We start from the raw sequence: 227,983 nt of genomic DNA, 5'->3' as shown, positions 1-227,983 counted from the left end.
GTAGTTCGCAATCAACTCGCCAGACATTCGGTGATCGGACTTCCGGTCGTGAGTTTAAGGATTGCCATTTGAGTCCCTGAGAAGGCTCCTGGTATCGCTTGAAGCAAGTCATTTGTAATTAATTATAATAATTTGCACCACCCGTCCATTTGAAAACAGAAATTCAGAGGGTCCGTGGCAGGATGTATCATCACCACTAACTCATCCAGTGTAAACAGAAACTATCTTTCCCACGGACGGAAAGGGACCGATGGTCGCCATGGCAACCTGGTACTCGTTGCATAGCAATACATCAACATCGGTGGCCGTCTGGTGGTTCCAATTAAATCTTATCTTTGGTCTACTAGCGGCTGGCATCACAGCATCAACACTAAGCCCATCATTTTGCCCGATTCACCCACCATGGCCAAGACACGTGAGGCGCGTGTCGAGCGCGCGCGATGAAGATGAGTAATTATTTTGACACGTCACGTGGCCCGGCAGGAAACGGAAGGATCGGTGCCCGCGTGCCAAGGTGAATCTTCTCTGCGTGCCTTCAATTATGATGGAGAAAGAGCAAACAGCAAAAAGAAATTGAACGTAAAATAATGGAAATGCTTTTCCCGGTTTTGACCAAGGTTGGTTTGGTTACTCCGACTCCGACCTGATTTGTTCCAGAAGAAGTAACCATAGCAACCCCTTCGGTTATAATTCGCGGTTGGATTTGATCTTTTGGCAGCCTTTTCTGTCGCGTCCCCTGCATTTGGTGGACGTTCGTGAATCCTGGGGTTAGTTTTTGAAGGGGTGTCGATCAAAGGGACAATAATTATTCGCTGCAATTTATGGCTGTCGTTTCGAAGTTGCATCAACCCGTTTCTCAAAAGCTTTTAATTAACAAAAAACATAAATGTCACAATAAAGCACAATTTCCGCGGATCGCTCAATCTTTCCGATCGTTTCCGATCCGATCATTTCTCAAAATTGCAGTAGACAGTCGCATTTTTGCTACTATTTTCCGTAGTATATTCTATTCGTTAAATTGATTACACAGAAGTGACAAAAGAAAATACTTTCACGCCGAGGGCCGAGGACAGTCGCCGTAACTTGGGTTACGAAATCCGCTGTAACATTTTAAACTAATAAAATCGTGTTTTGAATAATTGCCGTTTTGTTTCTGCTAATACGCGATCCTTTTCCTCGCTCCTTCTCTCGCTCTCGCTCTCGTTTGTGCCAATGCCCGCAGCTGGGTGTTTTCTTCTCCGAGTGGACAGGAAGATCACTTAAAATCATAAATGCTGATAGTCGCCAATGTCGTAGAGCGGCATCGAGCCCATCACGTTGTGGAAGTGGGAGTAAGCGGCCGCGGCCGACAGCTGGCCGATGGCGGCCACCGACTTGTTGCCGCCCGACGGCGCAATGTTCATCAGATTGCCGTTCCGCGTCCCGAGCGGCTGCGGATGGTGGGAGTGGGGGTGGGATTGCGGGTGCTGCGCCTGGTGCTGCGGATGGTGCGGATGGTGATGCTGATGGTGGTGCTGTTGTGCGTGCGAATGCTGTTGACCTCCTCCAGCCGACCCTCCTCCGCCGCCGCCACTTCCGGGACCACTCTGCGCCGTCGTTTGGCCGGAATTTTGATGCGCATGGTGTTGCGCATGATGCTGCGCGTTGTGTGCGTTGTGAGGATCCAGTGATCCGCCCGCTCCACCCGTCGGTCCCGGCCCGAGTCCTGTGATACCCCCGCCGAGACTGTGGCCGAGCGGTGCCGTCTGAGATCCGGCTCCGGTTGAGGTTAGGGTTCCGCCGCTACTCCCCAAGTGCAGCACGCCGCCACCGGACGTGCCGTGAAGGGAGCCACCCGAACCGACCACCCCATTTCCGGCGGCCAGCGATGCCAAACTGGGCCCGTCCATGTCCGAGTCGCTCGACGAGTCCAGGTGCTGCTTATCCGATTCGCCGGTGCTGCAACGAGATGGGGAAAAATGGCAGGCGAATTAATTCGAATGCAATTTACAAATCGCTTCCTAATTCCGCTATGTTCCGACGACGGGGAGAGGAACGTGAAAAATGTTTTTCACTTTGCGCTGGCGCAATCGATCGCAAATCGCGTAAACATTTCAACCACTTGCCACAATGATCGATCGCTTTCTTTGAGCTGATCGAAGCCGACTGATTGATGTATCGAATTTCGAGTGTGCGAAGGAGGAAAATTGATGGAAAAAGACCGTATGCGTATCCATCGTGCTGGTCGTGGCCACTAAATGAATGTTCTGGTTGGCGAAGGAGCTGCTCCCAAAACACCACAAATTGACGGTTGATTTCCCAACAGAAGACATCGAATTATAAATTAAATTGTAACGGATCTTTAACGGATAACTAAACGAACGCAAATTTGTTGCCACTGGCTGGCCGGCTGGCTCGATGGCCGATAAATAATGGTTGATTTGTAAACTCCGCGTCACAAACAGTAAACAACCTGCGATGCGCGCCGGGTTGGGGGTTACGACACCGCAAACTTATGTTTTATGTTATCGGGACTGCTCGCGAGCTAATGAGCGATATGATAAAAAAAAACATCCAACGTGCCCGCCAGGACAGATCCTGGGAAGATCGGCCAGGGCGGCTAGTGTAAATAAATAGTGCACCGTCGGCCACAACATGAGCGGTTAGTTGTAATTAATTGGCCCCACACAACACGCCGGCACGCTAGCAATTTAAAGTTCACGCTTGCCGAATTAATTATGTCCACATTCCGGCCGTCGGCGTGCATTTCAGACGGACTACCGCACCATTGTGCACTGTGCGGGGAAACAATTGGAGTTCTCGGCCTTGCGTGGCGCCAACTGTTGTTGCTAAACACAGACACACGCAGGAAAAAGCAAACGATCCCGACGCTGAGGATACTTGGCCCTTGGCTTCGCTTGACTCATTAGTGGACTAATAAATTGTCTACCAGTCGGCGGACGCAGTTCCTAGAAAGTACCACCATCATAATAAAGAATCTAAAGCGTGACAGAACCACCATAAACAATAGCCGAAAATAATTGCCCGTTCGGGTGGTGAGAACAAGGAAGTGCAAGGTTCTAGAACTGATGACAGTATTTTATCTGAAGAATGTGCTTATTTTCAGTTTTTGATATTTTACTGAAACATTAAATAAAAGATCATGATCATGAGTGAACCAAAAGTGCCGTCGACAAAAGATCTCATTTGCGACCTTCACCAATAAATTCTTGTTGGAAAGACGGAGGGCTTAAATTGCTTACTAAAATAGTTTGATAGTTCAACAACAGCGTTAACCGTTTTAAAATTTAAAAACTAAGCAAAAGTATTTAAAAAATTGTGTGTAGCTATCCTTAATATTAGAAAGCTAACACGCCGCCTATCGTTAAAGGTTTAAAGGGATATGGCGAATGTTTGGCAACATTATCATTAGCTGTACTAAATATTAAAATGCTAAATCAACTACCTAACCTGTGGATTAGCTTAATTTCCCAACTCAAATATGCTTCCGATGTGATCCGACGAAAGAGCGTGATTATCCTCGCTCGAAGGAGCTTCACTGTAAACAAATTAATCACTCCCGAGCGCGGGCCTTCCACCAACTCATTACAGTTTAGCCGTTTTGTCCATTTAATTCTCACCCATTATGCAAATAAAATCGTCCCGCCCGAAACGGATCGGGGCGCCCATAACTCCAGGCCAAACTCTCCACCGTCGCCATCGTGTGTCAAGGCCATCATAATGTCAACGTTGATTATCATCCTTCAACAAGCGCGTCACCCACCGCCCCACGATGCACATGCACATGCAACGCCACGCACGCACACGCACTCACAATGGAGGGCGGTTTCCGTTTTATTTGTCGTCCTGCGGGGCTTCCTTACCGCCCCTTTCCGACCCCTTCAACACCGGCCCAATCGGCGACCCGTGCGACTGTACCTCCGGCATGTTATCCGATACGCCATTAATTTCCGAGACCCGAGCGAGTGTACCCGCGGGCCGCCGTCGGACGGCGTCGTCGGCAGCGGCGGCGGCGACGGAGAGTTACTATGGCAACTCACCGCGGAACCACTGACGTAAACCTCGGCTGGGTTGTTCAATAAGTTTTGCGCTGCAAATACCATACTTTACGTTGGAAAAATCAAGTATCGTGGAGTGATTGAATTTTTAGAAAAAAGTCCTTTTCCATCAAGAGCATTTTGACAAAGGTAAAAGTCCATGAATTGTTGGAGGATCCACCGTCTATTTCCGAACTTTAAAATCATGCGTGGAAAGCGGTTTTGATGACGTCATAACAGCTGCAGAAGCGTATTTTGCAGCATCTTTCAGATTCTCACTTAGGAACAAGGATCACGTTGGAACAAGGGATTTGATGTTCAGGGAGATCATACTGAATAGTAAAGTGCATTTCAAACCGTGAAATTGCCTTTCTCTTATCGGAAAGCAAAGCTTATTGAACAGCCTGGTATGCTGTTCTTTTCGCCGCTCCAAATCCTTAGAGAGAGAGAGAGAGATTGTGGCCACAACCTTTGGCGTTGGTGTTGGTGTGTGGCCTGCCGGACGGACACGAATATAAAACACAATTAAACCACCCCATTAACGGATATGGTGGTCCGAGCGGAAGAAAACGAAGCAAACATGGGGCCTCCAACATGGAAAAATGGGAAAAAGGCGTCCCGAACGTCGCGCCGAGGGTTGGCCCGGGGGCCAGGCGGCGGCCAGAAACCATCATCCATCCCGGCCGGCCGGCCATGTCGAGGATCAGGTTTCGCGCCACACAGCTCTCGAACCTTTTTGTTTGCGCCAACGCCGCCGCGTGTGCTGTTATGCTCTTTTCGCTGTCCTTCCCGGCGAGCGAGGGGAACCTTCATGGGCGGTGTGTGGGTGGTTTAGGTGGGTGGTAGCGAAAGGTTGGTTCGTTGGTGTACCTAATATGGTGGTTGGCTTTTCGGCCTCCCGAGCCCCAAAGGACTCGTGGGCCCAAAATTTCGCGTTCGCACCGGAATCCCGCCCAAATCTGAAGCACTAATGAGCGTGATCCTTCAAGGAGGGGCGCATAAACCGCACATTATGCTCCCGATCAGCATCATTAGAGCGGGTGGATAGGCAAAACATAGGCACATTCCAAACATTCCAACCCGCCACGCCGAAGGAGGCCAAGGGGTTCGCGTTACATTCACCGGAACCAGTGCCTCCCACCGAGCGTGTGTATTTGTCAATAAGCATCAATTTCCCAGAATCCTCGGCCAGAGTTCCTAATGCCCAGCGGGCGTGGAAAACCCACAACAAACGATGGACCGGGTGGCCCGGACTTTCTCTGGAAATCGTTGGCTTATGTTTCCGCCATGTTATGAGGCTCTGCAGCCTTTTTATGTTCCGCGAACGTGGAGCACGTGCGCCAACACGACACCGGACGGCGACACCTTCACGGTGAAAGCATAAAACAGATTTTCCATTGCGCAAGTGCTAGACATTTAATAACAAACGCTAGTTGCCGTGGTATTGTTTTAAGGAGAATCTGAGTCGTTTCGGTGATTAACAATGAAGTACGCGTAAGTATAAATATGTTTTCTCCTTGGCACGATTCACGCCTCAACAATTCCCTAACGGCTGTCGATTGGAGAACGTATAAATAAATAATAACGCTGTTTATGTAGCAGGTTTCTAGTGAAGCATAAATAAATATCGAAACGATACCGTTTCAATGTGAACCGACCACACAAGCGGGTTAATAAATTACCAACACTTTCCGGTTCCGACGTTTAGTTTTGCTGCTATGTTTAATGCCAAGTTGTTTATAGAGAAACAAATCGAAACATTTTGTCCAGGCTATCCACAAGTTTGTCAGTGCCTTTGATTTACTTTCAGTCTACACCGTTGCAGTGTTTAGTATTGTTTGGGATTTTAAAAGTCAAGCTTTAACAGAAGCCATTCGAGGACTGAACCCGCCAACCATCGATCATCTCGGTGTTCGAAACGTTGCCCGGAAAACGTCACCAGCGATCCCCTCATCAATGTCGTGAATTAATGGAGAAAAACAGAAGCGAATGATGAATGTTTAAGAAGAACTCTCTCTCTTCGAAAGAAACGGAGAGAGAGAGAGAACGATCGATTCTTTTGATCGGAAAAACGTTGTGTCGAAGAGTGACGACAACGCCGGACGATGACGAACAGGCGATGACGATGATGATGATGATGGCGTCCGGGCGAGGGCGACGGAAAATCCATATTGTGGCTGAAATTGGATACTTTTATTTACATTTTATTTATCTTCCCGTGCCTGCGCCCGGAGTAGTGCCCCGGAGAGGGTGGCATCCAGCTGTCAGGAGCTGGCCCGAGAAGGTGTTCCCGGGTCGGTTTGATGCCCGACGGCCACCACCGAGAGGGCTCCCCTAGTTTTGTGTAGCCCTCAAACATTTCGTAGGCGAAAAGGTACCTGGGTGGGTGGGCATCTTGAGTTTCAGCGCCCCCACCCCGAAGGACGAACTCTGGCTGACTCCGTGCGTGGCCGCCATTCCCATTTTGACAACAATGTAGCGGCAGTTATTACATTGTATTCCAATTAGATAAAAAGCCAAAGTGACAGTTTGCGCCAACTTCTTCTCGATCCCTTGAAATGTCAATCGGAATCGGTTAGTTAAGAATTGATTCCAAATTAAATTTACGATCGGCATGAATTAGCTGTCGATTACACTGATTCGTGGCTTGTGTCCTGTATAAATTATGTTACAATCCCCTGTAAAAGACAGACTCTCAGGCGGACTCGTCGAAAGTGTCCATCAAACGGCGCCCGAAGGGCCTGGCGTTGCTTGACGTTTCCTTTTCTGCGCACCACAGATCAACGCCGTCGATCCTTTTTTTGAATGAGAAACAATCTCGATCCACATTTCTTTTCCACTGGAACCGAAACGAGCAACGGCATTAATGAAGTCCCTGCTTCCGCTGCAAAATGGACTCCCTTCTTCGGAAGCAGAAGGGCATGGAAAAAAGGACAGCCAGAAAAGGAATCGCTCGTTATATCCTCGTCATAAGTTTGCTGCAAACTTCCAAAGACCCACGGGGAACAATACGAGAAATGGGAAACACTTTCCTGGAAGCGTGTTTGGCTAAGGGTGAAAGACGGACTACTTACTCCTTGTGCTCAGCTGCCCGGTCCCGCTGCCGTCGGTTCTTGAACCAATTCGAAACCTGCAAATGGGACGGAACAATAGCGAATCAATAGGAAATAAATATAAAATGTGTGACGAAGGATCATAAATCGCCTCCAAAATGAAGACGTCGGTGTGAATTGTGAACTAATTGTTTCAATGTACGTGGTGATCGTGGTGCTAACGAGGGTTAATTTGGGCATGGATGGTCCGAACATGGTTGATTGTCTTCAGAGATTCGTTTTGTTCGCATTGTACCGCAAAACAATCACACCTCTTGTTAGTTCATGGGAATCAAGTGATTTCTCTTCGTACACTCCTTTAGGTCTTCTTTCTACAGTACTTGAGGTTATTATAAGGGAGACATAAACAGAGTTCTTGAGTTAAGGCAACGATCACCAAAAACATCGACCAACTGGCGTTCCCAAAAGTCCACCCTGAAAAGGAAAGCCCAAGGGCTTAGATTGGTGTCCCACCTTGTGCTGCCACCGGAGGGAATTACGTTACATTGCTGGAACTCCAGCAAACCCCCAGGACTCAACACACAGGCCTATCCTAGCCATCGATCGTGCCCACCGGGATGACCCACCTCGGGGCAGGATCCGATCGGGGTCCTTATTGCATTACCACGATAACCATCGTCCGCCGCCGGACAGCCGGAAGATGGTTGAGCCAGCATAATTCCTTCATCCTGACGCCAGTTAATCCTCCCCGGGGCCACCGATTCCTTCTGTCATCCCGCAAAAAAAACAACAGACAAAGTGAGCCATCGGCGCGGTGTAAGCGATACCTTTGTTGCGGACCAGGGATTGAGTATGCCTCAGGAAGAAAAAAAACACACACAACATAGAAGTGTGGCTCTGGTCCGTTTCGTTCGGTAGAATATTATTAATGGTAATAATAATAATAATCCGATCCAATTTCTCCCACAACGCCACGGTCCGTCGGCAGACGGGACGAAAGGAATGACTGGCCCTCGAGTTTCGGAATCAAATTCAGGCATTCGGGCACACACAGGTGGCGGAAAATGCAGACAACAACAGTCTTATCAGCGAACCGTAACTATCGAATTTCCTATCAACCCACCGTAGACAGAGGTTCTGGGCGTCGGGACTTTGGAATGGCTTCCGAACGGGCCGAAAATTGCTAGACCAAGAACTAGAACCAACAACCGTCGGGTCGGTTCGGTTCGGGAGAAAGCAAAAGGGAATCACAGCCGGAGAACCGGGAAAGGGATACGGAAAGGTGAAAGAAAGTGATCCTGCGATCGATTTGAGTGGGGTCCTGACGGACCTGCCAACTTACCTGCGTCGTCGTTAATCCGGTCGCTTCGGCCAGCTCCCGTTTTTCCCTCGGCGACGGATACGGATTATGGGTGTACCAATCGCGCAGGACCGATCTTGATTTTTCCTACGTTTGTTTTTTGTGACGTTTAAAAACGAAATGAAATGGAGAAAAAAGTATTCAAATCAATACGACGCCGCTGATCATGAAGAGGCAGCCCGAAAGCCTTTCGGTTGCAGGTCCTCGGTGGGATTAAGTTACGGATCCCTTTTGGAGTTTCGAACAGGTTCGTAAGCTTTTAGCCTTTATCTATTTTAAATTATTTTCCAAACATTTAACGTACCTTAAAACAGTAGCTTGTTTCCTCTCCGTCCCAGATGGTTCGCGGCAGAGGGAATTTACGCCTCACCCGGTACTTCCCGACCGCTCCCAGTGGCCGACCACGGAGCTTTTCCGCCTCCACGTAGTGTGCTGTAATTGAGTAATGTTTAATCAGATATTTTGCAGGATAAATGGGTAGTAATTGGGCGCCATTTTGAAATGGAGATTTAATTAATTAAATGTTAATTGAAACATCTCTTCAAAAGGTATCCTGCATCTTAGAGATTTGTGCCCTTAGCGTTGTACCAATCTATAGTATCTAACACGCAACATAGTAATATTAATTTTCTCCACTTTATTTTTCGGTTCATACTTCGTTAGTTTTCAACTGATCAAATGTTAATAAAGCATAATCAACTTAAACGAAAGTTAGATTAGTTGTGGTGGAATTTATTTATTAAATCTATTTTCATCTATCTTCCTGGAACACCCTGTATTCCGGTTCAGTTGAAACTTAATTAATTAAATCTAATGATCATCGCATTCGATGTTGAAATTAACATTTATATGGTACCCACAGAGCCAAGTCAAACATGTCTTAAATCTCAATTATTCAAAACTAAACATGAGTTTTGCATATTATCCACGGTGTTTTCTAATTCTTTTTCGATTCTTCGCCCGGTAGGGGAAAAGAAAGCACCATAAATTAGCGTAACGCGATCAAGACGAACGCACACAGCCACGATAAGGAGAACTAACTTTCTGGTCCACGCTGGTAGCCATCGTAAAATTTAACAATATTTCAAACATCCAAACACCACCCTCGGAGGTGGGTTCGCCAAAAAAAGATATGAAGCCCGTAAAAAGCCTGGTCGCGCCCCGGCGCATCCTCGCCACGTCCTGGTCTCTCTCTCCCTCTGTCTCCGAAGACGTGTGAAGTGTGATTAAGCCCCGACGAAGGACCCCTTCCGTCCCGGCCCGTCCCGTGGGAGGATGTGTCCGGGGCCCGCGTGAGGGCGAAGCGAAAATTGGTTGATTTATTGGTGAGAACAAATCGATCGACCGCGAGCCCGAACGACAAATACGCGAAGGGGCTCAAATTTGAATAACAAATTGGGGAGTATCGTTTGGCCGGCCGGCCGTGTTGTGGTTGTGGTCTTCCGCGACACCCGGTGTCTTCGTTCGGTGGCGAAAGGCGTGCGTCTCGAAGTCCTCCGGTCCGACAGTCACGTCGAGCAATCGGAATGCAGGCAGAAGCCTGGGCCCGAAGGAGCCAGGAAGACATAAAGGTGCCATCAGAAACACATATAAGTAATTAACGATTGGATTTCATCGGTTGGTTTGTTTTCCAGAACTCAGTCTGGCCGATCACACGAGATCACTTGTTGATAAGAGCTGTTTGGGAGTCACTTATCGCTTCTCATCCGAACCAGTTTTGATCGAAAATTCTTACGGAGTTGATGGGTTTCTAACAACTTTTTCAGTCCTCAAACAGCAGAGAGTTAAAGGATGGCAATTATCAATCCGTTCAGCTTTCTCCACATTGCAACAATTCTTCTACTTAACGGACTTTAACTTAATCGGAGTGCGTATCGTTGAGGATCGACAAGAAGAAGACGACCAAACAAACGACAACACGAAAAAGCTAGCCAAGAAGTTATAGCTCTGCAGGCTTCTGGGGCCGTGTCACGTTTTACGATTGCCTCAGCGTCTTGGGAGCAATAAAAAAGTGGAACCTGATATCCGGCCCAGCGATGCGTCAGGTCTTCTCCTTCGCTCGCGGGGCCACCTCGAAGGATTTCACAGACCACTCTCTCTCTCTCCCGCTCGCCATCACTTTAGGAACCGTATCGAAGATCTGATAGCCCTTCGGGGCCTCAGGATGGGCGCGCACGAGAGCGGCCGGGGATCAGTTACTGGCGCGCGCGTTCCGGGCGTTCCGGGCGTTCCGGGCGTTATCAGTGCGCTCCGATCGCACGATCACCCTTTGCGACGCACACGCTACGCTACGGGGTGACATGTTGGCCCACCCGAGAGGACAAACGTCGCGGACCAAGGCGTGTCCGTCCAAGGCTCATCAGCTGGGCCGGGCCGGGTCCACCCGAAACCGGCCGACCTTCCGCAATACGAGCACCTCCAACCGAGCAGGAGCGGGGGGCCGGAAAGGATCTCCCACGGTGGAATCGGTCGCGCAACCCACCCAGCGCGCGAAGGTGTCAAGTTATTCCTGGCGTGGCGTGCCCCAGGCCGCTGCCGGTCCGCGCCCGATCGAAATGAAATAAAATGCTTAAAGGTCCATAATTTTTATAGACAAATAAATATAATTGCTTCTCACTCCGTGCGGTCAACGTCGTCGTCCAGCGTCCACTCGGATAGCTCGGAGTGCTGGACGACGATCATCTTTCGATCTCTCTCTCTCTCGGGTTCCTCGACGCTTCTGGTTGGCTTTAATGTCCCGAGGAGCTCTCCACCGCCAGCATCCGAACTGTGTGTTCTTTCTTTATGTTGTGTTATGTTGAAAATTTTCTTTATTTGTTTTCTATCGCCCAAAGGAGACCAAGTGACCGACCTCGGGTCTCCGGCGCGGAAACAGGTTTCCTGGGGCTTCAAAACGCCAACCAAACCAGAAACCCCAGCAAAAACGGGCGCTGCCTTGTTACCGCCGGCCACGCTGGGACGAATAAAATATTTGAATATTTCTCTCGCACGCAGGGATTGGACCTCGGCTCTCGGGACCGATCAACCACTGACCACAAAACCACGCCACGCGGGAAGTCAGCGGGAAACCACTGGCGGTCCGACGACGTCCCCGGGCGGATCTCCTATTTCTGCTCTTCTTGGAACAGTGTGTAGAAACAGACGATTTCTGAAACGTCTATCGGTCCCGAAAACCTCCCTAACGAGAGGAGGCCGAACCGTCGGAACCGTCCTCGTTGTCGCCGTCGTTGAGAGCTGATCGATCAGAATATATTAAGTGTCAATCAAAGTTTTATACTCGGACCTTGCGTTGATTGACTGCGCTAAATGGGGCGGACCGACGAACGCGATGGACGTTGATTGTCTGCGTGTGATCTCCCGTCAGTTCCGGTTTCCAGTGACTTTCACTACTGCGGTCACAAGTGGTCCGATTCGGTACGGTAGCCCCTGGGGCTATCATGTCCATTAAGATTGCACTGGGAGGCGACTTGGACCAGACATCGTGGGCAACCCCCTTTGCCAACTGGAGCGCACCTTCGCATAACAGGACTTCCAGAGAGTCAGACATCGCATTGCAAGGGCTTCCCTGTGCAATGTGTGGGACCACGGAAGGGCTTCAACACCCAAGGGAGAGCGAGAGAGCGACCGATAAAGTTATGAATATATCGAAATTTTGCACCCTAATCCATATGTCTGTTGGGAGTCGCTCAGTAACTGAGTTCACTGTTTGGCTTTAAAGTCCGCTTCTAAGCAGGCGATGCGTGGAACATGTGTTCCACCTCCAAGAGGCGCCCTTTCACTGATCGAACCATCCTGCCCATTGGGTTGCCATGGTTGCCGAGCAGAAGCCGCCTTCGGTGTGCAAACATCAAAGTAGCTACCGCGTTGCCGTCGAAGACGACGCCTTCGCCCTCGCCCTCGGGTCCCCCCACCGGTAATTGGATCTTCCGTGGGTGTGCGTCCGTTAACCCGGGTCGGTGGCCACCCTGCGGTCTCGCGGTGGCATATGTTTTCACTTAAACTCCTTGGCAGCTCCGCACCGCACCAAGCAAGTCAACCCGGAGGCCGGAGTCATAGGTGGCCCCGAGCCGTTGGGCGGACACTCTATCTTTAGATTCCTAGAGGCCGCTTCAAAGAACCGAACCTGTTCGCTACGTACTAGAGTCAACTAATGGGATACTAACGATCGGCAGTGAAACGGGGACAGTTGTGGACGATTAGTTATGATTTTACTGCCATTGAGCCTACCTTTGAGCCACAGGTTCTGTAGCTTGGCGTGGTTGTGTGGCGAGTACTGGTGGTGCTCCAGCAGCCGGTACAGCTCCTTAAAGTTCCCGCGATGGAACGCGACCACGGCCTTCGCCTTCAGTACGGACTCGTGCAGCTGTAGCTTATCACACTGCGGCAAGGACCAGAGAAAGCGCCCTAACCGCTCCACGTTGCCAGCCTGCTGCAGGACCTACAGTGGGACGAAATAGGTAAACTATAATTAGCGAAAGTCACACTAGTAACCCAGGTGGACGCAAGAAATGCCCTAGCCAAGATACGAATTCCGAAAAGCCATTGAAACCGTAAACTGCGCCACGCGAAAAGTGGTCGGAAGTGAGCTCATATTCCCGACGACGAGCGGCCGTTTATATACCTCACGATCCAGATCTTCAGCCACCGAGCCGCGGGGACATATAAAATGGAAATAAATCAGATACACATGTTTCCCCGAGGACTGAGGGGTAGACTTAGGGCCCTTCTTCCCGGCGGACGAACGCACGCCGCCGGCGTCGTAATCCAACTGACGGTAATATGTTAACGGTTATGACAAGTTTATTAGTTGCAACGCGCGATGACGAGCCCGGAGTTCGGCGCTACCGAACGAGGACGACGACGAGTTATGTTGGCGCATACTTTTCATACGCTGCCGTGATGGCGCAGAGGTAGCTGGGCAAATTGTTGGCCGTGAAGCAAATTGCTACATCAATACGTTTATTGCGTGTCTGTCGTCAGCTAGGCGTCTGCGGAAAGTCTGCGGAATGCAACGTGTTCTCTGTCGGACCGTTTCCGATAAACACAGAATTGTGGTCTCGATGGCATCCAATCACTGCACCCAAAAACCGACACCCAATTGCCACTAAAAATTCCCACTCGACACGCATTCCGGAACTTGCCGTTTCAGGAAGTCCATAAATTGATCCACAAACGAGTCGTACGACACAAGTTCCCAAGAGACCAAAACCCTCCGTAGGCTGGAATACCCACGGGTCCAATAGCAAATAAAATTCACCCACCAGCAGCATCTCCCGAGGGAACGGCCGGAGAATTGTTTTCCGAACTCAAAAATAAGTCGGCCGGCCGGTCGGTGACACGCCGGAAGTGAGCGGCCCGGTATTCGGTGACACCAGGAGAGGCAGCAGCGATCAGCAGCAATTTTCGTCAATTACGCCGATGACTGATTCGGGCCGACAGGACCGGGAGAGGCCGCTTACAATGTTGTAAAGTGCGGCCAGTGGCTCTGGCTGGTGGCTAATAATAGGAGGCAAGTATCGTCGTCGTAGTCGTCGTCGTCGTCGTCGGGCGGAATGCGTGTGCCGTGGCGAAAAAAGAGTGATAAAACATGCTTTTGACATTTAACATGCCATTTGCGGGAATAGACGCGAATGATGCTCCTAATTAATACGATTACGACGCGGGACGTCGAAAGAGACACGTGCTGTTTCTACTTTGTGTGAAGGATGGTTCGCGTTTGATTTAATCGCGGCGGTACTATTCGAAATAGATGACCTTCTTTATGAGTTTGAATGGCTTTATGGCTTCGGTTTTCGTTTCCTCCGTTGTAGTACTGTGAAAGATAATTTAATTTTGTGCCCCCTATAGTCCCTTATGTTTGTCCCTTATTTGATTATTTTTATTAAATTCATTTCAATCCGTTGTTATTGTTTATCTGTTTATGCATTTATTTCCAATGTAAAGTGTATTCCTTTCATTTTTATATTTTTATTACCCATTTTCTCTTTTCTAAGATATCAAAAATGCCCTTCCAATAATTTGAATTTTCATAATCAACACATTACAAGTACAAGTATTAATAAAAGAATGCTTTTCTCACTATTCTTTCTGAAGATACTTTTTCTTACAACATTTTAAGGACGAATTACTCCCATTAGACATTGTTCTGCCCAATTTAAAGACTTAAAATCTCTCTATTTTGGCCTATCACATCGGCTGGAGGTCTGTACCACACAACGTACCGCAAAAAGGCTTCCAACTAAAACCCCACATAGAGGAAAAAACCCTCAAAACTGGGATTGCGTACGGGCCAGACTACAGCTACTAAGAAGTCGCGCCATGGGGCGCCACGAAGTCACCCCGAACTACTTGTGTCCCCACCGCATACGCATTTGCGAGTCTGACGACATCGGCCAATCGGCCAACATAACCGTTCCGGTGGCCCAAAAGGGGGTCGGAACGGGACACTCGTCGCCCACCCTCAGTCGGGGTCGGATATCGCACCGGCAATCACTTCCAATTCGGTGGGAAAATATTTTTCCAACGGCACTGCACTTTTCGAAACTGTGCCGAGTGCTGGTTCAACGTTTTTGTTCTTTTTTCGCTTTTTTCCCGTATGTTTTCAAATGTTCATGTTTGAGTTTTGTTTTTCATGTTTTGTTTGTCTCTTTGGTTTGATGGTATCCTTTTTCTTCTTCTCTGCGAGCATTTTCTATTAGATATTATTTATTTCACTTTTGTAGATGCTTGTAGCGGAATGTGTTACACAATTTTATACTATTCGCAGCTTAGTATCGCACAACCCCCCACACTGGCCCCGTCCAAATTAGTATTCGAAACCGAATGTCACTGATGCTGAAATTCAACACTCGGTGACATCGTCCGAGTTATTAAATGATGGTTGACGAGCGCACAAAATTCCATCGCTCCTGACGCGAAAGTGGCCTCTCATAAATTTATCCTCGTCATCCCGCGTCTAATGTGTGAAATGATCATAATGCTCCTGCCGCCCGCCGAACCGTCGTCTCGCGTCGAGCAAATTTGAAACGACCGACGGCCGGACCGACAGGTGAGCAACATATCGCAACATAGCGAACCCGGGAGCGGGACGGCGCCCCGGGTGCCCAGCGGCCGGCAGCCCTCCCCAAACCGGGAAGGGAGGACGAAAACTGACATGCATTAAATTGTATGATCTATTTTCGGATGCCACTCCGTCGTCGTCGTCGTGGTCACCGCGGACGACGGACGCGATATGAGATCATAAATCAGTGGTGGCCACTGCCGGCAACTGTGACTGTGCCGGGGGTCCCCGTGTGTTCCGTTTCGGGTTTTCTGTCTTGTGGTGAGACAAAAATTGCTACAACGTAGCAAAAATGCACACCCGACCGATGATCCTCGCGCGTGCGATCGGCAGACGACGACGGATTGACGTGGCGTGCATTGGATTGGACAATTTTTGACCGATTTAACCTACAACCACCCACCGGGGGGGAAGCGGAAGGGGGATCAGTAGAAGCGGAAGTTGAGTTGAGTGGAGATTTGATGGCCATCGCCAGATCCTCCTCCTGGTCACCTGTGTCGCCGCAGGTCAAGGAGAAGGAAATTAAGAGGGACAAGCGCAAATCTCCCACGCTTGAGATCTTTTTTCGATTACTGTTTCGTAATGTTGGAGATGAGACATTTAATGGTCAATTAAAAATAGTAACATGCGTGGTGGTGTGTTTTTGGAAAGGCCACCGTGGGTTCAAACAACACATGTTGTAGCTTTCTTTAGCGATTATGGAAAGATTTAAGGCCCAAGCCATTACATAATCATCTGTAATGGAATTGGAAACCGTAAAACATGTCTGCCTCACAGATGAAAAATCCTCCTCATATTTCCGTTCAATAAGTTGAGCAAACCCAATCCTCGGGAGTGAACCAACCCGACTTTTGCCGGAAGGATCTGCTTGAGGACCCCAGAAAAGGCCAATTTCGCCTGCAAGTCGCCTACTTAACTCCTCTCTCGAGTGCACTCGGCCGAAGCCGCACTTATGTGGCTCGTTCCTTTCGCTGCTGCGGGTCTCTCGTCTTATTTGCTCTGGAGTTCCACTTCATTTCTTTCCACTTCGAAGGTCCGTGGACCATATATTTCGGGCCGCATCTGTGGTTGGCTCGCCTTGCCCTTTCGGCGACATTTGATCATAAAATAGCACTGCCAAATGCACTCCGCACACACAGCAAAATGGAGCGGTTTTGAGAACAAAACCTACGGGCGAATGACGAAACCCGGCCAGAGGGAAGAGAGAGCGGGCGGTAAAGGGAAACGGAAGTGAGGGAGGCCAAAGTGTTAAAGTGTTTATAAAGCACTTCTAAATGCAGCGTAAACATCGAACGGGCCCGAAAAAAAGGAAGTCCACATGCCTGGGACCAAAAGGGTAAACAATCACGTGTTTAACACATTGCGCGCCCACACTGCTGCTGCTGCACTGCTGCGGGTCTCTTAAAAGGCCGCGGATGCCGCTTTTTCTACTTCTTCGAATTTTTGCTAGAATTTTGACTTCACACTGACATTTCGTCCCGTTTTGGCCACTTGCTGGCGGACCATTTGCAGCCACTCTGTTGACGAAGAGAAATATGGGAAAACTCTAATTTGGATCAGTTTGTCTTTGCATCGTTATTGAGGGCTACCCACGAAGAAAAGATCACCGTTGAACCTTGGGAATTAACATTGTGGACTTCCAATTGCTCAGCACAATTTAGCATTCGGAGAGAAAAATATTGTTTCTTTTTGAAGCTCATTTTGAAGCTCATTTGCCCTCTAGTGGGCCTTGATTATAAAAGGGCTCGTGGACTGTTTTTGGTTAAAAATGGAGTTGACCTGATCCTCTGGGGGTTCTATGAAAGAAGTAATAGAAAATGCCAAAAGCAGAACCCGGTTTTCCATAAAACGGGGCCAGGCCATATTATAAATACAGGGTGTTCCATTAAGACTTAGAGATTGAAATGTTAAATAACTCCGCCAGTTTTTAGTCAATTTTAACAAATCAGTCAAATTGTGAAACGTCAATGTATGCCATTTTAGTCATGCATCAAATTACGGTAAAAAACGGACTGAAATTTTAGCGATGTACATTGAAAATAATCATTCTATTTGGACCACTGTGAAAACTGTGCTTGCTTATTGTTGCGCAATTTCTTCCAACTTCTTTCTGTGGGGCTATTTGAAGAATAAAGTGTATGCCATTAAATCGAAGACTATTGAAGAACTGAAAGCCAACATCACAGCAAAAATTGCTGCTAATACGCCCGAAATGTATTCAAAAACAATGAAAAATGCCCAAAACAGGACCGCTTTTTGTGTATCTAATGGAGGCGGTCATTTGATCGATATCGTATTTTTAATGAATTGATAATAAAAGGCATTCTATACCCTTAAAAAATCTTGTTCATTTGTCAAAATCGACCAAGAAATGGCAGAGTTATTTGACATTTCTATCTCTAAGTCCTAATGGAACACCTTGTATATATACTTTTAAACAAATTACTATATCCAAAGCCTACTCATTATTGCCAACGTTATTCACAAGTTCCAGTTGGACCTTTCTCATCATACATCACTACATCACTCGAAGAAAACCAATGATGTATTATGATCAGTCGTGATCGCTGGTTCGCTAGATCGCTCCACGTGATCATCAGTGTTTAATTACCTCACGATAAATATAATCAAGTGTTTAATGAGCGATATCAATTTAAGCATAGCGTTACCAATCCGGAAGCCACTGTTATCAACAAACCCTCCATAAATGCCTCCATCTCAAAACTGCTGCACTCTGGTTCTCCGTTAGCAGCAAGCACACATCCATAAAATCTCCTCAAACTCCTTTAAACTCCTTCAAAACAGAGGCTCATCCGAAGCGGCAGAACAAAGATCACTCCTGACAGGCAAACCGACGACGAGTCGAGCCGGTGAATGAAAACCTACAAAACCCGTTCGTTCGGCTGAGTGCGTTTAATGTGCCTCGTTTGAATGTTGGTTTTGCGTGGTGGAAAGAAAAAATAAACAGACATACGGAAGGGCGGGAGACCGCGGCAAGATTCACCCGGGGCACCGGGAAGCCATTCTGGCGACCTAGGCCCCATGTGTTTTAGGGAAACTCTTTGGAGGTTTGCGCTGTCCTTCGGCCAGGCCAGCTCGGTATGATTTCCGCATACCAGCCAGCAATCCTTTTGCTGCCACTCTAACACACGCGCTTCTAACCGTTAACCTCAGTCCTGTGACACATCGCCCTGTGTATGCGTGTTTGTACGATCACGTTTCGAAACCACCACAGAACCACCGTGGTATAGGTTGATAGCGACGGGAGAGGGCTCAAATGTCGTCGGTCCTACTTGGCTGCCGGGGCCCCGGGATCCGGGATGGCCAACTGGCAAATGATATCGAATTACCGTTTTCCCGGCCACCACCCGTGTCGCAGGTAATGTGTCCCCCGGTCGCTGTGGGTTTGCGTGTATGTTGGTTTCGTTCCGCCATCATTGTTGTGTCGATTTTTTTCCTTACCATTAAGACACTAAACGGAGCAGCTAAAAAGCACTGGCACTCCGATGAAGGAAGAGGCTTAGGCCGACGGTAAGACTTTTGATGGATATGGGAGGATAAAATTAAACCGATTAAAATGAGACCGAAGGATGTGTTGGGCACAAACTGAGCCACGAATCTTGGCTTTTGAACAGACTTCTATGTAAGTTGGTGGCCCGAACTTTTCCCAATAAAATCGACAGTCACGCTCTTGTTTGCCCACGCGAAGGAGTGACTAGATTATGTCCAAAAAGCAACTGAAGATCCAGGACCATCCCACGACACACATCAGACAAACGATAATTATGCCACCTTTCCAGACCCCACTCGGTGGGGTTACTTTCTTCTCCAACTCTCAGGGTTCAAGAAGACCCGGAACGCAGGGTCCGCGATCGAAACAATAACGTAAACGGTGACAGAAAACAAATGCCCAGAGAACCCTTCTTGGCCGGCCAATAACGGGCGGTGGAAAGATAAACATTCCCCGGGGAGCGCGTAAATTTATCGATAGTACCCGCTGGGAGCCGGGAACTCCGACAACTCCCCGCCCGGAGCTGGTGGTGGCAGGCAGGTGAGAAGATGCGAGCCGATAATGTTTCGATGCCGTGTGCTGGTCAGTGAAGTCACACCAATTTACTGGCCGGCTGGCCGGCTGGCTGGTGGGTGGGAGAGGGCGGCGGAGAAACAGGTCTTCGCCGGTCGGTCGATCGGTCAGCCACAGGAAGCTCCCTGCCGAAGGAGTCGCTGCGAGATCTTTCGCCGCAGATAGTGGCGGCCCAGCGGCCGATACAAGAAGTACATTCGACGGTAGTACGGGACGCCGTTTGGGTCGTTCGTTCGTTCCGTAACATATGATCGTAATTCGGTGATAAATGGTGATGACGAGTAGCCAAACAGGAGAAGCACAAGAAATGCACGATCGCTTCGGCCCCACGGTGGTGGTGATAAACGATCCTACTGCATCGCATTGAACGATGATGTGAGCTGCGGCGTTGTAATTGACTGTTCTGTGGTCGATCGAAGAAAATGGGGGAGCAGACAAATGATTGTGACTAACTTTGTTGGGGATATCGCCGTGGGGACATGGTCAGTGATCGGAGAAGAAGTGCGAGCGGAAACTGTCACCACCTTCGGGCAGGGATTTTGTAGCCCAGCTCCAGACCCAGATGGCAATTGCACAATCGAGAGAATGATGATTGATTCGTTCAACATGCGTCTACTGAACGAGCGACTGAACGATTAAAAAGCCACCACCAAACAGAGTAGTTCTTTGAAACCGAGAGTCCCTGATCGGGACACCTTCATTGCCCTATTGTGACTTTCAAAAAACCTTCTTCTTTCTAGACTTATCGATGAATTGAACAATGTCAGCTTCTAGACTACGATGGCCAAGACTTGCACAAAACCGTTGGACACAGCTCTTCCGCCTTTTCGCCGCTTCCCGTCCGACCGATCGACCGATCGCGATAAGCCGCACATGTTTGGAGCAAAATAGAGCCATTGTTGACTCCGTCGTGTTGGCGACGAGCATAAAGAGCGAAATCTTGTTCCAATAAATGGCAGTCCTTACAGGTCGTAAGCTCCATTATTCCTTAATCCGGACATAAGGACCTAGGACAGAACCTAGGAAGGCGAAGAACAAGAAACCGGCGGCGTATGTGAGCCCTTTCTTCCGTTCTTCCTCACCAAGGACCCATTCAGGAGTTTTACGGTTAATAGTGTGATCATCTCCATTATGTGGCGATTTCAAGTGTATTGGGGCCCAGTTCCATAAAGGCGATTTACGAAACGAAATGATCCTTTCGGTCCTGGTTTCCGTGGGCTCACCTCACACACACAGGCCACCTGCTCCTGGGTGAAGCCGAAGCTGGGCAGCGATTCGCGATCCGCGGCACTGATGTTCCCGGCGCTGCCGGCGATCAGGTCCAGATCGGCGTCCGCGGCCCCGGCGATCGCGTTGTTGTTATTTACACTGTTGCTGTTGTTGTTGTTGTTGTTGTTGTTGCTGGTGCTGTTGCCACTGTTGATCACCAGCGATCCTCCGGTGCCCCCTCCACCGCCCCCCACTATCAGACTGCCTCCCTGCGGGCTGAACGTTGGGGGCGTCTGTTTGGCGCTGGCCGATAGCTCGTAGTAATCACTAGACGGATGCTGTAACATTTTTTTCTTCTTTCTGACTCGACTGCTGCGACTATGGAGATCACTACGGGGGCCGGCGGCGGCGATGATTTCAATTAATTTGTTGTTTGCTAATCCCTAATTTCGCTTGTGCCACGCATTAACTACGGAGTAGATGTGGAACATTACACTTGTTTATCACTTTCTTCCGGTTTGAACAGCGAAACACGCACACACGTTACGATTCGCTTGCTTCTAGGAAACGCGAACACTCGACGCGAACGCGGGATGAGTCACGATCGCGAATATGCAAATCAACGAGCAATTTCACATGGCAGCGCATCGACGTTTGCGTGATCTTTGTGCGCATTTCGGGACGCAACACTTTATGCCCCCCACATCCGGGCAGTAACACTCTAAGATATTATTTTAATGGACTAACACTGCAGCCGCGAATTGCACACGGAAGGAACCACGTGGACACCGACGAACCGAGATCTCTTTTCACTAGAATTTTGATCTCTTGACCAGCTTCCCGATTTCTGGTTCCGATCACCAAAACACCCGAACCTGGCGGATGCTGTGAAAATTTTCACATTACGCATGTTCTTCGTTCAACGTCTAAAAAATGTTTTGAATATTTCGTTTGAATATTTGAAATGAATTTCTGCGTTCCCGGTCTCTGTTTCTCTGCGTTCCCGTCTCTGCGTTCCCGGTCTCTGCTTTTGTGCGCTCTCTCAATTTCTCATTCTCTCTCTCTCTCTCTCTCTCTCTTTTTTGCTTTTTTTTGTTATCCGCCACGCCCACATTTTCCGCCACGCCTACTTTTTTCGAATTCGAATTCAAAAAATGGCGGAAAGTGGAGTTTGATAGGGTGACCAGAGAAAAATTTAAATTTAAATTAATTTAAATTAATTATATAATAATATATAATAATAATAATAATAATAATAATATAATATATAATAATCATAGGTTACTATGATTATAATAATAATAATAATATAATAATCATAATTATAAATTAAATTTAAAAATAAATTTAAAATTAAATAAATTAAACGTAAATTTACTTGCAAAAGTAAAATTTTAGTTGGTGGAAAACGAAACTCTGAATAAGGGAAAACACTCGGGCGGCTCGGTTTGTAATTTCAAAATATGTGTTTATATATTTGAGCTTTCATTTATAAACCTATACACATCAATTTTAATATCTATTCTGCATACCTTTCACCATCGGCGTGTAGTTTTGCTCGTCCCGTTTTGGTTTAAATGTCTTACAATAGCCCTAATAGCCTCTCTTGAGAATAAATTCCGATGTCCCATGCCCTACAGTATCAAATTAGATTCGATTTGCCCCTTTGTTTTAAACCATTGCGTTCGCGGGTCCTTACAACATTCCTAATCCCATTGCACAGTGCTTCGCTTCACAGTTCGCATTATTGTTTCACAGTTCGTTCGGTTCACAGAGGAAGTATATAAACTTACGAAAAACCTACACATTACACATGGTTTTGTGCCAGCTTTATGGCGATCTCAAACTCAACTCGGGGGTCGGTCCACATATCACGTTCATAATTTTGGGCTTTTAGTATTTTCCCCTTTAGCACTCTGACTCTGTCCGGGTAATCAAGAACACCAAATATGCGGACGCAAATCAAGCGACAAAAAAGGAACTAACGGTTAGAGACACGTGAACGGGCACCGTATTTAGAGTAGGGTCACATCAAACGAATATTTCTATTGCGTAGCTGTACAGAATAGACTTTCCTTGTGTTTTCCACTCTTTCCACTTAGCGACCCTGGCAGGTTTGGTTTGCTCCGAAACGATTCGGCATTAACTAAAGTTCCTTCCTACAGTTAGTTCAAGCACCATTCGAATGCGTGTTTTGTTGCGTTTGTTTCCTGATTTTTGCCTTTTTGTTAGCAAACTAATTTTGCCCACAGCTTTCGTTTAAAAAATACGTCTCACAACACGTAACGCTTCAACATCAACAGCTTACCTAGCGCTTGTAGTTCGGTTCGGTTCCGGACCATCAGACGGTTCCGGTTTCTTCGGTTTTGTGGTTTTGATTCCTGTACTCCTGATTTACTGCCTGCGTGTCTGTGATTGAACGAAACTATGTGTCGGCCAATGGTCTCCGCTAGCACAACCCATGCTTAACCCATGCTTGCCTTTCGATAGACGTTACGTTCTAGTTAGCTTGTTAGATCCTTTCGTTTATATCTTTTCATCGCCTTGCCCGCCGTCTGTGTATTTTACTGCATATTAATCGATTAAGTTACGTGTTTAGTATGCTGCCTCTTCGCGTGTGCGCATTCCTTCCTCAGTTGCTCACCTCTTCCTCGATAAAGTTAAAGGAGAACATTACATTTGTGGCATGTTGGAATGGTTTGTATTTGATTTACTTTAGACTCCTCGTTATGAGGTTTACTGCTTCACCGTTTCGCCATATTATTTATACCAATATTAATATTCGTTAGCTGGTTTGCTGGTTTTAATTGTGAATTAGATTCAATCTTGGGAAGATAGATCACCGATACCGCCACCACTGGGACCGCCGCAGATCGCATTGCATACCTCGCCCTCTTAGTGGGCACCGCCGACTTCCGGCACGATATTTGTCGATTAATGTTAATGGTTGTGTAAAATCATTACTTGCTAGACAGCAAATGCCTGTCTCCTGTCCTCTGCACTCCAAACCTCCTCACTCTGGATTTTCGTTTGCCTGTAACTGTGCGTGCTCTGTGAGCCTACAGGTTGTTCCCGGATGTGCCGCTCCCTTCTCTTCTTCTCAACCACAACCACCTCCAGAACGGCAACGATCGATCACTCATGTCCTCAAGTTTATTACATACTCCCAGCCTGTCCGGTCGGTAACCACGATTTTCATCACTTTTACATTACATTTTCAATAAGCAATTTGGTAACGCGCTCTGCCGCCCACTACAACGCTAATGGAACACCGTTAAAGATCTGTTTTAGAGTTACATAAAAATTACTACAAAAAGAAAGTCATCCGTCTGTCGGGCAATACCGAAGGACCGTAACGGACGGACGGGCGAGTGAACTTATGCTTTAATCAGTGGGGGTGACGGGCAGGGGTGGTGGCCGCCGATGACCAGCGCCATCTCACGGTCGATCTCGTTGGCAACGCTCCGGTTGGAGTACTGGCGCGACAATCCGTCCGGCCCGTTCCGCTGATGGCGCCCGCCGACCCCCCGGTGCTACTTCTTCGACGACGACGACAGCTTGTGTCAACGCTTCTCGCAGCTCGCCGAGTCCATCTTGTCAAAGTCCGAGTCGGGCAGGTTGGTCAGGTGGGTCCGGTCGCTGCGGGCCGTGTTGCGGTCGTTCGAGCCCGTCTTCGTCGACACCTCCGACGGCGGTCCGGAGTCCGTAGTGACATGCTTCTGCAGGGCAGATACAAAGTTCTGCAATGGGAAGGTCGGAGGAAGTGGGTTCAAAATAGTGACGCTAAAGATGCTACGGAACGTACGGGAAGAGCAGTGTGTGAGTATTTGAGCGGAAGGAACGGGGCCCTCGCAAGACCAGCGAACTGACCTGGGATATGATATCACCTCGAGCCGTGCGGACCTGGTACAGGTAACGGTACTTTCGCTGGCGTGCCTCTTCCCGGGTTTCGCGGGACCGGGAACCGGACCGCGTCTTGTAGTGTCGCCTCCGGCGGTGATGCAGCTGGCGCCGATGGTCAATCTTCCAGGCAGTGACGAAGCTTTGCACCAGCACACCGAGCACGGACGAAATGGGCCAGCAGCACAGGATCACTCCACCCCAGCACGGTGGCGGTGTCGGGTCTGGCTTCATGTTGAAGATCTGAGGGAACGGGGACCAGAGTTGTCACGGCCAGCCCAATGGGGGAACCATGCTCATCCTTACCCAATCCATCGTGTTCAGTCCGTGCATGAAGAAATCGATTGAGCATAGTATCATGGCCGAGCCAATGATGCTGGAGGCAATGATGGACATAAACTTTGGGCAGAATAGTGTCACGATGGCGCAGATGATGGCACCACCGACTACGGACACGAACAGCTCATTTTCCTGGATGGGGAACCGTAATCGGGGAGTTATGGTTTGGACCGATCCAAACTGCGTCCACTCGAGTACTTACTCCAAAAATGTAATGAGGTAGCGTAGCTATGCAGGCGGCGATCGTGGCACCGGCTACCAGCGCACCGGCCGAGGCTCCTATCAGCGTAGCCGAGATGGGATGGGTGGAACCGAGCACGGCACCAAACAGCCCAGCGACGACAGCCAACGCTACGAAATGACGGCAAATGGTGGCGTTAAAAGCATATTTTATCACGGGAACACCTCAAACAACTCACCAGGGGCGGCCAAGTTACCGAATCCGGTGATGTTTTTGTTCTGCAGCAACACTATACACCCAGCACCGGCCGCCAGCCCTGTGAGGAATCCGATTGCTCGAAGACATCGATATCCTGGAGAGAGTGAAAATATTGGCATTCGTACACGTAAAATTAAATAATCAAAAAAATGCTGGGAAAACGGAGCCAGAGTTCTTAATGCCCTCGAGCAACGAGAAGAAAGGCAAATCTCGCGCACCAACCGCATGCACCGATCCGTATCATCTGCAACCTTCTCAAGGACGAGTCACGAGCCCGCGAAACTGGGGCAAGCGAATGCGACCACACGGCAGGACGGCATCGGGAGGCGCGAAGGACGTTCACTCGGTGGATGTCATAATTACCTAGCAGCGTGTAAACGATGCCAAACACTGCAATCGTCGTCCAGAGCAGCACGGAAACGGTCGAGTTGGTCGGCGTGGTCGACGTGCACAAAGGATTTTCCATCGCATTCTGGAAGTGGGGACAGGCCAACCATTATTTGCTCCTAGCAACTGAGCGTTCAACGGGCGCTCTGATGCGCAGCAATCCTTGAACACACTAACCTGAATGAGAAAGGGCCAAACAACGGATGTCTGCTCGAACTTGGCGTCGTTGACCGCCGCGAGCGTTTCATTTTTCGCATGATGCAGCACCGAAATCTCCTCGTGGCGGTAATGCATGTTCTGGCCGGCGACGGGCTCTCCCCGCGGGGGCACTGGTTTCGTCCTTCCGGAGGGATTCCGGATTTGCGATTGATTTTCAGCGGTGCACTACGCGCTACACTGCTGCACGGTGCACAACGGAGGCATTTAATGTACACTTGGCACAGTTTCGTGTCGAGGACGTCCTAGTTTGTTTGAGCAATAGTGTCCCCTTTTAAAGCGGCTCCTAACGAGCTACCAGGCTGTGCTACTTTCGCCAGCGGGAGGATTTACATACTGAGCGTGACGTCGACGAATGCAAACAAAAGACTTCCTTTTCCACACAAACGCACACACGGCACAAAGTCAACACCAGGGCTATGCCCTTGGGGCTTGATGGGGACGGGATGATGCTTTCTGTGAAGCGGACAACAGCTTCCGAGCAGCCGATGCGACGGGATGTCCTGGGATGTCAAAAAAACTCTAGGCCCGCTTTAGCCTACTGCGTGTTTATACTTCGCATCTCCTCAGTCATCTTTGCACACAGCCTCCTGTGCTTTTTAGCTGGTAACGAATAGTTTTTGCAGCTTCCGTTCGCACTACGCACGCACACACGTCTGCGAAACAACACGAACCACAGAAAATAATCAGGGAACGACCTGGCGCCAGGACACGCGATGGTGTTTATTTTGACGGCGAAACTCGCTATCCTTCTTCGGTAATCGGCAGCGCGCCTTTTTCCTTCCTTTCAACGGCGCCTGCGAGAGGGTGTGCGTGTGGACCGTGTGTCCTGCTTCGAACGGGTTGACAGCGGAACGGCGAAAACTAGTTTGCTCGACACCCGACGCTAGTTAATCGATGAAAGGGTGCCTAATCTCACTCACTGGGGCCTCGCAAGCTCTCTCATCTCACCTGCAGCAGCTTACTGTTGACGAAATGTCAATTTTCCGCTAACGCACACCGCCGCAATCTTGCCACGCACACACAGCCCGCCCTAGCAGTAAACGCTTATTACGCAGGAAAGGATGCGTCCACAATAAAAGATGCGTACTTTCCGATGACCCCTTTGCAAAATGGCTATCGGTTCGATTATCGCACGCTTTTTACAGTTTGTTCACCATGGAAGGGCCCAGGAGGACCGTGTTGTTTTTTCACGCCTCGCGCCAGGGACAACGCCTTTGCCATCAGTGACGCCACGATTCATTCTTTCACTGCACCGACTACATTCCACCTGCATCCGTAAACTTAGTGCCTAGACTCGAAAGGACGGCGTGGTTGAACGAGCGTAGGAAAACGAGAAGGAACTAATTTGATAGCCACTTACAGCTATCCTTAACAACTAACGATAACCGAACCGATGAAAAAGGGGCCTCGTCTGCTACGCATCCTCGGGACACGAGAGGGGATATCAACGAACTTCGCGACACTCTCGAAAAGGCTCGTCCTTTCTTGTTCATCGACTCACTGGAACTGTTTGATCGATTGTATGTTTCGTCGATTTAATGGGGACGCATGGTGAGAGTTTGAGTTTGAACGTTCTACGGTTTCTCAAAATATTCTAATTATTATTGCATTTCTGTACAAACAATCGCTCAAAAACTGTTTTATTTTCTTTGTTTGGGTCAAACCCAATGCCAGATACTGTGCTTTGAATGTATGATTTTTGAAATCAACTGAACTCATTAGATGGTAAAATAGAATATTAGCAAAAGCCAGCCACGTCACTCCAGTTGCTTATCTACGGAAGTAAAGCTTTTTGCTCAGTGTGCTTTGCACGATCGGCACCATGCACTCGTTGCCGTACCCTCGTTTGCTGGACACATCGTCTATGACGGCTGTTAAAATGTCTGCAAAATGTTCGCTGAAACCGATGCAAGACATTAATCTTTATTGGCAGAGTAATGTTTACGGTTTGGTCATACCTTTGGTGTAGTTGATGCAACTTTGTGCAGAGTTCCTGAATGAACCACGATCCCTTCTCGATGTGGCGCACCGAAGCGAATCCTGGCACAGTGGACCAAGCAACCAGAAAGTCCATAAAGACCGACGCCGTCCGAGCGTCACTTTCTGCGCCATCATGCTCGAGCCGGGCTATTGGCACAGCTGACTGCAACTCGACACCTTGGCACGCTTGCACGATCAACAGCTTGGGTTTGCCGGTAAGGCGCTCGCTAGCCATTATCCCCTGAATGGCCTTTACCTCCACCGGAATGCTGTTGGATCCAAAAACCTTTCCTTCCTGGCCGTGCGACAGAAGACAGACGACTAGCGAGCAATGCGCAGGATCAATCTTTTGAACCGTTTGTTGAACGCAGTTTAAAATTTGCTGGTGGGTCATGTTCTCCTCCACCACCATTTCGTAGCCAAAGTGAGTAAACAGCTTAACAAGAGCTTTCTTATCCACTTCAGTTCCTTTGCGGTTTTTGAGCGGTTTCGCCGGGAGCAACTCACTGAGTTCAGGATTTTTCTCCCGATAAAAACTGAACTGATTGATCAACAGTACAATTCCGGCCCGCTCCGGCACGAAGTGGTAGCATTCCAACGCGCCAGCGGCACGAACCGATCGCTCAGGAGACGCCACCGATGAGACGGCACTCGAGTGAGGCGGCAAAGGTTTAGAAGTATCTTTCGAACTAGCATCGGATTGTTCCTGCAATCGTTTCGGTACGAAACGATTAAAATGCTCCGAAATGCCCTTCAAAAAGTCACCGTCGTCGTACAATTCGGCCGCTTTACAGGCAGCGATCAGTGTCAGCAGATCGCACTCGATGGAATCGCTTTTGGAACCCAACCGAATCGCTCCATTGGCAAGTAGTCGAAGAAGAACTGTCTCGAGGTACATCTCGTCGATGGAAGTTTCTTCCAATGCCGGACGCAGGTGTTTGATCAGTCTGCGTGCACATTCGTCGTCCAATCGTTCACAAAAATAGTACAAGCCTTTCAGCAGCGGATGAACGTTTACCGACACTTCGGACGTACGGGGGAAATATTGCGTCCGAAGCAGATCGTCATCAAATCCGGCGCGAAGCAGCAACATATTTTGTTCCAGAATGGACAGCGCCTCGAGCAGTTCCTCTTCCCATCCCACGGCCGTAACGCTCACGCTGGTCATCCAGTCCACCAGAAAGCTCGTCTCTCCGGGCGCTCGAGATGCTACGGTCCAGAGTTGCAGGGCATAGTTGGGATTTCGGTGGCCGTACAGAAGAAACAATAACGAAACCTGTGCCGATGGAGCGATTAGGAAAAGCACTTGTTCGAAAAACACGTGTCCTTACCTTATCCTCGAAAGGAAGCTCATTTTCCAGAAAACAAAGATCCTCTTGCGTTAGCTGGCAACTCATCACAGATTTTCTTTCAGTTTATTTTTATGTTTTTCGTTTGTTTTGAATGGTAATGACAAACAGGCGTTACGGCGTTACCAACGTTACGTAAATTATTCTCGCTCTTTGCTTTGTTTTTTCTTCGTTTGAAGAATGGAATATTTTGATTTTCTTACTTCCCATTTGATTTTGGTTTCGCTACGAATTTATCAGTAATAAGTAAAGCAATAATAATGATTCACGATCGGTGAATATTTTCGGCATTTCATTTATTATTTTTGCTAAACTCTCGTTGCCACTGCCGGTTTCGCCCGCTTTTTTGTATCGTTTTCGCCGGCATCTCGCCATTTCGCAGCGGCACTCGTGTCATTCGGCCAGTGTGAACCACGGTGTTTCGATTGATTTTTTTGGTATTTTTTTATTTCCTCAACATCCATCAATAAGCGTGGCTAGCCAGGGTATAAAAAGGTAATTTTGCTTCCCCGAATTTGCGGTGACCTACGAAAAAGATCGCAAACGACCGACCGTCGGACAGAATCGCTACGCGGCACTTGCGGCCGTAGCCAATGGAAGTGGAAGTTTTGATTGCCCAACCGGGTGGCACACCGGGCCATTGAGGACAACTCCGACCATCCGACCACCACCAGTGCGGCAGGCGGCGGCTTTGCTCGCGATCCGCGATCCTTGCAGCAAACTGAAGCGGAAACTGTGGCCCGAAAGTTAATCGCAAGTGTGAATACCGCCAACCAACGCCTTTTCCTCGTCGGTTCAATGCCATCATTTTTTCTCTCATTCCTTGGGACCATCACCGCCACCACCACTACCACGCCTTGCTTCTTTTCGACTTGCCCACCGGAGTGGTGCGGTTTCGTCTTCGCTTAAAGTAGGCTATGTGCGATTATTTCGGTGTGTCATCAGAGCAGCCAAATTTTGACCATCGCAGCGTTTTCGTGAGAAAAGAAATCCTCGTGTAGCCTGCGGAGAAGACGAATTCGTGGGTACCGACGGCGGCAGTTGGTGCGTGCGCTAGTGTGTGCCATTACAACTGTAAACGTGTGCGTGTGTGTGTGTGTCCACCTGCTGAAAAAATATTCGGTTACTTTCTTTCAAAATTGAAATCGCTCGCTCGGTAGGGGTCAAGGAAGAGCGATCCGTTCGCGGTTCTGGTTCCGAGTGTGCCGCCGGCAACGGCAACTTATCCGCCGCGCGTCTCTGTGCTTCCGGTTTCTAACGCCTTCCCCGTTCTGTGTTTGTTTTCCCTTGTTCCGCACCCAGGAAAATGAGTAGCTCCGAGGAGGTATCATGGATTTCCTGGTTCTGCGGACTTCGCGGTAACGAATTCTTCTGTGAGGTAAGCAAAAACTGCATATTTTCGGTTGCTCTCCGCCATGCCAAGGCTTTCGTATGTCTGGTCGTAATCAGTCGTTTTGACGCTTTCCCCTGTTCTGTTTTAGGTGGATGAGGATTACATACAGGATAAATTCAACTTGACAGGATTGAACGAGCAAGTACCGAACTACCGTCAGGCGTTGGACATGATCTTGGATCTTGAACCCGGTGCGTAGGTTTACATTTTGCAGCATCTCTCAGTTTTCTGTGAACCACAAACATAGCCCAGCTATTAGTGGCCACGCGGAGGGCAGTGAAATGATTCATGTGATGTGATGTGCGCGATAAGTTGTGCCCTGAAAGATGCTTACTCACAGCGAAGTGGCAATTTGCGTGATGGCGGCCTCGCACAGTGCTAAGTTTGGTGGTTTGTTCGATTCCGCGTCAGAAAAAACCAGTTAGGTTCGACGAAGTTATGCAAGTGCTAGTGTGGCCTACCCGAATAGCGCCCGTCCGTGGCGTTGCTAAATTCTAATCTAATTAAAGCAATTGAGCTTCAAGTTCATTATCATGATGTACCTTTTGATGGCCCTTAAAGTGGCCTAGATTAGAGAGACTGTTGATGCCAGTCCGAGAACGTTTGTACGATGGTGAAATGCCGCGAAAGGGGAGTATTAATATTTTACTCTTCGCTTTTCTCACTTCTTGACGCACGACAGAGGATGAAATCGACGATAATCCTAACCAGTCGGATCTGATCGAACAGGCGGCCGAGATGCTGTACGGGCTGATACACGCGAGATACATTCTCACAAATCGGGGAATAGCTCAAATGATAGAAAAATACCAGAGCGGTGATTTCGGCCACTGCCCGCGGGTCTACTGCGAAAGCCAACCGATGCTTCCACTAGGTAAGGGAACACCATTGCGGAAACAACTTCGCACGAATTTACACTATCGCTGCTTTTGCAGGTCTTTCCGACGTACCCGGGGAGGCAATGGTGAAGTCCTACTGTCCGAAATGTATCGACGTGTATACACCAAAGTCCTCAAGACATCATCACACCGATGGTGCATACTTCGGAACCGGGTTCCCGCACATGCTATTTATGGTACATCCGGAGTACCGTCCCAAACGTCCCGCAAATCAATTCGTACCACGGTATGTGGCCACAACTTCATATAGCATTCCATGAACCACGCGCAACCCTAATCCTTTGTTTGTTCTCTTCCCTTGTATCGTTGACAGTTTGTACGGTTTTAAGATCCACTCCTTAGCGTATCAAATCCAACTGCAGGCAGCAGCAAACTTCAAGGCGCCGCTACGAGGGGTAAATGGCAATCGTGGCTTATTGCAAAATGTATAACCAGATTCAAATGCAAATATCGTCCGGCCAATGCTAAATAAGAGAAGCACATTCAGTACACTGACCGACCCACCACTAGTACTTTTCCGACTTTTCCTGCCTTTTTGGAACATATTATTCGTCGCTGTGAATGGAAGACTCTAAACGCGGGTGCATCTACGAAGCCTTCCTCTTCTTCTACCTCGCATGCACCTCTAACGCTTTCACTGTCACCCTTTGTTTGCCTTTCAAAATAGCTACACTTTCGACGATGTCCTATCTCCACTTCTCCGCTAGAGTCCGCTATCCGCTTAGATCGACTGTTTTCGAAGCAAAAGGTTGACAACGAGCGCTCAATTGTAAAATAACTTTCTTAATCCACCTATTATTACGTTCAAAACAATCCCCCTTACGGACGGTGTGCTTATGTGGCACTGTTTTTGTCAACAATTAGATTAGCCGCCAGAGAAAACGACGAAATATCCAATAAACCTGCAGGCATCCGTGTGCTACCCGCGCGCATTGTCTGGTTTTCATTGGTTTCCAAATCTGAATCTCTTTCTTTGGGACGTCCGCGGAGTCCGACGTACAAAACCTACGAAAACGTTAGAGTAACCCGTGTACAATTTTGGGACACACAATTTCTGTGCACATTAACAACCATTTGGTGTTACACTTTGGGTTGGCTGAGAGTAGGTGATAATTACATTTGACTGCTCATTCGAAGCCGAGAGATAACCACCGAAAAGCCTTCACCAATCATTATCAACCCCCCTCCTAAATGTGACATTACTAAACTGGATTTTTCTACTTTTTCCCCTCTTTTTTATTCTTTTTGGCAAATCGATTCAAAATCAATATCATCGTGTGTCTCTGTCTATCCGTGTATGTCATTCCGTGAACATGATCGCACTCATGCTCGGTTTTCCTCCGGTTCCACCGCTACACATCATTTTCCTCCAGTGAAGAGCTCGGCGAAGGGCATCGATAACTGAACCGCAGGCCGCCGGGACTTTATCGAGAAGATAGTTTGAGGTTCGTTAGTGGCGCATCAACCAATCCACACACGGCGACGGACACGGCAGAGGGCCGGTTGGCACGCTACGATCGAACGCTTAAGTGATCCCCAGAGGACATGAAACGAGAATAATAATTGAAGGCATCAGACCTACACCTTAGGAAAATGTGGACCCCGCGAGTCGGAAGCGGAGCTGCAAAACAAAAAGTCCAACCCAACAATAACCTACTACGTCGGTATTCATCTTACATTTTCTGCATCCCCATCGACGGCGCGTCACATCATTTCTATCCATCGCTGTTGCTGTTGGGAGATAGCGACTGTGAGATAAAAAGAGAGAGCAAGAGATAGATACAGCATAACGATGCATTGGAAAGTGTGAAACAAACCAGGTACCAGGTCGACATTCACAGGCAGAAAGCAGAGCACAGCGAGATAGAGAGAGAGAGAGAGAGAAAGAGTCCTTTCGGTAGCAACATAAAATTTCATAACTATTCAGCATAAGAGCATTTTGGCGCGACGCACGAGTGATAAACACATGCATGAAGAATTCATTCATCATGAAGCGCATCCTGGTGTGGCGTCAGGCGTCAACCAAGTGGTACGGCGCACGGGGAGCGATCGTGAAAGGAGAGCCAACACCACCCGTGCGATCAACGCGTAGATCAATTGTAAATTCTCGTTTCTTTTCAATCTGGTCAAACATCGGCAGATAAAAGATCATAGTCAGATATCATATCAAGCGTCTATTATGTTTATCAGAGAGTAGGGTCTATTTGTTTCAGCAATAGCATTAATAGTGCGTGTGCATGCCGCGTGGTGTTGTGCTGCTATATCTGTTAACAATTTTCAATTGATTTTTTTTTTTTCATATAAGTAACCCGTTTCTTTTGCCCCCGCAATCGCCCGTGGCGTGTGGTGAGTGTTCGAACGAACTATGGGTTTTGTTACTTGCAGTCATGCGGCGCTGTTACTATTTGAAGCAATCGGACCATGAAACCCGATCGACGGAAAGCCATCGCGTGAAACCGACGTACAATGCACAGTGTTAAAATGCAGCGCCACACATTTGAATTTATCATTGTTGCTGTACCGATCAATATGGTGTCTCATGGTTGATTTGTGTAGCCCGCTCTTTATTTGGGAAGCTTACAACACGGGTTCGCGTTGTCTGCGCACGCGATCGTGAGTGACTCTGAAATTCTCCGAATTCCTCTGAGCCCCTCGAGAGGGGCTAGCAACTAAACCACTTCCGTTCGTGGTAATGACCATGGGGTTACAATGCGCGTACGAGAGCTGCTGTGAGAGGCGGCTTCCTGTGTGTAGTAGCTTGATGATCTGTAGAATAAACGAATATTAATACACTTCAATTTCAATTCCCTTCTTGATAAATCGGTGGTCCCGGTTGGTCGGTCGGACAGTTAGGGATCGAAAGGTGTAGGAAAGTTTCCTGCGTCTGCACTTGCGCAACAGTGGCGCTGTGAAGTGTATCGAATAGAGAGAGAGAGAGAACCGAAAGCAGCAACAAATGTGAACAATGAACGTAAAAGAACCGAATGTGAACAATAACACTAGTTGAATAGAAGGGACAAGTAAATTAAAACAAATGAACATCATCTCACACACCCGTTCGCTAATTCTATACCAAGGACTGTAGGGAATACGTAAGACCAGGAATACGTGATAAGTTTACATTTTTGTTATACATTTTCTATAACAAGGCAACCGCGCAGTCCGAAGTTTGTCGGAGCTGTTTTAAAATATTAATTTTCCCCGATTCCCTGCTCAAACACAAAAGTCGAACTTCAGCCACTTTGCTTTTGTGTTTTACTTTATTTCAGTTCCGCCAAACGGAAGCACTAACTTGTTGTTTTTCTAGTTTATATGTTTTTTATCGCCCAAACAAACCCAAATGTTGAACGAGCCACTTTTGCTACCACCATGTACTTCGTCTATCTATTTACTTTAATATCTAATGAGTTACAATGTATTGTGCATTTGTATTTCTGTTTGTCAGAGAGAGATAGAGAGAGAGTGAGAGAGAGAGAGAGAGAGAAAAAGAAAGAAAGAAAGAAAGAAAGAAAGAAAGAAAGAAATAATTGTGAGGAGTAAACGAAAACGGAGAAACAGAAATGCTCCCACGACCATTTTAGCCGGAAGAGGAAGAGCGTACGAAGCTTGAATCTATACTACAACTAGTGAGCAAAAGGCATTGAATTAAGTAATAAAAAGAAAAGAGAATAGACGAACACTAACAAACAACAACAGAAACAACAAGAACAACAACAATAAAACCTCTAAATTTCTTTCCCTTCGCCCTCCACGTGCACGCATGAAACAACACGCCAGCCAGTGGTGCGTGTGCGTGACTGCGGGTGTGTCTGCTAGACAAGTGACCGCGAGACCGTTGTTCCCGGGGAACGGAACGGAGCGGGACAGATGTAAAAGAAGAAGCAAACATGGAAAACAATCGGCGCAGTGAAGAAGAGGATACAATCGCGCTGCAAATGCATACACACTAATACAATTTCTATATATATAGTCTATATATATATATACATACATGAATCTATTGATTAATAATAATTATTAATTGACAGATTGCGTACAGTAAAACAAATAAAAAGGGTAGGAAAAGAAGCTAGAAACGAAACGGTAATCGTGAACCACAACCCTGCTGCCGAGCGCGCGCATCCAACGAGGGCGAAAGTAAGCGCGCGCGTGTTGTGATTGTGTGTGGAGGTAAAACAATTGAATAAAGTGAGAAACAAAACACTCTTAAGGACAAAATCATTGCTCTTGTGGCTCGGCACAACTCCAACTTGGATCACACTTGATCGGCTTAAAACCTAATGAATGCATTACGGTAGTAATGATCCGAGTTTCACGGACTTTAAAAGCTGAAAAAAATCCCCATCCCATGGTTTGTCCAATTCTTTCCATTACACAATTCAACAATGGCTGGTGCCTTCGGTTCAGTAAGCGACGTGCAACTGCATAACAAAATAGTTTATTCTCTCTCATTGGAAAACAATCACAACAATAGTAACCGGCTTGCGTATTTGAAGCTAGCGAGGACCATGAATTGGAAAGAAACAACGCAAAGCACATATCCTTCCCGTGCGGCGGTGCTGTAAATTGGCCTTCCATATGCATGGTAAAAAGAAATCCTATCGTACAAAAGCTCTCAACGGAATGTGGAGGTACGTGATAAAGTGTCCCGTTAACAAATTGTCCATTAAAAGCAGAGAGCGGAGCCACCACGCTCTAGCTGGCGGTGGCTTCGTCGTCCGTTTCTATCTCCTTCGGTATCTGGCCAATCTCGACGATTGGGTTCACCTTTGCCCGGTGCTTCCGGCTGCGGCGACCACTCTTGAACAGGATCGAATCGTCGTACTTCAGCTCGTTCAGCGTGTCGAACAGTTCGAGCTTCTTCATGTGCACGTTAATAAGCCGAGCCTCTCCATCCGGTTGATCTGCCACCGAGGAGCCACTGACAACGGCGATCGCTACCGGTGGCGCCCGTTCTTCAGCGTCCTGTGGGCCGGTCGATTGACTTCCGGCACGGGTGCATTCGGTGGTCTCTTCGCGGCACTCGTCCGCCACCACCACCTGTGATTCGGCGCTGGCGAAGAGTTCCAAATTCTTAAACACTACCGTCGTGTGACTGGTGTCAGGAAGCGTCGCAACGCGAACCAGAGAGCGGGAACTTTCGAGAATGAGAATTTCATTCCGATCGACGGCCACGTCCACGATTTGGCGCAACCGCGTCAGCGTACCAACGATGGCCACTCGCTCGAGGTCGAGCAGAAACAGGGCACCGTTAGCAACCGTTACCATTTGGTGCGCCTCGAACGGGTACAGTTTACCGAAGGTCGTCGGTATCCGAATCGGATTGCGGCTCGGATTGAGCAACGATATCTCGGAGTTTGTGTCCCTCATCTGCTCCTTGAAGATGAGGGTTTGCGCGACGTTTCCCTCGAAATCGGCCAACCACAGCCGGAAGCCGGAACGCGTCGCCACGATCTGTTGTTTGGGGGCAAAGATTGCCCCGAACGGGGCCAGCATTTTTCGATCCTTCTTCCCCACTTGTGCCACCCGCCACCGTTGCGTTCCGCCGTCCTCCGGCTGGCAAATGACCGTGCGAAAGGAACTCGACACGAGGAGCTGCCCTGGGCGGAGGTCCATCTGCACGATTTCGTAGCGCTCGTTGATGATCTCACGCGATTGGCACGTTTTCGAGCTGTACTCCATTTCGGTCAGAACCACGGCACCGAGGGCATCGCCCGAGAACAGCTTCATGCCGTTCTTCGACCACAGCAGTTCGGTGATCGGCGCCCTGTGCAATCCTCCGACCGTGTACCGCTCGATCGGTTTCGCTTTCAGCAGCAACTCGGCGCACACGTCCGGTGGTGGCGCTTTGGGGATCTGAAAAATGTTCACCATCCCAGCCCGGCACCCAACGGCCACCATGTACTCCACGGACGAGATGATACGTACGCACCGTAGTTCCGGCGAACCGCCCTCGGTGGCCAGCCGCTCGATGGCCCCCGTTCTGCGATTGTACCAGAACACGAGGCCCACATTGGTTCCGAGGGCGATAAAATGCTCCACCGCCGCTACGCACGTCAGTGACACATCGTGGAACAGTAGGCCGCGTGAAACGGATGCCGGGATTTTGTTGGCAAGCTCCACCAGCGGTGCCCATTCACGCAACGGAGCGGTGTTCGTCATCTGTGGCTTCAACCTTGCCGCGGACTCGGCAACCGTTCCGGACTTACACTACTGCCGTTGCTGCCGATGATTCATCACACCCTCTGCCGTGGAAGACTGGTAAATGCGGAACCAGACCAGAGTTTTTCCTATCCTGCGCGAAGGACACCGAAGGAAACGGTCATTTCCTTATGGGAGTTTTCCTCTGACGTTTCTTCGCCAGACTCACCCGGCCTGCTTTGTGACATTTCGCCTTAGCGTTGTTTACCTTCCTTCCGATTGACAGCTAGCGCACATGGGTTTCGCTGCTGGACAATCGTAAATCGAAAACATCGGAGAGGGCATGGACGCCGACGAAGTTCCGCCGGGTGGCGTTAAACTGGGAGTGCAGCATTATAAAAATCGTGCCAAGAAACGTAAACGTAATCGGTTTTTGGAGAATGCCAAAAGCTTTGGACGAAAGGGTAACTTCGGACGCGGAGCCGAGCTGGATAAGCAGCAGTACACGTATCTGGTGAGCATTCTTGAGGCGATGGCCAAACAGGAGGATGCCGACGAGCGCCAGCTAATGGCGAACAATGTGCTGGCGCAGCTCGAGGGCAAGGAGATCCGGACCGCTTCCAATCAGCTTGGCAGCCGTGTGCTCGAGAATCTGCTCACGTACACCGACGAGGAAATGTTTGCCCGCCAGATGACGGTGTTTGGGGACAATTTTCGTGTCGTGTGCTGCGATTCGTTCGCTTCGCATGTCCTCCAGCGGATGCTTTACGTGGCACTGTTGCGCGCGGTGGCACCACTGCAGCAGGAGCCGCAGGACGGTGAACCGGTGGAGGCGAAGAAGCAGAAAGTTTCGAACGAACGACGAGAGCAAATGATGTGGCCAAGCTACGAGTACAATTTGAAGGAGAGTTACGGGGACGAACACCGGCGCCAGTGTCGCGAATTCGTCGAACGGTTGGCCAAATTTGCGCTCAACAATCTGGAAGAGTTTGTGTGGTCCTTCACTGCAAACTACGTCGTGAGGCAGTGCATATTGAACCTGAGCGGTGTGGCGGAAATGAAGGTGGCCAAAGTAGGAGGCTCTGCTGACGATTCCGGTGCGTCAAAACATCTCGTCGTTCCGGAACAGTGGAGCAAGCTGGTGCATGACTTTAACCTTCGTCTGATATCCTGGCCACAGTTCGCCAACCTTCCGTACAGTGAGCTGTCCTCGGTAGTCCTGCAAGTCTTGCTCCAAGCGCTCGCTAGACAGGGCAATGAGTTTCAACTACAGCAGCTATGCGACAAACTTCACCGCGAAGCATTCACTAACAAGAACGAAGGGGTTGCAGTAAAAAAGGAAGAGCCGGAGAGTGACAGTGAAAGCGAACCAGCAACAGCTGATCCCGAGAAGATACCCTCCAGTTTGCCGAACATTTTCCATCAAGACGTGGCCATTCGACTGCTGGAAGTGTGCATCTCGGTAGCTCCAGCAAGGTTTCTAAAGGAACAACTCTTCCCCGAGCTGTTCTCCGGACACCTTCCGGAACTAGCGCTGTCGAGGTCGTGCAACTTTGCGGTGCAGAAACTACTCGACCACGCCACGGACAAAGAAACGGTTGAGCCAATGTTCAGCGAACTGGAGGGCAGCTTTGGCGAAATTCTGCGCTGCGGACACTCGGGAGTGTTGCTGGCGTTGGCCAAAGCTTGTGCACGCCTCTCCTGCCAGCAGGGAAAGTTTGTGAAGCAGCTTCTCGACGCACTGCACTGTACCGAGGTGGGACCGGACAAGATGCTCACCGCCGTTCTGCACCTTATCCCCACGGATGTTACCCCCAAGGAGGCACCGAAAATTCATCTTCACGGCTCCCTGATCCTGCAAACGGTGTTGGAGTTTAACAAACCTATTAAATTCGTGACAGCACTACTCGAGCTGGCCAACGATCGGTTGGCGGCCATCTTGAGCGATCCACGTGGCTCCTTTATCGCGAATGCATACCTTGGCTCGCGCTTTGTCGGGGAAAAGTCCCGCGAAAAGATGGTGCGTCACCTGGAGGGACAGTACAATCAGTTGGTCCTCACGTCGCACGGTTCTCGCGTGGTTGAACTCATGTTCGAGGCAGGAAATCCGGCACAGCGAGAAAACATCGTACGAGAACTGGCGGAGCAATGCGCCCAGCTGAACGGCAAACCTTGGGGTGTGGGCATCAACAAGCGGCTGCTGGTCGACACGTACAAGCGGGATCCGGCCCGCTGGAAGGTGGCAATCAAAAGCGACGCGAAGGTAGAGCGAATGTTTGATAAGCTCGTCGGTGCGGGAAAACGGAGAGCAAATTAGAAGCTGAATAAAATAACCCACAGTGATTTGCCTTCAATGCACTTCAGTTTAGTTCTTTTGAACATAAGTATCTTCTCGATGACGTATCCGATCGGCCTCCCGTTGGACATTGAAGCAGCTTCGCGTTTCTGGCGTTTTCAGCTCGCCCCGCCCGTCTCTATAGATTCCACCGGTACCCAGGGGTTTGTTAGGAAACGGTCAACAACGGTTGAAGGATCAACAAGTGGTAGCACGGTTTTTACCCGAAATGGTGCCGGATCAATGAACTTCCATAATAAACATCGGATTCCGTGCTCCGAACGGGGTTAAGGTCAGCGTGTCTGGCAATCAGCAACGTCAAGCTTTCTGCACACATCGCTATAGTAACTGATCGGTATGAATAACGCACCTCAATGGTTGCTATGGTGCTGAATCACAGTAATCCTTTCGACGCAACCGAACGTTGTGTGACGCAGGTTGTTTAATTTTCGTCAACAAACAGGCGTCGGTTGTCCGGTAAAAACGAGTTCTTCAGGCTCATTTTTCCGCCAGCACCAGCCAGGAGAACTACGGCCTAGTGAAACGTCTGTCCGTTGTAGAGTGTATGAAAATTCCCCAAATTAACTATCAGCATGAGCAAACGGCTTGCGAAGCTGCACAAACCGTGTGATAAGTTGGACAAGTACGACAACGAACCGTACATGCAGAATCCGTTGCTGAAACTCTTCCTGTCCGAAGTGAAAGAGCGGCGCCATTACAGTTTCATCCGCCGGAAGGCGGCAGTGGTAAGTTTGGGCCTGAGATACACGAAGTGGGTGCTCTATGATCGCCGGGTTTAATTTGCAGGAGAAAATAAAAATTTGTCGCAGTAAAACGGTGGACTTTGAGGATGTGATCCCGCGGCCCCAGTCGTACTATGCCGAGCAGTTGCGAGAGCACGCTCGGAGGGCACCGGTTCCGAAGATGTTGGCCAGCACGGAGGACAAAATTCTCTCGTACGTTCCAAAGCGGCTCCGCACGCAGTACCCGGGAGTGCTGGCGGCCTATATGGCCGACGTGCACGCCGAGTTCGACAAGGTGATGAAGGCGTACAGCTGCCAGAAGATCCTGAAGCCCGGCCCGAACGATTTCGTGCCAGAGCGGCAAAAGTTTGAGTTCAAGCGCGTCGGACGAACGGAAAACTATCGTCAGTACCTGCGCAGTAGGGCGTACATTCAGAAGAACCTGCTCCTGCCGTACCCGTTCGTGCGCTGTATCGTCCATTACGCGTTCACCGATCTGCCGGTGTATCTGAACGATTATGCTCGCTATCGGACCGGCGAGGAGATCACACTGAACGAGCTGCGCGATCTGATCAAGAAGGATCTACAGGCGGTCGGAGGGCTAATCGGGCAGCAGTGGTACCCGAAGATTGTGGCTATCCTCAAGAAGCACTACGAACGTCGCACGGTTCCGAAATCAATGTGGACGAAGGTGCTAAACTGTGTCGGGGTGCTGATCAACCGCGAGCTCAACGAAGCCAAGCTGCGAACGATCGGATACCTGCAACGAACGTTGCTTAACGTGCGCCAGATTCCGCAGATGAAGATACTGGCTATCTGCGACGATGGGATCGATCTGTTTCCGAGCTTGAGCGATATCTACAGCGTGTACCAGAACGCGATCGACGACATAATGGCCGTCGGGAATCGTCTCGACTGTCTCGAGTCGTTGATCGATGCAGCCAGCTTCGAACCGAAGAATCCGCCGTACCTCCGGGTCGGTATCGCCGAACGGTGCATCGCGGAAGCCCACGAACAGGTGCAGGCGGTGCTTACGAGTGCGTTCCTACCGTTGGCGCAGTATTTGGCCGATTTCCAAGCACAATTTGCGGGACTGCTGAGCTTGGACACGAAGCACGAACTGGATGAGTTTCTGTCCGAACCGCGCACGTTCGACGAGTACATTGCCAAGATCGAAGAGTTTCAGTGGTACAAGGAAAAGATCCGTGCCATGGTGCAGAAGGAGTACTTCCCGATGGCGATCGTCAACCAGTCGGACGCGATCGGCAGTTTGCGGAAGATTGTCGAGCGCTACATTGACCGGGTGGCCGACCATATTGCGATCGAGCATCGGCGCGAGATTCAGCGAATCTGTCGCGAGTTTGAGGAAATCAAGGAGAAGGCGCTGGAGATTCCGACCTCCACCGAGCAGCTGATGGCGAACGGCGAGTACATGACGCGCGTGAAGTCAGAAATCATTGACGAGCTGCAGGAGAAGATACAGATCACGATGAAGGTGAGTGGGACACCCAGGCAAGACGGGTGATGTTTTTCCCTTACCGATCGTTTTTCTTTGCCAGATAAACGCCTACCTGGTAGAGTTGATGGAGCTGCCCGCCGAGCAGATGGATTTGCAGGTGGAAAGCGTCAACTGGTATTTCCGCATCCAGTCGGTGTTCGAGGTTAACTCCACCAATTTCGAGCAGTACAAGTTTTCGTTCGAAGAAAAGCTCCAGGAAGTGACGAAGCAGTTAAACGAGAAGATGGAGGAAATGATACCGCACATCGCGATCATCAACGACATGACGGAGACGGAAAAGTTTCGCGACTACATCGTTGTCCTTCACGGGTATATCGATCAGATCTTCGTGTTCGAGGACTACGTCAAGTGGATCAACAAGGAAGAGGTGTTGTTTAAGTTCCCCAAATCGCAGTACCAAGTGCTGGAGGCGATCAAATCGTTCGTCGTTCCGTTCTACAAGCTGATTCGGTAACAACTCGAGTACTCACCATCTAACGATCACCATCGTCGATCATAATATTTCCTACACCTTCTGCAACCTTTCAAGTCTATGCATGCGCTGGTTGCGTTACTATAACGTTTGGATGGACGGACCATTCGAGTATCTGGAGCCCGAGATTGTCCGCTCGAAGACGGAGGAATTTTTGAAGGAGTTCCAAAAGACACAGAAGTACTACCGGAACCGGATCAAGGCGGATATGCTCGAAAACACGCTGTGCAAGTTTAAGGTGCCCATGATACGTCTGACTACGGGTAAAGGCTCAACACTGCTAATGTGCTCTCAAATTCCCAGGGACAAACGGAGGACCCGGACCCGGAGAAGCATCCGTGCCCGCTGAAGCTTTGTGCGCGGATGAGCCAATCGATCAAGGACTTCGATCTGGGCGTGTATGTGGTGAAGATCATGTGCAATCCGGCGCTGAAGGATCGCCACTGGGACGAGATGTCCGAGATAGCCGGGTTCGACCTGACGCCTGATGCCGGCACGACACTGCGCAAGATTATCAACTACAAGCTGGACAAGGATCTGGAAAAGTTCGACATCATCAGCATCGGTGCCAACAAGGAGCTCGCGTTGCAGCAGAGCCTCCAGGCGATGATCGCCGAGTGGGAAGGCATTCAGTTTAAGCTCGGCGCATTCAAGAACACCGGCATCAGCATCCTGACGGCGTTGGACGAAATCCAAGCCGTGCTCGACGATCACATCATGAAGACGCTGGCGATGCGCGGTTCGGCGTTCGTGAAGCCGTGCGAAAAGGAGGTCAAGGAGTGGTACCAAACGTTGACGCGCGTGAACCGTACGATCGAGCAGTGGGGCAAGGTGCAGGGCAGCTGGCTGTATCTGTTGCCGATCTTCTCCTCCAAGGACATCGTGGCGCAGATGCCGAACGAGGGACGCATGTTTCAGCAGGTGGACGGCACGTACCGGGCGTACATGCGCACGGTCGAGGCGAACCGGGCGGTGATCGTGGTGGCCGCCGCTAAAGGCGCCCAGGAAGCAATGGAACAGGCGAACGGGTTACTCGAGCAGATCACGGACGGCGTGAACGAGTACCTCGAGCGCAAGCGGCTGTTTTTCCCGCGGTTCTTTTTTCTCTCCAACGACGAAATGCTGGAGATCCTGTCCGAAACGAAGGACCCGTTGCGTGTGCAGCCACACCTCGGCAAGTGCTTCGAGGGCATCGATCGGCTGGAGTTTGACGAGCGACTGGACATTCGGTCGATGCGGAGCATCGAGCTTGAGCGGGTGCAGTTCGTGGAGCCAGTGTCGACGGCTGAGGCGCGGGGCAGTGTCGAGAAGTGGCTGTCGTGGGTTGAAGCGGCCATGCTAGGGGCGGTGCGGAACGAGCTGGCGGGTGCGTACCGGGCCTACCCGGAGAAGGCGCGCTCTCGATGGGTGCGGGACTGGCCCGGGATGGTGGTGCTGTGTGTGTCGCAGATTTACTGGGCTGCCAGCATTCACCAGTGCTTCCGGAAGCGCAACAACACGCTCATCCTGGACCTGTTCGAGCGGCTACAGGTGGAGCTGCTGAACGTGGTGGCACTGATGCGCTCGAAGGACCTCTCGAACCTGGAGCGCATCACCGTGAAGGCGCTCATCGTGGTGGATGTGCACGCGAAGGACGTCGTGCAGGAGTTGATCAGAAACCGCGTCTCGGCGGAGGATGATTTTCAGTGGTTGGCCCAGCTGCGGTACTACTGGGACGCGCCGGACGCGTCCGCCGCGGCCAGCGTAACGGTGAAGATCATCAACGCGGCGGTTCCGTTCGCCTGCGAGTACCTGGGCAATTCTGACCGGCTTGTTATCACTCCGCTGACCGATCGCTGCTACCGCACCCTGATGGGCGCCTACCAGCTGCACCTGAACGGGGCCCCCGAGGGCCCGGCCGGCACGGGCAAAACGGAAACTACGAAGGACCTCGCGAAAGCGCTCGCCGTCCAGTGTAAGGTTTTTAACTGCTCCGACGGGCTAGACTACCGGGCGATGGGCAAGTTTTTCAAGGGTCTCGCCTCGTCCGGGGCGTGGGCCTGCTTCGATGAGTTCAATCGCATCGAGCTGGAGGTTCTGTCGGTGGTGGCGCAGCAAATCCTGTGCATCGTCCAGGCGGTCCGGGCCGGCCTGAAGCGCTTCCACTTTGAGGGCACCGAGCTACCGCTCAACCCGGCCTGTTATGTGTGTATCACGATGAACCCGGGGTATGCCGGGCGCTCGGAGTTGCCGGACAACCTGAAGGTCCTTTTCCGAACGGTAGCCATGATGGTGCCGGACTACGCGATGATCGGCGAGATCTCACTCTACTCGTTCGGGTTCACCAATGCGCGCACGCTCGCGGTTAAGATCGTCACCACGTACCGGCTCTGCTCCGAGCAGCTGTCGTCGCAGAACCACTACGATTATGGGATGCGCGCGGTCAAAACGGTGCTGCAGGCGTGTGGCAACCTCAAGAAGGTGCACCCGGACGAGGACGAGGAGATCCTGTTGCTGCGCTCGCTGTTGGACGTCAATTTGCCCAAGTTTCTCGCCAACGATGTGCCACTGTTCGAGGGCATCATCTCCGATCTGTTCCCGGGCGTCGAGCAGCCGCGCGCGGACTACGCCCTCCTCGAGCGGGCATTCCGGGAAGTGTGCACCGAACTGAACCTCCAGCCGACCGACCGCTTCCGTACGAAGGTGATCCAAACGTACGAGATGATGATCGTGCGGCACGGCTTCATGATGGTGGGCCGGCCGTTCTCGGGCAAATCGATGACGCTGCGCGTGCTGGCCGCCTGCTTGGGCCGGCTGGGGAACGGCCGGGCAGGCGGGAACTCGGCGCACTTTCAGCGAACCCAGCTCGAGGTAGTGAACCCGAAAGCCGTCACCATGGGCCAGCTGTACGGGGCGTTCGATCCGATCTCGTACGAGTGGACCGACGGGATTGCGGCAGCCATCTTCCGGCGGTACGCGACGGACACGTCGCCGGACCGGAAGTGGCTCGTGTTCGACGGGCCGGTCGATGCGGTGTGGATCGAAAACATGAACACGGTGCTGGATGACAACCGGAAGCTGTGCCTGACGTCGGGCGAAGTGATCAGCATGACCGGTGGCATGTCGATGATTTTCGAGGTGATGGACCTGGAGCAGGCCTCACCGGCCACCGTGTCCCGGTGTGGCATGATCTTCACCGAGCCGTCCGTGATCGGGTGGGAAGCGTTCGTGGAGTCGTGGATCGGGCGGTGCAACAACGCCTGGACGCACGATTGGCACGATCTGCTGATGGAGCTGTTCCGCTGGCTCGTACCGGACTGTCTGGCGTTCGTGCAGAACCACGGCCACCAGTACCTGCACCCGGGCGACACGAGCCTGCTGCTGGCGACGCTCCGCATCTTCGAGATGGTCATCGACGAGGCGTGCCACGAGAACCCGGACGAGTATGGGAAGTACCTGTTCACGTGGTTCCAGGCCGCGATGCTGTACGCCGTCGTTTGGGGTCTCGGCGGTGTGCTGGACATGGAATCGAAGGCCAAGTTTGATGAGTTCTATCGGGAGGTAGGTAGAGGGTGGTATGGGCATCGTGCGATCGCCCCTTAATTGTCTGTCGATTGAGCTCAGATTTGGAAAGGAACGGACGAGCTACACCCGGTGCCGGAAGCGGTGGGCAAGATTGACGTGTCGATGCCGGGCGAGGGCATGATCTTGGATTACGTGTACCACTTCAAGCAGAAGGGCTCCTGGCGCTACTACCCCGACATGGTGCGCCAGATGAAGAACGAAGCTGGCTTCACACTGCTCGTCCCGACGTTGGACTCGGTCCGCTACATGCACATCCTTGACATCCACGTGAAGGTAGGTTAACTGCACCGGATCCGGATCAGCTAAATCTTATTCCAAGTGATCTTCCTCCATCGTAGAACAAGAAGCCGCTGCTGCTCGTGGGTCCCACCGGGACAGGCAAAACGTACTACATCCAGAACTACATGATGAGCAAGATGGAGCAGGAGAAGTGCCAGCCAACGTTCATCACGTTCACCACGCAGATCACGGCCAACCAAACGCAGGACCTGATCGTGTCGAAGCTGATCAAGAAGAAGCGGGGAGTGTTCGGGCCGCCGAACGGGAAAACGTGCGTCCTGTTCATCGACGATATGAACATGCCGGTCAAGGAAGCGTACGGTGCGCAGCCGGCGATCGAGCTGATGCGCCAGTACTTCGACCAGGGCCACTGGTACGATCTGCGCGATACGACGAAGGTGTACCTCCGGAACATTCTCGTGATGGCGGCGTGCGGTCTGGTCGGTGGCAGCCGGCAGGACGTGTACCCGCGCTTCCTGTGCCACTTCAGCATCTTTGCGTTCAGCAACTTTAACGACGAGACGATGTTCAAAATCTTCTCCGCCATCCTGCTCGACGGCTACCGGAAGGGAGGGCACGCATCGGACGTGATAAACATGGTGAACATGATCGTGAGCGCGACCCTCGATACGTTCCAGTTTGCGTGCGCCAAGCTCCTGCCGACGCCGGCCAAATCACACTACATCTTCAATCTGCGCGACGTGCTCCGGGTCGTAAGCGGGTGCGCCATGCTGAAGCGCGAGTCGGTCGAGAGCAAGAAGCTCTTCCCGAAGCTGTGGCTCCACGAGGCGATGCGCATCTTCTACGATCGGCTGGTGGACGGTGCCGATCGGGCGTTCGTGTTTGACAAGCTGCAGGGCAATCTGAAGACGTTTTTTAAGGAAAAACCGGAAGCCCTACTGCCGGAACTGTTCGACGAGGCGACCGGTGCCGTGCGGATGGCCAGTCTAAGCAACCTCATGTTCGGAAGCTACTTTGACGCGGATGCCGAAACGGAGGATCGCAAATACGAGGAAACGGCGCACGTCGAGCAACTGCGGGACCTCGCGGCCAAGGTGCTGGCCGAGTACAACAGCAGCTCGCAGAAGGCGAAACTGGACATTGTGCTGTTCCAGTACGCGCTGCAGCACCTGAACAAGGTGTGCCGCGTGATCTCGATGGCCGGCGGTAGCTCGCTGCTGATCGGTATGGGTGGTTCCGGCCGTCAATCCCTCACCAAGCTGGCGGCCCAGATCTGCGGCCAGTCGCTGTTTCAGCCGGAGATCACCAAGTTTTACGGGCTGAACGAGTGGCGCGAAGATCTGAAGAAGGTCCTGAAGGAGGCCGGCGGTCTCGGACACGACACGGTGTTTCTGCTGACGGAGGCGCAACTGCAGCAGGAAGCGTTCCTGCAGGACATCGACTGTCTGCTCAATCTGGGCGAGGTGCCGAACATTTTCGCGATCGACGAACGGCAGGAGATCCTGGAGCTGGTACGTCTGGCGGCCCAGGGCGGCAACCGTAACCTCGACATTAGCCCGCTGGAGGTGTTCCAGTTCTTCGTGAATCGCTGCAAACAGAAGCTACACATCGTGATCTGCTTCAGTCCGATCGGTGGCGCCCTGAGGGCCCGCATTCGCCTGTACCCGTCGCTGGTGAACTGCTGCACGATCGATTGGTTCGATGCGTGGCCCGAGGACGCACTTCAGAAGGTGGCCGAGAAGTACATGAAGGAGCTGAACGTGGCGGCCGAGGTGAAACGCTCCATCGTGGTGCTGTGCCAACGGTTTCACGTCATTGCCCGGGATGTGGCGGCCGAGTTTACGGCCGAAACGGGTCGCATCACGTACGTGACTTCGGCATCCTACCTGGAGCTGATCAAATCGTTCCGCAACCTCACGCAACACCACCAGACGGAGATCACGAACAACAAGCTGCGCTACCTCGGTGGTCTCGATAAGCTGAGTGCGGCCGCGGACGCCGTGTCGAAGATGCAAATCGAACTGAACGCCCTCCAACCAACGCTGATCGTGATGGCGGAGAACTCGCGCAAAATGACGGAGGAGATCGAGAAGGAGTCGCTCGAGGCGACGGCCGCCACGGAACAGGTGAAGAAGGACGAGGTGGTGGCGAACGTGCAGGCGGCCGAAGCGCAGGTGTTGAAGGCCGACTGCGAGAAGGATCTGGCCGGTGCGATCCCGATCCTGGAGGAGGCGATCCAAGCGCTGAACACGCTCAAGCCGACCGACATCACGCTGGTGAAGTCGATGAAGAACCCGCCGGAGGTGGTGAAACTCGTAATGGCGGCCGTCTGCGTGATGAAGGGCATCGCGCCGGACAAGGTGGCCGATCAGGCCACCGGGAAGAAGATGCTCGATTACTGGGGCCCCAGCAAGCGGCTGCTGGGCGATCTGGCGTTTCTGCAAACGCTGAAGGACTTCGACAAGGACAGCATCAACCCGGACGTGATGCGCAAAATACGGAAGGACTTCATTCCGCACAAGGACTTCCAGCCGCACATCGTGGCGAAAGCGTCGAGCGCGGCCGAGGGCCTGTGCAAGTGGATCATCGCGATGGACCTGTACGACGCGGTGGCCAAGATTGTGGCCCCGAAGAAGGAGAAGCTGAAGCAGGCCGAGAAGGAGTACGCCGAGACGATGGCGATCCTGAACGAGAAGCGCCTGATGGCGGCCGCACTCGAGCGGCGAGTGGCCGAGCTGAACGACAACCTAGAGATTGCCAACCGGAAGAAGCAGGAAGTGGAGGACGAGGTGCAGCTGTGCAAGGACAAGTTGCAGCGCGCGGAAACGCTCATCGGTGGCCTCGGGGGCGAGAAGACCCGGTGGATCGCTTCGGCCGAACACCTGCAGCGCCTGTACGACAGTTTGGCCGGCGACATCCTGGTGTCGGGCGGTGTGATCGCCTACTTGGCGCCCCTGTCGGCACCGTTCCGGAATCGGTGCGTCACCGAGTGGCACTCGCTGTGCGTGGCGCGCGGTGTGCCCTGCTCGCCCGAGTACAGCCTGGTGGAGGTGCTGGGCACGAGAATCAAGATACAGAACTGGAACATTGCCGGGCTGCCGACCGACGCCTTCTCGACGGAGAACGCCATCGTGATGGACTGCTCGTCGCGCTACGCTCTGTTCGTCGATCCGCAGCTGCAGGCAAACAAGTGGATTCGCAACATGGAGCGCAACAACCACTTGGTGGTGGTCAAATTCTCCCAGCCGGACTACATAAAGAAGATCGAGACGTGCGTCGAGAACGGCCACCCGGTGCTAATCGAGAACGTGTTCGAGGAACTGGAAGCGCCCCTGGATCCGCTACTAAACCGCAACACGTACGTGCAGGGCGGTGTGGAGTACATCGCGATCGGTGAGAATGTGATCCCGCTGTCGCCCAAGTTTCGCCTCTACCTGACGTCGTGCCTGCGCAATCCGCATTACCTGCCGGAGGTGTACAACAAGGTGACGGTCATCAACTTTGCGCTCACGATCCAGGGCCTCGAGGATCAGCTGCTGGGGATCGTGGTGGCCAAGGAGCGCCCCGATCTGCAGGAGCTGCGCCAAAGTCTCATTCTGCAGGGTGCGAAAAACGTGGCGATGCTGAAGGACGTAGAGGATCGGATCCTGAAGACGCTGTCCGAGAGCAAGGGCGACATTCTGGAGGACGAGAGTGCGATCAAGATACTGGACGACTCGAAGCGCATCTCGGGCGAGATCGTCCAGAAGCAGGAGGATTCGCGCGAGATCGAACAGAAGATCGAGGCGTTCCGGCAGAGCTACCGGCCGGTGGCGGCCCACTCCTCGACGCTGTACTACTGCATCACGGAGCTCCCGAACGTGGACCCGATGTACCAGTTCTCGTTGGCCTGGTTCGTGAACCTCTACGTGTACTCAATCGAGAACGCGAACCGCACGAAGGAACTATACCGCCGATTGAAGTACCTGATGGACGCGGTCACCCTCAACCTCTACACCAACGTGTGCCGATCGCTGTTCGAGCGGGACAAACTGCTGTTTTCGTTCATCCTGACGACGAAGATCATGATCTCTTGCAGCCAGATCGATCCGCGGGAGTTTAAGTTTCTGCTCACCGGGAGAGACGAGCAGTCAACGGCAGCGTCCGTCCCCAATCCCGATCCGAGCTGGATTACCGGGAAGCTCTGGGAGGACGTGTGTCGGTTGGAGCAGTTGACTGACTTTGGCGGGTTCGTGGCCAGTTTCGCCGATAATCTGGCGGAATGGCGGGCGTACTACGATGCCGAGGAGCCCCAGGCGCTCCGTTTGCCTACGCCGTGGGACGAGAAGACAAACCGCTTTGAGAAGCTGATCGTACTGAAGACGGTGCGGCCGGACAAGTTCGTGTCGGCGATTGGGGAGTTTGTGGCGTCGGAGATGGGTCCGCCGTACGTGGCGCCACCACCGTTTGATATTGCGCGCTCGTACGAGGACTCCAACTGTCTGACGCCGCTGATCTTCATTCTGTCGCCCGGAGCCGACCCGATGAACGCGCTCCTACTGTACGCCGAGAAGATGGGTTTCGAGGAAACGTTCCAATCGATCTCGCTCGGCCAAGGCCAGGGCCCGATTGCGGAGCGTATCATCGAGCGGGCCCAGCAGGAGGGTAGCTGGGTGTGCCTACAGAACTGCCACCTGGCCGGCCGGTGGATGCCAACGCTCGAGTACCTGTGGGAGAGCATGGACCACTACAACACGACGACCTCGTTCCGGCTGTGGCTGACCAGCTACCCGTCGGACCAGTTTCCGGCCAGTATTCTGCAGAACGGCATCAAGATGACGAACGAGCCGCCGACGGGGCTACAGCAGAATCTGCTCCGTTCGTACCGGTCCGAGCCGATGAACGACGATGCGTTCTATACCGGGTGCCCCGGTAAGGATCGGGCATTTTCGAAGCTCCTCTTCGGGGTGTGCTTCTTCCACGCCGTCGTCCAGGAGCGGCGCAAGTTTGGGCCGCTCGGCTGGAACATTGCGTACGGGTTCAACGAGTCCGACTTTCAGATCTCGGTCCTGCAGCTGCAGGTGTTCCTCAACCAGTACGATGAGATCCCGTACGAAGCGATCAACTATCTGGCGGGCGAGTGTAACTACGGTGGCCGCGTGACGGATACCTGGGATCGGCGAACGATCGTTACACTGCTGGAGGACTACGTCAACGAGCGGGTCGTTCACGATCCGAACTATCGACTGTCGGAGCTGTCGGAGTGCTATGAGCTCCCGCTGCGAAACGAACACCGCGAGTATCTGTCCCACATTGCCAACAGCATACCGAACTTCCCGAGCCCCCTGGTGTACGGGTTGCATCCGAATGCGGGCATTACGCGCGATCTGACGGCATCACGGACGCTGATCGATGCGATGATCACCACGCAGGGTGGCACCAGCGGCGGAACGGATGCCGAGCTCGAGAAGCAAGTGTTGGCGATGGTCGACGAGATTTCGGCGTTGCTCCCGCAGGAAGACTTTCACCTGGACGAGGTGAAGGTGCGCTACCCGGTGGATTACGGCGAGTCGATGAACACGGTGCTGGTGCAGGAGATGGAACGGTTCAATGTGCTCCTCGGTGAGATCCGGACCGCTTGCCGGGACCTGCGGAAGGCTATTGCCGGACTGATCGCACTGACACCACAGCTGGAAGCGGTCTTTGCGGCGATCCAACTTCGCCGCATCCCGGATAGCTGGATGAAGAAATCGTACCCCAGCCTGAAGCCGATCGGTTCGTATGTGGCCGACTTCCGGGAGCGGCTCGATTTTCTGCAACGCTGGAGCGAACAGGGCAAACCGACCGTGTTCTGGCTGTCCGGGTTCTTCTTTACGCAAGCCTTCCTGACCGCAGCGATGCAGAACTACGCCCGGCAGCATCGCATCCCGATCGATCTGCTAACGTACGATTTTGTCGTACTCCAGGAGCTGTCGACGTGAGTGCAGAATGGGGGAGCATTCCGGTGCGATAGTAATGCCTTTCGGTTCTACCTTTCCAGCGTAACGAATCCACCCGAGTGCGGAGTGTACGTGAATGGCATCTTTCTCGAGGGAGCTCGTTGGGACCTCCCGAAGGGCTGTCTGGAGGAGCAGCTACCGAAGCAGTTGATCGACACGATGCCCATCCTACACTTGGTGGTGAGTCCCCTGAGCCCTGGATTGCCTTTCCGTCTATTAACTCCCTTCTGTTTCTGTAGCCCACGAAGCTTCCGGAGCTGGTGGAAGGCACGCGGTACAAGTGCCCGGTCTACAAGACGGCCGAAAGGAAGGGAACCCTCTCGACGACGGGCCACTCGACGAACTACGTGCTGCCGGTGCTGCTCGCCACCCGTCTGCCTGCCAACCACTGGGTTAAGCGAAGTGTGGCCCTGCTCTGCCAAACTTCGGACTAATCCTACAACCAGAAAAGCACCACGATTCAATTTCCACAAAATACTTTCGTTTTCTGTAAATTTCGGTTCGACCGTACCTAGGCCGTAGCGAGTTTCCAGCATAGTGCTGGTCGTAGGGAAAAACTGTTTAAATTAGAAAGGGAGGTTTATGCAAAATCCGATGAGATGCTGGCAGACGCGGAAGGTACCGGGTGAGCAGAATTGTTGCGCTGATAACCGCCATCAGCTTCGGTGAGTTTCGGGCGCACTACGAATTGTAGAATTGCCTCGCGATGCGATAGCCTCTAGTGATACATTACAAGTAGCGGCTCGTTACAGTTGCAGCGTTACCCGTTTGTGGTTACTGCGAGGTGTTTTAAAGAGGCGTTCCGATGGGGACGTGCTCGTTAGTCTCCTGCTGGCACTGGCGGGAGTTTCACTTTCGGTTTCCTGACACCCTCGACGACGTGCGTCATCCGCAGCAATGAAGTGGCACCTGAAGCTGGCAGCGTTGATGGTAACGGCCGTAGCGATCGTGGCGGCAGGTAAGTGCGCCAGCAGCAGGCCCGCTGTGCGTTGGTCCAATTAATTATCAACCACCATTTTTGGGCGTTTAAGCAATGGAAAGTGTTTGTGAAATCGGTACCGACGTGCCGCTGGATGCTGGGAGTGGTGTCGGTGAATCACTAGCATGTGTCGTGGTCAGTGGCGGACAATCCCAAGAATCTATGGAATATTGCTAGTGCCCCAAAATCGCTTCTTTCGGTGCTTCAGCCCGTCACGTGGTCGCTCATCGTACGAATCGACAAAGCCCAGCAGTCAGTCAATGAGCAAGAGTTGGCCACACGTTTTACCGATCGGACCAATGGACCTGTTTGCGTGCTTTGCGTTGACAGATTATCGTTATCTCGAACCACTTGTGTATTTCCTCAGTGGGTTTAGTACTTTATAGCGGGGCTTGTAGAGTCGCGGGGTGTGTGGCCGCATATATCTGCCAATACACTGCCTTAATCACCTTCAAACCAGTCAAACGGTAGCTTCTTTCCGTGCGATAGTGCAATAAAGATAACCAACGGCTGTTTGCTATCTACCCCCGTCAATAATAATAACTTTTCAATCAAAACACAAAGTCATTTTCAACAATACAGATAGCGATTCGGTGGTGCAGTGGTGGGGTTGCATAATTGGTGGATACCCGATGTTCGGCCATCAATCAAGCCCAAGCCGGACATGTGTGCCCAAGACCAACTTTGATGCCTCTCCTCTCCAACAGTTCCCCGTGAAGGTTTCGGACCCGGCATGCAGGACTGGGGATTCGCCGAGGTGCGCCCGGGAGCGCACATGTTCTGGTGGCTGTACTACACGAGCGCCGACGTTCCGAGCCACGCCGACCGGCCGCTGGTGATCTGGCTGCAGGGAGGCCCCGGAGCGTCCTCGATGTACGGCAACTTCGAGGAGCTCGGCCCACTGACGCTCGAGCTGGAACTGCGGAACCACACGTGGGTGCGCGACTACAATGTCCTGTTCATCGACAATCCGGTCGGGACGGGGTTCAGCTACGTGGAGGACATGTCGCTGCTGACCAAAACGAACGGTGAGATCGCGGACGATCTGGTGGAGCTGATGAAACAGTTCTACCAGCTGCAGCCCGAGTTCCGCTCCACGCCGCTCCACATCTACGCCGAAAGCTACGGGGGCAAGATGGCGCCCGAGTTTGCGTACGTCCTGCACAAGGCGATCGAGAACGGAGAGATCGACTGTAACCTGCAGTCGGTGGGCATCGTGGCACCGTGGGTTTCGCCCATCGACTCGGTGCTGTCGTGGGCCGAGTTCCTCCTCAACATGGGCTTCGTCGATACGAAGGGCTACCGGACGATCCAGGCGTCGGCGATCGAGACGCAGCACGTGCTCAACCTGGGCCAGTGGGAGGATGCCACCAACCTGTGGGGCTACACCGAGAACGTGATCCTGCGCGAGACCCATGGTATCGATTTCTACAACGTGCTGTTCAAACAGGACGCCGCCAGCACCCGGGCACAGCTGGAGCGGTTTTCACGCGACATGAGAAGTGCGCCACCTGCGTATGCACCGGATGCTCGATTCGATCCGCTAACGATCCTCTTTCACCGTAGGTGCCATCGCGTACCGAGCGACACGCCTGGCGTCGGAAGATCGCGATCAGATGCTCGAGGATCTGATGCGGTTGGAGGTGGCCCCGGCCTTGGAGCTACCGGCCGAATCCGTGTACGGTGCGCAGGGTGGCAGAGTGTTCAACGTGCTGAGCGGTGACTTCATGAAGCCGGCCATCGACGTGGTGGAGTTGCTGCTCAACAATACCAGTCTGGATGTGGTCATCATTACGGGGCAGCTTGACCTGATCGTTGCCACGCCCGGTAACGTGAAGTGGATCGAGAAGATTCAGTGGGACGGGCGGAACGACTACCTGCAGGCCCCTCGGAACGCGGTTGGCCAGCACGGTGTGCTGGAGGGCTACGAGAAGAGCCACGGTAAACTGGCCGTCTACTGGGCGCTCCGGGCTGGCCACATGGTACCGGCCGACAACCCGATTCTGATGGACTACATACTGCAGAAGCACGTGCCGGTTTGAGAGGAGACAGGGGTTGCCAAGTGCGAATTAACTTCAGACCAAACGGCTATCGAAATCGAAACAGAGAAACTTACTTTGTACCCAAATTTGACGCCTCCCCTCGTGTGTGGGAACCGAAAGAAACACGTGACCGACAGCGGGCGCTGGGCTGGCAGAAGCACGTGGCAGCGAAGCATCGCGCGATGTTTCGGCTCGCGTGTGCCGCGGTAGGTAGGTAACCTTTGCATCGGAAGTGCACCGATATAATTAATCGATGCGCTGCTACTGGATCGAAGCGTTGGAAAGATCAACACCCATGCAATTGACATCATCCGATCAACACCGTCTGACTCGATGAGACTGGCTGGCACCTGCGACGGAGACGGACCATTTTGCTAATATAAAAGCCCTCCCTGCCACGAGCTGCGCTACAGAGTGTTTCGGTTCTTTCGGGAGACCGCTAAGACCGATCACAACCCGTGTGTTGTCCTTTTGCAGTAAGCAATGGTGAAATGGTGTAGTGTTTTGTGCATTGCACTGCTGCTGCTTTCTGCTGTTGGTTTGTATGGGCGAAAATGGGGATCTCTTCGGAGTCGGAGTCAAAGCATCTTTTCCACACTCGTTAGCCGCCCGTCATGGATTTGGTCCTGGCCGCCAGGATTGGGGCTACAGCGAGGTACGTCCCGGGGCGTTCATGTTCTGGTGGTTGCACTACGCCGGTGCTGGAAATCAAGTCGACAAACCACTGCTCATCTGGCTTCAAGGTGGACCCGGTGGTTCTTCGACCGGGTACGGTAACTTCGAAGAGATTGGACCCCTCGATCGGTCGCTCAACCACCGACCGCACGCATGGGTAAGGGCAAGAAAACGGACATGGAACTCGTGTCGGCGTGTTCATCGTGCTGTTTTACTCTTCGATCACTCAGGTGAACGACTACAACGTCCTATTCATCGATAGCCCCGTAGGAAGTGGGTTCAGCTACGTCGAGGATCGCTCGCAGCTGGCGACCAACAGTACGACCGTGGTGCAGGATTTGATGCGAATGCTGAAAGATTTTTACGCCCAATCGGTCACCTACGCCGACTGGGAACGGCACGTTCCGCTCTATATCGCCTCGCAGAGTTACGGTGGGCGGATTGCGGTCGAGTTGGCCGATGGGCTGGTGCAAGCGGTACGCAGTGGCGATATGCACTGCCAGCTGCACGCACTGTTCCTAGGCAACGCATGGCTGTCGCCGATCGATAGCATTAGCGCGTGGCCCGACTATCTTCACCGGATGGGATACGTTGGTGCTGAGGGTGCGGCCCGCATCGAGCAGCGGGTGGCCGCGGTCAGGGAGCAGCAGCAGCACCAGTCGGTGCCAACGGAACACCAGCAGCAGTCAGTGAAAGCGATAGACAGCTGGCACTCACTGCAGCAGGCCATCATCCGCGAGACACACGGCATCAACTGCTACAACGTTCTGCAGCCGACCGGGCGTCAATCGCTTCCGGCGACGGACGAGGGAAGTGACGAGTGTAAGTATAATATTTTATTCCAATATTATATCGATAGATTGATTGCTTGATTAGAGGCCCTTTGCCTTTGGGGTTTAAATTCATCCTTTTTTCTATATGGTCGAAATGAGGACCGATTAGAATTGAACAAATCTACATTTTTTCATCGAATAAGAAATCAAAATTAAATGATACAAATGCGATTTCTAGCACAGAAGATTCAAGCATCAAAGTAAGCATTGATGGAAAGCACGCTGATAAGTTAATTCCCTAAACTGAGAAACCGTATTTCACTATGCAAAATTATGATTCCAATCGAATTGGCTTATTGCATGCGGTTGTTTAATTTGCAAGTGTTGGCCAGCCAAAGGTCAGTTCGGTCACGTCGGTACCTGTGCGCCACCCATTTTGGGCGCAAATTCCATTAGCAACGCAATCTCATCGTCAATGCAGGATTGAATTATTAATACCGAGCGTTTCGATTTTCTGACACCGATTGTTCGCTCGTTTGCCAGTGCTGGAGTACGGAGAGACCGTCTGGTGGTGGAACGTCGAGGAATCGGCGTCAACGCCCCGCCAGCGGCTGGAACAGTTGATGCGAGGACCCGTGGCGCACGCTCTCGGTATCGCCGACAAACCACAGCCGTGGGGTGCCCAACGGAATGCGGTGTTTGAAGCCCTGGCCACTGATTTCCTGCGCCCAACGGCAACCGCCGTCCTTGGTCGGTTGATGAACGAAACGCAGCTCGAGCTGGTGGTGTACAACGGGCATCTGGATTTGATTACGTGCCTTCCGGGAACGCTCCGCTGGGTTCGACGGCTGCTGGGTGAACCACTGCTTCGGGAACCGTTTCCCCGTGATTCCCGCGACATCCAGGGCTACCGCACGGTCTACGGCAACCCACGGTTCACGCTCTACACGGTGCTTCGCGCCGGTCACATGGTTCCGGTGGACAATCCAACCGCCATGGCGTACATCCTGCGGGCGCACACATAGCTTCGCGTTCGCTATTGGGCCACCAAATTATTGCAAACTGTTTTAAAATTTTATTTTAGAAGTTCATTACATTAGAAAAAAAACCCTAACAGTTTTAGAAACCTTCCACGGAACAGAAAAGGAAACACTCGCTCTCGCTCTCGCTCTCTCTACCCTAGCATTATCTTACGCAGCTGACCGCCAATCTGGTCGAGGGTGGCCTTATCGATCCGCTTCAGTGCGAGTGTGATGACAATCTCGGCCGAGTGCTGATCGATAAAGTTCATCAGATAGCGGATGGCCGCTTCCGCCTCGTCCGAGCTCGCCCCGAACGTGTGCTTGATGCTGTAGATCCGGGAACCGGTGGCCGTCGACGCCGGCCCGCTACCGTCCTCCGGGAACTCGCTGTGCGCGTGGCTCCGGACCGTGTACACGTTGGCCATCTTCTGGTACTGGGTGATGATCAGGAACAGCTTGTCGGCGAACCGGTGGAACACGATGTCGGTCGGTTGGCCGCCGATGTCGATCGTTTCGATGTGATCGAACGCCTGCTCGCTGGTGGTCATTTCGAGGCACTTTGAGGGTTCGGTTTCGGCACAACACAGGAAGGAGCCGACCCGCTGGGGTGTGTACCACAGCGCAACTAATGATGTTTGCCAAACACCAACGAGCGGCCGTGTCACACCGGAAGAAGGGTGAAAATAAAACAAATGAGCAAACACCACCCTCGGCGCCTAATCGATACCGCGGGAACTGGAACTGGTGCCGCTTGTCAGCTGTTGGAAATTTGAAACCTTCTCCGGTTTCCCGCTTGCTTGGGTTGTTTTTTATCGAGCGCACTACACTTTTGGGAACAAACACTCACAGCACAGCACAGTGCCCCTGGGGCAATCCTCGGGAGTTTATCTGTTCCTTTTTATGCACAGCCCTATTCGTCACACTTTGCCGAAGGACCTAGCACGATGAACCGGCCGTTTCCTCGCTCCGCTTATAATTCCCGGTGGCGATACAAAACAAAACGCACCATCGATTTTTGACGTTTCGCGGCGCGCGCCTCAGGCCTCGTGTACTAAAAAGAGCTTGCCAAAACATACTAATCTTGGGCTTGCAAACAACGGTGTCTCCAAAAAGTCCAGATAAGGCAACGAAGCAATCATGAGTTACAACAAAGTAACCATTGCGCTTAAATTATCACGGCTTATTCACACGCTAAGAAGAACAAATGTATTATTGTCGTTAGTTGCCCATCTCCAGTGTAGCCACCGTGTTTAGTACTAAATAAACGAACTGTCATTGCGGCTTGGTGAAGTGTCAAATCAGAAATCCGTAAACTCATTCCGTGTTCACCGTTGTTGTGCGATTGAAATAATTTAAGGTATCGCTTTGCTCACGAATTCCTCATCCGTTGCACCATGTACCCGGCCGGAAACAATCTGCTGGCTGGACCGTTCTGGAACAACGGTCCTGCTCCGGGTGCCTTCTACAACTTCCCCGGCAGTGCAGCCAATGTAGGGGCCATGCAAGCCCCTGCGAAGGAGACCCCGGGAGAGTTTGGCACACAGCGCGTGTAGTAAGTCTCTTTGTCCTCGTTTTGTCTGCTTTCGATTAACCTCATACGCTTTGCTCATTGCCACAGCTCCCCGGTGACCACCGGATCGTCCGTGGTGGGCCTCATGTTTAAGGATGGTGTGGTGATTGCGGCTGACAAGCTGATTTCGTACGGTTCGCTCGCTCGCTACCACGATGTCGATCGAGTGTATCGCATCAACGACAAAACGATTCTCGGCATCGGTGGGGATTTTGCCGACTTCCAGTACATCAAGCGATACATCGACCAGAAGGTGTAAGTGTTCAGGCAGCGGCCGCCAGAGCACGGTGGAAAACGGCCTCTCATTCCATCGCTCTCGATTGCAGAATTGATGATCAGTGTCTGGACGACAAGAACGAAATGAAGCCCCTTTCGTTCTACAACTGGCTGACGCGCGTCATGTACAACCGCCGGTCGAACTTTGAGCCCCTCTACCTCGACCTGGTGATCGGCGGCATGCAGGACGGTGAACCATTCCTGGGCCACGTTAATCTGCGGGGCCGCTCGTACACGAGCAACGTCGTCGCCACCGGGTACGGCACCCATCTAGCGTTGCCACTGCTGCGCGAGTATTCGGAAAATCCGACCGCGTTCCAAACCCTGGACCAACCGCAGGCATCCGATCTGGTGAAACGCGTTATGGAGGTGCTCTGGTACCGCGACTGCCGTAGCGATCCCAAGTACTCGCAGGCCATCTGCACCACCGGCGGCGTACATCTCGATGCCGATTGCTTCGTGGCACAGAACTGGAACCTAGCGCATACGATCTAGGTATTTTGAGGAGGAAGCTAAACATCGGCTACGCTTTGGTGCGTGTGTTTTGCTTGAAATATACACGAAAATCTTCTTTAAATAAATCGGAACTTTCCCGGTATCGGTATCGTAACATATTGAAAGCGAGAGCATTTTTGTTGAAACTAGCGCACCATTTCGAATGTTTATTGATAAGTAGTCGTGCACCAGAGAGGTTCGGGAAACATCCCTTTATTTCTGCTAATACACTGTTTATTCACACATCATTTCATCACTCTTTTTACACCACTTTTCTGACTTCATTGAGGCACAGCATCAACAGTGGAAACTTGTACAAAAAGGGCACACTTGTAGACACCGTAGACAAAACACCGAATTTGGCATCACGAACAATTCTGGAGGTCAATAAACGAAAATACTTACCCAAGCTGTATAACCTGTGCGGAAAGCGAAACCATTCCATTAACCCTTCATAACCCAATTTAGAACCATATTGAATGCTGTTTGTTGGCTAGCGGGAGCGACCGTACGATCATTACCTTTCGGCTTACGTTGCAGCAGGCTTTGCACCGGAACACGGCAAAACCAAAGGATAACCACGACCTTCATACAACGGCGCCATTGGGCTTCCAAGTCTACACATAACAACACAATAATAATCGTAAGCTAGTCAGGAAATATATAATTGAAATGCAATCCCACATATTCTGTCTCCGTGGCTGCAGTGGATATATCATAGCAAGCAATGGAATAGAGAGCGTTATAAATAATTTGTATGGTACGCGCTGTTAGAGATGTCCTAAGAAGTAGGCCAAAAATGAGGACAACTTTCAGTAGTGCTACATAAAAACTGTTAATTTCCATTCAGTTTTCAAACGTATTGTACTCTTGATGTTAAAGATAAGACTGGTGCGGTCACGGTCTGCTCCACTCTCGGTCAAGTCCTTAATAAAGGTACAGGATTCGCAGGCAAATATTTACAGCAAATCTAAGGGTATGTATGAAGCAATTGGGTACGCCTTCCCTGGCTCGATTGTCCCCCTTCGAGTCAGTTTCTTCCGCATACTTTTCTACTTCCTGCCGGTGGTGCGCGCTGTGTTTGGTCCGCAGGATCGGAAGCGATTTAACAACAGGTCCTTTTTTCAGTCCTTCAGCTTATACGAAAAGTAGTACTCAAGAGACACAGATACAACAGGCCCTGGGGTTTGTCTGCCTGCACCGCTGGCGGAAGGTAATCCTGGTTGCTGCGCTGCTGGTGTGCTACGACGATGATGGCGCACTGTACCACCTCCTCCACGTGGACGGAGTTGGTCGAGATGTGATAAAAGAAACGACGTGTCCCACCTCCCACCTTACTACTTCTTCTTTTTTGCTTCTTGCTTCTGTTGCAGAGTTTTGTTGATTTATTTGTTTGAATGAGTTTGCTCTTTTTGCATTATCCAGTAAGTATATAATAATTGCTACTAAACGCTACTAAATGTGTTACCGTGTCGATGGACAGGCGGTAAACGCTTACAGAACTATTATTGAAATGGATGTGTGTGTGTGTGGGTGTGTTGTGTGTGGATTAATCATTATTTGCTTCAAACTTCGATCTATTCTGCTGGTTGTTGCGGGTCTCGGTAGTTGCTTTTGTGTTCTGCATTTTCACTGTTCCACGTGTCTCTGCTCTGCTTGTCTCATCCATGCGTCTCACACAACACCGGTGCGTACATTGGGGTAGGTAGTAGTGCTAGGTTATAAGAGCTGCAATAAAATGGTTAGAGAAGAGAAAGAAAAAGGGAAATATTCATATTACGGCGACCGAGAGTGTGTATGAAGGAAGCACAAGGACATGTGAGACATGTGTAAGATGAGACACCGGCGAAAAACCAAACAAGGACTGATTCGGCTCAAAAATAACATAAATACAGCACAATGTTTCCGATAAGATTGTGTACAGAATAAGTATAAACACAAAAATATTGAAAAAACCAACTTATACGAACACGACGACGATCGCCTCGAAAGCTCCAATCCATGCAGAACAATGGGAAAATGGAAAAACAGAATAATTTTCATCCGATCCCTCATTTTTGAATGGCGGCATCCCAACATCCCACATACATATGTTGTTACAAACGTACAGAGTTTCGATGTTGAAAATATAATTTAATAAACAAAGTAACTATTAAATAATGAACATAACACGCGTCGTTGAATATACGTATAATATAAGAAGAATATGCGGTTATTGAAAAGTGCTATCATCAAGTGAAGGATAAATATCGGCAAGATATTGGCAGAAATCACAATCATCATCATCAATCATTATATGATAAAGGGGAAAACAATATGGATATGCATATAATTTTATCTACTAATGCACCAAAAATGCTCTCCCATGGCAAGGGCGCACTTTTCACATTGCTCCTCTGATCCCCTCTAATCCTATATTTCAAAATTTGGCGCGTAAAATGACAAAACTAGAAATGAAGAATATATGGGAAGAATATTTGTTCGATTCATCAGAGTATATTGCAACATAAATTGACCATAAATATAGAAAATGTAAATTGCTATTTTCTACCGGTGCAATTAATATACTTCATGTAATGGATAATCGTTAAACAGTCGCGGCACGCACAACACGCTGCTAAAATAATAAAATTTTGCTAGTAACATGTAGTGATAGTAGCATATACTTTTTCATGTTTCATAATCAGGCATATAAAAATATGTTTATCAATGTAATAATATATGGGTGTCAAAGATAATTTAGGTTTACATATATAAAAAAACACATTCTATTCCGATTGCCGCTAGCCAGTGCCGCCCATATGGCAACCGGTAAATGTTAGAAAGTAGAATAAATTGAAATTCATTGCACAATATAGTGGTTAAGTAGTGATACATATGTAAATATTATATAGTATCATTAATAAATCATTTAAATCATTCGTGTATCGGTAACAAGGTCCTAACGATTATCATAGTATATAGCATCCACAGGAGAAATGATTAAAGATCAAATTATTTACGGAATATTAATTACTATATTTTGGCGTAAAATATATGTATGCATGTATATATATATACTCATATCTATATATATTGATAATATACATTATATTGTATAATAAACGGTGAAAAAATATTATTTGGTTTTGCAATTTAAATTCTCATATAGTGGTGTGGACAAACAAATGCACGAATCTTCTATTTCCATTTACCGTTTCGACTACCTTGAGGCGATACAGGCAATGCTTGTGTAACACAACTCAACGGAACCGAAGTGGGACTCTGTTCATCTCAATTCTGCAATGAGCAACATTAAATCGTTAAACATACACACACGCCACAACAGTAAAAGTATAAAAACAATACAGATAAGACCTACACGGGCTAAGATGACTGACCCCGACCCAGCAGTACCAGAAGGCTGGTGCTTATAAATTTCAAGTATCCTCATCACTTTCTTGTTACTTCCCTTTGATCCCTCCTCTCTCCGGAATCCCCCAAAAGGACATTCAATCACGAGATCCTAACGATCAAACCCTTTGAGAAGTAGACTATTAGTGATTACTGAGCCAGATTTAGTTGAACAAATGGAGACTCAGAAGACTGTACTGAATTCAAATTTATGTTCCCCTTTCGTGGCACACCATCGACCGAAGAGTAACTGAATTATCGCACATTTTTCGAAAAGTTGTATTTAATAAATATTAAAAAAAAAAGACAAAATCAAGAGAAATACTATCATTACGGTATACCAAACAATCGGCACCGTACCGGATCGGAGAAACTAAAGACGATTGCTTCAATCTTTTCGAGATGTGATTTTATGGCACGAAAGCAACACTTCAACGGGAAAAGTAAAGTCAAATGAAACAAGAAAAAATAGCAAAGAGAGCACAATGAGAAACGACAAGAAAAACAAATAGCACAATGGCGGAGCAGAAAGAGGAAAGGACAAACTAAGCCACGCACAACAACTCGACCAACCGCCGGACCGTGCGCGGCGGCGGCAGCAATGCTGCCTCTTCCTTACTGCGGGGACGCAATAATGCACTTACCTGCTGTACAAAAACAGGAGAAAACTGCTGCGGCCGCTGCTCCCATGCAGGTTGCAGCTTTTGGTGGTGGGTGATCGATCTTGTGGTGGTGGACACGCGGCATGGCATTGATGCACCGCCTTCCACACATTCCGGTCATCTTCTCTCTATCGCTCTTCTCCATTATCCACGCTTAACTAACGAGCACAATAGAACTCGCTTCGTGTCGTCGTAGGTCGTGGTCGCTAGGCTGTCGTCCTTGTGTGGGTGGTGGTGTGTATAATCTATGCGGGAGGAGTGTGTCTGTTGCGCGCGAAAGAGTGTCGTCGTGTCTCGCACGCACAGTGGAAGAGAATTTGTCCCTAGTTCTTATCCTGATTGGGAGCATTCGGCTGGTTTTGGGAACCTCCCGGTCCGGGATAGCCGCCACCATAAGGGTAGCCCGCAAAACCGGGCTGACCGCCGCCGCCTCCTCCGCCTCCTCCACCACCACCACCGCCGCCATAGTACTGCTGGTACTGTTGACCACCGTAGCCACCACCGCCGGGTGGTCCCTGCTGCGGACCGCCGCCACCACCGCCGCCGCCGCCACCATACGGGCCACCGGCCGCTCCTGGACCAGCTTGGTTCGCCGAACCGGCTGCCAAAGCTGCCGCCACGGCTTGCGCTTGCATTGCCTTTCGGTTCGAAGGACCGGATGGATGGATGGATGGATGGAAGGAGGATGGTTCAAGAGGATTTTCACGGGATTTGTGTTGGGGAAGCGATGGCATCGGTACAGGCATCAGCAGCAACGTCAAGCGCGCGCGCAATGTTGGTGGATGTTGTTGTACGCAAAAGGAAGTGTGTGGTCACCAGAAATAAAAAGGAAAAAAGGGAAAACCAAAATTAACAAACGAACAACGAAACAAGCGGAACTCAAGATAGGCATGAGTAGAATGACAAGCACCGCTCAAAGACTCCTCTCCCAGTGCGCTACCCTACTGAATTGGTCCAAACGGTGTGTTGGGCTATTCGCAAGGGTAGCGCGCTCAGGACGGATAGTGATGCCACAGAGTTGCGGCACTCACCCCTCGTCTGGCGATCAGCAGATCGGACGAACGATCGAGTGGCGAATGGGAACATGAGGTAGGCAGACGCCGTAGAGAGTAATTGTTTACCTTGGTGGACGCTATCTGCTTTTCGATAGCTTCGGCTTCCTCAATTTTACCGATCCGTCGGTAGTACTCGGCCCATTCCGCACTGTAGTCCGCCTGCTGGCCTTGCTGCTGTTGCTGCTGCTGCTGTTGCTGGGCTCCGGCTCCTCCCGCTGCCATCACTGTTTGACCTTGCACATTTTGATTAGCTAATAATGCGATTTTTTTTCGTTTCGGAGCGTACATTAACAAAATAAAAGAGGAAGTGTGGAACCGTACGCATGGATCGACAATGGAACGAATGAGGATAACACGGCATGATGGTGATTGGGACACAAATGGCAATACAAAAGACAACATAAACGGTAAAGGCAACCAAATAATGTGAGAAAAGACAGTAGTTGATTAGCAAAAAGAGTACATAAATGTTTCTAGTTTTCGTCCTTTGGGAGCATATGGCACCGGACTCGTTATTCAAAAAGCGATCACTCATTTAGGATCGTTGCAATATTGAATGGGCTATAGTTTCACCTGATGAACGAGCGGATATAGGATGGGAAAGGATGAAGTTATACGACACTTCAGTTCAGAAATTACCTGGTAGCGCTCCTTGTGCAGCTTGGCGCACTTTAACCTGCGCTTCAATCATCTCAGCCTCCCGGGGCATTCCCATATGCCTGGATGGGAAACAAAAAAGCAAAGTGAAGTGTGAACGGGACACGGTAACTAAACAATATGCCACGCGATGCTTACTTGTAATACTCGATCCATTGCTGCGAATAGTCCGGTTGGGGTTGCTGCTGCTGGGCTTGCTGCTGTTGCTGTTGGGCCGCCGCAACGGCGGCAGCGTTGGCTGCGTTCGCCTGCGCAGACTGCTGCTGATCCCAGCCCTGCGACTGATAGCCTCCCCATCCGCCCTGCTGTTGCTGGTAAGCATTATGGCCACCGCCACCGCCACCACCGCCGCCTCCCCCAGAACCATTGTTCTGGTACTGATTGGCCGGAACCGACGTCGACCCGACGTACACCATGTTAATCTCCATGTTGATCTTGTCCTGGATCAAGCGCTTCGCCTCGTCCACCTGGTGCTGCTCGCCCTTGCAGATGAATGTTTTCTCTGTCGTCTGGTTTTGCGACGCCTTCCGGTCCATCTCCGTGTGCGCTCCGGACTGCTGGTTGATCTGCTTGATCGTGTCGCCGCCACGTCCGATGATGATCTGAAGGGAAGCCAAACGTGATGTGATCACAAGTGACACCGACGAAGTAGCGGCGGATAGTACCACCCACCGGAGACCACAATACTTACGCCACACTTTGAGACCGGTACGGCGAAAGTGTACTCCAATCGCGTCACCTGCGGGCCGCTGTAGTTGTTGTAGTTGTTATCCTGATTGGGGTTTCCAACACCACCGCCGAGACCGCCGCGTCCGTGGCCACCACCACCTCCGTCACCACCGCGACCGCCGCCACCACCGCCGCCGCCACCGCCGCCTCCACCCTGCTCCCGGCGTTGCACACTGTCGATCAGTTCCTCGATCATGCGCTTGCCATCCTCGACCTGGGCCTTCGACCCGAGCACGATACAGCGCCGATCGCCCGGCCCATCGCCGCGCCCCTGTATGAACTGCAGCTTGCAGCCCGACTCGCCCTGGATCTTTTTGATCATCTCGCCACCCTTCCCGATCACGACACCGACGGCCGCCTTGGGCACAAACACCTCCGCCTGTTCGGCCCCGTTCATGTTCTGGCGCTGCGAGTAGGAATCTTTCTCCTGTATCAGCTCGTACACGAGCTGCTTCGCGTGCTCCACCTTCTGTGGGTCGCCGGAAATGCGCAGCGGTTTCTCCATCTCCTGGCCCGGCCCATCCTGGATGATCACCATCTTGGCGCCCGTCTTCTCCTGCAGCTGCTTGATCGTCTCGCCACCCTTGCCAATGATGAGCCCCACCTTCGAGCCCGGGATCATCATCTCCTGGAACGACCCGAACGCGCCTCCCCCAGCGCCGCCACCGCCACCACCTCCGCCACGGCCACCGCCGCCGCCACCACCGCCCTGGTGGTTGCCGTTGTCCATCGGACCGTGGTTTACCATCTTGCTGATCAGTTCGCGCACCCGCTGGCTCGGGTCCTGTGCTCCAACGCCGGGAGCGTTCGACGAGTTAAGGTTGCTGTGGTTGTTGTTGCTGTTCTGCGACAAACGTGCGGCGACGGCTGCAGCTTGAGCAGCGGCTTGCATCGCAGCCTGACTCATGCCAGTCGGCGAGCTTGCATTATTGTAATCAGACTGTCCGCCGAACTTCTTCAATTCTGGGCCCGAGTCGTGGTCGTCGTGCGGTCTCTTCACTGGTTGGTGTGGCTGCTGCTGCTGGGGACCACCCGGGTGTATCTTAGCGGCAATCTAGAGCGGCACAGGGCGAAACACGGAACAGGAAGAAAAGCAGCTGAGTGAATTGATCGAAAAATAGGTATCGACATCGCGTGGTTTCCTTTTTCTTCCTGGCAAGATTCCCCTTCCCCCTGCCGTACCGGACACTTTTAATATAAACGGCAAATTAGCACCTGAAGTGAAACTGGCACAAAACCTTCGCGCCACCGTGTGTGCGTACGGACGACGACGGACGCGTGCTCGCCCCTTTTGTCGTGGTGCGCTAATTGAAACGAAAATCGAAAACCTGCCAAAGGGCTACTATGTTTCCCCAGCCAACTATGGTGATAGGGTGATATTAACCATCGATCAACCAACAGCCTGCCGCATGCTCCCCCCGAGACATGGCCTGCTAGTGTGGTGCACCCGAATAAAACGCCCTGTTTTCGGACATGTTAACTAACATTCGACCATAACCTCTGCCACGGACTGCGGAGGGCTCCATCTTGTGGCTGCTGCTTGCTGCTTACAACAGGCCGGCCACGAGGACAAAGGGGTAACGAAACGGGTTTTCCTCGATTTTGTTTGCTTTCGCGAACCACAAAACGTGCTTTTCCGTACCCTTGCTCATATTATTTCACGCCACTCGGGAGGGGGGGAGGTGATCGGCCACTGTTGGATCGCGCGCGCGCTTGGAAACAATGCGATGACGACCGATAGGTAGTGTGATGAAAAACGTCCGTCACCTGGGAGTGCGAAAACCCCGGAAAAAGAAAACAACGTTCCCGGGTCCGTCGTGCGAACCGTGTGCTGTGCACACCGCCAAGGACTGCGTGTGCCGCTGGAAACAACGCGATCTGTGTGTCTGTGCGCGCGATTGCTTCTGCTGTGGGCAGGTGTGCGTGCGTGATTTTTTGGCAAACACTCTCCCCGGCGGCGCACACCAGCGCAGCGATGAGAACGCTTTTTATCGATTTTCCCTGCACAGTTCTCCCCAACACAACGCGCGCGTCTAGCTCGTCCGGTCTCACGAGGCAGCACACGTTGCGGCCACTGTGCGAACACAAACACACCCAAGCGACGACGCACAGTCGCAAAGCGGCGACCACCTATTTCAGCCGCCGCCGCCGTAGCGGCCTACAGTCAGGGCAGCCATTTTCCCCGGTAGCAAAGAGAGAAAAACGCACCGGACAACGCGCGCAATGTTCTCGGGAGCATGAAGCATCGCTTGCTACGTTTTGCATTCCCGAGGCCTACATTGACCCTTTGAATTGATAAGCGCTAAAAAAATGGATGACACATGTCTGTGCGTCCGATTGGTGGCAGAATTTTGCACAGCAAACCAAACCATACACATGCTCTTTTGCACCTGCGACGGTGTGCGCGCATCGTTGTTTGGCCTCCCAGTTTTAGCACACGAGATAGGCGTAGCACCACCCGCCCACGAAGGGCCATTCAAGCGTATTACTTTTGCTACACTTGCTTCGCACTCGTAAAGGGGAACCACAATGCCAACAATGCACCCGGAGGAGCGCATACCATCCTGGCGAGGAAGGGTAAAATACGGGGCGGCCCTGCTTCGTCGCCCTGGGGGGAAATGGATTTTCAGGCTTGGCGATGCTACTCACTTGTTTGGCTCTCTGTAAAGCGGCTGCAAATGCTGACGATTGACTAAAATTTTGCGAGTTCTGGTTGGAATAATCACTCATTATTAAAAAAAATGAACCGATAAAGTAAAAACGCGTTCCCGCTGACGGAAAAGTCAACACCCGAGTGTTGGGCTAGCGCTCCGCTGGCCAGGCTACACTACCACCACTAACGGACAGCGGACTCGTCGGCGACAACGGCAGCTGGCGAGCGAGCGAGTGAGCGAGACTGCGCGTTCTCGCCACCTTTGGGATGGTCCGTCTCGCGTCTGGCTTCTTCTCAACGCCGTTGTGTGCTTCCCTGTACGCCTGCCCAGCGCGCGGAAGACGAGATGAGATGCTTGCTTTTTGGGGGATAGGAATCGCCGGATTCGCCTCGTCGACTTCACGGTTTGCCGGATTTTCCCGTCGAAACTAATTATTCTCGCTTAACCGCGCACACACTTTCACAGCCTACTGCTGCTGCCGGGGGGACGGGGATTCGAGCGAACTCCTCTCTTTTTTCTCTTTCGCCGCGACGATTTCGCTCTCGCTTTTTCGCTCGCTCCGATGGCGAATATTCCGGCGCTGTTGCTCGTCTCTGCCGCGCGCACTCTTTCTCCCTCTCGCTTTCACCCTTTTTTACTGCGCGACCTAACGCTTCGACCTGGCCCGCCCGGGACGAGATAGAATTTCCTGCCGATTGCGATAGCTGCCGGATACGGGAATCCTGGATTCACATCCCGATTCCCCGGGTGACGCTGTGGCCGGAAGTGGCCACGGATATGCTACTGGTGAATGGCGGCCAAAAACGGTACAACACCACACGGATCATCGAAGCACGCGCTGGCCCCACGGATAAAACGTTGTCGGCAAATTATAAAACTAATAAAGAAAAAGAATCTATGATGCTACGGGGCACGGGGGGAACGCTTTTTCCGCACATCACTCGCAAAAATCCATTCACGTCCACACCGAAAGAAAACTGAGACGATTTTAACTCTTCATATTATCATTGCTGCGGGGCCAGATGAAGCGCAAATCGGACCGCAAAAACGTCACTTCGTTTGCGCTTCGTGGCAGCAAAAGTGTAAAACCGAAATAACATATTGTATTTGCATTCGTGTTTTTGGTCCGAGAAAACGGAAATGGAAAAGAAATAAGTTGATGTCTGACTACTTTTTCTGTTTCTTTTTAGATTTTGTTGCTGTACCAGCAAATAAGAACATATATTATCCTCTGTTTGTAAACAAAGCATTTGCTAACGAGTTTTGCGGTCGGCCGACCCGTAAACGTTTTGACAGAAGCGCAGCAGTTTGGCATTAATCTGAAATGCCGAAAACGTTACGTTGCGCTTCGTCGGGCGCCGCAGTTATGATTTTTGTGAGATGAAATGAGATAAGTTTTGCCTTTTCTCTCTATATTTCCCCATTCTCTCGCGTTTCTCTGCGCCCTCTCTGTTTTTCTACTTCCCTCTGAACGAACTAGAAAGAGATAGCGATTCTCTCAAATTGCCGACTCTCTGTTTTTCAGCGTTCCCGGTCTCTACAATTCACGGTGAATCAACTGTGGCACTAGCAAATACAGGGTGGTCTATGGGATTTGTTTTTGAATTTTTGATCACATTTTCGATCGTTTGTGCTTCTATCGCGATGATAGCATATTCAATTTGGATCTTCACTTCGTCAACGATTCTTGGATTGTTCCGCTCCCCAAATAGTCATCAAATCACAGCTTCTTGGAGGCCAATCCACATCACAAGTTATCGGTAGTTAAAAAAAAACAGACGTTATATGGACCACCCTTTAAAACCGTTATGGGGAATTGAAAGTATCCGTTTGAAATTGAAGCCGATTTCGTTCATTTATTAACACATACCGCGTGCACATTGATTTCATTTACCGAGAACATCTAGAAGTTTTATTAGAACATCCTTCTCCAACCGTATTCGCCTTCCTGCACACATTCTGGTCATATTCATTTAACAAGCCGCAAAGGTCCCGTGTTTGTTCCAACGTACTCTGATTAGTTTTGTTAACACCTCACACACAACTTCCGAGCCGTTTATATACGATCCTCTGTTGAATATAAAAAACTATTCTCTTTCCTCGGCCGGGTGCGACAATTGCTCTCTGCCGCCGTACTACTAATCCGTTTTCTTCCTAGAGGCCGAAAGTGGTGTAATGTGTTCTGGGGGTTGTCTGATGCTGTGGAGGGCGGCGGCTGTGCGAACTTGTGCAGTTCCAAAACGGGACTCATCCGGCGGTGAAATCACGCGTGCACAGCTTGCGTTTCAGAGACGAGAAACGAGAAGACCGTGGAACTAAGGTATTGTATTTGTTTGATCCATCCGTAGCACATTCCGTTTACTTGTTGTACGTTCACGTCACTTCTTAGCATTACTACATTTATTACATTTATATATCTCGCCCGTCGCATCGGGCCGGATGCGTACTGTCCTCTGTCGCTGCTTTCATCAAACCTAACAGGGAAAGTGTTTGTGATGGGTTCAACGAAAGGCAAACCGATTCGATTCTTAAAAATGTGATCTCCTGCTCTGGATCCCCGATCTATGCAACTCGCGCGCCATGTCTGTATGTGAGTTTTACAAGTGTATCCAAAACCATTCATTATCTATCAGAAACTAAAATGAACAAAAAACAACCCTTTTGATTTCCTTCGTCCGATTTTGGAAACATCCGCTCGCTGTGCTCCGCAATGTACTCGCCACCAAGTACTGTGTCTCTCTATTTAAAGCGCAAATGCACGTTATGGTTCCCTTTTGTGAATTACTGCTTTCTTCTGTTCTCCTTGTTTTCATTTGCTTCGCTACATTCTGCATGCGTGTTTTGTACGTCCTCCGTAGAGAAGCGACACTCTACGACCAAAGCTCCATTTCACTATATCAATTTAAATCAAATAACTTTCGCCCCGTAACCGTCCCTTTGAGCAGGGATGATTTGACGCTTTGACGCAAACACGTAATTTTATTTCCCTCCATATGTGCATCATTGAAACCACACGCTTATGATACCTGTCCTTCCTGTGTCCACTGTCTGAGCACATTGCTGAAAAAGAGCGTGCCCAGCGTGTGTGCCTTCGTCATCCCACGTTTATGCGTCTCTTCTTTATCAGAAAAAAATATGTTGTTGCACTGTAAAGCGATCTTCTTGAGGGTTCACCTAACGCTTTTGTCCATGAATCCGACGCTCCTTTTCTGTTTGATATTCTATGTACGCTGTTCTGCTTTTGTGGTTGATTGATGCACTTTTGTGTGTATCGTTTAGCATATTCATCATGATCAGATAACGGGTAGTTGAAAAAGAAATAAAAGTTCAATGAAACACTCGCCGTTCGATCGGCTGGATGAACGAAGTTCTTCCTTGCGCACCTCCGTTCATTTTTACGTAGATATTAGCTTAAAAGAGAAAGCAAAAAAATGCCGTTAGTTACATGAAGTTAGGCAAAATCTTAGTTCCCGCGTACAGATTTAACTGTTGCCTTGATGAAATCCTTTTTATGCGACAGATCGTGGTCCGGGTATTTGGCGTACACCTTCTTGCACACCGTTTTCATCGTGATCTCCTCCAGGTTCGCTTCGTCCAGGATCTCCTTGAGGAAATCTTTGATATCCTCTTCCTATGAGCAAAGGTGGACCATAATTTGCTTGAGGCTTACACCGTACCCACTTGTACCGGACGACTTACACTTGGTGGTGGTGCCTTCTCGGGTTCCTTTTCCTGTTTGGCCTTCTTGACTAAAGGTTTCTCGTCTTCCGACTCGTCCAACTCTGGTGCGTCTTCGGCCTCGTCGTCCTCTTCTTCGTCTTCCTCGCCGGTTGAGCTACTGCCTCTTTTCGGTTTCTTTGCACTGGCCGCCCGTTTCGGTCGTCCTCGGCCTGCAGAAAAATAGAGAAATCATTAAAGACCGTTTCCGACCGGCTCGTACTGTTCCGCCGATTAGCACTCACCACCCTTGGCTGGGGTAGATGGTGTTGAATTTTTTGCTCTACTGTTTGCCACGCGGCTCGGAGTAGCTCCCCTGCCGGTAGTGGCCACCGACTTTCGCTTCGGCTTTTCGCTATCCTCACTATCGGCTTCCTCTTCATCCTCTTCCTCCGACTCTTCTTCGCTTTCCGTTTCCGCCTTTCGCTTGCGTCCTCTGGCCCGCAACGAAGGACGACCAACGGGGGCACTTGGGCGTCCACGACCTCGAGCCGGTGCTGGCTTCTTCTTTTTGCGGTCATCCTGAGAAACCCCGAAGAACACCGTTCCAATATCATCTGTCAGCTAAACAAAAACGCAGCAACGCCGTAATTACCTCGCTGAAATCGTCATCACTGGCGCTCTCTTCCGATTCTTCATCGCTGTTGTAGCGTTTCCGGACATTCCGCGCCGAAGTCCGGCTGCCTCGGGCCGGTGCTCTGGACGATCTTCGCTTGCCGGCGTCGGAGTCAGACCCAGCGGAAGGATTGTACTGGAAAACATTAATCCATTCGAGGCTCATCCCAAACAAGCTATGAAACTATTGTGGGAACACTTACGTCGGAACCGCTGTCAGAACCGTGGCGAGCTCGCCGTCCTCGGCCCACTTTCACTGCCGGCTCTTCTTCTTCCTCCGAGCTGGAGTAATCTACGTATAGGGAATCATCTAAAACGAAATAAATTGAAGCGGACAGCCGGAAAGCGAATGACACAATGTTCGCTGGAACCGTAACACGCACCTTGGTAACCTCGGCCCGCGGTTGATCGCTTCGGGCGGCCACTGGACGACTTGGACGATCCCGTGTCACCCCTGCCACGGCCTCCGGTGGCCTGGCCACGCTTCGCCGGGGTCTTCTTCTTCTTTGGTGCCTCCTCTTCGCTCATCTCCTCGTCCTCTTCTTCGGCGGCATCCTCTTCTTCGTCTTCCTCCTCTTCCCCGCCGGCTTCATCGTCTTCCGGGAGCTCTTCGTCCCCGTCCGGCTTCAGCAGGAAGCTACAAATCCGTTCGGCCAGTTCCTCCTTACTCCCCTTCTTCTCCAGCGCCAGTACCTCGGCCGTGAGAGCGAGCTTCTTGGCGTCCAGTTTCTCGGTGGCTGCCAGCCGCTTGCGGTACTGTTGCGAACCGGCCTCGAACTTGAAACCGTCAAACTTGCGCAGATTCTTCTTCAACATCGTCGGCTTGGCAGGCGCATGATAGAGGATCGTGTGCAGGGTCTGCAGCACCTCGATCTTCGTCTTCGTGATATTCGCATCAATCAGCGCGATCGCGCCGAGACTTTTGCCGGCCTCACCGGCATCATCCTCCTTTTCGTCGTCATCATTCTCCCCCACTTCCTCCTCGTCCTCGGGGGCCTGCTTCTTGGCCCCGTTACGGCTCTTCGCTTTCCCGTCAACCGTGGCCTTTGGTTTGTCTGCGTTGCCATTATCCCGGCCGCCCTCTACGTTTGCCGCTGCGCCAGCATCGTTCGCACCCTTCCGCTTGCCATCTGTCGCCTCGTTTGCATCGGATTTCGACTCCCCTACGAAGAACCCTAGTTAAACCACGCATCCGTCCGTCCGCAAGCCATCATTCTCACCATCTTTTTCATCAACCTTCGGGCCTTTCTTGGATTCACTTTCGTCACTGTCTCTGGCAGCCGCGGACTTCTTATCAGCGGTTCCGCTATCGGCTTTGCTGTTGGCACCGTCCGATGACGAATTAGCCGCAGCACCTGCGGCCGGCGTTACATTGTTCTTTTCGTTGTCACGTTCTTCAGCCTTCATGGTTCCGTCGTGAAAAACGTGTTCAGTTGAGAAACCAGAAAACGAGAGAAATCGTAATTAGCTTACAACACTATTGTAAAATTCACACAATCCCCCGATGGGAACTCCCCCCATCTGTTGGTTTTGAGGTTTGCCACGGAGCGCGGAATCCGCGTAAATGTCATTCGATTACTTAATCGCGCACGGTTTGCCACGATTGCTCGTGGCTGGAATCGATGATGGACAATACGAACGCAATCCAGGAGAAAACGTGCAACACAAATCGCTTCCCCGCACAATAGTGTCCACGCGCCAGGAACGACCGATGTCCGGTACGCGGCATAAAAATATGCGGGGCCATTTGGCGGTACCCTCCGTTGGTCGCTGGGTTTCGGCGCAATTTGTTGAAATCACCATTAAAACGTCGCCTTCTTCAATCGGGTTCCACCACACACTTTTGGTTGCGAAAGTTTAGAAACATCGCGGCGGAAGAAAAAGGAGGCATGAAATCTTGCGGGACGCGCACCCCGCGAAACGACAGCAATAAAGTAGGGAAGCGAAAAAAGCATACGAGCGACGGCGGCAGCAACATATCTCGGCCTCTAGGGTTTTGCTGTGTGATGCGATGCGCTTTCTCTCCTCGGGGGACGCTTGTCGCCGCACGCTGCGTGCGATTGGGGAAAATGTTCGACGACGAACGTTTCCCCGAAAGCGACACCGTGGCACCCGACCGGAAGCCACCTTTGGAGCGGTTCCGCACGCGATAATACGTACCATTTTGGATAGTTTCTTCTCCTCATCGGCGTTCGCCGACATGTTTGAAGAATTCAAAACTGTATTGCCCGATGCGAGATAAACATCTAAACCGCGCACACACACAGCCTACTGCGTATTCGAGCGAACTTCTCTCTTTTTTCTCTTTCGCCGCGACGATTTCGCTCGCTCGCTCCGACGGCGAATATTCTGTTGCTAGTCTTTGCCACTGCCAGGGGTGTTGCGGGGTAGTGGTGCCGCGCACTTTCTCCCTCTTGCTTTCACCCTTTTTTACCGTTTACTCCGGGGCAAGATATAGAATTTCCTACAGGAATCCTGGATTCACATCCCGATTCCCCGGGTGACGCTGTGGCCGGAAGTGGCCACGGATATGCTACTGGTGAATGGCGGCCAAAAACGGTACAACACCACACGGATCATCGAAACACGCGCTGGCCCCGCGGATATAACGTTGTCGGCGAATTATAAAACTAACAAAGAAAAAGAATCTATGATGCTATCACGCGCAAAAATCCATTCACTTTCAAAGAAAACTAAGATGCTTGTTTTTTGGATAGTAATCGCCGGAAACACGTAAATTTGACGGAAAATTATTACATTTCTTTCTAAAATTTTGTCTCTGAACTTTCTGACTAACCTGACTCTGTTTGCGTTTTTGGCGTTCCCGGGATCTGTTTTCCTCTATTCTCTTTCTCGTTTCTCTACGCTCTCTCTGGTTTTGCTGGGCTGTCATATTGGGCATTTTGGGCATTGCGATTGTCAAAAAAGGCGCACAAATTGTTTATGCTCAGCTTGTGACGCGATCTTCGTTTTGTTGTTTTATGTATTCTCGTTGATTCTGCGACTTTTTGCGGGAACCATGGGAATAAAAGGACTCTCTCAGCTGATCGCCGATGTGGCCCCGTTTGCGGTGAAAGAGGGGGACATAAAAACGTTTTTCGGTGCGACAATCGATCACCGGAATAGAAAAGTAAAGTTTATGTTTCATCTCGAAATTTTATGCCCACATTTTGCAGGTCGAAAGGTGGCGATCGACGCGTCGATGTGCCTGTACCAGTTCCTGATTGCGGTGCGGGCCGAGGGCGCCCAGTTAACGTCGGTGGACGGCGAAACGACCTCGCATCTGATGGGCACTTTCTATCGTACGATCCGGCTGCTCGAGAACGGCATCAAGCCGGTGTACGTGTTCGACGGGAAACCACCGGAACTGAAATCCGGTGAACTGAACAAGCGAGCCGAGAGGCGCGAAGAAGCACAGAAAGCCCTGGACAAGGCCACTGAAGCCGGGGACGTTGAAGATATCGAAAAGTTTAACCGGCGACTGGTGAAGGTCACCAAACAGCACGCTAACGAAGCGAAGGAACTGCTGCGCCTGATGGGTGTCCCGTACGTGGAAGCACCATGTGAAGCGGAAGCTCAGTGTGCGGCCCTAGTGAAGGCTGGGAAAGTGTATGCCACCGCGACCGAGGATATGGATGCCCTCACGTTCGGTTCAACCATCCTATTGCGCCATTTAACGTTTAGCGAGGCCCGCAAAATGCCCGTCCAGGAGTTTTACTACGAAAAGGTCCTGAAGGGGTTCGAGTTGTCGCAGGATGAGTTCATCGATATGTGCATCCTGCTGGGGTGCGATTATTGCGACACGATTCGCGGGATCGGGCCGAAAAAGGCGATCGAGCTGATCAACAAATATCGGTCCATCGATAAAATCCTCGAGCACCTGGATCGCACCAAGTACGTGGTGCCAGACGGTTGGAACTTTGAGCAAGCGAGGCGGCTGTTCAAGGAGCCTGAAGTGGCGGAAGCCGCCAATATTGACCTGAAGTGGAGCGAACCGGATGAGGAGGGCCTAGTGAAGTTCCTGTGCGGTGATCGACAGTTCAACGAGGATCGCATACGGGCGGGCGCTAAAAAGATTCTTAAAACCAAAACCAGTGCTACGCAGGGACGGCTGGATTCGTTCTTCAAAGTGCTGCCATCAACCGGGGCCGGCACACCGGCGAAGCGGAAGCAGGAAGACAAGAAACCGCTCGTAGGGTCGGCTTCGAAGAAGGCAAAAACCGGTGGCGGTGCCACTAGAGGGCGCAAACCTAAATAGGGGCACGATTGTTCGGAGAGCGAAAGACGACAGGTTAATAAAACGTAATAATCCATGAAAATCACGCATTCTTCTTTGTCTCGAACGTCTTAACACATGTACTGCTTGGCGAGGGACCGCAGGAAACGGTTCTTTCGTACGGCGGCAGCCTCCCGTTTGATTTCTTCGTTGTTATTGGCATTCAGCTCCAGCTGTCCGAGGAATGCAATCTGCGGAGAGAAGGAAAGATTTGAAAATTGAACACGGAACATACGATTCGTACGACGATCGTTACCGTTTGCAGGCGCCGCTTGTGCTCGCCCTTCTTGTAGTGCCAGTTGACGATGAACTCGAGCAGCGTGGGGTCCCAGATGCAGCTATAGTACGAGTCCATCGCGTCCGCGTAGCTGGACGACTTCTCGCTGATACTTTTGAACGCCAGGCCGTAGTCGGGTTCGTCGAAAAACTGGCACAGGACGGCCGCCTGTACGAAGCAACCGAGACTCGAGCTACACTTGATCATGCGTCGGATGAGGAAATCGTCAAACAGTGGCCGCTGCAGATGCACCGTACAGTACTCCGTGCCGGAGATGAGGGCCGTCACGTAGAAGCGCATCGCGGCCTCGTAGTTGTTGCTCACATACTCCACGTCCCCTTTTAGCTTGATCCAGGGAATGTTGTTCGGGTAATACTTGAGGGCCTGGTTGAGCAGCAAATTGAGTGCTTCGGCCACCAGCTTCAGATTGTAGACCGATGTGCTGGAGAGAGAGAGGGAACCGTTTGTTATGGTTGCCAGTTTCAAAAATTGCACACCAAAACCTACTTGTTAACGTTCGCTGGCCACAGGAACATGTACTCCGCGTTCATGTCAAAGTTCGTTTCATCCTTCACGACGTTGTGCAGCTTGGCCAGCAGCGAGAGCATAATCGAGATGACGAGCGGATCGCGCAGTTTCGCGATCAACAGCACGAGCGGACTGTCCGGTGCTAGCTGCCGTTGGCGTGAGCCGGGTGCATTCAAAAACATCGGCAGCACCAGTTCCCACGCTTCGCGGTTTGTCTTTTTGGTGCCCTTGAACTTTTCGATATCGAGGAACGCTTGCGTGAGGGCAGAACACAGTTCAATACCGGGGAACCGCTTGTCGGGCTGCAGGAGCAGTGCGTTCCATTCGTTGAAGTTCAACAGCAGTGCCGCGCAATGTTCGAGCACCTTGGCATGCGGAATCAGATCGGTGCTTGCGTTGCTACCGATGATCGTGTTCAGGCACTGCTTGCAGCTGCGTATCAGTTGCTGCTGGTCCGCCGGTTTGCGCGGCCACTCGGCCAGTACTTGCTGGATCTGAATGTACAGTCCCTCCCAGGACACCATCTTTCCCAGCTTAGTCACCAACGGATTGCCTGCCAGTTCGGGACGCTGGGTTTCGTTCTTCAACACCGTCAGCAACGTAAGCGCGGTGGCGTAGTCTTTCCGTGCGGCCAGTTCGTGTGCTTTTCCGATCAGAATGTACGCAAAGTCCTGCAGGAAACCGCGTTGCAGAGGAATCAGGATCTGCTCCAGGGCGTACGGGATAGACCAGCTCGGGTTGATGGTGAACAGTGGCTTCGAGGGATTGGTGCCGGCCAGTTTCACCAGGAGCTTGCGGACGGCGTTGGCCGAGGTGCACGATATCAGTTGCCGTTCTAGCTGTCCCACTTCAAGTCGAACATCTAAAAAGAAATGAATTTAGAGACCACCGCCCATCGGTTGGTTGTTTTTAAACTTACTCTTCGTTTCCGGAATGGTCCAATCGTTCTGAACAGCAATTCCGGACAGCTGCGTGTCGGGTTCGGAGCGCTGCTGGCGATAGTCCTGTAGTTCCTGTTCCGACACCACCCTCGGGTAGGTTCGAACGAACCCCTCGATTGCACTTCCCAGTTCCGCCCCGTACAGTGTTACGATGTCGAAAAAGTATCGCCGCAACAGTGTACGATCCTCCTCGGCGAACTGATCGTACTGTTCGTCCGCGTACTGGAACAACGATTCGATCAGTTTCGGTTGCTCGTGTTTGTACTTTTGCAGCGCCACGTTGCAGCTCAGGATGTTCTCGCCGTCCATCACATACCGGATGATGTTAAGTGCCACCACCGCCAACTCGAGCTCCTTCTGTTCGACCGGGTTACCGTCGGTGCTGCCTATTGCATTGTACCCTTCGATGTTTAGCTCGAGCAGCTTGCGCTGGGTCATCGGTATCTCGCGCCGGATGTTGTCCTCCTTCAGAATGACCACGATGTCGGAGTAGTGGTTGAGGATGGATTCGTGCAAACGCTGTAACAACCCGTCCGGTTCTCCCGTTACGCCACACGCGAGCAGGTAACCTTGCAGAGCGTCCCCATCGACCGTACAGTACAGCGGTGGTCCACCCCGGCCAGCACCTTTTTCCCGCTGCCATTGGGTGTAGTTTTCCTTACACAGCAGCACATGCTGGCGGGCAAGCTCGTACCGCTGCACGAACAGATAGTACATGCAAAGATCGTAGTGAATCTGGGCACGCAGTTCACACGCCCGTATGGCCAGGGCTGCCTCGAAGCGCTGCTGTGTGTTGTCGATGTTCGAATCGAGCGGTACAAAGGAATCGTACGTTAGCACACGAAACGTGTGCGGTTCTTGCAGAAGTTGGTTCAGAAAGTCGATGCTAAGCTGCGTAAACGGTTCGAGTGCCGAAATGGACGATTCATCGCGCAGCGTAAAGCTGACCGATTCCGTTACCGTTTGACTGTAAGTAGAGGGCAGAGTACCGTGGTGAATTTGAATGCAAACGAACCACCACGAAGACACTTACGTGTGGTTGTTGAAGGGTTTTGTGTTCTTTATGACCGCCGCACGGAGCACCTGGGCCCGCAGAACCCAGCGGTGGTACAGGGTAAGCGCGAACGTTAGGGCATGCTTGGGTCCGTCCACAGCGACCGTGGGGGACTCGTGCACGAGTGACAGTGGCAACGTGACCATCTTGCCCGCCATAATGCTGCACAAATCGCCCAGTAGCTGTACCTGGCGGGCCACCGTAAGGCTTCGCTCGAGCTGATCCAAGTCCCATCGGATGAAGGCGGCCACCTTGAGGGCGAGCACCTTCAGTGCCAGCTGTTTCTTCGTGTACCGCAGACCGTCCGATTTTTGTGGGCCGCTCGTTTCGGGATCGGGTGGGGTGGTGCTAACGTCGTGCGGGTTTTGACCCTCCGGAGTAATCGATAGGAACTGGATTATCAGATCGGTCGGTGACGGGTCTGAAAAAGGTGGAAATTAGGGACGATACTAAAAGAAGTTCAGCCGCTAGTGCCGTGCCGCACCGGGATTAGGTTTGTTTAGATGCTTCGTCAGGAGAGCCGGTTTCAGGAGAAACTCGAACCACAGTATGGTTTCCTCCGAGAGGGGCACGGTTCGGGGTTTCAGCAGATCCATTTTATCAGCAATCGAAAACTAGCACCGGTCAAACACGGGGATCAAGATTCTTTAAGCCGGTAAACAAATCGGAAGAAAAACGAAAACAAACCAGTTTGACAGCCGCCGTATCTGTGGTAGTTCCGTAAGCGGCCACCAGAGGCGCAATGTGAACAATATTACGTATAATACCCCGGGTTCAGCACTACTAGCATTCAAATTGACTATTAAAGTCAATTGAGTAGCTGATAAATTGTTCTCATGATCAATCAATTCATTGGACGAATCCTTTCGAATGGACAAAATGTGGCTCGCCTTGTCGTTGGTTATTTTCTTTATTAACATATTACTTCGTTCGTACATTTATTAACATATTATTTCGCTCATTATTCATTCGTACATTTGTTTGCATCTTAAATAGTATCGTTTAGAACTAAATTTACGTGAACGTTAAATTTACGTTTACTGTACACAGCGGCACTAGATTCGCCAGTGCCGTTACATCCGCGCCGTGGTTTCCTCCGCAACCTGATCTTGGATTCTAATCTGGCCATAAAATATGCGTTTATGATGAATTGGACCCGTTGGGAACATACCATGGCCCGGTTCGGAGCACGCTGGATGCGTTTCGTTTCTGTTCTAGTGCCCACGGAACTTGCCACCTAAAGGTACACGAAGAGTACAACTTAAACCTAAACCTATTCTTCGTCCGTTAGGTCAAAACACCTATCGAGGGGAGCCGAAGGATCCCTGAACTGAACGACGACGACGATTAAACTTTGGCTTTTTCATCCTGCTGCACCATTTGGTCGTCACCGGTTGATTTCCGGGTGGTCCAACCATGACTACTGTGACGAACTCCGGTGAATACAACTCAAGAAGTTACTCTTTCCTCAGCAAATTATTGGTTCGAGAAGCAGAGAGTCTGGAAACGCAACAACTAAAACGAATCCTGTGTCACACAATCCCTACCGCGAAGCGAGATCAATAAATATTACCAGTAAATTTTAGCGCTAAGCCGACCCGGGCCGTTTTCAATGTATCGTGAAGAAGCGAAGCGAACGCGGTTTACGGAAACTTCCGAATAATTCATCCACATGAAAAGACCTCATCACGACGATGACGATAGGCGATCCGTAATGGTAAGCGTTCCGACGCGAGAATCCTGACAGCGAAAAGCCGAAATCGAAAAAGCCCGTTTTTTGCCCGAGACCAGAGTAGATTGGTCCTGATAGATCCTGACAACCGACAGCGTTTGTGTGGCTCGTAGATTGAGTAAAAGTGATATCCGTTAAGGTAAAAGATATAGAACCCGCCGTGGAACAATGGGCTTTGAGGCGAATAAATTAGTGAATGCAGAATCCCCATCGCCGAGAGCCTTATTAAATAACTTAGAAGATAAACGGGGCCGGAAGGATAAGACGGCGGTTGCATAATTTATCCCCCGGGAGAGGCGATGCGCAGAACCACCGCGAGGACCAGCGGGAGTCGGCAATAAATAAAGGTATGAAACACACACGACCATAAGAGTTTCTCTGATTCGGAGGATTCCTCCGGACCATCCGGTTCCACCGCACTAGTGGTTCGCCGAGGTCAACTGTCGGTGCAGGATGACGAGCAGCGCCAGAATCAGTAGTTTCGTGCTGGACATCGTCGTTGTCCGGCGAGCTGCCGTCGAGGTATGGTGGTTCGATAGTTCCATGAACAGATGGTACGGACACTGGCTGGGCGCCTTCACAAACGTATCGAAAACGGGATATTTGAAAATTTCCGATGCCTACAAAAGAAGAACCAAAGGTTAACGAGCTGGAACTTGTGAAACATACTGCATCGTTGTCTTCGGATACGAACCACCGAAATAGAGTCACTAGACACGCGGCAGAAAGTCATGTGCTTCCCGGTGAGTATGCTCTGCTCGACACGCCGCGTGAACAGCGGCTCCCCCCACGGGAGCTGATTCAGGTGGGACAGAAACGTGCGGTCGTGAAACTCGACCGGATCGGAGATGATCAGCTTGTTCAGGATCGACTCCCGGTACAGGAGGTCCTCCTCTTCCTCGACGATACTGTACTCCTTCGCGTTCTGGAGTGCCCGGATCGCAAGCTGGTTCTGCTCGTCGTCCACGTCCCCGCCGGGGGCAAAGTTGGGAAACACGGTCGTTGGCAGCAGGTCCAGAATGTTACCGTTGTACAGGAACAGGTTCTCTACGTCCGTCATGTTCATCGCGTAGAACTGGAACACACCGAACGTTTCGAAGAACTCCTTCACCGGGGTCATGCTGTAGCATCCGGCCAGCTCGATCTTCGGGTAGTAGGTAATGAACGACAGGCACATCTCCTGTTTCGTCGCGTACCCACCCAACGTAGGTCTCCGACGGCCGACGGTCTACAAGAAGAAGGATAGTCAGCCCTGGTCAGTCACATCGCTACCACAGGGAGGGTTGAAAGGACCCCCACCGTACCTCGTATGCACAGTCCGTTATCAGGTAGTCGCCCCGCAGCACATTGGTTTCGTTCTCCAGCTGCCGGACCTGCTGGAAGTTGTGGTTGTAGTTTTCGTCCTCGACGATGCGCGGCAGTTCCTTGCCGTCACGCACGTGCCGTAGGCTCATCTTCCGCCCGGCCACGTGCGAGTGGAGTGCCGCGGACACAATGTTGATACCGCCGGCCACGGGAAACACAGCACCGGTGCAGGATGGGCCACAGATCCCCACGTTGCGGTAAAGCTTCTGGCCGGGCGGTATCATCTGCGTGTCGGAGACGGAAACGCCCGAGATCATCATGCCGGCGTCGTGTTGACGCACGTGGCGTGTGTAGTGGATACGGAAGCCGGAATGGTCCAGGACGCGCTTGGCACGCGGATTGTCGTAGTGCACCTCGAGCATGTAGTACTTCGGGGCGCCCTTATCGCCACCGATCGGGATGCCTATGTGTTCGGGCAGGAACTGGCCCGACGCTCCGACGCCCCACGTCGCTACCGGGGTGATGCACGAGTCCCAGTCACGGGGCGTCAGCAGGTTGCTGTTGCAGACTGCCCCACTGCTCTTCACCCAGACGTCCCAGGAGTTCGGGTCCGAGCCCGGGTACGAGTTGGTCGAGCACTCGAAGAGCGTCATGTGGTGCACGAGCGGTTGTTTGGTGGAGCTGCAACGGAAATTTGAGGCCCGCGGTTAATTGAAGACAAGTTACATAACAGAAATCTGCCAAAAACAATTGAGATGGCTAACTGACGCACTTCTGACAGCACCGCTCGCGAAAGGCCTACATTTATGCTGGCCACAAATCAGCAACGATTAATCGCTTTCATTACCCAGACGCATGGCCTGCAACCCTTCCGCTTCAGTGAGCCTGGATGGAGTCCATCAATCAAGAAGCTTAAAATATGACGTCCATAAATGAGTTTCCGGTGGCGCTTTTGAAGGAACGGCTCCAACATACGACTACTAATTAAACTACACCATAAACTCGGCACACGAAGCCACATTTAATTCAAATCATGTTCCCGGAGTACGGTTGGACTGGAAGTGATACCATGTAACGGATTATACCGATACATCCTGACGATATATGCTGCGGCTAAGCGAGGCCAGCGATGCACTCATTTCAGCCATTCGAAAGTTGTTGAACGAAAAACTGCATCGATCAATTAATTGAAATTTGAAACCGGGATCGAGTTTTTTGTCCTGTTCAGTGGCGATATGAATTCAGTAACTTGTTAATTACTATGCTGAATTTCGATTAAAATCTATCATCAATCATCGCGTGCTGATACGGTTCGCATTATTAGTCATTATTGAAATATGATTACGGGATTTAAGCGGTGCTCTATCAAATCGGTGCCCTGAGAGGTTCACGTAAAGAGAGCAAGAGAGAACCTACAGGTCTGTCCCCATCCCGTTGAGGCCAACTCATTTGAATTCTTGCATCGAGATAGCATCTCTCTTTAAAACTTGATTTGGCGACTTCCTGTTCTATTTTTGGTAACCGCTTCACGTTTGTGCCAGCAACGCTATCCCGCCGAGGGTTTGCCTCTCTCCTGCGCTGGGTTATGATTTATCACTTAATTTGCGAAAAAAACTGTTATGCCAATTAATAGGATGTGTCCCGTGTGATAAGAATCTCTTCCTGTTGGCCGATCGCTTGCCGCTTCTTATTGACATGTGTTTAATTAGAGGATGATTTAAAGCAAATCGAACCGGGAAACAACGGTGATGCGGTGTTGGGTTACCTGCTCATTAAAACCGTTCATTTTGGGCTCTTCTATTTTAAAAAGAACTTTCTAATTTGATTTATTGTTGAAGCTCTGTCACTAGGCAGGGGGAGGGGGGTTTGATGCTGGTGACCGACTCTTACCTTTCCTTAGTCAGTAGTGCCTCGTAGCCGATGATGTGATGCTTTTCGCGCAAGGTGGGCGCTTTCAGGATCTTGCACCAGTACAGCGTGTCCATGCTGGCGTCGATGGACACGTTTTTTACCGTGACGTCCCACTGGCGCAGATCGTCCCGCAGATCCGCGGGCCGACGGAACATCGGGCCGAGAAAGTGGATCGAGCGGGCACCTCGGTTCTTGCTGTGACCTTTCATACTGCCGGCCACCGGGTCCCGGTCACCGTACGACCAGAGCACCTTCATCGTATCGGCCTGGAGAACGAGAAGGAAGATTGGTTGGAATGTTAGTCAAACAGTTGTTTAAAGTGTTTCGGCCAACGCCCGGAGCTTTCGTTCCTTTAAGATTCTGCGAGACGGAGAAGTGTCTTAAATTTGTGTCGTGGCACAATCCAATTGACACGCCCAGGCAGTACACGCGTAAGGACGAACGAAGGCCAAACGCCAGATTCGCAAGCCAACGACACGCGGACATTTCGGAGGGTTCAGAGGTCGAGTTCAACGCACGACCGGTTCGCGAATCCTTTTAGGATGCCAGGTGGGTACAGCAGCCATCCTTGCTTTGAATCATTTTCAATCGGCAGCGGACTCTGTCATCTGCGCGTTCGTCCTTTCCCGACGGGAAGGTTGCAAAATCGCGCTTCCCGAATGCCTGCTGTTTAAGGTACTTTCAAGTTTCAGATCTGTTTAAAGCGACACAGCAGCGTTTACTATCCTCAGCTGCTCCGTTGTCACATAAACATTAGACGATCTTATTACGATACGGACTCCACCGTGAACCGCTATGAATTACGGAGCTGCTGCTGGGACTAAGTTTTGAAAAGCTCATAGTTGTTGGTAAACTCATGCGGTTTTGTTTTTATATCTTCGTTCGAGCTTCGTCGTGCTCTCGGCTATGTTCAAAAGAAGATTGGAATAAGGAAGGCGCGTACGATGGTAGTTTGAAATTGCATCTCCGTTCTCGGGGACCACGAATCCCTCCGACAGCCTTCCACCACTGCACACTACAGTTATTTTATCGCATCGTTTGGCTTTGGTTTTACTCTCCTCGGTAACCGCGGAACACCAGCAGCGAAAAGATGTCCTCTCTATCGGACGCCCTCATTACAGGGGTGTAAGATTTCTTAATCATCTTATGAGTAGCATCGTCTTCAACTCTCCGTGGGTTGTTGCTTTCGAGCACGTTTCGGCTGTACACACTGCAATGTAAACAGGCAATAGGAACTTGGGAGCACTGCAGCCAGTGTAATTGAATTGTTTCCTTAAAATGTTTATTAAATTAATTCGTTGCAGACAGCTTTCGCTGGCTAGCCGGAAAAGTGTGTGAATTTAAAGAAAACAAGATCAAGGCTCCGGAATGGTCACAAATTATGAATCCTTCGCCAACTTTTCCATCCTTTGGCCGATGGGTAAGAACAATGGGCTGAGGCCAATGCTAAGGGAACTCCATTAAACCCACTGCACAATGGCCATAATTGTGGGAAAAACTTTTAATTTTCTCAACTTCGAGTCTGTATCCGCGATTCGTTGGTTGCGATTTGCTGTGCTCCGCTCCAACGAGAAAGTTTTCCGACTTTGCCGAGGATGGTTATTTTTGTTCCGGTGTTTGTCCTTTGGCGGAAAGACAGGGCGCGAGAATGAGTTTAGGCAACAAGTGTCGCGGGTGTTTCAAATGATATTCCAAAGAATATAAAACCGAAGACACTGGGAGACACTTTTCTTCGATTTTCTTTTACGCTCAGCAGCGAGGATCAATGTCATAATGAACCAACTGAAATATGTTCACCAACTGCCGTGTAGTTGCCATGTAAGGTTCTTATCTATGATGGTACATATATATTTATAAAATATTACCATCGGACATTGTTCAAATCCTTCCTAAAAGCACGTCTGAAACATCGTATTTTTATGCTTGAGATGTAATTCCGAATTCCATGTGCACGTTCCGAAACGTTGTTTTAAAAGCCTCTTCTTCAGCGAATATAGCACCGAGGATCCGATTGCACTAAACTGCATCGTTCACCGAGAGTGTTCCGGCGAATGGTTCGTTCAAGGATTAGCACGGTAATGGATTCGTTTATTGTGTGTACATTGCATCTAACGGCAATGCAAATCACCCACCATTAAGGGCCGTGCTCGTTGGCGAGCGTTCTCGAGGATATGTGTAGAAAAAACCTTGGCTACGGCTGGTTGCTTCACAACATTATTCAGTGAATATCTTTTTTTTATTTTATTCCCAACTGCGGCTGGAGTCTTGAAAGGAAAGCTAGAATTAGTTGCGTCCTTGGGAAAACACGAAGTGTCATCCGTGGACATTAAGCTCACAATCTCCACTGAAAGTAGGGTTGCTCTGATCCAGCATCAACTTATGAAAAAAGGTGAATGCACTGGCACTTAGACACTACGAACGAATTAGAGTAGTCAGAAAACCAACCAACCAACCCACTCAACGACCAGACATAGGAAGCCATGAGCATGAGTCTCGCTTTTTGTCGGACTTTATCCACATTTTCTCCAGAGCAGCGCAATGACACCTTTTTAGACGAGCGAAGAAAATGCACGCCCCAATGTGTGGTCCGGCTCGAATAAATAGAGGCAGCGACTTGCACAGAAAAGCAAGAAACGAATAGAATTGAGATGGTTAGTGCGGTGCGGTAGAAAGGAACGAAACAAATAAACTCGCCATGCAATGGACCGAATCTGCGCCAAGCCTAGTGGCTACGAGGAATATGTGCCGTCACAGCATGAAGCAAAGCACTTCTGGAGTTCTTTAGTCCGTAGACACACTAAACGCTGCCCATTACGGTGCATTGCAGCTCGGTCCTTATTTGTGTTCGTGCCTTATCATGTTCGGCGAGTCGGTTCCGTCTGGTAGAATCCTGCTGGTTGGTTTTCCTTAGAGCCAGGTGATAAGCAGAATAGTTTTCCCGTTACCCCGCTCACAGCCACAGAATTCAGTCACAACGTTCATCGCATTGTTCGAGTGTACTAAGGCCGAGATGTCAACGTTTGACTACGGAAACTGACATTGGAAGACCGGCGACCGGCGTGCCGCCAATTAACGAGATTTTCACAACAGGATTCCACTAATTACGGTACACGCTCAGTGGGCCACTGGGTTTGGCTAATTGCAACATCTCTTACGCCGAAGACGCTTACTTACACCAATGATAATGTCGTGCGGATCGCAAGTCTCCAGTGCCCGCCGGAAGGTGACACTGGTGTGGGTCAGGTTCTGGAATCCGCTCTCGATGTGGTAGTTCTGCGTGTCGTCCTGTACCGGCATATGATGGTTGTCCTTTGATCCGTGACAGTCCTAGGAGCAAAAAAAAAGGAAGAAAATGTAGGTAAAATTCAGTGAAATTTAATATTAAACCATGAAGACACTTTAAAAAATCCAACCAAATGAAAATATTTAAATACTCAGTAACGGTTTTACAACTGGCGCTCTAATTGTCGGCACTTTAACTCTACACATGTTTACCATTCTCCGAAGGGTGTTTCGTTTGCCAACATCCAATTGGAACGTGGAATTGTTTTCCCCATTCGGCCTTTCTGTGGCCGTCTTCCAATCGATGATGGTGGTCAAAGTTTTCCAATAATTGTCCAGCACCGCAAGTAGGTTTTCGACAAGAATGGGGTATTTGCGGGAAGGGACAAAACAGAAGAAGCTGTGGCCAACTGTTACGTGGCGATTCTGCGGAACCTTGCCTATATTTGGGCGGCAAGGCTCTTCACGGTGGAGTGCCTTTCGTGCCTTGTTGAGTGAACTTCCTGCTAGCATAATGACAAAGTTCTCACCCTGGAGGTTGTCGTGAACTTAGTGAATTCTGAGTGCATTCAACGTGTCGTGGTAACAATGGCAAATCAACTAAATCTTCTTCGTGTGCACTCGATCCGTCCCACCAACGAGCGGCGAATGGAGCATAAATTGGAGCTTTATGTCACTTGTTAACGGGCCAATCGTAGCGGTAGCGTCGTTTATTTATTAGATTCGATCTGCCTAAATCCACAGCATTACCATACCATTCGCGGCGAAGACGAGAAAACTTTCTACATTAGGTTCGGCCGTCCCCAGGCCAGTGTAACTGTGTTTGGCAATATATTCTCCCCTTGGTGTGTAACTTTCGGACCCCAGCTTCAAACACCAAACTTTTGTGGCTTGGTGGGAAGAATTTTTCTTCCACCACTGGGATGTGGTTTTCTGAATCCCCGTTTATCCCGGAAGATGATCGTCGGCGAATGGCGCGCCCTATCGATAAATTTGTCGACCATAAAATATCACCAACCAAATGGCCTGCCGCGTGGAAAAAACGGGAGAATATCGGGAAGAAAAACCAGGACGAAACTTCCAGCTCGGCGGCTTACGACTTTTCAATTCCATGCCACACTTTACGGGGATGTGTTATTTTCGTGTATGTTTAGTGTTCTACTGCCCTTCATGTACCGGCCCGGTCGGCTAGTGTCTGCCAAAGTATGCCACAAAGCATATATTTTATTACTCTTCTCCAGTGTGAAGTTTGCCTTGGCCATTCCAATAGAGCGAATGGAAATCAGTGCAAAAAAGCCAGCAGCAGACGACGTGGGTGGATTGAAATAAGAAAAAATAAGCTGATTATTGAAATTTCAGCCGAAGTGCTGTATCAGACGATATTTTTTGTGGACAGCCGTCTCTAGAGTAAATTATAGATTTTATTCCTACAGAGTCATCAGAGGTCCTCCCGGTTGTTGGGGAAGTTAAGGATCTGCTAGCGTTGATGAAGGACATTCGAACATCAGTTATTTGATTAGCGTTAAAAAATTGTTGCTTTCTGTTTTTTATTTTAATTTTTGTAACGAAAGTTTTTTCCAAAAATAACACATCAAACACGGGTGCCTGTTAACGGATCAAACGACTAAAGTAAAATTGATAACATCGCCCCCCAGAGGAGGGAGCAGAACAGTAAAGGAAAACGTACAAATATTTCCAGCTCCGAAAAAAAAGGAACCAATCAAATGTACAGCGGACGCAGAACTAGCGCGTTCCAATCAAAGTTGCGGACTGGAAACCAAATTCAATCATATTTCCTTTGCTACCTTTGCGTTCGCGGAACTGATGTGAGTCTCGCTTGGGATGTCCCCGTCCCAAGCTCCGACAGCTACCAATCCTATATTTATCCTTATCATCCCCAACGGCTTCGAGCGAGAGAGTGTAATTCGGGAAAAGTTGGATTAGCATCAATCGGTGAATCGTGTTTTGGGTGAGATTTTGCTACGGAATTGACTAACATCATTTGTGTCAAATTTACACTGATGCACTCAGTGGTATGACATGGATAAGGAATTGAGAACGGAAACATCTAACCGAGTGTGATAAATAACTCGAATGTTTTCTTCATTTCAACATCCTTTTCCGGGAGTAGTTGTTACGCTTTAAGCTAAAACTTCAATTTCTTGAGCGTCGGGCTCCGGCTTTCCCTTGTATAGTAATGGCATCGGCTAGGTTCGTTCTAGTCTGTTCGAAACGGAAACGGTTCTATTATCATCCACCGTTTCGACACGGCATCGGACATCGAAGCTCTCGAAGCCCGGTGCCGATTACTGCCGGAAACAAGTGGATATCACATCGTGTCCTTGCGACCCCTTCCTGGGATAGCAAAAAAACTTACAAACGAACGTTCCAAAACAAATATAAGAGAGAAGCGATATCCACGGCGAGCCGGCCACAGCGGATTGATACCCTGAATATCCAAAGTTGCAGAATCGCAGAACGCAGTGCCAACGAGAATCGGGACGAGGGTTTTGGGTTACTGGGTTTGATAGAGTCTACCGAAAATCGGAAGCCCGGAAAATAGAAAGTGCCACTAATGGATTCGTATTGTCATTCGGATGGGCGGCGATGGGTCTTGATCGCTTTTCGCACTTCCCGAACGAGGTTGGATTCGGAGGTTTTAACAAGATGTGCTGCTGTACCCATGGGAGTGGTTCGCAAATAAATTTAATGTGCCTTTTGATGCGCTTGATAAATGATCAGCTGAAGCAGAAATCACTAAACATATTAAACTATTGCATGAAATTATTCTGTAACGAAAGCATGAAAGGCCTTTTGGACGCCCCGTATCGAGCATAATACCTCACCGGCGAAGTTGTGTAAAATATCGATCAATTTCGATGCTGGAGCTCAAAATGATGTTTTAATTACTGAAAAAGATGATAAAATAGAGTGCACGTTGTGTTACGACCCACACAAAAACTGGAACACCCAGGCATACGGTGGATTAAAACTGAAAATTAAAAATGCACTTATTATGTGTGCCTCAGCGTGAGAGAGGGCCGCAGCATAATCGGCAAAAACGCGGCAGGATGCGGATTAAAATCGGCGGATACATTTTTCCATCTGCGCCACAGCACAGCCGGTTGGCGCTGAAGTCGGAGCGACCCAAGCGGAACACCACGAAACGCCTCCCATGTAGCCTCCTCTTCAACAGCTTAAGGACGGCTTGAAATAATACAAAATAGCGATTCCGTTTTGTAAACGCGAACGGTGGTCACTTTGGATAGGGTGCGCCCGTCTGACGAGCGGTTAGCTTAAACTGATTGCGGGCATTCCAGGGGTTCAGGTGTTGTTTCGTTGCATCGCGAAGCCGGTGAGAAGCTGGACCGAAAATTTACAACCGGTAACAAAGATTGGGTCCATTCACGGAAAACTAAACCAATTTCTCTGCTGCAGCATCATTCATGAGGCGCCCGAAGACGCGAACTCAAACCGGTTGGGAAAATTATGGCCAAGAACGGTTCGAGAAGAACGAATTTGCGGCCGTCTTTCCTCAAACAGGATCCCGAAGTTGCCACGCTTTGGGTAAGCCACTGTTGGGAGAAGAGCGCGGCCAACACTGTGAATCGGTGAAGAAGTCTTCTCATGGCTTTTATTTTAATAATTTTTTTATGCTCCGTTTGTATTGTACTCTTTAGTTTTCTATTATTGTTAAATGAGCCTGTTGTTTATTATTTTCGCTTAAAAATGTATCAAGAACTTTTGACCAGCTTTGTGCGGGCCACTAAATACGAATTATGGCTAGGGCCAAAGATTGTAGGTCGTAGGTATTGGAAGGTTATCCGGGGCTGCACACGGTGAACAAGTTTCAGTTTAATAATCCAGCATCGTGATAATACAGAAAAAAACGATAACTTTATCTGAATCAGCCGAGCTCTAGTGGGCCAGCAGACCTGAAGAAGTTTCGCTGTGTCCGTGTCTTCGAGCAAGCTAAAAAGCTGCCAAAATTGCTGCCTGCTGCTGGTGGCCAGTTTGATTGCGTGATTGTCATCGTGGCCGTTTGCAGTTGGTGCCCCGAGGGCACCAAACGGACGCGCCACCTTGGAATAGGGGTAATCATCAGTAGCACGAAGGGCGTATGCAGCTTGCACCGTAAATGCATAAGGTCTGCTTCTTCTTCTGCTTCGAGGGGCCATGCTGGCAATGCTGTTAGGTGCTGTCGCGAAGATATAGCCAAAGGCGATCTGGCGAGGGGCCAGATCTTATCGCAGCGCCTGTGTAATAGAGTTTTGGGGTCTTCTCTTCAGTTTTGCAGCGAATGGCATGATGGCAGCAATTTTCTTGCACCTTCAAATTTGCGACTAAAATTCGAGAACTGGTTCTCCGGAGCGGGCTCCACGTTGGGCTTCAAACGAGTCAATGGATCGAACTGGGGAAGGTTCGAGATGTTTTGAGCATTTCTGGCTATGCTTTAACTGAATTTCGAATTCATATTCAACGGTTGCAGATTGTACGGGAACCGGGTTGTCGAAAGGTGTGACGGATTTGAGTAATGAATATTTGGACGTAATATTTCAATATTCATAATCTCCACCGAAGCCTGAAAAGCGAAGAAAACACTACATAGGCCCTCCGGTAACAAATGAGTTAAAGTTTGCTCCAGGTTTTCCAAACAAGTCCCAGCTGCTCGCCACAAGATACCCGTCGGTTACGCAGTTCCTGGGGTGTTGTGCGAAGTTTTTCTCATCCATCTTCACGGGCCGAACGAATGCTGGGCGCGTGTTGTGTTTTTACTGTGCGTTTCGTAGTTTTATGCTCCATTTCGAAAGCATTTTCGGGTGAATAATAATGTGGAACTGTTTTATGATGAACCTTTCGGCGCTGGCTCGTACCAGGCTAGGTGTGTAGAGGGTCCTTGTCCTTCTCCTGTCGATCGATCACTGGAGGGATCCCCTCCTTCTATGCCGAAGGCCATTTGTGTAATCAAACCAACCTGTGGGAGGGCAGACCGGCATAGCAATACACATATACAGCGTATCTCCAGAGACGACCCTTTTTCTACGCTGGAGTCCCTTTTCCAAAGGCCGATGGATGCTGGCAGTTGTTCAGCCTTTTCTCGTTCCGACAGTCCTACACTCTTACTATCTTAAAGCAGATAACAAGACGCTGCGGAAACTACAGCACCAGCCAGCGGCACCAGCAGTGATTAATGCAACGTCGTTTAAACAACGTCCTTCTGCTGGATTCCCAGATTCGCTCGTCTGAAGTGCCGTCTCTTCGCTACTGTGCGCTTTCTCCAGTGAAACGATAAAACACAATCTGGCACAAATTAAATCACGCTTCCGGTTTCCGGTTTAGCGATCGCACTGAAGAAAAGAGGATGATCCCGAGGGAATACTTTCTTGAGTTGCCGGCACTAGGAGATTGCGCGTTTCAACGGAAGTAAAAAGCAATATTTGCATTATCATCAGCATCGTTCACGGGCTTGGGAATCGGAGGTCGTGGCCATCCTTGCCATCGTGCCATCCCGTTGAGTCGTTTCAACTATCCACAGAAGCGCTGATAGCGTGTAATCGGAAAGCGTCCAATAGGGCCGCTGCCGGAGGCAAAGGCTAATCACCACAGCGTGTCCTGCTCAACGGTAGTTTTTAATATTGCCCGGTGATTTATTGCTATTGTGTTTGGCAATTAATCGGCCCGGAGCAAAACACTTTCAAGATCAGGATCACTTCAAACTGTTTACTTTAAAATTTTCTTTACAATAAACCGTTTAACGGTCAACTGTCAAAAGTATCTCAAATTGCGTGACTTCCCGTGAATTGCGTGCTCCAGCTCTAGAAAGGAATGCAATGGGTTCAAATATGTGGAACGAGTGTGGAAAAATTTAATATAATTTTGAAATTTTAATATTCATTCCATTTTGTTCACTGCACCGTTACCGACCAGTAACAGTAATTAAGACGAGAGAGTCAAAAGGGGGAAAAAACTCATCAGGATCCGGACAATGGGATGTTAAGCAGGACGTGCGCTAATTTCGAAACTCTCTTCCACCGGCAATCAAATTATTTTCCCGGCCCCGGTGCAATCTTCTAATGAAGTGACCCCGTGAAGTGTGTGCTGCGAGTCCGAAAAACGGATACAGTAATTACAACGCGATCCTCGCTGGCGTGATGAATTTCATTCCAAACTCATCACCATCTTGCGCCGAAATCATTTTCGTTAGCTTTGTGCCCGGATCCACGTGTTCGACTCTCGTAACCGAATTTTTTGCGTACTTTTGGTCGATTTGCTTTTTTTTATCGGGGCCACAGAGGGTGCGTAGCCCCGGAAAAAATGCGATCAAGATGAAACACAACTGGTTGTAGAGCCATCGCACCGCAGCAGTACGCCTCTTGCCCTCCTGGGTGTCCTGCCTGGGTTTTATTTATATGCACTCCCGTTTTTTTTCTGCTCATCTCGGTTCCCTTTTCGTTCTTTAATGCCGCGGACCGCGCTACTGCAGCTAAAGATAATGGTTATGAATTTTTTTGTTTTCCAATTTCGCACAAAATACGATGCGCCGTATAAAGTTAAGTCGAGAGCACTTTCCAGCAGGCTCCGGTGGCTCCTGAAACTGGCAGGTTATTATTTTGCGCTCTCCCTCCCTTTTTCGCTGCTCTGTCAGCTTCCGGGCGCGGCTCCGCGGACCGCGATAGGAGCTGGAACCTGGATCTTGTTTTTCTGCTGGGTGGAGATCAATCAAAGGAGCCAATAATGATACCCAGCAGTGCTCCACCGAAAACGCGCCTTCATTGCTCAACATGCTGCGGGTAGGGATACACTGCCTGTCAAAAATGACACACCAAAACCAAGCTCTCTGTAACCGGTTAGGCAACCGGTTGTAGGTTATGTTTATTCTTTCGAACCATTTCCGTACGTCAACTAGGGCATCCTTCTTGTTGATGATTGAGTACAAAGAGTAATTTATTTTCCACAATCCATTTTCTCGTCCGAGTATGCTGTGCACGAGCCATCAGTGCGGCGGACGGTCAAATGTAGTTAGATAGTAACCCGTAGTAGCCCGCATGTTGCGCGGTGCAAGTGTGCGATCAAAGCGAAAGTTTGCGCAGGGTACGATGCAGGGTTTTCCCAGTTTCAGTTTTTCGGAAAAACTCATTTCGAGCCAGTGGACCAACTGCGGTGATCTGTGACTTAATTGACTTCCGCGGGTGTGCCCAGCGACAAATTTGTGCGGCCTCATCCGGGTTATTTAGAAAAGCACAAACTCGTCGACGTCATCGTCGCAGGACGTTCGCCTTTTTATGGATACTTTCCCCCCGGAAGCGTCAAGTGTTCCCGGCCACGGTACGCCGACCGCAGCCAGTTTACCATACGTTCAGCACTCGAACAGGCCGCTGCTCCTTCCACTTTTCGAAACCCCTCGCTGCAGAGCCTGGCTTCTGGGTAAGAAAAAACGACGAACCTGTCAATTTACGAGCCCACCACAATCGATCAAACCGCTCCCAGTCGATAACGGTTCTTTCGCGATGCCACCAATCATCGGAAGGCAGCGCGCAGAGAGCGGTCCTCCTGGTTTGTGGAGGTCCATTTTATTCGACAGGATTTTAATTCCAGCCCTCTACTTCATCTTCATCCAGGACACTAGGGGGCGCATAGTGAAAGGTAACAACTTTCCGAGAGCCTTCCGAAGCGCCGAAGAAACAAGGATCGGGAGCAGTCGAAACGGGAACTACCAAACACCCGGCAGCAGCCTGTCATTAAGGGACCATTTATTTCACCGTTACCCCAGCCCGAATGGACCTGCCTGGTCAGACCGACAGGGAGGGAGAGAGCGAGCGCGAGCGCGAGCGCTTAAGGATGCGGTCGTTAAAATTACACCAATCGGTTTAATATATTAATTAAAACAATTCAAGCGCGGATGGAACAAGAAGCGCTGACTCGCTTTCCGGTGGCCGGTTTTTCTTCTACTCGTCGCCGATGGTCAACCAACCAACCGGTTGACCCAGAGGCGGGTCCCCAAAAAGGGCGGCCGAAACGACGGCCGATAGGGACACTGGGTGCACCGGTCCGGTCACCAAGACCGGCAGCCTGCCGTAGCCCGGGTGCGCTCGCTCGAAGGAAGTGCCATTTTATGCCATCAAAAACATGAAACTGGACGTAATTAGGGGCACGATACGGGAGCATGGTGCGCTCCTTTACCTTTCGGCTTGCATGGGCGAGTTTTTGGAATGTCGTGCAATTTGTGTCAAAAGACACACGGAGAGGACCTCTCGAGGACGGGCTCTGAAAAGTTGGGTGCCGAGGTAAAAGCGCATCCATTGGGCGACCACGACGATGGCGATTGTTGGATGCGATCGCTCATTAAAAATTTGCATTGGAAATTGCAAAACGAACAAGTGAAATAAGGACGCCGCGGATACTCGAGCAGTTGATGGTGGACACCGACCTTGGAAGGAGGTATTGAAACGGCTGTCAAGTTTGAGCTTTTGGTGCAAGTTTTGAAGTGAGTTTTACGAGCCGTTCAGATTCAGAGGCTTAGAACTTTGCGAATATTAAATTTAATTTACTTACTCTTAACAGAACAGAAGCGCAAAAGGCACGAAGAACAATATGAAATTACGAAACTCACAGATAAGCGCACCCAAATCCGTGCAGTGCGCTGATAACGGCGGTTTAAAAAGAGGGTAACCTTAGCCGAAAATCCAGCCAAACAAGCTGAAGCTGACAGAGCTGATCGTTTAAGGACCTTTTCCCCGAATTTGTCGCTCATTTGTAAGCCGTGCCAGTAAGCTGAAAGGAGTCTTTATCGACTTCGGGCACGGCCGCTGTTTGATTGTTGGGGTCACATCGAATCACCAAAATCCCCTGATTGAAATTCGCAATGGCGCTCTAATGGGACAAGGGTTCCAAAATGGAAACTATAGACGGGCACGTCTGCATGCTGATGTGCGATTGCACATGTGCGATTCAATTCGAAACTAATTTGCCGACCTGCGGCCTGGTGCTGCTGCTGCTAAAACAATTTCCTCAATCGACCGTGGTGCCGGAAAAACGGCAACGACGGATTTGTGCTACAGATGGGTGGTTCTAATGCGCTACACGCAATTTCGCTGATCACTCGGCCCGTCTTGTTGTTAGTTGCCAAAATGCTTTCGCATGCTTCGAAGAACATTTTCGGACCCTTCGGAACAGTTAGAAGCAATACTGGAAAATCAAAAGAATTCACCCTTAGTCGGTGCTAAGTGCTGGTCCTGGGTGCTGCGTATCTGAAAATACGCTTCCGACGAATTCACTCGCTTTAATTTTCACAGAATTTTCATTTCGACTCCTCGATGGTCTAGGGGTCTGCAAAGCCGGCCCCAAATCTCAGGAGCTAACGGGCGCATGCGATTTATCGTTACAACCACTGGCTGCGTGACATTCAACGGCGAGAAAACCCGGGAAATTCAATCACATTCTGGCGGTGTGCTTATTTTCTGTGCCGGGCAAACGAATGGAAATTGAAAAATGCTCGCCCAACGCAAACACTAGGGAGCGGGGCAAATCGAATTCAACGTCCGACAAGGAGCAGAAAAACGCTCGTCTGCGTAAACATTCCGCGGTGACCGGCAACATGATGAATGCAAATGAGTCGAGGCGGGTCAGAAGTTCGCGGAATCGTCTAATCATTCCGTACAATGTTCAGGAGTGGCTGGCTGGGGGCCGGTGAAGCAGGTAAGGAACGCAGGTCGTTTAAAATTAGATTCAACTTGTTGATCCGGGATGTCAAAAATGCGGTTCCGGAACATTAACAATTCTTCGGCGTGTAACCACAGACCAAACTCCGCTTTCCACGGACAGTGATTCCCACCGCCGGGGAGACGGTGGTCGACAAAAGGAAGCCGTGCCCCATCCTCGACCGCGGCCTGCTTGAGGTCACGCCACACGCTTCCATAATTCACGGGCTTCATTATGTATCGGCGCCGGAACATTCTCACATAAACTGGCAATCGACCACATGTGCATACGCTGTGACCTCAGAGGGACATCTTACTCGAACCCCCCCGGTAACGGACACAAGCGGCGGGCCCCCCGGACCAGAACGACCGCGCGTCGCGTGATGATCTCAGAAGGGTCGTTCTTTTTCCCTTCTCGGGTGCCACGACCGACGGTTTCCGGTTGAGAGCATCACGCAAACCGCCCGATGTGGCCAGCGATGGAGAACGCTGACGTTGGCGCTGAATAATCTCTCTCTCCCTGCAGCGTTACTCTGAAGCGTACTTCCGGTTTCAACGGCTGCTGGCTCCCAGTCTGGCCCACGCCCCGGGGAAGGGTTAGGGTGCTTTTTGTTTGCAAAATGATCTCCTCACACACAGCAGCAGCACCTCCGGAACCTTCGTGGGAGATCGTCGCTAAAATCGGCGGCGATGTTCCCGGCCCGGGGCCCTTGGCCGCAAACGGTGTGGCGTCATTATGCGACCGTCACGTACGGTGGTTTATTACAATGGGCGATTCGCAGGGATTTATGCGAAAAGTGCACTCGTCGGCGGCGACGGCGGCGACGGGAATAAAAAAGAAGGAAATGGCAGACCGACCGAGTGTCGAGTGAAAACTAAAACTTAAACACGGAGAAGCCAGCCAGCCGCCCTTTTATCGCCACCGTCCCCGCGCACTTAGGATCGCATTACGCCCGATGTGGTGGTCGTCCTTCGTGCTGCGGTGATTCATCGCCCTTGTCCTTGCGTTGCGGTGGCTTCCCACTCAATTTCTGTGCTCGGTTCAGTGCCAGAAAGCGCGACATTACAGGTGTTCGGGGTGTTCACTGCCGGGCCCGGTTTTCGGGGTGGTGGCCCCATTTACACCGATTTCCTCCCCAATTAAACCGCAATCACAATAAAACAGGGCGCACATTACCCGGGCTCCATAAAACCCCGTCGAACGGGTGGCCGTTCGTGTTCGTTCCGATCGGTATTCGATTACGGCGTGCTTCCTCTGTTTGGCCCGCTGTGGGCTTACGATTGTTTCATGATTTGCGATAAAATCTTCCCCCTGCCTGTGTGTTGGGACCCACAAAAGTAATGCTGGCCACCAACGGTCACCAAACCGATTAGCTATCCTCGGAAATGGTGTTTTATGTCAACGCCTATTCCAATCGATCGGTGTTAATGGGAGACGAAATAATTAAGAGAAAACTGATCAATTTGGCGCTAGCCTGGGGCACATCGGAATTTTATGTTTGTCCCCGTTAGCTTAATTGATTGTTAAAAGTTTCGACTAATAACAAAACGATAAAATAATTTAATAATTGCAAAATACGTAGGATAAAGGTCAAAAGTGAGCAACAAATGGTAAGTTAGCAAACCTTTAATATAATTGAGAAAATATGAGTACATAGCATAAACAATTATTTTTTTAAACATTTTCATTTAAGAAAAGAAAAACAAGAACCACAGCATAAACGACACACAACGACAACGGGCAATGATGTTATTGATTTAGTGCCCAATACATCCGTGTTGTTGCAACAGTTTATCAATCCCTTTACTCAGTCTTCATGCGTTATTAAATTATCATCAAACGACCCTCTTCGGTGACGAGCCCTGCCTGCTGCCAGTTTGTGCCGATGATTTACAGCCCGGGCCGTCCAATCACCACCGAACGCGAACGCGTCTGATTTTGGGCACGAAGCGAACTCGATTTATTATCCTGTCACACTCTGTCGGCGTTGCGGCGATTCTTTGGGTGCCGAAGCAGAAAACGATAAAACAAAAATCGACCAAAAAGGACAGTTTGCTGACAATTTTCCCTGGGAGTCCTGGGAGTGTGTAGCGCCGACCGTGACGATGTGATAGGTGATAATGGAGCAAATTGTAGAGAAATGTTCCATTATTGGTTCCTTCCTTCTTGTGAAGCATGCCTCTTCCGGTCATTCCAACCAGACCCTGGGACCTGCACCGGAAGTGTGCGATCACAACCGCTCGTTGCGTGCTTGTTGAGAGACAGCAACAGCTGGCGAAAGCATGTGGATGAGTTATAACGGCTTGGCAAGGTTTTGTCGCCGTTCCCCCCTTTTTCAAGTTTGGGATCGTTTCCGAGAACTACGTGACGTCGCCAGGCTGTCGATAAATTAGCACAAGAACAGGTCCGCAACGGAGTCCGGCTGCAGCAAATGTTGAATTGAACCCAAGGGTGAAGCGTTGTTGCTTCTCGGGATCCCCCCCAACATCAACCCGGGCCCCGTGCGCCATAAAACAGCCACTCGGTGATGCGTGTTCCTGTCTCACCTTGGACTCGTCGAGATGCTCCGCTGTTGTTTTTGCGGTCCAATTAAAATCCGCTGTGATTCTGTTTTTATACCGCGAGCCTCGCCTTTTCCTGCGGCACATTTAATTACCTTTCGTGTGGTGGCGAATTGTGTCATTTAAACCATCACCTCACGTAGCGCCATTTAACGTTCCCGGGTGAGAACGGGCCCCGTAGACAAGGCGCGCGAGAACTCAACCATAACCTCAAACAAAAGTAATTCCTTCTGACATTGGCACCACCTCTCGGTTTTTCCGAGTTCCTTTCCTCCGCAGATTTGCGGGCGAAACAATGTCGACCCGGCGGTCGGCGGTCGGGTTCTAACACGCTTCTCGCATGTGTCGGGCGGACTGCGAATTTTCAAATTCTCTCACAGAGCGGATTTCGCTTGATGGTTTCCACCGGGGGGTGAAGACCCGAGATCCTCCGAAAAGACAATGTCCGCCACCGGGTCCGGGTCCAACTTTTCAGTCTCCCACAACTCGAGGCGGAGAATTTTCGTATTCCAGTCGGGAGGTTCCCGGCGCTTCCTTGACAGCTCATTAGAAGTCAGCGGCAATGACAGCGATGGCTCGGTGGCTCTTAACCTCCTCTGGCACGGATGAATCCCGCGGGTGCCCAACAATTAGTAAGTGGCGCTGCCTTCCGAATGTGTCGAAACTGTGTCCGCACGTATGACGTTTATACGCTTTGCGGTGCGCAGACACCGTCGACAGGTCCGGAATTTTCTCCCCACTGATTGACTGAGTAGAGTGACGCCAAGAAAACAGGTGGGTCCATGCTCGGGTTCCTGGGGGGCCATCGTTAATTTTAATGTCTCGACCCTCTCCTCACTAGCCGCCAGTGTTGCCGACCCGTTCGTCCGTGCGTGCAATGAAAACGACTCACCCGTGGCCCCGGAAGGGACTCGGTGTGAATTGCTGTGAGTGGAATATCAATGAAGAGCCGGCCGGGTGTCGGTGTGGCGTTTAGCCGCCTCTTTGAAGGAGTGAGCTCTGACAGCGACGGTTGCGGTTCTGCAGTCGACACCCACCCATCGCATTTTGTTGCATCAATTAGCCAGTCGGCCGAAGCTTCCCCGGGGAAAGGTTCACAGACCGCTGGGAGAGAGAGACTCTGCACCATGTCATCACCGGTGCAGCCGGCCAAGAAAGAATCTGTACGGCACACGACCCTTGTAGATTGTTGCGGGAACCTTAAAAAAACCGGACCAACCCGGAGCACGTAGGGTTCGGTGAAGGCAACCGAGGAATGCTCCCGTTTCCGTTGCAAACCAGATGGAACCGTGCTGCACCGGGTCGGAGCCACCGGGTGGCGCCAGACGACACGAGCGACTGGTACTGCATTATGCGTTACAACTTTTTGTCCGACTCCGACAGAACACGCCGGCTGGAGCCCGCATCTGGAGACAGCCAACTTATTCGTCACATTCCGTGCGGTTCAGAGACTGGTCGTACCTCGAAAATCAACATCATCAGCCCGGGAAGTTCCGAAGTTATTCGGTGAGCTACAAAATTTTGGTGTTGGTCCTGAGCTCATGTAGCCGCAGCCGCAACGCCATGTGGACATCGGATGACTTTGGAGTTGTAAAACGGAAACAACCAACAAACTAACAAAGGTAGCCCTAAGGTCTATGCCTCGCAACTGCTACACCTAATGCTAATTTCTTGCGCACACCAACGAGCTTCTAATCTTTGGCTTTGATCTCTCTCCTCGCACTCGAAGTGGGCGAACTCAACGGATCGCTGCTCCGGCGGTGTTCGTTCCCCTTATTGGGTATGTAGATGGATGGACAATTTAAAAATAATTTACCACCCTGCAAAACACGGATCCGAAATCTCGGCGGCCGACGCCCGGATAATATATTCCCGAGTAGAGTAAGTTTCTGGAACTCCCCGGACATGGTGGCTTCAGCGGTGCTCAGGACGGATGAGAAGATAAATTAGTTTCCTGCGCACCGACGAGCCCCGATCCCCGATAGGTGTGCCGGCACCCGCTTTTAGATGATAATACTGCTTGTGCCTTGGTGTGTCCATCCACTCGTGGAGGGATCGTAATCACAGTTCCTTCTGCGTGCGCCAGTCTGTGCGGCGCAATGCGGTGTCTAATAATGGAACAACACTTTTCTTCTCGGCCATCGGGTGGGGAGCGACCCAGAAGGCATAGTGGCTGCAGTTAGCAAGGATAACAGTGGACCGGGTGGAAAGGATCCCATCGTGACGTCAGCTAGCCCCGGGCCGAACGACGGAACGACGATGATGATGGAGTGTTTTAATATGCTGCCATCGGTTAGCGAGAAAGTTTTCCACTGGTGTCCTGGACGCTGGCCCACCCAGCGAACAAGGATTTGAAGGATTGTCCGTCCGGGTGCTGGCACCGAATTAATGAGTGGCGATTCTGCTGCGGGCGAAGACAAACAAAAAACTTGTCCAGCATCATGTAAAAGCGCCTGAGTGGGACATGCCGGTTAGGTGTCCTTAGAACCCGGGTGACATGACACAGGAAAAGTTGCTTCGGTAAATTACGGAAAAAGTTTCCCAAGCACTCTATTCATATTGGAAGGGTACATATTTTACAACGGTTTTTCTTGTGCGTTTGGAGTCTGATGGAATTCTGATGGAAACTATGTTCGATTATTGAAAATAGTTCAATCGCTTGGTGTTGATGGTATGGAAAGACCAGAACTCGATTTGGAACCAAACATTCCTCTGTTTAGATTAAATGGTTGGTCGAAATTCTACAAACCCGCAGAGAGAGAGAGAGAGAGACGGAGAGAAAGATGTTCCTCGTAAGCCATTCCTTTCGAGTTCGGTTTTAGGGACGACGAATTGAAAAATTTAAATTAAAATGACCAAATTGTGCATAGTCACTTATGCTTCGGGCGGACGTATGTGGGGCGGATGTTGCGCCGTCCCTGGCTGGGTGGGCAAATTGCAAAAATTAACCGCCTTTTTCCTGACTCATTCTTTACGTTCCTGTTTCCAGCAAACCTTCGACCGGCTGAAGATTATAACTACAGCCCTCTTGCTGTCCACGTTCGAGTTGGGACCCTTCGAATGGCGCGTTGCAAGAACTTTCAAACAATCCCGGATCCGGCTGCGACTGAAACTTTGGAAGAACTTTGGAATAACATTCCTTTCCCTCGTGTGCGTGCCCCGCAGTGGCCCGGCCCGGGTTGGTGGTTGTGGTTTTGTTTCCTCGGGCACGCAGCTAACTAATGGCGTTGTTTTAAAAAGATAAAATACGGCAAAAATTTGCTGATCAATCCGGGACGCTCATCCCTGGTCATCCTGCTTCCCACGTGGGGCCAATTTGGACATTAGATTAGATTTCCGGCGCCACATCCGGCCATCTCATTCGCTTGGCATCGTCGTCGTTTGTACCCGCGATTTGTGGGGATGAATTTTAAATTTCTTTCTCCGGCACAACATGCTGCTGGTGGTGATCGATGGACCCGCAACGTGACCGTTTGGAGCCAGTGAACGCCAGTAGCCTTCGCGACCATGGATCCTGCGAAACTTACCTAAAAAGGTAGAAACAAAACCGTAAAACAGGGCGTTAGTTGGAATCGAGCAGAACGGAATCCGGGCGGTGGTTGAGATCGTGGTTGGCTCCGTGGTAAGATTTTCGCACCGGAAGGACGCCCATTTCGCGGCTCTTTATCGCGTCGCCTCAAGTCAAGCCCCCCCCGCGCCCAGGGTAATGGTCTATAAACGCGAAATCGATTGGATAATCTTCAATCGCAGCAACCCAACGGCTTATGCTGCCACCGAGCGGCGATTCAATTTCGTTTTGCGTACGGATTTCGCCCGGCCGACTTGGATTTTATCTTTTGGATGCGGATCTCGTCCTCCTCGCCCGTTTTGCTTTTATCAATCTGTTTTTTGCCCGACACGGAGAACCGCGTATCGATGACCGTCAATCGGGCGGGAAGAAAAATGCCGACACAACACCGAACGGGATGGGATTTATTTTTATTGCCGAGCGTAATTCGAACGGTTTGATTTATGCTTCTCTCATCTCGTTTATGCATCTCGCGGCGCAATGTGGCAATGAATTTAGAAAATGACACAGGGAGCTTCTTTATTCTACTCGATCGATTAAATGTGACGGGCGACATTCTAATCACGGACCTTCAATCTGTCCTGAGAGAGAGAGAGAGAGAGAGAGAGAGGGAGTTGTTTTTGTTGGACACAACTTTGAGTCCTCCAGAAATGTTGTTCGGAAGTACAATAAACGTACGAGATGCGTGGCTGTTTCTTAGAAGAGGTGGAATATTATTGGAAGCTACAAAAATCGAATCGATTCGGTTCACTTGACGCAATTGCTAGAAACTTTGCTCGGAGTCAAGCTTATTATTGTTTTTGTTAGTTACTGTTTGTGGCAGTTTGTTAGTGTTATTGTTGGTTATTGTTTATGCACGTTTCAGAAAACTTGGGCGATATTTTCGCCCACCGCATTCAATCTTCTGCCTCATAATGGTCATCCGGTGGTGCAAATAACCGACCATTAAGAAGAAAGATTGACCACCTTCAGACGTACGAAGCATTTTAATTCCAGTGGACCGATGGATGGATCCTTTTTTTTGGTTGCCCCTGAACAACGACGACAAATCGCTGTGTGAATCGGTGAATTCGCATCGCTACACGAGCCATTCGGTCCGCGCCCCATGCTCGTCGTGCGGCTTTAATCGTCGATCGATTGGGCAGGGACTTAAATAGATCTTCGGAGATGCGATGGGTAAGAATTTATTCTTTCTGCTGATCGCACGATCTCTTCCCCCGTGCCGGCGCGCACACCTACCCGGGCTTTAATCTGGGACCCCAAAACAGGTTTCCCCAACCGTTTAAACGCTGTCGCTAACCGGCGAGCAGTGACTCATCGGCCGCCGTTAAACTGTTCAAGCAAAATACCTCGGAAGATGCGGAGTTCACAAATTCGCGAGCCTCGTCGTGAGGGGATGTGCGCTCGTGTTCCCCGGTTTAGGAATTTGCGTTACTTCGCTTCGTTTTTTGCTAGATCGCTTCCCACCGGAATCTTCTCCAGTGTCAGGGGCGGTGGGTCCCCGGTGATGTGGCTTCCCGGGGGACGGAACCGCAAAGGCGGCTCAATTTAAGCGAGCCCCCAACCGATAGTAAATCAAGCTGGACGGGTTTTTTTTATGATTGAAAAGGATACCCGGCGAGTAAAAGATTAAATTTTTCGGGTCGGGGTCAGATTAGGGTCATGTGTGGTTGATTTTTGGTTTTGAACTCCTCTTTTTCGGGGGTTTCCAATAAATTGCAGCCATTAGTATAATACTATCGCTTGAGCCATTAGTATCGTTTGATGGTGGCAGCAAATCATCAAACTTTTTTTTTCGCAGAAACATTAAAGGACCCCAACTAGGCGGGCCCTGTCAAGGACCTTCGCTGGACAAAACACCCGGTGTTTGTGTGCAGAGACGAATTCTCCAGAGATTCCCAGCCGTCGTCTTGTTTGGTATCCTGAACTTTCCGGTTCCTGGAAACCCGACGGTGATCTGTGAACGTTGGTAGACGGCATCGCAGACGACACCCGAGATTACGGCCCGAACTGAACTGCGAGCAGAGACAGCATAAAAGCATTCCGATGGGAGCGATAAAAATCTGCCATTTTTACCCTGATGGAGAACACCTTCGCCCGGGGGCGCTCCGAAGGGATGACAAAGGACTTTAACTCGTTTCTGAACCTCGACTTGGTGGTGCTGAGTAAACGTAAATGTGTTCATAAAAAGTGTGCTGTTTTGAAAGGTGCCACGCATTGTCGGTCGGTCGGCACGGGAAGCTCCACATTTGATAGCACATATCGGATGAGAAAAGTTTCTTTATAAGTTCAATTAGCGGCACCGCACCAATCGAGCCTAATCTTCATCAAAAGCTTGTTCATTAGCTTTTTTTTAAGTAGAATTCGTGTTGTTGCTGACCAAATATTATTCGAAAGGAATTCTCTGCGGACGTGCAGAGCAGCCGCACCATATATTGGACGGAAACGATAAGATTTGGACCTCATTTCCTTCCGAAATCCTGGCGAACGAACCATCTTTCTTTCATCTTTTTCGCAGCACCGACGATAAGCCAGCCAGATTCCAGCCCAGGACCCTTTTGGGAGGTGCCCCGTTCGATGGCATTAATTGGATTAATTTCAAAAGGCCGGCTTATTTACGACCAAAGTTTTGCTATCCTCCCGAGGGCGAGGGTGTACCGCACGGGCGGCGGTGGTAGTGGAGTGTCAGCAGGTTCTGCGGCCACCAACCGGATGGCAGCGCTTTGGCAAAGGTGGCAACAAGCAAAGGTAGCAATTAACGTGTCGCGGGGGGCAATTATAGATGCCGATAATGGCCGGGGGGAGAAGCGGCGACCACTTCCGGTGGCTGGCCCGAAGATGTCTGCGAGCGGAAGCTGCTCATCAGAGCACTTGTGGCGAAAGCTGTGGGCATTGTTTGCCATCCCCGGAGAGCCGGGAAGGTCGTCGAGATTGAAGGCCTTTTCCGGCCATCGTTCATCTTCCGCCCTGCTCGACTAGGACACATCCGTTGTGCGAAAACCAAGACCGAGACCGGAACATTGGACCAGCAGGAAAAGGAAGACGACGATGGCGAGCAGCATTTCGGTGAAATATAAGAATAACAACTGCACATATTATGTTTCGATAGAATTTTTGAAACACACCATCCATCTTGCGAAAGGATCAGACCTAATGAGCTTTTACGTTTCAGCGGAAACCCCGGCTTCGGGGGTACTGATGAGCCGGGATTGTTTTGGTTGATTAATGTACCTTCCTTTCGCCGAAACCGGCCACCGTTGCCTGCTTAGATCCTGCGAAGGGCACTGTCGTTCACAGCATCGTTAGCTTAGGCCATGCGCTGACGTTAACTTTGTTTGATTCAAAAGAGAGGTGAGCAAGGGCACACTTTGATCGCTCAGCTGTTGGCCCACTTTATGTTGACATTAACTGTTTTTTAACAATATTAAGACGCTGAGTTCTGTTCAAAATTTAATTTTGAGGAAATTGAATTTAAAAAAAAACTGTAACAACAAGATTAAAGGAGGTCCCTATTTTGCATGCTTCATGGATTATTTATTATGCCCATCACGGATGGGGGGAAAATTTATTGCATTTTTGACAACCGTTGTCGTCGAAAACGTCGAAAACGAGATCGTGACTGATTGGGAAACGCTTTCATGACGGCGCAGTTTGAGAAATCCGAATCCAAAATCATGGCCGTCACCATTGTGGAAGCGAAATACATTATGAGGTCCTTGTTCGCCCAAGGGTTCGGCACATGAAAATGAAAATGCACAAACCGTTATTTCAATTAGTGCACACTCTAATCGAACCCCGGTGGCTAATATACTGTTTTGATTAATGGGGTCCCTCATTTTCTGTGGCACGGGAGCCATTGTGAAAGGTGTCCGCATTTCGTATGCTTCCACGGAACCGTGTAGTAGCTCGTAGTAAAACTGGCGTTACGCTTCCTCTTTCTGCAGTGACCGCGATGACGCTGTCATCTTTCGAATCTAAAGATGCGAAAAAAAATGAAATTACGATCGGAAAAACACGAGGCGAGCTATTTAGGCGAAGCTTTCGCTTATCATGGCGCGAGCGCCATCGAATGTGGCCAACGGCGAAGTGAGCGAAAATCGTTTCGAAACGCAAGCAAACCTCACGCGCCAGATTGCCAAACAAGTTCACGACCCACCCAGTGTTTTTTGTTGTTGCCGAAAAATCTGCCGGCCGTTTTTTTTACTGCCGATGCCAAATTCTTGACATTGATGATTTTTGCGCACTCCAAAAACTCGACTTAGTCATACATCATTTGGCTGGAGTACCCACTCAATGGGGGTCCTTAAACACTGCCGTTTCCTCCGGATGAGTCCGGGAGTGAATGGATGTGGCTGGCAAATGTCGTCCGCTTGTCTCGAGCATTGAGCGCTGACATTTCGCAGGGGCCTTATTGAGCAGAAGCACCAGCGACTACTTCGTAACCTTCACCGGACCTGGTTCCCCGGGATGTTTTGGGGGAAACATTCGGGGCCAACTTCCCCAGCTTTCGGTTCCCAAATATTGTCCCACCTGTGTAAGGGAAACATCCTGTCTTTTCCTGGAACGTTGAACGTTGGCGGCAACATTAGGCGAGTTGTCGTCACCGACCGTCGCGTGCCAAAACGATCACGGGCAGGTGATGTGGGATAAAATTATGTTTCCGGGAACTGACATTCCAGAGGCATCGCTGAGGCTGCCAATGTACAGACATTTGAATGACATTCAAATTTGGCGACGTAACTAGCAGCATTACAGGCTTCCTATGGTAAGTATTTCCATTTTTTTCCCCCATTTTAACCTTTTCTGATTCAAATTTTCTCCCTCCGGGCAAAAAATACAGCTCGTTTGCCAATCTGTCACACCTTGGCCCAGCGCCTTGCCGGTTGGGAGAAGCTGTGCGGGAACACGTGTCACGATGCCTTCTGAGAAAAGCGGACCAGATTGTTTCCTACTGGCGTCTTTCAGCACGAAACAAGCATCATCGAACCAACCCCCGGGCGTGGCGTTAAATTCGTTGATTCAGTCTTCCTGTCCGAAAGACGGGGAAAACATGCTGTGCTCCTATCACCCCACCGCCCACAGACTAGTTTGCTTATCTCTGGCCGGGCCCGGGTGGAGAAAACACGAGATAAACTTATCAAATTTAACGCACCACTACACGCGTTATGGTTTCGTTTCCGTGCCGGCAGTGTCCTTGGTGATCCGTCCGCCAGAAGTGTCGCCACTGGATGAATGTTGGCAAAAATAGAGCCACAACCCCAGCCGGAATGTTGGGCCACCACCAGCATTCCCCGAAGCGTGCCCCCACAGCGGCGCATTAGTGTCCGAACATTAATCGCCCGACTGGAAATAATCGCCCAACATCCCGAGGGTTCGCCAACAACCGTTTGGCGCTCCCGGAGCGCGGGCCATTTGCTAATGACATTGCGAACGAGAAGATGGCGTTCCCCGTGCAGCTAACTCGAAGCGACTAAACCGGTGGTCGTTATGTCTGTCCCCCGGTGGGCGGTTCTGCGAAATATGCTGCCATCGAGCGCGCTGTCCCAAATCGATGACAGAGGGCGAGGTGCTAATGTATTATTTTTGGGAAATTCATTTGATACTACGTCAACACTGGACTTCTTCCGGAACCCCCCCAGGATCGATGGGGCCGTCAGCCCTCGGGACTGCGGGCCAGTCATTAAGCCTCCCGACCCCCACATGCGGCGCGCTTCGGGATGAAGCAATAAAGGGCGACCTCAGAAACAAGATCCCGCACTATGTTTGACTTCCGAGAAAAAGCATAACAGGCACGCACGACCCTTTTTTCCGGAGTTGGGCAGGACATCGGCAGATGGCCAATAATGTCTGCTGTCTGAGCATCGTGCCCATGACACAGTTTCTTACTAGGAACCACTGTAAGCATTGTTTATCGATTGGCCCCCGTTGGTTTTGCGTGCGTCGGTTCAGAAACTCGTTTTGGATGTAGTGCTGTCAAATTTCAATTTGCAAACTGTCCAATTTGTCGGCACCCAGCCTCAAAAGAACTTTTGACAAGGAAGATGACCAGAGAGTGGCAGACAGAGAATCAAAGGTTACCCATCGAGATGGTATCAGACATCAGTCCTCATCTGGCCAAACAACCATTGTCCTAGACCGACGGTATCGGGGGTCTTCAAATGAAAAACTGCATCATCCTGCAGGAAAGGAATCAATCCTGTGGTGAAGAAAAAAGGGACGGATTGACGGCACTCAGTGACGGGGGTTTTGGGGGCCCGGTTCTTCTCCGTGTGATTTGCATAATTTCTCCACCGCAGCACCGGAACCGAGGATCCTTCAAAAGTTCGCACAATTCATTCAATTCGTTGGTCGCTGCTCTCGGACGACTTGGCCGATTTCGATTAGCATTTGTTTCTCGGCGCTTTTTTGGTGCTGATGATTTATTCATGAAACACCCGTGCAAATATCATAAATCTTTCACCGTTTCTAGGAGGCTCTCCGGACCGGGTGGCTAGAGAAGTTGCCGACTGCCGGAGCCAAGAGTGAAACAATAGCCACTCGGCAGGGGTCAGCGCTAAAGAAGCAACGTTGATTTTAATGTCTGACTGCTGACGAACGTGGGCAAATAATTGTCCACGGTGAAAGATTCATAGAAAGGCGCGACAGAAAATGGATTTACATTTCAGCAAGCATGGTGACGGCTTACGAAGAATCAATCTCTTTGGGTCGTCCCGTTCGCCAGGGCAAATATGCAATCGTCGAGTCGAAGCACAAACTAAACCCGAAGCACCATAAAATCGGACACATCAGAGCCGTATCTTCACGTTCAGCACATGAGCGGCGAAAGCCAATTTGTCCCGGTGACAACGTAATCGAGTGGTTGCAGGTATCGGAAAACTGGCTCCGTGCCATTTCCATCAGTGTTCCGTACGAAAGTGAGCTTGTGCAGAACGAAACGATCCCCAGTGAGAAGAATTCGTCGGAAAGAAGCAAATAAAACTGGAATGAAGTCATCAACCCAACACTAACTAAATGATTAGACACTTCATTTACTAAGTGAATAGTGGGAACCGATAAAAAAGCGGTTGAAAAGCGTCATAAAAGATAGGCATTAATCGTAACGACTTGTTAAATGGCCGGAAGAAGAACAATTTCCATCCATCCCATTTAAGCCGATTTGAATATTGATATCTGAAGACGATCATCCGAGAGCCGCTCGGCGAGATGAGCCGGCGAGATGATGGCAAGATGAAGTCACATGCAAATACCCCTCATGGGCTTCCCCCCTTTTCACATGATGTTACCGCCGCGCGTAGCTCGTCTTTAAATCAATGAGGTCTTAGGGTCTTTCATCATGATTAACACCGTTTGCTGCTGCTTCGTTCGTCGAGGGTTTTGAGGCGGCAACCATAGTCTCAAGCTTAGCCTCATCGGCCCCCAATGGCAAAAACGTGTCAATGGAACGTGCCTTCGAAGGAGCAATCCCCCTGCGATGTGTACATGAACCTAGAACCAGCTGACGGAGAGTGAGAATAATGCCAATGGAGTTCAACTTTTGACGCGCATTTATGCAAAAGACGCGTTCTCTTGTTTCGTTCATGCAAAAACTATCGGCCACGAGGAGAGCGAAATAAAATCCGATGGCGCACCGTTTATCGGAAGAAGTCAGGTGTGGGAATACATTCATCTGTCTGTCTTTCGGTCGGGTATGCAAATCCTGTCCAAGACTCTGTTGCGCCAACTGCTCCTAATTCCGACCTGGGCTTTTGGTTAGAATTTGTCTTGTACTCAAGGCACGGATTTGGGATTTATAAAATCAAAGGAAAAGGTTACCTTTGAAGCTGTTTATACCGATTGCTCAAACCGTAAAAAGGCTTTTAATTCGATATAACATAACAATCAGCATGTTTGTCTTGAAGCGAGCACAAGCTGCGTGCCATCATTTCACGCATTGGATACTGAACTCAAATTCAAACCTAATACATATCAAGCGGAAAACATTCTCAGCGCCTTCGGCGAGAGGCATGGTAGCTCCCAACAGTCCTCTGATTATCACCCACACGTATTTTCGACACAAAATAATGGAGATGCAAAATTAAAGACTTTCTCCTTCCGTTCGCCAAGGCGCGCCCGTGTTTCGTCGAACGTCGCAAAGGATGTCGGTCGGGCTCTCCCGTTCGGTTCCGTGTGTTTAGCGAATCTTTGGCCTCCACAATGCCTCTTGTCACAGCTCACCAGGTCCTGCATGCATAATTCGATAGCGGGGATTCATTATGCGACAAGTCGGAATATTGTAGGCGAGCGAGGAGCGGAGTGGCAGCGTGCATCAATCTTTCAGAAGCTCAGAAGCAAGGAGCAATCGCAAGCGTTCGTGTCACAATCAATCCGCGTGGTTGGATCTCTGTGTGCCGGGGGCTTCCTTTCGGATCGAGATAATTTCATTTGTTTCATGAAGGTGCGCAAATTATGCCGCTCTGAAGGAGCACGTCTCAAGCTATCACGTCAACTCACGCGGGGGAATACGAAAATATTGCCCAGCCCACAGGCGAAGGAAGGCGAAACTATTGGCAGAAGAGCCGGCACGTGGGCGACAGCGTTCCCACGCCCGTCATTTGGGATCATCTTTCCTGTTTCCGGGATTCGGAGTTTGGCGGAAATATCATTGAGGCGAAAGTAGTTGTTTGTTCCATGTTTGCTGCCCAGAACTGATTTGAGCACTGATTCTGGAAGTTTCATTTTTTTAGAACATTCATAACACGTGTATTTTGTATCATAAAAAGACCAAAAATAAGTGTATAGAATTCAGCATTAATCAATGCAGATAAGCAAGGCAATCTGAACCAATTCCTGGCCCAAAAACAAAGACCCAGACCCAGAGTGTCGAGAGTCAGATTTCCCACGCGTAATGTGCGCCATTAATTAAAATCATGAGGTCCAGTTTTCAACGTCACCCCACCGAAAAGATTTTTCCGTAAGATTTTGATTTACTTGGGACCCATTTTTGAAACTATTATTACGTCGTCGCAACCTGGAACCCGATTCCGTCCCTTGAAACCCAGGGCCATGGATGGACATGCAAACGACCAGGACGGAACTCGGCGGGACGGAAGAACCATTAGATTAGCGTGTGAGCTTCTTCGCTGGACGGAAAGAAAAGACGGATGGAAATGAGTGAACGCGGTGTTATCAAGTCGAACCGTTTACATTCGACAGGGCCACGGCGGGCCACATAATGGGCAGTTTTAATTTCGGTTCGAACAAGTCATTTCCGGTTCGGTTTCGTTCGTGGTTCGCCCGATAAATCCGCCCCCCGCTTCAGGGCCACCAATAACGAGTGGCTGTGTGGAGCTATAAATTTTGGCGCGCTCTGCCTGGGACTACGACTTGGGAAGGTGATCCTCCGGCACTCCGCTGGGGCGATAATTTAATCCCGAATCTTCCCGGCCGAAATGGCCCAATTCGGGATGCGGTGGATTAAGCGGGGCCCGGGGCCGTTTCGGGACGTGTTGCGGTTGTGTTCTCGTTCCCCTTTGGCACTCGTTTTTCGGAGCGACCGGTGACCGGGAAAATTGGTTTGCCTCTGAATGTGTTTTTTTCCATCCGACAGCGCCATAACCATGCCTCATTTTTCCCAACCTTTGTTCGCGTGGGTCTGAAGACCTTTAAGCCTGTAAATGGGTTTTACGCCATTAATCGTAGAAGATTGCTCAATCCGATTGTGGGGATATTTTTAGAGTAAAACAATGTTTCCAAACATACGCCTGCCGATCCGAGTTAGTTCAAAAATAGATTCTAGGCTAATGTTGCCGAAGATGCCCATTCAAGTGGTAATTCGATATTGTTTTGCCTAAAATCACGTTCAAATTCTCTGACCCGTTATCAACATGAGAACATCGCAACGTACGGTACCAGGCATTATTTCGAACTCAAATAGCATTCCCATCGTCGTGAAGAAAGGGCGCCCCCACGACGAAAGTCCCGTACTCAAAGTGCGTGGGGCTTCCAGATTGAGGCTTGCTTCTTATTCTTGCGGGACCCTCACGAAGGCATTCGGGCAGCATATTCTTTCACCACCTGCTTACGCATGCATCACACGGGCCACGTACTCCAGGAGGGCCGGGTGTGGTCTAGTCCAGGTTTATATGAGCTATTGTAGCCACCGGCGGTCCCCGGCCAGTTGGTCGAAGAGTTTGAGGTTGAACCGAAATCAAATATTAATAGTGGTGACCAACCCGCAGAGAGCTCGGGATGTGGTAAGAGAATTATCTCTACTCTTTTTCTGGCCATTTTGCGGTCCCGTCGGTGCGGTACTTGAGGTTGCCAAAAAGCCTTTAAGTTGGGAGCTCTGGCAAGACAAAGCTACTGGCTGGTCAAGGACAGGACGTGAAGTTCCTAGCTCACGGAGCTTTCAAAAACCTCGCAGAAGGTAGTTCCCCGAACCTTAATCTTTCTTTTCTGCAGGTATTCGCAAGCATAAGAATGCTGTTAATCGATCGCCAAACATACCTGACCGTTCCGGGGATAGCTTTCGCAAACACTCTTATCCAATTACTGGACGGAACGGTTTACATTCAGAGAATTGAAAGACCCTCCGACAGCCGGTATCGCTGCTCGAGGTGTTTGAAAATAGTTTCATCAAAGAATTTGCCTTTTCGAACATAAGATTCTTGACGGATCATCGGACCCCATCGAGTGCCACCGAGGTAAAGAATACGCCAGCGCCGCGAGACAAGCACCCTTCAAGTGGTGGGCCTCCCAATCCGGTCCGCGCTGTTTACGTATGCAGAAGGTGCTCCGGATTTAAGAAGGTGCTACCACCTTCCCGCGGGACCCGTGCCCCGCAAGCGAGGCTTTCTCGGAAAACCCGGTTCTGGGCGAACCTCGGTTAGATTGGTTCGCGGGCCGCCCGTGCCCGTGTGATGAATGCGTAAACAGAGTGAAATTTCGAAAACACCTGACTCGGGGGGCGCGTACCCCGGGAATGTGTACCTTATCAAGCCTTATCCGTTGCGTCGTCGCAGCGAGTGACATCATCGCGGGAAACCACCAAAATCTGGTTTTCCGGGGCCGGGTTGTGATAAGAGCTCCTGACGGTCCTGTCTGTTTTTTTGGGGAACGTGAGTTTATTTTCCGACATGCGTAGAGGTTTTTTGCCCAATTGAAGACCACGCGCGGCACGTGGCACAGATTGGTTTTAAACTGACGCGCCCTGGCATCCCGATGGGCTAATGGATTTACGTTGGCGGTGGTGCGTCGACTGAGGCCCATTTTGGGGTCGAAAGATAATTTTATTAACAGCTCTCGGGGGCCCAATCGTGCGGGGGCCCTGCTACAAAGTTTAGTTGTTTTTTAGCCGAGCCGAACGGTGTCCGGTCCGGCGTGCATTGAACGAGATTTATGATGCGGCGTGGTTTACAGATTTTGAGCAATTTCGAGAGAGAGTAATACCATTTGGAACGCGAACCGTAGTTTAACAATGGGGAATTAGACTTGTCGGTACTTGTTTCTGTTTTTGGTCCATTCAGTCGTTTATGTTGCATGCTGCTATTTATGAAATACCTACAAATAGAGGATCCTGTCAAATGACCAGCAAATCATCTCTTGTCCGGGACGATCAAAAATTGAATTTAATATTCACAAATTTTATGCGAAATGGACTTAACTAAACTCACGATTCAAAATGCGTTCTCTGGCGGCTTAATGACTCAGTACAAAACCAGGACCCTAACCTAGGACGACTCTTTCTCTTTCTGTTGATTCTCCTTCGTTTTCCATATTTTCATGTATTGCACCAGGGGAACGATGTTTGGATGATTTTGCTCAAAGAATTCGGGTTGTTGTGTTGTTATGGCAACCTGCAACGTGAACTGCGAACCGAGCATCGAGTGTTAAAGACTTTCGGGCACCGTAAGTCTTCTTAATGACCACTGTTGCTGAATATGTTCCTACCTCGCAGTGAGCTCGAAATTTGAATAAAAATCAACTTGATCAACGTGCGCAACTTTTTAACGCCAACCGCAAGCGCCCTCTCTCTCTTTCTTATTGATTTGCCCTGCTTTGCATAAGAATCAACCCCTGGGCTAATTTATGCGCCTTTGCGACCGCAACGGGCATCATCTTGCAGTGTTGCCCCGGGTTTCAGCTGCTACCCAGCGGCGTCACCTACGACAGCTGCATATCGGGGGACGCCACCGTATATCCTCTTCTCCGGCCCGCTGGAGACATGTGGTGCCTCTTCACTTCCCAACAGGCAGGCGCCGTTTCCGGGCGTTCACCGATTGGGCGGTCGGTGGCCACTTCTCCGACCAAGCTGCTGCGCTGGCGGAATGTAGCGGAAACTTTTTCCATTAAAAAGCGCTGGAGCTAAAGGAACTCGCAACTCAACGGCCCGAAAAAAATGGCGGGAGCCCTAAACAAAATACCTAACATACTTTCGCTGACGAAAAGAAGCTACTTTAGCGCGCGGGTGAAGTATCTCATCCCGATGCTCCGATGTGCTCGATGCTTTCCGGTGCCACACATTCGACGGATCATCGACGCTCGGTTGGATCACCTTTCGGGCGGAAAGTTTCGGAGCGGCGTGCGAGGCAGCGGCAGTGCGGCAGCAGCCGTTACTTTTGCCGTTTTGCAGCTGCTACCCCGAAAAAGATGGACGACGATCGCTGGCAGTTGCTTGTGGTTCAAGACTCGTGGACGTTAAAGGGTCCCGGAAGTACAAAGTGGTGGTTGAATCGTGTCGTCCTAACTATGGCCCGGCACCGACCAGAAAGGCTGTTCCGAATTGTTTTCGAATTTTTAACCATAAACAATTAAGTGTCCAATTTCAATGGCATCAAAGCCTCACCAGCTCATGTTCATAGTTTTTCCCCACTACAACCGAAAATAGTAGTTTCACGACGGCCAACGGGAGCGCGTGCGATCGACGAGGAACGGCACGCGGTGGCGAATGGAGGAAAAAATTAAATGGAACATAAACTTGATTTTCCCGGCTTGCCGGCCGGCGGGCGGCCGAGATTGGCCCGTGGATCGTTTTAGCTGCGGTTCCGCTCGCTCGAGCTCGCCTCGGCCGGAATCGGCTCCGGCAGACAACGTGGCGCGTTCCGCGCCCGTGAACACCGGGTCCGGCCACGGTTTTGGGAAATTGATTCACGAGCCTCTTCTTCCGCTCTTTTTCCCAAGTTCCATCCCCGGCGGTAGACGATGGGAAAAGGCGAAAAGCGGCAATGAAATGTAATGAACAAATTAAGCACGAACTTTGAAACGCAAGCCTCGGTGCGCGGGGCCACGGTCCGGCAACAAGCGTTTGCGTTTGCGCTGTCGTGTGCCAGAAGAAGCAGCACGCGCAAATGTAAATAAACGTGGAAAACCATTAACTGGTCAGCCCGAGCCCTCGGCTCCGTGGTAGTTGGAAATTAGAACGTGAAGATCGTCTGCTTCGGTAAAAGGCTGGGTTTTTTCTTTTCACGTACATCCATTTAATTTATGGGTCATACGATTCTACACCGAACAATGGCTCGAATTTGAATTATCTGTCATCTACGGATGTGATCCAATGGTTGCCTTAAGCAGGTCTGGATTATTCTGCCGGAACTAGATTAGACCTCGGGACTAGAAGCTTGAGATCGATCATTGTTTATTCTAACGGTAGAATATTAACAATAAGCTCGAAGCTTATTGTTCGAAAGCTCCCTTTTCCTCAAGTATGAACCTATTCGAAGCAGCAACTTGCATCCTGACGTCATAGCCCACCGATCAAAAGGTCCTTCTAGCACGTCCTCAAGGAATACAATCGTTAACCTTTGTAAGATGTTCTTGTTTGCAGAAACTCTTAAAACTCTCCTTCTCCACCGGAGGATCTTCAAAGCCTTCACTAGCGGCAAACGAGCGAATGAATCGCTGTAGCCGAAAGCTGGTCCGACCGAGGACGAGCGATATTGCGTGCGACATAAAACCGGCAAACGACCGGCAAATGAAAAAAAAAGCTGGAACAACGTGTCCATAACAACCAAGGGCAGGCGTGGCGCCAGAACTCGGCCATTCCTTGGGCGGATAGAATCGTAAATCGATTGCCCAACACAAACGGTGCACGCAAAAAGGTCAAGACTGTCCTGAGTAGGTCCTCGGAGAAGACCGCACCAAACGACGACGGCCAGCTAGGAGCAAGTGATGTAAGCACACACGTTGGCCACATCACGTCCGACCCACGCCTCCACAAATCGGGATACGCCTTCCGTGATCCGGGAGAAAATTGAGAAAACTTAATTTGCAAATCGCAGAAAACTGGCTCGGAAAGGAAAAGTTTTGCTCCATTTTTCACACCGTTTTGCATCGTCCTTTCCTTGTTCGATGTTCGCCCCCCAGATCAAAATAGCAAATTTGGTGGGTTGCTGCTCCCGAAATTGGTAGCGCCCGGGCATTGGATTTTCCGTTTCACAATCGAAGCTTTCTCGGTTGTTGACGTCAACCGGAGCTATCCGTCTAAATCGGGGCCCGTGCTCTATGGTGCCTCGGAGGCTCATTAACTCGTCGATTCAATCAGCTCACCCCGGTACCATGAACGTGGCCAGGTACTGGCCAGAAATGGCTTCCAGTGAATTGGACCGCGCTCGCGGCGCGGAGGCGGACCTTTGATCGTGCTTCGAAGGGACAACCAGAACTTTCCATCGAAATTTATGCAGCGATTTAATAAATTAGCCTAATAAGCAGAATTCTAAGCAATTAGGAGATTGCAGGGAGAATGCGAAATGAATTAGATTCGCCCATCAACGGTCTGATCCCTTTTCGGGGGAAACGAATTGACGCGCCGTGGAAACAATGGACCGGAATTAATTCCGGCCCCGGGAGTGACACACCTTTTTGGTTTCTCGGCTTGAATCTCGGGGTTTCATTACGCTCGCGCCCCGTCAAGGAGTCCCGAAAAATTCCCGAAAGGCAGTCAATCAGTCAAACGGGGCGCACAGTTGAAGAAAACCAGAGACTACTATCGCGCTTCCTGTCTGGGAGAGTTCACCGGTTTTGACAGCTCGGAGGCAAAACATCTGCCTTCGAGGGGTCAAAGCAAGCGTTGGTTTCGAATTTGAGTGTAAACATACAAACATTCGTCACGTTGGAACCGGAAAAAATGGAATTGATTCAGCTGCCAGACCGTGCATGCGCCTGCATTTACTTCCTTTTCGTCCGTCAATCTGCTGCTTCTCTCTCTCTCTCTTTCCTTGTATCTGATTATCTGCTTCATATCGGAAACGGGGACCGAATTGGGACTGAAGGGAACTACCATTTTTAATGGAATCTTTCTCGTCACAAACACTTACCAGTACGTTCGGTTTGCCGGTGCGATCGTCCACCCAGACGAGCACCAGATCCGATCCGGCCATGTGCTCGGAGCGGTGCGAAAATCCGAGCCCCATGAAGCCCCGTGTGTTGGCGGTGGCCGTGAACACGATGTCCTTCTGGTCCACGTGCCACTCGAGGGTGTACAGGCCGTTCGGGTCCATCGACTCCGACCGGCTCCACCGATGGTGCACCGGAGGGATCAGTTTGCTCGGTTCCGGCGTTGCCATCGGGGACGCACCGGAAATCGGCAGTACCGTAAGGGCAGCATGCACCGCCAACGTCAGCAGCAGCAACAGCCGCATATCTTCAGGCGGAGCTCGATGTTGTTGGCCCAAAATATTATTCCTAAATCCGCGGCCGTCGGGGCCCACCTTTCCGATCGATTTGGTTCGATCTTTTTCGCTATGTTGGCCACGGAGCACACACGCAAACACTTTTGCACAATGAACCACCAACCACCTGAATGCCAGAAAGGGTGATACGCGCGCCGCACGCGGTAATGAAATAATTTTAAATCACACCGAAACTCGCTCTTTTCGATGAAATCACTCAACTACGCTCACTCGTGCACGCGGCGGTGTATGGTAATCAAGCAGCTAATTTCCTTAATTATAGCATCAATAATAAATAATTGAACACTCTGGGCACTGCGCCCCCCGGACACGGTGAAAGCCAAACGCGAGAAGTAGGCGTTGTGTGTGGGGATCGTGAAATTACTACTTCTTCGGCCCGGTACACGGAACAGCGGCGAATCGGAGCAGGCGTTGGCTATCGAAAACCCTACGTGGGTTTTATGGGATCATCACATGCCGCACACATAGCAAGCCAGGCGATGCTCGCTTCAGTAATTTTATCACTTCACTTCACTGCTGCTTCGCGCGAGAGAGAAAATAAATAAATTGGCAAATAAAATATTAACGAAAGAGATTTTCACACAATTCACACGGCCTGTTTTATGGTTCGAGTCCATATTTATCACTCTGTTGGCCTGCTAACGATAGAGGCCCACGAAACTATCTTCGTAGTGACGTTCGTTGAGTTCGGAACGCCGGAACGTTGTCCAGCGCCGGACAATTATCGGTAGCAATTTATGTATCAGGACATATTCGATGACATGATAAATGATTGGCCCCGGTCCTTAAACTTTAGAATCGCGGTTCGTCCCCGGCAAAGCGAGCAGGAGAGAGAGAGACAGGGGGCAACCTATGAATCGGCCACCGCTCTCGGTCCGCCTGCGCCTTTATTGCCAAAATGCTAATGGTCTTCCGTTAAATACACAGCGAGAAGAAGCGCGAAAAAACAACGACAGCGAAAACAGACAACAGCAGAAAAAACTACCGTGGGAACTGAAACTTGTTGCGAATTTCGGGTTCGCTTCGTTTTAGTTTTTTGTTCGCCCTCGCAGTCCTTCTTCGCGCGAACAGAGCGATCCGCGCGATCCGCGGTGATGGCTTAGCGAAGCGCAAAAAAAAAAAACGTTAGCGTCCAAGAAACCGGCCCAAGAGGAGGATCGCCAAATACACGACACACAGGGAACCGGAGACATATCCAGCGAGAAGCGACGAACGATGAGACGCCGGCCGGCGAGCCTCGCGCGGAAGAAGGATTTCCGAGAGGATCCGCGCCGACACGGCGCGTGTGTGGCTCTGTGTGTTCGTTGATTGTCCACCCGGCACGACCGCAAATTCGCAGTTCCCGTCGTTTCACCTTTTGCACTGGCAATAGATCGCACTGAACCTGAAATCCGAACTTCGCGTACACTTTGAACCGGCTATCCTCGAGAAGAAACTACGCGCGATCGATGCGCATCCGTTGGCGTTCCGAACAATTCTGAAACAACAAAACATCTGCGCACGCGGCCATGCGCGAGCCTCACGAGTTCAGCACACATACATCGACGGGATGCGCGCATCGGAGAGGAACCGGCAAACGCACACGCAGCCGGCGGGCAGAGCATAAACCTAACCCCTCGAGACCGCGGCCTTTTTCGCTATCTTTCGTTCGCTCTTCGCTTTGCCGTTTGCTTCCCTCCCTTTTCTAGCTAGGAGGGCTAGAGAATAGAGCCCCTTTCGAGGACCAAGCGTACCATGTGTACAGCTGTGTGCAAACCAAACGCACTTTGGTCACAGTTGGTTGGGCTACCTTTCTGGAGTTTTAAGCCTGCGGACCAACAGTCACTGCCCGACCGAACTGGAAAGGCTTCTTCGAATTCTAATGCAGATTTTGTATTTTATACAAAAAACCGTAAACTTAATATGTTGCTTTACTTTATTCAAAAACTGATTTTGTATGAGAAGGTTCATCGAGAGCTTCACCGTCTCAAAATCAGAATATTGAAATCAATTTCTTTCTGATTTTCTGTGTAAATATTCCGAAAATAACACCACTGCTTTTAATGCGCACTCCGCCGTATCCTTCACCAGCGTGCCAAACAATCTACCTCCGAAACATGTGGTCCTCGAAGATTCCCGGGCAAAGCGACATCGTTTACCTTCAGCAAGGCTCTTCGACGGCTGTACGACAAAGTACGGCCACGCTGCATACACAAATACACACGAGAGGCAAGAATTAAAATTGTACCCACTCTGGGCACAGGATGCATAATGGATGGGCTGCAGGACATTGCAGCCTGGTTCTTGGAACAGTGTTCTTCGTCTTCGTCCCACCTGGAGGCAGCGTGACAAGAAAGGGGCGAATGGTGCGGCACCAGATGCTTGCAGGATGCTACCTCGGGACGAGAGAGGACAGATCCGGTGAAAGGTTCGCGCGAGCAGGAAAGTCTGGTGCACGGGGCAGGAGATTGAGATCCGCCACGACACGTTTTAGGGATGTTCGTAAACCTGGATTCGAACCGGTCTCGACCATGAAAAGCATTCCTCGAGGAACTTCATTTGTACAAGTTGTGTGTGGAGAAAAAAAACCCGCATAGACAACGTCTAGCATCAGCATCTTGTCCTGGTGTTGTCCTTGTCGTACCCCTAGCATGTATTTACCATTTATTAATGCATGTATTAGCATCGTTTCAATATTCAAATGAAACCTGCCCACAGCACAACTTGTGTGTCGCAAGAAAGGATTTTCTTGTTGTAATCCCCTTTTTCTTCCATCGTTGGCGGCTCTTCAGACTTCAGCAATCCGTTCACCGAACTGCCCCCGGCGACCGGAAGCGTGTGACAAATCACACTTTCAGCCATTCGGCGAAGCGCATAATGATAAACTGCCTGCCGGGCACAGCTGTGTGTGATGGAAGCGGGATACCGGAAACGGATCGTCTGTAATTCATCCGGATGAAATTCTTGGTCCCGCACCATCCCTGGATGGATATGAAAATTATTCAATCCATTCCAAATGAGCGTCATGTAGCCGTCGCAGAACACTGTAACGAGTTCCGGCGTCGGTTGCATCCACTTCCGGATGCGACTGCAAGTGCTGAATTATTGCGCTCTGTTCCGGAATCTTAGAATTTATAGTCGATCTCGGGGCGGCTGCATTTGAATAAACAGTGCTCCTCCGGGAGGTTTCATTGATTTGGCAACAAGGACAACGAAGCCGTTCTTAACTAAGCCGCTGGCCGGAAATATTAAATGGAAATGCTATACCAAATCCCTAAAAATGTTTTTAGTAACTTCAAACGCCTTCGAGAATATTCGTCCATCGCTAAAAAATTAACTTCGCCAACTTTTTGCGAAAGGGGAAAATACTCTTGCCGATGTTTAAAACATCATAAAAAGCAATCATCAGCACAGTTCATCAAGGACACAGCGCGTACGGAACCGGAAAACGGCAGAAAGACGAGCCCGCAAAAAAGTATAAAAAACGGGAGAAAAGAGAAAGATGAGACCGAAAGAAGGAGAACGACAAAATAAAGCCAGGTGCGTTTTTGCGTTCTGAATGCGCGTCTTGTGCCGGCAGCAGCATGGGGAACGAATGAGCGCGAAGTGATCGCCGTAAACATAGTCCGCGCACTTACACCAACAAACAGGGCCAGCAACAGCTGCATAGCAACATGAACGGAACCATGTGCGCGGCAAAGGGACGGACCATAAGGGTTAACATAAGTTGTGTGTGAGGAAGTGAAACAGGCAGAGAGAGAGAGAGAGAGAGAGAGAGAGAGAGAGAGAGAGAGATAGAGAGAGAGAGAGATCATAAGAGAGAGATCGAGCAAGCAAACGAGAGAAAATATGTTGGAACTGAGAGATAAAATGTTGAAAGAGCGAAAACGTGAATTTCGCCGAAAAGGTGGAAACGAATGATGAATGATAACGAATGTGATTAAGAGATTTGAACATTAATTGAGTTGCTTGAATGATTCTGGTTAATTTAATAGGTTTAAAGTGGTATTGTAAGTTGAAGAAAAGTATCTAAAATTTTTTGTAAATTAAAGCTAGCAACAACATGCTGACTGGTACGCCGGTAATAGGAAAAGAAAGTGTGACTACATTAAAAGAAGCAAATCACTTAACACAGTGTGACGTTTTCAAATTAAATGCAATCACGGTGACCCCCCCTGCTGATTACAACATCGGCAAAAAATCGCAAACAGACGCCTCCATGCTTAACACAACTTAATTAGGACGCAGAGGCTAAACACGGGCCCCTTTGTGAGCCAATTTCTTTGGGCAAAGTTAATAAAAGCCAACGCGAAATTCAAACAGTGACACTTTTTTAAAAGCACCACGGTAAGAAGCAAAGTTTCACAGCGCAATGTTTCGAAAAATTCGCGATACTCGGGGCAGTACAGCGGTTCTTGCAAAATGGCGTAGGCCAACCTTTATGCTACTTCGTTCGAGTGCCACCGTTTTGCGTCACGGTTACATTCAATGGAATGTCAAATAGAACAAAGTTTCACTCGCTATTCGACGCGGTAAACGAGAGTAAAGCAAATTCTAGGATACCAACGAATCACAAGAGTATCCCCAGCAGCGGGTGACGAAGTGTCCTTTAGCCGTCCGGCGCGGTTTCATTTAAATGACGGAAGAAAAATGCCAGTTCATAGAAATGTCCTGTCCTCGTTCATTTCGTCTCTGAAAAGAAACATAAAATGCACCTAATTAGCGCCCAGTTACCATTTGAGGAGGTAATGCTGAATTGATGGTCCGTTTGAATTTGAGAGTTTCGAAATTCCGTTTCTCACCGTGTGCTGCATGTTGCCTACATTAAGGCGCCAACATGGCGCTCGATTCAAAACGCATTTTTTAAATCTGAAAATCAGTTATATTTATTAGTCAAAGAAAACAAAAAAGGAGAACACATAACGTCACGGTAGTGTTACAACAAATAAGGTTTATTTTAAACGGCAACCAATTGTCGGTCGCATAAATCTAAAGCTTTGTCGGAATCCTTGTTTTAGCTGCGCGGAATATCTTACATCGTGTCTGTATGAAAATATAAGTCTTCAGTAACTTTATGTATTGTAAATAGTAAACACAACATTCTGCTTTTGACTGTAACGCTACTGGTGGTTGCGAGAACAATATCTCTAATAACGCGAATAATCCTTTCAAATCACCTAATATCAACGTCAACGTCTGATCGCCAATAAATATCTTATTTCTTATGCTTGCGCAAGACGCGTGCCCTTGGATTCACAACTCCTCACGTTAAACCGCCGGTGCGGTTTGTTTGTTTACAATTTCGTAACTTTTTGGTTGATTTGGGCTCCAACCGTGAGCCGCCGACATAAATCGCACACACTAGAATCAGGAAACGGTGTAACAAAGCGTACGCTCTCGGTGCGGAAGAAGCCGTGGGCCCGGGGGTCCTACAAATCTGGCGCCCGTAACATCCTATCGATGTGCAATCTAACAACGCTTGTTGGGTGACTTAAGTTATCCTCTTTCGCTAACAGCGGCCGCCAGCAGAATCGTTCGGCTTAATGCCGGATTTGTGTCCCATTTTTCAACGGACCGCATCCGTTTCGCTAAACACATCGTCTCTACCAATGCTTTCTACTAATTGATCCTCTTACGGTGTAAATTTACAGCTGCTTTCATCACGAATATTTTCCGACCAGATACAGCCGTTTAACGTTGCGCTTATTTACATAATATGTTGTGCCCTTTTTCGGGGGAATCGATATCTTCTCCGTGTGCGAGCTTTTCGAGTATGGTTCAGGGCCAGATTTAGAAGGACGGTGGGGCCTAAGGACGCAGCAGCGTAGGAAGCGACTTGCCTAGTCGAACACACGCATGTTTTCTTCTTCTCGTGCGAAGAGCGTTTGTGTGCTTAGTCCTTTTAAGACCAGCCCCGAGATTCGCTTGTGCGGCTTAGATTGCGGAATGAGGAAGCGATAATAACGGGCGTGTTCAGTTTCGTCTCAGAAACGTGGTTGGATATGGCTTCAGGCAACCAGACGGAAGAGTAAATATAATTAGACATGCACAGGAACCGTGGAAAAAGTTTTAACAGAGGCGGAATTCGATAGAGCCGAAGTGTAGACAAGTTTGAATTGGCAAACAGTTTTTCCCACTTTTGGTTTGGAGACATTTTACTCTTACGTAAGCAATTAAGATATGAACAGCAAGTGGATTAGTGCGATAAAAATGTGATAAATGATTACTGATAACTTTGGGATGGTAAAAAATGAAAAGCGTTTGAAAAACAGTTTTAAATGTTCAAGATTGGCAAAATGGCGAAACATTCAGAGGGCGTGATGAATATATGGCCCACAGCAATACACAGGCTTCATAAAATGTTGTGCCGTCCTCTCGACGCATGCTAATCTCGGCACCGGAACCAAATCCCACTCTTTTCGATGAACTCAACATAACGGTATGTTGGTCCCACGTATCGGATGCGGCAGCGTGGGCTTGTGGAAACGATGTGGGTTAAGTTGAGTTTTCCTTGCGATTATCAGCAACTTTAACTCATTGATTCTGCCAAAGAAAACGAGAGGCCCCTCTGGATATTGAGCATATTATTGCTTCCAGCGAGGCATAAATCAAGAACCGCCCATTCGTTGGTCCCAATCCCGATTGTACGTGTTGCAAATAAGATAACCGACAACCTTCCGGAGAGCCATGCCATGTCGCGAATTGTATTAATATTCGAAAGAGATTTTTACGTGGGATTTGATTGAAATCGTGCCAATTCCGCGTGCCATTCATGTTTGTAGAAAAATAATTTTACTCGCCTGGTTGGACTTGGGACAAGGGACTTGGTTGATTTGGCATGAGCAAACACAAACTGTTGGCTTCCATTTTTATTACAGCCTCATATTGTTCCTCCCCCAACGCTGCTCGCTGTTTAAATAAACGAACATTCTTTTATGTATTCGCAACTTCTTTTATGTTTCGCGAAACAATGGTGGATTCGCTTGAAAAGCGTGTTAGCGTGTTAAACACGCTAACAACTTTGAGTGGAACTTGCGAACCACGGAGCGATCGGAACATTGCTGAGCGCTGGGGAAAAACAAAGTGTCTGCAAGCTTAATTAATGTACCGATGGGCATTCGTTGGGAGTCGAAACTTTTGCCGTTGTTCTTGTGGTACAATAGAAAGCTGCTGGCTTCCGCCGAAGCCTCAGCGAGGCCCAAGAGGTTTTTGGTCACCAACTTTTTTGATTATTCTTTCGCCGGCCCAGTAGGGTGGCAAAGTTAGTGGCAACAGTTGTCACATTATGATTTGTTGGACGAAACCTTCTAAAACTCTCCAATGAATGCCATCATCGACTGTCGTCACGGATCATGATGAGCAACTGAATCTGAAGTAGCTGAATAATGAAAATCAACGATGCTACATTCTGTAACTCTGCGACTCCGAGATTAGACAGTGATTTGTTCCAAAACAAATCTAACCGACCATGACAGAGCGTTCAGGATGAAATCATGTCCCCCTGAAACATGTTACATGAAATATGTATGACCACCGGAGGGGTTTCCACGAATTCGCTTGCCTCATTCTGACTATTTAGGACCCAGGCTTACCGCAAGGACCTGTGGGATTCCTCATGAGTCCTTCTCAAGCACCGATTTGTGTCTATTTTAACTCTGCCTCGCCATGAACTAGCGCAACGAACTGTTATCATAAAAACGGGCAAAACAATGAACTGCGCAGTACGAAACGACACTCCGCGTGGCGCCGTTGGTGAAATGAACGACTCGATTAACGTATGCAAATTTTCCGTTTTAATGTCCCTAGCGTTGGGGCCTGTTTCTGGGCATGCTTCAAATCAATAACGCCACCGAACGCAGCCGACGTCGAAGGCAAAGTTTCAGAGTCATCCGTTCGGTTCCGTTCTTGTCGGCTTCTCATCAGTTAGGCCGGTTCTGGAACATGCCCTCCTACCGTACGGCCGTACTTGTCGAAAGATTTAACTGTTTGTGATCCGGCTTTCTTCTGCTTTTGACGTTGCCATTGCCATATCAGCAAAAGGGTTTCTTTGCAGACGGCGCCTTCGGCCAGGGATCGGTTTCGGCCCTTTTGCCCCGTCTAAACGTCTCAATGTACACACTCGGCGGAGCACGGCCGTCTGCAGTCTGGCAGGACTTAATCGGAGCCGTCCTTGAGCCACGGCTCGTGGACGACCAAGTGATCCAAGACGGATCGAGATAAACACATTTGCATATGATGTCGGCTCGGCTTGTTTGTGCGTTCGGCTGTGTTCTTTCTAAATTTACTCGGTGCAAACAGGAAGTCAACAGGAAGCCGCGGGCAGTACCGATACACGGTAATAGAAAAGTTTTTGAGGCAGGCATAAATCATAATAAATATGCCCGTTTTGCGATGCGTGTCGGAGACCACGCGTTTGTTCATCATAGTTGAAAACAGTTCGCTGAAACATTGTACATCTTCCGGACTTCATGGAATGTCCAAACCGACTGTGCCCTCTTTGTCCCGGGTCTGCCAACAAGGATTTTCACAATGAACACCCGAAAACCCGAAGAACGTAAACAACGCAATCTTAACACCTACCTAACGGTCCGGGTATCTCTTTTGTAACGTTCTGTAAACCGAGCCAAGGTCTTCCGTTTTTTTTTCTTCCCCGCAGCTCCTTTTAACGGTGGGTCGAACAGAGATCCTTTTTCTCCGCACAACGGTTTACTGTTTGCGGAAAACCTTAAACGGTGGAAAATAAAGCAGAAAATCAGTGAGCTTCGGTGCCATGTTTCGCCGCAGAAAGCAAACCTTCAACGCCGTCGGAAGACATCGCTCGGTTATCTTCGCAGGGCTTCTGGCAAGTGCCGTGGCCGGCGGTTTTAAGATGACACCATTTTTCGTCGGTTTTCAGGGCATGAAATATTGTGCCTCGAGCGAGTGCACTCGACCGGAGAGGAAAACTTAAATTAACTGGCCATTACGGTGCTGGTTAGCGGTTCCTAAAGTTTGTTAAATTTGCCTGATGCTAGCTGTTGACCTTTATGCTGCCCCAGTGCAATTATTCTTCGCTGAATTTTGGTCACTTTGCCCTACGTGACCTTTGACTTTGCCAGCTTCCGAAGAAGCCATTAGATAAGCCGTTGTACTGGGTACTTTAGGTTGGTCCTACAAAGTGCTTCTGTCGCAGCGCCCACCACGAACGTTGGTGATGACAGCCGGACGATAATCCGAAGCCCAAGAGGACCCCGCCACGGATGGTGGCGTCTCGCTAATTATACCATCTGACCGATACAATCTGTCTTTGGCTCTGTGAAGCGAGCCAAGTCCAGGAGCAGATTTTAAGTGGCGAGTAATTGCTTTTCTTTGGCCACAAAACGTGAAATTCAAACAATTGGAAAACGTCTACAGACATTTAAAGACATCAGATAAATTTCAGTTTTGATAAGGTCACTGCGTAAAGCAAACCGCACAAAACATTCTTAGCCAAGTGCCGCCCACGTTTGGTCCCTTTTTTAGAGGGACAATGAAGACGAATACGCCTTTGGCCGTAGGCGTTGGATGAGGGAAGTGTTTCAAGTTAAACCTCCTCATAAAACCCCAGGCACGGGCCGCGAGCTTCATGTGCGGCATTAGGCTATCGAAAATTGAGTGTCAAAAAAGGGACCCAAGCACAGCGGCCCACCAATATTCCAAAAGGTTCCGTCAAAGAAACAACCAGACTCTTCTCAATCGTTCAGTGGCACGGGAGTCATGGCACTGACGGAGTGCCCTCAGAACCTTCCTGGAAGTGTCTGGTATCAGTTCGGTTTCGGTTCGCTGACAAATTGTGTTTCAGTTGAGGTTAAAGACTTGCCGACATCCGTTCCGCCAACGCCATACCCGGGATCATTTGAATGCCAGTGGTTTCCGTGGGGGAAATAAAAACCGGAAGCTAATTACGGAGCCGGAACGAGGTAAGGTCCAAGCAGAAAATGAAATTCCTAAAATAGAAATTAACAAACAAAATTAAGTACAAAACATAATAACATATATCAATATAAAAGTGTCGAGTTGCAAAGGATACGCCATTTTCTATCGGTTCGATAATTGAATTTACCCGTACAAGCTTTCGTTGCCGCACAAGAGACAGTAGAGCCCCTCAAAGTACCATTGGCCACCCTGTCCCTGGATCCTGACTCCTTTCAAATCAAACCCACCAAAAAGAAGGATTACGTTCGGCTCCACCGGGGGTTGCCGTCATAAATCAAACCTTGCTCATTTCGGTCAGTTGGCGCGCCCGGACAACCGACCCCTGGCAGGGCGATATCCGGAAGGCGACGGTTGCGGTCGGTGTAAGACGCTCGCAGGTGGAGCTGTTCTCCAGCCGTCCGGGTGGTTCGCGGAAACCGAGGTCCTCGGGCTCGGAGCCCACTAGCTGTTCGTTGCCGGGTGTGGTTTCTGCCAGCGCTAGCTTTGGGGCACTTTTGCGACGATTTCGGGTGCCGGCGGATGCTAGCTGGCGGCGTCGCTGTTACGACAGGCAAACCATCTCCTTCTCCGGACCGGTTCCGTCGGGTTTCGAGCCATTTCCGTTCGGTATCATCACGATCGTCGTCTCCTGGATGTTACTGGCGGCCAAAAAGAGAGAGAGAGAGAGAGAGAGAGAGAGTACGAAATTGACATTAGGAAACATTAAAGAGGAATCAATATTTTGAAGAAAACAATTCTAGACGCAAGTTGGGGCCCCGATTTAGGATGCAATGCGATAGCAGATTGGAATAAAAACATTGCCAACGCAGCAGCAGACGATTGGCTGACGGCCAACATAAGCGTCTCATCAGATTGTGGCGCAGTGAGCCGAAAGCTCACTTGTTACTCTGCCGGGTTGCTACCAGGACATCGCCAAACATCGTTATTCATGGAATTCGGCTATGGAATTTGTTTTGCGGGCTGCCACACGCACGGACACACACGCACCGGGTAAAGCCATTAATCTTGTACGTAACGATGTGGTTTCGCTGGAACTCGAGTTGCTCGAAGTTTTGAAGCCGGCGTCAGGTGCCGGGTTTCGGGCGGTTCGCAGATACTCAGAAGTGTTGTGTTCGGATGGAACACGGTTAGTCCCACGATTTTGCATTTGAAAGGATAATGACGGTCATTCTTGGTGAAAGACATAAATTAGCTGCTATATTTCGTTGCTTTCTGACTTTTATTGGGTGCAGATTCTGGACATTTCTTGATTATTTATTGGTGCAATTTTATGCAGATTAAAAAAATGGCAAATCAAACCATGAATTTGCAGCCTGTAAAGATTATTTCTTCCCCATACGGCCTGCCGATCTGCTTCGATTGCTTTCATGGAGCGTTTGTAGGCTCATTTGCTTAACACCGTGGAGTAACGTTTGAGTTCATTGATCCCCGTAACGGGGCGCAGAAAACAAGGGCCAATTTTTGCGCCCATTACTACCAATCATCACGAACCATTGACTGTCGAAATCGCCGACGGAAGGCTCAAATACCGCGAAAGGAGCAACGGGTGAGCAATTTGTTGTCTATTAAATCGATCAGCACACCAAATGAGCACTATCGGATGCCCCGTTCCGGGTGTCGTTAAATATCGATTCACTGAATCGTTTCATCCTTCCATGTGCGCCCGATCTGCTTCCGGTTCCGGCAGGGAGTCGGCGTGCCCCGGTGGCGTCACGATTTAACCATCATCAGCCGTACGCGAGGTTCGCCATCCATTAGCTTGCCAATGGAATGCTGGAACGTCGAATGCCGCGTCGTTTGTGGCGGAGATGGCGAACCTTCTGGTGGTGTTTAAGAAATAGCTGATAATGGTGCTCAATGTTGCTAAGCTAGTTACTCCCGGAAGGAACATCTTGTAAAGGATTTCAACGAAAGGTTCGCCATCACTGGCCCTGGAGGGCCACCAACGACACGGCAAGAAAGGGTGCAAAGGTTAGTTGGTTTATGATGCCGTTCCCCGACAGTGGCACTACGCACTACTGACGGCGAGGACATCAACGAGGCAGCAACGGGTGCGCCCGGGCGAACGTATTAAGCGTAAGGATCAACGTCGTTTGCCTAAATTTAATCAACCAAAGAGATTAGCGCACTACGGGTGCTTCCGCTTCCGCGTTTTTCCTGTCCACTGTGCTTTGTGTGGTTCGCCTGGGCGGCTGGGCATTGTGCTCTGGGAAAGGAAATTAATTTCCGCCATCCTTAAGCCAAATCCGCGCAAACCCAATTGGGTCGGCATCGGGTTGCGTTGAGGACCCATTGAGACAATGGGAAAAACGTGCCGGCAATCGGAAAGGCTGACCATCCGGAAGGTCGAAAGCTCAAAAGGAACAGGAGAACGGAACTTTGGAACGCCTTTTCCTAATTAGTGAGTGCTTCATTCAAAAATGTTTCGATGCGATCCAACTTTCGACGAGTTACTTCCACAAACCACATGCTTGCTAAATGTATAATAATATCCACAGAGTCACTAGAAGGGAGCTACAACGTGCAGTTTTGTACCCTTTTTTGAGCAGCAGATCGTGCGGTGTTCGTGCGGAAACGGGCTTGCATTTGAAAATAAACTTTACAAACTACGCCAAGTTCGCGTTGTTCCAAGGAACATTCATCTTATCAAAGTTTTCCAGGCGCACCTAGGGGCACGATGTCGTACAGTGGAAAGGTCAAAACATCGTCCGCCGGGACGCTACGTGCGGATGCGGATATTTATTCTCGTAATCCACCTGTGGAGAAGCGTAATCCTCGATAAGATGGTTTAGCTCCCTGGTTGATGGGAAGCTTGACAGCTTATCGAGCTTGTGGTCGCCTCGACCACGGTGCCCGGTTGCGGTTCCAAGCGAAACGAAGGTACGTGAGAAAACTAGCCCCGGGTCGTTGGAGTGTTTGAAGAGGTGGAACTTTAATTGAACTTTTTCACATCCTTCCTGATCCTTGACCCTAGGGGCTGAGTGACATTTCTATTCTCCGAGTTTCGCCCTATTATTGGCCAGACTTGTTTCTTTGGCTGAGCGGTGAACGGAACGGTGAAGCTGTCAACGAGAATCAAGCCTTGTAAAGATGCCAATGCTTGAGGGAAGGATTCCATTGCGAGTAGCAATCACTCAGCTTGTATAAGTTCATTGGTAATTGAATGCTGATCGATTACGATCGACCAAATTTTACTTAATGTTTTATTAGTTTGCCAGGCGAAGTGAAGCGGTGTGTTCTGTTGTGAATATTCGAATGAACACGGTTTAGCTACATAAAATAGCCAAACCACCATTTGTAGCCAATGCGTTATACATAGCACTATTAAGCTGATATTGAAAGGGCTTAGAATTTCATTAAATAATTAGCGGGGCGGGGTGACGTGATGCTGTTGACCGCACGCATGTTTGCCAGCATCGCGGAGATTGACACATAATCCATTGATATTATGCGTTTCAGCCAAAAACAGATTAAACATGGGGTGGTAGAGTTTAAATTTTAAAATCGATAATCTGCTGGGTTCCGCCGTTAAACGAACGGTTTTCAGCCTATCGATCGGTTGCCTGCAGGGTATTTTTAATGCGTTCCCGATATTGTTTCTATTGCTTTGACTACACCTTCGGTTGACAGCTGCCAGTCGACATTTGACCCATGGTTTCTATGGTGATGTGTTTTGTTAAAATCGAGCACCTCGCGTACGCCATTAACACGGGGCATGGGAAGAGGTGCGCTAGGGTAATTATACGCAATATTAGCAAACGACAGGACATGTCAGCATGTTGGAACGCTCAATGGGTGGCTGCGAAAAACGGAAAAAGTGGCAAGTCTTTGAACGTTGCCGCGCTCAAGGAAGTGGGGTTTTCACGCGGAAATAGCTTTTCATTCCTGAAACGTTTTTCACGCACCAAAATATCAAAGGACCCTTTGATGGCTATAGCTATTTTAATCAAAACATATACCAAGAATCGTTTAAATACTCCTGCGCGCCTTCTGTGAGCCCTTTTTTCGGGCGAGCCTGTATGTAATAAAAGCAAAAATGATGTGGATTGCGTTCCTTGAAGCGTTACCTGTTTGTGTGGGCCGTACTGAAGCAGTTCTACGACATCCCACCGACCATACACTCCGGGGGTAAGTATGTTCTCTTGATATTCTGTTAGGAAAAGCACCGGATGTGAAGCCAATCGAGTGAATGAACGATGTGTTATTCAATGCCCCACGTCGTCTCAAAACCGTTCAAACCGTTCTCGACAAAAATGTTTTTTAAACTAATGGAAAGATTGTACGTCACAGGGTGCTTGTCGTAAGGAAATGCTGGAGTGATTCGCGGCTTGCTGCGTTCCGTTGAAGTTTGACCAGGCCGTAAGTAAACATAGAATTTTCACATCCAAAGCCCCAGTGTGTTGATTCAGCCAGCGAGGACGAACCGATTTCAATTAATCGCTCTCACCCGGTGACATCATTAGGCAAACGGGGCGCTACGAAAATTCTCACTTCCCATCACCATGGCAGCACCGGCCAGAATACGACGACAGTCAACCACCAACAGGCACGACCCCAACGAAGGAGAGTGTGGTGATGCAATAAATAAAACAAATTTGCCAACGACCGACCGAGGCGAGGTATTGCTTGGTAAATCAAATTTTTCTATGTGTACCTTGCGCTCATTTCTTCTTGGGCTTTCCGCCTATACAGCATCGTCGACACCGGCGGTAGCAAATAGACGGCCACGGTGACGGGAACCTGTGACGCAATGCTCGTTGGGCCAAAAAACTCAACAATAAACCCTCAACCGCGTTACCGCGTGGCACTCAGCAACAGCAACAGGAGATTGGCGCCATTTTGTAGACCAATCGTTGAGTACGAAATTGAAATTTTACGTACCATCGAAAGTGCACTGAAACGAGAGAAAAGTACTCGACGTCGAAAGGCGGAGAGTTCTTCGTCATTAAGTTTGTTCGCTCGTTAGAAAGACAATGCCGCGCAAATAGGAAACTTTCCCAATATCGTGGTGTTGAGTTCTACTGTTAGCACCTCCCGAAGCCGCAGGGAAGCCTACTTCCTTCCGCGTGGAACGGGTAATGGTGTGCCGCTCTAATGAAGCAGGGTGCAGCTGATCGGTTCTGAGCCCGACCCGACGTCGTGTCATAGGCAAACAGAAACGGCGCGAATCGGTAAATCCATCGACGTCATTGCGGGCTGGGTGTGTTGGCTTCACCACCGCGAAGTAGCATCTGGCCGCGGAGTGGGATGTGAATTTCGCTGACAGGGTCATGACGGGCACTCACCCCCTGGCAATCATGCGAAAAACATGTGCACCGGGATTACGTCAGCGAAGATGGAAATGTATTAGCCATCGGGTTTGGTAATTCGTTCGATTCGGTGGCCCCAACCCGATCGATTGGAAGTGAGAGCGACGCGCTGGGGGGAGCTTACCACCTGGAAAGCCTTTTCGAGTGGCGCAGTCAGTCGCGGTTTTGTATTGTTGGAATTCCGTTCCGACGAACAAGCTGCGATTGGTGCTGACGGTGTCCTGACGTGGCTGGACGGGAGAGTTAACTAGAAATTGTTTGATTGATGTTGCCCGGGTGGGAAATGGACCATTGAGGTCCATGGTAATGATGGGTTGCATTCAGACTGCGGTTGCCAATTTTATGCTTGATGTCTGCGGTTTCTTTCAATAGGACAGTGGAAGGCGTTTGATCGTTACTTGCATTAGCAATAATTAGGTCCAACATACGTCCTATTGACGTTTATCTAAAAAACACGAGAAAAGATGGCGCTCTTTTCAACGGGGGTTCAACATAAGTGTAGATAAGCGACCGACGGCTAATGGAGTAATATTTTATTTGTCACAAAAATCACACGCCACCGGCTAACCGAATGTCGATCAAGGTCCTACTTTATCAGGGCGACACCATACCGGCGCCGGTCTTGCCTATGGTCGAGACTTCTTCCGGGACGTTGGTGAGGAGATGAAAAATGATTTCTCCTACCGTGTTTCCAGTTCCCCCGCGGGGGGTGCCAAGAAAAGGAGCGATGCACCATATGCGCAAGAAAGTGGTCCCCGTCTGGGCTCCGAACGTAATTTGTTTCTTGCACGTTTGATGTTGATGCCTCCATCCGGCCTCAGTAATGAATTACGGCACCATTCGTTGGCACCAGAAGGATATCGCTCATTTTGTCGCCCGGCCTTCACACCGGACAGTGGGCAAATGAAGCGAGAAAATGCTTACTCGGGACACAGGGTGTTACCAGTACGGGGTGACGGGGATGTCCTCGCGGACGAAAGGACTCTCGGTGCCAGGCGGTGCCAATGGGTAAGATTTCGTCGCTCGAGTAAATGATGCTGAGTGACTGTTTCATGTTCTTGTGTTCCTTTTTGCTGCCCGGCGTGGTGGCTCACGAAAAAGATCGTCATCAGAGCTCAACTCCATGCCACGGCCCGAGTCCAAGTTGAATGCCCGTTTGTTAATAGAAAAAGATGAAGTTATCCGACGAACCAAATCACACGCCGAAACCGAAAACCATCCATCATGGGACAGCCCCAAAACATGTCCATAATTGGATGCGGAGTCAGCGTCGAGCATATTGCTGAGTATTGTTTTGTGTCCCCACAGCGTCACCACAGAGTGGCCGGTTAGGATTACATCTTCCGTTCGGGATGATGGAGGCGCATGGTGGTCCGTGTGTGTGCCGCACGTAACGTTGTAACGTTGATGGGGACCAGCAAACTAAACTCTGATGCGGGCAACCAAACTCTCTAGGGAAGTTACCAGCATTAGGGCTATTATCGCTGGTTTACTAAATTTAAATCACCATAAGTTCCTCTTCCGGACGCAATTCATGAGTGATGGTCAAGCATACCACAAGTCGATTGCGATGGTCTTCATAAGAGCGGAGCTGCTCGGTCGTGGTTCGTAAGCCTGTTTTCTCGTTGGTAGGAAACACCACATGTTTGAACAAGCATGTCCTGGACCAAATTTGAGTTGTTTGAGTTTCAGTTCGCTCCCTCCCAGAGTGGTACCGGGAAACATATTTGAAAATTACTCGGAACATGACCCTTAGAACAGAGTCGAGCTTCCTCAATGTTTCAAGTGCTGATTCATAACCGTTTCCAGCCTGAAGAGCTCATCCAGAAAGCCAGTCCGGTAACGTTAACGTTGTAGCAGAGCCGGTCACTTCCTTCCGGAAAAAGGATGCTGCCTCAGTGGAAAGGATTGGCCTACTCTCGGAAAACAATTCAAAACGCATCCCGGTAAAGGTTTCGATATGCTTCGATGGACAGCAAAACAAACACGGAAGGCTTATCCTGGTGCCGGGTGGAGTTTTTGTGTTTGTTATAATTCCTCATCGTGTGCCACGCATGAGCGAAGTAGATAAGTTTCTCATTTGACGGCTTTTGGCGCCCCAGAAAACTTTTGCTTTTTGCAACAATGCTCGCAACAACCCTTGTGGTCCCGTCAGCCCCAGCTTAATTGTGCGCTGATTCATGGCTAAATAGTCATGCTCCGATTCTTTTGGGCCTTCAAAAATGATGAACGATGTGAAGGATCTCGGATGGCCCGTGATGGTAGGAGGTATGCCGTTAATCCTACTTTAAAATTTATCTAATGGCTTTCGGCTTGACGGACCCCCCCTAGGGTTTTGGAAAGATTTTTCTGAAATAGATTTCGTTTTTGTGCTTCTACAAATATTTGAGATTTGTTTTAATAAAGGAAAAGGTTTAGGTTTGCAAAACAAAACCATGGGCCAAAGTCCTTCAGACGGATTGTTATGAATTGGCCGGGATAAAAAAAGGATCGGTGGGTTTGAGTCCCGGGACCGGACCCGATGGTGTCAGATGGGCCAACCTCGGTCGGTTGTTCCCGGAAATGATTTAGTTTGCCACTCCCGGGCGCGGTACTCACATTCGTAGCGACTGCATCCGTTTGCTGGTGTACCGGCGGGACATGGTGCTGGTGAGGGACGTATCTCTCGGTGCCAGATTGTCCCCGTGCCGCCTCCGACTGCTGGAGGATCCTTCGCAGAGGAGATACCTAGAAGAGTAAGCAATAATAGAAAAAGGGGAAAAAAATATGAAGGACGTCAACGGCGTCGGCTAAAGCACAATCGAACCATAAGGGAGAACCGGACCGGAAACAACCATCATGGGGAGCAACAGTCCGCAAAAAACAAACGCACACATTCACGAGAGTGAGTTGATGGACACGCGGATAACACGGAGATAGGGAGAGAGAAACAGAGAGAGAGAGAGATCTGGGCACACTTAATTGGAGTCGCATGCGATGATGGATCGGGCGTTGAATCCGTTTTGGTTTGAAGCAGGCAGGCACAATGGTCTCGCATCCGGCGAGCTTACGTACCGATTGAAGTGTTTCCGGAAGGCACCACTGACACAGTACAGAGCCACAGGGTTGGCGCAGCTGTTGGCGAACGACAGGCAGAAGCCCACTATCCGCAGCACGTGCCAGAAGCCGTTGTAGTCCTCGTTGAAGTTCGGGCTGTTGGGGATGATGGGACGAGAAAAAAAACAGATTGGGAGTTATCTACGGACCCTTTAGACCCATGAGACTTTAGCAAAAAACGGAAGTAAATCATAATTTCTGATGAATTTCTTTGTTTGGTTTTGTTACTACATTATCCTTACAGCGATGGTTGAACTTTTATTTAAATAAATTTTATAATCTTTTTCTCTGGCGTCTCATTGAACTATGGAAAGTTTTGTTCAAAAACTTTTTAGGGCCATCCTCATACATTGAGATGCTACTGGATTAGGACACGAGCTCTGCAATCACTCGAAAAAATGTGACCTTCCTGGAAGTGTTTCATTCCAAATTTATGCTTCATGCCTTCTCGGAAAGGATTTCCATAGTTTGATGAAATGAACTCACACGAACTATGTTACAGCATCCGGAGAAAAAAGGAGTTATTTCTTTTACCTGAAGGGACCGATTGGTTGGGCTGTTTTTTCGCAAGAAAGGACAAATGAGCATGGCATCTGTTGCGTAACGTATTGCGCTTTGCAGACCACAGACCTGACTTGTGGTCGCCCCGAGGGAAATATATTTTAAGAGACAACTTTGAAACGAAACACCCTTTTTGGAAAACATGAATCGAATAAAAGAAAATGGTGCACATCCTTTGTTCATCTTAAAAAATACCTGTGGCCCTAGGAATTGATTTAAAAAAATTACTTTCTAATGACGTTTTGTTTTAAATTTCTTTTCTGAAATTTAATTATTACAATTGCATTCGGTGGGCGGAACATTAAAAAACAGTTTGTACCGTTAAAAACTGGCTGCAAAATGCCATTATTTATCCACGCGACTGAGATTCCCTGGAATGATCATTCAATTTCGGTCAGGAGGCACACGAAATGCAATCATTTCAAGAGGCCACACCAATAAACACCCGAGAGCAGCCCGTTGCAAATGGCCAGCATTAAGGTGATTATTACGGTTTATCATCCGTTCGTTCGCTCGCCGGCGTTCGGGAAACGAATTCGTTTAATGAAACATGATGAAATGGATGCAATTTGTGTAATAAATTTATCCCGAGCCCCCCGGCTGAGCCATTCACCGAAAAAACAAGTTGTTTACCTTCGATGCGGTTTCCATTTAAAAAAAATGTCCATTAATTCCCTTTCCGGAATGGGGCCGAACCGAGCCGAACATTTGTTTCGCCACAGCGCGCGTTCTGTGGTTTTTAAATTTTATGTAAACCGTCTTGGATTCTTTCTGGCCTCTCATGTTGCTCCATCATTAGGTCCATTTTTAGAAACAAAATGCCGCTAAGAGCTACCCCAAAGTCATTAGGCGAAATTTCACGAGCGAACAGCGCGCGAGATTTTTCCCAAACATCAGCACCGTCATCACCGTCACCGGAAGAGAAGGAAGAACATTAGGAAAACCGTATTGTAGAAAGGCCAGGCAAGTTCGTCGAAGTTGTCTGTCAAGAACAAAGGCTGAACGCACCCTTTTTGGGTTCCATAATCTTGGGGAACGCAAATTCGCAAATCACGTTGCTCTCAACGTCTTAACGTGCGCTCAACACATCCATCACACGTCTTAGCTGGAAGAAGATGGTGAAGATTGTTGGTCCTCCTCGATCTTAATTCAATGACTGTAGCCCTCAGCTGAAACATGATGGATGGTTGTCGAGGTTGGGCCCCCTCAGTTTTGACTCGACGGGACGCCATTTCGTAATGACGATTGCTGACCTTTTGAAATAATAATTAAGACGTTCTGTTTGGAGTTTTGGTATCTACATTTTACACTCTTTTTAATATTTGATGAGAAAAAATAAAAATTAGAACTAGGATACCATAAGTCGTCGGATGTTCAAGGACCTTCCCATTATCCTTCCAAAACGAGATTCATTAAATCGGTGCACTGTTTCACCCAAAACTTGGCAGTAAATTATGTACCAAAGCGAAAAAGTTTCTTCGTTGCACTTGATCTTCTGGCGATGAACTAATTGCACTCCGTCGAGCTGGAGCTTCATTAAATCGTGGCCCATTAGGCTGAAGGGCCAAACTTTTTCGTGTGAAACTTTGTTTCCAGATAAATTTCTCCCTTCCACGACGCTGTAATACGATTTGCCTGTGACCAGAAACCACCTTTGGGCGTTTAGTTGCAGGTTTGAGAAGCTCAAACCATCTTTCACCTGATTCTTCGAAGGATGTTCCTAATGCGGGCGATCGATGGGGAATACGAGACGTCCCAAATGTTCTGGTAAGGGAAGACCGCAAATCTCAGGAAGGTACGGAGCGAAACTAAAATTCAATTACACTCAAACCTAGCATTAGTTTGCAGAGCATTCGTCGTCGTCGAAGACGCACAGCGGGAAAGTATGCCGAACCTTGAAAACATGTTTTTAATTCAAGCTTCAGGCGTTACGCTCTCTACGAGGAGGTTTGTTTTCCTAATGCTCGGAGGAAAATTCTTCGCTAGATCCCACTTGAAATCCTTCTTAAAAGATGCAACAGCACCGGAAGTGCAAGCTCGAGAATTGTTTACTCTCGTGTTCGTGAGTTTGCAGTATTAAGTAGGTGAAGTACCTGCGAAAGACTGCTGCACCGTGGCCATGACCGGATTCTTTAACTCTCTCTCTCTCACTCAGGTTGCATTTTTCCGCGGAAATCGAGGAGCCAGAAAAAAGCCGTTCCAAATCCACAAAACCAGGCAAGCAAGCGTAACGGCGCTCGTAGCCGATGTCGATGGAAGCTAAAATGTTTGTCTTTGCTAAACACAAGGCCCACGGCACAAGGCGGTGAAGGAATTTGGAACGCTTTGGAAGAGATTGGAGACCGGGCCGAGACCGGTTTGACTGTACGCGGGACGCCGGGTTCGTGGTTTTTGTGGTGGTGCTCAGCTGCGAAACTTTCCCTTGTCCTGTTTCTTATGTCGCAAACATTGTTGGCCGCTGTACTGCTTCTCGGCAGCATAATTTGTAACTTTTTGTCCCGTTGCGGTATTTTGGTCGGGGAATTTACAACTTTCTTTTGGCTTCAGCAGGGAACTATGTGTTTTGGGGCAGAATAAATTCATAAGCAGAAACGAAGATGGTTGAAATCGTTGGACCATTCGGTTGTATTGCATTATTTGACTGGTTTACTTCAACAATGAACTTTTTACATTAGCCTCTTTTTATTAATTTGGGGATTGTTTTATTTTTATGAAAAACGATAAAAAGTTAGTGAAGCAGTTGTGAAATTTCAAAGCTTTCAAATACGTTGAAAGGGAATAAATTAAAACCATAATCTTTTGCGACCCTCTGGCACTCGCTGGAGCCAAAACGCGGTCTGCATCTTCTCGAGCCTCCCGAAAGGACTCGTACGATGCAATTTACATTTCCCCTTTTAGCGATTGGATAGTTAAGCAGATGGAAACTAAAGCCCCGCAACCCAAGCCAAACAAGGGTGAAGATAATCCGCACCCATGCCCGCCGGTACTTACTTGTAATAGAACCACAGCATAAACAGGTGCGATGGCAGGAAACAGATACCGAATATCACGACGAACGCCAGCACGGTGACGGCCACTTTCCGGCGGGCTTTAATCTTTGGACGTTTCCCGGCGTACAGTTTTCCAGATGGTGACGGGTCGTCGGATCCCATCGCATTCCGGAGAGTTCCACATTGTGCGAAGCGGCGATTTGAGATCGGGCGACGGAAAAACGGAAAGAAAAACAAAAGTCATGGGAAAAGCGTTAAAAAATACGCCCATGGTTCGCTGGCTGAGGCGTGGTGGAAAAACAAAAAATGACTCAACACAATTATTTATGTTGGCACGTTCGGTTGAAGCTGAAGCAGCGTGATTGTGTAGAGTCAACCGTCGAGTCTTCGGACCCCGATGTTCGGTCGCGTTTTTGTTCACAATCGATGCGATGCCGACCCGGACCGTAGTGTGCGTTTTCTTTGTTATCAACCAGCATAAGGAGCGCTCGGGAGCTTGGTTCTTATTTTAATCTTATTTTTACACGCAAAAAACACGGCGCAGAGCGCCACCGATCGGAAATGTCCGTAATAAAATAACAAATCGATAGCATGGAAATCATGATAAAACATAAGCCGTCTTAATTGAAACGATTTCGAGCCGATCGTCGTTGGCCACTCCAAACGGGGTTTTCTACCGGAGGTTGGGTTAAAGAAAAGAAAGCACCACTCAAATGCTTGCGGCACATAAAATCGCGATCGAAATGTTATCGCTTGGCGACACAAACAACTTTAGTGGATGGTACTTTTGAGAATCCATAATGCATAATGCCGCCAGACAGAAAGTGGCCCGGCACGCAGTGCTGGCGCGTGTGAGTCGACGAAAATAACCTCTACAGCTGGGTCGTCCATAAAAGTCATACGCTTCGCCGAGTTTATTGCACATTTTCAAAACGAAAGTATTGATCACAAGACACAACTCAAGACGGTGCTCGAGAACCTGGCAAGGTGTGGAAGCTTATCAACATAAGAAGTACTATATTCCCTGTCAATCGAAAATGTTTTCTGCTTTACACGATATCAAGATATGGTGTCCCTTAGAGCTGAACTTTGCCCATTCTGTACCAAAAAAAAAACATAAAGTTTGATTTTGTTTTATTAAATTACTATTAATTGGCAAACGTATAAAACATTCGCATGTCCTAGATCTTTCTTACGTCTATCGATTGCTAGGTGGTACAAAATAAACTCCGTAAAAGCCTATTTACGATATCTTCCGACCTTCGGTAAGAAACCAATCGGAAGCTAATAACGTTAACACAAAAATAATATAGATTCCCCCTTTGGCCGATGAATTTCACACTCTACGCACGCTTGCTTCCGTTTCCGGAAAAAACTCATTTCCGTTCAATCTCGGCTTTTATCGATTGATCCATTGCACCCTGCCAAAGTGCTTGAAACTGCAAGGCCTGCTTTGCTTTGCGGTAAGACTACGGTCCGTTTCCATGCATATTCATCAGCTGAGTGGATGCAAAGTTCGTTACTAGGTGCCAACGGAGCCTACTGTCTGGTCTGCTGATGGCATGATACACGATGACGTATTATACCGTTGGCGATGGAAAGAACGGAAGCCACATCCACGCCCATGCGACCGTTCCACCGCACTATAGGGAAAGAAAAGCCGACTTCCTTTCAATTACACGAAGTAATGTTCGTTTTTCGCTCTATGAAAACCCAGGAGCTTTTGCCTGATTCTGATATGGAAGGTGTGTTGGGATTAGTTTCACAGCAGTCGGCCACTTCCGTTCCCCGTATTCAGTTCACAAAAACAGACGAAACTTACCTGCCGAACGGTGCCCTGCATCTCGCCCGGGACGTGCTTGGCGCTGTGGATCAGATGCCTGGCGATGAGCGCGTAGAAGATGCCGATGATGAACAGGGGCACCGCGTAGTAGACGAGAAACTTGCCCAACACCATACCGCGGGCATACTCGGGTCCCCACTCGTCCGGAAACGGATAGCAGAAGTAGAACGACACATCTTTGTTGACGATGACCGTCTGGAGAACGCAGAGATATCGAAGATAAGGACCCGAGGTTCCTTTCAAGGGATTTTCGCACGGCCTTTACCTTAATATGAGAGCCAACGATGGCCGGTATCGCGAAAGCGATGGCCATCAACCAGATCAGGATCGCCGTAGCAATGGTCAACCGTGTGGCTCGCCGTCCGCCACCTAGAAAAGGATCTAGCACCATGACCATTTGCTCCTTCTTGACTTTTTGCTTTTCCAAACTCTTCAAAAAAAAAAACTTCTCCCACCGGAACTTACCGTGGGCGTGAAACTTCCGGAGTGGGTCGACGATGGCGAAGAACCGATCACCGGAAAGGGCGACTAGCGTGAACACGGACACGCCGATCGACACGTCCTTGATGAACTCGGACGACGTGCAGAGCAGGCTGCCCCAGGGCCACGAGTCGACGGTGTAGATGATGGACGTAAACGGTACGGTCGTCACGATCAGTAGCAGGTCGGCCAGCGCCAGCGACAGGATGTATCTGCAAAACAAGAACGGAGAGCGACCGGAAAAGGAAGTTAATTAATTTACAACGTGCTCCTGTTGTGTTTGGTTAGCATCGGGTGCAATTGCACTTTAGAGAAGCATCCTCCGTTTTTTGTTGCACACCAACTGCAAGAAGGGCTACCAATAAAACATGTACGCAAATAAGAAAGGACACGTGCTAGAGCTATCCGGTGGCCGCCGTGCGGTCCGGGGCGTGCACTGTTCCGGTTCACGTTTCACTACTATAAATGTAAATTATAGTCGCCGGCGAGCTGATAATTGATTAAATTACGTGCGAATGACGCCGGGACCGGAACCGAGACGCGTGTACGAGGCACTCGAAGGGCAAACCAGGTTGAACTAGTGGAGCCGTGCATACAAATGGAAGGCCACAAACCACGAAAGACGATTGAATTGGTAGAATTCAATTTGAACCGTAGATTGGACAAGCTGAAGATTACCAAACCAATTTGGCCGATAGAAGATGGTTGGCAGGATTGGTAATATGAATTAGGATTTGATTTCCTCGAATACCATTAAACCAAACTGTTGAATGGTTCGCCTGACGCATACTGCTTCCGATAACATCGTACGCTCTTCTTGAATTTATTTACACTCAAGTCTCGAAAATATAGAAGTATAATCAAGAATAATTTTTTAAATCAACAGTTCAGAAATTAGTTCCCAACCGGACCGGATGGAATTTCAATCAAGAGTCGCCCAGGACGAGCAATGACAGCCCGGTTGGATCGTGTTTGCGAAAATGCTGGAAAGAAATGCATTCGCCCACGATATAACGCCCGAACGCGAAAGGTCCCAGGACCGGTGGGTAATCGGTGCTCCGTGTCCGGGTCCAAGCACTGCACATCCGGACCCGGGGTGTTTGCTGTGCACACAATCTAAATGGACAAATGCTGTTGTCCAGTGTCCGTTAATCTTATCAACGGCAGCAGCGTAAAACTGTAAAACATCGCACAGAACAGAACAGAACAGAGAGAGTGAGAGAGAGAGAAAAAAGAGTGGCCCATAGAAAACCCAATCATCTCGCCAACTTTAACGCCTGTTTACGTGTGCCCAGGAGCCGGGAAATGATGAAAAGGGCACGGGTAGGGCTTTCGCCCGGGTGCCACCGAGAAGGCGCCTTCGTGGAACCCGGGAGCTGGAGCTGGATGTAAACCCGGAAAAGATCGTAAATTGCATTTATGGTGCTTGTTTATTCGACACGCCAGCTCTAATGGAACGAGGTGTAAACTAAGTTGTGGTCTAAGTCCACAACACATTAATTCCGATTGCGGAACCCGGCGGCCCATCCGCCCGCCCGGTGACTCGTCAGATCCATGTTCCTGGTGCACCAGCTTGGGCTAGCAATTTTCTTCCATGGAGCTTTCGTTTCACATTTAGCAAACTGTTCCGCTCGGCGAAAAGAAAGTACGGGAATTGAATGCAATTTTCTTGGCTCAGAGTTCTTAGAGTTTTTCTTGGCGCTTGTTTTGGGCTTGCAACACTTTATCCCGCTGAGGCTTTTTTCGAAGCCCCTCAAGTTGTCTAATAATTGGTTCCAGTTCCTAGATGTAACCACTTGCTCCAGCAAGATCGCTGAGCCACCGTATGGTTGGTTTCGCTCTTAAATCTAAGACCAAATTATGGGAAGTTCGACAAGTGTGTACGCCCTGTGTACGCGTCTTACTACTCTTCCGGGCTTATGTCGCAACCGGTGAACACGAAAGTTTCCTGCGCAAACACATCCGGATCCGGAAACACCCGTTCCCTGCGAGGGGAACTCCGACAACTCTTCAGGCGAGACGAGAAAAGAATCCAACATAAATGGGCTTTGGCGCGATGAAGGCGAGAACGGCTGTTTGTGGATAATGAAATATTCGCTTCGACCTCGGACGGGCTTCGGTGTGATTGCGGTGTAGGGCAAAAACTTCGAGAACTATTTACGGCAGACCTATGGACCTGGAGCTGGACCTGGACTGATTGAATGTCCGAGCCCGAGTCGAAGGAAGTGACTTCTTTAGTGCCTTTCTCGGTACGGTCTGTGTTCAAACAATCGGAATCAATTTACTTTTCGCTTTACGGGTGGGTTACAGCGGAACGACGGTTGGAGAAGTTGAGTCAATTTATGGCACTTAAAGGGCTTGCGAGTGGGAATTGTCGTGTTCTCATACGATTGGCAAAAGTTCTCCAGATTGGCTTAACTTATTTTCTGGACTAAGAGAGAGAGGCGAAACATTCTTGGAAATGGAAAAAAAATAACATCATGCTTAACTTGATGCAGCAATAGATAATTTAATATCAACCGCAATGATAGTAAACTAAGTAATTGTATATTTTGCAAACAATGTTTGCAGCTTTTAACAAATCCCAACTTTTGTATACTCAATTATTGAAGAAGGTTCATTATTGCTCGCGGCTAGTGAAAAGCTGCGAAACGGTGGAAAAGTAATCTTCAAAGTCCGACGTAAGCCCCACCGCAGAATGACCACAATCACCAGGAATGGCCATTTCACGTAGACACGCCTGGTAAAATGAGCAAACACAGCCAAGCGACATTTGTTTTATTTAATGTACTCCAACCGCTCCCCGAGCGTGCCTTCTTGCCACGAACAAGCCGTGAAACGGTGACCAACGTAATCCGAAGATATGGAAACCACGAGACGCCGTTGATTTATCGTGCCGCTCCTGTAGCGGGAACTTCCCAAAAGCTGTGTCACAAAAGCTACGAGAAAAATTCGGCCAAACATCCGGTTCGCTTGTGGGTACTTGTTTCCTGTGTTCGCGCAAATCACCCCCAAAAGAGGCCACATTCCGCAGCGGGCACGGCACCGGCAAGCGAAAGTTGATATTTATAGGCATCATTGACCTGTCAGAAAGTTTAACATGACGCCCTCCGTTGGCCGCGAGCTACCGGGCGTTCTTGGTGAGCGTGGTGAAAAATTCTTAAGCCCGACGGGGTGGGCGGATAACGAAGTTGAAGGTGCTTCAGTTGAAGGCCGGAAATATATGCACCCAAAGGATGTCTGATGTCGGATCAGATTTATTCGTTCGATTCGTCCTATCGCTAGGAATGCTGGTCTCCGTTTCGGGAAATCCTAGAATCGACGGCAAATCAGAACGCTCCGTCCAAGAATGTGCCCCCGAGTGCACGGTGGATTAAGGGCGCAGGGCCTTGAGCCAGGAATACTCCAACCAGAGCGCCTTCGAGCCGTATCGTCGGCCAAGTCATGAATGGGCGATCAGCGGAATGGAAAATCGATTTCTTCTCGGAAGCAAGGTGAACGTCAAAATACAGGAATACTGAGGGAAGAAGAATTTCGCGTAATTCGTAAAAGTTGCGCTAAAGTATGCTGCCTTATCAGCTATGCTGACTATGTTTTCGTGCCAAATAGTTTTGGAACAGAATCTCGACTGCTAAAGGTGAGGCGATTTGCTTTTTATACAACTTATGTTAAATGTTTCAAATTTACATTGCTCTAGAGAGGTGGCTGCTGGATAAAACCAATAATAAAGTTGTGGTTTAGATTTAAAGTTCCATGCATTATTTTTAAGTTATAAAATCAAACTTCCTTGTTCTAGGCTGAATCAGCTAAAACTGAAAAACTTGTAAATTTTATCTACGCTCTCATTCTTTATAACTTTAAGTTTAGCTACGTTTTATGTCTGAGAAAAGTGATAGTAAATATTCATACAGAATCGTACGTGAATCCGTTGATGTTAAAGATATGCTTAAAGTGAGTAACATCTCGCCCTAGGTGTTTGAAGGTTTGTGCGACGTGCGAACGTGCGAACCGGTCTAGACACCTGCCCTACATCATTTATGAATCCTTGGACAGAAGTTTCATTGACATTTTGTATCGCCTTTGGAAGCATGGTTGATGGAATGCTGCCAACAATTTGCTGCTCGGAGGCGTTCTAAGTTTATAACAATCACTAGGATGACGCCTCTGGACGGTAATTCGATCAGCTCATTCCAAAAGAATCACGTGGATGAACGCTTCTGGGAAAAGGACATCTCATCGGTAGCTCTTAATTGTGCCCGAAGTTCGAAAATTCTTAAATTGTACGGAATTTCTAGAACCTGTGAAACACTTACCTGGCCAGATCGTATTTTGGATTAGGAGAATTCGAACTAAAATAGACAGAACCCGCGTAGGCGCGCGTAGGAGAGGCAATTACTTTACTAATGTCCGGCTCTAAACCGGCCCTTAAGTTACCTGGATTTCCTTTTCTCCTTTTCTTACTTCAGCCTCGTGCCTTGAGTGAAGCTGTCGCTATTAATTGACACACGCCTGCCGGAAGTTCTTTGTTTCGAATTCAATTCAAAGTGAATCCGAGACGGTCATTTATCATCATGCCTGCTGAAGCTCTCAATCAATCAAATTAAAGCTCACCTCCGAAATTTTCATCTCCTCGTTGACGGGAAGCGTCAACGTGTTGATAGAACGTAATCATCTACCAAACATTAGCGAGCTCCCAGACTACTAGGACCGGCAAGGACTTATCCAGGTGGAAATTCGTCTACGAAAACTCGAAACATCTCAGCAAACACTGGACGAGGTGACGGCAATGAAAATAGTTGATGCATAAAATGGTGACCGTTCGGAGAGGTTAAAGTTAGTTCGCAGCCGACGGGCCGGCGTTCGAGCGAGAGTCCTTCACTTTAGTCCGACCGCTACTTAATTACGGGCCACCTGCGGAGCCTGACCTGACCGAAAGCCAACCCGCGACGGTTAACCCAACACAATCGAGAGTCAACAACCGTGACGCTCGATGGTGCTGCAGCAATCCGTGGCTGAGTCGTTAATTAAATTCAAACAGCCAGAAACTAGGGGAGACCACGAAACTCACGTGTTGGGGACGTTACGCATCGCCCGGTGGCGCAAGAAGACGATGATGAGGGTCCCGTTGCCGAGCACGCCGACGATGAAGATGGCGGCGAACAGAATGGGCACGATGTACGTTTCCGGTCGGAGCTCGTACGGGGTGTACGGTGTCTCGGTGGCCCCGGCCGTCGTGTTCCAGGCGGCGGCGGATCGGTTCGGGTTCAGCAGGGCCTGCAGCAACTCGAACTCGCTGTCGATCGGCACGGCGAACAGCGACGAGTGCGGCAGTGGTGGTGCGTGCGGGTTGTATGACGTCTCCTCGTACATGATGCTGCCGAAGACATCGGAGCCTTCCGGCATCCCGACCGGCTCGGTTCCGTTGCTCAGCGGGTAATCCTCCATCATGGGTGCCATTGCGCCCGGTGCAAGCATGCTGCCGTCTGAGATGTGGGTGGCTGAGTGAGGTGCGGGTGTGTGCGGTTTGATTAGCTGTCAAACTTCACGCGAACCTTCAACCGCGGAGCCAACATAGGACGACGCCAAAGGCTTGCGGGTCGCACAAGTGGATCACGCGGCACCAGGAATGTGACTTCCGAGGATCAGGATAACGGTATGTAGTGAAGTTGTTGGAGGATGCTTGCATAGGCGTGAGGGTCTGTGAAGAAAGTAAAAGGAATCTACGTTCAGTGTTGGAAATAAGTGGAAAAGAAAGAGAGAGAGCGCAATATGCAGCGAAATCGACAGGACTGCCTTTACGTCCCGATATCCCGATACTGTGGGGTCGTCTGATTGAAGCTCGAGTTGATTAAAACCTCGATACGACAAACGAGAAACTCATAGCCTCGTGCTGAACCGCACTAAGAACGAGTTAATGGTTTATATATGGCACACGTTTTGCAATTTCACGCCATCGACCCGCTTTCCACCATAATCAATTAGCTTCCGGAAGGAAGAAACCCACCGAGCGCCAGAATGTAGCAAGCAGCTCAAAGTGCTAATGTTGACTTTATTTCATTAATGGTAGAAAGCGCCACCCACGTAAGTTACCGTTTAGTGCATGATGCTGGAAAATCAATGTTTTGCTAAGCTTATCGAGCTACAGTACGATGCACAAAGTTAAATTTAAACATGCAAGGCAAAATGGGGAGTTTAGATCCCCGAACATATGACGTCTCAAGTCGGCCACGTTAACGCTACCGGATGAATGAGGTAAACGGTGCTCGGTTTATACGTATCATCTATCTGGTTGGTGAACATAATACAAACATTGCCAGATCTGACTCATATTTATGTTGATGAAGCATATTTATTGCCCAACAGTTAAGTGACTTAACTATGAGTGGCATGTATTGTGGCACAAATTTAAGATGAACGTTCAGCATTAATTCAAAGATGCTTCGAATACGATGCTAGTGTTTTTTCGGTGAATTATTGACAATCAAATTTAAAACTAAACACATTTATCGTTAAAAAATTGACAAACTAATGTGCTTAAAAATGTACGCTTATAAAAGTACAAAAATAATTTTTTTTTAGTTTCCAAAATTTATATGAAACATTCAATTCAAAATAAATAAAAGTGTAGAAGAAAATTACTCGACCGTTTGAGCGGCTTCAACAATTTTGAACATATTTATCAACTGCACAAATAACTGATTCACTAAATGGATTTGAAGAACAGGGCGATCTGCTCGAGGGCGTAGCTCGATCGTGCCGTAGACGTTCTGTGTCACCCATTTTATGCGATAATCAATTTCGGAAAACAAAACCCTTCCTTGTGGCTGAAAAAATGACGCTCGTTTCGACAACGAGCCTCGTAAAGCCTCGGTTGCCGGTTACAGTCCTTTACGGGTTCACAAACGAGTGTTGCCATTTAGCTGATCGTTGATCGCCGTCGCCGGCTTCGGGTGTCTAAGAAGTTTGCTGTGAAAGCACCCCATAAATTACTCTGGCCGGCCTCTTTTTTGGGCCCGGCCAGGCCCCCGGGGGTAAAACCGGTACAAAACATAACTTATGGCTTTTCTTTGCAATCGTTCGCGAACTTATTGCGCCGGCCAGACGCGAAAATGGGAAAACTATTTATCAACGAACAGAACAATGGCAACGGGTGCCTCGCTGAACCCAAGGAGGGGCCGTTTGCTTGATTGACGCTTCGGGTGACGGCCGGAGCTCCTTATCGCTTCTTCCGGTGGTATAACCACAGCTCCAACGAGAAGAAGTAAATAAACTGCGTGATTGTTGCTGGTCCGTGGCACGAACGCTAGAGCTTCTTCGGCTAGCTTGACTGACCGTACGAAAGGTGAAAGACGAAGATAGTTTCGGTTGATGAGCGCACGAGTTTAACGAAGCTTTTTTACGATCACACTCCGTTGATGCTACTCACGAGACGTTCGTGATGCGAAATTCAATCGAAGGTCTTGCTTGTGTCTTTTGTGTTTTTCTTCATTAAAGAGCTTGGAGCTTCTTCCACCAAAAGGAGCACAACTTGTGGAGAGGAAAACTCGGTCCCGCGGGTCCGACAGGACGATGAACTACACGACACTGCGCACCGGAGAACCGGTACGGGCCATTTTTAATTACCTTTTCACGATTTTACTACCCCATTGGGAAGCTCGGCGCAAGCTTCAAGAGCGTCCAACCGGGTAAGCCGGTTTTATGGCTGCAATAAGTGAAACGAGCCAGAAAGCGCCACCGTCAACGACGACGGACGTGAGACTCGTCAACTTTAGGGCGCCACTTTGTTTTTGTTTGATGGTGGCTTTCGACTTTCGTACCCCCTGAACCTAAAAGGCAAAATACACTTCCGGGTTGCATTCCCGGTGGACAGCTTCTGGGTGAAAGCGTCAAAAACGGTCCTTAAACGTGTCCCTCGAGAGTGGACGCTTCGTCGAAATTTAACTCAATTGTAGCACACGGCGGTCCCACAGGGGGGTCGTCCGCTGCACCACTAAAGTGACAATCATGTTTCACACTTTATGGTTTCCCGGTACCCGTTGAGTGGTTCGGCTGCATAAGGCTTACGGGTTCGGGTGGTCAAGGCTATTTGGTGGACTTTTTTGGGGTTGGCCCGTATTTTGGCCTCATTTATTAAATTTAAGTATTTATTTGCTTTTTTGTGACGTTTTTGGGGTGACCAAATAAAGTTTGATAAAAGAAAATGTCGCCACTTGATGGACTACGGCTCATAGCAAGGTTGTTCCAGGCTTTAACACGTTTAAATTTTTGTATCGTTAATTTTCTAAAGGGTTTTGCTGGCCTCATCGCCTCTAGCGAATCGCTGACCTTATCGTTGGTCTTACGCTTTCACCGAAACATTGTCACTCAATTTTGGGCTCTTGGTACGGCTCACTTAAACGCCCAGAGAGCGGCCAGAAGTCTGCAGATGAAATTCGAACAAGATAATTACCATCTTGGAGGGCACATCCCACCAGCCGGTCGGTGCGAACGTGAAACATTCAGATGGTTATCCCTAAACCATCGTTATTTTTGGTCGGGCACGGTTCGAACGGAATGCTCTCCTGCCGGAGGTGACAGAATCCCTGCACACCAAGCCACTGGACCGTAGGAAATCTCAGCTATTTGGTCATTAATTTTAGGTACTCGTTCATCACATCTCGGGCCATTCACCGCAGCATCGCGTCCACCTCGGGCTCCCGAGACGGATCCACTGTCTAACGTGAAAATGGAAATTATGTGTTCTTCTCGCCCATAGGCTCACGTGTCCAGATTTCCGCTTGAACCACTCCACAGAACGTGACGTTTATCAGACTGGCGGAAACTGGCAGATTAATTTTGCTGACTTGCACTGAAGCGAAACAAAGCACCACTCGAGTACCGATTATGATGAAGTATGGCCTCTGAGAGTGGGCAGACAAGCGTACCATTTCCATTTTGGACAGCAATTGCTGGGGAAACAAGTGTTTAATGTCACCATTACTGTGTCGTGTTACATTTGGGAAGACAGTTTCTCTAATTAATGTTCCTTCGTGACTCCGACAAGTATTCTGTTGCGGTCCCTTTAAAGAAACGCTGATCAATTAGCGAGAAAAAGCCTAGGGGAACCCTAATCATTCCAAAAATTGCTCTCCAAAATTAGGCATCCTGCACCGACACGATCGATCGGATGGGAAATTGATGAACAGAAGGATAGTGTTACATTATACACTTACACTTTTGCACTCACAGCAGAGCGTAAACGGAAGGTCGTAATTTATCATTTCCACCCCGGGCGACATTCGGGTGAGAGGCCGGTGATCGTTTGTCAAATATTTGCACACATTAATTTCGTTGACAAGCACCGTCCCTCCATTGGGCTAGACGAGCCGGTAAACGATCGGTCATCAAAATGCCATTACGTTCCGACGGGCGGAGGACACACTGGCACCACATGTTGAGCTGCTGGCGGCTGGTGAGTCCTTTCGAAAATTATACATTTTTCGACACACCAATGATCCGCACCAATAGCGAAACGAGTCAATAAAATAATTGTTAACAACACATTTAAGCAATAGAGCCTTGTCGTAGAGAGCAATGAATGATGTTTATTACATTGCAGGAGCATATCTCTTAATCAAGGCGTAAATTAATGTCTCCGTAAACGCGGCATAAGAACGCAAGGAGAGTTTATTATTACCGTTTTCTTATGGTGGCTCTGTTTGCTCATAATTTCCATCATAATCGATCGCGTGTGTAGCATAATATCACTATCACGAGCAAAAAGTACTATTTTCAAACAAGTGGCCCATCACGGCCACATTACGGGCAACCAGGTGCCATAAGTTCTAATCAACCTCATAGGGGCAATAAATGCGGTGATCAAGCATTCTCTCCGTTCTTTCCGGATGCACTGGAAAAGACATGTTAATTGCCGCCTTAATCGTAAATCAAACACTGCACGGACACTGAGCCTACCTGGTACGATCCTGGTCAATACTGCAGCAGAACCACCGTTGCGTGCAAACTTTGCCGCGAGCTTCCCGATTGCCTTTAGAAACTCGCAAGGGAATCAGGTGTACTCTGCTCAAACCCTCGGCCCCTCTTTTATGGCCACATATTTGCCACATTACGTGTGTCGTCCTCACCGATGTGACTGTGCACTCGAGGCGATTACGCGCAATTTATTGCTGTAGCCCCTGAAGGAAAAAAGGCAGCGCAAACCTCCGTTTCCATCTTATTGTAAGACTAAAATGGTTTGAAAAGTAACTTTTTGCCACAAATCAAATTCGTTACTAAATTTAATTTACTCTATTGAAAAAGTAATGCTACGCTCATTTCCTGAGGTCCTGGCGAAGGATGAAATAAAATAGAACAGATTGTCGTCCATACGGCCAGTTCACGTTCGTTGCTCAAGACGTTCCGTTCCGAAGGGAAAGTCAAACTTTGTCTGCTTTCGACACCGGCTTGTTTCGAGCCCGGCTCACGCCTCCCATGGACTGTCAAAGCAAATATCGCCGAAGAAGTCTCTATTTTGCGGCCTTATCGCTGCGGCGGTATCGCGAACAAGGTTTCTTGAGAACTTCTGCGTGGCGTCGCTTTATTTAATGAGTGCGATGCCACCAGCAGAAAGCAGCACTGATATGGTTCCGCTGTCTTCTGTTCTGTTTGAAGGGCGGCATTTTGTTCACAAAAAATGACGCTCGTGGCTCGGTCTAGTGATTACGATGTATGCAGAGTGCTTTCATCCAAGTTGGCTGGCTGGCTGGCTGGCTGGCCGGCTGGTGGTTACTGGATTCTTTGCATTGTTTGGCTTTTCGGTGCTGTCTAATGGATAGAAGAAGAAAGGGAAGCTTTCGGAGCCTACTAAGCCGGCTAGCCGGCTGTCGAACGTCAGGCTCGGTTTCGTTCCACAAAAAGAGCACCGTGAACGTTACTGTTTATGTTCTGCAAACACGACAGATAGGATAGGTCGTCGTTGATGTTGAAATATTTAATCAGAAAAGAGGTGCAGCAAGATCACAGTTTTAAAATTGTATTTGTATTTGTAACTTGAAAGCCACGACGATGGAGACGCCAGGTGCTTGGTACAGATTATGAAGAGGAATGCCTAATGGAGACGCTTGGTCATCGTTGAAACACATGGAAGGAAAACAACCATTATTTTGTGCCCTTCTCCCTATGAAGTTGCTCACTGATCCTTCAACAAAAGACCCAATTTAAAATTGAAAGGATGCGCTTGTGAAGCGCTATGCGTTCGTTCTGGAAAACATAATTGCAATGTCCCGATGATATTCGCGCCCCGTTGCCACGGATTCCTCGCCTCCAACAGATTCTCAATCAACAAAGGCTTCAACCTTCAGAAGAAACGTTGTCATCGCTGCTCGGTACTCTCTGTACCAAGAATGACTTCCATCTTCTCCGGCGAAATTGTAACGTGGGACGCCGAGTGTCGTTCTGTTTGCGACGGATCAAACAGACAGCTTCGTGCGCGGAGTTCAATTCAATTCAGTGCGAACGATTGAAGTCACGGTATACGAAGGATGAAAATCACGCGATGCGATAGAATCAAACCAGCTCTCAAAAGAGGTGCTTTGCGTTGCGTTTGCTTGAAACTTGAAACACGAGTACCATTTTGAATGTGATTAATAGACCATCATAAATCGTTTGCAGCTACCAGTTCGAGGGGCTACGATTTGCAGTCACGGATCCCTCGCGGATAAAAGTGTGGAAGTAGTGAAAAATTCAATTCTTTCGGAAACAGGCGAAGCCAAATTCGGGCGAGCAAAACTTGTACTGCGCTCGTAAAGAGATTGATTTACAACCTGCCTTCCGGAGATGCAATATTTACGCACGAAGCGGACGCGGAACTGGCTTTGATTGGGTCATTCGGAACAGCGAGCAGGTTTCGTTTCTTGGCGGGTGTTATTTGGCTTCGCCTTTCATGTGTTCGCCATTAGCACCAGAACAGACAAGGTTCCTGGTAAATATTTATGCACCGGTATTACAAAAAGGTAATAGTTAGGTAAAAAGTTAAACTACCTCTCTGCTCCGAATAATTTTTAAACCATTCGGAATCGAGGCGCGTTGTGCGCAATATTTTTATGTTGATGGAGGCGCATGGTATCTGGTTCTCAGTATTGATACGATCGAAATTCAAACCACTTCAAAGGATACACATCCAGGAGCCAGTGTTATCGCCTTGCAGTTACACAAATCTTCCCAAAAAGCCAGAAACACGAATGGGGGACGTCTTGAGTGCATTATTTATAGAACGTTACCGAGCCACTGCCACCATATGATCGATCGGGTTAATAAAAATGTAGAAGCCTGCGTCGTTTACAGAACCGCCGCCGGTATCCATTTTTGGATTAAAAGTGCGTGCGCGAAATCTCCTGCCTGCCGGCGGGGGGCAAGAAATCGTAAGGTGAGCCAGCACGGCTTGGGTCAAGAATAGCCGACAGGCACCATGAATCATCCATTAACGATCCGGATGCGGGCACGATTAATGTGACACTTCTAAATGGATTATTTTCGACGTCAGCGCCGACAACATCCGCTTCCTGGGTACGATAAGAGCTACCGACTGCCAAAGCTAACTTGGGGCACTTGGTTACACATACACGACCGAGACCAGACCAGAGAGTGTGGCTCGCAAAGATCGATATCCATTAAAATCGGACGGTAGTTACCTCGAAGATAAGAGACGGCTAACCGTGAGCCACGCGGTTTTTTGGCGGTCTATTCCACTCGGGCGTTTCTACGAAAAGAAACCTAAGAGGAGGTAAGATATATTTATTTTGGGAGCTTTATGGAGCTACTGCTTCCGTGCTTTCCAGTCCACACAGGATTACGGATGGTTTGACGGCTACAAACCCCACTACGCGTTGGCGCTAATGTCTAAGTTAGTGATAAAAGTTACACGGCATAGGCATTTGAACTAAAAAAATAACCAGCCAATGCTATTTAGATTACACGGCCACCATTAGCGAGTTCTCGGCGGTCAGCGGTTTGTGTCCATCGAGATAAAATGAATTTATTGTAATTGCATCGTGAAGAGTGGATTAGCGTCACAGATTAGTGGGGGGCTGGTGAATGATGTTCAATTAGCGTCGAACGCGATTCGAACCGTCGGAGAAACGACGAAAACGGTTAATTAACTATTGGAGAATTGGAAAATACCTAATTTAAACCGCAACAGTAAAATGTTGTTTAAATACAGTTTTCCGACGGAGTTACTTTTCTCTGAATTTTGCAAACACCGGCAGTGACCTAAAAATTGGATCACATTTTTTGACAGATTAATTCGAAGCAAATCACAGCCCCGCTACCCTTATCGGCTTTTATTAACCTCCATAAACCGTTTGTTTGAACAGACATTGACTTGAAGTGATTTTCTAGCACCATCTTTCACCGACTTTACGATCGGACCGGAGGCCGGATCAACAACTCGACCGAACCGGCTCGCCCGGTCCCCAACGAGCGTGTCTGCGTAGCTTCAATACGGATGTTAAATCAAATTTTATATTTATTATGATTATACGTCGTCCCCTTTCGTCGTCCCGGTAGGTCGATGATGGTGCTCCCCAACGCGGCCGGTAACTGGACGCCAGGATACAAAGGAACGAACAGGACACTCGGCACGGTGGCCCACAGCAACCGAATGGAAGAAGAGCCAGAAGTCTTTTACGACTCACGTCCATCACGGCATCTTTCGTGGCATATGCCAGTGGACAGTCACCGGTCGGGAAAGTTCCAACGAACGAGATTTTTTCGCTCACTCTCTTTCTCTCTCTCTCATTTTCCCATAAAAGCGTGATCGATTTTCAACCCGAAACGGGCGGTGAGGCGAGATATGTTTTACTTTGTTTATTCCTGCCACGCGGCACGCTGACCATACGCCCGCCGTACGTGATCCGGCGGCTACGAGATCATCCCTGCTGCTGCTGCTTTCCTGTGATTTAACACGAACGCCGTCGTACGTTTACAATGGCCCCAACGATGGCTAACGGTTCCTTGGCCGGCACGGGCACGTGCTGCTCCTTGAAGGGGTGTTCCTTGGTGAATCCTTGACTCGCGTCAAGTGTAGGTTCCCGGAGAAAGAAGGCAAATTTACCCTGTAATGACCACGTCCGCCCTACGTCTGTAGGGCTGTTGTGTGCAATATTTCACATTCCTATCTGGCTTCGGCCAGGCGGCTAGAGTAAAAAAAGGAGACGAAGCCCCACGATAGTGCCCTTGCTTGCTGGGGCGGAAATTGAAAATATAATCCCGGCGTGGCTCTTCAAAAACACGAAGAAAAAAAACGAAAATCACGATCCTTAACCATGACCACGGAAAGAGAGTTATTTTTCTTCATTTCTTCCCTCTCACGAAGCCCGGCACAAGATGTTTCGGGGAAGCAATCGAGCGTAACCGTCCAATCGTTCCAGACACTCGTGGGCAATTGTTTGTGGCACACGGCACAGGACATATTTTCTCTTATTAGATGAACTATTTGAGGTTGACCTGTGCGATGAAATTACGAATGTCAAATTCAATGCCCTTTCTGACCCCTAAATATTCAAGTTCAAGCTTAAATCTTTAAAAAACCACCAAACGATCTAACATCTTCTCGCACGTTGTGAAAATAAATTTCGTTCGTGTTCGAAGTGTAAGGATTTTTGGGGGGCCTTTATTCCGAATCGAACCCCGCTGGGAGAGGGCCCTGGAACACGACACTCCACCTTCGTGTAAAAGGATTTCGCAAAAATGAAATATTTCGCCTACGTACCGCGAACGCATTTATTCCTCTCACATTCCGGCGTAGGTGATTGCCCTGATCACCCTTCTGCCGTTCGATGGATTAGATTGCGAAGGATAAAGCAATTCCTGGTGCGGATTGTGCGGTGCGGTCGAAGAGTAATATCCGATGGAACGCCGGTGGCGGCGACGTCGTTCGTTAGCATATGCGGCCAAGGCGCTCTGTCATTCTTGAGTCAGCCGTTGAGATGCTCTTAAGGATTGGGCATGACAACGGCCGCTTTATCATACGAGAGAAAAAGAGAGAGAGAGAGAGCGCGCAAAAAACAGCGTAACGATCAAAAGCTGTCCGCCGAGCATGTTACCGACGGTGCTGCGGTTAGCATAAACAGCGCCATGAATGCTGTAACTCCTTCAAGCATTTATTGATGGAATTGTGGCAAACTTTATTAGCATAATATTCTCCTGGATGTCAGGATGTCGGTAACGAATTTCGGTACCTTCGCTAGGAGTGTCGGAGTCCATACCAAGGTTCATAACTACATTAAGCGTATGGTTCGTGACGGGGCATGTGAACTGATAGCCGAAAGTTCGTCGGGAAGGAAGTGTTAAACTTTAACGGGCTGCTCTCTGGGGCTATGGCTAAACTTGACCACCACAAACACAAGATGCTCGTTTAATGGAAGACATTTTTCTTTCAAAGTGGGCTCGTTGTGTCCCGCCAAGCTGAAGGAAAGGCGACCTCTCGAGAGTACGTATTACGATAATTGAAAAATAAAAGCTCCAAGTGACCCGTTCACTATAAAAGGGGGGCCCCGTAAAAAGGGGGGCCGTAGCTAGCCGGACTTTACCCATTGCTTCTTCGTCTGGTAAATACATTTTATTTCGCACCATAAACTGCGGAACACGCTTTTCGTTTATCCCATTAAACCGGTGCACCGCGTGTCTGGCGCGAGTCGAGTGCAACCATCTCGCGCCGGAAGCATCCGACCACCGTTTCTGAAGTGTCCAGTTTCCTTCGCGATGCCCGCGACTCGTAACAATTCATCCCGTAAAATTCCCGAGCAATTGTTGATGGCAAACCGTCAGCTCCTGTTCCAAAAGTAGTAATGTTCGTTCGTGTCCGCCGTTTAACAGTTTCAATTTCCTATTGTTACATTAAACGGACCAGTGTTTCTTGCCGTGTCACGAATACGAGGCGAGTTTTCGGTGAAAATGGTCGTCCGTTTGAGTTAGCGACCATCTGCCCAAAACTCTTCACCATTCTTTACCCATATAGCGGGCCAACAACATTGGGCCAACATTTTACACTTTTAACGCCGTTAATGCTCGATGCTGGATTTCGTAAGCAAAACCCACCCCAAACCCACCGAAACAAAAGGGGAACCGAGATTTGGGTCGGTGGTCGGGCAAGCAACAATATTATTACACTGCGCCATCGTCCGTGTTTACTTCAAAAATTTACACCTCGACCGTAAAACCAATAGCCTGAAGGTAAACACTAAAGCCGCGGCCGTCCGTCGGATCCAGGAATCCGCCGTCCGGAACGGCGGTCAAAGCGGATTCAACTCCGTGTTTGCCTATGGTGGCCGCCGGTCGGTTGATCCGTACGCGCGCATATTTGCAAACTGCTTTCCAAGTAAACGGTTCGTCCATCAAAAAGGCCACCGATGCCATTCGTCTAATGGAAGTCGTGTTTCTGTTGAATGTCGGTTTGACATATCATCACAAACCCGGGATGACCGGACAGAACTCCGGCGTCAACATTGGAGCATCGGGATGCAGCGTGGTTCGCCGCATTTGCTATTGTTTCCTATTGGATTGGGTTTATTTGGAGGATGCCACCAACATTATTGTATCTATTGAACTGAAATTATTCTGCCATTGGCAGTGTACAAAATAAATAATTAATTCCGAGGGCCAATGGAACGATTAGTCTCGCTGGTGGGGGTGTCAATTTCAAATAGTAATCAATTATCAATCAAAAGGGGGAGGCAAATGGGGTGAAAATGATCTAAACTGATAGTCACGTTACACGGATAAGTCGCGATTGTGGTGCTGGGTGTTGATCAAACAGACCAATGCTGGGCTTTGTGGTTGTGATACAAAAAATCGGGAGTGGAACATTGGAGAAATTGGCAGCATCATATGTTGGCCGCATCGTATGTGAATCCAATTTCATCGTACAGTGACCGCATTACAGCACGAGCTCGTGCTGTGCCCATTATACTAATAATCCGGCTCCGGACCACACTGGGGAGCAATGAAATCACATGCTAATTGGCACGTACAACTGTGAACACGTCGCGGACTGGCCTCTGCTCCACTTGTATTGGTTTCTTTTATGTTCCTTTGCAATCTAAGCATATAAAACATATTTTACAGACAAAGCATAAGCATATCAGAACACGTACGAATTTGTTGAACCGATAAAACTCAATATCCTCCAGGACACAGAAGGCTGCTCAGTGGTTCCGATTGGAAGCAAACATATCACATAACGCAAACAAGGTTTTTGGTGGACGCATTAATAGCGCTCACCCTGCCAGCTGATCAGTACAGTATCGAATTCCTAGTGCCCTACATTCCGGCTGGCCGCTAAGCTGCCCTGTCCAACGCCAATCTCGTTCTCGGCAAATCCACAAATATTGCTCCGGCGCTCCGCGTCCACGATAATTCCCAAACCTTTATTTGCACCGCTAACGCTGGGTTGGCCGAAGTGTGCCTTAAGATTCTCCTGGCTCAATACGTCGATGGCGACCCTTTCCGATGGGCTTGGATTAACTAACCGATGGGCTGGGTGCGGATGTTTACCGAAACCGCTGTCCAGATGGTTGGCGTGCTACATAAACCGACCGTCGCACTCGCACCTGGCCCATAGAACGGATTAGCATTTATATTTGCAAACAAGGGCTGTAGCTCGACTCGACGACAACGTTGCTGGTTGCCGGGCGAACTTGTCTAGCGAAAAGTTGATGGGCAATAGAGGTCACTCGTAGCCTAAGGGTTGCGTCGAGCACTCGTATTCAAATTAATTCCCTGTATCGACAGCAGTGGCTCATTCGCAGGCCTGAGCCTGGGGGCCGAACTTCAACGATCAAGTGCCAAGTGTTTGATCCACTCAACGAAGTGGTGTTCAATCCGTGGTATCATCGATACAGTTAAGTGCTGGTACGTTTAGTTGGAGTTCATTACTTTCAATTACTAAACGAAACAACAACAGAATCGAGTTATTTCGCTCAATTGATTTATCGATATTTTTCGATTGGAACTTGCAGTGTGACGTTCGAGTTAGTCACTGTCCAATAGTTCCAAGTGTATCTACGATAATGCCACTTTTTCGCAACGAAATCAAATTTAATTCTATCAAAACGTAGGGCTCCAATAAAAACCTCAAAAATTGACGTATTTTCCACGGCATTTGTGTTCGTTTCCAACACAATCCGATGGTGCCTGTACATCCACCAAACTGGGTCACCACTCTTAGCCCTGCAAATGGCCAACAAATACATCACCGAAACGGGGCATCCGTGTTTCCGTTTTTCGTTGCTGGGAAGGTGATTAGGAAACCTACATCCGGTTGCGGCCAAAGATCAGACACGTGTTCGTGTAAAAAAACACCGAACACATTTCCAGACGTTTAGTAGAACCGTAAACTTTGCCCGAAACCCGCGCACGTTGTTTCTATTATTTTCCCCTGGCTCTGATTTGCCCCGTCACCTGTCGACGTAGTCTGTTGCTTGGCGGGCGATTTATGATTTATGTCTTGTTTGCGCGGGCATTTAATCGTTTATCGTTATCTAATAACTCGTTCGGCTCTAGAGGAGCTGAGGCACCGGCAACGGATATCGCAATCGCAGCCACATTGATTAATGCGTGCTTTCTAGCCGCATCCGATCGTTCTGGTTTTGGATAAACAATAGCAGAACAGAGCATGATCGAGATGTCTAGCCTATGCAATGTAAAGAGTTCTGAAAGACTTTCCATTTTATGGTTTCCCCCCATGGACTTCAGTGAAATTTCGAAATGACATAGAACTTTGCGGTGAGAGTAGTTCTCAGTACAGAAAAAAGAGCTGCAGCTCTCTCCGGGGATCGGCGAAGTGAATTCTCTTTAATCACTGCGTGATGAGTTCCATGAATAATTTGGAAACCCCGCTAGCGCTATCTGGCAGGATGTCCATTGGCTTGGCAAAACAGGAAGTTCCAGTCACTGGACCTCGATATCAAATAGATGAATCAAAACAACATCGTATCGAAACCGAATGAAATGCCATTTAATTAAACTCATTTATTTGAAGCACACTCCAAAATCGACCACTCGGCACTCGACAAAATCAGGAGCTCTATCATTTCATTTTAAACACCAAACGTAGTAGAACTCATCGGAAAACATTGCGTTCCCGGCAAAGAAAGGATTACAAATGCATAGGCTGCCGTTCCTCGGTGCTTTGATTTGAAATGCGCTGCGGTTTGATTGGTAATTCCGAGAATGTGGCCATTACCACGACATTGTTGCAACATAAATCAGATTTCCATCAGGTTGGCAACGTTTCATTTCAGCAACGTTCCTGATTCGGTGTGGACAACGATCGATTCCTTTTTACAAAGTGAGCTATCAAATAAATGCCAGCCACAGCCTCCAATTGTTTCATTAACAGAAAGCGCGCTGGCATTCAGCCCAAACGGAAAACGGTGACATTCGAGGGACCGTTACCGCGAACCACCAAACAATGGCCACCAGAAATCAATTTCGCACAATTTTTGATGCTAAAATTGTCACCCGACCGAATGGGGACCGAACCGAAATTGTATTTTCATCATTTTCCAGCACATTGGACAGTGTTTCGTTGTCCGCCTATTAAGGGCCTGTTCCAGTATAGACACAGCCGCATTGTTGTGGAACATTTTAACCGGGTTGAAATGTTTTGGACAAATTGAACGAAAAGAGTGAAAAGACCCTCCCGAAAAAAAAACAAGAGATGATGGACAACAAAGCTGCATACTCAAAGTTTCCCCGTTTTTGACGGAATGTTCCGAATCCGAAAAATATTTCGGTCCAACGGAGCGACATTGTTGGCGAATTAGTTCCGCTGGCGGACCCGCTGGCAGTGAAACGGTTTGGCGCCGATGAACACACTTCTGGCGCACAAAAAAAAACCCTTTCACAGTAGCACCGCGCTGAGTTTGGTTAAATTTATCTTCGTGTGATTTCGGTGCGATTTCGAGCGCCCGGAGGGATTTGAAGGAGCCGCCTTTTTGGACGCTTTACGGTATCGAACGCGGCAACGTAAATCTTGCCCATCTTGCCGATGGTGAACTGTCAAAAAGCCGTCCGCCTGCGGGAAACTCCGGAGAACCTGAGCCGCAGGACATCGGCTTGAATAAACGCAGCACAATAACGTGCGTCGTTGGAACCTTCGTGACCTTTCGGAAGGCCCAGCTCAGCGAGGCTCCAAACAAAAAAGAGGAGTTCACGCACAAAAGGAGCCAGCAGCCAGTCCCTGAAGAGACGCACCAAACGCACCCGTTAAGGAGGATGGAGATTCGGTCCCGTCGCTATCCTGCTGTGCCATCCTTGACGCCTATAGCTGGGCAGCAGAGACAGCAAAACGCGACGAAATGGAAATCGAAATCGATATCCCGCAAGCGCCGGGGCCAATGTTTGGGCTTCATTAGCCCTTTTCACTGTCAACGATTGTGACGACTTTTGGTTCATCATCTCACCAGCAGCGACCGCTGCGGCGATCCCTTCCAGAGCGCAAGCATTCAATTTCCAATTCAATCGGTCGTGGGACCTGTTTTAATTAAAATTTAATTCTGGCCAATTAAATGTCCCGCGACAGGTACCAGTGTTTGGGCCTCAGTTCGTGCCGGGGTGGAGAAATTAGTGTTGAACCCTTTCTGGGTGCCGTAAAGGACGTCACAATGGTGTGAAGCTATTCTTTCAATTACAGCAGTATTATCTACTTTCGAGCGTCGTTTTGCTTCCACCATAAAGAGGTGCAAGACGAGGATTCTTGATCGAGGATCGTTGATGAGCAACGCTTTGATGATTTAAACCGACGTTGTGGAGCTCCCGAATTTGATTGAACTATACGTGATTAATTTAATTAATTACTTTATAAATTGAAATGAAACACTCTATTCAATTAGCACGAAAAGGTGCATGAAAAGGGTCCTGAGAGCTATAAGCACTTGAGCTATCTTTCTGAAAAGTTCTCATAACTCTGGCTTCGCACAGATCCCAAGACGGGGCACGGGCACTCTGTATGATTAGGCATGCTTCACAGTAAAATATGGCCACAAAGCTCAACCAGAGTGGCATCATCTCCGTGACGATTTACCCATCCATCAAGACGATAGGAGCCAGCGCCTCCGTGCTGCGACGATCATTTGTATGTTGATTTTGTGCCTCGCGCCCAACATAAGATCGCCATAAAGTACGAAACGGACCCGACGAGCAACTTTACGACGCCCAACCACGATAAGCATAATCTTGTGTGTAATTTTTGGATGGCCAATGTCGGTTTCCCGCTATTCCCCGCCAATCACTAAACATCCCAGGAGAAGCCATTCGTGCCATTCTGCAGCGCTATCGCTATGCGGTGCTATCTAGTTCTGAGAGGTTGAAAATATTTGGACAAGACGTTAGCGTTTTGGGAAGCATTTTTGGAAGCGTGTTTCGGTTCCGTTACGCTTCCGGAGAGTGTAAATCGAATTTTCATAAAACAACGGTTGTAGGCTACCCGGTTACGTCGGAACCCATTCGCACCGGTTAATAAACCGTGCTAATAAATTATAAAAATATTACCTTTCTTCAGCGACACGGCCCGGTTCCGATGGCCGCCCTTCCTACCTGCCTGCCTGCGTCATAAAATGCTCAAAATGTTACGATGTTTTGTTTACCTCACACGCAAAGGCGCAACGGTGCAGGGCTCGTGCCCGGGCCGATGTCGGTGTAATAAAAATCGATTCACTAAAGGTGCGGCCTGCGGGAACGGGCTCCGCTCCGTCTCCCGGGGGGCTGGCCGAACGATACGCTTGACCGTGTCAATCAAATCGTTTTATGGATCGCCAGCGCCCTTTTAGCGACTTCACGCGCCCGTACGCTTCCTGAGCTTTTATTTAAGAACGAGAAACGCACAAAAAAGCTGTCTCATTGCTCGAGCCGCCCAGGGGACAGGGCGCTAAGCTGCTGCTCGTGTGAAGGGTGCAGCGTTGTGTTTTTACGATGTGCCCTGCTCAAGCCTTGGCCAACCGAATGCGAAAGCCGTAAACGCGGGCCCTTACGGTGCAGAAAATCACCAGCATCGAAATGCATCCACCCGATGCTCGGACGAGGACCGAGGGCCGAATAAGAAAGGTTCGATTTTTCCCTCATCATCGCCTTCAATCAACGCTCTCTCAGCGATCAGCTTCATAAAGTCCGCGAACCGTATGTGGTGACGCAGAAAAGCATAAAAATCGGCCGCCAAATCCACCGGCGTAAAGCTTCGCACCATTGGCGTTCGCTTCTGGGGACTCCAATTTATGACTCCAAAATGGAGGGTCGAAGGCATATTTTGCACACCCGAACAGTGCCTTCAGCGAAAAAGCGAGACACGTAATGGCGAGATGGATTTTGTTATTAAATAAAATCCCGAATTTCGTGCAAATGGAGTGTGCCGAATGGTTCGAGTGTGTGGCCGCGAAGCCGAATTTTCCGTTCCGTTCAGTCCTCTTGAACGAATTCGAATTCAAGTGGAGCGTATTATTTGCTTCAATGGAGCAATATTCGAGTAAATTAAAACTTTGTTTCTCATTTTCATGCGCAATGCGCACGCAACAATGGGTACTTATGCTTACTTTGAATGGGTGAAACAATAAAAAAGGTAGTAAGACACGAGGGATGAATTTTGATCCTCAATCTGTTTCAAATTAAAATTAATACCTCCTGGCGTTCTCATTAATCGTCATAATGAGCACCTCATTTCGCATACTCATCATTAAACAAACGAATGTAAAATAAAACCACAAACGAGCAAGAAACGCTATTCATTCAGCACCCCACCAAGCCAGCGATGTAAATATGGATTAAAATATTTACAAAAACCGTTCACTCGATGCTGCATTTCACAAAAAGCATGATGCACTGCGTGATGCAAGTATTGTTAATGAAAAATGCAACCACAAACTGCGGGGCACCCGACACTGTCCGTCAGTCACAGCGGCCACCGACACGATCGCGACACGTGCCAGTTGGTGGCCCATGATTGATGAATCCTGCTGGTGTCCGTCACATGAATGGGTGAGCATAAAGTGCCAAGCGATATTTGATGGTCGGCAACTCATTCATTCTGTGGCGCTTGATTCGCGATTGAACAGACAGGCGGCCAAAGCAGAAGAAATAAATATTCACTCAACACTTCCTTTTTGGTGCGTTCGTGTGCTGAGCTGTGAATGAAACGAGCGCGACCATTTATATTCCGGAAACTAGCGTGAAAGTGTTCACCATATCGTGCTTCGACGACGTGTGGATTAAATTTACGTGGATTTCATGTTTACGATTTTTCCCAATTCACGTGGATAGACTATAGTTTAGACGGCCAAAACTGGAATGGAAATCTCGCACCTCAAATCTGCGGCCGCTATTTTTGGACGAGAAAAATAGAGACAGTGAAATGGGAAAGTTTACTTTAAGGGTGATCATATTTGAAAAGAAATTCTGTCAACCTCTTGATTGTGGTTTTACTTGCGATTAATTGCCGAGATTAACTGTGAAGTGCCATTGATGATTGCTATCACGCTCAATAGGGGCCATTTAGACTGTAATTCAGCAAACGGGTCGTGCACCGGGAGAAAAAAAAATCGAAAAAGGAACGTGACCGCAATAACATTCCACCGTGCGTGCATCCTTCGACCCAAGACCAACCCACCACCACCGTGGTGCTCTAAATTGCCATACTTTGTGTGTTTGTTGCTGTCATTTGTCACCGTGGCATCATTTACCCCGGGTCGGAGTTGGAAAAACAAACCAACCCCACGAACGGGGGGGTCAGACGTTTGAGACACTCGGAGGAGCTTCTCGGTGTTTCTGGCGCGCGCCCTTGTTTTTTTGACTAATTTTCACGGACCGAAAGGACCGTTATAAATAGCGTACAGCTGTGCGGCAGTGGTGCCACTGGTAAACAATAGGGGCGCAAGGCGACGAGCGAACGCCGCACGCCCATAATGAAGACATTTTCACCCACCCATCATTACGACGTCTAAATGGTATACACACCTCCGCGTGGTGGGTGATCTGTTTGCCCGTCTGTCTGCGAGGTCTGGAAAACCCAATCTGACACGTGAAAAGCGTAATATGCAAAACCACGCATCAGATATAATATTCTGGCTCGCGATAACGACCCGCGTTAATCGTTCCCGGCAACGTGAGATGCGCGGTTATCGGCCAAGTGTTTGTTTGTTTGGCTGTGCCTATTGCTTGCCGCGTGATTGCTTCTTCAGCTGTCAGGAGTGCTGTCGGAGCCAAAGATTGAATGAGGGGGAACGAGATACAAAAATTAGCAAACTTGGTTCGGCCCCGGTAAGTGCCATAAATATCTGTCCAAACAAATGTGCCGAGATAAATGTGCGGAACAGGACGCGCAACGGTGGAAAATTATGTCTATTTTTGGTGTGTTAATTTGTAAAGTACGGTCGGGTAGCATTTATCTGTGTTTCATTCATTTGTTCCCACCAGCCACCAAGAACCGGATTTAGCTCCGGGCTAACGTGGTGATTTGACTCGTGAAAAGTTATCCCACAATCGTTGCCGCCGTATGTAATGTACTACGCAACGCCGGTAGACAAATTAACGTTTCCCGGGAAGACCCAGGCCCAGGATTGACGCCACGAAAACGCGCCAATTTGAATTGGTGGCGCTGAGGCGAGAAAACATTTCTCCGAATCAACCGCTCACACGAACATCGAGCATTGAGCCGCCCGTGGAACCTACGGAGCATAATCGCGCCGTCCCTGTGTAGGCAGGATCCACACCACAAACTTTACGATACCACAAATCCTGTTTATTGATGGCAAGACTCTCGGTTAGGATTTGCCGGGGAGAGAGAGAGAGAGCACACGAAACCCCAACGACGCGAAGCTGATCATGATGAACTTTTAATGAATTTTCTTCTCCGTGCCGACACAACACTTTGTCGCGGTAAATAAATTGTGATTGTCGCCGCTTGGCTGGAGGCCGAAAGTTGAGTAAATTATTTTATTTCGGACGCATACTCACCATCGAATGTCTCATGTGGCCTAACGATCGATCGTACCGCCTCGCAAGGTGTGGGGTTCATAAATCGATAGCGTAGCGATCACTGGCTGCCATATTACGATCGACGGTGGGGGGAAACGTTTCACAGTTTAGCACTCACTCGCGAAACCGAACGGAAATACTTTATGTTTACAGCGACCACTTCCGGCTATTTTTAACAAATTATTAATCTACAGCTTTTCTGGCGGCACGCGTGGTGCTCCGAATAAAAAAAACAGGCGGATGCCAAAAATCTCGGCGCCAGACTTGGGTGTCGGCGTTGGACGAAGCTCGCTTCTGGTGAGGAGAGTAAAAAAAATGTAAATTCCTTTTTTTCCGTGGCGCTGCTTATCCAAACAGTTTACACTGACGGCACCACCGCGGTGCTTACTCGACGCGAAACCGCACTCGCACTAAACGCACTGCCGGCCACACATGGGAGGCAAAACGCACACTTGCCACTCGTAAAACCTGAAGGTAAACATCGCGACCCAGTAGCAGACAGGCAGGGCAGCAAAATTCATCGATCTGGCTTCGATCGATTAACCCGAACGCGAACCCGGCCGGCCGGTCGGTGGTTTGTGTATTCTGAATTTTAGCACTTAGATCACATAAAAAAACGGATGCGGCATATCATAGAGTAAGCACATATGCATGCTATGATGGAAATCAATCGCACATTCAAACACATCCCCCTTTTGATCGCTTCCACTGACGTAGTCCAACGATCACTCGGATACAGCACGTTCACACTTTATTCGACTGGCATGCTCGGTGCATTGATTAATGGCCAGCTGAACACGGTTTCAAATAATTTATGCTTTTTTTAGCACATTACAGTATCAACACGTGTCGCTAAAGTTGCAACCTACCGCGACAAAGTAGCCTCCAATCAAGCCGGGTTGGTTGAATCTAATTTACACCTTTTTGACGGCTCCTGTTTGCGGTACAAATTCACAGCACCACACCCCGTAAGCGTTTGCACTGCGTCTGGCACGTTTCGCACTTGTTAATTGGTAAATTCAACATCCCCAGCGTCACTTTGCTTAAAATTAGTTTAAAAAAATGTAACTTTACATTTAAAACTTTTCCCGGTCCCAGGAAGATCACGCCAAAGGGTTGCACTATCCTCGCGGCCCGTCAGCATCCGTTTGAAACCTCAACCGACACCGAACGCGGTTCGAAGGCTACTGAGATGTTGGCTCCGCACGGCGTGTTTACTAACTGCTCTGCTGGTGGTGCTGTGGCCGTTCAGGATGTGATGGCATCCGTGGTACGGTCACCACCCCAGCCGGTCCCAGCCGGAAAGCCGGGTCGCCTTCGCGAGTTTCAATGGACACGAATGTGAAGAGCGCGGGAAAATTTTGAGCATGCGCCACAGCAACATGCCGGCGGCCTGACGTCACAGCCGGAGGGTTAGTGGTTAGTAAACAAAGTGGACGGGACGGACGAAAGCCGAACGTGGTGATATGGCGCGTTCGGTGCGGACCACGTGCTCGCTCGGTTGCAGGGATGGCAAACCTTACCTTTTTGATCATTTTCCAAATCCTATAATTGAAGGAAAAAAAGAAGATTAGTCACAAAAGCCAAACTGGTGCGTGATTCATGATGTGGAGCTTGACGTTGATATGGCCAAACTCCACGAGGATCATAAAGATCAATTTCGGATTCAGTATTTATCGCGGGTTACAGTAATAATAAAAATAGTTATCCTGACCAAACCAGAACGAATTTGTTCCAGAGAATTTTGTCTCTTGACCCATATATTTCTTTTAAATTAGTTCTTACAAAAACCAACATTGTGTCAATGTTTTGATAACTGATTGACTTGTATAGCACCCCTAACCAAAGTACAAAGTACAGTGCACTCAGAGTTCCGCTCTGCATTCAGGACACGGCCTGTTGCCCGTTGGTAAACATTGTCTGCAATCGTGTGGCCGGAAGAGCCCGACGACACCGCGCCCATCTTTGTTTGCCCGGTGCGTGAGTAATAATCGGCAATCGGTGCGGTCCAAAGGGCCAATAAAGGGATCGCGGTTTCTAGGTACGCATCTGACGAGTCAACGGTTTCGAAAGCTTCATCTGAATCACAGACCACGATGGGGCGCACGGGCCTGCCCTAGAATAGTGTGATCCGTTCACCCTTTGGCTAATGTTGAATAAATCGGTATCAGTGGGTGATTTTATGCGAACATTTTATCTTATCACCGGGCCGTGGTGTTGATGGTGTGCGAGCGATGATAACGGACAAATTCGTTCCACACCCGGGGCTGGGCCGGGACACAGTCGGGCGCGTTCATCCGTCCCCGGTGGCGATCAGTTCCGTGCGACACTTCACGGTAACGGCATCGCGGGAGTTTTGAGTGACTAGGTGTGGCTTTCAATGGTTTAGATAGTTCGCCATTCCGAACCGTGGGCAGCAGTGAAATCTCAGTGAAATCGAGTGAAAATCGAGTGGCACCGTTTCCGGGAAAACGGCCAACGAATTGTTAGTGAGCGATGCCGAAAGCTGGTGGCATGGCAGTAGTACTGGCGCTGGCGCTGGTGGCCCTCTGTGGCTTTTCCAACGGCCAGCAGCAGCAAGGTAATGGATTAGGTTACGGTAGCTATCTCCACACGGGACAGGGATCCTGCAACCTGAATATTACTTCGAATCTCCTCCTTCAAAACGGCCTAGATCCGTGTGCAAATGTGAGGTTAGATCGCACACCTTGAGATGGCTCGCAACTCGTGACGATCATTTTATCGTTTGCCCCGGTCCTCAGCTTATCATTTCGAGGCCAGGTTTATGACGGCCAGGCTGAACGCACGCACTTTTGGCGGTGATTTACATGGCGAAGGCCACTGCGGAGACACGGTGACAAACATTGGCATGGCCCATAAAATGTTACAAGTCAGGGGAGTGATCTTTTCACAAGGTTTTTGAAACCACCGCCAAGTTACTCACCCATGGCCGGTACACGTCACGGTGACGCACACAAGCCTAAGCATTGTCCGGTGGGTGAGCTCACCGAACGCACAATCCACTTGAGGTTGGCCGGGTGAGATAGCTCCCGATTCAGCAGCTGAGCTGGCCGACATTTAGTAGCCCAGTTTTATGACGCGCGGCTGATGACCACGTGTGGACCATAGAGTTTACTTGGCAAGATTTTAACATGAAACTGAATAAGAATTCACGATCGATTTATGGTACTCATGATGGGAATGATGCTTTCAACTTCTTTCGTGTAGCGGTGCGAGTTCTCCATTTTGGGTCCCAAAATGGTCTGTGTACTTTGGCGAATTTGATTAGTCAACCGATAGGGAGCTGTCTGGAGTGATAAGCAGCAGATAGCAGCCAGTTGCTGGGTTGGGCAGTAATCGGGAGTGTTTCAATTAAGTCACGGTAAAGGCTAGCGAACAATTTGCAAACAGCAAATGCTGCTCGAGTTGTTGGCATTACCTTCCAATTGCGGAGCCTTCCTTTAACTTCCCTCCATAATGTTGAGTTGTGGTTATGTTTGCAATGTCCAACCGTTTCCCAAAAGTGGTTTCATACGGCAAACATCATCCCCGCCGAAAAGAGGGGACCCAACAAGGTGACTGCATTCGGGTTGCCGCAGACCTTATCAACAGCGCTGTATCGACGGCGATAAGCCGAGCAAACAATTCGGCGCACTTCAGCTCCAGCCCTCGGGTGATATGGTCCGCTTAACACCGAGCAATCGATACCGCGCCCGCGATTTGGACTTAATTGTTGAATACTTTCGCGCCATCAGAAAACCGTTCCGAAGGTGTGTGCGCTTTCGAAGCCCACACGCGCGTCAGGTTTTCGGAACTCGTAACCGATCCGTGTCTTGAGGGTTCAAAGAAAAAAGAGGAAGATGTACGTTACAATTCCTCCTTGCGTAACCCGTGGCCGCTAGAGATAAGATAAACCTTCGGTTGCCGGACCGTAGGACCGTGTATGAACTCTGGTACCTTGGAGGCCGCCCCTACAGTAGTACCTTTCTTGCTTCGCCCACAGAGCGTGTGTGTGCCATCTCGCGGTACCTGGCCGAGTGCGAGCAGCTACAGCGCGGCCAGTCCGGTGTGGTGTGCGTTTCGGTGCAGGACAGTGTCGAGTGTGCGCAGCGTATCCGCAACGGAACGGCCGATTTCGGTGTGTTTTCGGCCGAAAGTGCCCTGCTCGTGGCGAGCCTTGGCTGGGAAGGACTGACCGTCGTTAAGGAGGTACGCAATGCCGAGCGAAGCAATGAATTGCACGACTTCCAGGCTGCGGTCGTGGTAAGGAGCCGTCACACCGGTGGGCTGAATGGGCTGAGCGGACTCCGTTACTGCCACCCCGGATTGCAGTATGGCCGGACACAGCGCTGGACCGAGCGGGTCCTGAAGCACTTCGAACGGCTTGTCGTACCGACACCGTGCGATGACAACCTCCACACGGCGACCGAAATCGAAGCCGCCGGGCTGTCGAAGTTCTTCGGACAATCCTGTCGCCCTGGCCTATGGTCCCAGATACCCAAAGAGGATGCCAGTCTGAGTGAGTTCTAGTGGCACGGCGTGCCATCCGTCATACGGTCACGGTTCTTCACTCCTTTCGCTTTCTCCATTCGCAGAGGACAAGTACTCCAGTCTGTGCGCGATGTGCCCGAATAGGACCTCGTGTTCGTACGATAACGCCATCGGTGCCCACCAGGCGGCCCTGCAATGTCTCGAGCGGGACGGCGACGTCGTGTACGCCTCCGTGGTGGAGATTCAGCGATTCTTCTCCGAACGGACCATGATTGCGAACGACTTTTCATACCTCTGCCAAGACGGTACCCTGCAGCCGGTCAGTGGAGCCGCCTGCGTCTGGCTAACACAACCGTGGGCCAGCGTGATGGCGGCGTCGACGAAAGCGGTGCAAGTCTCGTCGCTGATCGACGTGTGGCTGGCCAAGGTGGCAGGCTCGCCTGCCCAGTGGGAATCGGCCATCATCGACATCCTGACGCGCCACAGCACAGATCGATTGACTAGCGGTAGCTCGATCCAGGCACCGATCGACTTCATCCGGCCACACCGTCCGATGCCAGTGGCGTCCGATCTTTGCGGTACGACCGGCCGTTGGTGTACGACGTCGCTCGAAGAGAAGGACAAATGTGACGTGCTGGCGAGGGCCGCCTTAACGTCCGGCGTGTTACCGAATCTGCAGTGCAACAATCCCATCACGAACCGGATCTCCTGCCTGAGCGAGATCGCCGGTGATCGGGCTGACTTCGCGGGCATCGACTCCAACTACGGTTACCTGGCGCGTCGATTCAACCTGAGCGCCGCCCTGTACCAGGAGACGGACAAGGAGAAGTACTCCCGGGTCGTGGTGTTGGTGCGCGAGAACAGTGGCTTCGATCGGTTCGAGAAGCTGCGCAACTCGAAGGCCTGCTTCCCGGAGTTTGGTGGTATCGGTAAGTTCCCTTTCCGAGCGCTTCCGGTGCCGGCACGCGGTCGTTCTGACTTTCCCCTTTCCATCCACGTAGCTTCGATCGCGTTCATCAACATCGGTCGATCGCGAGGCATTTTCGATCGCAACGAGTGTAACTACGGCCGACTGATGAGTGATTTCTTCGTGGAATCATGTGCTCCGGGTTCGCGTGACATAATGCACGATCCGGAGGGAGAAAACTCCGACAACCTGTGCGCCCTGTGCCGGTACGCTGAGACGCCGGTACCGTTGAGCCGATCGTCGGACGATGTGGAAGCCGTGCCCGTCGATGGAGTCGATGGAGAAGGACCGATCGTCGATGGTATTGATCCAGCACTGCGGCAGAACATTAACGTTGAGGCAACGGTCGATCGTAACCTGCTGTGCTCGGCCAGCGATGCAAACCGGTACTACGGAACGCGTGGTGCTCTGCGCTGTTTACAGGAGGCGGGCGAAGTGGCCATCATCGAGGCCCAGAATCTGGCCGACCACGCCAAGGCGCTGTCGATGAACGAGAGCAACTACCGGGTGTTGTGCCGCAACGGAACACTGGCCACCTACACCGGGTTCACCGTGGACGAGGAGTGCTACCTGACGACGATCGTCGACGGTGAGATTGTGGTGCGCCGGCATTGGCAAAAGTCCGACAACGTGATCCACGCGCTCAGCTCGCTCGACCAGTACCTCCAGAACGACCCGGACTTCCGGATGTACAACATCTTCGGTGGAGTGAAAAATCTGCTGTTCGAAGATTCGGCCCTCGGTCTGGTGTCACCGCAGCACGCGGAGTTGGGAACGGCGGTGCAGAACTACATCCGGCTGTTCGAGAACATCGAGGACTGCCAGAGTGCCGCTGCGCCGACGACGCTCGCTCCCGGTGGACAAGGTGGCCGCGCCGCCATCATGACGGTGAACCTTATCCTCACCATCCTGCTGGCGGCCCTGATCGCCTGGAGGCTGTAGTCGCGTATCGCCACAGTCTAAGAAGAAAGAACAGGAGAAGCTGTATTCAAAGCGATCGATGTAATCGTAGAGTGGAGATCCACGAAGTGTCACTAGTAGTTACTGTACAGACCCCGGAATCGGAGAGGGAAAAATGCGAAAATAAATCGAATCCGTAAAACAGTAGCCGACCGAGGGAAGCAGGGTTATTTCGGAGTGCCTCGTCGGAATCGATACTAGCTCCGCTACTTTTCTACCGTTAAACGATACGATTTATTTAGAAACATCTGAACACACGGCACGTTCATTTTTCACGAATCTCTAGGCTTCAGACAAAGGCGGAGTATATCGTTCGCCACCTGATCATGCATCCTCCAAGATGCGGCGCACCGTGGCCAGTACGTTCCACAGTTCTTCGGTCGTGCGGCACCCCGTACTGTCCGCCCGGGCGACATCCTTCAGGGCGTAGTGTTTCCACAGAGCGCCACACATGCGCACCAGCGGGCTGCTCTTCACCGCGACCCGTCCCTTGTGACTGTTGGCAATCAGTTTCCACACCGCGACCGCTCCGACCAGCTGCTCCTCCGGGTGGCTCGTTTGCTGGAGGGCACTCTGCAGTATAAACATGTAGTCCGCCGATGCCAACAGCGCGGACCGGTTGGCAGGGACGAACGTGAGGTTGCGCACGATCGACATCGACAGAAGGCGCAGTGTGGAGTTAGACTTGCGAACCAGCGCCCCGAGGACGGTCAGGTGTCTACGAGAGGACGGCAAGAATTATTAGAAAGAGAGCGAAGAAGCGCGCTCCGAGGACGGGGACCTTACCGCACTTCACTGATGTCACTGTAGCAGGTGTAGATCGCCCAAAACTCGAGCCACAGGCGCGTCACCTCGGGCCACGGATCTTTCAGCTTCGTCACGCTCGGGTGCAGCTTGCTAATGTTGTCGATCACGTTCAGCTTGCCGATCGTGCTGCGGCCCTCGTGGCAGGAACAGCAGTTACCCAGCACGCGCAACGCAAACTTGAGTAACCGCAGGCAGTGCTTCGGACCTTTCACGCGCCCCGTTTCGCTGGTGACCGTGACGATGAGCAGCTTGAGGATGCTGTGCGGGAACCCGGTCACCGGAGCGACCAACGCTTTGCAGACCATAATCGATGCCTCGGTCAAAAAGGCCAGCGCCCGCACGAAGTTTAACTCCAGATCGTGGTTGTTGCTGAGCCAAGGCCAAAACTGTAGCACAATCCTGCACAGCTGCGCGATGTGGTCTGGCTGCAGTTGCGCCACATCGGCCGGGGCACGGAACCAGTACGCCAGCATCCCGATCTGCATCGATAGCTCCTCAACGATGGGCCGTTTCTTGGCTTCCCCGTATCGGCGGACAAATTCCGGGCAGCTCAGCTTTCCCAGCACGTCCTCGTAGATGGTGTTAAACCGATCGACGATCATGGCCAGCAAATTACGCTCCCAGGCCACGCGGCGACATTGGGGCGAATACTGCAGCAACATCAGGACCGCCGGGAAGAGCGTCCGTTTGTGCATCGCATTCGTCAACGACCTACCGGCTTCCTCGTGTAAAGACAACGTCTCAAACTGTTCGAGGATGGCGGTAAAAATTACGCCCGTCCCACTGTTGCTGGCCACCGTCGCCTCGGACGGAGCGGGCCTATCGGCGGGTGTCGCTTTGCCGGCCGTTTTCTGGTGCCTCCGTGGCTGATTCGGATCGATGTTTTCGTCCCCAGAGTCGTCCTCGGAGTCGATGGAATGCTCACGCGGGGAGTCGGTGCGCATCATATCGGCACTGTCCAGGATTGCCATGAAGCTTGGGAATTCGGGAGCTACTGCTGGATTGATCCTTGACATGAGGGCAATCACCAGCATATATTCGAGGCACGTAATTTGATACGCTACGGGAAAGTGAGGAGAAACAATTGTGAGTTAATCATGTCCCATCAGGTTTGTCGGTAGGTCCCTATACCTTTGACACCGCTCCGGATGCCGTTCGCGATGGTCCACACGATCGGTTTCACGTCGAGATGAGCGAGCACGCAGTTGATAAGACTATTGCCGGCGCACGTTCTCAAAACGTGAGAAACCAGTCGCATGATGGCACTAGTGGTGCACTGTAGAACGCCACCTTCGACGCCCTCATCCTCATCCTCGAAGTCCTCGTAGACGGTCGGATCGAGCAGGTAGGTGATACCGCCGATGAATGCCTGATTGAGCGTTAGCAATTCAGCCACGAGGTTCCGGTTCGCACTGTCCATACACTGCACCAGCAGACTGCACACTTCGGCCACCATCAGCAGGGCGTTGCGGGTCGGTTTCAGTGGTACCTTAGCGACGCAGTCCACCAAACCCTGCAGGCAGCCCTTTTCGCGTACCATCGGAATGAACGACGTCGGCATTAGCTCCACCAGCGCACGGTAGATCAGGGCATAGGTCTTGGCCAGTTCGGGTGTGACGAGCGTTACCGCATCGCACTCCCCCAGTACGTCTAGCGTTTCGCGAGCCGTAAAGTGCTCCAGGGAGCGGACCGATTCCTCGAAGAAGCGTGACTTCCTCAACAGAAGGCACACCATTCGGAGAGAATCCTCCGGGTCGATGGCACTTGCTTTGGTCGCTCGAGCATCGACCGGTTGCACGGAAGCGTGCAGCTGATCCTCCTTACCATCGCGATGGGACAGCAGACTGATCAGCAGACCCGCGGCGGACTCCTTCACCAGACACGCTTCGTGGGGGTCGAGCAGTGTACTCAGGCAGCTGGCATGTATACCCCCGGGCAGATATGCACAGTCGCGCACGATCGCACTTGCTCCGTCCACCGTACGAGCAATCTTGGCCAGCACGTTCCAGGCACAGGCCCTCACCAGGACGCTACTGTGACTGCACTGTGTGGACACCGTTTTCACTGAGGATGTGCCCCACTGCATCTTCACGCCGGTCGGCAAGGGCTCGAGCAGGTCGGCAATCGTCAGCAGACACATTCGTACGATCGTGGAACCGGTGTAGCTCGTGGAACGGACGTGGAGGATGTAGAGTAGCAGTTTCCCAATCAAATCGTCGATCGCTCCGATGCGCTCGCGATCGAGTTGTTCGACCAACAGGCGAATCAGTTCGAGCAGGGGAATTATGCGCACAAGTTCACACTTGAGCAGGCCCGCCTCGAGCAGCTGGTGGACGGTGCGAACGAGATCCACCGTCCAACAGATCTTCCGGTGGTCCTTCTTGTCGGCACCACGGTTGCTCATCAACAGTACGATACGCAGCAGATTGATTACGCTGGAGTAGAGATCGATGCTGCAATCGTCCGAACGGAGAAGAAGCAGGAAAATGTTCGCCTCATTCGCCAGCAACTCTAGCACCCAGTCCAGTATCCGTGTGTTGTGCAACTCGATCAAACCGCCAATCAAGGTGATGACCTCGCTCAGTAGCTGCTGATCGATGCTGGTGGACGGTGGTGCGACAACGAAGCGAGTCAGCGCTCGAATCACCTGCTCCGAGGAGTAACTTTTCAGCGGTATCGGAAGCAGCAGGTTGCCCTCGAACGTGGCCAACGCACCGAACACATCCGCGTGTGATTTGGCCGCAACGATCGCTCGCAGGTTCTTCCGAAAACGCGAACTAATGTGCGTCACCTTCAGCAGCTGCACATCCTGCTTCGTCAGTCGAAGGACACTATCAAACCGCAGTGCTAACCGGTTTTCGGCCTCCTTTCCGTCGCTGCGATACACGATTGGAGCAAGGTGCTCCTCCTGATGTCCGGCACTGGCGCATGCTGCTCGCCGATCGCTTGATAGTTGAGCCAGCATGTTGTCAATCCCATCGAACCAGAGATCGGCAAATGCGAAGCGTATGAACTGAAGCACCGCTTGCCGTTCGCCGATGTTGTTTTCTAGTGTCTCCGACGGCTCCAAAGTATCGGCTTCGAGACGCAGAATACTCTCTCCCTCGCGTGCGTCATCAGTCGAGGGTGTTCGGCCGACCATCAGTTCCTCCAGAGGGCTCACCTCCCGGAAAGGGCTGAAGCGCCAGTGAAACGCGCACACGAACGGGGTACGGAACGAACCGGATTGGCACAGACTGGGCAGTGAAATCATGCGCCCCGCACCGAAGGTGTAGTCGGCAAACAGGAGCAGATAGAGCAGGGCGCAACATTCGACCCGGAACACGGGCATGTGGTGGAATGCGAGCAGGGAACGTACGATCAGCTCGTAGGCCGTTTCGTTGGTGCCGAGAAACCGGCGGAAGCTGGTGACGGTAAAGCAGAGCTTCGTCAGGATGCCGATGGCGGGGATGGCGGCATCCGGGTAATCGATCCGCTGCTGGTGATCGGAGTGGAGTGCGTTATAGAGCGCCTTCAGCACCATTGGCCAGCCGGATGCATTGTGAATGAGCCCGCACAGCAGTGGATCTTGCGCCATGGCGTTTAGCTGGACAAGAGCACTCCGGCGCAGTCCCGGATCACATTCCTCCTGTTCGAGCGTATCGAGCAGCGGTCGGACCGCACTCACCTCGTAAACGTCCGACACCTGATGCTTGCCGATGTCATAAGGCATCTTTAGCAAACACACCCCACTCGGAATGGTGTCGCTGATGTGCTCGATACGTGGCACGAATCGGCCCGCCTGCCCGGTCGAACTGAGCAGAAAGAGGACGCGCGTGAGGGCTTCCTCCCGGACCTTGCCGTCCTCGTGAAACAGCATCCGCAGGTTTCCCTGCAGTACGTTGAGCAACGGGAGCTCACAGTCCGGATGGAACAGCCCCATCACGGCTTTGCGCAGCGTCGTATCGGTGGCCCCGATCGTGGCGGCCTGCAGCAGAGGTGCAATCGGCAGCAATAGCTCCTGCACGTCCGTCCACTTCTCGCGCAAAAATGCTCGCGAGTTGCATAGGAGCAGTAGCATTGTCTCAGCACACCGACGGATCTGGAGGCGGATCGGATCCGATTAAAACCGGAACGTGAGCGGGAGAAGACTTTGCCATTACCTTCGTGTTGCTGCTAGGATACCCGAAGCAGGTGATCTCAGTAACGATCTCGAGGGACAGTGGGATACCGAGCGATCGTAGTTTGGGGGCGGTTTTGGAGAACAGGCTTCGGCGCGTCATGATCGAATCCTCGTCGAGCTGGCCCACGAATTCCTTCATCATACCCGTGCACAGATCGTATGCTTCACTGTAATGTGAATAGGTCAGAAATGAACGGGCATCTCGTTAAAGTGCCTCCCCGGGGAAAATGCCTTACCATCGTATCTCCTCGTCTCCGTGGGCCAAAAGACGCAGCGTAACGGATTCCATTGCCTCGCGAGTAGCTTCGTCTTCGGTCATGAAGCAGCTGCAAATGTGACGGTGAATACGGTGATTTATGCTTCGCCATTTATTTGCCATTTCATGTGAACTTACCTGCCGACGGCAATCATGAGCACACGTACCAAATCGGTCGATCGATGCAAGTGGAGCGTCTTAATTGCATATAGTCCCCGGTTCAGTATCTCGGCATTGGTTAGCTCGTCCATGCCCGGACCATTGCGCAGCATTTCTACCGCCGGTTTCAAGTACTCCCTGACCAAGGCCAGTGTGCAGAGGGTTTGGTTGACCTCGGAAAACCCTTCAACCCACAGCTCGGTGTACAGCTCCGGGCAAGCGATCTGCATCGGATAGTCCAACCGGGCCAGGTGCAACTCGTTCGTCCAACAGCTGTCCGTTTCCTCCAGCGCTTGGCGGTGCCCGGTTGAGTTCATCGTCGCGTAATCGGCAGGATTGTAGATTGGCTGGGCGCCGGTTTGTTGCACCAGGTTCTCGTTCTCGATCTTGGGCCCAGCGTCTACCACGTTGAGCATAACTTGCAAACTGATCAAATAGCGAAGGCGAGCGGACACACTGGTCGTGTTCGATTCCCACTCCTGCCGGTAGTGCTTGATCAGGTAACCCATCTCGCGACGCAACTCCACGTATCGGTGAGCAGGGAAATGGTCATCCTCATCCAAGAGCTCCGTCAATCGATACAGCACCGCGAAGATCATATTTGACGAGCCCATGTCGAGATCGGTGGCGAGTTCTTTGGACAATTCAATTCCCAGCTGGAACAGCTCATAAACGAATGCGCCCACCGATATCTGTACTTTGCGAATGTCGGCCGGGCAGCGGCCCGTTTCTCCCGTTGCCCCATTGTCGTTGGGCATGTGCATTACGGTGAGTTTCTTCTCCCGAACTCGCCCCTCGAGCGAATAGACCAACTGTAGTAGCATTGTGAACGCTTTACGGACGGGCACTTTTCGATCGTGCACCAACCGCAGCAGTGAAAGGAAAATGTACGGTGGTTGAAGAAAAAACTCCGCCGGATAGTCCTGGATGTATGGACCGAGGTAGCTCAGGGCGTGCTGTAGGTTTGGGTCATCCGCATCGGTAGCCTCCCGCAGAGAATCGTTGAAACACTGCAAAACACTGGCTACATTCGGAGTAGGCACTTCCCAGCACGCAGTGTAGAACGTTGGATCCTCCTCTGAACGGGTAATCCGTTCCTCGACGCGGCCGTGCGAAGATTCCGTAAGATCGATGGTGTCGAGCTTTAAGCTTCCCAAACTGTGGGCAACGTCGGTAACGCTTTTATCACTCGCGGCCGTTGCCGAGGGAACCGCTTTAAAGTTGCGCACTTGCTTGATAAGATTCTCCACCAGCTCGTCATACTCCACGGTGGTTCCGATGAGGTAACGGATTTTGTTCAACTCCTTCGCAATCCGCTCGACGGTAAAATACTGTACGATGTCCGCTCCATACTTGCTCTGTGGGGGGGAAATCGATTGAAACGGCGTTAAAAAGCATCTTCATGTGCAGACAAAGTTTGCTACTGACTGTCAGGAGAAGCGACATCAATTCCAGCACTGTAACCTCCTCGCAGATCGGGTTCTGTCCAAACCAGCGGATGAGATTTTTGAACAGGGACGCTGCGTTGAAGCACACCTCAACGTTTTCCCAGAGTGCCCGTTTAAGTTTGTTCTCGATATCGTGCAGCGTCCGGACCCGTATTTCCTGGATGTCGTGAACTGTAAATAAATGAATAAATAAATATAAATAATAAATAATAAATAAATAGCATACTCACGAAGCTTTTCCAGCATCACATGGTTGATTGCTACGGCCATGGCGCAAGTGGGCCCGAAAAAGGTTCATAAAACCAAGCACACGACTAAATGCACAGCAGAAGAAATTATTAGCGTTTGTTGCTCAACAATCACCCGAAAGTGGCGGTTATTTGGTGTATTGCAAGCCGCGACGAACGATGCAACTCGCGAAGCCGATGACATTTGCGGCGCCGGCTGCGATGTCCTTCGGGAATGGCTGCCCAGAGACCGGTTCGTAATAAATCGTAATCGTCGATCTGTTTGTTTACAATGGTTATCATTGTGCGTCGCGCCGAATGAGATGTTGCTACGGAGATTGCTGTTTTCCCCACCGACCTATGGAGTTCGTCGGGCCAGCTACGTCCAAGGACAATCACCGGCACCGAAAGTGCGTGAATATTTTTACTATATCGACCACGAGGGAATGGTAAGCATGGATTTCTGCTTTAGGTGACGAACACTAATTGGGACAAATTTCTGCCCAGCTCTTCCTGGACGATGCCAGGATTAAAAATTTCACCTCCTGCTTCAAGGAGAAACAGTTTTTGGAATTCTTCTTCAATCGTCTCAAACTGAACGATTCCGATCGGTACGGGGACGAGTTTCCGTTCCTCTCCGTTTGCGGCCGTGAACGCAACTACATCCGGTGCGACGATCTTCCTATTGTTTTCACGCACATCGTACCAGGCGAAGGTAAGTTACGGTGTCCTTCTGATAACGTCGCAATCTTCCCAGTGGTTCATTGCAGGTGAATGCGAACGGCTGGCGTACGCACATGCTAGCGATAAGCTGAGTGTCCCGTGGCAACCGGATAGGATTTGCATGTTTCCTGCCAGCGGTCGCGTCTATCACCCGGCCCCGGAACGCTACGGATCGATCGGATTGGTGCGCTCGAAGTTGGCGATCGAAGTGAGCAACTATTTTACCTTCCGCAACGGCGAGGATCAACCACCGACACACTTTCGGTGGAAATCGCAGGACTACGAACTGGATCAGCACTGGTGGAAGACAACGTATATTGGACGCAGAGAGTCACACGGAGCTCCGTAGAAAGCTAATTATCATGCAGAACAAAATGCATCCGTTTTCCCCTTTCATGGGAAGCTACACAAATTCCATTGTGCTAGTCGTAAACCAAAACTGTTTGTGATAAGAACATGTTATAGGCCATTTACAGTTTATACAAAAATTCGGAAAAACAGCTAGACGAAAACACTTTATTGGTCGCCGTACTTTGCGACTTGCTGCAAGTAAGCGCCGTAGTCGATAGACTGAGTCGAAGCAGTGTCCTTCAGCGAAGGCACCGCCTCGTTCGTCGCACTCTTGGCCGGGACAGTTCTCTCAACCGGCTGTTGCGCTCCCTTGGACGGTCCTTCGTATGGTGCGTACTGATCGAGCGATTTCTGCAAGTTTTCCTGCATCATCAACTGTTCCCGTTGTTTCTGCTTGACCACCTTGCGTTTCGCTTTTCTTAGGGCCTTTGCCGCACTAGTTTTTCCACTTTTCTTCCGAACGACCGGATTCGGAAGTTTGGCCCGCACCTTATGTTTCTTGCGTGACTCCAACTGTCGCGCCCTGCGCCAGTGTGGAAAAGTGCATGGCAGGAGCATGTTTTCGCGGTGCAACTGCGTGATAAAACATTTGTCGATCGGTATCCATTCGTACTGTTCCAGCGGTGGGATATCGTAGTCGATCGCGGCCATACGCTTCGCGAGATCGATCACTATACCGTTCTCCGCCGGCTTGCTGTCCGCTCGCGCGTACACCGACAAACCCTGTGCGCTGTAATCATCACGCTGCAGAATGTACTCTCCCGGAGGAAAGTTTTGTATAAGGCGCAGCGTACACCAAACACTGGTGATCAGATGGTGCGGGTTGATTCCATACAGGCGCAACAGCTCCTCTTCGATATCGCGCAGCTCCAGATAGTGGTGTGAAATGACGGTGTGATTAAGGGTATTTATGCGCAATCGGAGCGTTTTGGAGTTTGGGCGCAATAGCTGGCGGGTCCATTCGCGCAGCAGTTCCACCTTCGTCATCTGTTCCGCACCGAATTCCGGCTGATGTTCCAGCTTCACGGAGATGTTCATGAACAGGCGCAACTTCCGCAGTGATTCGTAGCAATCCTGTCGGAAGGCGATAAGCAGGAAGTGTTCGTCTTGTTTCTCTTTCAGTTTCCACAGCTGATAGAACCGGTTCTCACGCAATGCACTGCCTTTGGTGGACATCTTGCTCGCCATCCTTTGCATGTATTCATCGAACGGGACCGCTCTGAATGGCTGCTCCTCGGAGGGGAGAGACTTTGGAAAGCTCGCTCCATCCGCTACAGTTTGGTCGGTTTGAAGAAACTTGATGTAGCTCTTCACTAACATACGGTGTCCCTTGGCGTTGCGGTCGTATGTGGATAACTTGAGTGGCGGCAGCTTACTTTCCACCAGGAACACTCTACGGCCGGCCACTGTCGCTATCCGAAACGGTATAGTCCACTGCTCGCCCCTAACGCGTGATTCGTTCAGTAGCAGGCCAAAGGCACTGGCCGACAGGACAATCGACACGTCCGGTTGATGCTCCAGTATCGTTTCCACGGTTAGCCGATCATCAGCTCGACGTCGATCGATTAGCTTACACGATTCGTCACGAAACTGCTCCAACACGCGCTGGGACCGCAGCAGTGTAGCAGAGCGGACTACGTCTTCGTAACGTAGACACCGAACGGCACCGGTTTCAAGGGCGTCCTCACCAACCGGTGCCAGCTCTACGGGGTCATTGTGGTCCGTGGTGTACCCGATGTAGGCAATGGCCGCCTTGAGGTGGTACTGAGCACCGACTTCATTTGCTTGTTGCCGCTGCCACCGATCTACCTTGTATCGCCAAAGATCGACCACGAGTGCGTTCAGCTCCGGTGGAATGGCTTTCAACCGCCACAGAAGATTCGTCACGAAATGGTTACGAACAAAGTTATTGAACAGCTCCCGTTCGGATTCAAGAGCCGTCATTAGTTTCGTGTACCGTTTGTAGTTTCTGCTGTTTTTCGCGGGCCCCAGTAGTCGCATGTTGATTTGATGCAACACGCCCAAACAGTGCTGATGGGCTTCATGGGGCAGAGATGATCCGGAGGGGAATGCGTCGAAAAACGCCATCGGTGCCGTAGCGTCCACCGTTAGTTGCGTCACCGTTTTACCCGTCCGAGGATCGATCGGCATTTCGATGGCACAGATCGGGTCGTTGAACGTGTTTTCGATCCGATGAATCGGGTCGATTTCGTCGATATGGAGATTAAAAATATCATCCGGAAAAAGGCTGTAATCCACCGAGAAGTGTTCGTGCAGCAACGCCACCGGAATTGGCGTGTTCCTGGACCTTTAAGAATACAGACAGAGGCATGAGATTTATGGATCACCAATACAATATCTTTACGGACCAGTTTAGAGACTTGAAACTTTCCATCCTGCTGCCGGCGAGAACAGGACGATTCTGAAACTTCACGGCCCATTTCATTTGTTTACCTTGTTGTTCGCTCAAAAGTACTCGTTCCCAAAGGGCGCAATGTTTTGATGACAACTCTCTGTCACAGCACTACGGAGGATTCGTTTGTCTGAAGTGCTAATGTGCTGGCTAATGTACTCCTTGCTGGCGTACGAAGTGGCTAAAAGACCAGAATTTCATTACCGTACCACTTTGCGGCTGCCGATTGCCACGAAACGCGTCATCGAAACGATGCACTAGCAACGGTGAAGGTTTCCGGAACAGTGCTTCATCCTGTGCCATCGTTGTCCTCGCGATCGGCCTCAGAAATCCTGCTGCATCCAGAGTGAGCCGAAACTTCCTTCACAATGTCCTTCCTCGGGCTGCTCAGCTACGTTTCACTTTTGGTGCAAATAAGCTTCATAACCGTCTCGATCGGTACGTAAATAGTCTCAAGGGTAATCGTTTGGAAGGTGGCCATAACAAACGGGTTCAGTGCTAAAGTATGACTAAATCCATTTTCTGTTTTTCGCATCGCTCTGGCACCTGCCTCTTACAGCCGCTGGCCTCTACTACCTGGCGGAACTGGTGGAAGAGTACACGGTCATCGCGAAGAAGGTGATCAGCTGGATGGTGCTCGGTACGGCCACACTCTACGTGCTGTTCATCTTCACCGAAAGCTTCCCCTGGTCGATGGTGCTGTGCGGGCTCGGCGGCCAGCTACTGCACGTTTTTATTCTATCCGACTTTCCCTACGTGCGGTTCCTGTCGCCCGCGTTTCTCGGCGCTGTGATATTGCTGCTGGTGAACCACTATCTGGCGTTCGTGTACTTTCAAACGCAGTATCACGCGTTCACGGAGGTAATGGCGTACTTTACGCTCTGCCTCTGGCTGGTACCGTTCGCACTGTTCGTGTCCCTTTCCGCCAACGACAATGTGCTGCCGACGAGCAACGAACGGACGCACCTGCTCGGTGGCAATGACGATGTAGTCACAAACTACTTCTCGAGCCGGAAAAAGGCGGGACTGTTGTCGCTGTTCAGCTACGCGAAGGAAACGCTGCTACCGGAGCGCAACAAAAAGTCATTCTAGGCACTCGACGGCTCTCTGCTGCATTGGCCAGTAACCCTTTTGTACGATACCTTCTCGCGTTCCATCGTTTAATTTCTATTTATTACGATCTCCCCGTTCCGTTCAGTGCTTAGGAGGATAATAAAGACAAAAGTAAAAAGAAAAACCAAATCTCACTTTTTTCGGGTGCACCAGCCCTCAAACACTACGCTCCGTCACCGTTCCATTGTTCTGTCCAAAGTACGCCTTCGTGGCCATCCCGACAAAGAGGCCCGTCTCGACCACACCCGGGATCATCATGATTTCGCGGTTCACATCGTCCCAGTTGTGGTCCCTGTCATCCTCAAAGTGCCAGTCCAGAATGAAGTTCCCGTTGTCCGTTACGACGGGTCCTGCCTTAGCGACGGCCATCCGCAGTTTGAGACTGCCACCGAAAGTGGCACCGATCCGGTCTCGGATCGGCACGTACGCCATCGGTACGACCTCGATCGGAATGCCCTTGTGATACTGTTGGCCCAGCCTGGTGGAATCCTTTGTGTAGTCTGCAATCACCACGAACCGATCGGCACAGGATGCCACAATCTTTTCCTACAACCAAGCGAATTAACAACACCGGCTTCCCTCGAAACGAACAGCGGTCACTCACCTGCAACAAACAACCGCCGCCACCCTTTATCAGCACCATCTGCGCGTCCACCTCGTCGGCACCGTCGATGGCACAATCCAGCTGCGGATTACTCTCCAGATCGCCCAGGACGAGCCCGTTTTCGATGATAAGCTGGCGGGCCTGGAAGCTGGTGGGTACGCAGATCAGCTTCAACCCTTCGGCTTTCACGCGCTCAGCGATACGGAGCACCGCGTACACGACCGTCGATCCCGAGCCGACACCGACCACCGTGTCGTCCTTAACGTATTCATCAACCGCCTTGTACGCGGCAGAACGCTTCGCCGCTTCCAGAGACATTGTGCTGGCTGAAGATACGTTCCTATGCACGATCAGCCTCCGATTGCGATGGATTCCAAGCACCGGTTTGTTATTGCGAACGATTGGTGAAAGTTGTCCCAGCAAGTTCCGAAACATGTGTTGCCGGCCGGGCGCGTCGTTGTTATCGATCAAACAGGAATCGAACGGGATTGACGCACTGGCCTTATCAGAGGCCCGGGGAAGTCGCACGAAGAGTAAGCAAATGATAGTTAATGAAGTAAAGTCGAAGAACACGGGGGAAGTAACTTAAAAGAGATACTCAAACTAATTTACCTTCTTCGAAAAAGGCAGCGTATGGAGCACGTTCGCCGATGCGCTGAAAGTGGGCAGCACTGTAAAAACCGCTGACTGCTGACAGCACGAGAAACCCAACTGTCAACCAACGCAACTGACAGCCGCATCCGCAGCCCGCCATTCAGCACGCAATTTCCCCACGAAACAAGTTACATCCTGCTACAACGTGCGCTCATACTTTCGACGATGGGTAATCCGCTAAAAACCCCAATTAGCATAAGGTAAGCTTGCGGGCGTTGCAAAGGAGTTTGCGAAGTATTATATTCCGTTCCGTTTCCTTACGATGGCGAAGCGAGCTGCTCAACGGTGGCACGGAGTTTTCCCTCGATGCCGACTTCCAAAACGATGCCACTGGAGACGATCTGTTCCTGGACGACGATTACGGCAGTTCGGGCGATGAAGAGGAGCGCTACAAGGAGATGCTGGCGCCATGGGATCGCAGCTTCGAGGAATTGCGTGCGACAATGGTTCCGGTGTCCGATATGATATACAAACGTATCGCAAGGCGGGGCGTCGGTGAACCGATCACGGGCAACGTCACGGTCACCATCGATTACAATGCGTTTTTCGAGAACGAAAAAAAGCCATTCGACTCGACGACGCTCCGGAGTGCGCCGTACAAATTTACGGTCGGCAAATGCCCGGTCCTGCCCGGGTTGGAGCAGGCCGTGCAGACGATGTGTGTCGGCGAGGAGGCACAATTTCTCATCGCCTACCAATTGCTGTTCGGCGAGTTGGGCTGTCAGCCCCGGATTCCTGCCAAAGCGGACGGCTTGTTCGTGATCAAGCTGATAAGCTGCGTGGATGCGGGCGATGCCGATGCGTTGGCCAAGCTGGACGAGGAGGAGCGCCGAACGTACGCCGTGGTGAAGGAGAAGGTCGCACAGATTCGTACCTACGCCAAGAATAGCTTCCAGCGCAACATGATCACCAGCGCGACGCACAAATACCTCGAGGCAGTCGATACGTTGAAGAGTTGCCACATGAAGGATGAGCAGGAAGAGAAGGAGCAACGGGAGACGCTCGTTGCTCTGTACACCAGCTTGGCTGTGTGTTTCAACCGTAGGGACATGCCGAAGGATGCCTGTCGCATGGTGAACGAACTGCGGCCACTGTGCGATGTGCAAAAGATGGCGAAGGTCCTCTACCAGGAGGGCAGGGCTTTGCACAAGCTGGGTGAACACGATCGAGCGCGCAAGTGCCTGCTGCGCGCGCAAAAGCTTGAACCGCGCGACGAAAACATTGGGAAAGAATTGAAAAGCCTGCACGAAAGCATCGAGAAGCACAGGAAGGAGATGAGGAACATTTGGACGCGAGCGTTTGGTATGGCGGACACGAAAAAGAAGGGCATGACCGCGGAAGAGCAATCTTTTGCGAAATCGGTCAAGCAAGCGATGCGCGCGTTTCTCGACGACGAGAAGTGCACGATGATGTCGCTTCCGGAAGGTTTAAGCGACGGGGAGGTCGGCGTCCTGGAGGAGCTGGCCAAAGAGTTCGACATAAAGTTGAGACTGTACGTGGACAACAACCGAAAGCACTACAAATTCCAAAAGAAATCATAATTTTCAACGTAAGTTAATTTTAAACTCAATGTATTTTTGCTTCTCATCATAACAATGTATTACATCGGCCCTTGACCACTATTTTACGAATCTTGCACGCCATTCAAACATGTGACCGTGTTACCTCACAATGTAGTGATATTTTGAACTCAATTAAATGTAATTTACTTGAAATACAAATACTTGAAATAAAAATGGGTTGGTGAAATCCGGAAAACGTTTGTCACAATCCGGAAAACGTGTGTACATTTTTTTATGAATAGGTTTTTTGATCTTACAATTTAATCGAAATCGAAATAATCGATGTTTTCCAGTTTTCTTGCGAAATAATATTGCCTGCCCCAGCTTAAGTTAAGAGAGACAATGTATCTGTGGAAAAGGCAGACCACCCGAGCTGCATCTTCTGGGTGAAGCGCGCTAAGCAGCAGTAGCATAAACATTGGACTAAGCATTAACGGGATCGTGACGATCGTTTATCCTGAGCACAGCAAAAAGGGTCACACAGCTAGGACTCAGTACGCTGAGTTTGATCAAGATCCAACATAATATCATTCCTTTTCTATTGACCGCCATTTCCTGCGTTCGACCGTTTGTCCTGCGAACCGGCTTTCTTTACGACCGAAACCCATTCGCGGGATTGTTATTAGTAAACAAACAGTGCCACGTGCGTCTCAGATCCCGCGTCCCCCGGAAGCATCCTGCAAAAAGGATATCCGCGACACATGCGCACGCGAATGCAATTCCAGTAACATTCCACAGAACACGGTGCAGTCAGCGAGTGGTTGGAAGAGCTCAAGGATATCGGTCTACCCCTTTTCGGGGATAAATTTAACTACTCAGGCGTGGAGCTGCTTTATCGATTTCTCCATTCGAAGGCTTCTGGTCGCACATTGTTCATTGCGTGAAACGTGTAATCGGTCGGCCCGTCGGTCGTCGTGTGGCCTTTACGTGAAGGCTAATTAATATTCCTCTCGTGCCCAGGGCGCAGCGTCCATCATTAGTTTGATGGCCGTACAGCAACATTACTACGACCACCACTATCGTCGCCAGTAGGGTTTTCGCCACGATTCAGTGGCTGGTGGCCATCGAATTTCTTTCTCGGTCGTTTAGTACCCATTCGGACGGGTAGGCGCGCACCATGGCAACGTCGTGGGCTATCGAACCGGCCGCAACAAATCGTTCCCGCTCGGAGACGGTTCTCTCGCTGGACGGTGGATGGCCACCGTCGAAATCACCTTCCCCCGTGCGCTTCGGGTTCCGTTCGGGGCAGCCCGCTTGGCTTGGCGGTTCGAGTGGAACCATAGCACGCACCGGTAGCCGCGATGATGGCAAGCTCCACAAGAGCCTGGAGGAGATCTCGAAGGACATACGCGAACTGGAGGACTTCATCAGCGTGACCGAGGAGATACTGCGCCGTGAACGGGAACAGGACGAGCAGATGACGCTACGGGAACGCCAGCGGAAGGCTGCCGAGCGGACGATCCAGCTGATACGCAGCAAGTGCAGCCCTGCGAAAAAGTGCCTCAACCGGAGCGGGCCACCGGATGGCAAGCGGGGGCTGCGGTCGCCGACCTACAAGGTGAACATTACGCAGAAGCGTCGCATCAAGTCGTTCAGCCCGAAGGGTTGCTACAAATCGAAGTTGTACTTTCGGAACGGCAAAATCGGCTGCCAGGAGGCGGAAGAGAACGCGGTCTCCAACTTGCGCAGCACGCACGAGCTCGTGAAGCGGATCATAAACGACGAAAGCAACATGCTTGTCAAACTGGAGCACTACAAGCAGTTCGCGGCCAGAGACTCTCGGTCCAGTTCCGTCGATACGCCCGTCGAAAGTCTGCAGCTGTGTGTAACGGAATCGGCCGCGACATCACTGTGCGACGATGAACCACCTCCGCCACCGACGGCAGTGGTTGTTAACGGTGGCTCAATCAGTCAATTGGCCCTGCAGAACGGACCCGACAGTCCCGGGAAGGAAGCAGTGGCCCCGCTGGAACATGACCCCGAACCGTTGGATCAAACGATGGAGGATCGCCGTAACTCTACGTAAGCCTCCGCGAGATGCGGGATTGTACAAATGAGTGTCCTGATTGTTGTTCGCTATTTCTTTCGCAGGAGTCCCTCGGAACTGATCCCGACGAACGGGAACGATTTCGTCACGGTGCGGTTGCGCCATCTGGCCAGTCGATTCTCGGAACGTACCCGTCGGATGCGCAGGAAGCTCGAGATTCCTCCGACACCGTCTAGCAGTGCCAGCGCTCCGTCGACGGCACCCTCAATGCAGAAGCACAACATCAACCGTAAGTCGTGGCAAAGGCCAGCGAGCCCGCGCAGGACTTGTACTGACCGTTCTCCCTGTCCCCGTCAGAGCGCACCATTCAAAATTCGGCACTTACACTCCAGTCGGCCACCGAAACGACCAACCGCTGCAGTCACTTCCTGTTCTGTCCGATCACCTGCTGTGGTCGGCGTGATGACAACGCAGTGCTCGATCCGCAAGGCAAGTTCTACATTGCGTGGCTCTTTATCGTGTCCCTGTCGTTCCTGTACAACGCGTGGGTAATCCCGCTGCGATCCTCGTTTCCCTACCAAACACCCGAGAACACCAAGTACTGGATCGCGATGGACATCTGTGCGGACGTGATCTATCTGCTAGACATCCTGTTTGTTAAGCACCGGCTGATGTATCTGTACGAGGGTTTCTGGGTGAAAGACAAGAACCTGACGCGCAAGAACTACATGCGCAAGTTGCAGTTTAAGGTACGATGAGTCTACTTGAATGCTCGGAATCGGGCCCCTCATCACTTCCGTATTCCAGATGGATCTACTCTCGTTGGTGCCACTGGATCTGCTTTACTTGCGCTTCGGAACGGAGCACGTGGTATTCCGAGCACCGCGACTCCTCAAGATTCAGAGCTTTTGGGAGTTCTTCAAGCTGATCGATCGTGTCATCTCGTCACCCCACATTGTAAGTGCCCGTCCGGAGTTATTACGACCGAGACTAACTTCGCCACTTTCGGTTCCTCGCCAGATTCGGGTGGTCAAAACGCTGACCTACATGCTTTACATGATCCATCTGACGGCCTGTGCGTACTACGCTTACAGCGCGTACCAAGGTACTATGGGGACTGAGTGATCGCGGTGCAACGACTTGATCCTACTCTCTCTCTCTCTCTCTGTTTAAGGACTCGGCTCCAATCGGTGGGTTTTCAACAACAAGGGCCACGCTTATGTGCGGTGCTTCGCGTTCGCCACGAAAACGGCCACTTCGATCGGTAAAAACCCGAAACCGGAGAAGGAAGGCGAGCTAATGTTCATGACGGCGGCCTGGCTGATGGGGGTGTTTGTGTTTGCGTTGCTCATCGGTCAGATACGGGACATCATCGCGACGGCCACGCGCTCCAAGTCCGAGTACAAACAGTTGGTCGACGAGACCCTCGAGTACATGCGTAGTCTCAATCTGCCGACCGATCTTCAGCGACGCGTGAAAATGTGGTTTACGTTCACCTGGGAGCAACAAAAGTGTCTGGATGAGACGCACATTATGGACGCGTTGCCGGCAAACCTGAAAACCGACATTGCGATCTCGGTGCACATCCAGACGCTGTCCAAGGTGCAGCTGTTTGCCGACTGCGAGGAGGCGCTACTGCGCGAGCTGGTCCTGAAGCTGCGCTCGGTCACCTTCTTGCCGGGGGATTTCGTGTGCCGCAAGGGCGAGGTCGGTAAGGAAATGTACATAGTGAAGACGGGCCAGGTACAGGTGATGGGTGGCCCGCGGAACGACGTCGTGCTGGCCACCCTGTACGAGGGGTCCGTGTTCGGGGAGATCAGCCTGCTGGCCATCAACGGCGCCGAAGGTAATCGCCGGACGGCCGACGTCCGTTCGAAGGGTTTCTCGAACCTGTTCGTCCTGTCCAAGTCGGACCTGAACGAGGCGATCGTGTACTACCCGAACGCCCAGGCGATCCTGAAGAAGCGAGCCAAGAGCTTGATGCGGAAGAATGCGGCCCGCGAGAAGGCCGAATCGCAGCAGAGCATTGACACTAGGGGCAGCGAGGACGTAGATGTGGTGATTCGTAACCCACCGGATGCGGGCGTCTCACCGAAGCTACTGAAGACCGTCATCCAGGCACTGCCCAGGGAATCGGCTGCGGTGCAGCTGCTAATGCAGGGGTTCAAAACGATTGACCCGCCACCCGAATGCGATGCGAATGAGGAAGATGCGCCACGTGAGGAACCGGAAACCGGGTCTGTGGAACGCGAGGAAACCGCATCGATGCGCAGTGTCGAGATGCGGCACACGACTGAGGTGCAGATAGAGAACGAGAAAAACGTCGAGCTGCCGTGCGATCTCGTGTACAGCATCAAGAAGGAGCTGATGGAGAATAATAGCTACATCAATCTGACCGATGCCGAGAAGTACAAGCTACTGCACGAGCTGTCCAAGGACGAGTACGATCAGCAGCAACAGGCAGAGCGCCAAAAGTCCCCAGCTTAACTTAACGCAGTTCTCTCGTAAACGCGCACGTGATTATCCGTTCTTTACCTTCCAGTGTGTCCTATCAAATGTTCGTTCCTACCGTTGAGGATCGTTTTAACCTCCAAACGCACTGTGTGGCCAATGTTTATAGGTAACCGATTCAATAGAACAGTGCATACTCCGCTACTGTCCGTAGATCGCAGGAGAATGCAAATGAGCCACGCGAGCAGCATTCAAACCAGTCCAGTGGCGTCTCAAGGTGGCGACCCGTAACGACGTGTTATGACCGTCTTGATGGCTGATCGATGATGATGGCTTGAGCTTATCATAAGATCATTCTGTCGCGTGCACTATCCATTCGCCGGCGGGTTCGTATTGTTTGTTGTACTTTATGAGCCGGCGCATGAGATCATTCCCGCGAACTGCGAAAGGAGTAAACGTGATCGACACGCGCGTGAGGGCCGAATGCTGGTGGGTTGAGTGGTAAGGAAGCGTGTGCCTTGCCCCGGGCGAGGGTCGGGCCAGACAAATGGCTTGGTTGGAATGGCCTTTACGCAGGTTACGGAACCGCAGTTCCGAAGGTGGATATTGGTATACGTTTAGAGCCAGCCATGTTTTGATACTAGTGTTTAAATGAAATATAATCACAATGTTAGATTTGTATTGATGTTTACAATGGAACAAATTGTGCATTTCTATTGTTGATAGTGGTCAGTCGTAAACGAGATTAGTTTTCGCGGTAAACGGTGTGATCTGGAACCGGTTCTGAATCCGAATCCAGATACAGATACATGATCGTTTATTACAGAGTGCACAGGAACCTGTTCCGATGAAATATTATCGTGAAGATTAAACATGCACGTCGACAGGACAGGCCAGGAACTTAAACAACTCAACGGGCAATCTTTTGGTCGAGCTCGGCCTACATTCACCCATAGTGATGGTCCTACGCCGGAACAGTGTTCTGTAGCTTATCTTCAACGTCTCGGATTGCGCTCGGCTCAGTGCCAACTGGACCTTTACTGTGCAAAGATCGTGATCGTAACCTCCAGAATCTCCGCGGTCGAGAGCCTACGCAAACAGAATGAGTAAGGTTTAAGGAGGTTTGGTGGTTGGCGAACAGGACTTTATCCAATTCCAATTTCCCCTTTTTGAACAGCCAAATTGGTGGCCTTCGCCCTGTGCCTTGCCCTCGTGGTGATCGTTGTGGAGTGTTCCTGTAAGTGACTAGAGTTTTCTCTTCGATCGAGATCTTATACAACGGTTTATGATTCCTCGCAGCCACCGGCGACTGTCCGCTACCGTCGAAGGTACAGTCCTGTTCGCCCAAGTGCCTGTCCGATCGTGATTGCTCGCAAACCGGGGGCAAGTGCTGCTCGAACGGCTGTAATCTGAAGTCATGTGTCGAACGCAATAAGCTTACGCAAAGCGGTGATAAGTGTAAGTAGCTCCGGGCGGTCGCTCCAATTTCGCGACTCTTTCTCCGTTGCGATAATGGATTGGTTGCCGTTTTCTGCTTTGCAGATGGGTCCGGATCTGGCTCGTACTGTGGCAGCACAAAGTGCAGCTCGTTCGAGAAATGTGGAACTGATTCGGCCACCAAGAAGCCAAAGTGTGTCCGAGCGTAAGGACGACGGTGTGATGATGGCGAAGCGTTACTCGATTTTTGATTAAATAAATATTTGACAACATTTTAAACAAATCTTGTACCAGCTCTTTACAAAGATCGTCGTTCGATTGGGAAGGCAAACACTTCAATATTCCGGGGTTCACCTTAACGGCACACATCGGAAACCGGTTTCAGCAGAGTCCAGATGCAGCGCTAATAAAAGCATCGGTTCGATCCCTGATGGCAGAAAGAAGCGCCCAAGGCCGCTCAACTTTTTGTGGTCCGTTCCCAGATACTATTTATAGTAAAATTCGGTGGCTGAATTGAGGCTCTCGTTTGTGTCTCAAACATCCAGTAGGATGGGATCTTTCGGTTACTGAAAAAGCTGATCAAAGCAGATCAAAACCGGGAATGGGAAAAATTCTATATGCCGCGCAAACAGAACGGTGGTTAGTGTTTGTTGTGTTGGAAGTGTTTAGCAAACACCGATCGAGTTCCAGATTGAACGGAACGGGGGGAGATAAAAAGCGAGGCCGCACTGTTTCGTGCGCTCATTAAAGATCCGGGCCAGGCGATAGAAACCCGCGTGTGTTGGTCGTTCCTGGTTTAGAAAATGTCTAAGACTAGCGGAGCTTCAGTTTTGCTGCTAGTTCTTGTGGTGATCGTTCGCGAGTGCTCTTCCGTCGGCGAGTGTCCCCCGGCGAAGGTCCCGTCCTGCACTCCGAGGTGCCGCACCGATCGGGATTGCTCCGGAACGGGTGGAAAGTGTTGCCCCAATCTGTGCAACACGAAGTCATGCGTCGATCGGACCAAGCTTACGCAAGCGGCCGTTGGTAGCAAATGTGAGTAAACTGGCCTGACTCTAGCCGGGACCTCTGACGGTACTCTAAATCGGGTTTCATATCGGTTACAGATGGCTCTAGCACCGGGGCAGGCATCTACTGTGGAAACGTGAAGTGCAATTCGTTCGAGAAATGTGGAGTCGATCCGGTCACCAAACGACCGAAATGTGTCCGAGCGTAACGTAGCGGGTCTAGCCGATAAGGATCGGGTGTCGCTAGTATAACCGGTTTTTGATACAATAAATTTATGCGCCGCCGCTCGAGCTCACTTGTTTGCCCCGTCCTTTTCGGCCATTCGGTGGCCACCTTGAAGCTTCAACGTGTGATCACACTCATCACTAAACTCAAGTCCGGTATATTCTTTCACAGGTCATAAGTAAAGACACCACTAGTAGGTTGATAAATAACATGATTTAATCCACATTCGCAGGAGCACTGGACACTCTACGCACTCTGTTTGTCATCGGCGCCACTTTCGTTCGAGTCGGCGTCGGCCGGAGCCACTACGGCCTGCTTTCGCTGCGGCTTCGCAATATCGTACGCCGTGATGGAGTAGGAGCCGGCCAGCGAGGACGAAACGTCCGCCTTGCCCTTCGGATTCACCTGTGGCCCGTTGCCGATCGGGATGTTGATCTCCTTCACCACCCGGTAGCCCTTATCGTCTGCCTCGTAGTGAACCGTGCGCTTGAAGAATCCATCGCTGTACGAGTACATGCCCTTCAGGGACAGCCCGTTGCGTTCCTCCTGGCGCTGGATCGTGTGGTCGTTGATCGTATCGTTGACCGACGAGTCGTAGGAGTATTGGGCCGATTTGGCCTGGATTTTCTCCAGCGTTTCCTCGCTGTCTTGCTCGGCTGACGAACCGGAAGCCTCGGAACTGTCGTTCCGGTCCACCGCCTGCTGTTCGGAGCGGGCCTTCAGTGCCGACAGCTTTTCGTACGGCTTCTGCGGTGGAGCAGCGTAGATCGCCCCGATCACCAGTAGCAGAACCACCAACGAACTTCTCACCACCGTTGAAACCATGATGATCACTTGTTTGCCCCGGATTATCGGATGCCGATGCTACCCGGTGTTCCGCTCAGCTCGAACTAAGGTGCCGATTTATCGGACCTGACCTATTTATAATGCATCTTTTTTCTCCGGCTCAAGAATTTTTCCGCCACCCAACAACAACAGGTTTACCACACGGACGCGGACGCGTTTGCCAATTGTTATGCCGTTCGTTCGGTGGGCCATCGTGAACCAGTTTGATGAGCGGGTTCCGTCGAGCAGGTTTCACTTTCAACGAAGCCAGGACGAGAACAACAGGTTCGATGAACCTGACCCGGAGCTGGCGGAGCCCGACTTGGTTCTTGGAGCCCCGACCCGACGTTGACCCGCGCGCCTGCCGGGTGACTGCGCGCGATCGGTCGAGGTCATCTTATCTCTGCGTGGTAGTGGTAGTTCAAAATGGTGCCGAGGTGAGTCTAGTCTAGACCGACATCCGACGTGAAAACGATGCTCCGCAGAACCAAGACCATCATCGATGCGGGCCCATAATCACCCCGCTCGAGGATCGTTAGCCAATATATGTAAATGATCGCCAGCCCCGTGGGGAGGGGAAGGACTTCGCAGACTCACTTCGCGAAGATATGTAATTTGTTCAGTAGAGACCAGCCACGGTTTCGAATCTTTTGACATTTCGCCATTCGGCAGGCTTTTTGGAGAAATAAACTATTGCAAAGTGTACTGGTGTTGGTATCGGGTGATGTGGTATCGGCTTGGCCAACATGATTAGGTCAAAGTTTTGCCGCAAAATTCCTTAGGCCTTAAACAGTTTTGCAAAAATAACATTAACGGCTCTCGCGGAAGCCATTCCCAAGGGTTCATGGTATTCAAGGACACGCACGCGTTCTGCTCCATAGAAAGCACCTCTGACCTCGAAATCGGCCCCCTCAAGCCGATCAAGAATGGTTAATTGAATTGTACACCCAAAGTGGGTATTTTACGCATAACCGCCGGCCGGGTGTAATTGAATAAAGGTTCAATAAATTATGCTAACCACTCTGTGGGGGGGGGAGGCATTTTACCTGCCAGCGATGCAATTTTATGGCCTCTCCCGAAGCCTGACGGTGGCCACATAATTTTGCTATAAATAGGTATATGGTTAGGGACCATAACAATTTAGATGGGGGGCCTCTCTTTATCAAAAAAGGTGAGGGAAGAGCTCTCTCTCTCTCCGCTGTTCTTCCCCCACACACGCTTCTTCCTGCCGAAACCCGGGATTGAACCGGGGACCTTTAGATCTTCAGTCTAACGCTCTCCCAACTGAGCTATTTCGGCCCGATGATCAGGTTCCTCCGGGAGTGCAGAGTACACGAGAAAACAGGTTTCCCGATCGGTCGATCATGCCCCCGCTGTGCCCCGGTGCATGTGCAATGAATCATGAATCCTTTGCCATGTTATTATGCGGTGCGATGCCTTCGGCGACGTCGTGCCGTAAACCCTTCACGGAACAGGATGTCCTCGGATCGGTACGGTTCAAACTAACGATTGAACAGGAAAAACAATGGGAAGAGTTTTTTTGGCTCCAATTTAATGGTAACTTCTTCAATAAACCACTGTTCGAACGATAAGGGTTTAAAGTGCTGCATGCTTCACCAACAATAACCGGACCGTCGGATCGAAGTGCCGTCCTTGACACCGACCCCCCCGAGTCCGGTGGCGCGCTGAAGGTTTTGAGGGGGCTTGTTCCCTCTGTCGGCGCTCTGGGTTGATGGGCTGTGGAAATTTTAAACTCGAAATTTAATTCCTTCCTCGGGCGGACGTGACATTGAAATTTTGCGCGGGGCCCTACGGCTCGCGTGGGGCCACAAGCTCCGTTGTCAGCCGTTTTTGCACTTTATGGCTCTCGATGGTTAGAGTGTCAGGGCTACGTCCGTGACTTTCAACTTGGGTAAAACAGTTGTTCGGGACGGCTCTGGTAACGTGAACTGAAGGCGTAGACGATGCTTCTCATTATGCTTCTCAAGCCATTTTGCTTAATCAAAAACCAAAATTGAAGTTACTTTTTATTGCCAACAAACAATTTTGTGTAATAAACCTCGAAAGTCTATTAAAGAAAATTTATCCTCAAGCCTAGAGGTAGTTCCTTTTCCAGAGCCCCCCAAACTATAAAACGCCACACGCTACGCCAGCTCGGAACGCAGCTCGAGAAAGTCGAAGCTCGAGAGAAGCAACAGAACCGCACGGAGGGTGAAATTCGTGCTTTCTAACGTTCACAGCCGTCCCCAACAACTGGTCCCGGAGCAACCGCCCTCCGGATTGCATGCCGGCCCGTTTGGGTCGCGCGTAATGAAAATTATAAACTTTTTCGTCTGATGAATTTTCCGACAAATCGAACCAAACGGGGCGCTGCGCCAGTCGCGGCGAGTTATCGTTGTTGATCCGTGCGCTGCGCTTCGTTCGGTGTGGGGTTCGGCATTTTTATCGGGTCCGTGTGGAAATTATATTTGTCTAATCAATAATCAACCCCCAAATGAGAGCCGGGTCCGCTGCGGGGCCCCATCGTCCGCGGGGGGCCGTAAGATGTCTCGGGGTCTTCGTCAGTAACTAGGTTGGGCTAATTCCCGTGATGGGTAAGCACAGGATTAATGGTTGTTTCTGTATGGCTCGAGGCTCACCCTGTTTCTTGTGAAGTCTATTCAATTAGAAGGAGGATAGGGGTTTGAATCGTTCCTACTAAGTTTTACATAACTTACAATGTTGCTTACTCTATAGCCGTCTTGACTGGTCTTGATTGACTCTATAATCTAGCTGATTAAATCGTGGACTAGCGTGAAAACACCAAGACCACCACAGGGGAAAAACCAAGCCCCCAAAACATCCCCCGGAACCCATTCATAACAGGGCTCCGATACCACGTGTTGTGTACACGGCGACGACAGTCAGCTTTTCGGCAGGTCGGGACCAACATCGGGTGAAAGGGTGCCATGGCCCTGCCAAAACCCGCGTAGAACAGTAAGTCGGGCAAAGTCGGTCGTGCCAGTATCTTGGAGAACCGCGAGCAAGTCGGATACACTTTGCAGTAAGCATCGTAACCTGTGACGGGATAGAACCCCGGGCTCGGCGTTGTGATAGTTGGGACTTTGGGAACGTTTTGTTTAGTGGAGTTAATGAATCATCAGTCTGATTTTTGGTGGCACCTGTTCTGTGATATTCTATGTGAGCTACGACGCTATAAATTGTGTGAAGATGGAGTGAATGGCAACGAAGAGTGGCCAAATGCGTAACATTCCACGAATCCAGCACGGCGGCCGACAAATGAAGTCTTCAACCTGTTAGCTACGTCCGAATGTTTGCCACTTGCCACCGGCACCACCCATCCGAGCCTTCTCTAGCGTCGAATTAAATCGGGTAACGTATGTAGTTCTACGCGACCATAGGCCAGAAGGGGGGCTTTGCCAACGGACACCAAGCCGTTGAGCCGAGCGTGTTGGGGATAGACAATAACACGTGCAATATTGGGCAGATATGATAGCATTTAACTGCCTGCGACTGCTACTTCGCGTGTCGGCGTAACGTCCGATTTGCGAATGCCGCCTCGCCGTTTGTTCCGTTCCTGCCGTTCCTGCTGCAGCTGGCCACGTGTGCAATGGCGTGCAGACAGCCGCGCGCCGTGCGTGCCATTTGTAACAAATGTAACGGAATGATGATTTACTGATTGGCCTAATGACGGTGCGGCGTGTTTTTTGGTTTGGCCAACCATTAGCGGTGTCGGGCTGTCGAAACTTATTACCACGATCGGGATGATCGATGATGCAACGCGAGCAGACGGCAGATTCTGATTGCTACGGGCACGAACATCAGGCGGTGGAGTGAAATATCTGAGCCGATTAAAACAGCAGGTCTATCAATCGAAATTGACCGCCTAATAGATAACTATATCATAATTTGGGATATGTTTTAGCTAAAGAGACCTGCTAAGTATCCAGCCAAAGGCCAAGGAACTGCGAACAAGTTATGAAAAGTTGGGATTTGGGATTTGATATTTTCCATCCATTTAATCTCCCAAAATACACCTAAAGAAAGGTAGAACATTCATTTTTCCATTTTTTCTTGAAATGGACAATTGATTGCCATAGATGAAATTCAGAACTTTATTATTTTTGTCGCAGGAGACAGAAAAAAAATCCTTTCAAGTTCTATGAGTAACACAACGCAACCGTGGCTCGTCGGTTTTGCCGCCAAAAAAATGCGCCACCAAACGGACACTCCGTGCGCAAGCAGCGCCCCGATGCCGATAAAGCGTGATAATGAAAGGATAAAAATAAATGCTCGTCCTGTTTGCTGATGGCGAGAGTGAAGCGAAAAAACGGTTTTCGGGGAGCTTGAATTGAATACCGATTGGCCGAGGTATTTCAGTCCCTGGTGCACTGTCGAGCGATAAGGATACGGATCCGGAACGGCGAATGGCGAATAGTTTTGAAAATTAATCAACCCTTTAATTGAAACACGTCTCTTGGGAAGTGTGAAGAGAAAAAGGCCCACAGTTCGGTGTTAACAAAAAAATATTGTTCAATATTAGTCTATCGTTCGTCAAAACTAACCAGAACCGGTGTTGATTGACGGGGACGAAAGCGACAGCGTTCAAAATGAATCGACCGGCGGCGATGCGAAACATGGGCATGGTGAGTTCGGCGAAACATAACTTCCAAATCGCAGTTAAACTACGGACATTCTTTCGTCGGCCCCATCGTGCATGTCTAGGGGTCTGTGGCATGTGCCACGGCAATGATAATTTATTCGTTTAATTGCGACGTTTTAGATTTGAGACTGTGTTGAGGTCGTAAAACAGTGACGGTCACAACTCGCTAGCGTTATGATTTATTAACACGCTCAACGCGACGGTGGCAAAGAATATATCGCTGATAGAGTTCCATAAGGAAAACTCCCACCAGGAATTCGCCGTCGTGAGTGTTTGAAGTCGGGGCTCTGTTCCCCTGCGAAACAACCTAATTGTCGGCGGCTTGGAAGAAGTAACATAAGGTCGCCCTGTTGAGTTTTTCCAAAACAATTTAACTCCACTCCACAACAATCTGAAGCATTCAAGGGTATTCTTTCGTCCTGAAATTAAACTCAGGAGCTCAGGAGTCAGACGACCGATTGAACAATTGTTGAATTTCCCGCATAAACCAGCCTTAACTTAACCGGCACCTTCCTGGGAAAGCCATATGGTTTTCTACGAATGTTGCCGTGCCGTGCCGGAAGTTCGTTTTGTTTTGCTTTGGGTGATTTTTCGTCCTTCTAGCGTTCCCGGCCCGACCGGAATCGTAAAACACAGCCGGGACGACGAACTAAACTACATTCGATATGACATAAATCTAATAAGATAATCGATTTTATGTGCGCTCCGTGGTTATTTTGCAGTTTTGGTTTTTCGCTTCGTTTTGGGTCGTATTTTTGGATCAGCCCGGCGCACTGGCCGTCCTTTGTGTGCTCTGCGTCAATGTTGACGTATGGCCGTGGGCTCCTCCTGAAGGAAACGCAAGTCGAAAGATGGAGCTCGAAAGATTTATGATGTTTCCGGGTTGGGCACCTGCGGGAACCAGCCGGTCACTGGGGGCCGGTGGATGATCGATTTTCACGATAATTGAAAATCGGATCACTTCGGCAAGGGGCGTTCTAAAAATTGCACTCAAGGTTAGTGGCGGTGGAACCGATGAACTCGGCACATGGCCCATAATTTGATTTGATCAATAAGCAGCTCGTAAGGCGTCTTAATGCACTATTTGAATAATTTTTGAGTGATTCAAGCTTCTTTCATCTAAACTGATGACTAATGACTGTGAATTCCAAATTTACATCCATTCTTCTCCAGCACTTTTAAGACATTTTCCAATTTTCCATTCGCAGCAACGCGCCAACCAACGCAAAATGAACAAACCGTTAAAGAAGCGCCAGAAAGGAAAACCGGTAGTCGACGAAATCGAGGTGGCCGGGAAAAACCTACGCGATGAAGCGCTGAAGTACATGAAGGTAAACCGGTTCGAAAGCTCCACGAACCGTTTCGCCGGGGAGCTTTCCGAACCGATTCGATGCAACATTGCCCAAAGCGCGAGAAAGCACTCAACGAATATCCTTTTTCGTCCCTTTTCGCGCTTATTGCAGGTTCGAAACTACACCAAAGCTTTGGGCCTTTACGACCAGGTAAGCTCTATTGTTGGTCCTTGAACCCTTTTTGGGCTCCATCCGCGGCACCAGAAGCACGCCTTATTTATAGACTTTGCAGGTATTTCCGGCCCCGTACTTTTAATGAATCATTCACTCGCCGTCGTCGTCGTCGCGCGGCGGTGAGGAGTTCCTAATTTAGGACTTTCTGGCGCCACTTGTTGCGGTGTTTTAAACTTCGCGCGATGGAAACCGGAAACAAACTCACACTGCCGGTGCGGGTGAATAGAGCTTCAATTGGGGCCGAGTTTCGGTGCTATTTTTGGCCAGCTACTCGAGATTTTTTTTTAATTTACAAGTAAGGGCTCCCAGTACATCGTCGGCCAGAAGTAGTGTTTTCTGATTTATTTGCGGCACACACGCCGCGCGGTTGGAGTTCGATTTGGTCACCCTTTCGTTGGCGTTTCGTGGTATTTTTACGTTTCGTACGGAACCTTGACTGACATGCAATCCGTTTTGCATCGAGGCACCTGTTCTCGTGCTCGTCTGTTTGTTACTGCCCTTCCCGGGTGTTGGAAGGCTAACGCCATCGCCTTCGACCCCATGCTAGGCGAGAGTTCTTATGTTTATTGCGGCCCTCGGTGCGGTCCGTTTTCGGCAGGCTTTATGCTTTGTGCCGTGCAATTTTTACTATGTTTTATGACAAATCGATTATCAAGTGTTTGTTTCCATGGCTCTCTCGGCCCTTCTCTCGGTACCGGTGGCGGAGGTGTCCGCTTGCCTGTGTGTGTTGGCCAAAGGGTGATAGGTTTCACGCGATGTGCGCCACTCGTTTGGCACAAATCGGTTGGACCCCACCGAGAGCGGCACAGTTTTCCGGACCCTTCGAGGAGCTTGGATCTACTTGGAAGAAAAGGCGCTTAGAGTCCTGAAGGATGAGCAACGGCAAGACTGCGCTAGGAATTTTGGGCGGTGGTGAGGACGAGCTGCTGCAAAGTTTCGTGAGAGTTGGTCTTCGGACGGATGGCAACGATGAGCAGCAGTCGAACGTGGAAGGAAGTGGCGGAAGTGGACCACCGACCGTCTCCATTCAGCATCAGCCGAGCCAGGCCAGGCTGGACACGCATCTGACACGCCAGTACTCGGATCACTGCTCAGACATGAGCGACAAGAACGCGCCCAGGAAGTATCGGTAAGGTTACGGGATTCCCAGGGGCCAGGATGCAGCAAAGCGTTTAACCATCGGACAATGGTTCCAGCGATTTGTTCAACGAGCCGATAAACATGGACCTTAAGAAGCGGCGCTATTGCGACGAGGTCTACACCGACAAGGATCGGGCGGCCGCCGTAAGCATAGGCAAGCGGGGCGTACTCAGACCTCAGCGTTCCCTCCCGAGTTCTTACCTTGGCATCGTATTCGTTCCATTTTTTCCTGCGACAGGCAACTTCGACATCAAACAAAATCTACTCAATAAACGTCGCCAGGAGCGCAACGAGGCGCTGCAACTGCCGGAGGAAGCCGATCCGGGCGCCATCTTGGCCTTGGGAATGCGCGAAATCAAGAACCGAAACCTGGACAATGCCGTCCATTTCATTTCGAAGGCACACCCTTGCACTACATTTAGCGAGCCATTTAAGCCTTTTGGGGAATGTGATGATTGTTAATCGTCCCTTCTGTTCACAGGCACTGGAAATGAACACCAACGACCAGAACGCGCTGGTGGCCAGAAGCCGATGCTTCTTGCAACTCGGCGAGCCCGGGAAGGCATTGCAGGACGCAGAGACGGCGCTCGTGTTGGATAAAAACAACATCAGGGCCATCTACCAGAAAGCGGAAGCGCTCTACTATCTCGGCCAATTCGAGCATAGCCTGATGTTTTTTCACCGTGGGTTACGCTTGCGGCCGGAGTTGGCGAGCTTCCGGTTGGGTAAGCACGTGCGGCGTACAAGATTTGCACGACGGCAAAATTAACGGCAAAATGGTTCACAGGTGTTCAAAAAACGCAGGAAGCCATCGAGAACACCATCGGCAATAACACGAAGAGTCAGCCGCAAAAGAAACCGGTCAAGCCGGAGAAACCGAAGACGGCCAAACGGGCGCAGCTTTCGCGCGATGAGCTAGAACGGCGTGCCTCCCGGCGGCTGCTGGGGGACCTGTTCATCGACAAGGAGTACCTGGAGAACCTGCTGAAGCATCCGGACCTGCGCAAGGCGGACACCAACACGGAGAGCATTTCGGAGTATGCCAAGGATGCGATTAACTTTCTCAACAACCGCCAGGAGTTTTGGCGCCAGCAGAAAACAGAAACGCCGCTCACCGGTTTGCTCGACAGAAGTTAAGTCGCCATTGAAAACGGAGGAAATGTTATGCATCCACCAGATGGACACCACATGAAATGGTTATCTCCGACTCCGACGACTAACTCCGAGGATGAAAATAGTTTAAAATAGATTAAATATTTATAGTTTTTCCCAATAGTTGAATGACCCCCGCTTCGTTGTCGTCCGTGTGGTTTGAAAATAAATTAAATATTGTTCCGGAACAGGATCTCTTTTCTTGCGGCACTTGAACCGAAAGAAACCAGAAATGAGAACATGTTTGAAAATGCCGTAACAGCCGTTGCGTCTTTATTTGAATGATCACATTTGACAGATACCAGGGTTGACACAAACTGAGGTGAAATTGCTTACTTTTGACAAGCAAAACGCTTGTTGCCAAAAATGTTGCTCTGAAGCCCAAAACACACTGCTGACTGGAAGTTGGGGAGGTAAATGCACGGGGGCGAAAGTCTTTCGCCCTGTCGTTCGGGCGGAAACAATTCGTCATCTAATCGAAGACTACTCTATTAAGGGTTTTTGTATCACAAGAATGCAAAATAATTTTAACTTAATTATTACTTGTAACACAACCACAAATAAATCATCAGTCTCTTGAGCTAGGAACACTTTTCTCGCGCATTACAACATTTCCTGAGGGATCAAAAACTGTGATCGAAAATGATTGCGAAAATGGATTGCTCGAGATTTTCGCCCAAGCCTTCCATAAGAGAATTTTCCAACAAAACGGTGCATTTCACTCTAATCGAACCATCAGAACATCTTAAATACAGTTCTTAAATACGTTCAATCACCCAAAAATAATAGATTACTTTTTACCCAGCCTTTTATAATGAATAGCACCTTCGTTTTCAAAACCTTGATTATTTAACCGATTTCTGCCTCACTTACAATATTTATATTTAGTTTACAATATTTCATGGTTTTACAAGGTGAGAAAAAGCAACCCTGCTAAACTGCCTCAGCCGAGCCGACAGGTCAGTCAGTTTGGTCATCAGGTTCTCTCTCTCTGGCGTCAGCTATCTCTTTCTCGTTCCGTGAGAGAAAAGAGAGAAAAGCGGGAGAATAGAGAAATACGGAGAGAAAAGAGAACGGAAGGCAAAAACCAGAGCTCGGGAACGCCAGAGGTTTCCAAACCTTCAGGCGGTCAGAAAATAGACAGAGACAGGCGGGCAGAGTGAAGAGAGAGACGAAAATTCAAAAAAAATACGTCCGACAGGAAGGAGTTAAAACCGCTCGTAGCTGTTGAAAGGTGTTTGTTTCGCTACAATAATAATGTGCTAGTTAATTTTACGTGTTTCGGTCGGGAAAGAGTTGAAGTAAATCGCCGTGGAAGGTTAATGATCGGGAAGAAGCCGCGATTGTGCGGAGTGATAACAGAGGAAAAAAAACCTAGGTGTGACATCTTGCCGTGTGTTTCCCGTTGATTGTGTGTTCTATTGTTCCTCGTGAAGCAACCGGAGAACGGCTTCTAGAGTTTTTGGGTGCCCTTTCGTGTGAAGATCTTCATTTAACCTTTCCGGCATTTTCCTGTTTTACTTTCCTGCGTTTGTTTTGCTCGAATCGATTCCATCAGACGGCGCGAGAGCGAGAGAGAAGTGTGCGCGAATCCAGCAGACAGAGAGAGAGCGAATCAGTCGCTCGCTGAGCAAAGGGTTTGGCTCGGCGAGAGAGAGCGAGAGAGCGTTCGTCAGAGGGAGACAACGTTCGACGGAACCTGTTTCGAAACAACGGATATTGTGTTCAAACCAATCGTTCTTTGTGTCCTTTGCAGCCTTTTCCCCGTTTGCAAAATGTTGCGCTGCCGCTGATTACCACGACAACGAGATGCTGTTGATTGTGCTGCCCGCCGAAAGTGATTGGTGATAGAGCTTAGTAGGCTCGGTCTGGATTCGCCAGCGAGGTTTTCAGCGCCGTTTGTCGCAGCAAAAGGTCCCGAAAAAAGGAGTGAAAGTGACCCCCAGAGTGTATGTGCGGGCGGTGTGTTCTGTGTGTGCGAAAGGAAGTAAATCCGAAAAAAGGATCACCGAAAACCGCCGCCAAGTGAAGTTCTGTGCGCGAGTGTGAAACACGGCCGCTCGTTGGGCGCGCCCGGAAGTGGGGCGAACAGAGGGACGAGAGCGTGTGGGGCGGCCGAAACGCCGGCTTCGCGGCCCCCGGAAACCGGGATTTCCATCAGCCATCAAGAGCCGCATCGGAGCGCACGCCAAACGCGATGAGCGACATCATCGTCGACTACGGCAGCCTTCCGGACGATGTCCGGGAAAAGCTGGCCGAGCTGGAGTTGGAACTATCCGAAGGTACGAGGGAAAAGCACGGGGTTTTCCATCATTATTTTCCGCCGGGGTGGCGGCGGGCGGTGCGGGATTTCCTTGCCAACGCGCGTGCTGGGGAAGTTTCGCAGACGGATCGATAATTTCGTGTCACCGTTCGCACTCTCTCTGCCTCTCTCTTTCCGTGTGCGGTGGGCCCTCCCCTAGAGCCACTTCCTTCGTTCCCTCAGGATGTGACACCGGGAGCAGTAAATCCTGCCAGGATTCGTCCCGGTCCACGGGAACCGGGTAGGGAGCCGGGCAGTTTGACACTCGCTGGGACTGCTTTCTCTTCGCTCTCCCGACAGAGAGAGGGAGCCAAAATGAAAGAGAGCCAGTGAAAGGACCTGTTTTGCGAGCGAGAGAGACACTGAGTGTCCGGTGGCGGAACGTATCCTTTTTTGGCCACCGGTTCCGTTTTCCGCGGCCGGTTTTTGAGCTGCTCACTTTCGGTTCAGTGGCCGCACTTTTGATTAGGCATTGTTTTTTTGCCTTGATGAGCGGGTGGCCTCGAATCTTTTATTTTATTTCACTTTACTAGTTCATTTTATTGAATTGAAAACCATCAAAATGAGTGCTGTTTAAAAGTACTTTAAAGAATATGCCTTCCACAATCAGCTTTATGCATTTGAGACCAGTGTTCTGTCTCCCCGACACAATGTTTGTGTTCCCTTTTCCATTGCTCGTTAACCGCTGTTGCCCAGGGAACTTGAAGAGCTAAAAACTTGACTCCAGATTGATGGGAGGGACATTTGCGAAGAGGCGGACGAGACCAGACCCCACGACTTGAGGTGGAGGCGCAGCCGGAAATTACCGAGAACAAAAGTGCATAGTGCAATGTCGACGACGACAACGACGGCGGCCGACAGTGGAGTAAACATAACACTCTAATTGGAGTCTGTGCAGTTCTGAGAGCAACCCGCGGCCGCCCGGTGATGATGGTGCGTCTGGTGGGCGCTGGCAGCCCCCCGCCGAGGGTGGTGCATTTATGCGAAAAGTGCGAAAGTAGGAAGCGGCAAAGGTCACCTCTTTCGTCGTCGTCGTCGTCTGTCGTTCAGCCGGTTTTCGCCGTCTGCAACGCGCCGAGAGGGGGTCCTTGCAGCATAATACGCCCGCAGAGAGAGAGAAGTGTGTGCGTGACGAATGATGGCCATTAACAATCATCGGGGGAACCGTCAACGCAGAAGAAGAAGTCACCATTTTTTTAGTCCACAATTTAGTGCATTTACTGTGGCGGTGATTTCATTGAAGACGCCCGAGAGAGAGAGGCCACTCACTCACTGCGGCGGTGTTTGTCACCAAAGCAGAACTTTCCGTGCCATTTTAGGGGGCTCTCCTCGTGAAAACTCCAAACCCGACCACCACGCGACACCGGCAGCCATTGCGCCAGAGCAACAAGATTGTTGCGATAATGATTGTTTGTCTGGCGGAAGACCTCGGCAGCATAAGAACCCTGTCTCCCTGTCCCGCGGGAGAGCGAGAGGGCAGGGCTGCACTTTGTGCAAGGATGCATGGGCAGCATAACTGTGTACGGGGTGGCCGGGGCGGAGGCAAAACCTCACTTCACACATACACCGAGACGGTGGATAAAAGAGAGAGAGAGAGTGCCCGATGCCGCATCTTGTTTTGCTTCCAGGATGACGCGCGCGTGATGCGAGGCTTTCAAGAGCCACATGACGATGATGATGATGCTGTGCAAGACACGGGGGAGACCCGTGCCGGGTGGTGGAGGACCCCCCGAGGGGGTGTAAGTACGCGTGCGCATTAACCAGCCACGGCCTGAAATGGGCATCGAGCACACATACACGCGCGCGAAGCAGACGGCCTGCAGCATCACTTCCCACCTGCCAAAGATGACGGATCCGGACCGATCTGCCGCGGGTCAGATGAAGATGAAGCGGACGAAAAAGAATACCATCAACTAATTTCCTTCCTGGGCTCGGTCGGGGGCTACGAGGGGACACCACTTGGCGCTGCCACTAGAAGTTCGCGATGAAGTTTACGTTTTTGAGCTCTCTCGCCCCGCTTATCCTTGATGGCGGGGACAGCGCGGGGAGCAGCACGGGCGGACGCGGTACAGCTTTATGATGTCCGAGAACGCTACCCCCTGCCTGCCGCCAACGGGACGGTGGGTTTATTTGTTTTACCTTGAAGGAATGAAGATTGTTGTTGTGCTGTTGTGTTATTGGCTCCGTGGTGGTCAGCATACCACGGGGTCACCAACTGGTGGGGAAAACGAAAAAAACGGTTAAACACTACTAATAACAGCCCCGCACATTCCACCACGGTCGACAATTGGATCAGCTTCTCTCGGGGGGGACACGGAATCCGGATTCCGGTTCCTCCGCTGTGTTGGTGCGTGCGTTGTTGCGTCGGTAAAGTGGCCTCGTGGGGTACAAGTTTTCTATTTACCGAGCACTCTTGATGGCGTGTTCCGAGTTCTGCATTGTCCTGCAGAGGGTTTTGCAGTGATTTTTAGCCTTCTTTCGCAACGTCAGCGGTGAAGTTGTGTGCTTCTTGGAAAGGGAGTTAAAGCGTTCCAATCCTTACTGGACCGGGCTATCGATTAGCGCTTCGAAGCCACCGCACGTCATCACACTTCGAAACGCATTCGTTGCGCCACACGGTTCGTGAATGTTTGCAATCTTTCTCGGATCAATCGATGAACTCACGATGGGGGATGGGTGATAAACGGGACGCGCCGAGGGTGATAAGTTCCCACCGATAAGATGGTAACCGCCCGTCTGCTGTTCCGAATGTTACACCCGGTGATGCACCTCCGTTGGCCGGGGCTCGGGTGCAGTTGGGGGTCGCGGATCGTAATGTTCGAGGCACACAGTTTGTACACGATCAAATGGGGTCTTCGTATGGGAAGTTTATTTCCCAATGTGACAAATCCTATCAATGAAAGAGAAAACTTTGGATGCTACCTGCCATCATCATCCAACGATCAATCTCCGGGAGGCTGTAAACTCGAACGAGTTGAACATTGTTTACCGAAGCCCTTATTGATTTTACTACTTTACACAAGTTGGTTCGAGGCGCCAGGCGTTGGTCCGAGAGAGAGAGAGAGCGAGAAGTGCTGATTGTGAATTGTTGCCCCGCGCGACTCTTCTTCCGGTTCACGAGCCAGTCATTATGATCCTCTCAGAAATCCTTCAATTTTTCCGAGAAGCCAACGGAAGAAAGTGTTTGCTGGTGCGCATCTCAACATATTTGCTTTCCAAGCATATTTTCCCAATTGACAGTCAAAAAGGTGGCCCTCTCTAACTTGAACACTACGCTCAGGAAGCGCCCTGTTGATGCGGCCATTAATTTTCGCCAGAGTCCGAGTTGTGATGCAGCGGAAAGCTGCTCGGTATTTAACATTCCTTGGCACACCCTATTCCCGGCATAATTAAGTCATCAATAGGCGGCCAGCCCTTTTCGCATCAAAGCTTCTCCAATGCGTTAGTGCATTGCGTGCATCCCGGAGTGCAGCTTATCGCGATGCATTATTAACGCATCGCAGCCAGTCTCGAAGGAGGGTCTCTCAGGAGTCACAATGTTGGCGGGTTTAGAACGTGTAAAAAGTTTACTCTTTCTTTGTCCCTGATTGCCAGATTGTTTCCTCAAATTATGGATGAAAAGATAGCATAAAATGGCACCCTAAACGGATGTGAATGGCCATTGCCAAACACACTTCTCTAATTTTGCGATAAAGTTACAGGGCAGGGCCGGCTGCAGAACTGCCTGATTCCAGTGCAGCGGTACCGTTCCGTTTGGCCTACGGAACCGCCGGTGGTACCGTTCGGTTAGTTTTTTCCTACCCATCAACAACACTTCCACTGCTCGGTTCCGATAACTGTTTGCCGCTTTTTCTCGATAAGAGCCCCAAGATAATCACGATTCACGGCGAGCGAAGAAAAGATAAAACCGGGGCCCCAGAACATGGTTCGCGCTTTCCCAAGGGGCACGGGAGGCACTTTTCGGTGCCGACCGGCCAACTGGGCAACGGGTGGTGCTGGGCTTTATCATAATCCAAACAACCCGAAAGAGGAGCCCATTTTAGATAACTGCAGACCGTTCCGCCGAAAGAGAGAGCCTCCGAGGAAGAGAACCCCCGAGTGGCGGATCGATGTTGGTTGGCCAGGCCAGCCTATGCCTTCTTTATCAGCCGGCAATCGGTTGGATGAAGAGGAACTTGAGATGATGCAATCGTAATTTGCTCTTCTGACCGTTGGCCAGCAACGGAACGAACGGTCGGAGTTGATTGTGTCGGTTCAACGGAGTGCATGCTGTTTGAATGCTCTTTTGGGCCTTACAAACATCTCAATTAGGAGTGTTTTTTTTTTCGACAAACGGGGGTTTTGGCAATCGTTTGGATAGTTTTGCTTAACAATCCACTTCGTCTCAAAAAAATTGATAAAAATGATTCAGAAACACGTTACACAACACTGAAAACCGCCCCGAAAAACCCGCAATCCTTGGGCGAGGTTTTTTGTTTCCTCCAATTTTATGCGCACCGTGGCCGCCAATGGTCCAAATTTGGCCACGAACGCGCGTCGCGTTTAGCTAAACTTGTGTCGGAGGAACTTAATTGTGCGATGGTCAACATGGTTTTTTTTTTCTCTGACGGTGTTCCATGCAAATACGGGCCACGCAAGAGAGTGAGAGACACGTTTCGCGTGCGACAACCTGTGGCACGGTCGGTGGGATTTATGTCCTTAACCCTTCCGCCTTTAGGCGGCTCGCGACTACGAACAGGTTCGCCTTGTCGGTGATTTGGATTCGTATTGATTTATCGGAATCGAATCGAACGAACGTGTCCTCACGCTTGTTTATCGCTTTCGGCCGTTTGTCGTTTACGCGGTGCTTTGGTGTTTTATGTGGTTCTTCTTTAAGCTTCTTCATAGGCTTGGGAATTTCTTAAAATATACCTTTTGTGGTTTTATTCTGCCTAACGTGCATTAGTAGGAAAGCATTTCATAACGAGCAGACCCTCGGCCTTCCCAAAATAGGGAACCGTTTGATGGATGGATGTCAAAAAGAAAAAAACGGATCATATTCATAATGGGGGGTGGCCACATACATTAGGCCTCTCACGACGTCGGGTGTGTTGGGTGGTGTTGATAGAAAACATATCCCCGTGGTGTTCGCTGATCGACCGCCTGATGAAAGATCACACGCTGTGTCTGTCACTGTGAATCGGTGACGCCAGTGATCGCGGGCCGTTAGATAACGGCCATTTCGAGCGTGAAAAAAGGAAGTAAACGCGGCCAACACGCATGTTGTAAAACCGGGAATGGGTCGACCTTCGGGTGGTCCGTACACTCCACGTCCTCGACCAGGGAAAGGTTTGACGAAATGAAAAGAGGACCCAAATGTGTTTCGTTTCATTCAAATTTTACACACCACCACACGCCGAGGGTCTCCCCGCAATTGAAGCCATTAAATCGAATCGGCTCTTGTAGGGCGGCCAAGTTAATGCTGCATCGTCGACAACGTTTGGTGGACACCAACCGGGCGTTTGCATGCGGTGACACTTGATTCACCATTTCCGGCGCAGGGCGTTGCTAGTGTAGCTGTGTTTGTGCGCGCCCGCGCCTATGTGTAACGGGATATACCGTAATGCTGCGTGTCATAAAGCGGTAGCGATTGGAAGAGGTGGAACGGAACCTAAAAGGTGGTCGCCGCCAAACGACGGGGTCGTAGCCGTCGTTTTCAGGGTGAAAGTGGTGCTCTTGGTCCTCCGGGGAATGCATTTATAATCCACTTACGGCCATCGGTGTCAACGATTTGGTTCGTGCCGGTCTTTCCAATCGGTTGGGTTTTTTTTCTTGATAATTAACGTGCTTTTCGACGCATTTTTATGCTCGTGCTTTTCTGGTTTCAATGTCACCTTTTTCGGTTTTGAAACATATTGAATTGCTTTTTCAATTAAATGTTTCGTGATGTTGAGTATTCGTTTTGATTCAATTTAATTTAATGTTCTATCTTGTCAAGTGTGTTTCATATTTTTCACATGTTAGTTAAAGGGGCTTTTGTTCTATTTTTACTTTTGCATGTTTCACTTTCAACTCATCGTCGAGCCCCTGATAGCAACGATTAATCATTTAGTTATCAATGAAACATTTACATTTTTGTGTTAGCTTTCGAAAGAAGCTCAAGATATTTCGAGAAACGAGCGACCAATTTGTCCGAAACCGTTGCAACCCTTAAAAGGGACAAGCCAGCTTATCGCACAAACGACCCACTAACGAAGCGCGGGTCCGGGTTGAAATATGTGTGTTAACGCGGCAGCATCCCTAATGCTTCGCCCGCCCGTCCTACGCATGTGCCGCCGACGTCGTCAGGTGGGGCCCCGGCGCTGCGTTGCCGGGGCACATGGCCACAACATCGGTCACCTGTTTACCGGTATCGGTAGTGTGTCCGCGCCTAATGCTTTCGCCGACCCCTTTCGGTCGGCCCCCATTTTCGGTAGCTCGTGCTCCGGGCACCCCTTTTTGCGTGTTGCAAAAAACCTCGCACCGGAAGTATCACATTTCCCTCGAGACAAGCCAGCCCTGGCCTTGCATTTAATCAATTTTGTCCCGTTTATTTTCCGGATGCACTCCGAGTCTCGGGTCCGTTTTTGCATTACATTGGTGTTGTGGAGCGAATATTAGGTTTCGCTGGAAGCCGGCCGGATGCGTCTCGGGAGGAAATCTCGAAGTGTCTCGACCATCGGGTATCTATGCTGCCCCGGTCACTAGACACCTGCCGTCGTCGTCGGATGCGTGAAATGGACGGGTATAGTTTAAACGGGGTACATCACATTCGTTCGAGGCCAGAACGATCGTGCCCCTTCGTCGACGTTGATTGCAAACGTCAGGGCGCAGGGCAGCATATAATTTCCCTCAGTTCGTGTGCTCGTCACGCCACACGAGACGTGTGTTTTCATTCATCAACCCAAACAAACCCATCCTTTCGGGGAGCGGATGATCAGCGTGACAAGGCGCGAGTCGGTCGCGAGTTCGGTGTTTCGGGAGTTCGGACGGGCCGCGTGATTTGCATACGGATTTTTGCATTTGGGGAGCTTATGTTATTTATTTTCTCAACAACGTACAACGATGAGTTTCTTTTCATCAACAGAATGCGATAACAAACGGAGGGACAGACAGGGTTTGCTTAGCTGCTGCTGCTGCTGCTGGTTGCGGTTTGTGCTGTGGTTTTTTCGGGAACCGAAATCTTATGCAAATGACAGCATGGCAGCAGCATGGTGCGCGTGTGTAGCAAAAGAATGTTGTTTGAACAACCGTTGTTTGCATGCTTCACGCCCTCAGACCTTCGTCACGTGTTCCATTTATAAATTGTTTAAACGGATGCCACCACCATCACAGGAAAAAAGCATTCCCAGCCGCATCGCTGGCAAAAGAAGTATGACAATGACACAATTCAGGGACTCTGTTGTTGTTCCGTTGGGTGTTGTTCCTCTGCGCTCTGGCCGTTTTGTCTCGGCTTTTTGTGTCACGCAAAACGACAACAATGACGACGATCGTCGTTCGGTGGATCGAGAAGGGAACAACATCATGTTACGCCCGGCCCCGGCGTGGGGAAGTGAGCATAAAACGCGGGGGTTTCGCCAGCTGCCAAAATGCTCGTAACAGAGACAAATCGGGGCCGGCACACAGCATGGCGATCGATCGATCGATTGACGCGCGGGCTGATATTTTGCGCCCGAAACCCGAGTTCGAATTGGAGAAGAACGATTTTTTTTTGTGTCAGAACATTGGCCACGCTTCGGCTGCTGTGGGTGAGCAGAGCATACCAATATATGCGCTCCTCTGGTCTGGTGCCCGAGTGGTGGCCAATTTTTCCGAGATTGAGTTTGTACAGCGTTTGTCAATTTATGCCTCGGGACCCTTCCGCCTCGGAATGATGGGGCACCGAAAGCATGCTTCCTACGACCATCGCACGTGCGCCGGGCCCCCGGGCCAGCAAGATGGGTTCATGACGGCGTGACGCCCGTGATTGGGTGGGCTTACCATGGGGATTCCACCGGGTTTTTGCACCTCTTTTTTTGGGTCGTTATTCGATAAATTGATGGTAATAAATTCCATGAAAAAGCAGAGTGAGCCGCTCCATATGAGCGGCTCTCTCGGTTATTTTGGTGGTTTTCCACTTGTTTTTTTTTCTCCTCCTGGCCCGCGGATAAAGGACACAAAAACGCGGGCAGAACACATAAATCGATTCCCCGGTTTGCCCGGTTGTTGTTTGGTAATGCAGCGATTGTGTAATGGAACCTTTTTTCCTGTCCCTTTCGAATAAATCCTCAGTGATCGAATCGAATCGAAAAAAGTGTAGTGTACGGTGCGATCAGTACATTCCGATATGTGGCATATAAAAATGCAATTGCAAACTATTATTTTTAACCACATTTTTCTTGTTTTTAAAAGTATGAATTGGTTACTCAAGATCACCCAAGGATTAAAACGTTCTGATCGATCTTCGTTTTGTCTAAATTTGATCTCCCTTCGTGTTCCCTTTGATCTTTGGACACGTTCCCTTTTGTTGAACAATTTTGAAGGTGTCTTTGGGTGTTGTGTCAAGTGTTTTCGTGGAGTTTACTTGGACAGCTATTCGATGCAAGTAATTTCGGGAAAGGTTAACGAAAAAAAATTTGATAAAAGCAGATTTGACCTTGAGGACAAGTCAACATGACCCTCAGGTTCAAATGGCACGAAACTCAAATTAATGTCGTTGTTCTTTGTCCACATACTTTCTCAGTATCGGCATCTACTTGTCACACTGTTTCAGGGCATAGGCATTTCTTTCCTCTCATTAATATCCTTCGATCGACATTGGCCAGCAACGCAGAGCCCTGCTCTGTATTTGGTACGGAGTCAGCTGTTTTTTACTTGATTCACCCGAACTCTAGTCGACGTCCCAACCAATTGCGCTCCAAAACTCCGAGCCGCCGAGTTTCTGTTCTTTAATACACCTTTCGCGGAGCCATGCTCTTAAACGTGATGCTGTGGCCCGCTAGCCCTAAAAGCTGAACACCGAAAAGCATATAATTTACTTTCGGTTTTGCTGACGTGTTCGGCACCCTCCCTAGCCCCGTCAGTACCGTACAGGAACTGCACGACCTCACCTTCGGGCGATTAGCCCCTATTTACCGAAGCCGTCGATCTTAGTTTGTATCGATTTGCCGCGCCTAATGGATCGATGGACCGCCGTCACGTCCGTACCGCGTCGATCCGATCGACGATTCCCATCCGCCCTAGTGCGCCTAGTTTCGGGTTGCTTCGCTTATGCTCACTGAACTGTAGCGTGTGTTCCTTCCTGGTTGGCTTCTTCCCTCGGCTCAGCTCTCGGTGCCGTTTTCACATACTGCTATTTAGGTTAACCCCGTTTTTTCCCCGAGATCATAGATCGAAGTGCATTACCCCGCGTTGGCGTAGAAACCCCGGCCGGCCGCTCGATCGATTTCCAACGATTTGATAGCATTAGCTCGATCCTCTTCTCCAGTTTTTCGTGGCTTCGTGGCCCGGTCCGGCCACGTTCGTCTAATGTGCAAAATATGCAAAAACCACCCCAGGCACCTCGCCGCAATCCGTCAGTCGGCGGGGAGTAATGCTCCTGTCGACAGCCGCACGGTTGGTTGCAAATTTTCGACCGAGGCCACCGATAAGCCAGTTGCGACCTCGATCGGAGCAAAAAATACGAGGCTACGAACGAGAGGCGAGCGAAACACACCGATCATTTCCGGTCGAAAAAGGAATCCCCCCGGGTAGGAGAACCCGAGCGAGAGAGGAAGTTAAACGGTGACACACTCGGGGTTGGCACTGCGGTCAGGGCGCAAACGGCCGGTTGAGGTACGAAACCTGTTCCGCAGGGGCCCTTGGACAGGCACGCACAAAAAAAGGCCCGAAAAGTGCGGCATCTCTCGGCGGCGTAAAGAAGGAGCTGACGCCACGTACGATGGAAAACCGGTTCCAGAGGAGCCCAGGAGCGGGCCTGCGTCTTCCTTGGCCACGCAAAAGGAGATAGAAAAGGGGCTCTCCGGAGTGGTAATCCGGAGTGTGGAGATGATCGTGCAGACCGTGCCAGCTGGGATGAAATCGAAATTAGTGCTCGTGCCGGCCAAACCGGACGCCGGCGGACCGATGACGGCCACGACGATTATCCCTTCACGCGGGGCCGTACACTTCGTGAGGAGTCGTTTTCTGGCCGTGTTACGAGGCGGCCCGCGATTATCGATGATCGCGCTCGGAGTGGCAGCCGGAGGGATCGGGACCTCAAACCGGTTTAAATGGAAACATCGGACGGACCCAGGGATATCGAGTGCGATAACTCCAATCTGCATCGGAGACCGCACCGAAATTGGGAGTTCGCCGAATTTTGTGGCCTCCCCGACAGAAGCATAAATCTTAATGATCCTGTATGATCACCGTCATTATCTGCGCAGCTGCCAGAGCTCTACAACGACTAACTCCGGAACAAATCGGTGCATCGCACGCTCGTTCCAGTTTGTGACAGATTTTCGTGTCCGGCGCCAAGACGGTAGCTCTTGTCCGGTGTCACGAACGCATTAGTCGGGCCCAAATTGAGGTTAAACACTAAAAGGGACCGGAGATATGGAGAAGATTGACGATCTTACGTCGAGAGTTGTTAACAATTTCTAGTGACACCTCGACAAGACCTCAAACCGCAACAAAACGTCCGGATAGGTTGATTTACGAATCGTTCTGTGTTATTTATAATTCTTGTTTGATGTTTCATGCTCCCGGAGAAGGCCTGAGCACCGATGGCCGTGGCCACAAGTCAACCACTCGCGTCCCGTTGTATGATCGCCTCGTTTTTTGCACTAATGAGCGATCACGATTATCACGACCGGCTGTGAGCAGGAATGGGGTTTAAAACTGGCGCCACTCATAACCAAACCTCGGCCCAACCCGACTACTCTCTAATGGCCCTCTTTGGCACCTGCACTCGGGGCCCGGTTTCGAACCAGGTTCATTTTGTGCAAATTTACATTTCCTGGTCTTGGGACCCCCGGAGGACACAGACACGGACGGTCAAGCCAGCGGCGTCCATTAGGCGCGCTCGTACGTGTGCTCTAATCGTTTCTCTCAATCGACCGGAGCGCTTTGGTCACCGGTGACCGCCGGTGCAGTTACCGCATTCTCGGTGACGTCTTGGTAGGGCGAGATTGCCTTGCGAATTGCACTCTGTGGCGATCCAATCCGATCGATCAATTAAACGCGAACGCGCTGCAACTCTAAGTTGGTGACATTTCTGCGTTGCTATTTGTTGCTGGCGATCCCCGTTCGACGGTCGAGCGGGGCCACTCTCCAGTGGTGATCCGGGGTCGTTTGCCTTTTATTTGCGGAAGTCTCGCCATCCAGGAAGTCCCGTGCCAGATTTTCTGCTGCCCGATTCAGGTTTCGGTGCGAATTTCGGTCTCGACTGCTCCATTTCTTCTGGCGATCTTGATATCCTGGCGAGAGAAATATTACTGGCAAGCGGCCGCGAGACTAACTTCCTGATGCTCGCTACCGCTATTGCCACCGGTTATTAAAGTCAACCCACTCGTCGTGTGGTGCTGTTTTTTTGCCTTGCGAATGGGACACTTTTATCGCTCGACAGCGGCAGCTGCTGGCTGGTTGGCCGGCCCCTTGATTCTCTGATGACGAACGATTACATTTTACTGCCTCGGTGCGTAAATGTGCACCGCCGTCGCTACTGCAATCGACTCCTGCAAGAGGGACCTCTGAAGGAGCATTATGCGTTCGTCATTCGTGCCTTCCTTTTTTTTGCGCGCTCGCGGTTACCGCAATTTATAAACCGCGTCACACGGCCACGCACGCAGAAATAGAAAAATAACCGTTTCGAAGGGGGGTTCCCGCAGCGGCTCGGCTTGGGGTCGGAACAGGAACCGCGTTGCAATGTGCAGTCGCCGTTGTTTTAGCGGCGACCTGGGCGAGAGCGAGAGACCAGGTCTGGCGACAGCAGGGGGAAAAAGAACCGGGGAAAATGAAATGCATAAAATGCAACCTTATGAGACGGCGGCGTGTAAAGGATATGGCCCATTGCAGCAGCATTCTGCTTGCGGAATGTGCAATTTTTCAGAAACCCACCGTCGTCTCGGGTGGTGTCTTATTGAATTACGGGCTCAGTCACATTTTCTCACAATTTTACTTCTGCGCTCGGAATGTGTCGCTGTTGCATTAGGAGTAGTGAGGAGTAGTGTTCTACTGTGCGCTCCCAAGGAACTTCAATTATGCAAACGGCGGGCCGGCTAACAAGATAAAGGATGGAACCCCAACTGCCAAGAAGTATTTTCTGTCACTCCATTAAAGGGAGATGATCTCCGTTCGGGCTCCGGTTCCCCCCGGCAGTTGTTGCGCTCCAAAAATGTCACATTATTGTACATTCAATTTTGAAACAACTTTATGGTGACGGCTGACGGTGCTGCCAGTTAGCCGATTCGTGGCGCTAGACTTCGATCGGCAACCGGCAACCAGAGTCAGAGTTGCGATTTAAGGGCAGAGTTATTTTTAAAGTGCCTCAAACCTCATCGTTCGAGCTACTAGACCTAGATGCCGTTCCCTAGATGCCGTGCCGATCTCGAAGCGATTGGCCCATTCCGCTGAAGCGCGCCTCTAAATCGGTTTCAAACGTCTGGCCCAACACAGAGGCGGCTTCAAGGTCGGCATGGATCGTGGTCCCGTCGCTCTGTCCCTCACTAAAAATGGCAACGGATGCACTTTCTATCGGCCCTGACATTGGCTCTCACGGTTCTGTGACGGAACACAGATTGCTTCCTACCACGCTACCGGGGCCGGAAGCCACCCGGAACACGAGATACCGGAGAGCAGAAGATGAATTGATGGGGAGGGATTCGATCACCGTTTCCTTTCGGTTCATAAATATGTATTCGAATCGTACAAGAGGTCGACCAGCCGGAGGGCCCGGCTCTTGGGATCGACCAGTGCTTAAATCAAAATTCTAATATGTTTGAACTCAAGCAGCATACTAATCCCCTCGTCTTATCTTCTCTCGTTGCAGGTAAGGACGGAATCGAGGAAAAAATCGACAACCCAGCAATCGATCTGTGAGCTGTCGCGCAATTAATTACTCTATTTTTCGTTGCTCCTTGCGCCGGGCCTCGGGAACGGGGATCGTAAATATCTTCGCGCGCCATTCGGTGGCTGGCGAAAGTGTGGTGCGAAGACGATAAGCCGGACCTGTTAAACTGTGTGACAGTTAAACTGTCACAGGTAGGAGCTTCGATTGGCCACACGGCTAGATGCTAGAAGACAATCGGACGCGCTCGTTGCGCTCGGGCTTCGAAACGCACCCTGCGTGACAGGATGTGGTTTATTCCTTTTTTGGCCAACTGGCCACGGTGGGTGCGTCATTACACGACCGGTCGGTCGCCTGTCCTTGCACCGATGGGTGGTGATGACACCAGCAAACAGTGTGTTGGTGACGGCGGTGGATGAGATCATCCCGCCACTCCGCACGCCAACAAATCGTGCCTTCAACACCCCTCTGCCGTGTGGCCAACCAAAAAGGGGCAATATGCCCTTGCGGGTGTGTGCGGTGAATGTACCGATTCCGATTCCGATATCGCTGTGTGCGTTGGGAGCGAGAGTACGGAGAAGTAACTGTTCTTCCTGTCGCGCACAAAAAAACGCAATCAGCAGCCCCGGTTGCGCCAGGTTGGCGGCGACTGGCCGATTGATTGATAAGCGTTGGGGAAGGGTTGGTGCTGCAGTTCCGTTGCACACACCGTCACGGGTAACGTGTTAATTCTTGTTTGATTCGCTGATAATCTTTTTGGAGTCTCTTTGTTGGGTTCGACGACTTTGTGGAGTATTTCAGGTCTCAGGTCTGAAACATGAAAACCTAAAAGTTAAACCGATAGCTTTAGCTGTCAATTTGGTCTTCCTTATTATGCCTTTTTAGCAACATTACCTTGTTTGGATATCAGACAAATGATTTCAAGTGATTAAAAACCTTAATTTAATTTTTCCACTTATCTTTTAAGAGGTTAGACCATGCCGACTTTTAAGCCTGAAAATGACGTCAAGTGCTTGTCGAGACTTGTTTTTGGAAGATCCCATTGCTTTGAGTGGTTTAAAAATATTGAAAAATGGTGAATATAACTTAACAAACAAAGAGCGTCGGAGGGCTCTAAAAAGGACTTTCTGGTGGGACCAGAAAGGGTTGGTGTATCACAAGCTTCTAAAACCTGGAGAATCGTTAATTCAGATCGCTATTGAAAACAAATGACCATTGCATTGCATGCATTGATCGTAGAACGATTAGATTAGAGAATAGTAATTGTATTTGGAACTGAGCTTAACATTTAAAGTAAAAGTGGGTAAAATAAAAAGTGGGTCTCTTTAACAGTGGGCTTAAAGCCTATCATTACTTGACGTTGGTCTAGGTGGTAGCGTTCCGCGCAGAGTGTCCAGATCGCCATCGAAGCCATAATGCGAGGGATCATTGCTTCTCGATCTCCTGCCTCTCCGATCGATCGATAGCGCTCCACCATATTTTAAAGCATAATTTTCCCCAGCTGATGCGTACGGCGGAACGGAACTTATCAACCGCCAGGAGCCCGCGACGTCCGCGAATTGGAACTGTTTTGATGCGACGCGACATTCCGCGAAGGAACGGCGGCGCGCTCTGTGGGTCTCCAAAGAAGAACCCGCTCGCGTTGGTCGTTCGATCGGACGGCTGAGCTGAAGCGAACTGACGGGGCACGTGTGCAGAATGCTCTACACCCCTGGGTGGTGGGTTGGTCTGGCCCAACGGAGACGTGATCGATGTTGACTTTACCCGTTATGCTCGGGCACCTCGGGAGGGGAGCCAGACGGCCGGTAGCAGCAGAAGGCCCGGGCGCCGTTGTGGGGTTGCAATATGCCCATCAGCTCCCGATCTCTGGGAGGGCCCTCCATCCTCTCCACTCCGCCTGGTCGGCCAACCAGCCGGCCGATAATTTAGAACTAGTTTGGTCGGCGAGCAGAGCTAGGCTGATGTTCCTTCTTCGGCTGCATGATGGCTTCTGGTTGTAATATCGGAGCCCCATCGGTATGTGTGCCGACCTGCATCACACATACACGTGTATGTGATGCTTGGAGAACATTCTATGGCGACGCCCAATAACGGGTCAGAAAGCAAACCCCGTCCTCCGATGGCGTGCGTTGCAGGGTTTAAATATGTCAATTAATCAACCACGCATCCCGGGGTCGTGGTCCGTCCCCGCTCCGTGGCCCAAGTGGCCCAGGCAGCAGTGGCCGTCGGTTTTTATCGTTAATTTTATGATCGATTGTTCGTTCGGTCGCTCTTCGCGAGCGCGCCTCAATATGGAAGAAATTGACGAGGCGAGACCACATTCCCTGTGGCCGCACGGGGCGAGTGTGATGAACCGTTTTAATTGCGCGAAGCTCGTGAGGAGACCCTCCGGTGGGCTGGCCACCGAGGCCACCGAGGCCACCGAGTGCCAACTGCTCCTTAATCTGTGCCCCTCGATCGACGTTATGGGTTCGCGCGTAAAAGGAGAGCATAAAACCGGAGATTAGACCTGCCGAGGAGTTATTACCCGGGTGAGGTGTAGCAAACCGGGTGACTCACCCCTCGTCGATAGCCGGCTCGGGCGTCAGAGACCCCAGAGCCTTTGTCGCCCCAATCGGACAGCATCTTGGAAGCAAACGACGAGAGAATACCTGCGCTGGCTGCGTATCTTGTGCATCATGATCACTTCAGAACCTCAAGTGGTTCCCCTCGAAGGGTTGGCTTCCCTTCGGATTCGCATGTCTGGACCTTAGGAGCGTTTCGAGTGCGATCCGACTAAGTCGCCACAGCTGCATGATTCATCGGTGCGATGGCCATTTCTTCTGTGGCTCTTTGTCTTCTGGTCAGTTGAGCAGGGAAACCATTAGCACCAAACCAGGGACGGAGGAGCACCTATCGGCGGGCTCTGGCAGATTTGTCTCTGTAGCTCGCGCCGTTCCGTTGCGGTCGGTGGGTCCGGAAAACGGTGCATCACGGCCATGGGTCCATCACCACGAGCATATTTGCACGGTGATTCATGCAGAAAAACAGGTCTATCCAGACAGACACACACCGTTCCTTTGGGGTCTCTCCTTTGGGGTCTTCGCCTTCGCGCGGCTGTGTTAAATTGTGAGGAAAAATAATTACCACGTTTCTTCGGCACACCGGGGATGATTTTTAGCGCTCTAATGGAGCGCCTTTGCTTCCGATGCATCCAGATGCATTCAAAGCTCCCAACGGTTTAAAGAATTTTTATTTTTTAGATTTTCTTTTCCGCATTACAATGTAAAATGTGGCCTCTAATGGAATGTTCTGCCCATTTTAAAGGCATTTTCTTTGACCACTGGAATTTAACGCTGGCGATATTAAGAAGAAAGGTCCATGTAATTGGCAAAGGCTTTAATTGATTTCATTTCTAGTGCTGGAATGGACAGATCCGTATTATTTCCTGAAACGTTTTCTGATGTCAATAGCGTTGGAATGGGCTTCATGGGTACGGCGGCTTATTTTTTTTCTGTTGGTCTTTTCGATCTTTTTGATAAGCACTATCCTCTCATCGATCTTATTTGATCCTCGACGATGTTCTCAAGGCAGTATAATTGCAAAATTTATTGTTCACAGGGTCAGAGCTCCCTGACTTAATCTAGACGAAGCATTTCCACAGAGCAAGTTTTGGACTCCGAGAGGAATCTTGGTGATGTCCTCTCTGTCTGAACAAAATTCAAACTCGACACGAAGGTTTGTAATTAAAAAACGACATCCCAAAATTAAAACGGCCAGATAAGCGACGGTGCTGTCCAAAATTGCATGTGACGATCGAAGTGGACCCCTGTTCTGAAGTGCCCTCGGTTGTGATTTGGACCGAAGTTTGGGCTTGAAGTTTCAATTATGCTACCGCTACCGCGACCGGTATCGGCGTTCTACGAAGTCCGCTGTCACTAACCTTTTACCGAAATGTAGGTCACCCCCAGCCAGTGCTCCGCCAGCAGCAGCTGCCCATCAAATTAGTGTACCGTCCGAAATGGAAATCCACGCTCCGCTCCGTCCGTCCGTGCTCAACTCCGTGGCTTTTGGCTGGCTGGAACGAGGAGAGATCGATAAAGTGATACATATTTTCATGCTGCATGCACACACTCTGCATCGCTGGCCGCTTTGTCATCGCTGGCCCTGCTTATGCTGTTGCGCGCGCGTTCGCCTCGTTATCGGGCCCGGGGTGCGAGATACCAGTGTTTATTGTCCTCAGGGACCCTAACGAGGGGCGCACACCAACTGCCGCCGTCTGGTGGGAAAAGTTAATTTTCAGTCCCGCTCCATCGCTGGATTCCACTGGGGGGTTGTGAAGTGTCCGCCAGCGACCGAGCATCCGAGAGCAGGGTTGCATCCAGACTTGACTGGGGAAACTGGGTCAAATCTATTATTTATTTATTGAGCTTTAATTTTGTGATAAAAAACGTGTTGGAACTGGGGACCAGCTTTGCGACTACTGCAAAACGTGTGGAGTCAATTTCAAACACTCCGCAACTTCAGGTGGCTCGCTGGATTTAGTGTCTGAGCCACCGGAAAGTTTGAGACTAGACAAAACCAGAACGAAATGGGTTACGATGACTGAGCCAGCGAGAGAGAGAAAGGTATCTAATTGACTACGTGACTGGCTCGTTTGGCACGTAATGGAAGGACCGTTTTGGCCGTGGTAAAGTTCTCCACAGCCACCGCACTCTGATAGTGATGGGCGAGAGTTGAGCAGACTTTGAGCACTTGACAGGGCAGCTGCAACAGACGTGCCACTTGTCTTGCAGACGGACCCCATGCCTGAAGAGCTCGATTTGGGGGTTTACTGGCGGTTCTGCACACACTGAATCACCTTCTGAAACACTCAAGTCCGGATCGGATCGCAAGAGTTTCGTGTGCAAAGTTTCGTCACGAATCGACCCCAGGGTGTGAGTTTAATCATGTTAATCCGTGCCCAAGTTTCACGTGCGAACGAACGGACGAGAGCTGACTCACTCACTGTCTTCTGTTGTGTAATCACATTTTTTGGCTCGAGGTCGCTCAAGGCTCGCGGATTTAAACACCTCTGGGCGCGTCCTTGTAAGTGCATCAAATTTTTGGGCGGTTGCAACCTTCGCTGCACTTGACACGCGACATTGTTTTGCGCGTTAGTTTATTAATAATAAACCGAAAACGGTACGTTACGACATATTCGCGTGTTGCGTACGCCACCGCCAAGGTCTGCCGAATGCATAGCGCTGACAAGGCGCACCTCGCGAAGGCAGGCCGAGGCAGCGCGTTGGTAAATAAACGCATAAACTAACCTTGCGTGTG

General features: G+C 50.1%; 29 protein-coding genes and 1 non-coding gene across 38 annotated transcripts; 15 read left to right on the top strand and 15 right to left on the bottom strand.

Moving 5' to 3' along the window:
* Window positions 1-1,199: 1,199 nt before the first annotated feature.
* On the bottom strand, window positions 1,200-21,151 carry LOC131208749 (homeobox protein SIX2). Its single transcript, XM_058201590.1, has 6 exons — window positions 20,818-21,151; window positions 12,678-12,888; window positions 8,755-8,882; window positions 8,433-8,537; window positions 7,112-7,167; window positions 1,200-1,938 (listed from the first exon to the last, which is right to left on the bottom strand). The coding sequence occupies exons 1-6, from the start codon at window positions 21,148-21,150 to the stop codon at window positions 1,266-1,268; spliced, it is 1,506 nt and encodes a 501-aa protein (XP_058057573.1). The 5' UTR covers window position 21,151; the 3' UTR covers window positions 1,200-1,265.
* A 3,215-nt stretch (window positions 21,152-24,366) lies between these two features.
* Window positions 24,367-26,162, bottom strand: LOC131205245 (transmembrane protein 198). Its single transcript, XM_058197263.1, has 7 exons — window positions 26,046-26,162; window positions 25,845-25,953; window positions 25,462-25,575; window positions 25,245-25,393; window positions 25,010-25,174; window positions 24,674-24,946; window positions 24,367-24,543 (listed from the first exon to the last, which is right to left on the bottom strand). Exons 1-7 carry the CDS (start codon window positions 26,160-26,162, stop codon window positions 24,367-24,369), a joined length of 1,104 nt encoding a protein of 367 aa, XP_058053246.1.
* Window positions 26,163-27,749: 1,587 nt separating this feature from the next.
* Window positions 27,750-29,466, bottom strand: LOC131206072 (caspase-8). The gene is made up of 3 exons (XM_058198462.1): window positions 29,399-29,466; window positions 28,046-29,343; window positions 27,750-27,984 (listed from the first exon to the last, which is right to left on the bottom strand). Exons 1-3 carry the CDS (start codon window positions 29,462-29,464, stop codon window positions 27,858-27,860), a joined length of 1,491 nt encoding a protein of 496 aa, XP_058054445.1. The 5' UTR covers window positions 29,465-29,466; the 3' UTR covers window positions 27,750-27,857.
* A 365-nt stretch (window positions 29,467-29,831) lies between these two features.
* Window positions 29,832-35,176, top strand: LOC131205866 (casein kinase II subunit beta). Of its 5 annotated transcripts, none has more exons than XM_058198154.1 (7): window positions 29,832-29,911; window positions 30,719-30,794; window positions 30,898-31,000; window positions 31,492-31,683; window positions 31,745-31,934; window positions 32,022-32,103; window positions 33,082-33,120. In XM_058198154.1, the coding sequence occupies exons 2-7, from the start codon at window positions 30,723-30,725 to the stop codon at window positions 33,082-33,084; spliced, it is 642 nt and encodes a 213-aa protein (XP_058054137.1). In that variant the 5' UTR covers window positions 29,832-29,911; window positions 30,719-30,722; the 3' UTR covers window positions 33,085-33,120. The 5 variants fall into 5 exon arrangements, with proteins under 5 accessions (XP_058054137.1, XP_058054133.1, XP_058054136.1 ...); XM_058198153.1 differs by having other exon boundaries at window positions 29,833-29,911; window positions 33,087-35,176; XM_058198150.1 differs by lacking the exon at window positions 33,082-33,120 and having other exon boundaries at window positions 32,022-33,013.
* Window positions 35,177-36,158: 982 nt separating this feature from the next.
* Window positions 36,159-38,053, bottom strand: LOC131216049 (WD repeat-containing protein CG11141). Its single transcript, XM_058210448.1, has one exon. The coding sequence runs from the start codon at window positions 37,868-37,870 to the stop codon at window positions 36,404-36,406; it is 1,467 nt and encodes a 488-aa protein (XP_058066431.1). The 5' UTR covers window positions 37,871-38,053; the 3' UTR covers window positions 36,159-36,403.
* A 126-nt stretch (window positions 38,054-38,179) lies between these two features.
* On the top strand, window positions 38,180-40,179 carry LOC131216101 (nucleolar protein 9). The gene has a single exon (XM_058210512.1). The coding sequence runs from the start codon at window positions 38,193-38,195 to the stop codon at window positions 40,164-40,166; it is 1,974 nt and encodes a 657-aa protein (XP_058066495.1). The 5' UTR covers window positions 38,180-38,192; the 3' UTR covers window positions 40,167-40,179.
* A 598-nt stretch (window positions 40,180-40,777) lies between these two features.
* On the top strand, window positions 40,778-53,134 carry LOC131216543 (dynein axonemal heavy chain 12). Its single transcript, XM_058211062.1, has 9 exons — window positions 40,778-40,930; window positions 40,992-42,422; window positions 42,487-42,896; window positions 42,976-43,156; window positions 43,222-46,458; window positions 46,522-46,755; window positions 46,821-52,678; window positions 52,742-52,880; window positions 52,940-53,134. The coding sequence occupies exons 1-9, from the start codon at window positions 40,778-40,780 to the stop codon at window positions 53,132-53,134; spliced, it is 11,838 nt and encodes a 3,945-aa protein (XP_058067045.1).
* A 401-nt stretch (window positions 53,135-53,535) lies between these two features.
* Window positions 53,536-55,796, top strand: LOC131209749 (retinoid-inducible serine carboxypeptidase-like). The gene is made up of 3 exons (XM_058202887.1): window positions 53,536-53,658; window positions 54,387-55,181; window positions 55,246-55,796. Exons 1-3 carry the CDS (start codon window positions 53,598-53,600, stop codon window positions 55,719-55,721), a joined length of 1,332 nt encoding a protein of 443 aa, XP_058058870.1. The 5' UTR covers window positions 53,536-53,597; the 3' UTR covers window positions 55,722-55,796.
* A 469-nt stretch (window positions 55,797-56,265) lies between these two features.
* LOC131216491 (retinoid-inducible serine carboxypeptidase-like) lies at window positions 56,266-58,194 on the top strand. Its single transcript, XM_058211004.1, has 3 exons — window positions 56,266-56,553; window positions 56,627-57,218; window positions 57,713-58,194. Exons 1-3 carry the CDS (start codon window positions 56,266-56,268, stop codon window positions 58,192-58,194), a joined length of 1,362 nt encoding a protein of 453 aa, XP_058066987.1.
* An 88-nt stretch (window positions 58,195-58,282) lies between these two features.
* Window positions 58,283-59,169, bottom strand: LOC131216664 (uncharacterized). The gene has a single exon (XM_058211217.1). The coding sequence runs from the start codon at window positions 58,737-58,739 to the stop codon at window positions 58,344-58,346; it is 396 nt and encodes a 131-aa protein (XP_058067200.1). The 5' UTR covers window positions 58,740-59,169; the 3' UTR covers window positions 58,283-58,343.
* A 335-nt stretch (window positions 59,170-59,504) lies between these two features.
* Window positions 59,505-60,649, top strand: LOC131214977 (proteasome subunit beta type-4). Its single transcript, XM_058209332.1, has 3 exons — window positions 59,505-59,743; window positions 59,810-60,016; window positions 60,088-60,649. Exons 1-3 carry the CDS (start codon window positions 59,586-59,588, stop codon window positions 60,530-60,532), a joined length of 810 nt encoding a protein of 269 aa, XP_058065315.1. The 5' UTR covers window positions 59,505-59,585; the 3' UTR covers window positions 60,533-60,649.
* A 1,073-nt stretch (window positions 60,650-61,722) lies between these two features.
* Window positions 61,723-70,592, bottom strand: LOC131206203 (far upstream element-binding protein 2). Of its 2 annotated transcripts, XM_058198660.1 has the most exons (7): window positions 69,678-70,592; window positions 66,991-68,082; window positions 66,438-66,901; window positions 66,282-66,361; window positions 65,709-65,893; window positions 64,570-65,225; window positions 61,723-62,260 (listed from the first exon to the last, which is right to left on the bottom strand). In XM_058198660.1, exons 1-6 carry the CDS (start codon window positions 69,756-69,758, stop codon window positions 64,911-64,913), a joined length of 2,217 nt encoding a protein of 738 aa, XP_058054643.1. In that variant the 5' UTR covers window positions 69,759-70,592; the 3' UTR covers window positions 61,723-62,260; window positions 64,570-64,910. The 2 variants fall into 2 exon arrangements, with proteins under 2 accessions (XP_058054643.1, XP_058054644.1); XM_058198661.1 differs by lacking the exon at window positions 64,570-65,225.
* Window positions 70,593-71,588: 996 nt separating this feature from the next.
* Window positions 71,589-76,359, bottom strand: LOC131206550 (protein DEK). The gene is made up of 9 exons (XM_058199138.1): window positions 76,175-76,359; window positions 75,235-75,415; window positions 74,398-75,177; window positions 74,218-74,324; window positions 73,995-74,150; window positions 73,645-73,921; window positions 73,382-73,572; window positions 73,161-73,313; window positions 71,589-73,092 (listed from the first exon to the last, which is right to left on the bottom strand). The coding sequence occupies exons 1-9, from the start codon at window positions 76,214-76,216 to the stop codon at window positions 73,078-73,080; spliced, it is 1,902 nt and encodes a 633-aa protein (XP_058055121.1). The 5' UTR covers window positions 76,217-76,359; the 3' UTR covers window positions 71,589-73,077.
* Window positions 76,360-76,980: 621 nt separating this feature from the next.
* LOC131216335 (flap endonuclease 1) lies at window positions 76,981-78,300 on the top strand. Its single transcript, XM_058210799.1, has 2 exons — window positions 76,981-77,115; window positions 77,191-78,300. Exons 1-2 carry the CDS (start codon window positions 77,034-77,036, stop codon window positions 78,270-78,272), a joined length of 1,164 nt encoding a protein of 387 aa, XP_058066782.1. The 5' UTR covers window positions 76,981-77,033; the 3' UTR covers window positions 78,273-78,300.
* A 61-nt stretch (window positions 78,301-78,361) lies between these two features.
* LOC131216239 (integrator complex subunit 8) lies at window positions 78,362-81,690 on the bottom strand. Its single transcript, XM_058210680.1, has 6 exons — window positions 81,575-81,690; window positions 81,070-81,511; window positions 80,015-81,003; window positions 79,075-79,957; window positions 78,547-79,009; window positions 78,362-78,481 (listed from the first exon to the last, which is right to left on the bottom strand). The coding sequence occupies exons 1-6, from the start codon at window positions 81,684-81,686 to the stop codon at window positions 78,362-78,364; spliced, it is 3,009 nt and encodes a 1,002-aa protein (XP_058066663.1). The 5' UTR covers window positions 81,687-81,690.
* Window positions 81,691-83,241: 1,551 nt separating this feature from the next.
* On the bottom strand, window positions 83,242-120,762 carry LOC131216483 (MOXD1 homolog 1). The gene is made up of 6 exons (XM_058210993.1): window positions 120,439-120,762; window positions 89,213-89,365; window positions 86,018-86,304; window positions 84,127-84,808; window positions 83,517-84,050; window positions 83,242-83,442 (listed from the first exon to the last, which is right to left on the bottom strand). Exons 1-6 carry the CDS (start codon window positions 120,760-120,762, stop codon window positions 83,242-83,244), a joined length of 2,181 nt encoding a protein of 726 aa, XP_058066976.1.
* Window positions 120,763-131,287: 10,525 nt separating this feature from the next.
* LOC131216457 (neuropeptide CCHamide-1 receptor-like) lies at window positions 131,288-150,482 on the bottom strand. The gene is made up of 8 exons (XM_058210956.1): window positions 150,094-150,482; window positions 145,011-145,237; window positions 144,811-144,926; window positions 144,525-144,740; window positions 142,704-142,807; window positions 139,110-139,247; window positions 138,654-138,782; window positions 131,288-131,384 (listed from the first exon to the last, which is right to left on the bottom strand). The coding sequence occupies exons 1-8, from the start codon at window positions 150,480-150,482 to the stop codon at window positions 131,288-131,290; spliced, it is 1,416 nt and encodes a 471-aa protein (XP_058066939.1).
* A 21,911-nt stretch (window positions 150,483-172,393) lies between these two features.
* LOC131216665 (transferrin-like) lies at window positions 172,394-176,586 on the top strand. The gene is made up of 4 exons (XM_058211221.1): window positions 172,394-172,608; window positions 174,031-174,546; window positions 174,623-175,447; window positions 175,520-176,586. Exons 1-4 carry the CDS (start codon window positions 172,524-172,526, stop codon window positions 176,425-176,427), a joined length of 2,334 nt encoding a protein of 777 aa, XP_058067204.1. The 5' UTR covers window positions 172,394-172,523; the 3' UTR covers window positions 176,428-176,586.
* Window positions 176,587-176,750: 164 nt separating this feature from the next.
* Window positions 176,751-183,547, bottom strand: LOC131216410 (protein rotatin homolog). Its single transcript, XM_058210896.1, has 8 exons — window positions 183,508-183,547; window positions 183,258-183,448; window positions 181,809-183,187; window positions 181,651-181,740; window positions 181,395-181,581; window positions 178,384-181,333; window positions 177,232-178,312; window positions 176,751-177,163 (listed from the first exon to the last, which is right to left on the bottom strand). The coding sequence occupies exons 1-8, from the start codon at window positions 183,545-183,547 to the stop codon at window positions 176,770-176,772; spliced, it is 6,312 nt and encodes a 2,103-aa protein (XP_058066879.1). The 3' UTR covers window positions 176,751-176,769.
* Window positions 183,548-183,817: 270 nt separating this feature from the next.
* Window positions 183,818-184,719, top strand: LOC131216541 (UPF0598 protein CG30010). The gene is made up of 3 exons (XM_058211056.1): window positions 183,818-183,953; window positions 184,012-184,219; window positions 184,275-184,719. Exons 1-3 carry the CDS (start codon window positions 183,828-183,830, stop codon window positions 184,574-184,576), a joined length of 636 nt encoding a protein of 211 aa, XP_058067039.1. The 5' UTR covers window positions 183,818-183,827; the 3' UTR covers window positions 184,577-184,719.
* A 24-nt stretch (window positions 184,720-184,743) lies between these two features.
* On the bottom strand, window positions 184,744-186,998 carry LOC131216399 (uncharacterized). The gene is made up of 2 exons (XM_058210885.1): window positions 186,948-186,998; window positions 184,744-186,886 (listed from the first exon to the last, which is right to left on the bottom strand). The coding sequence occupies exons 1-2, from the start codon at window positions 186,971-186,973 to the stop codon at window positions 184,744-184,746; spliced, it is 2,169 nt and encodes a 722-aa protein (XP_058066868.1). The 5' UTR covers window positions 186,974-186,998.
* A 133-nt stretch (window positions 186,999-187,131) lies between these two features.
* On the top strand, window positions 187,132-188,222 carry LOC131206354 (protein TEX261). The gene is made up of 2 exons (XM_058198878.1): window positions 187,132-187,429; window positions 187,551-188,222. Exons 1-2 carry the CDS (start codon window positions 187,360-187,362, stop codon window positions 188,081-188,083), a joined length of 603 nt encoding a protein of 200 aa, XP_058054861.1. The 5' UTR covers window positions 187,132-187,359; the 3' UTR covers window positions 188,084-188,222.
* On the bottom strand, window positions 187,831-194,568 carry LOC131216839 (ribose-5-phosphate isomerase). Of its 3 annotated transcripts, none has more exons than XM_058211427.1 (3): window positions 194,553-194,568; window positions 188,709-189,034; window positions 187,831-188,650 (listed from the first exon to the last, which is right to left on the bottom strand). In XM_058211427.1, the coding sequence occupies exons 2-3, from the start codon at window positions 189,024-189,026 to the stop codon at window positions 188,261-188,263; spliced, it is 708 nt and encodes a 235-aa protein (XP_058067410.1). In that variant the 5' UTR covers window positions 189,027-189,034; window positions 194,553-194,568; the 3' UTR covers window positions 187,831-188,260. The 3 variants fall into 3 exon arrangements, with proteins under 3 accessions (XP_058067410.1, XP_058067408.1, XP_058067409.1); XM_058211425.1 differs by lacking the exon at window positions 194,553-194,568 and adding an exon at window positions 189,321-189,403 and having other exon boundaries at window positions 188,709-189,209; XM_058211426.1 differs by lacking the exon at window positions 194,553-194,568 and adding an exon at window positions 189,321-189,346 and having other exon boundaries at window positions 188,709-189,204.
* LOC131216838 (inactive peptidyl-prolyl cis-trans isomerase shutdown-like) lies at window positions 189,475-191,104 on the top strand. The gene is made up of 2 exons (XM_058211424.1): window positions 189,475-189,562; window positions 189,634-191,104. Exons 1-2 carry the CDS (start codon window positions 189,528-189,530, stop codon window positions 190,901-190,903), a joined length of 1,305 nt encoding a protein of 434 aa, XP_058067407.1. The 5' UTR covers window positions 189,475-189,527; the 3' UTR covers window positions 190,904-191,104.
* On the top strand, window positions 192,042-196,070 carry LOC131216371 (cyclic nucleotide-gated cation channel beta-3). The gene is made up of 6 exons (XM_058210849.1): window positions 192,042-192,946; window positions 193,016-193,200; window positions 193,269-193,660; window positions 193,719-193,868; window positions 193,932-194,016; window positions 194,086-196,070. The coding sequence occupies exons 1-6, from the start codon at window positions 192,042-192,044 to the stop codon at window positions 195,396-195,398; spliced, it is 3,030 nt and encodes a 1,009-aa protein (XP_058066832.1). The 3' UTR covers window positions 195,399-196,070.
* A 234-nt stretch (window positions 196,071-196,304) lies between these two features.
* LOC131216593 (waprin-like protein) lies at window positions 196,305-197,082 on the top strand. Of its 2 annotated transcripts, none has more exons than XM_058211126.1 (4): window positions 196,305-196,468; window positions 196,540-196,593; window positions 196,662-196,820; window positions 196,905-197,082. In XM_058211126.1, exons 1-4 carry the CDS (start codon window positions 196,465-196,467, stop codon window positions 197,006-197,008), a joined length of 321 nt encoding a protein of 106 aa, XP_058067109.1. In that variant the 5' UTR covers window positions 196,305-196,464; the 3' UTR covers window positions 197,009-197,082. The 2 variants fall into 2 exon arrangements, with proteins under 2 accessions (XP_058067109.1, XP_058067108.1); XM_058211125.1 differs by having other exon boundaries at window positions 196,315-196,468; window positions 196,540-196,599.
* A 479-nt stretch (window positions 197,083-197,561) lies between these two features.
* On the top strand, window positions 197,562-198,094 carry LOC131212049 (waprin-like protein). Its single transcript, XM_058205775.1, has 2 exons — window positions 197,562-197,831; window positions 197,903-198,094. Exons 1-2 carry the CDS (start codon window positions 197,603-197,605, stop codon window positions 198,010-198,012), a joined length of 339 nt encoding a protein of 112 aa, XP_058061758.1. The 5' UTR covers window positions 197,562-197,602; the 3' UTR covers window positions 198,013-198,094.
* On the bottom strand, window positions 198,090-199,086 carry LOC131212040 (uncharacterized). Its single transcript, XM_058205764.1, has one exon. The coding sequence runs from the start codon at window positions 198,852-198,854 to the stop codon at window positions 198,276-198,278; it is 579 nt and encodes a 192-aa protein (XP_058061747.1). The 5' UTR covers window positions 198,855-199,086; the 3' UTR covers window positions 198,090-198,275.
* Window positions 199,087-200,080: 994 nt separating this feature from the next.
* On the bottom strand, window positions 200,081-200,153 carry Trnaf-gaa (transfer RNA phenylalanine (anticodon GAA)). The gene has a single exon. It is a non-coding gene; the product is annotated as a tRNA-Phe (tRNA).
* A 5,762-nt stretch (window positions 200,154-205,915) lies between these two features.
* On the top strand, window positions 205,916-207,320 carry LOC131216354 (outer dynein arm-docking complex subunit 4). The gene is made up of 5 exons (XM_058210825.1): window positions 205,916-206,172; window positions 206,240-206,337; window positions 206,422-206,582; window positions 206,665-206,908; window positions 206,971-207,320. Exons 1-5 carry the CDS (start codon window positions 205,916-205,918, stop codon window positions 207,318-207,320), a joined length of 1,110 nt encoding a protein of 369 aa, XP_058066808.1.
* The last annotated feature ends 20,663 nt before the right edge of the window (window positions 207,321-227,983 follow it).

This window comes from Anopheles bellator, chromosome 1, assembly GCF_943735745.2.
Source record: "Anopheles bellator chromosome 1, idAnoBellAS_SP24_06.2, whole genome shotgun sequence".
In the NCBI taxonomy this organism is placed as follows: domain Eukaryota; kingdom Metazoa; phylum Arthropoda; class Insecta; order Diptera; family Culicidae; genus Anopheles; species Anopheles bellator.
This window is presented reverse-complemented; position numbering and strand designations above follow the sequence as displayed.

Excerpts from the sequence above, each read along its gene's own strand:
- LOC131205245 (XM_058197263.1), bottom strand. The coding sequence starts at position 26,162 with ATGCATTACCGCCACGAGGAGATTTCGGTGCTGCATCATGCGAAAAAT. Across the intron at positions 25,576-25,844 it reads CATCGTTTACACGCTGCTAG|GATATCGATGTCTTCGAGCA; the intron begins GTAATTATGACA and ends CACTCTCTCCAG. Across the intron at positions 25,394-25,461 it reads CGGTAACTTGGCCGCCCCTG|CGTTGGCTGTCGTCGCTGGG; the intron begins GTGAGTTGTTTG and ends GTCATTTCGTAG.
- LOC131216410 (XM_058210896.1), bottom strand. The coding sequence starts at position 183,547 with ATGGCCGTAGCAATCAACCATGTGATGCTGGAAAAGCTTC. Across the intron at positions 183,188-183,257 it reads TGATGTCGCTTCTCCTGACA|AGCAAGTATGGAGCGGACAT; the intron begins GTCAGTAGCAAA and ends TCCCCCCCACAG. Across the intron at positions 177,164-177,231 it reads AGTGACATCAGTGAAGTGCG|ACACCTGACCGTCCTCGGGG; the intron begins GTAAGGTCCCCG and ends GTCCTCTCGTAG.
- LOC131216543 (XM_058211062.1), top strand. The coding sequence starts at position 40,778 with ATGAGCAAACGGCTTGCGAAGCTGCACAAACCGTGTGATAAGTTGGAC. Across the intron at positions 42,897-42,975 it reads CCGTTCTACAAGCTGATTCG|TCTATGCATGCGCTGGTTGC; the intron begins GTAACAACTCGA and ends CAACCTTTCAAG. Across the intron at positions 52,881-52,939 it reads TGCCCATCCTACACTTGGTG|CCCACGAAGCTTCCGGAGCT; the intron begins GTGAGTCCCCTG and ends CTGTTTCTGTAG.
- LOC131216101 (XM_058210512.1), top strand. The coding sequence starts at position 38,193 with ATGGACGCCGACGAAGTTCCGCCGGGTGGCGTTAAACTGGGAGTGCAG.
- LOC131212040 (XM_058205764.1), bottom strand. The coding sequence starts at position 198,854 with ATGGTTTCAACGGTGGTGAGAAGTTCGTTGGTGGTTCTGCTACTGGTG.
- LOC131205866 (XM_058198150.1), top strand. The coding sequence starts at position 30,723 with ATGAGTAGCTCCGAGGAGGTATCATGGATTTCCTGGTTCTGCGGACTT. Across the intron at positions 31,001-31,491 it reads GATCTTGGATCTTGAACCCG|AGGATGAAATCGACGATAAT; the intron begins GTGCGTAGGTTT and ends GACGCACGACAG. Across the intron at positions 31,935-32,021 it reads GCAAATCAATTCGTACCACG|TTTGTACGGTTTTAAGATCC; the intron begins GTATGTGGCCAC and ends TATCGTTGACAG.
- LOC131216483 (XM_058210993.1), bottom strand. The coding sequence starts at position 120,762 with ATGCGGCTGTTGCTGCTGCTGACGTTGGCGGTGCATGCTGCCCTTACG. Across the intron at positions 86,305-89,212 it reads CGCACGACATTATCATTGGT|GCCGATACGATGAAGGTGCT; the intron begins GTAAGTAAGCGT and ends CTCGTTCTCCAG. Across the intron at positions 84,051-84,126 it reads TAACGGACTGTGCATACGAG|ACCGTCGGCCGTCGGAGACC; the intron begins GTACGGTGGGGG and ends TTCTTCTTGTAG.
- LOC131216491 (XM_058211004.1), top strand. The coding sequence starts at position 56,266 with ATGGGCGAAAATGGGGATCTCTTCGGAGTCGGAGTCAAAGCATCTTTT. Across the intron at positions 56,554-56,626 it reads ACCACCGACCGCACGCATGG|GTGAACGACTACAACGTCCT; the intron begins GTAAGGGCAAGA and ends TCGATCACTCAG. Across the intron at positions 57,219-57,712 it reads GGACGAGGGAAGTGACGAGT|TGCTGGAGTACGGAGAGACC; the intron begins GTAAGTATAATA and ends CTCGTTTGCCAG.
- LOC131212049 (XM_058205775.1), top strand. The coding sequence starts at position 197,603 with ATGTCTAAGACTAGCGGAGCTTCAGTTTTGCTGCTAGTTCTTGTGGTG. Across the intron at positions 197,832-197,902 it reads AGCGGCCGTTGGTAGCAAAT|ATGGCTCTAGCACCGGGGCA; the intron begins GTGAGTAAACTG and ends TATCGGTTACAG.
- LOC131214977 (XM_058209332.1), top strand. The coding sequence starts at position 59,586 with ATGTACCCGGCCGGAAACAATCTGCTGGCTGGACCGTTCTGGAACAAC. Across the intron at positions 59,744-59,809 it reads TTTGGCACACAGCGCGTGTA|CTCCCCGGTGACCACCGGAT; the intron begins GTAAGTCTCTTT and ends TCATTGCCACAG. Across the intron at positions 60,017-60,087 it reads CGATACATCGACCAGAAGGT|AATTGATGATCAGTGTCTGG; the intron begins GTAAGTGTTCAG and ends TCTCGATTGCAG.
- LOC131216665 (XM_058211221.1), top strand. The coding sequence starts at position 172,524 with ATGCCGAAAGCTGGTGGCATGGCAGTAGTACTGGCGCTGGCGCTGGTG. Across the intron at positions 172,609-174,030 it reads CAACGGCCAGCAGCAGCAAG|AGCGTGTGTGTGCCATCTCG; the intron begins GTAATGGATTAG and ends CTTCGCCCACAG. Across the intron at positions 174,547-174,622 it reads CAAAGAGGATGCCAGTCTGA|AGGACAAGTACTCCAGTCTG; the intron begins GTGAGTTCTAGT and ends CTCCATTCGCAG.
- LOC131206354 (XM_058198878.1), top strand. The coding sequence starts at position 187,360 with ATGTCCTTCCTCGGGCTGCTCAGCTACGTTTCACTTTTGGTGCAAATA. Across the intron at positions 187,430-187,550 it reads CTTCATAACCGTCTCGATCG|CCGCTGGCCTCTACTACCTG; the intron begins GTACGTAAATAG and ends TGCCTCTTACAG.
- LOC131216399 (XM_058210885.1), bottom strand. The coding sequence starts at position 186,973 with ATGGAAAGTTTCAAGTCTCTAAACTG. Across the intron at positions 186,887-186,947 it reads AGTTTCAAGTCTCTAAACTG|GTCCAGGAACACGCCAATTC; the intron begins GTCCGTAAAGAT and ends GTATTCTTAAAG.
- LOC131216239 (XM_058210680.1), bottom strand. The coding sequence starts at position 81,686 with ATGGATCTGCTGAAACCCCGAACCGTGCCCCTCTCGGAGGAAACCATA. Across the intron at positions 81,004-81,069 it reads AAACCCTTCAACAACCACAC|TCAAACGGTAACGGAATCGG; the intron begins GTAAGTGTCTTC and ends CTCTACTTACAG. Across the intron at positions 79,958-80,014 it reads GACCATTCCGGAAACGAAGA|ATGTTCGACTTGAAGTGGGA; the intron begins GTAAGTTTAAAA and ends ATTTCTTTTTAG.
- LOC131216664 (XM_058211217.1), bottom strand. The coding sequence starts at position 58,739 with ATGACCACCAGCGAGCAGGCGTTCGATCACATCGAAACGATCGACATC.
- LOC131216335 (XM_058210799.1), top strand. The coding sequence starts at position 77,034 with ATGGGAATAAAAGGACTCTCTCAGCTGATCGCCGATGTGGCCCCGTTT. Across the intron at positions 77,116-77,190 it reads GGACATAAAAACGTTTTTCG|GTCGAAAGGTGGCGATCGAC; the intron begins GTGCGACAATCG and ends CACATTTTGCAG.
- LOC131216457 (XM_058210956.1), bottom strand. The coding sequence starts at position 150,482 with ATGGCACCCATGATGGAGGATTACCCGCTGAGCAACGGAACCGAGCCG. Across the intron at positions 144,741-144,810 it reads TCGTTGGCTCTCATATTAAG|ACGGTCATCGTCAACAAAGA; the intron begins GTAAAGGCCGTG and ends TGCGTTCTCCAG. Across the intron at positions 142,808-144,524 it reads TGCAGGGCACCGTTCGGCAG|ATTAAAGCCCGCCGGAAAGT; the intron begins GTAAGTTTCGTC and ends AAACGTCCAAAG.
- LOC131216593 (XM_058211125.1), top strand. Across the intron at positions 196,600-196,661 it reads GATCGTTGTGGAGTGTTCCT|CCACCGGCGACTGTCCGCTA; the intron begins GTAAGTGACTAG and ends GATTCCTCGCAG. Across the intron at positions 196,821-196,904 it reads TACGCAAAGCGGTGATAAGT|ATGGGTCCGGATCTGGCTCG; the intron begins GTAAGTAGCTCC and ends TCTGCTTTGCAG.
- LOC131216049 (XM_058210448.1), bottom strand. The coding sequence starts at position 37,870 with ATGACGAACACCGCTCCGTTGCGTGAATGGGCACCGCTGGTGGAGCTT.
- LOC131209749 (XM_058202887.1), top strand. The coding sequence starts at position 53,598 with ATGAAGTGGCACCTGAAGCTGGCAGCGTTGATGGTAACGGCCGTAGCG. Across the intron at positions 53,659-54,386 it reads CGTAGCGATCGTGGCGGCAG|TTCCCCGTGAAGGTTTCGGA; the intron begins GTAAGTGCGCCA and ends CCTCTCCAACAG. Across the intron at positions 55,182-55,245 it reads GTTTTCACGCGACATGAGAA|GTGCCATCGCGTACCGAGCG; the intron begins GTGCGCCACCTG and ends CTTTCACCGTAG.
- LOC131216839 (XM_058211425.1), bottom strand. The coding sequence starts at position 189,143 with ATGTTTCGGAACTTGCTGGGACAACTTTCACCAATCGTTCGCAATAAC. Across the intron at positions 188,651-188,708 it reads GCGGCGGTTGTTTGTTGCAG|GAAAAGATTGTGGCATCCTG; the intron begins GTGAGTGACCGC and ends GCTTGGTTGTAG.
- LOC131208749 (XM_058201590.1), bottom strand. The coding sequence starts at position 21,150 with ATGTTACAGCATCCGTCTAGTGATTACTACGAGCTATCGGCCAGCGCC. Across the intron at positions 8,883-12,677 it reads ACAGAACCTGTGGCTCAAAG|CACACTACGTGGAGGCGGAA; the intron begins GTAGGCTCAATG and ends ACTCAATTACAG. Across the intron at positions 1,939-7,111 it reads CGGGCAGCTGAGCACAAGGA|CACCGGCGAATCGGATAAGC; the intron begins GTAAGTAGTCCG and ends ATCTCGTTGCAG.
- LOC131216838 (XM_058211424.1), top strand. The coding sequence starts at position 189,528 with ATGGGTAATCCGCTAAAAACCCCAATTAGCATAAG. Across the intron at positions 189,563-189,633 it reads AAAACCCCAATTAGCATAAG|CGAGCTGCTCAACGGTGGCA; the intron begins GTAAGCTTGCGG and ends ACGATGGCGAAG.
- LOC131216371 (XM_058210849.1), top strand. The coding sequence starts at position 192,042 with ATGGCAACGTCGTGGGCTATCGAACCGGCCGCAACAAATCGTTCCCGC. Across the intron at positions 192,947-193,015 it reads GAGGATCGCCGTAACTCTAC|GAGTCCCTCGGAACTGATCC; the intron begins GTAAGCCTCCGC and ends TTTCTTTCGCAG. Across the intron at positions 194,017-194,085 it reads CGCTTACAGCGCGTACCAAG|GACTCGGCTCCAATCGGTGG; the intron begins GTACTATGGGGA and ends TCTCTGTTTAAG.
- LOC131216354 (XM_058210825.1), top strand. The coding sequence starts at position 205,916 with ATGAGCAACGGCAAGACTGCGCTAGGAATTTTGGGCGGTGGTGAGGAC. Across the intron at positions 206,338-206,421 it reads GGCGGCCGCCGTAAGCATAG|GCAACTTCGACATCAAACAA; the intron begins GCAAGCGGGGCG and ends TTCCTGCGACAG. Across the intron at positions 206,583-206,664 it reads CCGTCCATTTCATTTCGAAG|GCACTGGAAATGAACACCAA; the intron begins GCACACCCTTGC and ends TTCTGTTCACAG.
- LOC131206203 (XM_058198660.1), bottom strand. The coding sequence starts at position 69,758 with ATGAGTGATTATTCCAACCAGAACTCGCAAAATTTTAGTCAATCGTCA. Across the intron at positions 68,083-69,677 it reads CTTTACAGAGAGCCAAACAA|ATTGCCGCTAAGATACACCC; the intron begins GTGAGTAGCATC and ends GTGCCGCTCTAG. Across the intron at positions 65,226-65,708 it reads AGCAGATAGCGTCCACCAAG|GCAATGCAAGCGCAAGCCGT; the intron begins GTAAACAATTAC and ends TCGAACCGAAAG.
- LOC131216541 (XM_058211056.1), top strand. The coding sequence starts at position 183,828 with ATGTTGCTACGGAGATTGCTGTTTTCCCCACCGACCTATGGAGTTCGT. Across the intron at positions 183,954-184,011 it reads ATATCGACCACGAGGGAATG|CTCTTCCTGGACGATGCCAG; the intron begins GTAAGCATGGAT and ends ATTTCTGCCCAG. Across the intron at positions 184,220-184,274 it reads GCACATCGTACCAGGCGAAG|GTGAATGCGAACGGCTGGCG; the intron begins GTAAGTTACGGT and ends GGTTCATTGCAG.
- LOC131206550 (XM_058199138.1), bottom strand. The coding sequence starts at position 76,216 with ATGTCGGCGAACGCCGATGAGGAGAAGAAACTATCCAAAATG. Across the intron at positions 74,325-74,397 it reads CGCGGGCCGAGGTTACCAAG|ATGATTCCCTATACGTAGAT; the intron begins GTGCGTGTTACG and ends ATTTCGTTTTAG. Across the intron at positions 73,314-73,381 it reads AGAAGGCACCACCACCAAGT|GAAGAGGATATCAAAGATTT; the intron begins GTAAGTCGTCCG and ends CTTTGCTCATAG.
- LOC131206072 (XM_058198462.1), bottom strand. The coding sequence starts at position 29,464 with ATGAGTTGCCAGCTAACGCAAGAGGATCTTTGTTTTCTGGAAAATGAG. Across the intron at positions 29,344-29,398 it reads AGCTTCCTTTCGAGGATAAG|GTTTCGTTATTGTTTCTTCT; the intron begins GTAAGGACACGT and ends CCATCGGCACAG. Across the intron at positions 27,985-28,045 it reads TTGCATCAACTACACCAAAG|CGAACATTTTGCAGACATTT; the intron begins GTATGACCAAAC and ends CATCGGTTTCAG.